The 279,265-nt window shown below is 41.3% G+C and overlaps 10 protein-coding genes and 5 non-coding genes across 17 annotated transcripts; 11 read left to right on the top strand and 4 right to left on the bottom strand.

Annotated features, from left to right (window-relative positions):
• Positions 1-894: 894 nt before the first annotated feature.
• kctd2 (potassium channel tetramerization domain containing 2) lies at positions 895-10,556 on the bottom strand. Its single transcript, XM_085361053.1, has 6 exons — positions 9,876-10,556; positions 9,363-9,471; positions 9,187-9,278; positions 8,931-9,026; positions 7,345-7,470; positions 895-4,382 (listed from the first exon to the last, which is right to left on the bottom strand). Exons 1-6 carry the CDS (start codon positions 10,236-10,238, stop codon positions 4,353-4,355), a joined length of 816 nt encoding a protein of 271 aa, XP_085217179.1. The 5' UTR covers positions 10,239-10,556; the 3' UTR covers positions 895-4,352.
• A 2,444-nt stretch (positions 10,557-13,000) lies between these two features.
• On the top strand, positions 13,001-13,072 carry trnad-guc (transfer RNA aspartic acid (anticodon GUC)). Its single transcript has one exon. It is a non-coding gene; the product is annotated as a tRNA-Asp (tRNA).
• An 895-nt stretch (positions 13,073-13,967) lies between these two features.
• On the top strand, positions 13,968-14,039 carry trnad-guc (transfer RNA aspartic acid (anticodon GUC)). The gene has a single exon. It is a non-coding gene; the product is annotated as a tRNA-Asp (tRNA).
• A 1,437-nt stretch (positions 14,040-15,476) lies between these two features.
• Positions 15,477-15,548, top strand: trnad-guc (transfer RNA aspartic acid (anticodon GUC)). Its single transcript has one exon. It is a non-coding gene; the product is annotated as a tRNA-Asp (tRNA).
• A 2,914-nt stretch (positions 15,549-18,462) lies between these two features.
• trnad-guc (transfer RNA aspartic acid (anticodon GUC)) lies at positions 18,463-18,534 on the top strand. Its single transcript has one exon. It is a non-coding gene; the product is annotated as a tRNA-Asp (tRNA).
• A 1,391-nt stretch (positions 18,535-19,925) lies between these two features.
• trnad-guc (transfer RNA aspartic acid (anticodon GUC)) lies at positions 19,926-19,997 on the top strand. Its single transcript has one exon. It is a non-coding gene; the product is annotated as a tRNA-Asp (tRNA).
• A 7,563-nt stretch (positions 19,998-27,560) lies between these two features.
• Positions 27,561-38,654, top strand: tubgcp2 (tubulin gamma complex component 2). The gene is made up of 18 exons (XM_085361054.1): positions 27,561-27,612; positions 27,976-28,136; positions 29,013-29,141; positions 29,385-29,561; positions 30,586-30,745; positions 30,838-31,045; positions 31,873-32,072; positions 32,794-32,983; positions 33,061-33,206; positions 33,285-33,465; positions 34,709-34,889; positions 34,972-35,144; positions 35,393-35,521; positions 35,610-35,730; positions 35,833-35,976; positions 36,666-36,782; positions 36,937-37,100; positions 38,443-38,654. Exons 2-18 carry the CDS (start codon positions 27,987-27,989, stop codon positions 38,516-38,518), a joined length of 2,646 nt encoding a protein of 881 aa, XP_085217180.1. The 5' UTR covers positions 27,561-27,612; positions 27,976-27,986; the 3' UTR covers positions 38,519-38,654.
• A 1,298-nt stretch (positions 38,655-39,952) lies between these two features.
• Positions 39,953-56,218, top strand: adam8b (ADAM metallopeptidase domain 8b). Its single transcript, XM_085361617.1, has 23 exons — positions 39,953-40,100; positions 42,134-42,243; positions 42,747-42,820; positions 42,907-42,982; positions 43,284-43,360; positions 43,660-43,858; positions 44,638-44,703; positions 44,784-44,846; positions 44,927-45,096; positions 45,179-45,260; positions 45,337-45,479; positions 45,613-45,799; positions 46,086-46,175; positions 47,767-47,983; positions 49,061-49,163; positions 49,252-49,420; positions 49,512-49,592; positions 50,195-50,279; positions 51,999-52,119; positions 52,201-52,360; positions 52,436-52,483; positions 53,056-53,106; positions 53,565-56,218. The coding sequence occupies exons 1-23, from the start codon at positions 40,061-40,063 to the stop codon at positions 53,691-53,693; spliced, it is 2,541 nt and encodes an 846-aa protein (XP_085217743.1). The 5' UTR covers positions 39,953-40,060; the 3' UTR covers positions 53,694-56,218.
• A 3,394-nt stretch (positions 56,219-59,612) lies between these two features.
• LOC146627116 (inhibitor of nuclear factor kappa-B kinase subunit alpha-like) lies at positions 59,613-84,293 on the bottom strand. Its single transcript, XM_085361618.1, has 22 exons — positions 84,016-84,293; positions 83,469-83,588; positions 83,216-83,310; positions 80,854-80,971; positions 80,020-80,089; positions 79,846-79,934; positions 79,119-79,208; positions 77,777-77,901; positions 77,436-77,543; positions 77,098-77,233; positions 75,142-75,336; positions 74,164-74,266; positions 73,930-74,053; positions 72,151-72,302; positions 71,998-72,059; positions 71,445-71,554; positions 67,977-68,026; positions 67,764-67,869; positions 66,829-66,976; positions 66,163-66,299; positions 64,337-64,436; positions 59,613-62,638 (listed from the first exon to the last, which is right to left on the bottom strand). The coding sequence occupies exons 2-22, from the start codon at positions 83,571-83,573 to the stop codon at positions 62,573-62,575; spliced, it is 2,289 nt and encodes a 762-aa protein (XP_085217744.1). The 5' UTR covers positions 83,574-83,588; positions 84,016-84,293; the 3' UTR covers positions 59,613-62,572.
• A 1,236-nt stretch (positions 84,294-85,529) lies between these two features.
• On the bottom strand, positions 85,530-172,374 carry LOC146627117 (uncharacterized). 3 transcript variants are annotated; one of them, XM_085361622.1, is made up of 17 exons: positions 172,253-172,374; positions 155,137-157,512; positions 154,881-154,998; positions 153,266-153,821; positions 152,565-153,032; positions 142,458-142,649; positions 141,412-141,492; positions 138,951-139,063; positions 138,437-138,495; positions 136,593-136,682; positions 111,826-111,869; positions 99,397-99,590; positions 97,121-97,191; positions 94,601-94,758; positions 92,941-93,085; positions 92,321-92,464; positions 85,530-92,232 (listed from the first exon to the last, which is right to left on the bottom strand). In XM_085361622.1, exons 2-17 carry the CDS (start codon positions 157,246-157,248, stop codon positions 91,969-91,971), a joined length of 4,809 nt encoding a protein of 1,602 aa, XP_085217748.1. In that variant the 5' UTR covers positions 157,249-157,512; positions 172,253-172,374; the 3' UTR covers positions 85,530-91,968. The 3 variants fall into 3 exon arrangements, with proteins under 3 accessions (XP_085217748.1, XP_085217745.1, XP_085217747.1); XM_085361619.1 differs by having other exon boundaries at positions 142,458-142,652; XM_085361621.1 differs by lacking the exon at positions 172,253-172,374 and adding an exon at positions 171,812-171,825 and having other exon boundaries at positions 142,458-142,652.
• An 11,703-nt stretch (positions 172,375-184,077) lies between these two features.
• LOC146627118 (E3 SUMO-protein ligase ZBED1-like) lies at positions 184,078-186,378 on the top strand. The gene is made up of 3 exons (XM_085361055.1): positions 184,078-185,343; positions 185,520-185,772; positions 185,931-186,378. The coding sequence occupies exons 1-3, from the start codon at positions 184,226-184,228 to the stop codon at positions 186,345-186,347; spliced, it is 1,788 nt and encodes a 595-aa protein (XP_085217181.1). The 5' UTR covers positions 184,078-184,225; the 3' UTR covers positions 186,348-186,378.
• A 14,611-nt stretch (positions 186,379-200,989) lies between these two features.
• LOC146627119 (very long chain fatty acid elongase 6-like) lies at positions 200,990-217,753 on the top strand. Its single transcript, XM_085361057.1, has 4 exons — positions 200,990-201,188; positions 207,706-207,837; positions 213,556-213,707; positions 215,640-217,753. Exons 1-4 carry the CDS (start codon positions 201,091-201,093, stop codon positions 216,068-216,070), a joined length of 813 nt encoding a protein of 270 aa, XP_085217183.1. The 5' UTR covers positions 200,990-201,090; the 3' UTR covers positions 216,071-217,753.
• A 16,298-nt stretch (positions 217,754-234,051) lies between these two features.
• On the top strand, positions 234,052-257,447 carry LOC146627120 (transmembrane protein 150A-like). Its single transcript, XM_085361058.1, has 7 exons — positions 234,052-234,116; positions 241,048-241,095; positions 243,369-243,455; positions 245,536-245,603; positions 248,562-248,689; positions 255,766-255,943; positions 257,203-257,447. The coding sequence occupies exons 1-7, from the start codon at positions 234,052-234,054 to the stop codon at positions 257,445-257,447; spliced, it is 819 nt and encodes a 272-aa protein (XP_085217184.1).
• A 1,656-nt stretch (positions 257,448-259,103) lies between these two features.
• Positions 259,104-264,141, bottom strand: LOC146627121 (S-adenosylmethionine synthase-like). Its single transcript, XM_085361059.1, has 9 exons — positions 263,981-264,141; positions 262,762-262,839; positions 262,137-262,259; positions 261,909-262,021; positions 261,662-261,805; positions 261,111-261,329; positions 260,717-260,899; positions 260,136-260,269; positions 259,104-260,038 (listed from the first exon to the last, which is right to left on the bottom strand). The coding sequence occupies exons 1-9, from the start codon at positions 264,063-264,065 to the stop codon at positions 259,936-259,938; spliced, it is 1,182 nt and encodes a 393-aa protein (XP_085217185.1). The 5' UTR covers positions 264,066-264,141; the 3' UTR covers positions 259,104-259,935.
• A 4,551-nt stretch (positions 264,142-268,692) lies between these two features.
• Positions 268,693-270,793, top strand: LOC146627122 (serine/threonine-protein kinase pim-1-like). Its single transcript, XM_085361060.1, has 9 exons — positions 268,693-268,756; positions 268,860-269,030; positions 269,132-269,290; positions 269,478-269,572; positions 269,669-269,716; positions 269,813-270,034; positions 270,121-270,307; positions 270,406-270,555; positions 270,702-270,793. Exons 1-9 carry the CDS (start codon positions 268,693-268,695, stop codon positions 270,791-270,793), a joined length of 1,188 nt encoding a protein of 395 aa, XP_085217186.1.
• The last annotated feature ends 8,472 nt before the right edge of the window (positions 270,794-279,265 follow it).

Genomic DNA, 279,265 nt, shown 5'->3' on the forward strand with positions numbered 1-279,265 from the left:
TGCTAGTTACTACATGAAGATAGTGTGGCTAGCTCGATGCTAACAAGAACTTAAAAGCTAATTAGCTTAACACAGAGGTGGCAGTTAACAATAAAATTGATATTTCCAAAAGAATCTTCTGATTGTGTGTTTTTTAAATAAAAATGTGTTAAACCCATTACACTGAATAATTAGAATTCTAACTTTGGCTTTAAAATGCTAATATCTACTAAACAAACTTTCAATTGGCAGTTTTATCATTAAAAATGTTTCTTCTTGTTTCATAAATCCCGTGTATCTTTTTCCTTTATAGCAGTAGCTAGCCCAAACTCCCACCCTACCAGTCTGTGATATATTTAGTTCTATTTACAATATTTTTATATTTTAACTTAGCTGAATTAAAAATTTAATGAATTAAAAGATAAAATTTTGTTGCATTAATGGGAAGCTAACGACACTAGCAAAATATCTGCGATGATGCTTTTTTTTTTCCAGGCTTCTGTACTTGAACGTTTGCCAAGTAATCACCTCTTTTGTCATTTTAAATACCAACATTTCCAGTCTATAAACTGACTGATACTCCTAAGCTCTTGGGCTAAAAGCAACATTGAAAGAAAGTTTAAAAAAAAAAAAATCAAGTTGGGAACCACCAAACTGCAACCATGGTGAGACCAAACCGGGGTTCACAAGGGTACGTTAAGTGCTTTAAATATTGGTTACACACACTTAAAAGTGGGGCCATTGTAGGTAGCGTCAGCATGCAGGTCAAGGAGAAAAGAAGCTGCCACAATACAATAAGTTTGACATCAAATTAATTGCCAAGTGCATTTTTGGAGTTTTACTAAGATACGAGCCAAAAAAAAAAAAAAAAAAAAAAAAGGGAAACCAGCTTGGACTGGACTTCCTGTCGTCCACACCACCACAACAGAAATGTAAAACCTCCAGGAGTGTGAGAGATTGTGGTTGGATTGAGCTGGAACGCAATGGCACAAAGAAAGCAGCAATTTGTAAAATTTACATATAATAAAATAACGCCAAGGGTAGTGTTTCCGTTTGGTTCGCCTCTTACGGAAACACCAACAATAAAAACCAGGATAAAAAGACCACAGTATACATGATACCTCAGATACGTGCCTCCTGGCTTTTTTAAGGTATGAGAGGCACATTATGATAAGAGGGGAGTACAACTGTGCACAACACAGGTCAAAGGCACAACACTGGACAAAAACGAAGGGAATCAACACCCAAGGTGTTTCGAATGGGCCAAGAAAACCACAAGGGAGGAAACAAAAGTGCTTCTGAATGACATGTTTGGGCATTTTTAGCAGTATTTTTAGCAAGTCTAAGGTACCATTTTTCCCCAATGCAATAAATTATTTTTCCCCATGCTTGGTACAACATAATTGCATCAAATAAATTCTTTATACAAAGGATGGATTACCAAAGGGGTCAATGCCAGTAATAGGTGTCTGCGATAATGACAGAGCGCTCCTCAGCTTTGATTAAAATGTGAACAACATGATTCTCAGTTTTCCTTCTGATATGTGCAAATATGGCTCAAACTTTGCATCAAGTTGCTCACATGAACGAGCTGCATTTACCCCAGATGGTGAAATGATTAGTCACTGACAGAATAAAATAAATATAATAATTAATTAACAAATGTGAGTCACTGATGGAGCAGAAATAGAATATCGCTTTTCAGTGTGAGAATTAGGTGCATTTCTTCATCACCTGTTAGTAAAATTGATTTTCTTGCTCATAAGCAAATGAACGAATACTGGCTGAAGAGTTACTGATTATTTGAGTAAAAAGGATTGAAAATGGGCTCAAAGGTGAGAGGTGGGCCATCTGAAGCCAAAATGTAAGAAGTGAGATGTGTGACCAAGAAGAAGAAAAAGGTATTTTGCTATTTTATTGGATTTTTCTTTTTAAAATAAATGTGACTAATTACCCAATTTTGATAAGGCCCATGAACCCATTTTGAACCATCTGGACTCCAGAAATGTTTTAAAATTTTCATTATGTGATAAACTACAAATTAAGGAAGCACCGATCCAGTTCCAAACCAAACTATATTCAATTTACATAAATATGAAAAAGAAAAAGCAGAAAACTGAAAGATCAGTTGTCCTTTCTGCTTGATAAGTGACTTGATATCCAATTGTGTCAGATTAAAGGGGACCTACTGTGCTACAGTGGTGGGTTCTATCATCAAGCTGAGTTAAAGTTTCATGAAATGAGGTGAGCTTATGTACAAGTAATCCCAGGGAGCCAAAAGTTCAGTTTGTCTTTACGAGAGGCAGCCAATCAGACTAGAGTCCAGGATCCGGGAGCTAAAGGAGCTTGTTTCAGTTCAATGATGAGCTAAGCGGCTGAACCAAGGCCCAAATGTAGGACAAATAAGGATTAGTCTGAAATGTGACTCATGCAGAGCTCAAGAATAAAACTCTAGAGCTAAAATGGCCAAAACAGATCCCCGTTTATTTTCTGTCAACTGACAAATCACCGTTTTCGCTTTAGTACGAGCCACTTCACTTGCACATGTGCACAGATTAAGGCTTGACTTATACTTCTGCATTACAATTTTGCTAAGCTGTTGTTAGCATTCACAGCTAGTGTGGTTTCTTTCTATGCCACTAATAGTTTACTAAAAAAATTTTAAAAAGCAGGCAACTGACACTGAATTATTCAGGCAGGTTACTTGCTCCTAGATTAGCCCTGTAACCCCCATAACCCCATTATATGCATTACCTTTGCAAAAGTAATATACTCTATTATTCACCACCAAGCAGCTGTTACAGTGTGGAAGTATAAATCAAGCTCACATCCTGACCTGTGTACAGAAGATTTCTATGTTGTTGCAGTGTTTTTGAAAGTGTCAAAAACAGCACAATAACATATCAACATAATGTTAAGCACAAGAACAACACACTTTAGCCAAACTACTAAGGCTTCGCTCTCGAGCTCATGAAAACTGAACTCACTTCCCGGCTGGCAGCGTTGTTTACACAGCGTATAAAACTCAGGTATCTCAGGGCTTTAAGCGGTGAGCGGTACAGTTTAGCTTGCGCCACGGTTGCTACAAGTGCTGCAGAGTGTAAGACAACACAGTCATTTTGGTGTGGCAACAAGAGGCAGCTGCAAAGTGAGTGAATATTGGCAAAGAGAATAGCACGAGGCCCGAGAGGAGAGGGGTGCTTCAGGGTTTTGAGGCAGCATACAGTCTGGCCACAGTCCAACCTCCGCCACGCTTTACTTGGACAAATGACAATGACAGTAGTTTTCCTTATCCCTAATTACAATTTTAAGATATGCAATAGTTTAAAGTTGGATATTTAAGAGAAAACTTACCGGTGTTATCTTCTTTTTTCTTTGAGGAACACTACAGAAAACGTGCAGCTGAAAAACTGGTGATATTTCAGGATGAACAGAAAGCAGAGAGGCACTGCATACACAAATTCACACCCGTGTAAGCGGGTGGGAAAACTGATATTTTCTCCATTGTTTAAATAGACTCAACCACCAGAATATGTAAATATATCACAACTATGATACAGAAATCAATAATTACACCATTTGCATTCAATTTTTCATATAATTTCATCATGTAGCCTATATAGATTTATATAGATTCCTCACATGCCTTGACAAATTGTACACTAGTGTAGGTAAGTCCGTTTTTTAGTCATGTATGTTCTTTTCTTACAGATCAAAAGGAGCCACTGGAGACTTCTTGGTTCGCGGAAAAGATGCCGCTCCAGGTTAGCTCATAATGAGTGATCGGTCCGTGCATCATCCGCCTGCGACTGCTCCGTCTCGGGCTCCACCTGCAGAGGAGTCGATGCTCTCTCGGTCAGTAAGTGGAGTGTTTTCATTCCTTTATGTCCTTTGAGAGTCCTGAGGAGGTTTCTGCTAAATCAACAGAGCCAGATGTGTAAGACAAGAGGAAATATCCCGTCTGATAACGATGATGGAGATCCAGAATCGAGGTGGAGATGGAGACGATGATTCCTGGTAGCTCTGTCCGTCCAACTGAGAACAACAAGAGGCTAATATCAGCGTCGTAGCCTGCGCTCCTGTCACACTGTCCAACAAAAAGCTGCAACGAGGAAAAGCCCTGAACCTGTCGTCTCTCTTCCAAAGTGAAGAAGGAGAGACGAGACGACAAGCCAGGGTCACGTTGCAGCACTGAAGGATTGTGGGGGATGCCAACAGCACCCGCTGTGGAAAGGCACACCAGAGGAGAAGGGAAGGGGCGGATGATCATGATGATGACAGTAAAAGGTGGAAGGGGGTTTATGAAAAGTGAAGAAAATGTTCGACAACAACGTGGTTGTTGCTGATAAACTGTTGTTAAGCTCAGGATCTCTTCACATCCGCGAGCCTCGCTCCTGAAGGATCTGCGAAAGGCAGACAGGAAAAAGACCACTTTCAAACATTTAAACAAGACGTTTAAGAAAAAGCAAGAAAAAAAAACAACACTTTGAATTTTGAGGGTTTTTTGCAATAAAAAGACAGTGTTAGCAAACCCTTTTTCCAGATGAAGTCACAGGATAAAAGTAATTTAGTACACTAATTAAACTGATATAAAAAGCAGTGGTGTTCAGGTTCCTGCACAGACAGCATTCTCAAATCTTTGCTTTTTCCCTTCAGAAACTATGTGTCACACTTGCTGAGACATTTAGGAGAACAAAGAGAAGGTCAGACAGACTGAAATGTTGTAATCCAGTAAATATTTCAGCAGTCAGTGTGCTGTACTCCACTTTTTACAACTTTCCACTCTCTATGCCATCGCTTTATCCAGTACACTATAGTATTTTTACTGATATATTTAACATATTTTTAAAATAATTTAATCCTCTGTTGAGCCAGTTGTAACAAAATTTCATTCCTTGCATACTTTTTCATAATGAATGCAGATGCAGAATCACTGCTTGGGGTTTTCGTCCAGCTAAAATCTGTCCAAAACAAACAATTAGTCAAAGCAATCTGAGTTTCCTTTTAGCATTAGCTTCCCTTTTTCAGCCAGAGCATAGGAAATTATTTAAATTGTTATTCGCTGAGGGAAAAGCCTGGACACCATAATTATGGATGTGAAACTGAGGATGCAGCACGCCAGTATCCTGATACAGATTTGTAAATCTGAATCATACCCTGCTTTATCACCTATTTTTGTCTAAAACAGGAACTAATTTTCAAAAAAAAGCAGCATGTTGGATTTAATAAAATATGAAACTAATGATTAACAGCATTAGATTACTTGGAAAGTTAGTGGATCAAGTGAGAAGTAGAAATCGTTTCCCGAAAGACTTGTATACAACGTAGACTACAGGAGTGGCCCCCTGCTGGTCATTTGCAAGAGTGCATGTTATAAAAAAAAAGTTTATAATGAATACTTGGTCGATAATGCTTTATAGTTGAGAAAACATGCTTTCATTGATAAATAACATCTGGTAAACCAACTCAGTTCCATAAAAAAGACACAAGAGGAATGAATGAAATCCGAGTCTTTGCACTGATTTCATGGATATGATCGCATACATGAAAATAATCTTGCAGATCTTGTTAACTCACTGTTAAGCAGGTAAGAACTACGAAGATAAGCGATACCAAATGATTTGAACACAACAGCAGCAGGTCAGTAAAGTTCAGAAGGTTCTTGACTTTTGTGGCATCCTGGCTGCCAGCACACAGACTATTTCTAGCTGAGCTCATCCATACGGTTATATTTAGCTCCTGTATTTGTTGTAGCGTAAGCTTCCACATTAAGTATTTAATACAGCACAATAAACTGAGCTACGGTAAAAGTATAACATGAACTTTCCACCAAGTGAAGGTCTCAAACTTCAGAAAATGCATTTTTCATACAGATGCATTTTGACTTTCAGAGAGGCTGCTTGTGAAAAACACCCAAATGAGCAGAAGCCACATGAGATGGTAAGGTCCACTCTACCCAGTCTTATCCAGCATGGACTGGTTTATGGTCCAACAGTCAAATATTTTCATTAGGAAGGTTCCTCACTGAGTCAAGTAAAATGGAAGTATAATTAAATTCTACAAACACTAAGGAAGGTGCTTCAGTGCTACCTTTATTACCCATGTTGTATCTACTGTAGTTCGGGTTAAGCACTTGAATTGAGAGGGGGAGGATTACACAATTCAGTTGACCAAACCGAAAAATATGAGATTTTACACACTGAACCTAAAATAAAGGCAGAAGTTATACTGGCGCATCTCTTCAGCAGGAAGTGAAAATAAACTATTCAAGTTTTATGTCATGAAACATGTCTAGAATGGATGTTTTAAATTAAGTTCCCAGCACATAACTTTAATCTCTTAGACAACACTGTGAGTAGCTTTTGTCTCTGGGTTTAGTCAAGGATGGTTTCAGGCCTGAAGAGAAAACTGTGGATGTAAAGCGCTACAGACCAAGGTGGAGCAGTGTGGACGTTGTATGTAAACAAGATAATAATTATAAAAATATGTTTCTTATTATTTTGCTGTAGCCAGCTTTTAAAAAAATAATTTCTGTTAGTTCTTAGTTCTGTTACCACAGGATGGGCTAAGAATCTTGCCCTGGTATTGAAAATAGCATCGATTATGGATCATTTTCCAGGGTATCGGAATTAAATTTGAAATTCAAGTATGGACCCTAAACCATCAGGTCACCGTGCTGAGACTGACTGATGTTGACCGAGCCCAGGTTGTTGGCATGCTGGATGCTGGCAGCATGCCGGAGAGAAAAGAATCAACAGCACATCCAGACACCTGTGTAGGCTGTATCTCGCAATAAGTGTCTTGCATACAGCTTTACTGCACTGCCGGTCGTTAACATCCATTTAAAAACACAAACGTATTGTGGGATGCATTTAATTCCACTTAATAAGCTGTTTCACTCCCTGTTCTTTAAGATTACAAACTAGATAATGAAGTAATAATTTTCCACCAGTGATCCTCTTTTATATGAAACATTTCATGGGGTGACGTATCCACGATGCGCTCATTTTTTGCCCATCTTTGGGGCACTGTGGTTTTAACACAGCAGACTCACATCAACAACATCTGGCCACATTATTAAGGAGTCTAGCGTCAGAGCAGTTAGCTTCTCTCTGAGCTCATTAAAACCTCTTCAGATCTTTTAGTGACCTTGTGACATTTTCTATCGAGTCATGGGAAACTTATGGGCAAAAGGAAGTAGGATTTAGTGTTTTGGACGATTCAAGTGCAGCTTTGGTTCCTACACATGGATCCTGTAGCTTCTGTGGCTTATAAACTGGGTTTTAATACACAAACACGGTCCTTCGCTGCAGTTTGCAGGAGATGTTCAGACAGCCTGAACAACGGTATGAAATGTCGACTTACCTTGGCCTTCTCGGTGGGCTCAATGACGATGCCATTAGTGGAGTTGTTGAGTTCCCGGGAAACTACACACAGAAATTCAGCCTGGTCCTCATTGCCATAGTTATATGAGGAGCCGATGCTTATAAGCTGAGGGCGGAGATGGGCAAAGAAACAAAAGATCCGGAGTTAAAAGAGAGCCTACTTTTCCAAGACGTTTCACACTCTGCACCTTTTCAGTCAATAACTTGTGTTTTTTCCATTTAATTTAGTTCTACCATGCTATTTACTTTTGGTTGTTGTCGTTTTAAAGAAACTGTTGAAAATGTCAGAAAAACAACAACAACATAAAAAAAAAAAAACCAACCCCTAATCAAACAAAGAAATATTCATTATATAAAAAAACAAAACAAAAAAACAACTGAATGATTTTAAGTTTTCCTATTTTGAATACTCAGCCTGAAAAAAGGGATTAGATACAATTAATAAATGACATTTTATTTGCCAATATAGACTTACAGCGATATTTCAGCACATATATCACTGCATTTCTGTAGTCTGTTCATGACCTCTTTCTTTGCCCTACAGCAAGGATGGCCACCCTGCAACTCAGCTCCTGTGACTCACTCTCGCTTTGACAAAAGACTTGATGGATATCATTTTGGAATTTTAACTTTTTATTTATTTAACTTACCCTGGCTACGGTTTCCAAAGATGTTAAAATCACTGGGGAAACTCAAAAACAAAATAAATCAGCAGTCTGTGGACAAGCAGGTGTGCCTTTACAGCCAAAGCCGCTGGCTTATGCTTTGTTTATGGTGACCACATTGGCTTTGTTGAGCACCAACTGTGACATGCCGGTGCTTGAGGGTGGTTGAAGATTAAACATTTGCCCCTAGCAACTGGAGGATGCCAAGGGTTTGCCAATCGGTCTCTAGACGAGTGTGACTGAGGCCTTCAGGTTATTTTTCACAAACATGGATAGAGCTCAAAGTTTCCTGCAGAGCTTCATAGCAACTGCTTCACAGTAGGCCTAAAAGTGCTACTAGTTCTGTCATGTTTGTTGGTAATTTAAAAAAGGCAAATGAGTTGTGTTATTTTAGCTCTTTAAATTTAATAAATGCAACAAATGTGGTACTTTCTATTAAAGTTAAAAGTACCAAATAGTCATAATCAGACCTTTGCGGAGTAGTCACATGTGGCAATGACTAGAATTATTTACAGCTATTACTAATGTCAGGGGTTTAATTCATACTTACTTTCATTATAAGGCTCAAAGATCTTTTTTTTTTTTTTTTTTGTCTTTTGAAGATCAAAAAATTGATACAGGTTCATATTGATAATACATGATTACTAATATAGAGGAAACTACAAGGTGACAGAGTCTGAATGCATACAGATTCAGGTCAAGACCAAATGAAGTACTTTTAGTATCCATTCCTGCTCATGATTAAAACATTTTGTGCCCCAGTCTTTCCTGTGTGGAAATAAATACCTGACAATGTGCTGGCATACATCTCAGGGCAAGCGGAGCTTAAAACTGCAGCGTCGAATCAACTAAAGCGTGAACTAAAAGATGACATATATTTTAAAAGCTGCATTTTCTGCACCTGCTCAAACTTCCAACCGTCCGACATAGTTGAGACCATCTGCGTGAGTTCCTCCTCTTGGCACTGTAGTACTCGATACACATGCTTCACAGGGCCCTGAGGGACACAGCAAAGGCACGCAGAGCATTACTGAAAAAGCATCAACAATCTGCAGGCAGGCACACATTTTGTTTGAACACTTTACAAGTTACCTGGGTTATATTTGCACTGGAAGAAAGTCAGCCACTAAGACTTATTTTGGTTTCGTTTTGTTTACCTGAGATGTCCGGTTCTCGTTGTCCCGTATCCTCTCTTTCACCAGCCTCACCAGGGAAGCAATGTTGTAGAACTCGGCTTCCTCCAGAACGCCTGAAACACAAATCGAATGAATGTGTTATTTGGTGTCTGAGATGCTGCTCACTGACAGCTCTGCATTATGCTTTTGCTTTTTACCTTCTTCTGCCAGATTCTTATCCATAATCAGTTTTCCATGCCGAAGGTAATTCAGGATAGGGCCAAAGTACGTGGGGTCTCTGTCGATTAGATATGCTCCTGTCTCGTCCTGCAAGAATTAACAGGTTCCAAGGAGCAAGTTCCATGTTAACAGAGGAGCAAGTTCCATGTTTTGTTTTGTTTATTTCTATTAAATTTCCATATTTTTTTTCTTTAACGTTGAAGTTCGTTAATGTAAAATTTGCCATTTTTCGTGTAATTTTTTCTCGCAAATGTGGGACTAATTTAGAAAATTTAAATTTTTAAAACTGAAGCGTATCGTCCTTGTGCTTTTACCTGCAGTAGTCTATAAACATTTTGTACAGGGCAGATGGGTACTACTGTGGAAATTGATTTTTCACTTTTTAATTTGTGCTTTTACAGTTTAGTGTTCACGGTTTTTGTGTTCTTTGCGTCCCTTTGCTGTGTGAACCTGTGTTGTATGTATTTGTGTTTTTCTGGCGTCCCACTCACCTTGTCAGAGTCCAGGTCCGGGTCTTCCTGACACAGGCGGAACAGGAAAGATTTGGGGTCCCTGCACAGCGTCTGTTTGGTGGTAATGAAGTAGGTACCACCGACGTTAAGCCGGACCCAGCGGGAGCCCGGCTTGTCCACTGGCTCGGACGGGGAGCTGGGATTGCTCTTCACCGGGAACCCAAACACCGACCTTCCGCCGCCGCCGCTACAGCCTGACACCCCACCCGGGCTGAGCTGGCTGCTCCGCGGCGGAACAATGAGGGTGGGCGACGCCAGGCGCACCGAGCCCCGGATGTCGCGGTGCTCGGGCTGCTCTATGGTGCCAGCACCGGTAGGTTCCACAACATGCAGCTCAGCCATGTTTCCTCTCCGTCTGAAGAACCAGTCGCACAGCCGCACGGTGAGCTAACGACACACTGCGGGGAAACAGCCTCCCTGAACCGCCTGGTAAACACACCGAGGATATTTTTCTCCTTCTGACGGGCTGCCTGCTCTCATCGGGGCGTTGCTGCTCGTAGTCGACCGCCTCCACCTCCAGGCCAAGAGATTAGGACACAAAAACGACTATGAGAGGCTGCACAACAGGAGCAGCATCGCGTTTAACCGTTTCTCCAAAAGCTAAATTGGTCATTCTCATCTATTCAAATGTTAACCAGAGAAAAGGCATTTCTTCCGGGTTGTAACGTGATTACTGTTTACTTCCGCCGTGTCACGGCTTTTCAAAATAAAAGCGAATTCAGCATGCAGAATTATCAAATCAAAAATCAAATCAAATCACTTTTATTGTCACATCACATGTGCAGGCACACTGGCACAGCACATGCGAGTGAAATTCTTGTGTGCGAGCCCCACAAGCAACAGAGATGTGCAAACACAACAACACAAACGAGCAAAATACAAGAATGGCCAACCTGAAACTAATAAATATATGTACAATATATAATAGTGTATGCATTTCTGGATGTGTATACTAAATATTTTCCTACGTGTGTGTGTGTGTGTGTGTGTGTGTGTGTGTACACATTTTTACAAATTAAATAGTAAAAAAAATAAAATAATAATAATAATAATAATAATAATAATAAAATATATAAAATATACAGAGTTGAATATGTGCAAAACAAGTGGCATTTATATACAGTATGGAGTGCAAGTTCCAGTAGTGAAGCTGAGGTGTCTATGACGTGTTCAGCAGTCTGATGGCCTGGTGGAAGAAGCTGTCTCTCAGTCTGCTGGTACGGGACCGGATGCTGCAGAACCTCCTTCCTGATGGAAGCAGTCTGAACAGTTTATGGCTGGGGTGACTGGAGTCCTTGATGATCCTCCCCGCTTTCCTCAGGCACCGCTTCCTGTAGATGTCTTGGAGGGAGGGAAGCTCACCTCCAATTATCCGTTCAGAGCACCGCACTACTCTCTGGAGAGCTTTGCAGTTGTAGGCGGTGCTGTTGCCATACCAGGTGGTGATGCATCCAGTGAGGATGCTCTCAATGGCACAGTGATAGAAGGTCCTGAGGATGCGGGGGCTCATGCCGAATCTTTTCAGTCTCCTGAGAAAGAAGAGGCGCTGCTGCGCCTTCTTCACTGTTTTGTTTGTGTGTACTGACCACGTAAGATCCTCAGCCAGATGTACTCCAAGGAACCGGAAGCTGCTCACTCTCTCCACAGCAGCGCCGTTGATGGTGATGGGGGTGTGTACTTCTCTGCACCTCCGGAAGTCCACTATCAACTCCTTTGTCTTTGCGACGTTGAGGGTGAGATGGTTGTCTTGACACCAGTGGGTCAGGGCGCTGACCTCCTCCCTGTAAGCCGTCTCATCACCGTTGGTGATAAGACCCACCACTGTAGTGTCGTCCGCAAATTATTTATTATTATAGAATTATTAGGCAAATTATTTATTTTCCTTGAACGGGCATAAACAACAGAATATCGCTTTAAATTCTGTTATGTAAAGGAAGGAGACCTTAGCCGTAATTATATACAAACCAATCATACTTATGTGCAAGAATGGGGCTTTTATGAACATTTTTTGCTGCTTTAAAAAGGAGCAATATGAAATACGAAATCTAAGGTTAAACTCGGAAACTATATTTAAATAGTTATGAAACAATCACAAAGTACAAATGAAAGCCCTAAAGAGTTAAATTTTTAACTTGAACCTCTCATTTACTCTCTTAATTGCTATGGAAGCACTAAAGGTGTACTTGGTAAGGTGGAAATAATTAGGGTGGGGTGGACAAAAACAATGTGGGAAACTGGAAACAAATACAAATCTTAACATGACATGACTATATACACATACGTGTTATATGTACTATTTTCATTTTATGAACGTTTTTTCTGTAATGATAAGTGGAGTATTTCTGATTCATAGAAGACCAAGGTTTCTTTGTGTAAACACGATGTCAAATTAAACTTGGAGCGCAACTAGAGTCCAAGTCTGTCAAACAAATGAGAGAAAAGGAACTGAAATGGAAAAACCACATGAACCACACAGGATTTGTAATGACCTTTAAGCAACCATTCAGGACTTTTTTTTCTTTCTTTTTTTTTTACAGTAAAACAAAGACATGGCTTGTTTTTTTTTCTGCTGGGAGTGCTTTTACTGCTCACTCAGCAAACTAGCTTTCATGGGAAAAAAAGGAATTGAGATTATGAGATATGGATGAAGTCCATGGGAGTGAGGGAGAAAGAGGTTCTCATAGTGTTGATGATGGTATTAACTTCGGCTAATCTTGAATGGTATGGGACAAGGGGTGAAATGACTCCTCAACACACTGTTACTACCAGCAAGGCACATATCACAAAAACTCCTTTCACATGTAGCTAAAGGCATTTCCTGAAGGTCAAGGAGTGATGCGTCCTCGTCGGGGATTCGAACCCCGATGTCCCGCGTGACAAACGGGGAGAGTCATCACTATACATTTATATAACAGCGCCACAAGACCATAGTGGACAAAAATATATTGCATCCGTAGTGGTTTAGGACTCCCATAGAGAATGAATATGAAACAGTTGAGGGCCGTTTAGTAAATCTAGTGTTAAGTAAACAATTCAAGCGAATATGTCCTAAAGTGTACGTGATGCAGTAAGAAAAAGAACAGCGTCACGTCCATTAGTAGCAGTCCTCGTTAGTATAGTGGTGAGTATCCCCGCCTGTCACGCGGGAGACCGGGGTTCGATTCCCCGACGGGGAGGCATTGCATTTTCGTTCTTGGAAATGTTAAAAGTTAGACTGCACATGATGGGAACGCCCCATATACAGAAAGGCACCATCAAATAAAATGTATTATTATTATTATAAGACATCCTAGATCTGAATGAATGAAATATTATTATTAAATACTATGTTCTTTATACAGTTGAATGTACTGACAACAAAATCACACAAATCACATTTCCTTTTCACTCTTGGAAATGGTAAAAATTACACTGCACACCATAGGTCGTCAACTATTTTGATGTTTCAGGGGTTCCTTTAAGACGCTCATGACAGTTACTGATCTTTTCTAAACTCTAAACTTTAATATTCTGGCGCTGTTGAGAGTTTATCTATTATACGTCAATTATGTTTGTTTTGGAGGGTTTGTTTTTACGTTGAGGCGTCTACTCATTGTAGTCTCTTTGCCCGCTGTTATTTACACGTTAAATTCGATACACAGAAACACGCGTGCACAACTTGAAACGTATAGTGGACATTATTGTGGCCACTATTTTATTATTATTATTACCATTATTATTTCTGTCTGGAAATGGACCAGTTTGAAATGATGAATTACAGATGAGTGTAAACGGTTTTATAATGCCCTCAATGACTCTTTTAACCACTTATCATATCAATATCATTACAATCCAACGATTTCTGATTTTGAGGTTTTTTGTTTGTTTTATTTGCTTTTTCGTTGATGGTAGAGAACTCTACGTTGAGGTATCTAGTCATTCTAGTCTCTCTGCCCGCTGTTTACACGTTTGATACACATAAACAGCCGTGCACAACTTAACGTATCAAAACGGGGAAATAGCGACACTATCCCATAGTGGACATTATTGTGGCCAGGATCGATACTGCAACATGAAGACTATTGTGCACCTTCCTCGTTAGTATAGTGGTGAGTATCCCCGCCTGTCACGCGGGAGACCGGGGTTCGATTCCCCGACGGGGAGGCATTTCCTTTTCGTTCTTGGAAATGTTAAAAGTTAGACTGCACATGATGAGAAAGTCCCATATACACTGCTCAAAAAATAAAGGGAACACAAAAATAAGACATCTGAATGAAGGGGAGGCATTGCGTTTTCCTTCTTAGAGATGTTAGTCAGACTGGACACCACTGGAAAGGTTCTCAACTATTTTAATGTTTCAGGGTTTCCTTTAACAGACTAAGTAATAAAATAATATTAACACTCATGACAGTTAGTGATCTTTTCTAAACTGTAGCCTCAAAACTCCTCCTGGACAACGCTTGGAGTGCTCAGGTAGGATAGAAAATTGCTAAGTGCTAAAGAGTCAAAGTAACAGAGCATAAAACACAGAAAAACATGAAGGAGATTTTCCTGGCCTGGTCGTTTTATAGCAGATAACCTTAAAAATATTCTGAAGTAGAACAAAAACTGAAGAAAACCACGAATCAACATATAAACATTATGCTGCTGAAGTGAAGCAGAGCAAAGTTACAGAGGTTTGATTAGAGACACAGCTAAGCATTCTGCAATTTCGCATAATTTTAAAAAGTTTAAATTTCCTCAGTACTGAACAGCAGAACTGAGACTTTCTTGTGGGAAGTCAGTTAAATTAAAAACAAAAACACAGCGGCGGACAGCGCTGTACATAACGGTAGACTTGTGCGTAATAAGCAAGCGAATAATGCAGAAAACAGAGATTTTTAAATGGGGAAACTGTTCTTGAAGTACACTGAGAAAGGAAGAGAGCTGTGCATGAAGCGTCATTTTACCATGGTGGAAGCAAAACAGCAAAGAAGGAATACATGACGATGTCTATGTGAAGCGAAATATGAAGCGTAGTTTGGATCTTCTTTTGCTGCTGGTTCAGTCAAATTTGGTTGGAGAGAGACAAAGCCTACAGCTGCAGAATCTAGCACAAAAAAGATAAACACAAAGCGCGGACCGCCAAAGCAACAGAATCTGTGAGCTGTCGGCTTTCAGCCATGACGGCGTTTGGGTGAGGAATCACTGATTCCGATGCGTAGGCGGTCTGCACTTTGTGTTTGTGTCTTTGTGCAGAATCCATGTACCTGCTCTCATTTCCGTTTTCAGCTGTTTGGTGGTTGTTGAAATGAGTGTAAACGGTTTTATAATGCCCTCAATGACTCTTTTAACCACTTATCATATCAATATCATTACACTCCAATGATTTCTGATTTTGAGGTTTTTTGTTTGTTTTATTTGCTTTTTCGTTGATGGTAGAGAACTCTATGTTGAGGTATCTAGTCATTCTAGTCTCTTTGCCCGCTGTTTACACGTTTGATACACATAAACAGCCGTGCACAACTTAAGGTATCGAAACGGGGAAACAGCGACACTATCCCATAGTGGACATTATTGTGGCCAGGGTCGGTACTGCAACATGAAAGTTGCTGAGCACCTTCCTCGTTAGTATAGTGGTGAGTATCCCCGCCTGTCACGCGGGAGACCGGGGTTCGATTCCCCGACGGGGAGGCATTTCTTTTTCGTTACACTTCACACCATGGGAAAGTCCCATGTACACTCAAAAAATAAAGGGAACACAAAAATAAGACATCTTACATCTGAATGAATGAATGAAATGATCTTACTAAATACTATGTTATTTACATAGTTGAATGTGCTGACAACAAAGTCACACAAAAATTATCAATGAAAATCAAATTTAGCAACCCATGGAGGTCTGGATTAGGAGTAACACTGAAAATTAAAGTGGAAAAACACACTAAAGGCCGGTCCAACTTTGATGTAATGTCCTTAAAACAAGTCAAAATGAGGCTCAGTGGTGTGTGTGTGGCCTACACGTGCTTGTATAGAATTATGTTTCTTTTGGAGGGTTTTTTGCTTCTTTCGTTGATGGCAGAGAACTCTACATCGAGGCTTCAATTTAATACACACAACCTAACGTATCAAAACGGGGAAACAGCGACACTATCCCATAGTGGACATTATTGTGACCAGGATCGGTACTGCAACATATAGATCATTGAACACCTTCCTCGTTAGTGGTGAGTATCCCCCCCTTCACGCAAGAGACCGGGGTTCGATTCCCCGACGGGGAGGCATTACGTTTTTCATTGTTCTGTTTGTTAACGTTTTCGATCATGTAAACAATACACAGGTACATTTAGGAAATTCATCATTTTCCCTTTCTTTATAGTTCAAGAAGGTCATATCTTTATAACTCTTTGTGAACTGCTTTATGTTTGGACATAGCTTCAATTCCATATTCAAACTGTTCCACAGTTTCGCTCCATGCACAGAAACACAAAAGCTTTTTCTGGTAGTTCGTACCTTCACTTTTTTGAAGTTACAAAAACCCCTTAAATTATAACTTACTTCTTTCCAAAAAACATACTCTGAATATTACCTGGCAGTTGATATTTGTTGCTTTGAATAGAATTTGTTTATTTTTTGCTTTGAATAGAATTTGTGCAGTTTGGAATTTCACTGGATCAGCAAATTTCACCATTTCAGATTGCAAGAATAGTGAGTTTATATGATCCTTATAACCTGCATTGTGGAAGATTTGAACTGCTTTTTTTTTTGAAGAGTAAAAAGTGAATGTAATGCAGTTTTATAGTTATTGCCCCAGACCTCTGCACAATAGCTTAAGTATGGTGAATCCAGTGAACAGTAGAGAATATGAAGTGATGTCCCGTCTTATACCCGTTTTGCCTTGTTTAGGATTGCAATGCTTCTTGATACTTTGGAATGAATATATCTTACGTGAGCTCTCCAGTTAAGTTTTTCATCTATTATTACCCCCAGAAATTTATTTTCACTGACTCTTTCAATATCAACACCATTTATTTATTTAAACTACTATTTCCAAATAACATAATTTTAGTTTTATTCAAATTTAATGATAGTTTGTTTTTATCAAGCCAGAACTTCACTTTACTTATTTCATTAGTCATATCATCCAATAAATGTTGCAGATCATCACCAGAGCAGAAGATGTTTGTATCGTCAGCAAAGAGTACCATTTTTAATACTTTGGACACTTTACAAATGTCATTAATGTATAAGTTGAAGAATTTTGGGCCCAAAACTGACCATTGTGGTATACCACAAGCAATGTCCATACTAGAGATGGACCGATCCGATATTACATATCGGTATCGGTCCGATACTGACCTAAATGACTGGATCGGATATCGGAGAAAAATAAAAAATGTAATCCGATCCATTAAATATCACGAAAGCAGCTCACATAACTTGCGACACGCCGTAACTCACCTCAGAACGTTAGCACGTCGGAGCAGTATGCATCACGTGATAGAGCGGCTGTGGCATGCGGGACTGGTCTGGATAGCATTTGGAGCTTCGCTACCAACCCAGCATTTCATCTCCGACAAAGTTATCCCCGAGAGAAGTAAAGCAAGTGTGTAAGTCCATCTCTGAATGTTTGTAAAGCATTCCTGCGTTAAGCTTAACAAGCGACTGCCTCTTCTTGCTGCTACTTCAATCATGAAACTGCTTAATGATCAGCTGATCGGCTTTTCTGTCGCGAGTCCATCTCTCTTGTTTGTTTTTGGCCCACTTTGCACCAGAAAGAGGAAACCAGCAGCTGAACAACAGCAGCACATTTAAGCTTGATAAGCTGTTGTTAGAATTTATTTAATATTACTTTCTACACCAGGATTTTTTTCTACGTAGCTGACGCTGGTAACTGTGCAGGGGCGGATCTAGCAAAGTTTAGCCAGGGGGGCCGATAGGGCATTAACAGGGAAAAGGGGGCACAAAGACATACTTTTCTTTCTTATTCTCATTTAAAATGTCTAGCTTTTAATAAATAATTATCTGACACCCAAAGTTTTAATTTGATGTAAAATGAATAGAAGTCAATTACTGTATATAGTGACTATTAAGTCTAATATATATACCCTAGTAAGCTATAGTACTTTTTCCTTTGGGAAGGTATCATTTGTGCAGTCTGCAATTTTGTTGAAGAAAGAAGTTGAATCTATTTAATATTTCTTGAAAAATAATTGATTTCTGTGCATTTTTTTTCACACTGCATCAAATTAAGGTTGATTACGTCGATTAAGCATCATGAGGTGGAGCGTGAGGGGTGGTTCCCTATTTTTTTATTTTTTTATTTTTGTTGTTGCTGGGAGTTGGAACCCTATTAGTTAGGTTGCTTAATATTTACGCTAAGTACTCTTTAAAATACCAGAATAGGGAGGATGGTGTAGGTTTAAGTTTATTAGATTGATCAGTATTGCTGAAATATGAAAAAAAATTTTTTAACATACAGGTATAACAGAATAGCTTTAGTGTAGTTGTTGTTTTAAACTTGAGTATGAACTTATACAAAATGCAGCAATCGTGGATATTATTGTGGCCAGGATCGATACTGCAACATAAAGGGTGTCAGGCACCTTCCTCGTTAGTATAGTGGTGAGTATCCCCGCCTGTCACGCGGGAGACCGGGGTTCGATTCCCCGACGGGGAGGCATTACATTTTCATTCTTGGAAAATGTTAAAAGTTAGACTGCACATGATGGGAAAGCCCCATAAACACGGCTCAAAAAACATAAACGGAACATATAAACAAGAACAGATCTTCATCTGCCACTCATCTTGTTGTTCTTTCTGCTTGCCTTATCACTATGGACCACAGAGCTTTCAGTTGCTCTGCTGCTCGGCTCTGGAGCTCACTTCCTTTAGCCTTAAGAAATATAGATTCCCTTCCCTTATTTAAGTCAAAACCTACTTGTTTAAACTGACTTACTCGCTTTAATACAGATTTAACTGTCAAATCGTGTTTTTTTGTTTTTGTTTTGTTTTTGTTTTTTTGTTGTTTGTGGTTGTATTTTCCTGTTTTTTGTATTTTAATTTATTAGAATCTATTTTAATCTACTGTTTTATTGATGTCGTTTTCTCTTTGTAAGGTGACCTTGGGTTTTAGAAAGGCACCCTCAAATAAAATTTATTATTATTATTATTATTATTATTATTATTATTATTATAAGACATCCTAGATCTGAATTAATGAAATATTCTTTTTTTTTTTTCCTTTAATGAAATATTCTTATTAAATACTATGTTCTTTATATAGTTGAATGTGCTGACAACAAAATCACACTAAAAATTGCAATGGAAATCAAATTTAGCAACCCATGGAGGTCTTGATTAGGAGTCACACTCAAAATTAAAGTGGAAAAACACACTACAGGCTGATCCAACTTTGATGTAATGTCCTTAAAACAAGTCAAAATGAGGCTCAGTGATGTGTGTGTGTAGCTTCCACGTGCCTGTATGACCTCCCTACAACACCTGGGCATGCTCCTGATGAGGTGGCGGATGATCTCCTGAAGAGATCTCCTCCCAGACCTGGATTAAAGCATCCGCCAACTCCACCACAGTCTGTGGTCCAACGTGGCGTTGGTGGATGGAGTGAAACATGATGTCCCAGATGTGCTACCTTCATGTTTTTAGGGTTTTTTTTCACAGACTCAAAACTTTTCCAAGAACAGAGCTTTGAGTTTTCAAGTAGAATAGAAAAGTGCTATATAAGAACTAGTCCATTACCATTTACCTTACCCTTTACCATAAACTGTTTCCCATTCATTCTCTATGGGAGTGCTATATTTTTGTCCACTTTAGTCTTCTGGCGCTGTTGTGATTAATAAATGATACGTTAAATATGTTTGGTTTGGAGGGGGTGAGGGGGGTTGCCTCTTTCGTTGATGGCAAAGAACTCTACGTTGAGGCGTCAATTTAATACACACAAATAGGTCTGCACAACCTAACGTATCAAAACGGGGAAACAGCGACAACATCCCATAGTGGACATTATTGTGGCCAGGATCGGTACTGCAACATAAAAGTCGTTGGGCATCTTCCTCGTTAGTATAGTGGTGAGTATCCCCGCCTGTCACGCGGGAGACCGGGGTTCGATTCCCCGACGGGGAGGCATTACATTTTCATTTTCACAAATGTTAGTCAGATTGGACACCATTGAGAAGGTCCTCAACTACCTTGAAAAAGTAGACAATGTTTGTATCCATCTTTCTGTTCAATATCAATAGTCCTAAACCATTTATGCTGCACTGACCCCTTTCCAAGGTTGGCTCTAGGATTTGGTGGTCCTAAACAAGATTTTATATGTAGCCCCAAAACTCTTCACGTACAGCACTTTGAGTGCTCAGGTAGAATAGAAAAGTGCTATATAAGAACCAGTCCATTTACCATTTAGATCCACCAAATCACGCACACTGCTTTTAACTAGATGAAGACAAACACATACACACAAACTAGAAACAGCAAAGACCCCAGTACCTACCTCTGAAGATACAGTTATGTCGGAGAAAGCTAAAGAAGCCTGTGGTGCCTCAGTATAGTCCTCAGCTATGTTCGGGGAGGGAGTAGATGACTCTGAAGTTTTGGATGATGTCAGCAGTCATGTCAGCTGTGGTAGATGTGCTTGTTGTATCAGAAGAAGGTCCAAAATACTCCAGTAATGACCCTGAGAATTTTATACATTAGATTATTATTTTATACATAGGGTGGATGAAATTAAATAGGTACATTATATGAATTAGGTCTATACTTTAACCACAAAACAAATGCATTTTTAATATGCAAATGAGCCATGAATATTAGTATGTTCAAATAGGATCTAAAATTAAATATAGTTAGAAAGTTAATGTTTACCTGGAAGAATTTGTGACAATTTGAACATTTCATAGGTTTATATGAAATGTAAATGTAATTCTAAGTAACAAACAAAAGCTAGCTATTATAAATTATAAATGATGCTGCACTTCTACTTAAGTTGGCAAGAAAATAGCAAGTAAAGCTTGTTCTAATAAAAAACACATTATGAATGAATAATAAACATATAATAAATGCATGACGTTCTAGCCACTGCTTGCAGTTGAAAATTACTGTGGCTATATTTAATTTCATTTGTTCAAAATTAATAGCTTACTCTAAGTTGTAAAACAACACAAACAACAAACGAACAAACATATACACGCACAGACACACATACAAAATAGCTAAGTAAGTAAGTAGCTTACAACTAAAACTAGCCATACAATCAAACAGATTATTTGGTTATTAATTATGTTTACAATTCCTCTTGGGTAGGCTAGCAAGCTGACAAAAACGAGCATGTTCTCAGAAACAAATGATTCAGACTCTTCAATGATTACGTCAGCAGACCGGGTTCATATTAACTGTGGCAGTTAAATATGTTCAAACATAACTTTGACGTAGGAAACAAAACTGTCAAATTCATTCAGGTAGACTCAAAAATAAATCCATACATACCTTTTTTGTCTATCTCGAAAAAAAAAAGAAAGAAAATATATATATATATACATATATATATATATGTGTGTGTGTGTGTTTTCGTCCTTGAGGCCCACTCCTAATTTTTTTAGTAGCCATCTATGAAACTTTGGGCTAATCTGTATCGAGATGTAGAGTTATGATGGCGCTGTTCTGATCTTGCTCAATTACGTAGACGCTAGAGCTAACCGGAAGTTAGTCGGGAGATACTTGGGATTTAAAATCTCCCCATGTAAACTACACAGATATTTAACAGGTGCTGATAGGCTTATTTAGCGTTGTGTGAACTCATCTGACAAGGGCTTAAATGTAGCAGAACTTTTATTTACATGTAAAAGCGCTTCAACCACAGTGCGTGCTAGCAACACAGAAAATCATGCCCCTGCTCCTAGAGCAGAGTGAAGCTGACCCCCCACCCACTTGAAACGTAAAGGCAAATAAGCGGAGCGGTTAGTGCTACGTTTGTGCAGATTTGTGCAGGTAAAATTAGCGTTTGTGCTGCTACGGTTTCCGAGATATTAAACTTTATTTTATAGGTCATTCAAAGGTCACCATCCCCCCAGACTGCTCCAAAACGGGCCAAAATGGTCTACTTTTTTAGTGCTACGTTTGTGCTGGTTTGTGCAGGTAAAATTAGCGTTTGTGCTGCTTCTGTTTTAAAGATATTAATGAAAATGTAAAGGTCAACCAGCCCCCCCACATTACCCAAATCCAACAAAAGTGGTATCAAACGTTTGTGCTACGTTTGTGCTGGTTTGTGCTGCAAAGATTTTCGTTTGTGCTGCTATCATTTTAAAGATATTAATAACAATTTCTAGAGGTCATCAGAGGTCAACCAGCCCCCCCACATTAATTAAATCAAACAAAATGGGTGCCAATCAACTGTGCTACGTTTGTGCTGGTTTGTGCTGCTAAAATTTTCGTTTGTGCTGCTTCTGTTTTAAAGATATTAATGAAAATGTAAAGGTCAAAAGGTCAACCAGCCCCCCCACATTACCCAAATCCAACAAAAGTGGTATCAAACGTTTGTGCTACGTTTGTGCTGGTTTGTGCTGCAGAAATTTTTGTTTGTGCCGTTATTATTTTAAAGATATTAACAAAAATTTCTAGAGGTCAACCAGCCCCCCCATATTAATGGAATCAAACAAAATGGATGTCAAACGTTTGTGCTGGTTTGTGCTGCAAAAATGTTTGTTTGTGCTGCTAACATTTTAAAATGTTTAATAAAATAACGTCTTGATGCGTGCTTAATCATCCAGGTAAGTAAATCCCAAAAGGTTGATTCTGTTCATCTGGACATTTTCAGTTGGAGAAACGTTTCGTCACTCATCCAAGTGACTTCTTCAGTCTCAGCTGACTGCAGGTTTCCCCAACCTTATAAACACCCGTGAGTGAAGTTGCCCCCCCTACCTTCTTCAAATCGAACAAAATTGATGTCAAACATTTGTCCTGCAAATTATTTTGTTTGTGCAGGTTATGTTTCCCTAATTTTATAAACAGTACATGTACAGTGAGAGAGAGATGTTACATCTGTCTTCACTTGCATCCCAGTCATAGAAGCGTTGGAGGTCGTTCATAAGAGATTACAGGATCATCCCAACCTCAGCAACAGGACCACTCTCAGCACTGATCAGTTGTGTTTGCTTTTGGAACTGTCTTAATTCCACCTATTTTGCATAAGGGTCAGTACAGGCAGAAATCTAGGTGTGCCATGGGTTCCCACAGGCCCCTGGTCAAAGTCACCAAACCAGTTCGTAAGCAGGTACAGGTGTTGCCAGAAGGGTCCTCAGAGGCACTGCTTTTCCACCACAGGCTGCCACACACGACAACACCACAGACTTTCAGGAATATACAGAAACTGTCACTGCCTACATCCCAAAATGCATCGATGATGTCACAGAGACCAGGACTATCACTGTCTGGGCCAATCAGAAACCATGGCTCACAGGTCAGGTTTAAATGCTCCTAAAGTTGAAAAATGCAAGCCTTCAGAGCCGGGAATTAGGTGAGTCTAAGAACAGCAAGGGCAAACCTGTCACGTGGCATCAGCTACAGCAAAGCTTCAGCGACAGCAGAGATACTTGGAGGCAGTGGCAAGGAATACAAACCATCACAGACTACAAGCCCACTCTACAGACCGTGGTGACACAATCCCCAGACAGTGTGTGGAGATCCCTCCACCATCATTACTGAACCCAAGAAGTCATCTATCTCCTGCTTTAAGGACTACCGTCCTGTCAAACTCACCTCCATCATTATTAAGTTAAGTGCTTTGAACGGTTAGTCATGCATCAAATCAAATTATTGCTTTCCCCCAACCTGGATCCATTTCAGTTCGCATACCAGTCAAAACGCTCAACCGATGATGGAATTTCAACTGCCCCTCACTCAGCCCTCACACATCTGAACACTAGAGACTCATATGTCAGAGTGCTGTTCATAGACTTCAGTTCAGCATTCAACACCATCATTCCCCAGCAACTCATTCACAAACTGGATCTGCTGGGGATCAGCACCTTGCTGTATAACGGGCTGCTAGATTTCTTGACAGGAAGACAGCAGACAGTACGGGTCAACAGCAACACCTCCAGCCCAAGAACACGGAATACGGGGGCTACCCAAGGATGTGTGTTGAGCTCCCTTCTCTTCACTCTGCTGACCCACGACGAGATCTACTACAGGGGTGAAGTTAACCATCTGCCAGAGTGGTACAGCAACAACAACCTGTCCCTGAATGTGGAGAAGACCAACAGTGACTCTACTAGCTCTGCAAACTGAGAAGCACAAGAGATTCAACCCCCATTATGAGCACCTTTTACAGAGGCACAGTTGAGAGTATCGTCACCAGCTGCATCACTGTGTGGTATGACTCCTGCATTGGGTTCTGCAGGAAAAAATGACAACGGGTAGTGAGAGCAGCCGAGAGCATTGTGGGGACCTCTCTTGCCTCCCTCCCCAGGAGATCTACTGCACCTGCCTCATCTGGAAGGTCGTCTCCATTACAGGTGACTCCACTCATCCCTTCAACAGCGTCTTCAGTTTGCTGCCATCAGGAAGGACACTGAAGAGCCTCCGGGCCAGAACCAGCAGACTGAGAGACAGCTTCGTCCATCGGGCTGTCAGGATGCTGACCATCTCTGGATCGAGAAGGGGGGCCCAAGGGTACATCTTTCGCCATCCTACAATGCTGTGATTGTAGCCATTCCCCACTTTCTGTGAATGGTACTCATGGCCATTGATCAATAGGCTTTGATTAGTTGTCATTGATCAATGGTCATAAGAATTTGCATGCTAACAATCATGGAATTAACCCCCCGGCACATTGTTCATTCAGTGGCGCTAGTTTCCTTCACTATGCAAATGTACTGTTTATATGGTTGGGGAAACCTACAGTCAGCTGAGACTGAAGAAGTCACTTGGATGAGTGACGAAACGTTTCTCCAACTGAAAATGTCCAGATGAACAGAATCAACCTTTTGGGATTTACTTACCTGGATGATTAAGCACGCATCAAGACGTTATTTTATTAAACATTTTAAAATGTTAGCAGCACAAACAAACATTTTTGCAGCACAAACCAGCACAAACGTTTGACATCCATTTTGTTTGATTCCATTAATATGGGGGGGCTGGTTGACCTCTAGAAATTTTTGTTAATATCTTTAAAATAATAACGGCACAAACAAAAATTTCTGCAGCACAAACCAGCACAAACGTAGCACAAACGTTTGATACCACTTTTGTTGGATTTGGGTAATGTGGGGGGGCTGGTTGACCTTTTGACCTTTACATTTTCATTAATATCTTTAAAACAGAAGCAGCACAAACGAAAATTTTAGCAGCACAAACCAGCACAAACGTAGCACAGTTGATTGACACCCATTTTGTTTGATTTAATTAATGTGGGGGGGCTGGTTGACCTCTGATGACCTCTAGAAATTGTTATTAATATCTTTAAAATGATAGCAGCACAAACGAAAATCTTTGCAGCACAAACGTAGCACAAACGTTTGATACCACTTTTGTTGGATTTGGGTAATGTGGGGGGGCTGGTTGACCTTTACATTTTCATTAATATCTTTAAAACAGAAGCAGCACAAACGCTAATTTTACCTGCACAAACCAGCACAAACGTAGCACTAAAAAAGTAGACCATTTTGGCCCGTTTTGGAGCAGTCTGGGGGGATGGTGACCTTTGAATGACCTATAAAATAAAGTTTAATATCTCGGAAACCGTAGCAGCACAAACGCTAATTTTACCTGCACAAATCTGCACAAACGTAGCACTAACCGCTCCGCCTATTTGCCTTTACGTTTCAAGTGGGTGGGGGGTCAGCTTCACTCTGCTACCTCCTAGTGGTTGTGACCCTAAACAACCACATAGACTGCCTTGATGCATGCGCAATTGTCCAGGTAAAGAAATCTCAAAAAACTTGGTTCTGTTCCTATTTGGTTATGACGGTTTGCATATTAATGATCAGGAGACTGACCTCACAGCCCATTGTTCGTCAGTGGTGCTTGTTTCAGTCATTATGCTAATGTATTGTTTATAAGGTTGGGGAAACCTGCATTCAGCTGGATACTGACGAAGTCCCTTGGGTGAGTGACGAAACGTTTCTCCCACTGAAAACAAAACGTGCAGATGAACAGAACCAACTTTTGGGGTTTCTTTCAGTAAGTCTCAGAAAATCAGTTTGGTTTCAGGAGAGGTTTCATGTTTCCTTTTTCTGTTATAGACTAAATTTTCCGGAAGAGGCCAAATCAAACAGAAAAACACGAAACTACTGAATCCATGTGCGTGGTTAAAAATTTCTTTGGGACCATAATCTTTTCTTATGAGGGCATACATACGGTCATATCATTCAGCAGAGGTCTGTACAGGATTTTGGCGGATTTGAGGATTAGCACTGCCTTGTGAACTTGTAGGCCTACTTACAGGTTATCAGTTTATGGTAACTTTAAGGTATCAATCCGTTTATCATTTTTTTTGCTCCTCATCCACATCAACGTCATGTTTAACGATTAACTGATACTGTGAATGTAAGCGACAGCGATTTACAGCCCGAAAAGTTACATAAATATAAAATAATTACGAATCATGTGATCTTTGCTTAAAGTGGTGATTATTAAGTGATTATTAAAGGCGACGTGTTGCATTTTTCCTCGAGTTTGATTGAGGAGAAATCATCCTTTCAGGACGGCCAGGTGAACCACGCCCTGACAGCGGCGATGAGGATGGTGATGAAGGAATATCTGGTCACACAGCTGGAGCACCTCCAGTGACAGAAGCTCTGGTTCTACATTCAGCCCACAATGCCCATGGTGGAGGAAGTCTCTTTGGTCGTGGATCTCCGCTTCTGCGTGAAAGAAGTACACACGACCCCATGATATTTTAGTGAACTAGAGACCCTAATATTTGATTTACTTCCATTAGTTAAAGAATTAAATTGTTGGTGCGTTTATTAAAATAAATTGTTTTCTGCTGTTTTCACATTATCATAAACAGTAGGTTGATTTATATTAATTTTTCAATAACAGATACTAAAACTAAAGCTAGTTCCTCTTATTTTATTTTAATTAGTTTTTTTTAGTTCACAAAACTTATACATAAGCAGACATCTACCCGGGTTCAAGTACAGTAACAAAAGCAGTATTGTGATTTTAGAGAAAATGCCTGTTTTATGATTGATAGATTTTTGCCAAATTGATTTTTAAAAGTAGTTATTATATTCCTATTTGTATTACAATTTGACTTTCAGCCCCAGCATTAAGATATTATTAACCTATTAACCTAATCTTATTTGAAATATTATTTTTGTAAGATTTTGAAACTTCTGCATTATCAGTGTGATTTTTTTTCCTTCCTGACAAACATGAAGGAAGTAATGTTTGAAGAAGTAATGTTTGTTAACTCCTCCCAGAGACATTCATCTCGCACAATACATTTCATAAGCAATACTTTGCACAAAAGAGCCAAAATGTTACAATTTTTAACTAATATATGTGAAATTATATTTAATTTATTCTTTTATTTGTCAGAATATTCAATATACACTCCGGTTTAAATAAATAAATGCATAATTTTCTGGCTATTTTTGTATGGTCAGGCGTCACTGACCTGTAGGGGTCAGTGTGGCGCCGTCACTGCGCTGTTGGAGAAGAAGAAGAATTTGATAGTAGTGGGCGCGTTTGCTATCTGCCCCGGTGAACGCTGCAGAAAGGCGAGTGCCAGGTAGAGTGATGACTTCAGACTCTAGTTAAACCTGTAACGGGGCTTCATGTTACTGAGTTACGTTATTGTTTGCTTTTATGGCATTTCATGTTTCATTTGGCTCAGAGAGCTACTAGATACCATCCCCCTCTGTAGCAGGCTAACTAGCCAGCTAGCGTAAACAACTGTTAGCTCTGCATCACCACTGAAAGACAGGATGTCATAAACATACAGCCGTTAAACCCTCAACTAAGCTTCAGCTGATATTTGTCAGTGTGAGCCGGCAGCTCTGATGTTCATATCCATTGTGACCGCCTGAGCTAAATTCTTTCTCTTTCTTTCTGCCCTCTCCTACAAAATAAAACCTCTTTGTCGTTATAGCAGCTGCTGGAGCCATGAGCGAGTTCAGGATCCACCACGACGTGAACGAACTGCTCAGCCTCCTTCATGTGCGAGGCGGCGACGGAGCAGAGGGCTACATAGACCTGCTCCAGAAACACAGGACCCCCTATGTCACCACCACAGTGTCCGCGCACAGTGCCAAGGTGGGCTATACTGTACTCCACTGTGTTTAACTGCAGTGCTTTTCATGGCTCATCAGTTGATAATTTAGTTTTTAATTTGCATCTGTCCTCTTATCAGACACCCAGTCAGACTGTGTTTTTCTGCACTTGGCACCATAGTAATGTTTGTTAACTCCTCCCAGAGACATTCATCTCGCAATTAACTTTAGCAAAATTTCCAAATGCATCATTATGACCAGTAGTCCTTCCAGATTTCACATGTACTAATGAGTACAGGGAGTTTGGTGAGGAGGCAGAAGGAGTACTTTAAGATTCTTATGAATGAAGAAAATGAGGAGAGAGAATGATGGGATAGATGGGGGACAGGTAGGAAATCAGGAAGTGCAGAGGATTAGTAAGGAGTAAGTGAAGGCAACAATGGATGGATCAAGAGTGAAAAGGCTCTTGGTTCAGATGACATACCTGACATCCCAATGACAGAGTATTGAAGTTAATCTTGTAGCGTGAAAGGATGCCTGGGGAATGGAACGTATGGCTTCATACCAAGAAAGAGCAGTACAGATGGGATGCTTGTTTTGAGAATGTTGATGGAGAAGTATAGAGAAGTTCAGAAAGAACTGAACTGTGTGTTTTTGTAGATCTAGAGACCGTATATGATAAGGTACTAAGAGAGAATTTGTGGTAATGCATGAGGAAGTCAGGATTGGTTGAGAAGTCTGTCAGGGATGTAATCCCACCACCACCTTGAGCCCCTTTCTTGTTTGCAGTGGCCATCACTTCATCACTTCCCTAACGCTAAAGTTTTCTAACTTACTCTAAGTAGTTAAATACCCAATGTTCACAACAGATATGTTTCTTTGAATATTTTCTTCATATTGCATGTTGTGTCACTTTCAGGTCAAGTTAGCAGAGTTTTCTAAAACCCCGGAGGATTTCTTGAGGAAATATGAGGAGCTTAAGTCCAAAAATGTTCGGAACCTCGACCCTTTGGTGTATCTGCTCTCCAAACTCTGTGAGGACAAAGAGGTAACGCCTCATTTACATGCTGCTTTTCATCCGGTTCTTTTTGTCATTGAGTCCAAATATTTCTATACTTCCTGATCTAAAATCACAATTATTTCCTTATTATTAATGTTGAAAAGTAGTTTAAAAAATGTAATCTACTCTATGAACTAAGAAACTTGCTGATTTATGTCCCTCCATCAGAGAGTTGGTTGATAAAATACTTGAATCTAATTTTGCATCCCTGCCTTGATATTTTTTTTGCAGACCCTCCAGTTTCTGCAGCAGAATGCTAAAGAGAGGTCGGAGTCTTCAGCAAACACCACCTCAACCACAACAACCAGTTACTCTCTGCCTCAAACCAGCACCAAAATGTCCATGCAGGAGCTGGACGAGCTGCGTAAGAAGCTTGGCAATGTAACAGCGAGCTCCAACGCTCCTCTGGTGAGCATCTCTTACCTTCAGATCATGTTACTGGTCTGAAGGTTAGATTAGCCTGTGAAACTCTACAGGACAGCTTGGAGCTAAAATAAGTTCAACTAGAAACTTAATCAAGATAGGATGTATTTATTGGTTTATTTTATATGTGGAAACAGGTTCAGACAATTTTTGTTCTTTTGGCTCTGTGTGATGTCAAAGAGAGCACAAAGTTCCAACCACCTGCTTGTCAAATAATTTATGAGGGGCAATCACTCAGAGGAAAGTGGGTGTGAAGATGGAGGCGCTAAAACAGTTTGGTTCAAATGGTTAATGAGCTGTGAAGCTGCACAAAGGCCCAGTATAAGATAAAGAAGGCTTATTTTGGACTGTGAGTCATACAAAGCTACTCTCTGGAGTCCTACAATGAAGATGAGTTGGAGGTTCACAGAGATGGTCCTTTTTAAGTTTCAGAATTTTTGTTCATAGAGCTATTCAGGTTTCTTCTTCTTAAAGTAGATCAGATCAGAGATGGCGAATCTCTGGTTAATAAGGGAGATAAAGAGGTTAAAAGAAGCTCTCATTCACATTAGATTCGCAGTGTACTTCACATAGGAGTGATTAGACATGCACAAGATTTGTTTTTGGCCACTTGGGCTCAGCAGAAAGAACATCACAGCTAACTAACCTGAATTTGCCTCATTGCATGTACTTTATTTGTAATGAAAAACTTCATTTCAGGCTTGGTGTGAATCCACCATAAGGATGTGACAGGGAACAAAAACTAAACAGTGAACTAACATCATGAAGCTGTAGATCAGGTATAATAATAACATGTTATCATATAAAGGTTACCTGCAGTATGTCACTGTTTACAGAAACATCTGCTGGCATTTTTTTGTGAATAAAAAGCTGCCTTGATCAATAGTTTAATCTGAAGGTTAGAAGGGCCAGTCTATTGCTATTGATAAAAATTACATTAAATTTCACTCAGTTTACCATCTGCTGCTTTTAAATCCTGAGTTTCTTTGTTTTTGGAATTCGCCTACAGCCGGCTGAAGTCACACGGAAGATGCTGAGGGACAAACACAACAAGAAGAACCCCACCCAGCCCAACCCCGTCTTCCCCAATTGGGTGTATGATCGTCCAGCTCTCATCGGAGACTTCATCACCAGCCCCACCCCTCAAGGAGAACCAGCTGTTCCTGTTGGTAAGTTGGTAAATTTACACATTCACCTGTGCAGCATGGAGTCTGAATATAGTCCCCCTGTGCGTATTGATGTGGTTACTGTCCGTGGTCAGGTACGCTGCCTCTGGGGACGCAGGAACAAGCTCTGGTGGAGGATCTGCTGTTTGTGCTGATTGGAGTCGACGGGCGAGACATCACCGCTCAGCCGGTGCTGGGGCGGCAGAACCGCTCCTTCATCGTTGATCCAACACTGGACATGTCTGTCAAAGAGCTGGTCAACAGAATATTACCGGTCGCTTCGTACTACTCAACTATAACACGGTAAGAGCGTAGACTGTGCCCGGTATGAGCTACTGCTAACAGGCTTAAGTTCACAAATGCACATAATCACTAATGAGTTTTCCAGATGAACTACTGGGACCCTCAAGGTTGATGCAATGCAAAAGAAAAACCCAACAGCATCTCTTGTAACTAAAATGTTTATTTCACATCAGCTTTGAGTTTTTAGAATAACCTTGAATGGAAGCTTCAGTTACGTGACTGCAGTTAACAAAGCTGAGTGACTCAGCTGGCACTCAAAAAATCCACACCTCTGACCTTAAGCTTTATTAAACTATAAATGGATATACAAAGAAAAGAGAAGAAAATCATACTGTAAAGTTTTTAGGTTATTACATGAGGAAATTTGTTTTAGAGATCAAACAGTTTTTGTAGCTGTAAAGTTGGGAATTTTAACATTAAAGTCTTTTTTCAGCCCTCCAGATTTCTGCATGGGTAAAATTTCCAAATGTCTTAAAATGTGCTGCAGGCACAGGATAATGCAGATTTTTTTGCATTATCTTTGAAAGGTTTATTTATATATATTATTTAGACATCTGATCCTATGTATGATTTATATGTGCGCCTTAAACACAAAGTATATATTTTAATTGTTTATCTGTTGAAACCTTTTATCTATTTTCTGTTGCTCTTTCGCATTAAATTCATATTTAATGATCGATATCAATGGGAGTCTCAGTGATTTAGAGCTTGAAAAAAGTGACATAAATATCAAATAATTCAGAATCATATGATCTTTGCTTAAAGGGTCTAAAAGAGATTATATGTTATAAGATAATTAAAGGTGACGTGTTGCATTTGCCCTCCAGGTTCATTGAGGAGAAGTCATCCTTCGAGTACGGCCAGGTGAACCACGCCCTGACAGCGGCAATGAGGACGCTGATGAAGGAATATCTCATCCTGGTCACTCAGCTGGAGCATCTCCAGCGGCAGGGCCTGCTGTCCCTGCAGAAGCTCTGGTTCTACATCCAGCCCACCATGCGCACCATGGAGATACTGTCATCAATCGGTAAGAAACTGAAGATAACACATGGTCGTTGTTTGCAGGCATGATGAATTAAAAGTTGTCAAAGAAACATGGAAAGAAGGATGAGTTAGGGGCGCAGTGATCAGGAGTTGCTGGAGTTCTGGCACCATCCTGGTGCAAAAGGAGGACAAAATGCAAACCAGAGGGTGGAGAAAGTCTCTTGAGAATAGAGTGCTACTTCTCCTTTGCCAGAGTGGACTTGATTTAGATTTCTAACTTAAAGTTGTTTATCTCTGCTTCTGCATACCAGCACAGTTTATTGAATTACAAGCCCTAAAATTTCATCTGCTTCTAAACTGTCTTCAGATGTTGTTTAAAATAAGCTTAAAATGTTTAAACATATGTTTAACAAAGCAAATATTAAGAAAAAATGTTGATCTGTTGTAGAGATATAGAGCTGAATTTGCAGATTAGTGGTGAGGAGGAGTTCTGAATGTTTTCACTTTATAAACGTTAGTTTGTGGGTCACAGATCGTAGAAGACCTGCAGTCTAAGCTTCTTTAAATGAGCACCAGAGAGTTAATTTGACTGGAAGGTGATCTGACCCACTTTAGAAGAGAACATGGCACATCAAACTGGGTCTAGATTAACCAACGCTGAACACAAACAACACTGAACACTTTGAAAATGCCTGATTAGTGTGGAATCTCACCTATTATAAAACAGATATTTAGTTAAATTATGCTTTCTGTTGTGTTCACAGCGTCCTCCGTGGACAAAGGAGAGTGTATGGGAGGGTCCACGTTGAGCCTTCTCCATGACAGAACCTTCAATTACACCGGTGACAGCCAGGCTCAGGAGCTGTGTCTGTACCTCACCAAAGCAGCCAGCGTCCCGTACTTTGAGATCCTGGAGAAGTGGATCTACAGGGGCATCATCAAGGATCCGTACAGGTTCAGCTGCTCCCAGAGTTTCAACTCTGAAAAATGTGTGTTGTAAAATGTAAAGCTCATATTTTGTGACTCCACAGTGAGTTCATGGTGGAGGAGCACGAGCTGCAAAAGGAGAAGATTCAGGAAGACTACAATGACAAGTACTGGGATCAGAGATACACCATTGTGCAGCATCGGATTCCCTCCTTTCTACAGAAGATGGCAGACAAAATACTAAGCACAGGTAAAAATAGAACATTTAAGACTTGTTGAACATAAAATGGGAATCCTTTCGGCGATGTTGAGACGTGCTATCGTGCAGGGAAATATCTCAATGTGGTGCGGGAGTGCGGGCGGGACGTGACGTGTCCTGATGCTAAGGAGGTGCTATACACCCTGAAGGAGAGGGCCTACGTGGAGCAGATAGAGAAAGCCTACAATTACGCCAGCAAAGTGCTTCTGGACTTCCTCATGGAAGAGAAGGAGCTGGTCTCACGTCTGAGGTGAATATTTAATGGTTATTGGATATTTTGTGGTGAGAAGATAGGATGAGATGCTGTGTGACCAGTTTGTTCTGTTATATTTGACACACACACACACACACACAATTATTGTCAAGATTAAAACTGTAAATTTTGAAGTCAGCGTCTAGTGTTAGGGCTGGGCTATTTCTGTAGCTTCCAGTGATTATGAAAACAAGATAACTGGGATGAGGCAGTTACTGTTTGCATCCATTTTTGTTTCAAATCGCTTGTTTTGTCTCGTTATAATAACTCAAATATACCTTTTGCCTTCGCCGTGGTGCATTTTCAGCCCAGATTTAGTCACAGTTTAGTTCAGCTTATGCTAAGATGACTAAAACTGATACTTTGGTCAAAAAAAGATCCCTCTAGAAAACACAAGTCTTAAACAGAGGTTCTGCTGGGTCTCTATTGTTCTTTGTGTGGTTACTGCAAAGGTTTCTATAGATGCTCAAGTTTTAATGACTTAAAATACAAGTGGTTAGATTTGATCTTAATCTAAATGTAAATAAATTTTCGACTCATTCCTGCTTGCTGCGGATATCACTGCTAGAGCAGATGACTATTATATGCTGCTACTGTCTTTTATTCAATTGCACAATACTATGTCACTTTTTCACTTGTTTTTCACTTTCACTAGTTACTTCATTAGAGTTATTTGATATTATATTCTGCACTATCCTACTGTATATTACTGTATACTACTATTCTTATTGTATATATTGTATATCTTATAACTCTGTTCCTCTGTCCCTCTTGCTGCATTCAGCATGTGTATGACAAAAGAATTTCTTATCTCATCTTTTTATACTGTATATGATTTCAGTAATTTTTACAAATGTACGAGATTTAAGTGTAAACAATTTAAATCTGTCACATTTGTAAAAATGTAAACAAGCAGTTAAGACGGCTTTAATTTAAACCTGCTCTGTAAAACCAACCAGCAGGTGAAAAGTTCACTTTTCTTTATGTTTAAGCTTGTTAAACAGTCTGATGAAGGATTTCTTCCTTCATCATTCATGCGTTTTCTTTACTTGTGGTACCAAGACAAAATTACCATAGTGACATTAACGTTAGTCTGTTTGCTTTTGATGTGAAGTCAAAGCCAGTCGAACTTCCTGATGCACTTTTGTTTTGTGTTTTTTATTTTATGTTATGTTTAAGCCTATGATTATTTTATGAAGTGGTTTGACCATTTTCAAATGTCTGTTCTCTCTTGTGTCAGATCAATCAAGCACTACTTCCTGATGGACAAAGGAGATTTCTTTGTGCACTTCATGGACCTGACGGAGGAGGAGATGAAGAAGCCGGTGGACGACATCGTTCCTCCCAGACTGGAGGCTCTCCTGGAGCTGGCTCTGAGGATGAGCACGGCCAACACGGACCCTTTCAAGGATGACCTGAAGGTGGGGGAAGGCGTGTCTGTTTAGTTTGGATTGTAAAATGTGAACAATTAGCTGGTCTGACCTTCCTCGCCTGTCTCCACAGATCGACTTAATGCCTCACGATGTCATCACTCAGCTGCTGCGAGTGCTGGCCATCGAGACCAAACAAGAGAAGGCCATCATCAACGCTGATCCGCCAGACGTGGCCCTCAGCGGGCTCGAGGCCTTCTCCTTCGACTACATTGTCAAATGGCCGCTCTCGCTCATCATCAACAGGTTCAGAGCTCCAGTGGATCTTACTCTAGATAAATACATCTGAAGATATTTATTAATCTGTGAATTGTGATAAAATATAAAAAAAATACAAGCTGTAAAATAAAAAAAAATAAAAAATGAGATGGTTAAAACAAAAAAAGACAAAAAAATATTGGTTTTAGTTTGACTAAATTAAATTTGTTAAAAGTGGGAAATCACAAAACCAACCTGTTTATTTAGAAGAGCTAATGTTTGCATTATTTATCCAGGAAAGCACTGACGAGGTACCAGATGTTGTTCAGACACATGTTTTACTGCAAACATGTTGAGCGGCTGCTGTGCAACGTTTGGATCAGCAACAAAGACTTCAGGCAGTACTCCTTACACTCTGCCAAATGGTGAGCCGCCACGAATCTGAGGTGACTTCCTGTAAAAGTTTCAACCAGTAGAACGTTCTTACCTTTTGTTCTTACCACCTGTGTGCAGGTTCGCTACTGCGTTCGCCCTCCGACAGCGAATGCTCAACTTTGTGCAGAACATTCAGTACTACATGATGTTTGAGGTGATGGAGCCCACCTGGCACGTCATGGAGAACAACCTGAAAATGGTGAGTGATTGAAGAAGGACCCCTGAGGAGCACTGAGAAGGAGACGTGCTGGTTTCAGGGAAAATGTGATCTTAAGTTATTTTTCTTTTCTTCTTTCTGCAGGCTTCAAACATCGATGATGTGCTTTGTCATCACACCAGCTTCCTGGACAACTGCCTAAAGGACTGCATGCTGACCAACCCCGAGCTGCTCAGGATCTTCTCCAAGCTCATGTCTGTCTGCGTCATGTTCACAAACTGCATGCAGGTATTTCCACGACTGCATAAAACCAGAGATAATGAAGTCACAGCCTCAATAATGTAGTATTTGATTACAGCACTCTTTAATTTACTTTAGTTTCATGAATCAATGTATTTAAGCTTAAACCCTGCAAAAAACTGCTGCACACACATTTTTAAATTGAAGCGCTCATAGTTTGAATTTCATTCAAAGAGCCACGTCTGCCTTTAAGCTGTTTAGACACGGTGGATAATAAAGTCTGCAGACTTCTGTTAAAATGTGAAGTTTTTGTGTGGGTAAATAGGAGAAGAGATCACTCTTGATCTCGTCAGACTATAACAAATATTCCCACATGCTTTTTGGAGACTTGATGAAACCCAGACGTGAAGAATATGAGATAGCTTTTTGCAAATCTAGTTTGGGCGCCTGCAGCTTTTCTGTGACCATCGACTCAGAGCCTAAAAATCTGGATGCAGAATTGCACAAAAGCCTCAGCAGGCATGTTGCGTTGATAAAAATGTTGTGGTTATTGTGCAGCATTTACGGGACCTACACTGTACTCAGATTGTTGTTCATTTTCATAGTCGGATAAATGTTCATTTTTCCTTTTATTTGAACATCGTTTTACAGCTCTGCTATAACTAAGCCTCGAAAAACCTGAAAATGAAACAAACAGATGTGTTTTTGCCCTTTTTTCTCCTCCTCTGCTGATGAAGCGTTTCACACAGAGCATGAGGCTGGAGCGCCTCTCCATGGAGCAGGGGACGATGGATGAGCCCTCCGCTCAGAGCGAGCAGGCCGACGAGCCAGAGAAAAAGAGGCTGACCACGAAGGTACAAAGCATCCATCACCACAGCCTCCCCTCTGAGAAACACGTACTGAATAGAGAGGCTGTAAACCTTACTAAATCAGGCTTTGTTCATTCATCCTCCTAAAATTTTCATTATATGATTGTTTGTCGTCCTTTCCTCTTGGCTGCTGCTTCAGTTTTTAGCTGATCACGCAGACTCCCTCCAGACCGACGCCAGCTTCGAAGCCACCATCAGCAAGTTTGACAGCAACTTCAGCATGCTGCTGCTGGACCTGCTGGACAAGCTGAGCATCTACAGCACCAACGACTGCGAGCACAGCATGATCAGCATCATTTACAGGTACGCCTGTCAGCATTACAGAGGACGTTTGTAATAGGCTTTAAATTTTTTTCTTCATACCATCACACAGGCTCAAAGCAGTTGCTGCACTATTCATTTGCATGGAAATGAAGCTGAATGTCAATTTTCTCTTTGCATTCACTAACAGTTGTTAACATTTAATAACCAGAACAGTTTTGTAGGTGGCTTTTGTTAAGATAGCATCTTTTAGACTCCTATCCTGCTCCAATGGGGATTAAAAAAATATCCTGCCCATTTAAAAACAAAGGTTCTGGGTCATGTGATCACCTTAAAGGTTCTTATCATAATTTTCTTTAAAAATAGTTAAAAAAAATATTGTATGAACTAACTACAGAGTTTGAAAAGACATCTACTCTGGGTTTATGTCTGTATTGTGTCGAAGAGACATCAGGTGATGTTGCACTTCTTTTGTAATACCACTTTGCACCACAAGATGGTGCAGTGAGTCACCGTTGCCTAGCGTAGTTCTTCGGACACGTACAACTATAATTTGATCTTCAGTGGGCCGGACGACTGAACCTTCCCCTCAGTGTAGAAAAGTTTAAATGTATTTTGAAAGCATGAATCAAACAGAGCTGCTGAGCATAAAACTCAGGTTTCATCTTCCTGCAGAAAAGCTGCTGTTTTAAATCAGTCAGTAAAGGTCCTGGGGTTAACTCTCAAATATATGTGTAATATTACAGGAAGCAGCTCATTATCTGGATTTTTAACAAGAATTAAAAACTTAATTTACTGTGTTTATTTAACTTTCTATCGATTTATTTACTCTGGAAAATGCTAAAGACGGAGTAAAAACAGGATGTTAGAGCACACGCTTATTTAAAAAAATGCAGAATATCGAAAGCTAACAGCAGCACACATCTGAAGGCTCAACAATAATTACAGAAGGTACCTTAAATTTATACTTAAGCTTTCACCACCAGGGGACAGCGTTTACAAATCATAAGATTTGCTTTCTCTGGACCTCGGCTGTAAATATGAATCTGGTTTAAAAAAAAGTTTTTCCTCACTGCAACATCTTCTGATATAAAATCATATTACACAAAAGTTCAGCCCAACACTAGTTCAACTTCAGGTCATGTCTCTTTAACACGATACATAGGGCTTATGAACTTAAAGGCAAAATAGTTATTTCTTTGCATCTTGTTGATATCATCAGTTAAGTTTTTAAAAACAGAAATGTACCTTAAAGTACCATTTAAACACTTTTCAGTGATAACATCTGCTTTTTTGAGGAATAGCAAATTTGTTGGACTGTAATAAAATGAATTTTATTTGAAACAAAAGGTGCATCATTACATTTCCTCTGATGACTCCTCAGGCTGGACTTTAACGGCTTCTACACTGAGCGGCTGGAGAGGATGGCCATCGAGCGCAGTCAGAAGGCAGCAGCGTAGCCTGTCGTCGCTTCGTGTGAATATGCAAAAATAAAAGTTTCATCATACCTGCTCATCAGTCCAACCGCCCAGACAGTCACGATTCAAAGAGCTAAGACGTGTATGTTTGTTCATATATATACATGACATTTCTGTATGACCTGTAGAGTCATTCATGTCTGCAGTGTCATTTTAGTGCTTCAGCTCTGAAAATGTGAGTCGTCACTATTTATGGGTAACTTATTGTACCTGTAAATTTATGAAAATGTATGTTTGTATTGAACTTAATTAAAACAAAAATGTACTGAATAATTTTGGTCTCTTGACCCCTGCCTTAACTGGTTTTTATCTGCAGTGAGCAACAAAGAAACCAGTATGAACACTCCTTGATGATGTTAGCCAGAGAAACATGAGTCATACAGGAAGTGTGATAACTTCACAATAAAACCTTCTGTGGAAATTTTTGTTACAAATCTAGAATAGATTTAAAATGTCTGAATAACTCATCATTTAGTGTTTCAAAAAGTCAAAAAACTAGTGTCAAAAAAGTAAAACAAAAAAAAACAGACAATCATTTTTTTTTCTGATTAACTTTGTGGATCAGAAAAAACACCCTTCAGATGTTTTTGAGCTAAAAACTTTCTTCAGTCAACTCAACATGTTTTCTTACTCTTGGTACGTTATTTGAACTTTTTAATATGTCATACATTAAAAGGTAAAATAAAAATAAATCAGGTGATGTTTAGATTTATGATTGTTGAAGATTTTCTAAGGTTTAGTTAAAAAATTTAACCTTCTTTGCGAAAACCAGGACCAAAACACTATATATATATATATATATATATATATATATATATATATATATATATATATATATATATATATATATATATATATATATATATATATATATATATATATAGATATAGATAGATATTATACTTTTAAAACAGTCCTAACTGCATGGGGATTAACAGAAATGTCTGTGAATACAGAGAATATACTGTAAATTTAGAGAATTTTCCATATTGGGGTCGACAGAAATGACTGTAAGGGAAATAATCTCAATTCACTGGTGTCTGAACTTTTTGAAAAGCTTTGATTATTCGGTTTATGCTGACCCAAGTTATTAATCATAGCTTAAAGGTCTCATAGTTTTTATGATAATAAGATTAACATTTTTAGTTTAAATCTTAAGCTGTTGTTTCCACGTATACATGACTCCCACGTGTCATACTACAGTACGATGTATGATTTCTACATCTACACATATTTTGGGTGTTCCCACTGTGCTTGCTCATAGGGAGTTGTCTGGGGATTTCTTACCTTACACCTTAAAGCCACCTGAGGCAACTGCGATTTGGCGACACATAAATAAAATTTGACTTTATTTTTTAAAGCTTTATTACACCGGAAGTGTAGCCACAGTTGGCTTAACGTTGGGTATCCGGTAAGTCTGCGGGGCGGAGATAAGAACGAAGCTCGGGGGAGTCGCTGCCTGGAAGCGGCTGATTCACGACGGAGTAACGGGAGGTGATCGGCTGGGCCGGAGCAGAGCGCATCATGATGGGAGAGGACTTGTTCTTACTGTGGCTCACATGCGGTAAGACTTTTAACTCCAACAAAGTTTTACGAAGAGCAACAGGCTGCCGCTAAATCAGCAGAAAAGTGAATGAAGTCTGGCAGAGAAGCTTCGAACTATTAATAGGCGAGCAGAAGTTTATGTGGTTTAAAAAGGGTTTAAAGTCCCTGTAAAAGAAAACATATGGTTCAGTTTATAACAGTATTTCCCTCTTTATTTACGCAAATGTTGTTTTTCTTTAACCAATTTACTGTTTTATTTACAAGTTATGTTGCTTTACTAATAAATATTAACGCTCTTAAAAGATCTGATGTGCCTTTAAAATACAGTATTTGATTATACATCTAACTTCTCAGCAGTACAGAGGAGGAAACATGAAACAATTAGATCATCTGAGGTGATGGATAGGTAGACACGTGTGGTCTTAGATATGTTTGCCCTTTATTTAAGAAGAAATTTGAGATTTAAAATCTATTAGTAAGAAAGTCATGACCAAGAAAAACGATTTGATCAAGCTGAGGCAGGTTTAGTAAAACAACTGCATTAATAAAAACCCCTCGCTAATGTTTCCCTTTCTTTAAGTGTAAAAACAAGTATATTCTAAAAATGTTCAACAGGGGATATTATTTCTAGTTAAATTATTATTATTATTTTATATGAAATTTTTATAAAAATCACATAATTATCCTGGCATAAGAAAAAATGCTTTTTAAAAAGAGCAAGTGAATTCAGTTTAAAATACCGGGAGGTCTTCAAAATAAAACACACAGAAGAACATGATAAAAATCAGCACAAAGCAAAAGAAAATCTAAATAATTCTTAAAATATGATCATTAAATAAAATAAGATTTTAAAATGATTAAGCCAAAAATATAAATACGTAGGACCTGGAAATTAAGTCAAATAATGGAAATAAAATAACTTCAGTTTTGCCTAATTTTTAGTTGAGAAAAGTTTTTTTGCCATCAGTCGCTGTGAGGTGAGGCAGGTAGATGATACTAAACGTAAATATTGTGCTTCTGAAATGCAAAGACGACAATAGAAGAGGATCTAAAATCGATCCTTGAGGGATGCCACATTTAATGCAACAGTTTCTGTCACAGCTGTGGCATTTTTTGTTTTTAGGATTCAAAGAGCTCGTCTAGATCTGGAAACTATTTTAGCTTTCTATACTTTTTCACTTGTTTGCAGTAAAGCTGGCATCACAACATCAGCTTTTAATGATCTCACTGCAGTTTACACTTTTAAAGACCAATCAGGTCTGGCCCCCAGTTACACATGTATGTGTAATTACATTAAAACAAAAAACAGTCAAATCAAAAATTTCTGATTTGGAAGAAGTGCAACTCATCCACTTAACACACTGTACTGCAATAGCTACACGCTCTTCTTCTTATTCAGCTATTTATCAATAAGTGACTTATATGTATATAAATCATGTATATATTGTATATATTGTCTGTCTATGTTACTGTTTATACTGGAGCACTGTAACCAAAATAATTTCCCCTAGGGATCAATAAAGGATTCTGATTCTGAAATAAATTTTACACCCAGTCCAAGTGTCACAATCTGAAGCCAAAGTCATAGTTTCACTAAACAGAAACCTGGATGTTTGATCTGTTTTCAGAATATTCACTGGAGAAAACTTAAAAAAAAAAAGGGCACGTTAGGCAATATTTAAAGGGTCCGTTTCTGGGTCATTTCTAACTTTTGGACTGATGGCCTCATATTAAACATAAGCACTGTTGCAGATTTTACTAAAAGCTGCAAAGCAACTCCACGCCCGAACATTTCCGCCACCATGATTGTCTTCTCCTGTATGCTCTAGATTTTGTTATGGGGTGACTCCCACAGAGCTCAAATGAGTGAAACCTAGATGCATGCACTGATGCAGTCAGATGTGAGCAGATGTTGCAGACTCTGTATTCTTGAATGCTTCTTTTTACATCAGACAGTCTGTTTTTGGGCTGAATTTGCCTAAATTTGCTTGGCATCTGCACTACTCCTTCATGATCATATACAGACAGTGACTCAGTGTTTGTGGTGTGTAGTTTGTATCGTGCACAGCTCGGGGACGTTGTCTCACGTGGAGCGTTACGAGGTGGTCCGACCTCAGAGACTCCAGGAGAGACACAGGAGGAGCCTTCAGGACCACCCGCAGGTACTGACGCCTCAGCTGCACATCACCGGTGCTCTCTCTAAAATATTTCTCATGTGATTCATTATTAAAAATAGTGGAATCTGCATACGTTACTGAGTATCGTTGTGCTGGTTTTTCCATGTCAGATAGGAATATTCTTCCAATAGTTCTCTGACATCAAGCTGATCTTTATTGTGTTAATGCATATTGTAAGCATCCTTTAATTTTGTGTTTTTAAGTCATTTTGGATGAGATTAGCGACACCCGGGACTGAAAAACCAACCTCTGTGTTCTCAGCATTTCAACATGTTTTCCTAATAACAGCTAATTTATCAGTGCAGTTTCACTAGCTGCTTTGCAGATTAAAAATGTGCAAACTATGTGTTATCATAAATCAGAAGCACATGTTTGGGTGCAGGACTTTTACCTGCACAGGTATTTTCCTTCCTTGCCTTTTTTCCCACAAGTGAAAGATGTTCAGGAGGTTAAACGCCGCCCTGTGACTTGTGCACGTTTCTCTGCAGCTTTATCCTGATACAGTTTGGTACGAGTTGGCCATCGAAGGGAGAAATCACACAATTCTTCTGGAAAAAAACAGGTGAGTTTCATTTCTGCTCAGCAAATGCAAATATTATATATATGTTATTATATATAAATACATGAAAATGAATTTCAATTTTATAGGAACCTTATTGGGAGAGACTACACTGAAACACATTATACTGAAGATGGCAAACGGGTGACAACATCACCGAAACAAGTGCGTTTTAACTTTATTTAAATGATTAAGTAAAATCTTGTTTGTTCAATCTCAAATGATATGTTTTTCACTTTTTGCAACATAAAAAATGTTTAAAAAATTTGACTTATTTATGTAAAATAGCCTCGAGTCCTGTTTTAAAGGAGAAGGAGCTGTTTCAAAAACTTTTTATTGCCCCAGAAATGATAAAAATCGAACATTTTAGACTTCTAATTGTGATTTTTATGGAAGCAAAAACAAAGAATCTCTGCGTGAGCGATGTCTGTACCAGCCGGCCTCACTGACCGATCCGTGTTTTTAGGATCATTGCTACTATCACGGTCACATCGAAGGCATGGATGACTCCTCGGTGAGCGTGGGGATTTGTTCTGGCATGAGGTAAGAGAGCAGCGATAGATATTTTTACAACATAGGACTTCCTGTTTTATCACTTACATCATCTGTAGAGAAAGTTTCTCAGGTTCTTGAGAAACGCCTTGCTTCATATTTAGCAACCTGGTTGTTTTTCTGCTCGTCGCATTGCTGCTCTGTGCCCGGGTACCGCCGTTTCACCCTTAATGCCCCTTAACGACCCATTACGTCTGTTTGAAAGCTTTTATGTTTTTATAAGGATCAAAGTCACATCTCTTCTGTTCTTGGCAGACGAATAAAGTTATTTCTTTAATGTCGATGTGCAGTGGCTTCCTGAGAGCCCGGCAGCAGGTTTACCTGATCGAGCCTCTGGGGCAGACGGACGATGGCGATCATGCCGTTTACAGACAGGAGCACCTGAAAATCAGCGGCAGGCCCAGCTGTGGCTATTCATCCAACACCACCCTACTCTACGACCAGGACCAGGGCCCTCAGGTCGCTGGACTCTTCAGGTCCAGATCATGGGTATGCTCTAGTGCCAGTGTAGTTTTCTTTCACCTTCATATAATACAAAAGTTTTTATAACACTGAAGGAACCACAGCTAGAAGATAGGCACGTTTTCCTCAGTGAATTTTAAGAAAGCAGATCAAACATCCATCCCATGAATGATACTAATGTTCAGATTGGCTGTAAAATCGAAACTTGACCCCGAGGAGGTCAGCTGGGACCTTTCCTTTACTTAGTTTGATTTTTGTGTGCGTGTTTGTGAATTCCAGCCACTGTTCTGTTACATACGATGAGTCAGGGTTCGTCTTGGGACAGAAATGATCGTTCAGACGTCTCCTGATATCGAGAACAGATGAACACACATGTTCATCCTGTGTGTTCATCCCATCTCAAGGATCTTCTCTCGCACAGAGCTTTGCAAACCTTACTTTAAAGTCTGCTCTGCGGATGAGGAAACACGGTCCGTCTCTGCACCGTCAGCTAGCAGCTCAGCTCTGCCTGAGCTCCACCGGGTAGCAGAAACACCATTAATAGTTAGATTTCTCCAAATAGAAGGGGTCACACCGATGAAGTCAGTTAGAACCTCTGTGTAAATATATTTGGAATGCAGGACTTAAATTCATTCGCTCACATTTTTATTTGCAGAGGAGTGGTCCTCTTTTATTGTCCCCTTGTTCCATTTTAATGTGTGTAGATGTGTAGTAAAAGCACATAAGTGAGTAAATAATCGATAAATAATGAGGTTGATGTGTCATGTTGGCGTGTATTTCACAGTTTTTTTTGTGTTTCCTTTCAGAAATCGAATCCCACGCCGGGTCCTCAGAGGTTTGTCGAGCTGTATGTTGTGGTGGACAACGCTGAGGTAATAACGTCTCACTTTAAATAAAACTTCACCCTCATCGCTGAGTAAATCTGACACATTCGCCTCCTTTTCTCCTGCAGTATAAAAAATATGGAAGCAATACTGAATCCCGTATCCTCGGAGTCGTGAATCACATCGATAAGGTGAGTTTGCGTCCAGCTGTTTAAGATGTTTGACGTGTCTTAGCACATCTGTTCCTGACGGTCTCCTCCTCCGCCCGCAGCTGTATCGGCGTCTGAACATCCGCGTCCTGCTGGTGGGGTTGGAGATTTGGTCGAACAAAGACCTCATCGACGTCAGCCACAGTTCAGAAGCCACGCTGGACAAGTTCCTGGCGTGGCGTCAGGACGACCTCCTGCTGAGGGTGAAGCACGACAACGCCCAGTTTGTGACGTGAGGATTGACATTTGTGCAGATGTTTTAATTGCAGTGATGCCGCCGGCTTGACCTGACGGTGCGTTTTTGTCTTTAACAGCTGGAGAGATTTTGACGGAGAAACAGTCGGACTGGCAAATAAGTTCGCCATGTGCACCGGAAACTCAGGAGGCGTGAATCAGGTGGGAGTAATGGCGTCTGACTCTCGTTCATCAGGATGGACGATGGAGGTGATACTGATTCCTTTTTCTCCTTCAGGATCACCATGAAAACCCAATAGGCCTCGCCTCCACTATCGCCCATGAGATGGGACATAACTTTGGCCTTTCCCACGACGCTCCAGACTGCACGTGCGGTTCCACCTTCAGCGGGAAGGATTGTGTCATGGCAGAAAAGCTCAGGTAAAAATGCAGACCAGAGCAGATGTAGAATTTTTTGCATCTGCAAACATTTTCCCATTTGTAAACCGTTAAAATCAGAGCAGGGGTGCGCTGAACCTTAAGCTGAGCCCAGATCTCCTTGTTCCTCCCACAGGGCAGGAAATCAAATGTTCCCGGAGTTGTTCAGCAGCTGCAGTCTTTCTCAGCTCGCTGAATTCCTGGAGCGAGCTCAGCCCAGCTGCCTGCAAAAGCCCACCTCCTCCAGGATCATCGCCGTGGGCCCCCGCTGCGGCAACGGCATGATGGAGCCCGGAGAGGAGTGCGACTGTGGCACGGTGGAGGTAACCCCAGCTACGTTTAAATATGTCCTTTGCTGAAGGGAGATGCTATTTAGGTTCTTCCATTTTATCCCACTGCTGTGGTTTCCTGTCTGAGGTTAGGGCAGGTAGCGTGTGCAGAGCTGCAGCCTTAAAGAGTTCAAATTTAAAATAGCTTTCTAGTGTGCTCACACCTCATCAGAAGGGGGAGAATTCCTGGGTGAGGTCACTGCCTTCATCGCTGCAGCCATGTTTGAGGATCAAGTGTGTGCACAGAAACAAACGTTGTGTGTCTTTGTGTTTTTTGCAGGAATGCAACAATCCCTGCTGCGATGCCTCGACTTGTCGGTTGACTGCAGGATCCCAGTGTGCTCACGGACAGTGCTGTGAGAAGTGTCAGGTACTGAAGCTGCTCTGCTCCCTTCTAATGTGGCTTTGTATTAATCCGTACCTACACAGTATAAGACGCCTCATTCCAAAGCACGTTGCATCTAAACAAAGGTGCAGAAAACAACCTAAATTTGAATGTAGATTCAGAGCGTCAGCGTGCTGCGAGGACATTAATACTAATCACAGGTCCAGCTGTGATTAATCGAGTTCTCGATGAAGTTTAAAACTCTCTGGAAACAAAAATACGTTCAGCATGTGTTTTAAATTATTCCCTGACACATTTTTGGAATCTGGCTCTGAAGCTGGTCTGTGATTTGATAACTAACAGAGCTCACATTCACAAAAACATCCGAGTCTCAAATTTAGCGACGTGTTGGCTGAAAACGTCAAACCCCAGACTCTCTTTTCTCCTCAGAGTAATTTCCAAATAAAGCTGTGGGAGATGCTTTTCACTCAGCAATTTCCCGGGCTTTCTCCAGAATTTTAAGAACATTATGTATACAGTTTATCCCAAATATCAATGCAACACACAGCTGTGTGTGTGTGTGTGTGTGCTGCTAATCTCTGCACACATCAGCTGGATTCTGAACGAAGCTGCTATGTTTTTCTCAACTCCTGCTCTGCCTAATGCAATGACACATTTTGTAAAGCACACCAGAATAAATAATGATAATTCGAGCCATATGTGCAGCTTCTCTGCCATGTGTCACAGATAGTTGCCAACTTTAGTGAGGTAGTGAAAGTTGTCAATGATTTGAACTTCCAGAATCTGTAAAACATGCAGTGCATGGAGCAGCTCAGCCACAGAAACCCACGAAGCTCCCAGCACACCTCTTTTGTGCTGAGCTGGCTCCCACCGGGGACGTTTTATGGAAAAACAGTCATTAACGTCACTGTGTCACAAAAACGATTGCACACACCAGCAGCTAGTTTCTCAGTAGGTGGTTCTGGATGTTGTAATGAGTAAGATTTTTCTCCTGGGAACATTAATCCTCTTATCTACATTGAGTAGATACTGAAATATCTTTTTTATATAACTGAGAAATATTGATGTGCTATATTTTAAAAAAAAAGTCAGGCACTGTCAAAGTATGCCATGTTTTGCAAAAATATTTCAAAAGATATCTTCATGAAGGCCTTGGAGGACGATCAGAGGCTCGCCTTCTGGTAACTGCTGAGATATTTTACTGAAAATTTGCAGGAAAGTCAGCGCGTCACTAAAATAGATCAAGATTAATACTCAGGATTATGAATATTTCAGAATTTTTTGACAATCTGTCCAGTAAATGAAATGAATGCCGATTTTCTGTTGTAGCTGTTGGGATATAACAATCCCCATTCTCTGTGAAGTTCAGGACCTTTCCTAAAGACACACCCCGCCTCTGGCTAATAAATGTAAGGTTACTCTTACACCCGCTGTTCAGCACTAACAGGAAAGGGAGGATAACACCCTGCTGTTTCAGTTTTTTATAACTCACCACATCCTTCCTCAACTGACAGTTTCAAGGCCTGGAACAGTGCTACAAACACCTACAAGCGAATTATTGTCCAGATCTGGTACATACAGAAGGTCAAAACACTAAAATATTATTTTTGTTCAGTTGAAGTCATCTGGGAGCGTGTGCAGGCAGTCAGCCGGGACCTGCGACCTGCCCGAGTTCTGCACCGGACTGTCGTCGGATTGTCCTGAAGACAGCTTCGAGATGAACGGCAAGCCCTGCTACAAAACGCTCCAGGGCAGCGGCACTGTCCAGGGATACTGCTACAACGGCCAGTGTCCCACCCAGGAGCATCACTGCTGGAGGCTTTTTGGACCAGGTACGCTCAGCATGCTGCTATCGAAGACATCAGCTGCTGGTTTGGGAAGTCCCAGTTTGAGGCTCTTTTGCTTTCTTGGCTGATATCTGCACGCTCAGTTAGAAAGGTGCACCTCAGGGTTTGTATATAAAAATGTGACTTTGGTTTTTGGCTGTGCATTTTGAAGCCTCGCTGACCATATCCAGACACGAGGATGGAGCACGAGGTTATCACCTGGTGGTTAGCAAGCTGCACGCTTAAACTGTACAGCTTGTGATTCCATTAAAAAAAGTCCTGAAAGGCTCCAACAGCACAGACACAGAGAACAGGTTGAGCTCAGTGGCTCGGGTTAGCGTAGGTGAGCTCTAACAGGCTGCCTGTGAACCAAAGCACCACACCGCTGACTCTGAGGCTTAACAGCATCCTAATGAATGAGTTATTTAAAAATAATCATCCAGCCTGCAGCTGTTACACCGAAACATGCAAAAATGCTCCAGTAAAGTTGGACATTTTAACAAGGGAAGTCTTTGGGAACTGACTGGCTTTTGGGGCCTCAAGTGGCCATGAGGGGAACTGCAGGCCTTAGCTTGTCCCCCGCCCCACCCTCCGGCGTTACTTCTTGGTTCGTTTAGGGATAAATCAGCACTGTTTTGAGTAGATGAGATAAGCCTCAAGGAGCTTTTAGCCATTGGTCTACAAACATTTAGATTTTACTGTCATGTGGTGGAAATAACTTTAAGATATCTGTCCAACTAAATATTTAATACATTTTGTTATGTAAGCGATTGCAAAGAAAGTCTCATAAGAGGTTTGTAAATACAGTCCATTGATAAAAGGCAAGACTAACACATTAGATCAGTACTTTTCTGGCCATTTTGATGAGTTCAGCAGCGTGCAGTTAAGGCGCCTCGTCACTTTAGTTATATTTAACTCTGACATCGATCCCACTCTGGCATCTCTGGACGCTTAGAATTTAAAAACACTGCTGAACCCATGTGCTCGGAGGTGCATTAGTATAGCAAACGCAAGGATGTAGAGTCTCAGACCGACAATAAATGACAGATTAACATGAAGCTTTCCTTCTGTGCCTTCTTCCAGGGGCCCAGGTGGCACCAGATTTATGTTTCAACCTGAACCAGCGTGGCGAGGAAGGCGCTAACTGTGGGAAGAACAAATTCGGCTTCATTCGTTGTGCTCCACAGTACGTGTCACCATCTGTCATTCACCCTGAATTCAGAGTGATGAAGAAGCACCACAAAGCTCTGGATTAATGCTTTTGTTTTGTGTAGGGATGTTAAGTGCGGATCGATGTTTTGTGAGGAAGGAGGCGAGTCTATCACAGGGAAACGGGCAAGCTACAACACAATGTACGGCAAAGAGTGCAAACTCGCCGTGGACGACGATAAGAGGAGAAACCTGGACATGGTGCCGAGTGGCACGAAATGTGCGCCGGATAAGGTAAAACTGTCACAGGGAGACACATTGCAGGACGATTAATTTTCTTTGAATATTTTGGCCGTTTTACTCAGAATCAAACGTTTGTGCTCAGGTTTGCCTCAATAACAGATGTGTGGATGTGTCAGCCTACGGGAAGAGGGAGGACTGTGCAAAGAAGTGCAACAACAACGGAGTAAGTTCAAAATCAGAGAACTAACCGTAATTTTCACACCATTAAACATGAACCTTCACCTCATCCCCTCACCTGAAACAACATCTGGTGTTAAACTGAACCCGAGCTCCATGTTTGCCCTGAGTTTAGTCTGTCAGGCGACATACAGGCAGCCATAAACTTAGATGTTTTAATGAGGGATGTAGAAGAAACAGCAGAGAGCAGACGGGGCAGGAACAATAGCAGCTTCAGAGCCAAAAATTATTAAAAAAGAGATGAAAAAGCAGCGAGAGAGAAAGAAAGAGCTGTTATTACCAAATAAGTCAAACTAAAAGTGGTGCTAGGTATGAGAAAAGAGATGAGGAATGCACTGTTTATGTTGTTTTAGCCATCACAGCAGACTAAAACTGGACAAATGCAGCTAGTCTCAAGGAATGTAACAGCCTCCTAACGACGGGGGAAGAAACTATAAATGACTTTAAACACTGACTGAATAAAATGAAGAAACGATCAGATAAAAAACTGCAAACGCCTTTCAAACACGATCCAAACCAGTCGCGTTGAACACGAGCTCCACTTCCACGACTCGTGTTTTTAATCATTTAACTGCTTTTTATCCGCAGGTGTGTAATCACAGGAACGAGTGCCACTGTAATCCCGGCTGGGCTCCTCCCAAATGCAACGTCCAGTACGCGGATTTACCTCAAGGTACAGACGCTGCGGTGCATTTAACGTTCACGATAAACTATGAAGCACGACGTTTAGAGACGTTCAGCTGCTGTTGTAATCTACAGGCTCAATGAGACTTTCAGATGAAAACAGGTCACAGCTGCTTGTTGAATCATTTTTCCAGTGAATAAGAAACATGAGTGATTCATTATGAGAGCCTCCCAGCACTGACCCCGTTTGCTCTAATTTAGTTTCAACACTCTTTTGTAGAAGACTTGGTTGTCTCTGCTTCATGTGCAGAATGTAAATACATTCTGCACATGAAGCTTGAACTTGAGTTGCGCCTCATGATTGTGCAACTTTCTGTCCACATAGTACCAAAGAAAAGGGGAAGAAGAGACTCTAAAACACACTTTCCTCTGAACAAAACAAAAAAATTAGTGAAACTAAAGCTAATTAAGAAAATAAGAGGATGACATAACTTCCTCTGAACACTGCTCTTGTTGTTTGTGTGGAAAATTCCTTTTACATAACATTTTCATGTTGCTCTTAGAAAATAACATTTTCTAAGAATAGTCTAATCGTTCTGCAAAATCAGAAGCTGGTAAGTTGTTAAAACGGGAAAAAGATGCTTCGTATTGAGTTTTTAGCCACAGTTCAAGAGCTTCCTCACGATTTAGTTGTAAAATTTAAACTAAAATCTTCATTTTTATTTGTTACTTAAAAGCCGTGATCAGAAAATTTTGCTCCTGAGGCCAAAGAAAAAGCAAAAACCGCGACTGGTTTAAATTTAGCTTTTAGATAATCTTCAATCGCTTCTTCCAGCGTGGCTGCCGTTTGTAAAACGCTCCGTGGAAATCCTGCTCCGACCACTTTCAGGAGCTCTTTTGTGATTTCACCCTGGGCCACAAACTGTTCGTGTCGAGGATCATTGTTACTCAGAGAGCTGGGAGCAAACAGCTGTTTTCAGAGAGCAAGAACTGTGACCCAAGTGTGGTCGCTGTGGTCGTTCAACATGAAGTTCTGCAGTAATGAAATGAGGGGATTAGGATTCCTGCATCCTCATTCAACCATTAAACCAACCGACATGAAACCCAGACTAAATATTTACTTACTGAACGAGCCAAAGAAAAGCTCGAGTTCAAGTGGAGAGATCAGGACTTAGACGGGGCAAAGACACACAACATAGTGCAGTGGTTTGGTGCAGTCACCTAACTAGCGAAAGATCCATGGTTTGACCCCGGGAGCAGAAACGGATGCCTTTGGGAATCTATCTGGAACAGCATCTGGTGTAAAACCACACCAGATACCCACTGGTGAGGAAGGGAGCAGCCCAAAGTAGCTGGAGAAGTTGGTCCAGAGTGCACAAGGAGCCGACCTTGAAGGGAAGATCGGACAAATATAAATCGGGTCTGGTTTTTGCTTTTAACGAGAGCTCTAGCAGAACTTTAAGACCCTTTGTTAGAGCTTAAATTAAACTGAACAAAATGAAAACGTGACCCAGTTTTATTGCTCAGAAGATGACCAGATTTCATCATCTGACTCAATGACTCCAGGAGCTCTGTGGCTAACGGAGAGAGTCAATATGAGCCAAAGTCTCTGAGGGACGTTTCCAGCACCTTGTTGAATCTATGCCATGAAGGACTAACGCAGTTCTGAAGGCAATGCTGTTCAGAATTTAATTGCACTTAGACATAAAGAGTGCAAAAAAGGACGCATCAGTACTTAAGTGCAGTTTTATGTTTCCTCTGCCTGCAGATCAGGTTGGGCTGATAGCCGGTGTGTGCGCAGCAGTCTCCATCCTGCTGGTCGTCACTCTGCTGATTGCTGGGCTGATGTGCTGTAAGAAGGACGACATGGAGCGCTACATCGCTACAAGGTAGTTTTCCCCCTCTGCGGTCTGGACTCTTCATCTTTTCCTTCTTCTTCCCGGTTAAATAAATAAATGTTGTCTTCACAGGAAAGTGCATTCAGCTGAAGGGAAGCTGAACCCGTCGTTCCAAGAAGGAAGTGGTAAAGAAAGACCTCAGATCAGTCAGCCCACCTTCATGGAGACCACAGCAAAACAGGCCTGCACCCCTCTGATGGGTCGAGTGACCCCCTGCAGACCCGCCCCACAGGTACGCCGAGCAGCCAGGTGTACGCAGGTCTCAGTTTTACTGTGAAATGCTGACAAACCGCTTTTTGTTTTCCAGCCACCGCTGAAACCGTCTTCATCGTCAGTCACGTCGGAAACTGAGCCGGTAAGACTTTTGTTTTTAAAGACATAATGCAAAATGAAGATCGCAGCAACTTGAGCGTCTATTAAAGCTTAAAAATGAAACTATGTTAAATAACATGCATAAAGGAGACCTGCCATCTTTTTTCCTTACTTTCTGCCCTGTGTAATATTATAATGAGATCACCGTGGTTACAAGCTAAAAGCTCAGGCTTCATTTTTTTTGTGTGACTCATTACCTCACTCAATCTTATCTTTATGAGGGGCAGCCAATCAGAAGAAACTGTCAGCTGTTTCTTTGCTGGTATCGTGTAGACTGAGCCCAGCTTTAAACTCAGCTTTTTTGGACGTAGTTTAGTCTACAGTGTTGAGCTGTTTAATGAAAACAGCTTAGGATTCCAGACTTTACTGGAACAGCCAGTCACAGAGGACTGATAAACATCAGTGTAGCTCTGTGGCTTTATGAAATAATGTCATTGTTGATTTTTGGTTTCCATGTGATCAAACTTGGACTTTAATGTTCATTAGGAGCCTGTAAAGTGTCAGCATCTGCTCTAAATCCCAGTTAAATAACAGTCTTCTTCCTTTTCACCACAGATGAAACCTCTACCTCCATCTAAACCTTTACCAACTCTGAATAAAACACAGGTGAGCGCCAAGGCAGAGAATTTTAAACACTTTTCCCCAGGACGTCATATAAAGGTCACTCGTTTTATTTATTTTCATTGATTCATTCATATTTAGATGTTCTTTCTGGGGATCAATAGGGATCAACTGGTCTGCCCAAACATTTTCCAGCTCTACGTTTTTTATTTTTGGACTTACTCGAGTAGCTTTGCATGATTCACAACTCAAAATAATCCTTATGCATGTCACACTGGGCCTTCGTGAAGCTAGAGCTCATCAGCTGTCTCAAACAAACCGATTGGGTGCCTCTTTAAAAACAGAGTTGGAATACGTGACAATATAAGGGATCTCCATGACATCATGCAGAGCCATCATTATTTGAAACTTTAGTTTAACATGAGCATCCACCCCGATGACAGGAAGCAGTGTTGCTAATTTGCTTTCATAAATTCACCTAAGAATCATTTTTTGTTTTTCAGAACAAAGCAGTGAAACCAACCCCTCCTCCCGTACCTCCGGTCAAGCCCAGCCCTTCGCCGGCAACCAGAATAAAGCCTTTCGCGCCTCCTCCGCCCCCAGCGAAGCCTCGTGTTCACAGACTCGCATGAAATCCTCATCAAGAGTATCGACTTGTACCAAAGCAGAGACATCCAGGGTGTAGTTTTACTTTTTAAAAGCGAGTGACTCGCCGACGCTCGGCTCTGTGGAAAAGTTTACGCTTCAAAGCCGGTAAAGATGTTGTGCAGACCGAGGCTCCACCAGCTGAGAGTATCTTTAATGACACGAGACCAACAGCTGCACAGCTGCTGTGGAAAAGTCTGATTTTTTTTTTTCTTGGCTGTTTTCTGGTGGTGGGGTTCGTTCTAAATTAACTGCTGCTGCAGTTTTCCTCCTGTGTAACGCGTGTAAAGCACTTTTATAAGATATTGTTTTACAGTATTTATTTAATGAGTGTTTAAGGGACTGCATGAAAATGATTAGGCAGTTATCTTTTTCGTGAATGGTAACGTGTTCAGTTTGTAGCTTGTTTGGGACACTCACACACTCTGTGCCTCTACAAGCAGCTCTAATCAGTATTTTTTTATAAGATAATGTGAAAAAGTGTCCATGTCAAAGGGTCACTTGTCCTGATACCTGCACAGAACTGAGCTTGCAGCTCCACTGTGATATAAAGAGATCTGAATGTTGCTGGGACTCATTTAGGACGTAATTAAACAGGAGCAAAGCAAAACTAAGCAACTAGTCTGAACATAATAAGAAAGAAAATCCTAATTATATGTCAAAGGTCTCTAAATCATGGGCCACCCTGCATTGTTAAAATTGCACAGGCATAATGTCAGAGCACTTTTAACATTTTTTACAGCATTGGGGAAACTCAAGCTTCAGAGGTGAACATTTATAAGACAGTTTGCCACTTTTTCCAGTCTTTGTGCACAAATTTGCTTGTAGACTTTCTTTTTTGTAAAGTAAAAAATTTATTCTCTTAAATTTGGTACGTTTTCTTGTAAATTTGACTTTTTTTCAACAAATTTTAGTGGCCCTAATACGCCCTGTTAGGTTCATGTCCGTGTGGCCATGCAGAATCAAAGACGGCTGCTGTGTAACACAGTAAATCAGACCGTTGACTGATGGTGTATACTAATACAATACCTGATCACCAACAAATAGAAGTGATCAACTTTCCTATTACTTACCTGATGGAGATTTGTGTGAGACGGCAAACGCCTGTTGCTTACTCAGCAGTAAAAACACAACAAACAAAAGAATCTGTAACTTCATAATGAATGTGAAAACAGCTGCAGCTCCAGTAAAAGAACAATGGGCAGGAGCTCGGGCAGCTCTCAGCCTAACTAGCCTGAGTGTATTCAGCAGTGAAAACTCATCTCAAGCAGACTGCATGTGAGAAAAGAGCTGGAGGCATTTTAGGAGACAGTCAGGAAATGTATGGGAGAATTCTTCAGCAGCAAATATGCCGGCAATGTTTCACTTCCAGTTAAAAAGATTTTTGAAAGTATATTTTAGGGAAAGTCTGCAAAGTTTTAAACTGTTTTTAATCAAATTTGATCAGTTGTGTAATTTCTATGTCCTGGTGAGCAAAATGATAGGTTTAGGGAGGAACTCTGAGTCCAGCAGCCTGAAAGAAAAACAAAATAACCTCCAAAATATCAGAAAGAGGTAGAAGAATCTAACTGCGAGTGACAACAGCCAGTCTGTAAACCTGTTACTAATCCCAACATGTTTCTAAGTGGTGTGAAATGTTGATTCGAGTGGTTTTGTAATGCCGTTATTCAAAATTTTAACGATGTGCTACCCTTTATTTTATTTAAATGCTGGACTCAAAACTTTTTGAACCAACCACGAGACAGCGTTCGTCTGCATCCTTAATTGTTCTTATTTAAATTCTTCTTTGGAGACCAGCTTGTAAAAATAGCCAAATGAACAGCTGAGACCAAAAACAGAGCGACTGGTGAGGTTTCACTAATAGCTGCACGCAAACGCAGCCTCAAATGTTTTTTACCTGTTGGTTTGTGATTGTTGTGCCTTTTTTTTCCTTTTAAATTAAACAAAGTTCCAGTTGATACTGAGAGATCAATGGGAAACTGTATTTTTTTCCTTCTTTTTTGGATTTTTGACTTTCATGCAGTCCCTACAGTGCCTTCGCAGCCATTTTGTGCCTTCTACAAAGTGTTTTTTTTACATTACTTTGCACTGTACTTGAAGGTACGTCCGTTACGTGGCCTCTGTGTGTTACTGTGGTTCAGCTTTAAACCTTTTTAAGCTCCATTGTTCGTTCAGTCCCACAGAGGTGGGGAATGGGTGGATGTAATGGAGCCTTGAGGAGAAATTACTGTTTTGTTTGTTTTCTCTTAAACTGCACTGATATTTTTCTAGGAAGAGTTGTGAAGGTTTCATATGTTGAACTGCAAAGTAGTCATTAATCCAAAACTACAGCGTATGATTTCACATGATAACGGTCCTCTTTCTTGTAATCAGTTGCGTATGATCAGATGTAAAAACTTGAATTCCCATGAAGCGCTTTCTGTTGCAATGAATAAAGTGCACTTTATTTCGACAGTGTGATCATGTTGCATCAGCTGACTGTGTAATTCATTGGTGTGGTCCAAAACATGAGAGGGAAATTACATCCGTTACATTGGATTTGTTTTCCTTGTGTAACATTTAATTAACTGACCGAGCAGCCTTAACAGTGTCTTTACTGGTCTCTAATGAGCGGCTAAAGGAAGCAGGTCTGAGAGGCAGCTGCGAGGACTCAGACTTTATCGTCTGAGTTTCCTGTTTGGCATCCAGACATTTTTTTTTTTTTTAATGTCTTCTGTTAACTGAAATGCTGCTCACTTTTCTTTGGAGAAACAAGAACTTTCACTGTGAATCAATAAAAGGCTCAAGTGACGTCTTACTGCAGCACAGAAAACACAAACATCCATGCTGGACCCCCTCTTCCCTTCTGAACTTCCCTAATTCTTGGAAGCCTTCCTCGGGTTCCATCACCTCCCAGAGGTGCTCTGCTGGACTGAGATCAGGCGACTGGAGGCCATTCAAGTACAGCGAACGATCTGAGGTTCAGGATGCTGCAGTAGCAATCGGAAGACAGGTACACTGTGGTCAGTAAGCTGAGGGGTTTAAATGATGCTCACCATTAAACCAGCAGCATCCTAAACTGTTCATACAATGTATATTATGCTGTTGTCTCATTAGAGTGAGCCTGTGGGAACTGTAGCCTCAGTTTCCTGCTCTTAGCTGACAGGAGTGATGCTCGTGGGGCCTCCTGCTGCTGTAGCCCATCAGCTTCAAGGTCTGATGTGTGCATTCAGAGATGCTCTTCTGCATACATTGACTGTAATGAGTCGTTATTTGAGTTTCTGCCTCCTTCCTATCAGCTCGAAGAAGCCAGGCCATTCTCCACCGGCTTCTGACATCAGCGAGGCTTTTTCTCCCCATAGACCTCCCACACGCTGGACATTTTCCACTTTCAGACCAATTTCTGTAAACTCGGGGATGGTTGTGTGGGAAAATTGCAGCAGATCAGCAGTTTCTGAAATATTTAGGCCACAACGTTTGGCAGCAAGCACTCTTCCCCATTCAGATCCTCAGTTTGAACTTCAGCAAGTTGTCTTGATCGTGTCTACATGCGATATGCGTGCGATTGGCTGATTGCAGGTTTACACGTACAAGCAGAGCAGGACTCAAAAACAAAAACGGAGGGGTAAGTGAGCAGTTCACCCTCTGGATTTTTGTTATGAAAGGGGAAGATATCCATAGAAGCAAACCTAAACGTGCTTATTTCTGCTTTAAACCATTTTAACATGGGAGTCGGCCTCAAGTGGCCATGAAAGGAGCTGGAAGGCGTTTATTCTGTTGAGATCAAACACTGATGTTCTGTGATACCGGCTCTGGCAAAGGTGTTTGATGGAGTTGAGGTCAGGACTCTGACCTCAGGACCTCCACACCAAACCGGCAACCCTCTCGCTTTTGTCCAAACTATCATAGTAGCTGAAGCAGCAAACTGCAGGACGAAGACAAGAGAAGCATAAATATGACTCTCTGCTAGACAAACTCCCACAAATATTTAATGTCAGATGTGTAAATCTCACTGTAAAAAGGGGGGGAAATGTGACTTTAAGCTCTGCTGTAAATCAGATATGGGAGTCGAGCCTGGAGGAATGTGGGACTGAGTAGAGGGGGCGGGTGCTGGTGGTGGTTTCTCTCCGAGAGCTCGTCTGATTCACGGCTAATAAAACAACAGTTAACAATGAGCGTGGCTTGTTTGGCAGCAGAACGTTTCGCCTGTGCTTGCTGCCCACTTAACGAGCGCATTCTGCACGAGTTGATACGCGATGACGAAGCCTTCTCTTCAAAGAGATCCGGGCGTCGACTCAACCCTGCAGCCAGCTGTGTGTTTACTCTGCTTTGAGCTCATTTTGCAGGACAAAACCACAACACTTTCTAGGGTAACATACTTCAGAGTGACCTCCGTGTGGTCTCCCAAACCATGTTTACGTTTCCTGCCTATAACTATTTTAAACTCGGGGTAAAATAACAGAATATTACTAATAACAGCGTATTAGTCCTAAACGTTTCAGTGTGCAGAGATAAGATTGTAATCTAAGCCTATCCGGAGGCCGACAGCTGTGACCTGGCATGACTTTTCGTGCTTGTAACACTTCTGACAAATCACTTCCTGACGTGTGCTAAAACAGTTGATGCTGAGCCAGAAACACTTAAACCAGGTCATGAGAAGAAGAGTGAATAAGATGATCATCTGCACTGACTCACTCTTAAAAGACTCAGATAAAATTATTGAATACCCGAGTCAAGTTATCTCGAATGATACCAACTTCCCCTTTTTTGATACCGACCAAAAAAAAAAAAAAAAAAAAAAAAAACGTCCTCTATTGAGTCACGATTACAGAGCAGTGACCGCACTGAGTGCAATCAAACTGTTTGTTTGTTATGAAGTCCTGAGAAACACCGAGAGAACACTAACGTGTACAGGAAGTCCTGTCAGGACGTTTCCTTCCTTTTATCAGTGATGCTGCAATTAGAGAAATGGACAAGCAGTAAAAAGCAGCTCAACTCTCGATGAGTCAAATCTGAGGACAAATTAGTCAGCTTAAACGTAAAAGCACAACATTACAGTTAGTGAGCTACATGCTGTCACAGTGTCACAGCCAATGACCCACTATGACTATGATTACTGTGACTAGAGACTCAAGTTTCAGCACAAACAAATACGATCCGCCCTCCTCCTCGCTGAGGAGCAGCACATCTGGGAAGCATTTTCAGTCCGTGGTTACAAAAAGCAAATAATATGGACGCTGCTACGTCAGCGGGGACCACCAGAAGAATCCCAGCAGTACAAAAAAGGGAAAGAAATTAGCAGGGAATTAAATCCGTACATGTAAAAACAAAAACAGAATAATACAATTGAACACAAAACTAATCAACTGATCCTAAGTCTGGCAGCCAAAGCCCTCAGAGGAAAAAGGCATTGTACATTTCTCATAAATTCCATATTCATCTTGTTAATATTTTTTAAAGCTGATGAGTTTAAGCCTGTCTACAGTTTGGGACCACCTGCATCATGCTTCTGATTTAATCAGTGTGTCACGTCTGTCGTCACAGATGCACTTTAGGTGTACTCATCGGATTCCCAAAATCCAGCTTGTTTCACTGCTGTGATCGCTGCGTGATGTATTCGAGGGGCGGTTAAGTGAATCGTGTCGAGGTTGGCTGCTCAAAGTGTCTTGAGAGCAGTGCTGTTGTGATTTGGCGCTATAAAGTTGAACTGAATAGATCAGATTAAACCACAAATTGGATGAAATTATAAACCTCTGCAAGAGTGCGAGGCAGAGGAGCTGAGACAAACCCAAACAAATATAAACTACCGCAGATGGAAATAACAACCTTCTTGTTATGTTGGGTTCAGCCCGCAATCAAGTGTTTGGCCGGGCTCCAGCTTTTCCTCACCGAGTAACTGAAAGAAGCATCGACACAGGAATCGTGCCAAAGTGATTTATTTTATTTCCAGGTAAACATTTGATCTTCATACAATTACATTTCTAAAAAGTGAACATACTTAAACCAGCAGACGGAAACAAAACTCAAATGGAAAGAAACAAACGGAGTTATTTAAATACAAAACAAAAAGAAAATATTATTTTAGCCATTGCACTTTAACTTCATAAATACAAGAAAGTTCATTTCTCTCTCTGGCCCAAAGAAACACGACATACAGCACATTCAACCCATCGCTCACGGGTTCGATCGCTCCGATTAGAGGAAGCCCGACCGCGTTGCACCAACGTTGTTGCATTCCTGTCATTATGGGATGTCAGAGAGAAACGACTCGTGTTTGTGGTGAGAGCTGAAACGATTAGCCGGCTAGTCTTTATTTGTTTTTCAAGCAAATTAGCCCGAGACGTTCTCGGCTTCCTGTTACTCAGATCTGAGAAAGCGGAGAAACAGGAAGCGTTTCTTCAGCACCATCAATATACCGTGTAACATTATAATAATCACTGCTTTACTCATGGATGAATCAATTCTGGACTTTTAAAAAATAAGGACAAAAACCCCTAATTTTTGACAGATTGATTGTTATGAGGGGAAAACTCGAGCTGAGACTCGCAGACAATCCAAACAAACTAAATGCATCCGATTTGTTTTTATTTCCTCATTTCCTGAATGACAGACTCTGGCAGATGACATTATTTGTTATCACTGAAAGGCTCCAAATGTAACTTTCTCACTGTCAGTAACTTCAGTCGTGACCTCCTACAGGAACGAATGAAAGTAAGAGCAGCTCTGGTTCTGTTTACACCAGTTTTACCTTTTGGTTCTCAAACTGTGGAGTGGGTCCAACTGGTGGGACGCAGAGCATCAGACTATCCCACTGAGCCGACGGCTAATGAAATAAAATTGAACCTGGATCCTGTTTTCTTTACCTGATAAACGTGTTGAGGTGTGCGATGTGACTCAGTGAAGGCTTGAGCTTTACACATGCAATTATTTAAAAATAGAGGAAATGATTTCCACACTCACCCCTGCAAGCCTGAGCCGGATAAGAGGGTAAGATTACTCATTTGTTTTACATTTCCTCATTTTTTGAATGACAGACTCTGGTGGATGGCACATTTGTTATCACTGACTATCACTCATTTCTCTCTGATTTCAGAAAAAGTTGAGAATCCTTAAAAATCTCTCTTAATAAAAAGTCTGAATATAAAACTGTTCAAAAACGGCACTGACATTTGAGATGGTTTTCTTTTTGGCCGTATTTGATAAAGAAAAAGATAAATTATCATCTCAGAGAGATCAGAAACACTTGATTTATTTTCTTTTGAATAAATAATTTGACTTTAATCTGTCAAAAATACACCAACAAGGTTTTAGACTTTCAGATCTTTCAAATCCATAATAAGATGAGCAGAATTACCCAATAAATCATGATGTGCACAAAATATTTGTTTTCAGCCTTGACAGGGAGACAAAGATATCAGATCTGCAGTGAAAAAGATTTTTCATGTTTTTGTTAACCGAGCTTTCACTGGACTCGAGAAAACCTAAACTCCCAGACAGACGGGCATCACGAGGCTTTTGCAGAAAATTAAACGTGTTCACTGATTTGGAGGAATAACGGCAATTTCACTCAGAGATGCAAACACGGCCGCTGTGCTGAAGACGGCCCAGATCATCTTAAAGTGGGAGGTCGGCCAAGTGTAAATCGTGCTATTTATTCTTAATCATCATGAATATGCAATTTATTTTCTGCAACGGTGACTAAATGTGCAAAGGTTCCTGTGCGAACTTTACTGACATGCAGCTCGGCAGGTAACCTCGTCGATATAAATTGCTCTTTGGAAACGTGCACTTTTAGATTTACATTTTAATCTGAAAATCTGAAAAGAACTTCCTCTGGAGCAGCTCATGCGTGCAGCACAAAGCAAGCCTCGCCATCCTTCACCGTCCCATTAAATCTGCCTCCGCCCTGCAGCCCTCTGGTCTCCTAACCCCGTCCTCTTCTTCTGCAGTGGTTTTACGGCACAGTCTGAACACGAGCCCCACCACCTGCTCGTCTTGATGCAGAATTGATTACAGGATTACTCAGATTTCTGTGGAAACTACAGACTGATCGTTTCAGCTCTGCACGACTATGAATTTAGCGTACATTATTTGCACCCGAACGAGACGAGAAAACCCCGCCTTACATCCATGACGGTTAAAAAGACACACATACAATATACACATCGTATTAACATAATGGCCAGCCATGGGATTTCTGCCTGTAACACTTGTTTTTTAAAAACGTACATACAGAGAATTCAACACGCGCCCTCAAACGTTTCTAGTAAATCAATCAAACCGACGCTGACAGTTTCTGCTCGCTTTAAATTCTGCAACATTTTTGGCAGCTGGGAACGTTTCACCTCTTCACAGAGAGGACACATGGGAGTATCAAAGTGCTCTTTGCTTGATTCTTATTTCCTCCCCACACCCGCCTTCCAGCGACCCCCGACACCTTCCTGCGTTTCCCGTTCATGCCACGGGGTCAAACGAGTTCCCACGTTCCTGTCGAACGCTCTCCCACCTGACTGATCCACGTCAAGCCCTCAAATGTGGTGCTATAGTTTGCTCCATTTTTGCAGTGATAGTAAAAACCAAAGTGTGATGAATATTGTGCAGCATAAAGAAAAGAAGAGAGAGAGAGACAGCTTCATTGTTTTGTCATAAAAAACAAGCTCAATAATCAAACCTTCCACCATGTGAGACGATGGGAGGAGACAGACGCCGCTGAGCATGCGTGAACTCAGCTTTTTTTTTTTTCTTTAAAGATGAGCAGGAAAGTCGTTTTCACGAGAAAATCCCGAGTCCATGTACAAACTGTACTACTGTACTGTTAGACGCCGCTCAGCCGCGTTATCAGCTCACAGTCCTTAGTGTTACTCAGGCGGGGGGTGGAAGGTGGACTTTACGAATTTTGCTTTTTTAGTTTTGTTGTTAAAGTTTCGTATTTCGTCCAGCTCCAGTCTTGGTCCTTGAAAGATGGAAATGGAGGCGTTAGTAAAAGACAACCGAGAATATGTAACGTGCTGAAGTGCAAATATATCTTAATTTCTGAGTTTTTAATAAGTTTTGGATGTTAGTTGCAAACAGTCTCGTTTTACAGAGTTTTGATAACGCTTCACAACAATCATCATTAATAAAAGATAATATGACACCTTAGTTTACAGTTAAATATTATTATAATTAAAAACCTAATATTTGTTAACAATTAATGGTCTAACATTTTGACTTTACAACAATCATCTACAGTCTTTGATAAAACTTTACTAAAAATGGTTAAAAAAAAAATCACTGCTAACATAAGTTGGAAGTGGCAACTTTAAAGAGAGATGCACCATGTTGGGTGTGCTCTGTCCCAATTGTTGCAAGGCTTCAGATCACACCTGGAGCATTTTAGAGTGAGGTCTTTTATTTTGAAAAGCTTTTCTCTGTGTGACCTGCTCTATTGAACTTCAAACAACTTCTGTTGAGAAGCTGCCACTGGAGTGTTTCTGAAACACGCGGCAGCACATTAGTTAGAATTGCCGGCATTAATGCGAGTTGTGTCAGAGCTGAAATGCGACCCAGCGGCGCCCCGTGCATTCTCACGGTTAGGCGTGAGACCAGTCGGACTATAAACGCTACATGTGTTTCATGGAACTGACGCTAAAGGAAACCTGAAGCATAACTTGCAGTACTGTGTTGAGAGTGCCGTTTAGAGTGACCCCGTGAAATGCACGGCTCACTGCACGCATTCATGACCATGACCGGCTTCCACCTGGTGCACTGCGGTGCGTTTCAGAAGCAGCGTTCTGTACTGCATCTCTGAAAATAACCTCAGATCTCAAGATGCATACAGAAACTACAGAGAGAATTTCAAAATAAAAGACCCCTGCTTCCAAAATGCTCCTGGTGTGACGTGAAGACCAGTGAAGAACGGAAGAACACCTGGTGAAGTGCATCATGTTGTGCTCAAACTGAGCTGTTTGTGATGAGCTTGGAACAAAAGTGACTTTTACTGAAAGACGTTATTAAAGTATTGATCAAATTTTGGAGTCAAATGTCAGATTTATGAGTATAAATCAAGCATTATGGCTTCGAATGAACAGCAGTACTTGGTAATGAGAACAGCCTCAAATAATTGATTATCAGCTAGGATAACTCAATATATAACTAAAACATGAAGACATGAATAAATATGATTAATAGCATCCCTACCGTTTAAATAACTATCAATTTAACTATGATTTGTTTTTAAATGTTGGTTATTATAAAGTGTTAGCTTGTCATCATCTTTAATAACTGATAAAAATATAATTCAAAATGTATAATATATATTTATCACGCTAATAAATATTACTATATAATATACAGGAAACTGAAAACTCTGTGTGATTCTGTTTTCTTATCACATCTGCAAGCTTAAAAGAAACAAAAAGTTCCTTCCTTCATGACAAGACTAAAAAAAAAAAAAAAAGAACAGCGAGGTCCTGTCCTGTTCTCCTAAATGAGATTAAAGACATGCTGACAGGCCTCAGGTCCTTCACAGATGCAGATAGGAGACGCCTAGTGCGTCTAGTTTCCCAAAGGGAAAATAAAAATAAATTAAGACTTTATGGCTGATTTAAATGCAGCCCTCTCCAATAACAAACAAACCTTAAAAGCAGCAGATAAAAAGCAGCAAACTCACCACTATGCTGTTGGCCTGTTCGTCAGCAGCTTCCTGCATCAGGCTGGTCAGCTGACTGAGGTACTTCTGGTTCTCCTGCAGGAGTCGTGGGGCAGCATCACTGAAGGAAACGCACACAATTCAGACACAATTCAGTCACATGACGCCTCCTTCATATGCACAATGTGTTTACTATCTTGCAACAGAAAGAAGAACGCCCAAGGGCAAAACACAAAGCACTGGCCTACAAACTATATATATGGCAGTATGTTCATGCTTTAGTCATGTGCACAGTTATTATTATACTAACAGTTTAGCTAACACAGGCTGGAAATGTAATGAAGAGAACAGGCTGAAATAATATTTAGAAAAATGAAAAAGATAATGTACCAACTACGAGCATTCTGAAAACACTTTTCCAAATGCAATGCTCCAATGCACAGGATCTTCCTCAGGCATGCGTCTTTTTTAATGCTTCATAAAAACAAAACTATTATGACTCAATTATTGTGCATATTCCAGGTCCCAAAAACTAAGTCCAGCTTTTGCCTGCAGTCCAGCTTGTACAGCTCCCTGCTGGTGAGCTCTCCTCCCAGGTCTGGCAGGTACTGCAGCTCTGTTTTTTGAGTCATGTGGGTCATTTGAATCATTCTTCATCTTTCTTTGAAGATTATCTGGGAAAAGCCAGCTGGGTGGAGACCTCAGACCTCTAATAAAGGTAGACCTAGGAATAACTCAGGATCGCCCCAGGTGGAATTGGAAAATGTTGCTGGGGAAAAGAACCTCTGGCAGGAATACATGCTTAGTCAGCTGCCAACAAGCCCAAACTTTAAAAGCAGAAGGAAAAAAAAGAAGGATGGAGGGATTTCATGACACACGAGTCATTCCTGGAACTGTGACAGACATATGACAGGAACAAAGATTGCCTGTGGCGTCTTAACTCCTGGGAATCTTCTGTTGCATTGCACAGCTAGTCACAACCTTTAGAGTGTCGCGTTTTTAGAGCTTTTCCAACGCTTCAAAATGACCTGGTGTGCCAAATAAGTGCCAAAACGATCCATTAATAAACAGTTCATAGGGCTTAAAGACCTGAAACAACCATGACCCCCAACCAGCCAGCAACTGGTAAGAGAGACTGAATAAAGCTTCAGTCTCTCTGGAACATCAACAGGGAGTTGATGCACCAGTTAGGAAGGATTCACACGTTCACTTTGGACATGGCGATCTGATCGACTGCATTGATTCAAGCTCCAGCACCACAGCTGGTTAGCTTCAGGTTACTTTAGCTGTACCCATGGGCAGATATGACCTGCACTCAGCGAGTCATCCATCCTCAAATGCAGTTTAAAAAAAAAAAAAATAATAATCAGACAACAATATGAGACATAATGAGGAAAACATACCAACATCATGTAGGAAATGAAAGATATGATTAATAGCTACTGGAACAAAGCTGTTTGTATCGTTCTCTTCTCAGTTTGAGACCGACCGAGTCCAGCTGTGGCTCAACAATCAGCCCGTCAGACCACTCAACAATTTGGCTGAGTGAGTCAAATCATGACCATTTGTCGAGAGAGGAAGATGTCTGTGAAGTCTTTTGTTTTATGTGAGATTTCCTGTATATGAACAGGAAATTACTAAGCTGTTTTTATTCACATATACACATCCACATTCACAAACAGGTACCTCACCGTGTCGACACTTCCTTAGTAATTTGGCACCAAGTGAAATAAACTACCAGCTGTTATCAATGCTGAAGGTGCTTCTGCTGAATTCTATGTTAAAGGAGTGTGAACATCTCACTTGTAGAGCTGACCCCAGTCCCAACACGGCTGAGTGGACGTTACCTGTCATTTGGCCCTGGTAGGGAGGTCAGGGGGTGCGGGGAGCTGACGGGCTGTGCCGACTGGGACCACTGAGAAACCTGCAGCAGGTTGGACGACTCGGGACTGGCTGCTATCGAGCTCCGTGACGAGTTCTGAGCCTGAAGGAGAGACAGAAACACACCGTTACAGGCAGCAGTAAAAAACACGCCTCCCCTCTCCTACAGCAGGAATGCAGGCGGCACACCCTACCGCTCACTCTGTGTTTGGTACTTTATAGCAGCTGAGTCTGAGGAGATCACAGAAAGTACAACAAAGCTCACCACCACTGGGTCTGACAACTGCAGAAAAGGGAATCAGAAAATGAATAAGTGAACTTAACCTATTCCAGGATATTACCAGGATCCAGCTCCAGCAATTAGAGGACTTCCTTTTTTCTTTTCTTATACACCAGTACACTAAATTTATCTGAGCTGGATGCTGATCAGACAAAACTTCTGATATTCTGTAGAATCAGAGAAAAGCTGATGACATTTTATTCTTAGTTGTACATAAATAGTTTTATCCAGCAGTTACACAACTTCCCCCACTTCTTTGCATCATGCCCCACACTACATTTCAAAGACAAATGAAGTCACAAACTTGGAAAAAGTAGACCGGGCTGCTAACGACTGATGTAGATTTACTCACGCAGGCGATCTTAAGTAAGTGCCAGAACTCCCTCTGTCTCTTGATCTGCATCTGCATCACGGTGTTGTCAGCGTCCTTGATGTTCTCCAGAGTTTTGTCAATCCGGGGAAACAAGTCAATGATCTTCTGTTTGCTGATCAGGATTTTACTGTTGGGGTGAGACAAATCAGGGAAAACAAATGATGTTTTCCACCGTCACTGTGACTCTTTAGACAGACTCAGTGTAGACCTCACACCGGGGATGGATTCAAGTTCTGGAGTAATTTATGCTCCAAAAGTTTCCTCCTCAGCAGGGAGGGAGTAACTGAAAATTCAGGGGGTAAAGTCTGCAGCTTAAACTTTCCTTAATACCAGCAGACGTTTTATGTGTTTAAGAGCCGTCACTTCTTTATAAATCAGTGGGTTAATCTAGGCCCTGTCCTCACATACACGGGATTTTCATCTACACATAAACATTATTTCATGTCACTGAACTTTAGATAAACTCCTTCCAGGGTCAAGATTTCTAGAATCTCTATTTCTGTGCTTACTTGTGGGCGAGGAACATGAAGACTTTTCTTGCAATATCAAGGGTGTGCACTGTGTTGTTGTTTGCAGGCTTTTGACTGGTCAACATGAATCTATGAATTGGGGTTATAGTGTCACCTTTTGCTTTGGCGGCACTTGATACTGTTATTTGCATTTTCATGTGGATGGAGATGAGTAGGAAAACATCTGAACCTGTGGATTCAGCATTAACCTGCCCTGAGAGAACATATAAGTTCCTCGAGATAGGTTAAAAAAATAAAAAATAAAAAAAGTACTACAAATATGCATTACTAGTACCGTGGCACTTAAGAACAAATAAAAGTGTATGAGACCACAGATAATTAACAGTAATCAGAGGTGTAAAGCTCAGGGTGAAATCAAACTGTCAAGCATGGGTGGACCCTCACCTGAGGTGTGTGAACAGATCTTTGAGGACTTTGTCTTGGTTCTGGACTGTCTGGATGATGGCCTTCACCATCTCAGAGCTGTCGCAGCTCACATCAGAGTCAGGTACTAACCAAAGGGGGTGGGGGGGAGTTTAAACAACACCTCAGTTTAAAGAATGGATTAATTTCTCTTCTGATTTCAGAGTTTTAAATGATCCATTCAACGTTTCTTACCTTTGCATTTCATCTTCAGTTGCTTGTAAAGTTCGATTGCCTTTTCTTCCCTGCAAAAAATTATTTTATCACATTAAAATGTTCTTCTTTGAATTCTGAAGCTAAGCTCATGATCAGATTACTCTCTGAAGTTGCATGTTTAAAAACACCACTGGTATCCTCTCCATATGTGTTGAAGACAGGCACTGGTCAGAACTTTCACAGCAGCACCAAGGACGGTTTTTAATTTAAAGTGGCACGCTTTCAATCCAGTGCATGACGTGACAGCAATTCACAGGATTTACAAAAGAAAAAGTAGTAAACTTTTACCCAACAGCAAACTAGTTTGATCGACTAAAATGTAGAGCAAAGTCTTTTCCCTGTGGAGTGAAGCAAGATGCATACATCCAGGTGAGGTTACACCAGCACTTCAGCACTTCATTAAGCTGTATGAAACTTCAGCCACATCCCTTATCTTCACTGCGATTATGTTTCTTTATTAACTTGGTGATATGTTGAGGTCTGGCCTACATGGGGGTTTCTGCTGTATCATTTACTGAAGGAGGACAGCGAGGCTGTGGTGAACCGGGTCTTTAGACCCTATGTTACTAAAAAGAGGAAGAGCACCGAGCCCATCATTATGTCTCTACTGTCAACAGTCAACACCAGGATCAGAAACTTTCCCACAGAGCCAAGGCTAACCTGGTGAAAACACATTTTTTAAAGAAGGGGCACTTTAAGCTTTCACTGTGCACAGCTGCACATAACTGCAATGACCCCAGTTAGAGTTCAGCTGGGGCTCGTTACTGCATCTGGTACTTCCTAACGTGCGTTCAGACCAAATGTGTTCAAAACACACAAATATTTCCTTCCCACAGTCGACAGGAGAACAAGGAGGAGTACAACCAACGGCTGGAATCAAGTTACAGTCACATATTTTCAGCAGTTACCACAAAATGCAATAATTTCACTCACTTTTCTCCAAAGCAATCTCCTTTTTCCTTTTCCCTGCTACTATCTTATAAAAAAAATTCGAATAACACAGCTCTGTCCACAAATGGAGCCAACAAGCTTGGCCTTCGTTTATTATCAGCAATGGCGTCTGGAGAATCTACAGACACGATTACACTCATGTACAGAAGGAAAAGACAATGAGAGGGCTTGGAGGAAAATAAATGAAATCCTAGGACTTCATGCTTATTCCCACTGAGTCAGGAGAGTCCACTCTGTGAGAGATTCTGAGGTGGCAGGCTTTGATGACACAGCATGAAGTGGATTTTTCACTGAAGTTGGATATTTGAGCTGTGGATGGGGATTTGCCTCCATTTACATCACCTGACATGTATTCTCATTAACGTTGCTACAGACTTTGTAGTCCTGCATAAACTTCACTTTATGTTTGGCTGAACATGGTTGAAATGATGATGTTATCTCCGGGTTAACCTGTTTTAATTAATTTATTTGTTTATTTTTAGTATAAATAAAAGATTTTAAGCCAATTTTAAACACTGCCTCTCTGCTCCCGACCTCATCTTTATAAATTTTGATGTGACAAGCTTAGTGTCTTCGCATCAGCAAAGCTTTTATTTTGGAGGCATTTTTCCAACCGTAGAGAAACGTCCGCCAGCTGATGGTCAGTCAACATCGAACTGTTTGCTGTACCTTTTCTCTGCGCGTGTTCTCAAGATCTCAAAGTAAATGAACTTTTTCACTGACAAAAATCTGCCAAGCTCATGGTGGCGTGGTTAGTGGTCTAAAGTTGCCTCACAGCAAGAAGGTTCGTGACTCAAACTTCCTGGTCAGCTTCTCATTCTTCACCTTCTTGCCTTTTTAAGTGCTGTTTACACATTTTCCCTGTGCCTGCATGCTTTTTCTCCACAGTCCAAGTTTATTAGTGTTTTCTTTTACTGGACTTGGGTGTAGACCGTGGAGCTCACGTGCCCCCTTTATATGAGTCAGCACAGCTTTTTTTACTGAGATAAAGTCTCACATCATGACTGGCTCTAAAACTCTGAAGTCTAAGGAGCTTGGAAAGAAAAGCGACTGGATTTATTTAAAGGAGAAATAAAAGAAGTCCTTAAATTACCATGGTGATGACTGAGAACTTACACAGTGATCTAAAGTCAAAACTTTAATTTATACTGCTTTGAATCGCTACAGAGTCTTTGTAAAGTGATCCTTTGTCATTTCTGCATGTAGATGTGCATTTTCTCTCTTTAGAGATGCAACATGTGGTTACATCTCTACGAAGGTGGATGTAAGGTTACAGTGTAAGTTATAGCACAGGACATCAGAACAGGTTGTGGTTACAATATACCTACAGTACAGATTTAACGCAGACGTACAAATTTGCTTGTAAATAGTCTGACTTTTAATACATTGCTGTTAGGAAATACTGTCATCATGGGGTTCGTTTAGATTAACACGTCACCGTCTTTTGCTGCCTATGAGGAAATTCCAAGCTAGTATAAAGTCACAAGCTTTACACAAACTTTTGTGGAATGACTAAAACTTCCTAAAACTAAATAAAACGAATAAAAGTTGCCGCAATGACAAAGACCGGGAAACTTCCACTAACTAGATAAAGGTAATGAACGTATGCAGGGCTTTTGTTTTTCCCCAGTTATTTCGTCAGTTATAAGCGCACAGCTCAGAAACAAACGTGCATGTTGATAGAGGATTTTTAGAGACAAAAAAATCGGAGTAAACACGTTAAAAAAGTTACTGGGGAAAAAAAAGGAGAACACATAAAAATATGAAGATTTCTGTATAATTAAATATAGATGTCAGTTTCCTTTATGATCACTGTGGTAAGGCAATTGGGAGCATCGCACTGAAATAAAACATATTTGTCCTTCACGTGTTAAATGCCTTTCAGCATTAGTAATGTGTCCCATATTCTTTCACACAATTGTCCTCTTTGTCCCACATTTATTTGTTGCGATCTCGACCTCTTAGTCATGAAGGAAGGTTTTTTCTTCCCTCAATGTTATACATCTGTTTGTTCGTCCAAACAGAGCTGGAAACCTTCTGGAAAAATTCTCCATCATGACATTTATGCACACCACACAACCATCCTTACAAACTGGTGACTGAGTGGACTGTAAACAGGCAAGAAGCCGGGAGTCAAATTTAGATGCATTTCCATGTGCTCTGTACACAAGTCCAAAGCATGTTGCAAACATTCAAAGTACATCAGTATACAGTCAAAGTGTGTGTCATATTTGAAATATTTAGTGTGCATGTAAATGTATTCATGATGTAGGATTGTTTTTGGCACCGTCCGGTCATTTCCTCAGGTGAAGCGGGGACAACCAAAGTGTCAAAATCATCTGTAGACACCATTATGCACACCAACCAAAAAGAATCAAAGGCCAACAAGTGACTGTTACTTATGTCTTTTAAATTAGGTGAAATGTGGGATTTAGATGGCTCTTGATAAATGTCCACAGATTAAATCATCTCAGGTTAAACCCTTTTAATACTCACAGCTGCTCCATCTTGTCTCCTTGGCGTCGGGCATATGGGCTCCTCTGTAGTTCTACTATCTCAGAGTGCAGAGCCATGATCTCATCATCCAAATGGCTCACCTCTGCCACCTGCAGGACAGACAACGGATCAACCAAAGGCTGCTTTCGGAAGCCTTTGCACTGGTAAACATCACAGTGATTCCTACACGTGTTCTTTATTAAACTGAATTTAATACATTTATCCAGGCAAATGTTTTCATTAGCAAAGTGCTTCGAACTGAGCCTCCTCAGTGACTGTGATCCTGCAGATGAACATCAACTCCACCATCTTGGACTGCAGTAGGTGAAGGTAGTCCTTGTTCTGGTCTGCAGCCCTCACTGTAGGTCAGGGGATCACCTAAGAAGTGACTTTGGAACCAGAAGAACTACTCTCACCAGCTGCAGTCCAAAATGAGAGCAACCTGGTAAACCTACTGCAGTAAACCAGTAGGAAAAAACAAAAAACATGAAAGAGCCTGGACTAGCTGGTTAGCAACTACCAGTCTGTATCTTATTTTTAAGAGATGAGTTACCTGAGCAAAAGCTGCAGCTCTTTCTTCGTTCTCCTGCCAGGCTTTCAGCATCTTTTCTGAGGCTTTGGACAAATCAGACAAATGTGAGCTCACCGAGCACCCTACAACATGTTTACTGAAACAAAGAGCAAACAGCTGCCAGCAAACACTCACATATGCCATAATGCATCTGATCGCTGTATTTTTCCAAGTCATATTGGATGCTACTCTTGAAGAAATCCAGCTTAGCTTTGAGCTGCTGCGAGAAGCCGAACATGCTGTTTTTACACCTGGTCAGGTTGGTGTTGTAGCGGAGGAGGCTCAACCTTGAGGGGGAAGGAGGAGATGGTAAAATCAGAAAGCTCCAAGAGGAAGGCGGAGGACTGAAGAAGACAGGCTGACAGTCCAGCCACAGCTAAAGCTTCCAGAGGAGCAACAGTCACAAGCACCAGAGTGTGAGGAGCAACACAACAGAAAGTTGAATTCAAACTAGGACTCGGGAAGAATTACACTGGAAAATAAGCAGAGCTGAAGGGTGTGTACGACACTACAACTATATTCAGCTGACAACTAAATCATTGCTCTAAATATTCAACCAACAGTTAAATGTTGGAATAAAATTTACAGAAAATGTTTAGATGGGTTTCTTCAGGGCTCAACTTTAAGGCTTCGAGGTAAAAATAATAAAACCTGGACCAACAAATGCAATTACTAAAACTATTAAATGGTTTTTTTTTGTTTACAAAAACTTGCAGATAAATAAGGAGATGCTGGGATTCCTAGCTACTAAGCAGAAGTCGTGAGTGTAACAAAGAGAAATGATTTAAATAGCATAAACAGAATTGAGAACCGGTTTCAGTTTTGAACCCGTTTTAAGTGAGCCACCGTGCTGAGACTCGGTGCCCAGCGCCTTATCACTTTCTTTCATAAATGTTGGTGTGTCACATTTCAAAACAATGATGTCAGCCTAATAACAGTTGGCTTTTTGTACACATGAGTCACCAGGAAGTTAATTTCTTTCCTGCTCCATTTCTACACTTTGTCCACACTCAGAAAATAATGCAGGTATCTAAAGCCTGTGTAAGTGTGCTGCTGGATAAGAGCAGAAATCATAATCTATTTTATTTTGGTTAATCTTGATTAGTAATTAGGATTACTTCATAACTTAGTCCACAAAAATATCTTTTTAAAGGAGATTTCTTGGAACTCAATTTAAATAATAATAAAAAAACACCACATAAAAACCATAATTTTGACCGTACGGCCCATCCTTTGAGGGCAACCACCGACAGACGGGAGCAACATGTGGCCCAAACGGCAGTAGGCTCACGTGCACTGAAAAACCAACATAGTAGCCACATTGAGAGAAACAAGGAACCAAGAGTCAACCAATACCTCACACAGCACGTACAGAAGTGGATTATGCAAGAGTAAAAGGAATCTGGATGCAACCATTAATGGTCCACTCACACGTTCACGCACAGTACCCTTATACCACTTTCAGTTCTTCTGCTTCTGCTTTTTTGTTCTGGCTGGTGCTGAACATAATTGTTTAAAATTATGAACTAAAATTAAAGTCTAATATAAACAGAGCTACTGATGCACTACTGATACTGATGAAGTATGGTGTCTTTTCATCCGTAGCAAACACAGAGTATTATTTCCTCCTCAGAAAAGAAAAACTAATATTATTAATTTGATATGAAACTAATATCGGTCGTTTTATTTCTGTGTTTGACAATAACTATTCTTCACCAAAACCACAACATCTGGTTGTACGCTGCTAGGATGTAACATAAAACACTCTTAATGAAAAAGCTCAACTTACACTGTTTAATATTTAAATAGCACAGACGCATAAAGCTGATGTTATTTCTGAATCCTGTCATGGATTCACATTGTAAACCATGATCTGGGCTAAAGCACATCACACACGATTGTTATGGGACTCACATGGCAGCTCTCTGCCCCTGGAAAAGTCTGCTGTAGTCGTCTTTCAGGCCACAGATGTAGCTCACAGCTTCACCCCACACCTTCTTCATCACCACCAAAGGGAGCTGCGTCTTGGCATCTTGCACTGGGAAAATAAAAACCATGAAAGTTTTTATACAGAGCAGAAGAGAGCCAACACTGTCATGTAACAGTCCTTTTCATTTCAGAAACTGGAGTCACTTCATATGAACTCACCAATGGTGTTGACTTTCTCAGGCAGACGTCTGGCACTGAAGGGGCCGGTGTACTTGGTGATGCTCTTATCAAACAGGTAGACAATGTAGCTGTCCCACCCTCTCTACACAGGAGGAAAGAAAACCATTACAAAGATCTCAAGTAGTGTTTTTACAACTCAAGAGAGTGACTTCAAGTCTCTCAGAATAGATGCAGTTAGAGGGAAATGAGTCATGATTATTGATAGATGTAGATTTTTCTAAACACCGTTGCTTGATGTTGTATATGCTCCAATAAGCAAACCAAAACATAGCACAGGTTGTTTTTTGCTTTTTTTTTTTTGCAGGTAACAGAACGTAATCATGCATGGGTAAAACAAACAATCAAGATTTTCAGCCCTGTGATTTGTGACAGATCGAACTGATTTACAGGTGCTGAAGCAGACACTTATAGGTGTCATATAGTGACGTAAACAAAACCCTAGCAAACCCCACAGTGATTCAAAACTACATCATGTGATATTTATATATTCATGTTGCTGTGATCGTATGGATTATTTATTTATTTAATAAAAAAAAACTTTGGTAAAGCCACTGGTGTCACAGGCCTGAAATACTTTCAGTTTAGTGACCCTCCACCACTGGTACTGCTGTTGGTGCACAGATAAAACACAGCTACATAAAATTAAGTGAACAGATGGACAACACGGCCCTTTGTCACGGACACCCGATGTAGGAGAGACAGGATCAGGCCAATGGATGTATCCCAAAATATAAAGACAGCATGGCCAGGGATAACAATCAGTGAGGAACACCGCCAATAAGCTGCAACTTTAGCTCCTTGGATAACAAGATGAAGATGATGATGATTTTTTAATTCATCAAAAAACTCAAAGCTGTTATGTATGATTATTTTAATAATAAGTTATTGTACATCATCACGTGTGATTTTAGATTTAAAATCCTTTCATTCATCTAAACAGTGGTTAAATCAACGCACCACTCCATCCAGGACACACTGTGCAGCGGGCTTCCTGGGGTCCAGTGACACTCCCGTCTCCTGCAGCAGTTCCTGGTTCACCACCTCGATCTTGGTCTCAGCTTCGATGCGCTTCTGCAGACTGTGGAGACTCTCGTCAGGAGTTAGCTGGAAGGAGTGGACCTGCGCTGTGGTCATGTTCAGGATGTGGACGACCTGAAAACAGAAAACCCGTCAGTATAAACTAAACTACTTCGTGATCTATCATTTTCTGCAGTATGTATCGCGGTACATGGGCCAGCAGAGGGCTGCAAGAATCTAATTATTCTTAATATTGATTAACTGCTGCCTCACCAAAGAGCTGGAATTAATTTATTACTAAAAACTGGCAGATGGGGAGGGCTGTGACAGCCGAGGCCAGCCAGTTCATTTTTATAAAGATTTCAAGTTGTTAAATGTTATGTTTGGTGAAAGCTCTAATGTGTAGCATAAACTGGAAATACTGGAATTCTTATTAACAACCCTCACTCATCCCAACACACTTACACCACTTTCCCACAAGAAGACAAAAGAAACCAGAACATGGATTTGGAGAATTGCTACACAAACAGTACAATACATGTGTGTGCTTGTGTTTTGACAGCATTACTCCACTGAGACTTTTGGCCTCTGTTATGTCACAGAGAAGATGCTTTTAAATGAGGTGGGATTACAGGATTGTGTCAGATATGGGGAAGAATATAAAATCTCCACAGCACTGAAACATTCGAGATTTTGTTGCAAAACCAAACTGAACAAGAACCCAGTGGTCACTGTGAATGAGGCCTGGAGCTCCTTTGCGTAGAAGCAGCCCATCACTAATCACATATTTACGGTAGAGTAGCGAGAAGGAAACCAGAACAAGTGAAATCCTCTGGTCTGGTTTATCTACCTGCACAGTTTATAATGACGTTTGTGAAGGACAATGTACAGACTCTGCATCACCTCATCAATACTGTTCCTAAGTCAGTTTTTCCCTATTACAGGAACTGAGACACTAAGTGGGAGAAAGTAAAGGATGGGTATATAAAAATATGGGTAATCCTGAGCACAGAAAAACAAAAACAAACATTTCCCCATTGGCTAAAAAACAAAAAACAAACAAACAATCAAGGTTTCTATTTCAATATTTCTAACAAGACAACAGAAGTTTCCAGACCAAACTCCCTTAAAAAAGGTTGGCATAGAGTTAATCCCAAGAAGATCCGAGTCCTCAAGTATGGGTCTAAATATGTACATCACAAGTTTGCAAGCTTTACTATCAACATTTATCGCCACAAATCTGTAAAGACCTATAAAACATATTCAAATGACTAAATAACCTTTGAACATGACTTGTACTTCTATATCTATAATAAGTTTTTCTGGAATTTGAAACATCATCAATAATCAATATTGTTTAGTTTTAAAATTATTTCTGATACTAACAAAACAGAAAAAAATGTGACAGATTTTTAAAAAACGCTGCGTATCTCTTAGCATGTTTAGGCCTCCTTTAAATGTCACTTTGGATTTTACCTGTGTTTGTGTAAACTGCAAAAACCTGCCGTGTGGGTGGTGACCGTTAAGTTACGTACAGGTGACCCATGTTGAATGTGACGTGCGGAACAAATGCAAACAGAGAGCATAACAATAAAAAGAATTTCGATTTATAATAAATCTTAAAAAGAAAAATAGATGACAATAATTCCTGTATGAGTGACAATGATGGTGCACAGCTTCTTTCTTTCAGATTGGCCCACCAAACATACAAACGCTACAATCAGTCCAGTGAGATTAGCAGTAAAATGCCTAAAAGTAGTGAAAGCTTCGGTGGCAGCTTTAGTATTTCTTGTCTTTATAATTTTAAGATGAGAAAAATAAAACACTAAAACTTTCTAGGGCACTGCGTGTCATTGCAAATTACTGACTGAAGAGCCAGCTCTTCCAGTGCCTCACCTTCATAATCAGTATCTGATCAAGGAGTTCAAAGCACAGGGGTTTCTTGGTTTCATGGTTCACTTGGCCTCCTCTGTGCACTGGATCCCACTTTAACATCAGCTGAAGCAGCGCCTCCATCGGCTCCAACAGCGTCCTGTACAAAACCGGTTAAAACATTTAAAACAGGTCTTCAGGGAGGGTAATTAACAACAACCACAGTTCACATGCTCTCGGCTATTTTGCGTTCCATTTAAATTACTATAGCACAACACCATGAAGAAACTAATTTGTCCTCACAGGAGACAAACAGCTCAATAAAATAAGGAAATGTCTCAGTAAAAATGATTGCAGCTGACCTGCTGAGATTGTTGGGGTAGGGGAGATGTGTGGAGAACTTGACTTCTCCGTTTAGTTCTTCTACTGCCATGATGTCTTTTGGACCTTTATTCCTCACTTTGCTGGCCCTGAAGACAAGATCAGAAAGGATCAATACCAAATTCTTTCAATACAAAGTACTAGAAGTACTTAGAAGATGCAGTTCTCAATGTACCTCAGTCGAATTAAAGCACAAACATGTGATGTAGAATAAAATCTGACGTGAGAACAGAGCTGGGCTCCTGCATACTCTACTCAGACATCTGACTCATCTAATTTCCAGTAGCGCATACATTAGTGATACAGACTAGGATCAACTTACCACTGCACAGGTTGCAGGTTGTGTAGGAATGGACGGAAACCGCAACTGCACTCGAAGATCATTGTTCCGAAGCTCCAATAGTCCACAGTCACAGTGTACGGTTTATTCTCAAAGAGCTCAGGAGCCTGGAGAGAGGAAAAAAAACAACAACAGTGTTTCGTGTTTTCATAAAACACGAAGTGATCTTTTTTAAAGACTTATTTGGCATTTCCATCCTTTATGTGACAGTAGAGTCGACAGGAAAGTAGAAAAGGGTGGAAGGAATGACCCACAAGAAATGATCTCAACGTGAATCCACGGCCCTGCAGCAGCCGTGGGTCAGCCACTCATCCAGGTAAACTGTAGTGGAGCCCAGAACCTGCAAATTGGCTATTTTTTTTAATATATATATTAATACAGTCATTTTTATGTATTTAATGAAGCCATCCAAAGTGTTATCTTTTGTATTTACACCCTCAATATTATTTCAGAGTTACAGGCTGACTTTGTACGTAGGGGTGAGTTGAAATGTTACCATTTTTATTAGTTTTTACTTTTTGAGCCTTCATGACATCTTTTTCAGAGAAAGAAACAAGATGTAAAAATATAAATAAAAAATAAAATAAATAAACTGCCACTATATCAGGTTAACATCTGATCCAAGTATCACAATCTATAATGCTACAATCTTGGTTTTTTTTCCATAGCCACCTTTGAGCATCAGTATCATGAGATGCCATCATATCTGTAAGAAAACTGCACCAATTCAATGTTTATGACACAGACAAGAGACGAGCATTGCCACCCTGGATGTATGTTATGTTTTCTGATAGTTCACTGGAGAAAAATGAGTTTTTTAAGGGTTATATCACCATGTGGTTGGTCAACAAGTTACATCATATGACAGGTCTGCTTTTTCACCTACAGGCTTGTCTTCTAGCCATGATGTGTTCTAAGTCAAGATAATTTTCTGATATAGTCATATTCAATTATTTAACACTCCTGAATGTAGCCCGTGGCTATGAGCTGAAAAAAAAAAACAATACAGGTGTTCACATTTTTAATTTATTAAAAAACTTTTAGTCCTAAAAAGGTTTTTCACAATTCTTTCAGCAAATCAAAGGGCCTAAAATTATAGAGCTAGTGTCTCGAGATCAATATACTGATGTTATTACAGAAATCAAGCTGCCTATAAAGAGGTGAGGTGGGAGGCACAGATTGATTTTTCAGAATGACCCTGTTCAGTCATTTCTATAAAAAGGTAGAAAGTAAAGTCAAGGATTTAAAATCTATAATTACTATAACACATAGCACATAACATACACTATCTGAGGATAAATAAATGTTTGCTTTAAGTGTTTACCAGGTACTGAAGTGTGCCAACGAATGAAGTGCACAGACTCCCCTGGTCCAGGTCTTTAGCATAGCCCAAGTCGATAATCTTGTGAACCAACTGCAGAATAAAAAAATAAATTAAAAAAAAGAGTATATTTCAGATGAGCAGTCAAACAGAGCGGGCTGTGAATGAGAGGGAGACGGGTCTTAATGTGGACATACAAGGAGCAAAGATAGTGAAGGTAGAGGAGTTTAAATACCTGGGGTCAACCATCCAAGAAAAACACACAGTGCACAAGAGAGGTGAAGAAGAGAATGGAGTGGGTGGAGATGGGTGTCAGGGAGGGTTTGTTTACAAGATGGTAGTGAGACCTGCTGTGATGTCTCAAGACTGTGACACTGACAAAAAGACAGGAGGGCGAGGCGAAGATGTTAAGAGCGACCAGGATAGACAGGATTAGAAACAAGTACATCAGAGGACAGCTCAGAGTTTGAGAGGCAAGGCTGACAAGGGATAGTAGATATATTGGATAAAGGATCCTGAAGATGGAGCTGCCAGGCAGGAGGAAAAGAGGAGGACGTCAGACAAGATTCATGGATGTGGTGAAGGAGGACATGTAGAGGGTTGGTGTGACAGGAGAAGATGCTAAAGATGATATGGAGGCAGATCTTCAGTGGCGACTCTTAAAGAGAGCAGCTGAAAGAAGAAGTAGTCAAACAGAGCAGTCAAAAAAAGGGAAGAGTAGCTGGTTTACCTTCCCGTTGATGTCTTGTAGCACAATGTTTTCCGGTTTAAGATCTCTGTGTATGATCTTGTTTTCATGGAGATACTGGATACCGGATCCTGGAGCAGAAGTCAGACTTAATCAAAGCCAATGACATGTTAAAAGAAGAAATGTCTGAATGAATAAGCCGAACAATGCACATACCAACATCATTAAGTAATGAAAGCACTTCACTTTCTTTCAGACCGCAGCAGTTTTCAGGTTTGCTCAGCACCTGCAAATCAGGAAAAAGAAATCCTATCAGAGCTGCGGTATTTTTTAGAACATGTGACCAAAGGGTGAGAAATGTTCTGAAATTAAGAAGTCTGATATGATGTGCTTATTTTCAAATTCTATTTATCTTTGTGTGTGTACTTAATGAAATGTATGTCTTATATAACTCACTTTAAACAATCTTGTTGAAAAGTGCTATATAGATAACATCAGCTAACTTCACACTATCACTCCATATATTACCTTCTATATATTGGTCACTGTGTGCAGTGGCCTCTATATTTCACACTTTTGATTTTACTTTATGTGAAATTCAGGAGCGGGACCACACTCCAAACACTACCTGCCTCACACACCTGTTTATCATCCTCTTTTATAGGTGCCAGGCTCTGGTCTTGCTCACTGTTTCTCATTAATCTGTTGCCTTTGTTATCTTTAAACATTTTTTTTTTTCATTATATTTTGAGTTGTGGTCAGGGCTTGTGAAATATGACCCTGGTCAGTGACTTAAATCCACATACCAATAAAGGCTTCTGATCCTTACTTTTAGCCTGAATTTATTCACATTTTGTCACACTGGAGCCACAGAAAGCACGCTGAATTTCCTACTAAAAGCTTGTTCGCTGTGCACCCATGACTCCCCACAAAACTATCATTGGACAGAAAATATTACAGCTCTCTGGCAAAGTCTGCTGCATATTTTTTCTGATTTCTAAACTCTCCAAATAATATCAATCCCATCTAAATGACCCCCCCCCCCCTCACCTTCCTCAGGTCTCCTCTGGAGCAGTACTCCATGGCCAGCAGTGGAAGATCATTTAAGGCTATGGGCTCCACCTCCTCTGGGACCTCCTGGGCTGTCACGATATTGATATGATTTAACCTGAGTGAGAGATATGGAACCAAATTACTTTTTAAAGACATCCAGACAGACTTCTGCACAGTCATCCACTGTCTGCATAACAGTGCAACTCATTCTTGCATCTGCAAGCCTGTGGGTTTCACAAATTGATTAATAACTACCAATAACTGTGAAGAAGATCACACTGTATAAAGCCAGAGTTCTCAGAAGGCCCACAACAAGGAACAAGGAAAGAAAGCTCTAGTGCAAACTTAATTTTATCTGTTCACACATTGTGTCATGCTGTCTGCTTGTTAAGTCTAACGTCATTCACCATTTCCTTGTGTAAAACTTCCTTCAGCTCCAGATTGCTCCAGCTACAGATTAGTTAGGCTAATATAAGCACATTATCACCATGGAGATGTCAGATGAGGGTTGAATCACTTTTGTTTGTTGCCAGATCAAAGCGGACATCTCAAATGATTTAATATTCTTGGTAATAAATATCCTAAAAGCAGACTTATTAATTTTTCAATCTGCACTCTTCTTCTTTCGGCTGCTCCCATTAGGGATCGACACAGCAGATCATCTGTCTCTATCTAAAACTATCCCTCATCTTTTTCTCTCACACCAACCGTCTGCACGTCTTCCTTCATTACATCCATATCTCTCTGTGGTCTTGCTCTTTTCCTCCTGCCTGGCAGCTCCACCTTCAACATCCTTTTTTCCAATATATCCTCTATCCCTCCTCTGCACATGTCCAATCCATCTCAGCCTCGCCTCTAACTTTGTCTTCAAACTGCTCAACCTGAGCTGTCCCTCTGATGTACTCTACTCTAATCCTGCCTTTAACATCTTCCTGTCTTTGCTTTGTTAGCTGTAATTCCTTCAGTGTAAAACAGACTTGGAAGCAAATGAGGATCAGGCTACATCAACAACACAATACATTTAAATTCCTTTGATGCACAGCTTGAGCTGCTGTAAATACTGCACACCTTCATCCTGCAGTGTTAACGAAAACCAGCTTAGCAGGTTTCATATCCAAAAGGTGATCCTCAGCAAAGAATCTGTATCACACTTGGAGCGTACTGCAATTACATGAATCAGACAAAATGTGGTGCTTAAAGTGAATTATACACCAAAACTTTGAGCATAACCTGATATGGAAGCCAAAAAATTAGTCCAGCCAGCTTTGCAAGGTGTGTCGCGTTCACTGTCGCAAAGCTGGCTCTCTTTTTACCTGGTTAGATCACCATGGTAACAATGCTCACTATGGTTATAAGCTGAACATATACCCTTGAGTTTCGGTTTAAAACTCAGCTTACAGCACCACATTTTCACAGATTTTCCAATTTTCAATATGATGAGTATGATACAGATTAGTTTTAGAGTATTAGTATGCAACTTGCTGAGCTGTATTTCATTGACATCACTGAAAAAAAATAGCATGTATTTATTTGATGATGGAGATAATGCATAAATATATTTTTATGCTTTATAAACATCTGCTCATACATCTGTTTTACAATTCAAGAACACAGATTATTCTATTTTACTTTAATGTTGACACAAAATAAAATAATTTCCACAACAGCCGTGACTGTTATGAACACCCTCATTTTGCAATAATGTGTTTTTAACCTTCTAAGACCTAAAGTGCACATTAGAAATATGTGCGCAAAGAAAGGCTCTTGCAGACACTCCACAGGTCAGGCTTGGTAGTCATGATTTGCAAGTGACTTGGATTAAAGTAAGGATGTGAGCGCCTCACTGTCTCGGATGAGCCCACCCTGGATCCAGTGTAGGACATAGTCAGAACAACTGGAGATACACCAGAATGCAGGAGGGCCAAAACCCCATTCTAGATATTCTGCCAGGGTTTACTTCCCTTGCCTCTTGGGAGCAGTGCCATTTATCCACAACTGGGGTAATATATATTAACTTCTCTCTTGTCCTATTTGCACAACCAGTGATGCATTTTGCCACTTTATTTTTAGTATTCTTTCTAGATCTTTATCCCACACTCATCTAACAACATCTGACTTTAGTAGCCATCGCTTCATTGGTCAAGAGGAATGAAATTTATTCTGGCTAAATCATCACTGCGATCTTCATTATCTCTGACTGGGGTTTCAGGTTTTGTCAAGCCAGGTAACAAGAAAGCTGAACTTGATTCAAATGGCACTTTTGTGTCACCTTTATGACACTAAGAAGTGTTACATACAGATGTGACACGTTTAAATAAAAGCCACTAAGGAAGGAAAATAACAAAAAATAAATACCAACTTTTTCATGATCTGGATCTCTCTGCCCCATCTGTCCCTATTCCTTGGTGTAAGCTCCAGGCGACACATTTTTATAGCCAGTTTTTCGTGTGTTTGCTGCAAAACAGACAGCAGACATCACATTATTATACAAATACAGTCAAGGAAAAGCAGGTGGTGATTACTTCAAAACAGGCCATTTCAATTTCCAGCACCCATATCCTCCTTTCCTAAGTTACGTATAGGGTTAGGAACTCTCCTGGCTGGACACTCACCATATGCTGATAGAGGTAAACATGGGCAAAGCCTCCCATGCCCAGCCTCTCTTTCAGTTCCCAGTCCCCCAAGTTCTGGTTCTGCCTGAAGGGAGGTCTCTCCATTGTTGTTCACGCAGCCTGTACCGGAATGTGGGAATTATATTTGAGTCACGCGACAGAAACACAGCAGACCCTGTCAGTTTATTAAGTGACTGCGCTGTTTGGATTATCACATAAACCTATCAAACACAGGGGCAGGGCTACATACTGGAATGGCTGCTAGGCTAATGTCAGCTCGATGACTTAGCAGGAAAAACGCTACCACTGACGTTTTGTGGCAGTGTGACACAAGTGGGCTGCCTACTCATAGACAAGACATACCCAACTCAATATACCAGACAACAAGATACACATTTGTTTTTCATATTTGTCAACAAACAAGCAGCTAGCTAACAGCATAGCCAGCCAGCCAGCCAACGGTAGCCCTACTAGGAAATAGACGGAGCCGGTTATTAGCTTCCTTGCGTTAGAATATGAAGGCTTCTCGGCGCTTTTTGACACTTACCTGTGGTTTCTATGGAAGTGTCATGAGCCGTGTGCAGTAGAAAGGTGTAACTGGAGTGTGTCTTGTTTTCAGGTCAACGCAGCACCGCGACACTGGACTTCCCCACATAAACGTCACCAGAAAGCCCGGCTGTGTCTCTTGAAAATGAAACGAGGGTGCGTTCAAAAACACAACGCCCACTGCGTTCAAAACACTGTCAAGACTGTGTAAAAGCGGCATTGTGTTTATTTTAAGTCGTGTGTTTTTATTCTGGGGTCCAATAGAGTTTTGTTGATTCATAGTTAAACAAAATACATATTTATACTGCCCCAGAGTCTGCTATGCAGCTCCCCCTGTCCAGCATCTCCCCGAACAGCTCCTGGCTCTTAAAGCCCGCCCCATTAATGCCCACTTTTTCCTGATTGGCAGATTTTGCGGAAGCCTACAGTGGAGTGCTTGTGAAATTACTTTTAAAATAATACTGCCATATTGGTCATTCTTCCAGTTATATTAGCTGACTACTGATACATGTGCAAGGTGTTCATTAGTCTGATCTCAAATTATCTGTGACCAAAATCTCTGAGTTACGTTTTTTAGCACTAGAAAGGTGTCTGGTAAGAATATACAACCAATGAAGGTTGGATGGACAGAAACATTGTGATTTAATAAATATTCCAGCTGTAAGTGAGACAGTTGTTTTATGAGGCTTACACCTGGTGCCAGAACTAAAACCTGACATAAACCCAGGCAGGTCCAGCTGTGGCTGTGTGACCAGTCTTATTCTACCAGCCGTTCTTTGGACCACACATGAAGGACGGTTTTCTTTATTTTGTTTTATTTTTGTGTATATGAGGATTTTTTTGTTTGTTTTTTGCGTATGTTACTGGGCCAGACCCAATCTGCTTTGTGAGTAAGCTGAGGACACTCAGATTCCTCAGCTGCAGAATTAAAACATTAATTTGAATCTTGTGCATTAGAGTGGAACTTGGACCAAAATGGCAAACTCCCCCAAGAGCCCCAAATGTGTACTTTGTGACCAGCTGGTTTTAATGACACTTAAACCCCTGTGAAAAGAGGGGTTGCATAGACTGTTAATAAAAGATGGCAACTGGCTAGATTTTTCAGTCATTTTCCCCTGGAGATGTATTAATAGAGGCAAAAAACAGTACATTTTAGCTGATAACAGTATAATCAGCTCCTTGTGCACACCAGCGATGGATCTAATACCATAATTAAGATAAAAAGTACATCAACATAAACTCTACTCATTGTGTAAAAGAATCACCTGTTTTAGTGCTGTATTATATTAATGGGTCATTCAAACTCATATATTAACATGTACGCTGTCTTTTAATACTGCAGCTGGTCAAGGTGGAGCAAATTTTTAAAGCACTCTATTTTATAAGCACATGTTTTTGAAGTCTCACATGTGAAATTTGTACAGAAGCATTCAACTAATGCACACGACTAAAGCGCTTAAGTACGGCACTTTACATTCCACGCAATGATGTTCACACGTGCAGTAAACCTTTCAAAACACTTTTATTTTATCTCCTATGCTTCTCAAAGTGAGAAGCTCACAAACAACATTTCCTTGGTGAGTTATAACAAGGCAGTGACACATGTAGCTCACTGTATGTATAGCATAAAATGAACATCGCCTTATCTGCACCAGTCTAAAAAACACTGAGACGGATCAGACCAGACCTCTACATGTAAAAAGATTCGTATGAGCTGGCTCAAGTCTCTAAAACACGACAGCATACAACAGCATTAAATATAGCCATTCCCTTCATTCACATTGATTAAAAACAAAAAGAGAGAAATGACCATGAGCTCAAGGACAGGAAAAAATGCTGACCTACCTTATATATTAAGCCTTCTTTTAATACTCTAATCATAATATAAATGAAAGCAGGCCGTAATATCTCATGCTTTATTTACATTCAGAAATGAGGCTGTGATGTACAAGTGCACGCTGAAGAGACAGTTTGAGCTGCAGATATCCTACGTCTGTGAACACGGTGCAACACTTTGACATGAGTATCACGCAGGCGTCATCAAGGGGAACCAGGCATTTCTATGCTAACCAGTGCCATGGAGGACCAGCTGCTGCTCTGTGATGTATGTGAGTGGTGAGAACACATGGAGAGAGGCGGTGGGAAGGGGAAAACTTTGAGATACAGTGAAGACTCTAAACTTCTTTAAATCTGTACTGCATATAAAGCCACAGACGATTAAGTGACTGCTCTCGCTGTTGTTGGTTTGGCTTTGGCACTTTATGGATTGCACTTCAGTGCAGCTCTTTATATCCCCCAAACAGTCGGTTAATAAATGGTGAAACTGATCTGGCCACAGAGTTGGCAATAGTATGGAGGCTATGTGCACCGATAACTGCATTAACGATAGCAAAACACAGCAGCTGATAGAGGAGTTCGACCTCAGTAAAGTAACATTGAGCTAATATTTGAGGTCAAAGCTGGCCTAGGACACTCTTGTGAAAGAGATTTTATGAGTTTAAGATTCACCACCAACCGGTTGCAGCAGATAGCCGCCCCTCCCTATGCTCTTCTCCCTCTAAGTTTCTTCCTGTTAAAAGGGAGTTTTTCCTTGCCACGTTTGCCAGTTTTTCCTTTCCACTGTTGTTGTGATTTGGTACTATATAACTAACATTGAATCAAACCGAGTTTAATTCTTAGTTACCTTTCAACTATTAAACTCTTTTGAATGTCAGCACTGTTTTTGTTGATTGAATGAAAGGCTGCCCGGGTTAAGGCATCAGATGAGGCATGCAGCTGATATGTTGCTTGGTTAAGGGTTAATTTTGGTTTAAATCTGGTGCCAGAACCAGTTTAGGATCAGTTGGGTGACCGCCCAGGGCCCTGCTGCTCTAACAGGTCAAATCATGTTGTCATTTATATTTAAAAATATAAATGTTTTTGCATCGAGTCTGTGGAGCCCTAAAACTTGAAAAAGATGATATTTATTGTTATGTTGTGCAGACAGCAGTGCTGGATTACCAAAATTAGGTTGAATGGGCCACTGCCCCAAGAGTCCCCAAACCCACGAGCTTCCAGGTGTTTCATTATTATACTCATATATTGGAGAATTTGCACCATTAACAGGGTAATCTGGCCTCTAAGCAAAAAATGGAGAGCTTCTGATTGAATTTCTGATCAACCATTTGAGGGCATATCATAAAATATTAGCATAAAGGTACGAAAAAGCTATTGAAAACTCTTCCCTCTAAAACCCAAAGAGATTTCCAAAGCAGAAAATCCTCACATTTAAAAAGTGAAATTTCCTTCAGCTCTCCTGTTATTTGAGCCTAGACATCAGAAGCAGCAGTTGACAGAGAAAACAGAAATTTGAATACATCTTTATAAAAATAGCACAAAATTCATGTGCAGTTTGGCTGCTTGTTATGAGACACGTACGATGTCAACACAGACTCACACACAAAAAACATTTACTTTTAGGGTAACATAGATAACAGTTTCTTATGTATGCAATAACAAGAGATGTAGGTTTTCAAGATAAAATCTGACAAGTGTTTTCACATTTTATCTGTGTAGACCTATTATGCTTTTCCTTATTTACTGTTATTTATATTCTGTTTGAATGATAGATGCTCATATCAAACACGGACATAGTTTCAAAATATTTCGGCCATTATTTGTATAAATCAACCAAATCCAAAGTGGCTGCTGATACTCTTAACTCTGTGATTCCTAATGAGGTGATCTGAGCACAGAAGCCCCGCCCACCTGCTGTGGCATAAAGTGTTACGACAGGCAACCAATAAGGAGGAAGGTATCCTCTGTCTAAAACTGTTTTATTTTCAGACAGAAGATGCCTTCCTCCCCAAGGGCCCAGTATCAGCTAAACCAGGATTATTGTTGAGCTCTGGATCATGCAAAGCTACGCTAGTTAAGTCTAAGACTGAAGATATATAGCTTTAAATGAGCAGAATAGGTCAGTGTTAAGGTACTCATTGTAAGTCTGGCTGCTTATTGACAGTTTGGCCACATAACAGACAGCAAACATTACTAATAACACACAAGTATAAAGTCTGTAAAGTTACACGAAATGTACAGGAGGTCAGTTATGGCAACAATATACACATAAAACCTTTTAATACCACCAGCGCGCAAAGGTGCAGACAAGAGAAGCAGGCAATGAGCTTTAAATGAAATAAGCTGCTGAAAATTGGGCATAAATGTCTTTAAACTGCTTCTTCTGTCTTACAAAAAGCCCCCAAAGCAAGTAAAAGTGTCACATAAGACAAAGAAAAGACATAAAGGCTGATGACTTCTGGGGAGGATGCTGCCTTAAAATGACTCACATGACAGTCAATAACCAAAAATTCTGGGTAGATTCAGCTTTACGCTGCAGGTATCTACATGATTAACAGACTTACACCGTGACACGCTCAGGTTTTCTGAACTATTTAACTTCTGAATAGCCTGAATATTCAATCATCTGTTCTAGAAACTGTACAGCTTTAAACAACACATTTGGCGCTGGATAAAAGTCAGATGGTCTGGAAGGCTCTCTGCAGCCTTTCACATAAGCACACACTCCCAAAACACACTCAGACTTGACATCCGTAGTTACAATACAAACAGGTCCTATCTCATTTAGCCCTGCAATACCCGCCCCCACCAACCTGCTCAGGCGAGCGGGTGACGCCGTGCATATTCACTGCAGGTGCAGCAGGTGTGATTATGGCTGAAAGAACATGGGTGAATGCTGACAGCTCTCCCTGCTGGTTGGACGCTGGCACTGCAGCTGCTCAAGGTGTCGTTTTAAAGCCTGAGTAATAAATGGCTGTGCATTAATAATGCTATGAAGTGTATATGGCTACCAAACATTATGTGGTTCCATAATTAGATCAGTCCGCCCACACACAAACACATAATCACACTCACTCCTGAATAAGGAGTTTCTTTGTCTTCTTCTTTTTTACATTCTGTTTTCATTCTTTTTTCCATGCATCTTTTACAACAGTATCAGCCCTGATCCAGTTTGAATCGTGCCATTAGCTCATGGCAAACAATGAGACATTATAAGAGAGAGAAGCCGTGGCACTCAGAGTCCCCGGAGAGATACGAGCCAATCGTTTTGTTGCATCACACATATTAACGGTAAAGTTTTGCTGCTGTTTCAGCTGTATCCTGGCAGGAGGTTTATCTTCTATGTATTGTAGAAAAATGTGTGAGCACTTGCAGTGCTATTCAGTGCTCTGTTAGGATAATCAAAGACTTTTGTTTTTGTTTTTGCACTTTTGGATTGAGCCCTTTTTGAAGTGAAGTGTAAAGTCGCCAAACTTTTGAAGCATTTTTTCAAAATGAGATTTGACTAAATATCCAGTTTTTCTGTCTCTGTGACGCAATTATTAAATTTAAAGCCCTTTATCCTTTCATTTAGATTGCAGAGCTGATCTGGGGGAGTTATTCCACTTTCTGTTAATACTCCTGTAGAGAAATTTGATGCGATTCAGGAAGGAATGCAGAAGGGGCACTCTTGAGAAAGTCCTTAATGAATTAGAGGTAAAATTAATATGTACACTTGCTTCTAGACAAAGGAAAATACAAAACACACTTCTTTTAGTTTTTAGAAATATAGTACAGATAACATGTCTGCAAATAAAATATGCTTCCAATTTATTTTTCCAGAAAGACTAAAACTGTCAATTAACTGCTGACATTTTGCTAACGCATGCTGATTGGTGGGACAAGGATTCACCACAGGCACGCTGCAGTCACTCTAGTCTGACGGCACCCATTTTAGAGGCTTCCTGTTTGAAATCAAATTCACAGATTCCATAAAGTGACTCAGGGTAGTTTTTACATCTCTAATAAAAAATAATAATAAGATAAAAATAGTAAAAAACTGAACTATAGATTAATCTCTTCTTTCAAAAACATAACAATAACAAATGTTTACACCACAAAATTTGCTGTTTTGGCCTCCGTAGATCCCCAATCATCATGGATTATCTCACAAGTGCCCCTATGAAACAGGAAGTGCAGAGACTATGAGTTCAAGTATTTAGAAGATCTTTGGATCTGCAAAATTTCATCGGTGTTGTGGCGAGTTTATCTACCGTACTCTTCATCATAGAAAAGAGGAGAGTACTTTTCTTGGCTTATGGTATTGACAGCGTAAGTCTATGGTGGGTTAAACAGAGATGTTAACAGTGTTGGGTAGAAGGAGTGTAACTTTTAAACCTAATATTTTGACCGGTTTCTTTAAAAGTCCAGTTGATGCGTCTCAGAGACCACTAAATCAGAGTTAAGGCTCTCTCCCTAATTCATTTTATTTGGGGGGATTAATTAAACTGCCCGGGGGGGTGTTACCAAGCTGGCTGCTGACTCTCAAAGGACCTCGAGCATGATCTGTCTTTGGAGTAGTTCCCACTGGAGCTTAAATCCTCACAAGAATTTTCTTTTTACACTAAAATCCTGCAAAAAACTCCCCCTTACTAATCTTTGATAGACTTATTTTGATAATATTCATAAAGTTTGTAAGAAAAAATAAAATAATGTGATTACCAAGTAGCGATTTCCAGACTTGTGTGTGTGTATACCCAATGCAGCTTCTCATGAGTGTGCTGAATATATTGTAAATATACTGTCATATATACTACAATATATGGTGCGTTATATACAACATATCCTGGATGTTTACAAAGAGATATTTCATCATACACTTGACATACACATGAAGTTCAACACCAACAAATGACTGTAAAATACTGTAAAAATATCGAAAAACAAAGAACATTCAGGGTCTGTCCAGTGAGTTTATAAGTACAGATGAAGATTACACGTGTTGGGTATGGCACTGGCATGAGGAGAGTGACTGAACGAACCTGCTCCCCACCCCTCACCGAGAGCAGCTTCTCCGCTCTCAGATTTTTGCCTTCAAAGTAGTAAAAAGCCCTAAAAGAAGCAGTGCTGGATGCAGGCATGCGGATCACTGCAGAAAACAACATTCGGCCAAGAAAGAGAACATAAGCACATCACAGGACAGAAGCAAAAAGCAAGAGATGCTCGAGTTCAAGTAGAGCAAAAAAAAAAGAAAAAGACCTCTTTCTCTTTGTGTCATGCAGTGTTTGGCTGCATATCAGGAGGACTGTGAACTCCTGCTGACGTCGTCACCTCTAGTTGGCCGTCAGCGGCTAGAGAAAGGAGGAAAGACGAGCTGTACGCAGCGGCCACGTCGCATACTGCAGCCACACACTTATTTAACTGGAAACCACCTTCAGCGAAACATACAGGAGCTGAAAGCTGGAATTTGCAGCTCCTGTGTGGAATGTGAACACACCGTGGTGGAAAAAAAAGGAGCTGGAATGTAATGGCTCCGTAGACCTGGTGATGTTTCCTAAGTTTTTTGTTTTTTTTAATTATTATTACAGCGCTTCACCTCAAGAGCAGCGGCAGAAATTCAACAGAAATCAAATCATCAGTCGTCTATAATGTGATGACAATTCAAAGTGTGTGTAAACATGTTTGGTCCCAAAAAACGGAGTGTAAGGTCAAGAAAAAAGGTGTGAGAACGCGGCCGGAGGTGCCTTGAAAGAACAAAAGGGGAAGAAAAAAGGAAAGGATGCTGGATGTAGGTCCCTGTGCGCTGCCCCGTCCGATCCGTAAGCAGCCTCTCTGCCTCACAGTCTGCTGCGGCACCCAGCGTACGTTCTCAAAGACACCTCGTCTGCAGATCCGTGACCTCCCAGCGCTCCCTCCCACCTCCTGCACTAGCCTGTCTGCCAGTCACAGGATCTGCACCTCCTCGGTTAGATGAGAAGATTGGGGTGCCGGGTAGGGCCTCGTGTTTTGGGGGAAGGCGTGGGGTAGACCCTCACTCCTGCTCCCCCCTTCAAGCAGAGCTCCAAACAAAACCTCTGCAGGGAGACAGCCTGCCGCTGGCAGTGCAACGCCGTGCCGCTCCCGGCGCCCCCGCCTCGTCTCACTTCTTGACGGCCTGTCGGTAGCTGTGTCTCTGGCCTTCCTGCCGCTGCTTGCTGCTGCAGCCGCTGGCTTTGCTGCTGTTGCCGCCGTCCCTGGTGCTGCTGGCCAGGCTGGCCTGGCTGCTGTCCTGCAGCGTGGGGCTGGAGTGAGCCCTCTGCAGCCCGTTGTCCTCCAGAAGCTGAGACTCGAATACAGACAGGTCTTCCTCGCCGCTTCGGATTTTAGCTCGCAGCAACATGACGTAGGTCCCGTACCGCGTTTTCTATAAAAAAAGAAAAGAAGAAAATCTAAATTTAAGGCGAGACAGTTTCATGTAAATACTCGATTCCTCATTCGTGAATCCAGCTCACCTCAAAGTCCAGGTACTCATCTCGCTGGCGGTATTCTTCCAGCTCGCGTCCTTTCACCTTGCGGTCAGGTGGATAAGAGCGCAGCTCAGCCAGTTCAGTGGAGATGGCTCTGAATCGAGCTTCATGGGACCTGACCTGCTCCTCCTGAGAGCACAGAGTTAAAACCAAGATTATGAGAGGAAAAACTTAAAACCCTGACCCAGAGGTGGAACTGATTTCCTGGTTGAGCATTTTATTGGCATGGTTTGGGTCTACTTGTATTTTTTTCTATTGCCACCGTAAAACAAGGGAACTGCTTTCATACCCCTGTTGTTTCTCACAGACAGTAATTATAAAGTTACGTTTTCCACCTGTGAAAGGTGAAGACAGCGTACAGTCTGCTCCTGTATTTGTGAACTAAGGTTTAACTAAGAGACCATGTGACTCCACATGGAGTTCTTAAGCTTTTGTACAATCAGACTTTTCTTTTTCTACAACTTCAAGAGTCGCCCCCTGCTGGTCATTAATGGAGGCTTAGGCCACTTTAAACCACTTAAACAGAAGCTACGCCCATCTTTTATTTACTTTGATATACTCAGAGTGGAATCAGCCACCTGTCAGACTCATTAAAGTTAGGATACCTCGGACAGTTTCGACATCGTCCCCGGCAGGAGTGGCCGGCTGAACTTCTTCTGCGAGCCGATGGCTGCTGGAAAAGGAGGAGATGAGAACATGGCGGCCACTGTGTTGATCCGTGTGATCCAAGACTGCATCTGCTCCGCGTTCCTGAGATGATTAACACAGACGCACACACACGATTAATTACAAACTCCAAAACACATACAGTACAAATGCTTCTCCTCTGCGATGCCCGCTCACATCCGCTCATGGCTGGTTTACAACATCAAAGGGATAATTATCAGAGAAAGCAGCGCTGCTGTTAACAAAGAAATTATTTTGGAGCCAATTAACAGATGAGAGAGAGAAAAAAGTCCTGTTTTACATTAACAGGCCCATTAAGAGCCCGAGTAATATCAGATCGAATCAGACAGCATCGCTTAAATCATCAGGGAGAGACGGGCGGAGAGAGAGACGAGGAGAGGAGAAAGGCGCCGAGAGGGGTACAGTATCTGGGACAAATGCAAGCTGCAACTGGAGCACAGAGCCGGTCCTCCTGGGGCCTGAAACATGTGGCCAATCATGTGCCACTTCCTGGATCCTGCTAAGACACACACACACAGACACACACCTTCACCTTCATCGCGCATCCTCTCCATGTATCACTAATCTGTAAGCACATGAGTGCTGCTGAGGGTGGACATTCAGCTGTTATCAGCAGCACTATATGGCCAGAAATATGTGGACACCATAGTATTGTGAACCGAAACAGCCTCTACTCATGCCATCGGTTCAATAACCCCAAATCCCAGCTTTGGTTTTGTAGGATGGTTGGATTTTACTGATTAATTTTAAAGTGCATCTGGGTCAGAGCAGAAATGTTGACTCCTTTTAAGCCAGTGCACAGCCTTATTCTTCAGGTGGATCTTTCTGTCTGTTCCAAAAGGCTGGGCAAGGGTGTAATCAGGGTCCCCGGCTTTAAAAGGACCTACCTGAGGAGCAAAGGCTTGAAGAATGATTTGCCTCATAAAACACACCTTTACTGACTTCTATTTTATGTGATACTGCATTTGAGTTTCCTTTTAATCATGTTTTATAGCCCTTTTTACCATTTATGTATTGTTTTCGATTGGCACTTATCTTCACTGTGCAGGGTTTGCGACACCTCTCGCACTATGGTAGCTGGAATAGACTCCAGAATTAATCACGTAAGTTCATGACTTTATGCAGTTCAGATTTCCACGTGACATGAAGTGAAACAGAACAAAGGCTGAAAGCAAGTTCAGGCTTGCAGCTTGAGCTGTGCTGTGTCACATACCAAACCTCCTCCCCCCTCTGGAATATCAGCGCAGCTCTTTGCTTGCATCGCTTCCTGCAGAGTCAACCCCTCCACCACCCCAACATCCACCAGTATCTGTTCATGTGGGCTCATGTAGTTAAAAACAGGGGTGTCCACATACTTTTGATTGTTCAGTGTAACATTGCCAGAGACGGCAAGTCAGCACTAAGAGAAGAGTGGAATAAAACATGGGTGTTTCTTATTTGTTCTTTTTTTTAGCTGTCTGAATTTTCTGCTCTGCTGCAGATGTTGCACAGCTGTCCACGCTGCTCAGCGTGGGAGCTATAAATCGTACAGCGTGTGCGTTTGTTCAAGCTCAGCGAGAAGAGCATAAAGAGACTCACGGCGCTTGGAAGAGATACACCCTCCAGTCCGCCGTCCGCAGGTAAAACACGTTGGGTCTCTTGCTGTAGTCTGAAGCTTTCATTGCCAGAGAGTGATGGATGGACACGGCGTTCTTCAGGTCCTCATCAGAGAGCTGCTTATCGGGCCTGTACTCCCCCTGGAACGACAGGTATAAAGGAGAATGGTGTGTTGCGGTGCAAACGCTCATTAAAGATGCTGACTATGATCATATTTTATTGGAGGAGTGGGTGACGCTTATACACATTTACATGAAGCAACTGATATTGCTCTGAATGTGAGCTCTGTAGGCGTCTCTCATCAGGTTTTTTTTTTAATTTTAGAATAGAATAGAATAGAATAGCCTTTATTGTCATTGTACAGAGTACAATGAAATTGGAGTGCCACTCCCTTGGTGCAAGTTTCAATAATAAATATAAATGTAAAATATAAAAAGTACAAAAAAAACAATCGTAAGTACTCAAACAATAGTATGTACAATATATACAGGATAGCAGCATTAATATGATGACAGTATGAATAGCAGCATAATATAATGACAGTGACGATATGGAATAGGTTCAGTTTTATTAGTTTTATTATTTTATTAGTTTTATTAGTTTTATTAATTTTGAATTTTTAGTCTAGTTTTAATTAGTTTCTTGTTGTTTGTTGCAGCTATGCAGAGATCAGTGCCTCCTCAGGCAGGTTGTATTGACCTTATTATTATTATTATTAATACTTAAAGTAGTTATTTCCTACATATTTTTATTTATTATGGTTAGTTTTGCATGTACACAATCACCATTCGATTTAGTTTTGATTTTCTTTAAAGGTCTAGTTTTCTTTTCTTTTCTTTTTAAATTTCTGGTAAACAATATGTGTTTTAACTTTTAGTTTTAATTTTTTAAGTTTAGTTAATTATTAAAAAATCGTTCAACAGTAAGAATAAAAATATAAAATATATATTTGATACCTTATTTGAGTTGAAGATATTTTGGTTTCATGACAGACGTATACGTTTTCGTTAAGGAAGAACAAAGCTGTGGACATAAACTTCTCAAATTATTTTTAATTTGATAAAAAAGTTATTTTTTAAATATTACTTGACTCATACCTCAGCTAACTTTAAAGGCTTGAGTTTTGACAGTTCTCATATCTAAAGTGAAGCACTAGTGGAAGATTTTTTTACCACGACAAAGTCTGAAACAATTTAATTTAACTTAAAAACATCTAAATTAATTATTTTGATTCGAATGCATACGTCTACAAATCACAGGGTAATCAATAACCAAAATATACTGACAAAGTGTCACGTTCTCCATTAAGTTTTTATTTGATAAAGCGGATCTCACAAAGGTTTATTAGATGTTATTGTATTTACTTATGCTCACATTCACCCCTACAGCCAACATTTACCCACCAGTTAAGCTAACATCCATGTTTCTAGGAGAACAAACAAACTCAATACCTGGCTGCTGGATTTGAGCCTGAAATCTTCTTGCTGTGGGTTTGAACCACCGCACTGCCCTAGGCCTAAACGTGCTAATGGATATTATTCCTCCACATCACATATGTGACCTTTATAAAAAGTAAATATTTCCACACTTTTAGTTCTATAACAATGGCATGAAAACATAATTAATAGCTCTGCATATAGCATAATTAGTCACATGTCAAAAAAGTGTTTAATTACAAGTTTATGTTATTGTCTAAAAAAATAATAACTCTATAAAGCATTATTATCACTTTGACCTTCAAATTAGTCTATTGATCTTGAAGGAGAGGTCAAAGGTCACTGTAAATCCTTACACAGGACTTGTGTTGACGACACACACCACAAGAATCATGAGCCTTGAATTAACCTTGAAGACCTTAGTGAAAAAACCTCCGTAAAAATAAAGTTCAGTTATTATTTTAGAGAACAGAGCCACAGCATCCCTACAGGCACAATTTTCTCTGCATTCAGGGGGAATTTGGAGCAGCAGTGGCCTGTTATGTTGAGAGGTTACCCAGGCCCACCGCCGCTCCGTATGGGTCCTCTGCACGGTGCCAAGGCCCGGCCTGCACGAGGACATTATGTCACAGCAACATGTATTCGTGTAAACAGGAAGTAGGCACCAAAACGTGACTCTAAAGGACAGATTGCTTCTTGAGCTGTCAGTGCAAAGCTGCTGCTTTTTTCATTGCTGATATTTTGCTTAAATAAATCAATAAATCATCTTAAGAGCTCGTTTGCAGGCAGGCAGGTAACATTTGGTGCAGAACTTTTTTGTTGTTGTTGGGTTTCTAAAGAGACGTTCACCGCAGGGATAAAGATCCACCTTCTGTTAAAAATCTGCTGCTGGCATGAAAGTAAGACAGGATGTTTATGGAGATGCAGTCAACCGTTCTTTAAAAGGTTGAATAATGAATATCAAACAGTGGCTGTTGCAAATTGTTTCTCACTCAGCCCTTTAGATTTTATTTATTTATTTAGTTAGTTTTTATAACTAAACATATGTCTACTGTGTGAAACTTACTTTTTGCAGGTAGAGGATTAGCCCTTTAAGGATGGCATAGAAAGTCTTCCACCCTCTCTTCCCTCTCGGTGCTGCGAGGAGCAGAAAACATTAAATGTTAATTACAGACTTCCAGTCATAGATACAAAGTTACATCGTGCTCTTAGCTTTGCAGCACTAAGTCAGAGGTGCATCCAGGAAACCTTCAATCAAAACTGCACATGTAACCCAGTGTCGTCTGCTCCCAGATAGTCCACACATTAGGGTATAATCTGGGCCACTTATGGCACTTGATTTTGTTTCGTTGTTTGGGCTAGCCCACCTCATGACCTAAAGGTCATGAGGTGGGCTCGACTTGAGTTACAGGAACTTTTGGGGAGAGCTGACACACCTAACATTTAACCCTTATACTGTGAACACACAACACAGAAAACTGCCAGTCTGGGGCACACTTGTTGCTATCTGTGTTGTAGTGGCTGTCTGCATAATTAAATCCAACACACAGACTTCCCTGCCAGAACATCACAGTTATCAGTCTCACATTCATCTGGTCTATTACTGACATATTTGAAAATCTTGTTTGTGCCACTCTCATAAACATCTTTATGACTGCGTGCTACAAAGTGCTTCATGCAACACGCCTCATTCACACCCATTCATGCAAGCCCGTTTTTCCATGCCTTTTCTTACTTGGTGATTTCTATCTAACATTCACACACATTGACACTCTGATGGATGCATCGGAGAGCATCCATCAGGGGTTATTATCCAGTCTGCGTGCCAAAGGATACTTGGCACGCAGACTGGAGCAGCCTGGGATTGAACCACAGCTCCAGCCACCCCACATTACCCACACTTAGCTGAAAGTAATGCACTCTAATCACTAATCTGTGATTTCCCTCAACTAAATCTGGTGTATAATTTATATATTATATTGTATTTTTGGTGTTTTTCACTGTAGTGAGAGGCCCCAGTCCTATCTCATCTCATATGGATTTGATTTGTGTTTTGAGGGCCCACCCATATTTGATTTGACCTATTTATCTAGTTTTAAATATTTTTAACCTTTATTTAACCAGAAAGTGACTGACCGAGTGCTCAGTGTTGAAATAGGTGGCATTACGCTAGCATATTATTAAATGGTGGGAGTAAGCAGAGATCCAGGAGAAAACCCAGGTAAACATAAAAGCCTCCTGCCGAGGCAAAGGTGCAAACTGCTGATATGTTGACATGTTTTAGTGCCTAGACCTAACCAATATCAGGTGCCTTCAACACAATTCAGAGAAGTTGATAGGGATGCAGGTGGACACAGCCATGACCTGCCGGATCACTGACAACTGTGATCTGACAGACATCTGCATCACCCGCAGAAATTCTCAGACTCTGTGGGGTGTGTCAACAGGGGTGAGGAGACTGGAAACTGGTGAACTCCACTGTTTTCGAGTGGTGCAGTAATAACAACCTCCTCCTGAAACGTAGCCTATATTAAAGAGATATGCCTCCAAAAATCTGCCACTAAGCTCTGCCAGATCCCTGCACTGAAAATGTAGCAGACTCTACTTTTTGAGGAAGCTTAGATGTTTTAATGTATGCAGTAAATTGTCATCAAACTGAGTGTTTTCAGCAGCAGGCTCATTCAACTCAGTAAGGTACAAAAAGACTAGTGTCTGTCCAGGTGGAGGACGCTTGCACTGGACAACGCACACCCTAATTCTCATGTTCACACTCTTCCCTACAGGGAGAGCCTAAACCTAACCAACTGGTTTTGGAGTGAAAACCTATCTAATGTGGAACCTGGTGCATCAAGGCACCAGCACCAACGACTAGCAGCAAAGTACATGCTTTGGGGGGAAATCGCACTTAAACGGAGGTCAATATTGGTTACTTTTTATGTATATATATTCATAATATGTGCAAATGATTTCATCTGATTGTGACTCATTAATGAAGCGAATAACGGAGGTCTTTGCTTTCTGTATTTCCTCAGATCAATTCATTGTTTTAAATTCAAATACCAGCCTAAATGTTGTTGAATAATAAAGCTTATTTTAAAGACATTTGAGTGATTAATGTGACATTTAATGCTGGTTGTTTTTCTTGGAATTAAAGCATTAAAATCCCAAATCCTCAGCATGTGTTAGTCTGTGCCGTTGAAGAAAAACCATCTCGCTTTGGAGTACAAACACTCCACACAGGATGTGCTCTACATGACATGACCTACAGTTTCACTTATGATGCTCTGGGCAGCAGCCAAATGTTTCAAAGCATTGTCTAAATCTGAACTTTGTAACTCGTACTTCTCTTTCCGTCTGAGTCGGCGTGGACTTTGCGAACCAGGAATCCGTTCTTGTACAGCAGCATTCCGGTGGGCTGCAACTCATCCGACAGGGGCTTCCCGCTGCTGCCTACCCTCTTCATCGATCTGGAGGAGTTGGAGTCACACAGGCTGTCCCCGAGCTCTGAAAACGACTTCCGCAGCTCTTCCTCATCCCTATGAGGAGAAAAAAAACAGTTCAGACTCCATGGTGATCAACACTTATGTGTCATGTCTCATTAGCATCGCGAATAAACACATCATCATGCATCCTGTCCATTTGCCTCACACTCAGCACAGGACATGAGGTCCGGAGATTTCACACACGTACACATGAGTAATATCGCTGTCCGCTGCTGGTGTCTTGGCACAGCTTCTGCTCTTCAAGACATTTACAAAGCATCATCTCGCTGGGGGAAACCAGAGCGAACAAAGTTTTCTTCAAAGCTTTAATTGTGTGTTTTCCTCTCGCGTTCTCGCTGTGCTCCTGTTCTCCTCAGAACAGAAGTCCACTCTCCTTGATCAAAAAATACCACAGGAAAAGAGTGACACCATCTATCTTGCTCCTGCTTTGAGGTGAAAAACAGGGGCATCTTTACCCAGAGGGACAGCTGCTCTCAGAGATGCCGACACATCACACAGAGGATGCTACAAAACGCTGAGGCTTTAAAGGCTCCTCAAAAAGCTAAGAAAGCATAAACCCTTATTCTGTTTTTAAAATGTAAAAATCTCATCAAGCTGCAAAGTCATTCAAATTCAAGATTGAGCATCAAAGATTTTTTTACACTTAATCTCTGGAAGACTGCATCTTTGTTCTTAAAAAAAAAAGATTTTCATTCAGTTTTTGCTGTTTAGTATTATTCATATCACCCTATTGTTTGGCTGAAAACACCCTTAAATAACAGATTTCTTTTCAATCAGTTAAAAATAAATGTTAGTGCAAAATATTTAACAAATAATTACGTTAAGAAACTGAAGTTTCCTTGCTATACAAGTCTGAGAACAATTTTTCTGTTACTAAAAATAAAATTCCAATTGTATCATTCTGTCATGGCTCGGCTGTGTGGCAGGCAGGAGGAGGACCCAAAATGCAAAACTCACACACACGGGGATGAACTCAAAAAGCAGCTTTATTGCTGACAAAAGATAATGGGAGATACAAAACTAAACTGGGAAAAACTAACGTAAAGCTCACCAGGAAACACGGGGGAATCACACACAGCATGAGGGAGAACACGACGCCGAACAGAGGGAGACTCAGACAGAAATACACAGAGGGTAAACGAGGAAAGTGGGCACACACGGGGAACACAGGTGACACTGATAATCATAACGAGACAGGGCGGGGTGAACTGAACATGACATGTAGAGGCACAGAGGTTCCGACAGGAGGAGAGAGAGCACGGGGAAAACACAGACATAACGGGCTGGGGAAACATGAAACAACCACAAAGGGAGACGAGGGCTCATCAATACATAGAGGGCACACAGGGGGGAGAGAGCCATGAAGGGAAAACACTTAGGGAACAACACAACAGGGCAACTCAGAAGACATGGCCTAAATAAGGAACGAAATACAAAAATACAAAGAACTAAGAATACTGGGCCCACATGGCCCAGGACCATGACACATTCTTCTTCTTCTTTTTCAAACTGTATATAAAAGATGACCCTAGTGGTGTCACTCACTGATGTCAGCAACTTCAAGTCTCAGCATCAGCATTTTACCTGCTGCCAAGCTGAAGTTGGAGCTAATTAGCTTGCTTTTCAAATTGCATCCATGAACTGTAAAACAAAGAGGGAAGAAATATCTGGTATTTTTGTCATAGACCAAAAAAACTACACATATGCACTCATTAAAATGAGAATACAGACTTTTTGGACTGATCTCTGCCACACAGCAGCCATATTTCTTGTTAGATAACTGCTATAAAACTGTTAGATATGTTGGGTTTTCTCTTTCATCCCTCCCTTGTGTCCCTTTGCATGTTTTTCTTCCTCCTCTCGCTGCACAGATCAGCTGTTTTCCTACTAAGTCACACACAACTTTCCTCTAAGATCGTGGGCTGTTTGTTATCTTTGCACTCCCTCTCACCCACAACCCCTTTCCAATTAGTTTTCTTTCTTTTTTACTGCTTCTGCACCTTCTGTCATTACACAATCATTATTTCATCTGCACGATCACGCAGATACGCACTACAGCCTCACAGTGCACACAGACATAAAGGACTCACACACACACACACACACACACAGGTGTGCACATATAATAATATCGCTCATATAAGTTAATGTGCACACGTGATCACACAACACCAAGCACCACTCGGATCTATGTATTTGCACTTTAATGGAAACTCTCACCACACACTTTCTTACACCCAATGGAAGTGTGTTTTTTCTCATTCACACACAGCGCTCAACATTAGCTACACACACACACACAACTATGGGCACACTAAGGTTTATCACATGGAATGTGCATGGTGCTGGCTCCATGTGACCTCAGGCAGATATTATTTTATTACAAGAGACTCATAGACCTGTCACAGCTACAGATGAACTTAAAACACCTGAGTTTTCTCATGTGCTCTCAGCCTGCTATAACCCCAGGCAAAGGGGAGGAGCAATTTTAATACATAAAAATGCTAATTTTACAATCACAGGGTAGATTTCTAATAGTTACATCATTTATAGGTAGCAAAAAGTTTTGTTCTGTCAGTGTATATGGCCCAAATGTTCATGACCCCTCGTTCTTCCACGCTTTTTTTAGTGCACTCTCTGAATACCAAGGTTGCTCATTTGTTCTCAGGGCCGACCTCAATTTTGGACTAAATGAAGAAATGCAGGAACAGCTCTGTTGGCAATCCACAAATATAATTAAACAGTACGTGTGCGACTTCGGACTTTGAGATGCATGGTGTTTCCTTCATCCTTCACCGTAAGGAATATACTTTCTACTCTCGTCTTGATTATTTCCTAGTCAGCAGCTCACTGCTGAGTGACACTTCAGGCACTGAGATAAACCCTATAGCTGTCAGAGATCATGCTCCTGTGTTTTTTTTTAATTCAAATAAATAAAGAGGTCACCAAGTAAAAACTAGAGATTTAAAGATGAAGGTTTTATTAAATATTTTTAAAAAGAGTGGGCTTTATATTTAGACTGCCTGGATCATGAGCATCTGTTCTCTGGGAAGCAGGGGAAGCTGTGATGAGAGGTAAAATAATTTCATTCACATCATAAAAAAGAAAAGAGAAAACAAATATATTCAGGAATGAAAAGAAATCATCAAATCCTTAGAAGAAGCATACGTGTTGTCGCAAAATATGTAAAGCAACACTAGACTTAAATGAAATTTCTAGCTAACCAGTTAAAACTAAAGAAAGATTGAATAAAGACTTAAACTGGGTCTGGGAAAACAGTATATGTGTCACGGTCCTGGGTCGTTTAACCCAGTGCTTTGAGCTTTCTTATATTTTGATATTCATTGTTTATGTTTAAGTCTTAGTTATCTTAAGCTTGTTTTATTTTGCCTGGGTTGCCCTGTTATAGATTATTGTTTATTAGATTCCCCGTGTTTAAGTCTCCCTCACCTTTCATGTGTCATCAGGTTCGCGATGCCATGTCTGCATCTCGTTATGTTTCCTGTTTTATTTTGAAGAGGCTGGTTGTCCCATGTTCATTGTGCTTAGTTTCACTTCCCCTGTGGCGTCATTATGTTCATTCCAGTCAGTCTGCTTCCCCGTGTGTTTCCACTTCCCCTGATCACCTCCTGTGTGTATTTAGTCTGTGTGTTTTCATTCATTCCTTGTCTGGTCGTCTGCTATGTTCATGTCATGTTTCTGGGTTTTTCCCCATGTATCCGTGCCAGATGTTCACTTTAAGGTTATTTTTCCATGTTTAATCTTAGTTCACCCAGTCTAGGTTATTGTTTAGTTTCGCCTTTGCCCTTTTATTTTTGTATTGTTCAACCAGCCTTAAATAAGCAGCTCGTACTTAGTTAAATCAAAGTTTCCTTTTGCGTGTCTGCACTCAGGTCCTCCTTCTCGCTCCACATAGTCAGCCAGACTGTAACAATGTGACCCTGAAACAATAAACAGCACTTTCAGGGACATTTACAAATCTTTATATTCACCAGAGATAAAGCCACCTAAAAACGAAATCGATCACTTTCTCGACAACATAACGCTTCTGAAATCATCAGATCAAACGCTAGCATTGGATTCACTGCTGACATCAGGTGAACTCCAGGAAGCCCTGAAAAGTATGCCCAATAATAAGGCTCCAGGTGCAGATGGATTTCTAGCAGAGGTCTATTCTGGACAATTCTGGCAGCAGTATTCTGAAGAACATCGCAGGAAATCAAGGAACATGGCGGACTACCACCAAATATGAATTCTGCCAACACTAGTCTCCTGCTAAAACCAGGCAAAGACCCTGTATTTCCCACCAGCTGTCGCCCAAACCTTTTATTAACGTTGACCTTAAAAGAGTCTGGACAGCACTCTCAAAGAGATTAGAGACATAACCCCCCTCATAATACATCCTGACCAAACCGGTTTCATAAAAGGTAGGCACTTATCAACAAGTACACCTAGATTACTTAATCTGATAGGCTATTCATGTAGTAAAAACACTGAAACTACAATATTGTCTCTAGATGCAGAACATCCTCCAGCTTCTGTCTTCAAAGGGGCACCAGGCTCTGCTTCACTGTTAGCATAAAATGCAAGAACGTAGATAAGTAATAATAAATCTATATTTGGATGATGTGTTACTTTTTCTTCAGGATTCACAAACCACTTTCTCTGAGAAAATGACATTAATAAACTCTTTCTAAAGAGTTTCAGATTATTCGATGAATTAAACATTGAGGGGCTGTGCTGACGGCAGCTGTGGGTCGTCTGCACCATGCCGCCGCCCCTCACTTTGCCCTTTTTCCGTCCCCCGGTCTTGTCCGTTACGGTTGTAATAATACAAAGTACAAAATCCTATTAAAGTTCCAATAAAATATGACAATTATAACAAATGCCAGGCTTGTAAACATATTTATTTCTGCTGTAAATTTGGGCCCTTTAACACTGGAGTCTATAGAGACTTCCTACAGGAACCAGCCTGAGCTGCAGGTTTTGGTGCTACCAGCCTCGTTTGTCAGACATTGATTCTGTTGTTTGACCTCCTATTGCTGTTACTACTTTGATCGTTTTCAGTTAGAGGTTTGGTCCATATTTCTCTAGTCCACATTACTATATGTTTATTATTGCCAAGGATGAAAGCAAAGGGTCTCTTGCCTCTTGCTGCCCTACAGAACTCACTGAAGCCCATTGGGGTATACACATACTCATAGAACTAGGGTTACATCAGTAACAACGACTTTTCTAGCGGCACTTTTATGCAGAATATTTTCCCATGGCCGTCATTCCCAAATGGACAGCTTATAATATCTCAAGCACACATTTAAATTGGAACCATTTTCCATATAAATAACCCGTCTTTTCATTTAACTGCTCATGTTACTTTAATGAAGTTTTAATAATTATTATTATTTAATAATAATTTTCATCCAAACCTTTAGAAACACCTCAAATGTAGACCAAATTTATTGTAAAACTGGAAGCACTGTGTTGTCTCAGAGTGTTGTATCATACACCAGGCTTACTCCACCCTTTATTAAAATGAGTTTATGGGCTCGGAGTGTTTTTGGTGGATTTGAAGTTTTGGTGCAGGGTGCACATCGCTCATTAGGAACAGGCCTTGAGGAGCCATCTCTGTAAATGAGAAACCTGAGAAGCTGCTGAGTTGTCGACTGCAGCTTCATTTCTTTCTAACTACCCTCGTGTGAAATGTGTTTCTGAGCGCTGAACTTCCCAGAAAAAAAAGAGTCTCAGTCTGATTAACAACTGAACTCTTCACCCAAAAAGATCAGGTCTGTTTACTACCCACCAACCTTTTTTAAAATGTGTTATTTGGTTTTCTTTTACTGCTTTAAGACATTTTTCTGTTTCATTTTATTTTCTAATCTACTTTTTTCATGTATACCTCTTTTCTTTTAAACATACTGTATTTATGTTTGTATTTACTTATGTTCCAGTTAAACAAATAGTATATAGTCTGTATCGTCTTTCCTATATTTAAAAAAAAAAATTTATTCAAAAAGGGCTAGAAGTTATCCAAATAAAATACTTAAAAAATGTAATTCAACCCTTTTTTGAACAAAAACAATAATTTTATTTTCTTTTTAAAAATATTTTTATATACACATTTTATTTTATTTTGAACAGAATTCCTACAGTTTGCCTCTCGTCTTGTGTGTCATTTGTTTCTAATTCTAATACAATTTATTTTGAATTTTCCTATTTTTAATTCCTCATTTGACAGGTTAGAATATTTTTTGCCAGTATGAAAAAAACTAACTTTTTATGGTCATATTCACTTTTGTTGTTGTTGTTTTTTTTTGTTTATCGTTGTTCATGACAGACAATTACTATTTTCTAAATATTCAGTTTGTAAACAAACCCAACAATGCATGTTGCTACAGCAGCGATAATCCCATTCTCTTCTAAATAATCCTTGACAATGCACTGCATGCATCTTTTGGTGTTTTAAGTGGATTTGTCACATTAAAGAGATGATAGATGCTTTAGGCTGCAGCAGTGAGCCTCTCTGCATCCACCCAGCAAGGTAATATGGCAATTCCACTTGTTACCTCACCAGGCGGCACCCATGCAAAAGTTCAGCCTGAAAATAGAAAATGGCTGTGTGCCGAACCCCCCCGAGACCACGCTATGAGTAACCAACAGTACATAACAGCAGTTAACCCCATGCAGGAGCCGGAGAGAGAAAGAGAAGCAGAGACGGAGCCAATGAGCATGTAGCCTGTTGCCTGGTAACTGCTGGCCTGCCTGAATCCGTCTCCACACAGAGACAAAGTGGAAAGATGGAGAGAGAGAGGTGGAGGGGGGTGGATGAGTGGAGGAGAAAGATAGAGGAGTGACAGAGACGGAGGGGGGAGAAAAGACAAAGCTGATCGTTCTCAGATGGCAGAACATTTAACATGAGTGAGAAAGAAGGTGAGAAAGAAGAGAGGAGAGGAAAAGATGAAAGGGAAAACGGGAGACAAAGGATAGGGCTGAGGGCAGAGATGAAAGGAAAGAAACACAACAGAAGGTAAAAAGATGACAAGAAGAGGAATTCTGGCGAAGAATGGAAAATTTAAGGAAACAAAGCAAATATAGTAATAACAGTGAAGGAAAAAGAAGTCCAGGAGAGGAGGTGAGGAACAGAGAGGGTAAGAAAAAAAGGAAATACAGCAGTACTGTATTTAAGAAGGAAAATACAACAGAGGTCAGCAAAGGAAGGACAAAAGAAGGGCAACATGAAAGATGAATGAATGAAGACAGAAACAAAAACAAAGGGAAAGAACAAAAGGCAGAGATGAAGAGATGACAAGAAACGGAACAGGAAAACTGAAGAAAGGAAAATAAATAAAAAACTATAACAAAGGGAAAAAAGTCTAAAAGGAGGAGGAGTCAGAGGTAAAGGGAAGACATGAAATTAGAAAGGGAAGGAAGGAAAAGGAAAGAGATCTGCTGTGTTTCACTGACTATGAGTCACTGTACCAAAACACTCCAAACACAGTCAAGTGAAAAAGGACAATAATTCATAAAAAACACTCTTATAGGCGGCAAAGCATTTCCTCATTCACACAGGCTTTAAATTACCTGTGCAATACCCTCAGACAAAGTCTTATTTTGAAAAGATGGGACTGACCATAAATGAGTTTTTGTAGCCTCTTCATTCTTTTCTACTTTGACAGACAGACATCGACAGACACATGCAGTCCTTCCTGCAGCGCCCCCGGTGTGTGGATGTCTGCATTTACAGCTTGTTTACATTTTTTTTAAATAAAAAAAATTAAGTGGTAGGTATTCCCCACTCCAGATGGGACAAATACATGAAATGAGTTGGAGATAAAACGACTTTTTGCATTAATAAAAGTGTATTATACTCCCCAATTCAAATTCAAGGCCTTTAAAAAGTTTTATTCCACTACCAAAAAGTCTTCACTTTCATGCAAGAGAAGCTTTTTTTTAAGTGTATAAAAGGAAAAAGCGGGAGGAGACAAAGGCTTTCTCAGGTTCTGAGCCTAAACTGTTAGAGTAAACAAGACGCCTGGAATTACAGACATATTTCATTCAGTATCACAGCATCAGGTGTATGCAGGTGAGCGGTGACGGCTGCAGACAATAATAAGACACGATGATTAGAGCCAGCGAGGACATAGGAAAGCTGAGATTAACAGAATAAAAGGAATAATAGAACAGGAAGGTCTCATCTCCCTGCCTCACTTCATGTACAGCATGCTTCATTCCCCCGGCTCATTATATCCTACTATCCTGCCATTCTTTTCTATCCAGGGATCCACTTCCCCCCATATCTCCGACTTGTTGCGTCTCCCTTTCACAGCACAATGCCCACCGCCTCTCCCTCTGCTCTCTATCCACCCCCGCTACTGAATGAGGAACCATGTGTATACGTCTGTGTTGTATCTGTGAGCGAGCGAGTGAAGAACATGTGGGTGCATCCAACTGCACCGCTGAGAGTGGCCATGTGCACGTCTCTCTCTGCGGGGGTGTGAAATAACATCCATTGCAAAAGAAAAGAAAAACAGAATAGAGCACAAACACACACCTGTGATGGGACACTAGATTTCACATAATCGCAGCGAGTGGTTTGTTTTAGAGTGTGAATATCACGCGCAGAGAAGGGTTTTATTTTAAAATAAGGGAGTAAATTAGTAAATCGATACTGGAACAAGCTAAATATAGAAAAGAACTGCAAACACACAAACCAGCCTGTATAAGAACAAACAGGAACAAGGTTCTGCCCCCAGGGCTCGATCATTACGCTGTGAGCTCAGTAAGCAGCTTTAAAAGGTGTCACTGTAGCTCAGGAGGTCATCTGCTTATCAGAAGGTTGGTGGTTCGATACCTGGCTGCTCCGGTCTGCGTGCCAAAGTATCCTTGGGCAAGATACTAAACCCAAGTTGCTCTCTGATGCATCCATCCGAGAGTGAATGTTAGAAAGCACTTAGGTAGAAAAAGAATGGGAAATGTGTTTATATAAATGAGGCATATTTACAGGTAGAAAAGCACTATATAAGAACCAGTCCATTTATCAAAAGCACAGAGATAATCGGATATAATCCTAATTCGGACACACCCATGGCTCATGAGCTAGTTTTATCCTAAAAATGTGTTAACAGAAATTCCAAATCTTTCCAGGGATGGCAGGTTGGGAAACTTTGATGTTATTTATGTTATTTTTATTTGTGTTGTTGCGGGTCCAGCGACAAACTCTCCACAAAAGATGGTCTGATTGTGAAGCTAGTGATGGTGTGCTTTAAGCCTGCATTCTTTATAATGGCCAGCAGGGGGCTCTCAGCTTTGTCAATCAGTGACCTCAGGAAACACTTTCCTGATGAGTTTATGATATTAGTCACTATTTTTAAGAATTAGCAAGTAAAACATGCTTTTGATGTTGCTCCTTGTCACACCTGGTTTAAAAAATGCTGACCATGTTTATATGAAAAGGTCATTTCATGCCCGTCTTATGCAGTTGTGGTCACAAGTCCATGATTATGAATGTCATGGTAGTTTTGGGCTTTTAATGATTTCTTGGAGTGCTTGTATGGCAGAGTTTAAAAAAACAAGAACTGGGTGCATGAGTTTGAATTCATTTTTGATTTTGTCTAATCTACACAGGCTCAAATATATACGTGGAGGCCCAGTAACATGTGGCTAAATGTCCCTTAGCAACAGCATTCATGTCCATTATGAGTGGATGTAAACTTCTGTATGTATTGATAGGTCTGTGCAGGAGCACAGAGATTCACAGATGGTGCAGAGGGAGATTGAATCATTGCTGCAAACATTTAGAAAAGATCCATGAATATTAAGTTTCTTGCTTCGCTTTCTTCTGTTTGCATTCAAGGGTTAAAGAGGCAATTTTTCTTTTATTTTTGAGCAGCGACACTTTTATCATTTAGGACAAGACTGCAGCGACTTCAGCTCACCTTAAGTATAATGCTTGAGTTCCCAGAAATGTAAATAAGCACACAGCCACACGGACCTTAACATCTGCAACACATCTGTTTGGCCCTAATATGTGATGTAAACAGAGTATACTGATTAGAATGAGGGTAATGCTCAGTGAAAGTAAATGTGATTCTATCCAGCTTGCTGATTATGCTAATGCAACAGCTAGTATTCCTGTGCAGACATGTGGCTTTTTCTTCATTTTTATAGCGCTGACAATCTCGGTCTGTTGTGAAGGCTTCTCCTCTTCCTGCCTTTGAGGAAGAGTTGTTAAATATCTATTAGACCCAAGTTCAACATGAACAACTCAGTTGCATTTGTGACCGCAGAGCAATGCAGACACACCAGCTTAGAATGACATGGATTCAGAGCTGTAAAATAAATAAAAATTTGGTTAATTTTAAGTTTAACCGCAGTTTGAAGGTTACCAATCAATGAGCCAGGCTCCGAGAAAGATTCCTGAATATTAAGGCGGATGAATCTTGTCCATAAGTGTCAGAGTTCCAAAGCAGATTCCATTGCAAAGATCTCTGCCGGCTAAAGCATTAAAAATGAACAACAGACTTCTGTGGGCTGAATCTCTTCATCTGTAACCGGTTTTGTTTGGAGGTGGATTCTCCTTCGCTCTGTGGTGTTTACGTGTCTAAAAATGACATCTCTTCTATCCCAGCGAGGCCTCCTGTGCGGTGGCAGTGTTTAAATAGCTGTCTATATGTCAGCGGAGATGTTTGAACTGGATTGCCTGCCTCTCTGCGGATCTCCTCCGCAATCTGCTCCTCTGACCACTTTTGTTCGGCTGCTTCGGGAGCGCTGCAGCTGCTATTTTTGGAAAGGTAGTGGGAGGCTGTGGTCGCACCTTTGTACAGGATGCAGGTAAAGAGACGTTGAAATGGAGCTGCCTTGTTCTCGTTCTCTTTTGAATTTTTTTTCTTTTGCTTTTCATGCATCCAAAATGCAACATGTTCACAAGCATACATGTGATTTCTGCCTATACATACACTAATGTGTGCATTTTATCTGCCTGTCACTGTGTGTGTTTGCTGCCGAGAGAATGCAGGGAGGAAAGAGCATCGTGGTAGCTATGGAGTCGTATCCATGGTGCCGTAACTATGGCAACAAAGCTTGGAAAGCTGGCGACTTAATTGGCATCTCTGAGGCGCCGTGGAGCTGTGATCCAGAATAGCAACCCTTGACACACTAATGTTTCCTTCACATGCCAAACAACACTAGCGTCATCACTGAGGATGCAAACAAGCTGATCAATATCCCGTATTGTTTCCTGCCCTCCAGTCTGTGTGTGAGAATAAAAAGCACAGAATGTATGGAAGACTCAAACTACCAAAATCGAAATTGGAAAAGCCAATAAATAAAGAATAAAAATAAAAAACAAAAGAAGTTGTTAATTCATTTTAAAAACATGGAATAAATTCATATTAATTTTGTGTTTTAAATTAGATTTTTTCCACATTTGTTTTTATCATTTCAATTTTATTAATACAAATATTTTTGTAACTTTCTAAACGTAATTATTTTCTGTCTTTCCATTATTTTCTCCAAATTGATTTATCTATGAATTTCCTTTGTTTCTTTTTTGTTTTGAGGCCTTGTATGGAGGCCCAGTATGGGGGCCTAAAGCTGCCAATATGAAAAAAATAAACAACTACATAAATGATTATTTGTAAACAAAATAAGAAAAGAAATGAAGATGTGAGTTAAAAATAAGACTCTACTTTATTTATTCATTAGTATTTAGCTCAAAGATAAATGACTTACTAAAAAAATGACAGGCCATTACATGTATCAGAAACAATAAACAAAACAAATTATACATGATAATATTATTATTGATTTATATTGATTTATATTTTTGTATTAAAAATATAAGCTAAAAGGATATCTTTAAAATAGTTTAAATAAATAAACTAATGTTCAATTTATTCAATTTATCAACACAATAATAAAGTTAATAATAAGGTCATTTGTTTTTAAAAAATGATTATTTTTTTATATTATTTATTATTTTATTATTCTTTCATGCATTTACATCTGCACAGAAGACATCACCGACAGCTTAGCTCCCCATTTGAGGCAACCAATAAATAAATAGGTAATTATAAAAAAATTGCACATCAGTAAATTTAATCATATCAATTCCAAATATACTGAAATACTGAATGATTTATTAACCAATTTATATATTTCTTTATTTTTTAAAAATTGGGTACATTTGGTCCTCCACAGATGGGAAACCATAATGAATTAAAAACAGCTTAAGATAATAATATTTACATTAGGTCAATTTAAAAAGACTTACAATGTCCACTGCAGCTTCTGGTTCTTGATTGAGTTGTAGAGAGCCTGTAGAGGAAACAAGAAAATCACATTTAGGAAAAATATTAGCAGTGTACAGGTGGACAATTGATCAGATAATGCAGCGCGCGAGTAAAACACATAGGCAGGTTTGTGGTGGTTTTCTGTGAAAACTGCGCAGTAAGCAAGCTGGCTTTATTCAATAAACTGTGGTCAGAGAAATGGCATCCCTTTTCATGCTGCTCAAACTTCCCTTTGCATGAGCTTTACTCATTTTCTTAGCCACACAATCCATCGATCATCCAATCAGTCAGCCACCATCACCACTGCATCAGTAACAAAGCCATTATTCGCCAAGCACCCAGGCCTTTCAATGAATGGACGGGCAAATCAATCAGCCAATAAATAATTTAGACATATGCATCGACCCACATGGAGGAAATTTAAGTTACAGTCTGGGAGCAAAAAGCATAACAAAGACATTAGATCACCGCAACTAACCAGGCCTTCAGTATTTGTAATGTGATGAGTGGAATTTCTCTTTTTATTGGAAAGAGTTTGTACCAAACTCAACATAATGAAACTTGTTGGGAAAGAGGAGCATAGGCAATGCGAACAAATAAAATCCAATAAACCCAAATAAATTATAAGCACATATTTCAAATGTTTACTGGTTACAATTTTTCTTATTTTTTTATTGTTGTAAAAAACAAAATTCTTGACTAAATAATTTTATTTACTCACATAATAAGTGACACGCAAACTCTTTCTACACAAACAGGAGTTGAGCACAGGTATTTTAACTGTAATGACATCACATCAAGTAACCAACTATCAATGGGCCAAAATGACTCATTTGTAGGATTTATGCACCTGTAACACCTTATATAAGCATGGCATCAATTTAACTAATTTATATCCACTAAGTGTTCATCATGATACATCATTATCCATAATGAAGGTGCCTAGCAACCATCTAACAATGAGCTAAAATCACAGACAAACAGTACCCTAGCAGGGACTCACACCTCTGATTTGCACTGGGGATGTGTCATGGGTTTGAAATGTGGTTATGTTTATTTTTCATTCTGCTCCCTCTACCCTGTTATCAGTTTTACTTCCCGTCTCTGCTTTTATCTTTTATTGTCGCTCCTTTTTTCAATTAGTCAGTGTAAATACACAAACTGTGTAGCTCTTCCCATTTTCTTCCCCAGTCTTTATTCATAGTTCCTTCAGGAAGACTTTCATTAGCTTACTTTCTTATTTTAATGGGCTCCTAAAATAAGGGCAGGAATTTTAACATGTCTTATTTAATCCATTTTAGGTATCTAGTGAATGTATGCGAGTACGCGTTAAAATAGAGAAATGTTATTAAAGCTTGGTGTTACTCAAAAAAGGCTTCTAGGTTTTCTCAAATTTGTCAGACCTTTGACGCCCCTGCTAACTGTTTACCTGAAAACTTCTGTTTCTTCCTGATTACATTTTTGGGTTTAGGATTTTACATTTCCTGGATTTAGGTCCTTTTCCTTCCTGATAAATGTGATAAATCAAAGCAAAAATTGTAGAGAAAAAAAATCCAGAGAAGTGTTTTGTATCCGTTTGCTTGCTGATTCTCCACATCCTTTGCACCAGTTATCATTTTTAGGTCATTACTTCCTCTCACAGCAAACACAGTCTTTTACTTATATTATCATCATGATCAGCACAAGATGAAAACAAAAAACAGAGGCAAAGATGGGTTTTAATCAGGGATGCGGTCAGCTGCTGCTTCTCTGATCTGAGAGTCGGCACATTTGGCTTTAGTTTCCTCAAAATCTGTAGTGACAGTCAGGACCATTAGACACTTCTCCTTCAGCTCCCCACACACCTCAATGACATCGGCCTCGGCCAGCTGAATGTGACACATAGCAGCTTAGTTTCACAGCCGGGCTGCTGCAGAGGAGCGGGGTCAGAGGAGGCAGCAGGAGGCCATCGGGCTGTAGAGTTTAAGGCAGTGAGTGCAGCTGAAAGACAGATGTGCCGGCTGAGGTGATGGAGAGGACACTTACGGGCAGTTCATCTCTGAATTCCTCGTGGATCAATACCACGCGTCTTCTTAAGAAACCTCAAACTAAAACCAGTTTCATTACACATATTAAGCCGCTGGTTGTCACTCACGTTTTAGACTTTCAACCTAAACCGACTTAATGATGGTGTTTGATTCAGTGATCTAATCAGATTCATTCGCAGCTTTGAAACTGGGCCTAATCACAAATACTTCCAGAGTGCCATGAATATTGATGACCACCCAGAGGAGACCGTTACAGATTTAGGTCTGTTTTGCTCCTGCTGCTGTAAAACTCTCGAGTTATGTTTCAAACTTAACTGCGCTCATGCATTTTAATAGTCACGACAGACAGGGAAGATCTTCCTGGGATGCCCGAGTAGGAGACAAACTGCTACGGTAGCAAAAATCCGACCAACATCAAATATTAACAGTGAATTTGTAAGCAGTAAAAGTGCAGTGATGTGACTGCAGAAGTTTACGTGTACAACTGAGGAAAACTGCTTGTTTTCAAAAGATTCAAAATGCTGACAACAAAAGGACATGCATGTGTCATTCCCATGGTTACAAAATACTAAAAATTAGAGGTTTCAATCACTCAACAAAGAGTTTTGTTGGTTTTGTCCTTAGCCAGTAATAGAGCCAGGTTTGGACTTTCTTATTAAAAAGTAAAATGATTCTGTTTTTCTCAAAGATCTGGATCAGAGGTATTTCATATCAATATTTCACTTCTGATGAGCTTTTAAATCTTATTCAGTAACATATAAGGCTGTTATCTACCCTCTCATTTGGTTCTGAATAAGTGTAGTATGGTGAAAAGGAGATTTTAAAGTATTTTTCATTATAATATCCCAAGATTTCTCATTTAGGGTCACGCTTGTGGAACTTTTAGTGAGTAAATCTGAAGAAATTTCAAAAATAGCCTGGAGCTTCAAGTATGCGTAATATTCTACATTTGCCTCCACTTCAGCATAGCTCTGATTTGCATGCTGCATGTGCAGAAACTGTGTCACAGCTGAGTCTATTTGGTGAGTTATTTCTGAAGAATATGTTTTATTTGTATTTCCCCTGATTGTAAATCCTGAGGGATCGACGGTGTTGAGAGTCATTGAGTCTGAAGGCTTACTCAGACAAAGATGGATGCTCGTCACCTTCACCTACTTGCTCCATCAACGTCACCAAGTGGCAACAGATGAGAGCCATTAGCCTTGAGTGATGGCGTTAAGCGGCGCCCTGTACTGAGCCATGCTATACGTGCTGTCGGGTCTGGCAGAAATCCAGCCGCCTTCATCAACCGCTCTGCACTCCACTTGTATACAAGCAGCACAGGTGGTAAATCAAACAGTAAACACACGCTCTCTCAGATATAGGGGTACAATAAAAGGCCGTTTCTGTCCCTACAGGTGCAATCTGCATAAATATACACACTCTGTAGGTAATTGCCAGACCTTCTCAGGGCAAAAAAAGGACACACACATATTTCTTACCATTTCAAGTACATATTTGAACACTTTGCTTTAGATTTAAAGGTGTAATATCAGGAGGCGACGTATAGAAATAGGCATAAAATCCTTGATATCTATTTGGATAACTTCTAGTACAGTTTGAGCTGTCTGTACGACTAAAAAAAGTCGTATGCAACTAAAAGTTTATGAATGAATAAGAACAAAAATATATCTAAAAAAAAATAATAGGAATCCCTGGGCCAAATGCAGTCCATCCTTTAATCCATCCATTAAGGTACAAACCACAAGGGTACAAGTAAGTACGCCAGTCAAGGGTGCAATGGGAGTATCTTAGAGGCTATAGCGAAGTTTTACCCCGTCAGATATACAATTAGCTAGGCTTTTATCAGCTTTCATAAACTGGATTTTTTCATCCAGCTCATATATCATGAGAAAAACAGAAAAAATACTTGAAATAATAAATAAAGACATACATTCCTGGGTACCCACGTGCCCAATTTTGGACATCAAGGTGCAAAACTGTCATCAAAAGTTCAGGATTTCTGTGAGTTCCAAACAATCTGGGTACAGTTAAATAAGCTGCTGTGCTCGAAATGTATAATCAGCAAGGCTGCTATAAACTAGCCAGTGTTCGTCTATCGGCCCTGATTGAGCTTCCTGTCATCGACTTTCTGAGAAAATTAGACTTCATTTTAGATTGTTATTAACCCCAGATAGAGTAAATAATTTCTTTCTGAGAACAGTTTAATAGAACAAAAGTTATATATTCGAATTGTCTGAACTGACGGTTAGGATTGAGGTCTTGGACCATCAAGTATAATTACATACGAAGCCCTACATAGCCAAGCTCTTGTTTATATAATATACCTGCTGAGACCTTATTCCAGCGACCTCTCTAACAGCTGATTGGGGCCCTTTAAATGTTTCACTTTCTTACTTTAAATCGAGCTTTTGCAGCTGCAGAATTAATCAGATTTCAAACAACTGCTTAAAATGTATTTTATAGGTTAACTGTAACGACTCCCACTTTCAGACCATTTCTTCTGCTTAAACATGTGTGTGCATGTACTCTATGTTCACATCCTTAATGTGTTTTCTCAAATCTGCTATGTTTGAAAGACAAATAAAGTTATTACCGATATTTGCTGTACAGTGCAGGTTTAGGCTGTAAACAGATGTGTGGCTTTGAATGGCACTGAGCACTTGTGACATGAGCATGAAATGGAAAAATGATTCATCTCTTTTGTGCTGCAGAATACATCATTTTAAATGAACAGCATGGTTTTAAGTACCTTCCTCCTCTTCCTGGCCTGTGGGTGGTTCTGTCCGTCCTGAGCTTTGCCCAACAGGTCTGGGAATACCAGGGGTTTGAGTGAACGCGAGCGCGGGGTTCTGGGATACCGGAACGGGTCCATCATCCGGAAGTCCCTGCCGTATCGCACGGTGCAAAGAGAGCGTGAGCGCAGGCGCCCCGCCGAGTGCAAGCTGTTGACACCAATCATGGTGACGGATTACACAGAAGTGTCTGAAGATCAGTGGAAACCAACCCAGATGATTCAATTCTTATTTTTAAGTCTTGCAGAAACCACGCTTCTTAAAAAATAAAAAGAGTAAAAAAGTTGATCCGAGTGTGAAATGAGGTGCTGGATGGAGTCCAGTAGACGCCGCGAGTGCCAACAGACAGCTGGGAGCGAATTCAGCTATTACAGATAGCAGCCGGCGATCAGCAGGGGTCGCGGAGGGAGGCAACACATCATCAAGCTGCTGTCAAGTGAGTCAACAGCATCGGCAGACCGTGCTCTCAGCCCCAACGGTCTCATCCCTGGATGTCTTGATCAACACTCGCCAGGCCCACCTGATGCTGAATTATTGATAAGACAGCCATGTATTATATATCCTGTGAGGAGGAAACCAGGCTCCCTGATGCAGGTGAGAAGCAGTCACAACTTTTACCTGGATTGTCTTTTAAAGATTGAAGGGAAAGCTGCACCAAGGACATAAAGTGCCTCTCTCTACAGCAAACAAGACAGTGGCAGCAGGTTATAGGCATGAATCCTTAAACATGCACTCAAAAAACAAAACAAAAAAAACCACACACACAAAAGAAACCAAAGCTGACACTCTCACAGATGGCAGAGGTGAGAACGGACAGCCAGCGTGAAACAGATGGGCGCAAAATGTGGAAAATGTGGAGGTAGAAAACACACGAGGAGCTCTTTCTGCTCACGGGAACGCAAACACACTACAACAGAGGGAGACAGAGAGGGATGCGAGGGAGGGAGAGGGGGGGACGGCCGCCCTCGGACTTCAGAGCAGGGATTCCAAAGAGAGCCCTCGATTTCGTCACAAGTCCGGAGAAGCGATACAAACAGAATAAAATTCAGAATTCAGAATCGAGGGGCAGAAACGCAGCGGGGAGAAGACGGCACGGTCCTGTTGCTCCCGCTGTAAAATGGATACCGTCGGTTCAACAGTCACAGTGCCGACTCTCAGGTTTTCTCTCACTTCTTCCTCCTGCTCTGTCCATGAGTAGAGGTCCGCTGTCATCCTTTACTCCTTCATCCCCCCCTCCCCTCCAACTCTGCCGTCTGCGATCCACTTCTCTCAGTCAGTATTTTCTTTCACACTCTCTTCGCGCTGGTTTTAGCCTCTTCCCACCGCACATTCGGCGGGTGTGGGTGTCTGAGTGGAAAAAAACGCAGCTCTCCTGCTGCTGATGTCTTTCATGCCTTCCTTATCTTTCTTTGTTGAGTCCCAATTTTAGTCCTTTTCATCCAATGCTTTCCTTCTTCCCTTCTCCCCGCTGCTGCTGCCGCTGCTGCCACTGCCGCTGGAGGAGGTGGAGGAGGAGGAGGAGAGGAAGGCTGGCTGCCTGAATCGCAGAGCGAAAAAGACACTGATAGGGACAGTGCTCTCTCTCTCTCTCTCTCTCTGCCTCTCCCTCGCTCTTGCTTCATCAATGCGTACCTCCCTCCCTCCTTCTCTCAGTCATCACCAGCAAATCACAGTCTTCCTACTGCCTCTTCCATGCGTACACGCTAGCAGGCGAGGTCATACACAAAGACACCTTTTTAAAAATATGTTTGGTCTGGCAATTAGTATGCAGTGGTGGTAAGGTGAGAGAAAAGAGGAACAGGTGCACAAAACAGTGAGGAGTTCAGGATTTTTAAGAAAAATAATTATTTGGCTCCGCGTCCTTGAAATCAGCATTAATAACAGGGGATTCGAGCATCACGACCTCTGCCTTTGAAAGCTGCTCAATCCATAAAGCACCAGACCTCCTCAGCTCCTCCTACAGGTGCTGCGCCCACAGGAAAATCAGTTAAGGCTCGGCCACCATGCGCTCCAACGAGCCTGGCTCCCGGTGTCTTGGTATGCACCAGGCTTCTTGAATCCTTGTTCACAAGTGTTCCCTTGAATCCTGGGAACACTTGTGTACGCCCTCCACCATGTTAAGCTTGTGATTCATTGATACTGAGGAGCTGGGCACTCAAGTAGTAGTAGTGCTACCTTTCCTCTTCAAAAACAGCCAATGGAGATGGTTCAACATCTGAACGTGACGCCTCCTGCATGCCTCCCAGATAAGGTGCCGGTCCTAGATCAGGAGTGGGGGGAACTCTCGGCCTCAAGGGCCGGTGTGCTGCAGGTTTTAGATATAACCCTAGGTGAGAACACCTCAATCAAATGATTAATTCATTACCAGGCCTCTGGAGGGCTTCAAGACATGTTGAGGAGGTCATTTAGCCATTTAAATCAGCTGTGTTGGATCAAGGACACATCTAAAACCTGCAGAACACCGGCCCTTGAGGCCTGGAGTTCCCCCACCCCTGTCCTAAATGGAGGAGACCCAGGGTATGCCGACGGTATGCCTCGGAAGATTATGTCTTGGCTTCAGTGTCCCAGAAGAGCATCAGCTTAGACCGGTTAGCAAAATAGCAGGAAACTGATGGATGGATAGAAATACTTCTTTTATGTCTATCCATGAACATCAAGAACCCCACAGAACAGACTTTCTCTGATATATAAATAATAAGAGTTACTCAAACTTTATCATGGCCAAAGTTCCAATAATGAGGTCAGTGAATGTATAAACAATCCCTGCAAATCAGGTACGTTCTTATATATATATATATATATCAGATATTAAGCCATCATCGTGTTGCCTAGCAACCACCTACCAATGAGCTAAATGGGCTCATTTTTAACCTGCACCTGCAACACTCGTTCACTGCTATACCTTCCTTGGATCCAGTGTTCCTCACTTCACCTGTCAGTGGTCGTAATGTTATTCCTGATGCTGGTTCAGCATTTCGAAGTCATTGTCACAGTTAACTGCCAAACGTCCCTGCTTTCAGGAAAACTAACCTCAGCTAACATAAAATATTTAAAGCAACCAAACATAACCTTTGCAGTAACCCCAAAAGTGCCACATCAGGAGGCAAGTGACAACTACAAGTGATCTCCGAAGGCCTAAAAAAGACAAACATAAACCGTACTGTTTTTAGGCCAAGTGAAAGTAGAAAAGAAAAAGGAGGTGACACAGAAAACTGAGGATCTGACTAAAACCTTTGCTTAAAAGACAAATTAATTAAGCGCTTCCTAAAGACAGATTTGTCAACTGAAGTACGCACTTCAAACAGGGAACAGGGAAACAAAGGGGAAGATGACACCGACATTAGCATAAGGAAACTAAGCACAAATATAACCATATGTTACAATTTACAGTAAGACAGTTTTCATGCAACCGAACTTCAATGTGAGTATTTTTTTTGCCTCTTTATCATTCAACCTAAATCCATCCCTGGCCTTACTCAGTCAAGGGCACAGAGCGGGCTAGCAGGCAGAATACTGGGTCAGTAATTACCTTTTTACAGGTTGTCATCTGGCTTACATACGGCCCGATCTGCTAGATTTATTGTGGTGATTGCAGCCTGATTCAGGTAACTAAGCAGCCAAAACAGTTGGGATTGAGGGCGTCCACTGTTGGAGTGAGGTTTTACAAAAGACTGTACAATAGTCAAGATATGGAAGCAGAATGGGTGAGAGAGTGGGTCCCATGCCTGGGAAGAGGGATGTGGAGTCAGATTGGGATGATCCCCATTCATGGGGATTACAGAAACCCCGACAAATGGGTGCAAAATCTCTGGTATGGAGACAAATGCTTGCCAGCATAGAAAGTAAACCCAAGAATTGCACCTGATAAAAAAAAAAAGAGCTGCCATTGGTTCGGTAACATTAGACGATGTGCAAATATCCATCTGTTTTCTTCTGCTTATCCAATTGAGGGTCGTGGGGGGCGGGGCTTATTATAGCTCCCATAGGGTGAGAGGTGGTATGACCTGGACTGGTTGCTTTCCTGTCGCAGAGTCAACAAAGACAGACAGACAATCACTTGCACCCAGATAGACACCTATGAGAATTTAAAATCACCAGTTAACCTAACCCCACTATCTGCATGTCTTTGGATTACGGGAGAAAGCCAGAGTACTCGGAGAGAACCCACCCAAACATGGAGAGAACATGAAAACTTGCACAGACTCCAGACAAACTCCTGGACGAATCCATGGTGGATTCGAACCCAGGATTTTCTTGTTGTGTAGGTCAGACGCCATGCTGCCCAGATTGTAAATAAACAGGAAAAATGAGCTTCCTGTAAAGAATGGCTGAGCTCACAGTTAGGATAAGGAGCTCAGAGATTCAGAGGGATACAGATGAGCTGGTTCAAAAATCTCCTGGACGCTCAACTGGAAGGAGGCCCTGAGAACTGGAAGTGCTGCTGGGCAGAAGGACGACTGGAATATCTGCTTAGTGTGCTGCCACTGTGACTTCACATAAACCAAAGATAATCAATGGATGAATGCATGAATGGATGGCTGATTTGCTGGGTTGAACGTACCCTAGGACTAGATTTTTTAGGCAGTGGTCACAGCCCTAATCTATTTGTGTTTTAGATTATTACTGAGTTTGAGAAGACTGGAGCATCTGGCACAACAGATTAGCACCACCGTGCTTCACATCGCAACAGTCAGGTATACAAACTTAGGTTCTGATGGACAGGTTTGTTAGACAGCTTGCATTCGTCGCCAGAAAGACAGGTAAGAAAATATTGGATGAAACGGTTGTGTTTGTTGTTTTAAATACTTAATGCGCTGTGTCCTCCTGCCCTTCTCTACCTCATGCTCTCTGTTAAATTTAAAATTTTACAATAAAACTCTTACTTTTGCTGTGGTTGTTTCTCTTCTTATACCAAGCATGAACAAAGATGGACACAAATAAAAAAAGACTGTTCCTCTCTCATGACCAGCATCTGTCTTTTGACATCAGGGTGGACATTTTGGTGAGCTGAGATGTGAGTGGTGTCCCTCGGGCGCCTGCAGCTCGATCAGGAGGAAGAGGAATGGTAGGAGCTCCGGGGGAGCAGAGCTAACCTTTGCCTGCAGAAAGCAAGCACCCTGCATCAAAACAACAGCCTGCTGCAGGAGGAGGTAAAAGCTTCTATATTTTCTCTTTGCAGACCTCCTTCTGACTATTATCCATTCTTTTTGCTGTATATGGTTGGGAGCAACTTGAGAAAACCATCAACCTTGAATTACTCCAGTGATGGCGGGTCTTGTCAGGTGACTTTACGCTAAAGAAGAAGGGAACGCCTGCTTACCGAAAGCAAACCAAACTGTGTAAACATCTAAACAAATGTGGTATTTTTAGTTACCTTATCCCCTCCTCACCGTTTCTCCTGCCTGCTGTCAGTCTCCCCCTCTCCTTCTCTCCTTCTCTCACTCAATATTTCACATCCTGTCTAAATCTCTCCTTCTGTCCCTCACGGAGAGTCCAGACAGCTCAGGGAGAGGGGGAGCGCTTCCTCAGCCACATGCCTCCTCTGACCTAAGCAGCTGTCTCTTCTTTACACTCTGCCTTTCTTTTTTCCCACTTCATCTTTCTCTACCCCTTTTCCCTCAGCAGCGCTACATTTCAAAGTTATTTTTGGAATAAAAACTGTGAGAGATTTGTACCGATCAGTGTGTCTTTGCTGTCGAATGTGAGGCTGAGTGTGGCAGGTGTTGGCAAAAGGAACATTCGTTTATCCCGGACGTTACGAGCTTGAAAACATTGTCTTGTTTTTCTTGATTTACCAGGGGGGGTTGACAAATATCCGTAAGATTACAAGAGATCTATTCAGCTCATTTCCAGCGATATATTTTTATTTTTGGACCCGACAAGCTGTTTTCACTCATATCCTTTTAAGCCAACTGTCTCCTGATTGGCTGCCCCTCACAAACAGAAGAACAGCAGGTGGGGTGGGGCTTCTGAGATCCAATAAACTGTGCAAAGCTAAGTGTTTGTAGCAGTCTGAAGCCCGAGCTTTTGCCTCACATGGACTACTTGCACACACGCAGACCTCAGTGGAAGCTTTGGTCGTGTTTAATTTGAATATGAGCCATAACAGAAGTATGTATATGACAGATAAATAAGCTCAGCAGAGCCAGTTAAATATACAGAACCTGTCCAGTAGTGGATTTTTGTTCAGTTTCCGAAACCAAATATCAGAAAGAGAAAATGATTGCATGCACAATTTACCATGAAAATGCTGCTTAACTCCACTGTCTGCTGAGCTGTGATGCTATTCTGCAGCACAAACTATGTGACAGCAGCATTTCTAATCAAATTACCCCACATTCTTTTTCTGCACAATGCTGCTCACTGGAAGCTGTTGTCTTCGCTCTTCTGTCTAAAGCCTGTAATGAAAGTGGAACAAGGGTTCCCTCCTCGTGAAATCAGCTGCAAAATCAACTAAATGAATTAATTTAGTTGATTTTAAGCGATCTGGGGGCTGCAAATGTTCTGCCCGAACAATAATGCCTGCTTGGCCTGACATGAGTGTGATGGGTGTCATGGAGTATAAGTTTAAGTTCTACTTTGCTGTTTATCTCAGCTGATACACTCTTGCAAAAGAGGGTTATTTTTAACATCAAGAGTCGCTGTTTCCTGCTTAAATAAAGGTGAAAATTTTAATTAACCTTAATTAATGTTGCTTTATATTTAACAAAATAAGAAATGAAACTGACCCACACCTGGCTAATAGCAAAAAGCAGATGTGCTTCTCTGTTATTCTTGATTGACCTTCCAAATCCCCCTTAAAATCACAGTCAAATCATAAATCATGTGATCATGTGGTCGTAAGTTAAGTTTTCATAAGCTTATATTTTCTGTCATATGTTTTTTTAAATTACCAGAATATAAGATTATATTGTATTTAGCAGGTTTCAGGTAAATATCTGTTGCACAGGTATACAGTGGCTTGCAAAAGTATTCGGCCACCTTGAACTTTTCCACATTTTGTCACATTACAGCTACAAACATGAATCTATTTTATTGGAATTCCAGGTGAAAGACCAACACAAAGTGGTGCACACGTGAGAAGTGGAACAGAAATCATACATGATTCCAAACATTTTTTTACAAATAAATAACTGCAAAGTGGGGTGTGCGTAATTATTCAGCCCCCTGAGTCAATACTTTATTGAACCACCTTTTGCTGCAATTCCAGCTGCCAGTCTTTTAGGGTCTGTCTCTACCAGCTTCGCACATCTACAGACTGAAATCTTTGCCCATTCTTCTTTGCAAAACAGCTCCAGCTCAGTCAGATTAGATGGGCAGCGTTTGTGAACAGCAGTTTTTAGATCTTGCCACAGATTCTCGACTGGATTTAGATCTGGACTTTGACTGGGCCATTCTAACACATGGATATGTTTTGTTTTAAACCGTTCCATTGTTGTCCTGGCTTTATGTTTAGGGTCGTTGTCCTGCTGGAAGGTGAACCTCCGCCCCAGTCTCAAGTCTTTTGCAGACTCCAAGAGGTTTTCTTCCAAGATTGCCCTGTATTTGGCTCCATCCATCCTCCCATCAACTCTGACCAGCTTCCCTGTCCCTGCTGAAGAGAAGCCCCCCCAGAGCATGATGCTGCCACCACCATATTTGACAGTGGGGATGGTGTGTTCAGAGTGATGTGCAGTGTTAGTTTTCCGCCACACATAGCATTTTGCATTGAGGACAAAAAGTTCCATTTTGGTCTCATCTGACCAGAGCAGCTTCTTCCACATATTTGCTGTGTCCCCCACATGGCTTGTGGCAAACTGCAAACGGGACTTCTTATGGTTTTCTTTCTTATGGTTTTCTGTTAACAATGGCTTTCTTCTTGCCACTCTTCCATAAAGGCCAACATAGTTGTCCTATGGACAGATTCCCCCACCTGAGCTGTAGATCTTTGCAGAGACCGGCAGCTGGAATTGCAGCAAAAGCTGGTTCTACAAAGTATTGACTCAGGGGGCTGAATAATTACACACACCCCACTTTGCAGTTATTTATTTGTAAAAAATGTTTGGAATCATGTATGATTTTCATTCCACTTCTCACGTGTACACCACTTTGTGTTGGTCTTTCACGTGGAATTCCAATAAAATAGATTCATGTTTGTAGCTGTAATGTGACAAAATGTGGAAAAGTTCAAGGGGGCTGAATACTTTTGCAAGCCACTGTATCTTGTCAATAACATAAGCTAAGGTCAACTGTTTGCAATCTTGCTATATGTACAGCAGGTATGTTAGTAACTGCGATTCTTGCCATCTTGGCTGACTGCTCGCACTCACACTTGCTAAACTGTATTCCTTCCTTTTTCTCTTCACATTGATGCTGTTGGTTAATCTCCTTCAGTTTATCTGTATTCAATAAGAATAAATGTGCAGACTGCTTTTGTTTCTACTCGTCCTGCTCGGGCGCAGCACCTACATATGTCTGTTTACAGACTAGAAAAAGACAGCTGCATTATTTTCCTTGCAGCTGATCTATTAGCAATGAAAAGTAAAAATAGTGCAGCGCTAAGCACCGAACACAAGGGTCTCAAACTACTGACTGCAAGCAAATTTCTAAGGCTTCCCACAGGCTTTTCTTGGAGCAGGGCTGCAGAGATGGAGCCATTAAAATAAGATTAGTTCACATTAAAAAGAGACGACCGACAATATTTTATGTGTTTGTTCTTGCAAACAAAGTCCAAAACCAGTCAGTATGTCTCAAAGTCAGCTGCTGATTTCTGCCACAACTTTGGACCCAATCTGTCACCAACTGAGAGAAACCTGAAATTCTTTGCATCTGACACATCGAAATGCTAAATAAGAAAGCAAACAACATCAGTGTGTCAGTGACACTGGCGTGGTTAAATTCTCAACATGCAACTCCACCAGATGTGCTGCATCAGAGCTGAAGCACAGCACGGCTGCATTCATTTTAATCACAGTGAAACCATGTGGCCTGTCACTTACAGTGTGCATCACTTGGAAACCTTCCTTAAAACAGCAGTAGGCTGCATTTTTAATAAGAGAGACAGCGTGATGTTGATACAGAGATATGATAAAAGTCTTTAAAAAGTAATATGTACTATATAAATTGCAAAATAATACAAAAAAAAAAAAAAAGACAAATGTGTGCACCATAGCGTTTCTTTCCACTGTGTGTTTGAGACAGCAGGATGGTGCATGAGTCAAAATAAACAGCAGCAGATTTAGTGAGTTTTAGTCTGACGACAGCAGCACAGATTATCAGAAAATGTATCATTTAAAGTTTTACTTTAACCTTTATTATGAGCTAACTGTTGTTTCCACAACTGGACAATTCTTTCTGCCTCTGAGTATAAATTCCTCTGAAAATAAAGACTCGATGATGCAACAAAGAGAAGCAAATTCACCAAAAGCTTTTTTTCCCTCCTGTTTGCTATAAGTAACTTTATCCAGGTAGTTAAAACAGCAAACAGTGTCCTGTTGCCAGGAGATAAAAAGAAAGCAAAGACATAAGATGATAGAAACTGAATGAAGAGCGCTCTGGGACCAGCGTCAGTGCCAGAGCAATGGACTGGACTGGAAACCACCTTTGACAGAGATTTCAACTTACTTTGCGATTTGCTTAAAAAAATAAAATAAAATAAAAAATGCAGACACCTTTACAGCCTACACAAATTAAACATGAATAACTGTAACATGAACCCTTATGCATATAACCCTATATCTAAAATTGCCCAACTCTGGAGGACTAAACATTAAATGTTTTTGCACAGACAGAAGAGGGAGGCTGCACATGCATAGCTCTGCACACAAGGGAGACAAAGACACTCCAGGGACTCGTCACTTCCAGCCTAGAGAAAATAACTTCTGTATTCATATATAATGATTTAGCCTATTTATCTATCTATAAACAATGTAGTTGTTCTTTTAGAGTAATGCAACATGAATGGAACAAAGCCTGTGAGCTGATTCAGGCAGATAACTCGAGCTTTTCCTCGTATTACACACAGAGCAAAGACCAAAGTGTGCCGAACACACCCTCCAACATTTGTCGGTCTCTCTCTCTGACATGTCATCCATAGACCATATAAAAGATGGATGTAGCCACCGTGACGCCATCAGCTGGTTTGTGTAGTCCTGTGTGGAAGCTTCAGGCTTTTCCCTGAAACCGCAGATGATGAGCTACCGTTTCATGCTTACCGCTTGGATAACTCTCCAGCTAATTGGGTTTCTGACACTAATTGTGATCAAAATTTACAAAATAAACTTAATGTTTTATTCAGTATAATCAGAAACGGGCAATTTAGCCCATGAAATCCATCTATAATGATAGACTTTTATAAACCTGCGAATCCTTTTGCAGCCTGAGCAGTCGCCCCCTGCTGGTCATTAGAAATAATGCAGGTTTGAGATACTTTCAGACCTGAAAGCTGCATCTATTTTTCATACTGTCCATCACTCAGAGTAGATATTTACTCATCCTTCTCCATCAGCTATGTGTGCCATATTTGCAGGAAGTGATGAGGTTGGAGATGCCAGATTCTAACTGTATCCTGCTGCCATAATGAATCCTCTGAGTCCGACTGAAATCTAATAAACATGCAGGGAGTATGTGGAAAATAAGAGGGCAAGCGTTAGGGGTTGCTCATCCTTGAAGGGTGTGTAGTTAAAAATAGAAGAGGACAACCTGCTCCAAAGTTACACAGGTTTGAAATTCTTGACAGCTTTTACAAAATCACATGTGTTGCAATTTCAAAACTGCTGTTTTCTCCCCGTGCACCCTGTCCAGACGTGTAGTCGCACATGCAAACAGCAGCATCTGTCCTCAGAAAGGACTTGTTTGTCTTCGCCAGGCTGGCTCAGCCGCCGAGCGCCGGCACTACGGCGCTCCTGTGCAGATTTCAGACACATTTATCCATGAGCCAGACCGACAGCGGGGACATGTGAGAAAGATTTCTTCTCCCTCATTTACAAAAACAAATAAACCATCCATCTTTCCTCCCCGCAATCGATGCTTCCATGCAATCGATAACATCAGTGTACCTAATTACTGTTTGAAGAGCGTGGCTCGCTGCATGATTGAGCTCTACAACATTTTCATTTCAGCAGAATTTGTAAGCCACTGTATCTGCGGGCTGGTAACCTACTTCAGTGCATCATTAGCTCCCACTTCAAGCTTTGCGCCCTGAGCAGTGTTGAGAAGAGAGAGAGACTTAGAGGGAGTGCAAACCTATGTATCTCTGAGCCTCACAATAAAGGAAGAAAGCTTCCTCTGAAGCACAAGCTTGGGCCAGTAGCCAGAGCTTCAAAATCTGCAGGGAGCTACAGTAGCTACAGAGCCGCTATGCTTCCATGCAGGCTAGTATAGAGGGAACATGGAGTTCTCACTGTGGCACTCAGAGCACAAGTCTTAATCATTTCTTTTTGTGTTAATGGGCCAAATACAAACCACTTATCAGTCACGAGCACAAGTAGTCCAAATACTGCAGAACTGCAAAAACAACAACAAAGGCAAAAGATTCAACAGAGATGAGTCTTCTTCTTCTTTCAGCTGTTCCCTTAAGGCGACTCTGCAGCGGATCATCTGTCTCCATCTCACCCTATTCCTAGCATCCTCCTCCGTCACATCAGTCCTCCTTCACTGTTTTCCTCCTTTGTCCAATACATCCACTATAGCTCTCTGCACACATCCAAACCACCTTAGCCTTGCCTCAGCATGAGTTGTGATATAATCTCATATACTCGTGTTTAATCTTGTCTCCCCTGATCAAAACGAGTAAATTAATTAGGTGTAAATGTGAACAAATTATACCAATACGAAGGAGCCAAAATATATAGTTCAATTTTTAGGTAAAGCAATGATTTGTTATTTGCTGTTGGTCATTAATGAGACTACAGGCAATAGCTGGTTAGCTTAGCATCAACCCTGTTGGCTTTAACAGAAAGAAACAGGTGTTTTCCAGGAGGATCCCTTCACAGGGAAAATGTTTTGCTCTCCTATTTTAGCCTATTTCACAGCTCAAAACACAAGAAACTCCGGCCTGTTGGTGTGTTTCCTCAAAAATGTTTACTGCAAGTCATTTTGCAACATTTTAGCTCAACTGAAGTCCGATTGATTTGACCGTTCCCAAACATCACCTTCGTTCTTCTTTCTGACCGTTCGTTGGTAAAGCATCTTTTTGATTTGACAACTGTTCTTTTCAGGTTTTATTTCGGTTTTAACAAAAACATTTCTGATATTTCCTTTAAAATATGTATGCATAATTCAGAATGAATTCATCAATCAATGATTAAAAAAATCAGAAATCATCCCTTTAATTACCATGTTCACAGAGGAGACAGGCTATTAAACAAAATGCTGCTCATTTATCCTAAAAAGTTCTGTTTTGGTCTTATCTGTTAAAAAAAGTCTATATATGAACTTTACCTAATTACACACTGGCTGCTGTGTTGTTTTGGAGAGCAGTGGTTTCTCGTTGCAGCCCTGCCATGCGCTCCATAGCTGCTGCTGATGGTGGACTCCCCACTGGACTCGCAAACAAGTACATCAGACTTTTACTGGCCTACAAAAATGTAACTGCTAGGTTCATCTTTAAATATGTAGCACAATTTATTAGTAAATTTAAATGGAGCTATGAACAGCCAACTTTATGATGTTTATTGGTATTTTAAGGGGAAAGCACTTATTATAGGTGTCAGCCAGTTTGCTTCACGGTGAATTGATTGGCGGAAAAAACCATCATTGACCCGAATGAAGCCTGAAGCTGGCCAATCAGTTTGTTCAACAATAAATTGACTTCCATTTACATTGAAGCCTTTCTTTGGAAGCTGCGCCGAGCTCCTTTGTGACCTTCGCGGACTCTGACCTTGCTCTTGTGAAAACCTTTGTTGGTCGACCCTTTCCGTGGAATTCCCTTCAATTGTACAGTCAGTCTAACTGTTGCCTGGTGAACTCTAAACTCTCTTTTTCCTCACCAATCGACTTGACTCACACCATTATTCCCATCCTCAAACAACACCGGATCGTTATCTCACTGATCAGAAACACCTCATTCTACTTTCACTTTAAATTTACTGTTAATCCTGCAGTTTGTCATTTTCCCCCCACAGAGAACGATATCAGTTAATTTAGGGAAAAGTATAATATGTTTTATTTTTATGTTTTATTATTTATGCAAAAGAATAAATATATATGATATATTTAATGTATATGAAATATATATGATATGTTACATATAATATAATAATATTATACAGAATGTCCAAGTTTTTCCTGCAACTACATGTGATAAAAAATTTATTCGTAACACTGCTGACTAAATTGACCGGCCTCTGTGCTCGAGCTGCGAGCACCCTGTCAAGCTGTCACATGCCCGCTGACTGATAGCACAGCGCGGGCAACTCGGCGAGGAAATATCCTCTGGACTACATTTAGATAGTTTATGGGCTCATTACGAATCCCAGAACAAGACCACAATGATTGAGACAAATGAGCACCAGCTCTGCAATAGAAGCGTGTGCTGAAGCTGAATGCATTCATCCACCGTGTCACATGTTGGATCTAATAACGTGTGCGCATCAACATATTACCAGAGATCGTATCGACCAAACATTTAACTCAGCCTTTTACTCTTTTACTCTATCAGATTGCACAGACATACGGCCTGCAAACCAATACATGAATTACTGCTGCTCTGCTTAAGGCCTCAACCAATCAAAACAATAATAATAATAAAAAAATACAGTAAATGCTAAAAAAAACCCCAACCTAACGATGTGATATTTGCCTGAAGCCTTTTAACATTCAAAAGGATTGGCTCATGTTTCCATTATACTTTTAAATGCTGTAAAAGCACTGAAATCAACCAAAGTAAGCAGCTTATTTAATGCAGGAATAGATATTTATATGTTCATTAAAACCTTGCATTACATTTGTCTGGGAGCTTTACTCGTGCCACTGATAGTCACTGCAGTTTGGGAACACCACCCCCTGATTTTATACCTGGTTAATGCCTTTGTTTCACGTAATCTCCTTCTTTATCTCGCCTCTTTCTGTGTCATTATTACTGTTGAAATGCAATAAAAATAAAATATCTTGACATAAAAAGGCTTTCGGGGAGTTATTGGTGTGCTGGAAAGTGTAAGGGAGGGCAGTGGAGCTGAGGCTTCGCACACTCACTTCAGGAGATTGCTCTATTCTGCTCCTCTATTGTGGTGGTAATGAGGAAACATATCATAGGGTTTAATCAAACGAGAGAAAGCGAGGGAGGGTCGAGAGGAGTAATTGAGAGAGAGAGGGAGAATCTGCGACAGTTACTGGGGAAGGCAGAGCCACAAAACAAGACAAAGAAAGAAAATAGAGGAAGAAATGAGTTAATTGACGATGAAAGAGGGAGTGTAGTCTACCTGAGGGACAGAGGTGGAAAGAGGTGTCAGGGGGATGCAAAGCCTCACTCATTATTTTCCAGTCCACCAGGCAGCTGATTTCTGTTTCAGCCACAGGGCTAAAGTGGCTCAGTGCCACGTCAGTGTTTCTGCCCCTCGGAGTAAAGCTGCGACATATGGCACCATTTTAAAGAGTCACACTGTACTGCTCTTTATGAAGGCTCTCTTTTTGCTTATATTTCCCAACATATCTAAAATGTGTATGCCACTGCCTAAAAGTAATTAAAGGTACAAAATTCAGCTCTTTGTGCTAAAAAAAGAATATTGATCTCTGTGAGGTGACAGTATTTCTTATTGGAAAGCTGTTTAAATGATGATAAAGAGACACAATGTGACAAATGACAAAATATCTGTGCAAAGGTTGCTTTAAGTTGTAGTTTAAGATCCAACAGCTGTGGTAGCTAGCAGCTAGGTACTTCCATATTCACTGCACAAAGTACTGTGGAATCAGGATGAGATTTGCATATAATATGCACAAAGTATATTAATGACTATAGGATTCATTCTTGCTGAATTTCAGAACTCAGTAACATCTAAAAGTTTTAAACATATTTATGCAATTTGTAATTTATCACCTACATTTTTTGGCACTCTGCATCTTTAGCCATGTTAGTTTTCTACAGCTGACCATTTTTTGACAAGAAATGGTTAAAGGTCTGGCCCCTGTACATTTTTGCTCACAGCTTTTTCCTTCTTATCCCTGTGAGTTTTCATGGTGCAGATGCCTATAAACTTGTGGTTGGGGTACTTCAGCATGCAGCTAGCCCTACAGAAAAGAAGTGAGAGTAAAATTAGACATGAGATTAAAATTAAGGCAGCGTGGATTACAATGACTTACCAAGTTCTACTTTTGATACCAGCTTTATATTGACTTGAGGTTGAAATTTAGCCACAGTAGCTTGCACAAAATCTGCTTAAATATTCCTGAATTCTATTGGCTAAATCCACAAAGAGCAGCAAATCTCTGGTCACAACCTATACACACAGAATACTATATATACTGCAGCTCACTATACAAATGATTGTGACTTATTTCTAAGTAATTTTTCCTCCGCACTGCACTGCTACATCCCATCTACTGGCTTCCCCACCTGCCAAATTCCACTTTAACCTTCAGATGAGAGGGTGGAGTGATAAGTTATCAGCAAAAGTAAGCAAGCCTGGTTAGAAAGGTGCATCCATAAATTGACCCGGTGCAACACACAGTAACAGATTTTTTGCTATTAAATGCTAAGAAACAAAACTAACAAACAATTTTATGGAAAAACCAGTTAAACCTGAAGATACAGCAAGGAAAGGTGGGCTCAAAAGGAGAAAAAGATGCCAGGAAAATAAAAAACTGTGGAAAAATAGAAACAAGCTCTGACCCTAGAACACCAAATGGAATACAGCACGTGTGCATGCTGAAAATTAAACTGAATGAGGGGTATCTCCAGCTGTGTTCTAATGTATTTACAGCAAATACAAACACGAGCACCAGGCACAAATGGGGAAATGGGAAAATAAGAAAATAAACGGAGGAAATGAGGAACACAGAGATGGTGGTGGGGAGGGAGAGGGAGAGGGAAGGTCATTTTGTACCAGGAAATGATGGTGCGATAACAGAGAAAAAGGGAGGACAGGAAAAAACAAGAAAGGAATGAGAGGCTACCGGGAACAGATACAGTAACTGTTTGTGAGCAAAACCTGAACGAGTTACAGTGTTTATTTAGTAAGAGATGCACTGACTAAAAAAAAATCGGTGGCACCAAAATTAAGACCTCCAATGGTGTTTCTTATTTTACGTGATACACAGTGTACTGTGGTGAATGCTCTTATTAAACATGGCTACATTTTTAATTCATGAGGTCAGCCTATGCACCAGTAGTCCCTGTGAGCCAAAAGCACAGACTTCAGACGGCTCTAATAACTCTGTTTCAGACTGGCTTTTCTAATCTTGGATTTGTATGATGTCATTGAGAGGGGTAACCCCCATAATGGTCATCTACGGCTCACCCACCTGATGTTCAAATAAACAATTTAAGAGCAGTGGCCAACCAGAGGAACGTTTGGTCAGTGGGACGAGGAAAAGGAGCAAAGATGTCCCAGTGTAAGAAAAAGAAGGATTAGTTTGAAGTGTGAATTATGCAAAGCTGCTAGATTCAAAATACTGTGGAGGAAGCTGATTGGCTGAATATTATTGATTATTTTTGAGGACAGAAAGCGATTACACCTCCTCCTGTTGAGCTTTTTGTACATTTTATACATATATTTTATCATCATCATGGGAAGTCGCCAGCAGGCTAGGCCTCTTGCAGCATAACTAAGGGAGGATTCGGGGTCACCTGATCCAGCCCTAACTATAAGCTTTATCAAAAAGGAAAGTTTGAAGCCTAATCCTAAAAGTAGAGATAGTGTCTGTGCTGAATCCAAACTGGGAGCCACAGAAGAGGGGCCTGAAAGCTGAAGGCTCTGCCTCCCATTCTACTGTTAAATAGGGCTGCCACAAACGATTATTTTGATAGTCGACTAGTCACCGATTATTTATGCGATTAGTCGACTAATCAGATCATCATCCATTGGACGTAAAACTACAGCTTATTGCACCAGCAGCATCTGCTCTTATATAACTATCATTAGCTTACAGCTTTAAGCTTTTAAGGTGCTAACTAAAAATAAAGACAAGATGATAGTTTATTAAATTTTAATGAAATCTGCAGATTGTTTTGGTGAAGTTTAATAAACTCCTTGCTATCTAAAATATAACAGGACACCGGAGTATATTCTGGAGCATCTCACACTTCTGATAATCAGCTGTCTGCTTGACGTTTATTCAGCTGTGTAAAAACTTTAATCTCAGCCAAACCGATTTACTCAGGAACAAATAAAATACTGAAAAAAGTCAAACAATAACATTTTTAATTTATCTAAGTGACTCATATATCATGTTTAACCTCAGTAGCGAAAGACGGCAGTGGGTTTGAAAACAATTTGCCGGGAGTCCGGTGTTCTCACGGTGCTAGTGACCTAGCTCCGGCTAGCTATCGAGCTAGTGGGTAACAGACGTCTCCGAAAACGTCGGAGCGCTTTTGAAAATATGTGGTGTCTTGATAAACTGAGCAGATATTTGAGGTTTACACAGCTACATTCTCGCCTGAAAATATGTTAAACGTTTATTTTGTGACCCAGAAAGAATAATAAGAGTAATATTAAAACTAACTAGCTGCCGCCATTGTTGGAAACTGAGCAGGGCTGTGCTATGAATTCTGGGACACAGCTTCTTCTTCTTCGGGGTTTAATGGCAGCTGGCATCCTTGTACATGCAGTGCTGCCATCTTCTGTTTCAGTCCGTTATTACACTCTTAAATCCTGCTTCTTATTCTTGCGTCTTTTGGGATCTTACAAAGCTTCAAACGACGCGTCGACTATTAAATCAGTCGTCGACGATTTTGATAGTCGACGTAATCGTGACTAGTCGACTAATCGTGGCAGCCCTACTGTTAAATACCACAAGTAAGCCTGCGGTCTGAGAGTGAAGTGCTCTAATGGAGTCATATGGTGCTATAGATCATTAAGATAAAATGGGGCCTGATTTTTCAAGACCTTGTATGTGAGGAGCAGGATTATAAATTCACTTCTGGATTTAACAGGGAGCCAATGAAGGGAAGCCAGTATAGGAGAAATCTGCTCTCTCTTTCTAGTCCCTGTCAGGACTTTTCTGCAGCATTTTAACTGAAGGCTTTTCAGGAAGTTTTTAGGACATCCTGATAATAATCAATTACAGTAGTCCAGCCTGGAAGTAATAAATGCACATACTTTTCCAACATCACACTGAGACAGGACCTTTAGAGATATTGTGCAAGTGCAAGAAAGCAGTCCTACATGTTTGTTTAATATGTGGATTTAGGGACATAGAATAACTCCAAGATTCCCCACAGTGTTACCTTAGGCCAAAGTAATGCCATCCAGATAAATATTTGTTTAGACTCCATATTTCTAAGTTTTTAAGGCCGAGTACAATAACCTCAGTTATATCTCAATTTAGAAGCAGGAAATTAGACGTCATCCAGGTTTTAAGTCTTTATAAAGTTATTACTAGTTGATTTATATCATCTGGCTTCACTCTCAGATAAAGTTGGGTGTCATCTGCATAGCAGTGGAAATGTATGCTTTGCCTTCTAATGATACTATTTAAGGGAAGCATGTATAATGTAAAAAGTAAAGTCTCTTGAGGGAATGGGGTTTGGTGCAAAAAGAAATATAAGCTAAAAGAGCAGCTTTGAATTTTAGTTCTAGATTTCATTAACTTCAGCAGATATAAATGCTTGGTCTGATCAAGGCAAACTACTGAATTAGTTTGCAATACACTTTGCAAAGAAGAAGCACGGTGAAATATCTCTTAACCCTAACCTGCATCTTTTTATGGTTACAGAGAATGATAGTTGTTGAGTTGGAATTTGAAATGGTAAAATTATAGGTAACAATGACATAAACCAGAAGAGAACAAATGCAGAGATGACCGGTCAGGAGAGGGGAGGCAAGAAAACAGAGCAGAACAGGATGGAGGTGAAAGCGAGCAGATAAAGGTGGCAGTGAGACTCAGTCTAGAGGCAGAGATTAAACTGCACGGGAGCTAAACGGAGCTGAGATAAGGAGCAGGGCAGTGAGCGGGCAGGCAGAACATTTAGAGAGTCAGAGGATGGGAGGCAGAGGCTTCAGGGTAAAAAAAAAGTCTCATTGAGAGAGAAAGAGAATAAAAGAAGCTGTGGAAAGTGGAATGCATGATTAAAAAGACAGTTCCTGGATTTCCACAAGCATAAATAAAAGAGATAATGCATGACTGGTTTTGTTGCAGTCACAAGCCCTCAGCGTGGATACTATCTGCCCTTAATAACAGGCTCGGCTTTTCATTTCAGGGTTCCCGCCAGTTCAGCAGAAGGACTTGCTCCCTCATACATTATTAATACTGCAATGCAACTTGTTGACTCGCACTAAGGGGCCCCGTGGCATGCTGATGGACCGCTCTGCAGACAAAACTATATCAACAGCATCATCATTATGAGCACCATTGGACAAGCAACCAGCTCTGATTGGATTATTTCCCCCTGTCATGTGGCCTGCAGGCCTCTGTCTGACAGGCCGAGCTCAACTTGGTTAAGCTAACAGGCTAATCTAATGCTGCTGTAGTCACACACACACACAGATGCCTCGAGGTCGGCTGTGTGTCACTCTCTTCGTCTCCAGACCACGAAACAATTAGTTGTCAAGCCCCAAGGTTCCAAGCCGGAGCATACCGGGAAGTGGCGGGCCTGGGGTTGCCTTCTGATTGGATGCCCCTGGAGATGAGGTGAATGGCAGCTGGCAACAAGCGCGAGCCAGACAGCCAGGCTCAGTCGCGCAGTATTTGAGGGACAATACAGCGCTGGCAGAGGCAGCCCGCTCACTTTCATGTGGGATGTGTGTTTGCGTATGACAGCATGTGCGTTTGTGCTATTTCAGACTGGCTTACTTTGAGCAGTTCTTTGGGAAAATCCTGGCCATCGTTCAGTCCTTCCAGGTTGCCAATGAATTGTGTGCATGACATCCTCTTGCCAATGTTCTGGAAAAAACAATAGACATTTAATATTTATTATTTCATGCTAACACACATTCCTTACCTCTTTATTTCACACAAAGTGCCTTCAACTTAATTAATGTCAATTTTTATTGTAAGTGTCCCTCTGACTATGAAAAGTTATGGAGAAGCTGTCAATGCAAAAAGCATTAAATCACTGGTCAGGTGTCAAAATTATTAACGCTGCTGAGTTAGTGTTTGATGAGATAGCTTCTCATTTAAATGGTTACTTTTTAGATACTTTTCAGGCAAAGTCTCTCTGACAGTTCAGTGAATAGACCGTATTTATAGTCGTGGCCAGAGTCTTACATCCGCTCATTCTCGGGTTTAAATAATTTCTTTTGTTTCTTTCGCTCAGGGTGAAATGGTTGTACATTATACATGTTTAATGAGTTTAAAAAAAACAAGATGCACAAGTATAAACTTATTTTGTAATTTCTCTAACCCATACAGGCTCAAATATATACATACATCCCCACTAATATTTAATTAGATGTCCCCTAATTTTTTGGCCACATGCTCGTGGTAGCCACCAATGAGCCTCAGGCATAATACTGGCTGGATATGTGTCCACTCTTCTTGGCAGACATGGTAGAGTTTGTTTAATTTGGTTGGTTGGTCAGGGTGTCACACAAAACTAGCTTTTAATCATAATCCACAGGTTTTCACTACGTTCAAGGTCCACAATCTTTGTCTTGTCTGATGATAAAGCTTTTCTCCAGAAGGCATCTGGCTTGTCCATGTGGGAAGATGTAAATTCCAGTCACTTGAAGGTGTTGAAGTTTTACATCACTTCACAGTCCATGGGGATGTAAAACTGGCTTTACTGTGGACAGTGATTAAGCCTTGGTGGTTACTGAACTCAGCAAAGTGGTGACGCGTCCTAATAACCTGTACTTAGAAACAATAATGTGAATTGATGCTCTTGGAATCTGCAGACATTTGGGAACATCTCCCAGAGACCTTCCCAACTCTGTGGTTCTCCTTATTAGTTCTCTGGACTTTCCCATTCTTTTGAGTGTTGGTTGATCCAGTGAGTGCTCTCAAACAAATCCTTTTTATTCCAGTAAAAAGAAACTACCAGTTGTAGTCAATCATGATCACTAATGAGAAGTTAACAGGCCTCGGGCTTGTCAGGTTAAAAGACATTTATAGAACCGTCATCATCATTTATTCAAAGATTTAAGTGAGTGTGTACTTCTGACTCTATGTTGATTTGGAAAAATCCAAAATAAATTAAAACTTGTGCACCCGACCTGCCAATCAAAACCAAATCCAATTATAATCACTATTAGAGGGTATTTATAGAAAAGAACCGCCAATATTAACAGGTAGAGTCGCAAAAGAGTTAACAGTTAAATTTGTTAAAATATGTAGAGACTCCGCTCCCTGATCCTGTCACCTCGCAGCCACTTTAATTAATCATTCATCCACTGAGCTGCACTATCACACAGAAGAGCCACCAATGGCCCAGATTTCCAAAGGAAGGCTCTGATTATAAAAGCAGCAGATTAATGATGGAGAAAGGAGCTCAGCAGGCAGACCTGCAGACCCAGATGAGATGGTGATCAAACCGAGTCTTATACTAAAAAAAAAAAAACTCCGCACAGCTAATCCAAAGGGCCTCTGAGGAGAACGCAGCTCTTAAACAGCTCTCTTTCTTTGTTTATCATGTGAGCACCTACACACTTGCTGCACACTTCCAGCTTCACTGAAACACACTCGAGCATTATACCTACCTGACCATGCAGATCAGTGTTAAGCAGCATCAGGGCACAGGTGAGAGTGTGAACTGCATCTAAAACGTGGAAACACTGCGTTAGCTTTCTCTGCAAAATGACTCATCTGCGATTATGAAACTAGTTTTACTGGGAACTTGCATAAATACAAGTGCATCCTTCTAATGTGGTTTTAAGGCGAACAATACTGCTTTCATATATGCTGTTAATTTTTACTAGCCTGCCACTGCAGTCATTACACAAAACAAACACCACAGGTACTACAGTTAGTCCTGTTTATGTAGTAATCATTAACTGAATAAATGCATATTAATTTACCAGCTGCTGTGAGAAATGAAATGATCTTACTTGGTTATTACACCTGCTAAATTACCTTAAAAGGACCCATTATGCTATTGATCTACTGATTTCTTCTCATTTATTTATGCTGCGACTATTTAAATCTATAGGAAGCAAAAACAAACAACAACCCATAGACACATATATACATAAATAAATTTATATCAGCATTCACCTTCTGATGGTATCACTTTTGGGTTGCAGTCCAAGTAACGCCTGGAAAAGTGTGACAGCACCCTCTCCCTCTCCTGCGTCTCCCCCATCAGCGCAAACTGCCTGAGGAAAGTCCTGCAGCACAAACACAAAGTCAGCAGATGGTTGCTAAACACCAAAATGGTTACAGATGACCTGTTTTAAACTGTTTTACCATTAAAGTGCAGTAAAATAACAGATGTAGTGTTACATTACTATTAAATTTATTAGACTCTTTTTTTTTTTTTTTTTTTTTTAAACACGATAGTTGTACTTCTAGCTTTAGTGTTTCCATGAAAAAAACAACATTGCAGGGAAAAACAAAGTCATTTAAAGCTTCATCATTGTTTTCAGCAACTGAAGGTACTAATTCAAGCATGAAGTAAAATAAGATTAAATATAATTGGATTTTTTATATTTTAAGTATTTTCTTTTAAACCGTAGTCATCTCATGTATTTTTGGAGTCTAATTTTAGACTTTTGTTGTCCTTTATTAGAAGTGTTGAAATTAAATAATCAAATTCTTTTTTCTTTTGTTTTTAAATCGGATGCTTTATGTTCCTGAAATTCATCATTTTCATGTTCCACCACATCACCAAAATATATTAACACATGAAAATGCTGGAATGACTGAGTCACATGCTTCTGAAGTAGATTTTGTCCTTTTGAACATTTTAATTCATTTTCTCTGATTGAAAATGATTGGTGAGTTTATTTTCTCTTACTTCATGTTTCTGAATGTTTATTACGTACTTCCTGTTTTAATTTGATAGTGTGTGTCTGCTGTGCCTTTACTGTAGTTTTACTTCCTGTTTGTCATTTGATGACCTTCGCCTGTGCCACAGTTTTTCCCAGCTGTGTTCACTTACCAGATTACCCTGTGTGTGTGTGTGTGTGTGTGTGTATCATAGAGTTGTCTTCATTTAGTTGTAATGTCTGTTAACCTGTGCTGGTATCGTGTCTGTTGGATTTGGTTCAAGTTTTGCCTGCAGACTCTTCAGTGAACTTTGGATAATCTATAATCAAAGGCTTTTTCTTACGCAGCCTGTCTTTGTGTTTGTATCCTGAAAGCCAAACATACAATGACGCCACACTCTCACTCAAGAAACAGAAAAATGTTCTTTAATTACATTTTTGAAATCTTAGTGTAAAATCCTCTTACATTTACTTAAATACAAAGTACAAAGTCATGTGACAATTTAAAAACTGACTTAAAATAATCCTAATGTCTTTTTTAAGTTTAAAAAATACCATACATACTTTCATATGTTCATAATATTTCCAAGAGATTTAACACCAGGATGTTCTTGCTTTTAATGTTTCAATTAAGATATTAGTCCCTGAGCCTGGAAATTATGTTTTATTGCAGGTCTGACATATTTAATATGCTTTTGTTTGTCTTGAATCAAACATTGCCTTAATATTTCAGGCAATCCAGATAGGTTAAATGAATGAGTCATTTCTGGCACATAAATTGTTATTATTGTGCCGTGTTGGGAGCAGCTAGTTATCTCCCATCATGCCTTGGGGATATGTGTGGCTGTTTAAGATGTTTATTGTTTATGGTTACATGACTCTAACTGTTCTTGTTGATGCTGCAGAATAAATTCAGCGACAGTTATTGTTGATGGAAAGAATGTAGTACCATGAGTGAGCTCAGGCGACCCTCTGAAGCACAGTGTAGTATAGCTTCAGTAAGTTCAATAAAGAGCTCCCCCTATCTGTTTGGAGTAGAACAACAGGCTCAATCTCTGTGTGGCTTCTCTGTTGTTAAGACTTCTCAGTTTGCCACATTTCTTATGCCAATTATTATTATGCAGATTAATTAAAGCAACACTATGTAAAACATTGAACTTCCTTAAAACAGGGGTGTTGAAAGATTAGAAGCTTAAATGTTAAAGAGTTAAAGTCCCAGCTTTTGTATATGTAATGTACAAGGAGTTTGTACAGAGAGTAATCTGTTTGACTTTTTTCTTGAATGGAACATTTTTACACAGTAAAAATGTTACACTGATTTTAAATCCTGTAGATTATTACTTTTTCTTGAGCAAAGTTCATAAAGAAAAAAAAACAACAAAAAACCTCACAGTATTGGTTGTTTTTCAGTTTATGCCCAGAATGAATAAATCTAATAAATAAAGATAACAAACATAAACCTCTTTAACAGCGTGCATGTTTATGCTGTCAATAGTCTTTCACTGCAATTTCACAGCTGGCCTCTAGAGAGCAGTGTTTACCAGAGGAGGGCAACCACAAAAGAAAACAAAGACATCAAATGTGCGTTTTTCTCTCTAACTGGGATCAGCATCACAGAGAGAGAAGAGGTTTACACCAATAATCAAATGCTTTGTTGATTTTAGGGGAACTCTTGGCCATTTTTCAGTAATCTAACATCAGGCGTCTCTGTCAAAGTAAAAACTGGTTTAATAACTGTGATTTCTTACCGCAGCGCCTGGTCCAGAGTGAGGCCTGTGAAATTGAAGAAACTCAAATACTCTTCTGCAACCATGCGACTGAAGTCATTGCTGCAAATAAGCAAACAGAGACACAGTAGAATTATACGCAGGTTTATTAGGAGAGAAAATAACCGCGGGAAGAAGCAAAGAAACTACAGCGATCATTAAAACTCAGAGTGTCAGTCAAACACTCGGATGGCAGCTTTCTCAGCTCGGTGAATGGGCTCAGTTTGGGCTGTCAGTCAGTCGGCGTGCACTGGCACAGTCAGATTGAGATGCAGACCGGAGGCCAGAAACACAGAGAAGAAAAAGGGAGGAGATTCCCAGGGTGCAGCTGTCAGAAGACGAGAAAACCCTTTAATCCCAAATTCTTTCTCATCAGCACGAGCAAAGCAGCTGACAGACTGACGGGCTGATCGAGCAGCGGAGGAATGCAGATCTGCTGTAACACGGCGCTTTTTAAAGGGGAGCAGAGTAATAAATGTGCAGGAAACTGAATTTACATGGGTCACAGTTTAATGGCTTTCATTAAATAAAAATAAGATGCTGCAGGAAGGAGATTTTTACATTCATCTTACAGTATGATGACACGCAGTAACCTCTTATTGTTATTTTTGATTTTTTAGTGGCAGTAGTAATACTGTAGAGGTTGATTTTGTTGAATTATTATTAATAATTCATGATGCATATGAATATAACATAAATGCTTGGTGCATTGCATTGAACTATCTTAATTAAACTACAATGGATTAGTTTGATTGCCTTGCAGCCCAACCTTGGCCTCCAATCATGTTTGACCAGGGTATGTATGCCTTCTTCCATCTCAGGATCACTAAAATTAGACACATCCTGTCTTAGAATGATGCTGAAAAACTAGTTTATGCACTTATTACTTCTTGGCTGGACTACTGTAATTAAACATCATCATCATTATTATTAGTTTGTACTAAGAGCTCCATAAGAAGCCTTTTAGTTGATCCAAAGTGCTGCAGGTGAAGGCTGATAGAGCCTTGTGGCTGAATGCAGCAGCTTACTTCTTGCTGAGGTGACGCGCTACATCCGACTTCCTGAAGCCGTCCAAGTTGAAGAGACGTTTGGCCAGGCGTTTGGCCGCTGCCACATCGGCACGATGGCTGCCGTTGGTCAGGGTGTCACTGCTGCCCAGGCCCAGCCTGTCGCTGAGGTCCTGGTCCAGCTCGGAGTCGGTCGCTAGACGGGCCTTCTCCCTGCTAAGGGGTAAGATGGGAAGGTGGTGGTGTAAGACAAAGTGGAAAGAGTTATTAAAATCAGGTGCTGAGAAGGAAATAAAGAACATTATGGTTAACAGAAATGGTGAATAATTCAAAGGGACAGTGCAAAAAAGGATAAAAGGGGGAACAAAGAATGACGCTGATATAATAAACCCCATAAATCCAGTTTATCAATAATTTAATGATATTAATGTTTCCTGTGTAAGTAAAGAAAACGAGACCAGATAAAAGAGAGATGAAAACAGCGAGCCTGATCGGGGAAAAGCAGCAAAAAAAATGTAAAAATGTGAAATAAAATAAGAGTAAAGACACGTGATGAATCCTGAATGTGCTGGAAACAACCGAATAAACAAGCTGAGCATCACATACATCAGAACATATGCAGATCTTTAATTTTATATTCAAACACAGCATGCCGTATGATTATGTAGTTTATTAACTGCATTCAGAATCTCCTCTTTTGCCAGCTTTCCCACTTTTGTTATCACATCCTAATTAAGCCCCTTCAAAGCATTAGCCAGTTCAGAAGTGTGAAACTTATTACATCTGAATTATTCCTGTGATAATAATTTAAGCATGTTATGTCACACTGAGCTAAAAGAGAACTACTTTTCCATCCTCTGCTTAAAGATGAATGAGGTCTCTGAGTTCACTTGCCGAAAACTCAACATGACTTTGGCTTTTTTGTTTTTTGTCTGTGCCATCTAGAGCTGCGTGGCCATTCTGGTCACGCCAGAGAAAACAAAGACAGTCCAGCAGCCCAGAGATGTAATCCAAAAAGAAAGAAAGAAAGAACGAAAACACTTCCTGAATAAGGCGAGCTCTCACTTGGATCTCTCGGCATGAGGAGCGAGCCAAGAAAACCCACAGGCTTCGCTTCGCTCATTCACACATTCTCATACTGTACATGAGTCAGGCAAATCACACCAGAGCAAACAGGGATTAAAAACAGAAAGCCACAAGGGTTCAAAGGTCAACTGTGGTTTCACAAAGCACACAGAGGATCAGCCGGTAAAATGTTTACTGAGACTGAGTCTGAGGTCCTTGTGTTAGCATGCTAATTTGCAGTAAACACAGTGCAGTTTGGCAGATGGGCGCCTTTATTTTGAAAATATTTTTATTTTGAGTTTTAAAAAAAACAAGATAATGGAGAAGTGTGCATTTTTACTAGATTGTGATCCAAGATGAAAGTGGAAGGATGACTACAAGTGGGAGGAGTGAATGCCTTATTATTTCATTACTTTTAAAATAGAAAGAATTTCCCAAATCTGGAATAAAGTGTGTCTTTTATTATTATTTATCATTACCTCTATTTTAACAGGAAGTCCAACTGAGATCTCTTTTACATTAAAGACCTAACCAAGATAGGAGCCATAAAAGCTGAAACGTCTAAAAAATGCTACAAATACAACATAAAATATTTAAATTATTTCATGTTCGAAGTGCAACCGCTCAGAGGAGCGTAGCTGGTAACTGTTGGTACTGGAAAGAGAATAAATGGGTTTATAGAGGAAAATATACCATTTGTGTTTTCTTTGAGCGGTCAGTGATGACCAGTCCACCAGATCTCTTGTTGTTTTGTAAATTCTACAGCAATGGAGTCAATAGATGTTGAGAAAATGAACAGAATCAGCCCATCGCCGTAGAAAAATGTGAAGTAGTGGCTGAAAAGTAACCCCATCTGTGGTCATAACTCAAACTTGGATCTCTGATGTGCTCTGCTCCGACCTCTAAATGTGGACAAGAATCAGTGCATATGAGGGCAGACAGGGACGGGGTCATAAAAATCACAAGAATGATCAATAGATTTGTGACACTGTGTTGGATAAAATACAGAGTGAATCTAACCCTAATGGAAAAAAAGAAACTAGGCCACCATCTCCCAGCAAAACTGATTTTTTTACTGTTTAATTTTCCATCTGTTAACTGCAGAAATTTGTGCACCAATGCTTCAAACAGATACTCTGATGTGGCCTGCTGGTACAGGCTGCCAGAGGAAAAGTCGGGGGGTCTCTTAAATAATATGAGTTCAACAGCTGTTAAGACAATCCACTAAAATCCAAAACATGTCAGCCTGCTGCTAGCTTTAGATACAAGGTCAGGGGATCAACAGGAATCGTGGGCATTCACGACCCGGGACCATGAATGTCCCAGAAGATGCTGAAATAGTAAAAGAAGTGATGACCTGCTGGTGGTGCTAGAGCTGAGGAAGAGTGAAGTCCTCTCTCACTAGACTTCAGACTCCACGATGTCTGAAGTGCATGTATCCACAAAACATCGAGTAATTTATGGGAAAGTTTAAATAAAAATCCAAACGTGAACCCAACAACTCAAAATCCCTACAAGAAATGGATATTACAATCTAAACCGATTTTTTTAAAAGCTCATTTAAAGCTAATTTACCAAACAAATAAGGATATTTCTTTATTTGATTGCAGCTATTTTTAATTTTTAAAAAGTCTATTTTGTATTTGTGTTAACTACAATGTTTTTTTTTCACAGCTAGATTTAGTTAACTATAATACCTTAGTCCACACCACATTTTCATATAACAGTCTCTTCACAAGGCACCAACATATTTTCATCAATACCAAAAACATCAACCGAGGTTTTAACCTCAGGAATGTCTACACCCATAAACATCCGATAAAAAGTGCAAATGTGAACCCAACAATTGAGCAACTGAAGCAAAAGTGGAAAGAAATATGTATTTTTTAACTGAAAGTTAATTAACATTTAGTTTAGATTTATTTAAACAATTAAATAAGAATGAAGTTCACTAACGGCTGAATAGATGTTTTTAAAACAAGATGCAGTGTTCTAATACTTTTTATGGCACATATAAGTAAGCCTCTCCCTGGGCCTTCAGCTTTCTTCCTGTTAAAACTGAGTTTTTTGTTTCCACTGTGCTGATATAACATCTGGGAGTCGTGACTGTTCAAAGCCTGATGGTAATGGATGTCTGGAACTTTATAGCCCTCCATGCCAGAAATTTACAATGACATAAAGTTCTGAACCATCCCGCGATCAGCCGTCATCACTAACTTGAAATTAAAAGTCCAAAGCGAAGGAAAAAGTTGGGCAAACGTCTCGATGTTCACGAGAGCTACATGGGCAGTCAGACAATTTTCCCAGAATTACTGTTATCTGCATATCTGCACGTCTGTTCCACAAACATGATATTCAAATGTTCACATATACACGACAGACAGGTGAGACAGGTTCCTGGGTGTTGACCTACCTGTGGCAAGACCGCCTATTTTCTAAGTACCTCTCCTCCCCGGCTGCAGACGAGCCCTGACAACAGAAGACGGCCGGCGTCCTCGCTGGCGTCACATGGCCGGCGCCTCTCCTCTGACCGCTCGCCCGACTGAACCTTCTTCTCCCCCTCGCCTCGTACCCTGAACGCATCGCCGTGCACTTGGCAGGCCTAATGTAGGAGAACACCTGCACTCTCTCCCAGGAGGCCAGCAGGCTTTGACGCTCCTCTCCCGGGTTTCGAGGCTGACTGAGACTTCATGGGTGCCTCCTTTCTTTCCGTCCACTTTCTCACTCTCCCCCTGTGTTTGCTGTCATTTGATCCTCTCAGCAAGCCTCCTCTCTCCCCCCCAAAGTAAAAGAGCTGTTTGTCCTGCAATGCCTCTCGGACTCTATCTTTTCCCCTCTGAGTCTGTTTGCTGTTGTTTCTCTTCCCTCTTTTCACTCCTCCCTCTCCCTTTCTCCCTCCCTGTTCCACTGTGTAAACTCTCACTGTCCCCTACTGACCTTGGATTCAAAGCATGGCATGAGACTTGGCTTGTCTTTTCCCTAAAAAAAAAAAATCACCCTCCTGCATTCATTCCTCTCTCCGTCTACACGCATCTCCAATTACACGCACTTGGCATGTCCATCCTTTGAGTGTTGTTCAAATTGTAGTTTACCTTGTTTGTGATGTAAGCTTTTTTTTCACACACCTACACAGAACACCAAAAGTGTGAAGTGTCAGGTTTAAACTGCTGGGTGTGTGTGCCCAAACGGTTTGCTCTGCTGCCTCGGGCAAAGAAAAGGTGGCCTTTTGTCTACATCTGTTTACAGCATACGCTTCATCTGGGCCTGCAGGAGTGTTCATAATTATGAGATTACGCCAGCACTGTAGCTTAGGCTCTGCCACCTGTTAGCATTGTCCCATCGAGAGCCAGCACAATGCCGAGAGGGCCTGAGAGAATTCCCAGTGTCAACCTCTGCTTTAACGGTGTCCACGGATAATTGAACCCCCTCTCAGTCCACTGGGCAGCTCGACACAATGAGCCACTGTCTAATGGTACAGAGCATCTGAAAAGGGTGATGTGAGGGAAGGAGGAAGAGGAGGAGTAGGAGGAGAGGGAGGAGGGGAGCGAAATTCCAACTTTTATCAAAGTATGGACAAGCCTTCAGGGATATTTGCCTGGCCGTCTCACTCCTGGATTCCACAGCTTCAGGCCAGCAAGAGTGCGATAAGATCAGCACTTAGCAAACATTTGCCTTCACTGTTTAGTTCATCAGGAAAAAATCTGAAACTAAAGTACGAGTTCAGGTTTACAAAATGAGACAAAATGAAGCTGCTTTGTTTTGTAAGATTTTGACTATGAATCCGCTGAAACTTGAGACCGATTCCTTCCTTGGACACACAAACACACTAAAACACACACTGTGATCGGGCTGCAAGTCACACACCTGCAACATATTACGCTCACTCTTTCCAAACAGCACTCGGCAGGAAGACTGCTGTCCTCTTACGCCATCTTGTGGCGAAAGCAGCAGCAGTGCGCTCACTCCACCTCTGCAGTGCTGTCACACTAAGTTAGGGTGACATTCACAAAGCAGTCACACATAAGCAGAGTTGGAGACACCGAAAAGCAGAAACAGGTGGAATCTGTCACATATACCGGCATGTGCGTGTCAGGGCTATCTGCATTCAGATAAACACTCTGCAGAGAGACAAAATGAAGTCTTTGGGACAGTCAAGGTGAGTCTCTCGCTGCTGCAGCCGCCATCTGCTGTGCATCACACATCCGTGCATGCACTTCACGCACACACAAACCCAAAGAAAAGGGTGCATGTGCATGCACAAACACACGCACAGACAGATGGATACACCCATACACGGCTGGCAGACAGCAGAGGGACCACAGGCGGCCTTCTAACGACCTTCACTTTAGCCTACTCGACTCTCCAGAATAGCACTGCTGCAGTGCTCTGTGCAGGGAGACAGACAGAGGCAGAGACGCTCGTTAGTCTGGAACCTGACAACAGTCCATTAACAGGGCTCTGACCTCAGATAGGAGACAATCAACGCTGCATTAGAACTGAATCTACTTCAGAAACTCTGTGATTTAAAACTCCATTCAGAGAGAACAACTCTGACTTTTCATCCACATAAGACAACAGTGGCGGATGATCGCAGAATCATTTCCATGGTAAAGAGAAACCCCTTCACAGCAGCCAACCAAGTGAATAATACTCTCCAGGTGGTAGGCATATCAATATCCAAGTCTACCATGAAGAGAAGACTACATGAAAGTAAATACAGAAGGTTCACTGTAAGGTGCAAGCCACCCATAAACCTCAAGAATAGAAAGGCTAGATGGGACTTCGCTTAAAAAAAAAAAAAACATCTAAAAAAAAGTTCTGGAGAAACATTCTCTGTACAAATGAAACCAAGATCAACCTCTACCAGAGTGATGGTAAGAAAAAAGTATGAAGAAAGTGTGGAACAGCTCGTGATCCAAAGGATACCACATCATCTGTAAAACATGGCAGACACACAGTGTGATGGCTTGGGTGTGCATGGCTGCCAGCGGCACTGGGACACTAGTGTTTACTGGTGATTCGACACAGGACAGAAACAGCTGAATGAATTCTGAGGTGTTCAGAGACTTAATGTCTACTCAAAGCTAAAAGCAGTCAAATGGATTGAGAGGCGTTTCATAATACAGATGGACAATGACCCAAAACATACAGCTAAAGCAACCCAGGAGTTTATTTAAGCAAAGAAGTGGAACATTCTTACATGGCCAAGTCGGACACCTGATATATATATATATATATATATATATATATATATATATTAGGGGTGCAACGATACACAAAATTCACGGTTCGGTTCGATACTTTGGTGTCACGGTTCGATATTTTTTCGATACAAAAAAAATGTTCATGCCTTCTTAATTTGTCATTTATTAAAATTATAAATATATATTTTAACTCAAAAGTACAGTTTTTAAATTTAACCCTAACCCTTGTGCGTGTTTTTTATTTTGACAGCGAATGCGCACCTGCGGACCACTTATGTGCAGCCCTGGTTATTTAGCTCGTCATATTGCAGCCACAGAAATTCTTTTGTCCATGAAACCATAAAGCTGCACTTTCTTTTTGCCTTATAGTCTGATTTGTCATAACTTCTCCGTTTTGTGGTAAGCTTTTCTTTGGCTGTCACTTCTTCACCCTGACCTGTCTTATTTGGCTCAGCAGAACTGAAATGCTTTTACACACTCACTCACATAAGCTCAGCGATTCTCTGCGCGATCAACCTCTCACATGTTTAAGCTGCGGGAGATTTCACTTGTCATGTTTGCATAGTAAGCTAACGATTAATAAGACGATGTCAGAGGAATTGGTGCACAAATTATCATCACTCACAGATCAGTGCTGTCGCTCTCTATACACAGTTCGCACGATTGCAAAGTGAAAGCAAAAAAACAAGCGCAAATTCAAACGCGATTTCAATATGTCACATATTGACAGTGGCTCACCGATGCCAATGACATAATTACCCAGCTACATTTCCGAAAGAATGCAAAAGCATTGACATATATTTTTCTTCCTACAATAGCCCGACTGGAAAAATCGCTAGCTCCGGGACGTCGGGCTAGCGATATTGCAAGCCCTGTATCTGATTGAGGAATCACTCATCTTTGGAAAAGAGAGTTTATTACAGAGAAATGTCTCTTTCCAAAATAAAAGCTATACTATCCGCTTCTTCTGGGCTATATTCTCAGCAGCATAAGGAGAATCATGTGCTAACAGCTGTCTAAATGACTCGGCTAAAGTTAGTAGCATGCTTGTTGTTTTTGTCTTTGCACTAGGATGATGTCGGCGTAAATGTGCAGTCATATTCGTTGTGTTCCCACTAGTGCTTTCAGGTTAATCTCGTTGAAATGACCTTAACGCCACAACACGGCAAATCTCCGTTAACGAGCTACCGCCGATCGCCCCGTGCATGGGGCTAGACGGCCAACAGGTTAACGAGCTAACTGTGCTAGCACACTAGTTCCCACCCATGTAATTGAGAATTGTGTGGCACATCCAACATACTGTTTTACTTTAGTCCATGACTCGCTTACCTTCAGGGTCATACGCCACATGAAAACCAAAATAATTCCAAACACCACATCTGAATGAGGGTGGGGGAGGTGCCCTGCGCTCTTCCTTCTGACGATGCTGTCTGTGTTGAGCGCTCAGTGGATCTGCGCTCGACAGTGCAGCCTAGGCGGAGTAGTCGAACGCAGATTCACTGAGCGCTCAACACAGACAGCATCGTCAGAAGGAAAGTTGATAAAATAAATTACAAATGTTGTATTGTTCGATACATATGCGTACCGAACCGAAAGCACTGTATCAAACGGTTCAATATCGATACGAATATCGTTGCACCCCTAATATATATATATATATATATATATATATATATATATATATATATATATATATATAAAAACGCATTTTATATTTATGATATTTTATGTTTCATATCTGTGGCACATCACACACCATCTAAGGTTACTATAACTGTCATTTTATTGTGTGACAATAAAGGTTCTTGATTTTGAACTTCCAGACATGTGAAGTGCATGTTAGAAATGTAAATGTCTGCTATAACCTGACAGCCCCCTCTTAAACTCAGTGTGATGTCCTATTGTGCCGATGTGCGAATGAGCTGCTCAGCTAATAGTGTGGTGTGTTGACCTTTTACTTTTATGTGAACTATTTCCTGCTGTGTGATACAAGTTTTACAAAAACTGTAAAATATCTGGATCTGATTCTCCTGAAATAATCTGAATCTGTCCGTGTGGGAAAACAGCTTATGACCGTTGGAACATCTCCTTCCAAAAACCCAGATTAATCTCCTGCTGGAGCAGCCTCCCCTGCCTTCTGGTTTCAGGCTCTCTGCCAGATCCTGGCTTCAGGGACTTTCTGCCGTTCAGCCACAGGAGCGTTAGTGAGGTCCGGCACTGATGTTGGCTCATAATGCCAGGCTGGGTGGCAGGTCGGGGTTCGACTCAGTGAAAAAGTCAACTTTAAGCATATTAGACGGACCTGGATTTGTTTGTTGTGTGTTGTAGAATTAGTATTTAAAGGGAAAAGGATTCAGAAATACAAAAGATAAGGTCCTGTTTACATACTGTAGCTTTGCCTGTCCAGAGAGGTTTATATGATTATTATTTCTCAAGTGTAGTATATATATATATATATGCTCTGCATAATGTCATAGAAAGAGGGATCCCTCCCTGATACAGTAAGTTGGCTTATAAGAAGATGGAAAGAACGCTACAACAGCTTATTTCAGGTAGAAGATGAACTGATGGGCTGTACTAAGCCCACTATATGATAAATTAGGCTTTGAACTACAAAGTTGATGCAGCAGAGTGAAAGAATTAAGATACAGAGATGCAATGGAGCACTTTTAGTATCACTATGCTGACATATTAACTCTATTTGCACTTGTTACATGTTGTGCGGGCGGATCGTAAGTGGACACTGGAGACACGTCAACGTTTACAGCTGTGTGTCCAAGGAGTCTCCTTGTGTTCAGATTTCATTACGGTATGTGTCACTTCTTCTCATAAAAAAATGGCCTTCGACCGGCGAATTTATCGCCAGTCAAGAGCGAGAGCTAAATTTAAAGCTTTTGCTCATGTTGACATTGGAAGGTGAGGTCATTTCAGAGAAGCAAAAAGGAGCACGAACAGATGAAAATCGGCCCCCACACCCTGTGACGATGGTGTATTTTCCCCTTACGGCTCCTTCAGGACACATTGACCTTAACATGTGAAATAGATCCTTCCCCCTTTTCATCAGACCCTGATCTCAAAGAGAAACGGCGATAAGCCTAATCGTTATCAAGTTTCTGTTCTCTGTTTGTGGGTTTGTGACGTGCTCTGTTAGTCAGAATAAGGTTGATGTTTTGGGGGATTGTATTTCCCGCTCTTCTGATGTGTTTTACATGTGTTTCCTGGAAATCAGCTGATAATAATGGCAGTGAAGACAAGTTTGGATGATTATTTCCTGAGTAGTAACGGCCTGGAGCACAGTAGCAGTGCAGGAGAAAATGAAAGGGGTTTTCTGTAACCACTGGCACTGTTTGAATGACCGGTTCTTAAACAGCACTTTTCTCCTCTACTTGAGCACCAAAGCACTTTATACTTCATGCCTCATTTACCTACTCACACACATTGATACAAACACTTTTTCTGCATCTAAGTGTTTTATATCTAACATTCATGCATCAGGAGCAACTGTGTTTGGTATCTTCCCCAAGGATCATTTGGTATGAAGACTGGAGCGATCGAACCACCAAACCTGCTCTACCTCCTGAGCCACAGCCCCCAGCTGTACTTTTTATACTCTGATGAAGCGTTAGACCCAGTGAGGCGGTGGCATCTTGTTGTGAAGCTGTTTTCTGTAGTTTAGAGTAATTTTCTCCCTAGTTTGGTTTAATCAATAGCTTTTTTTGCACCTCTCCTCCTCTTAAGATCCCATTGAAAGTGATGCAGAATTTTTCAGAATCCTCCCCCAGATTTTTATACGTAAATAACATCTCAGACTCACCAAAAATACTAATCAGTGAACTTTCCACCTGACAGGCGATCTCACCTGGGTAAGGAGAAGGAGGGGTTGCTGTACCAGCTGCTCCCCAGCTGTGAACGCTCCTGCCCTCTGGGCGGGGTATCATCTGATCCGCTGCTCAGCCTCTCGCTGGAGGGAGCTCGGGTGGCGTCCGAGTCCCCCGTCACAGTAAAGATAGAGTCAGACAGACTGGGCCTCTCATCGTGCGCCAGCGGGGCGAAGCTGAGCTGGACGATCTGCCTGGCGCTCTGGCACACGGGGCCGTGGATAGCGGGTGTTAGTGTGGGCAGGTCAAAGGTCAGGACAGTGTGGGTGCTGGAGGTGAGCAGCTCCTCGCTGTCCAGGCTGTTGTACGACGTCCCTTTGGCTCGGTGCGACTCCATGATGCTCTCAAAGTGGCGGCTGAAGGTGTCCTCTGTGGCGAGGCGGGGTCCGGATACCAAGATGGGGGATTTCAAGGCTGGATGGTGGTTGTCGAAAAAGGTTTCCACTGGTCTGAACAGACAGGATAGAAAATAAAGAAAAAGAGACTTTTGATAAGATTTTTTTTTTCTTTTGCCAGAACGTAATTTACTGAACTGTTTAAAGGTGTGACTTTTACTTCCTGATTATGACCAACTTGAAAAGTAGGTTAGGGATGAGATCCCTACATTTAGGTCAGGGGAACATCCCGCATCACCAGAATTCTCCTGTTTGTGTTTACAGCTTCACACGAGGCGTCTGCTCACCTCTTCAGAAGGTGTCCAAACACCTCAGGCTCCTCCTCAGCTGCACACTGCTGCTTCCTGCTGTCTCCCTGCATCCTCACACTTGCCCAGCTCACCATTTCTTCCTCTTCTTCCTCTTCCTCCTCATCGTCTTCTCCTTCTTCCTCCACAGCTCTTCCTTCCCTCATCGCCTCCTCCTCCCCATCTGTTCTCCCATAAGCCAGCCCTCCCAGAGGGCTGCTGCCCGTCCCTGAGGTTCCCTGCACGCTGCGGTTGCTCCCAAATGCAGAGTCGGCGTCTTCCTGCTCGGCCAGCAGCACCTCGTCTATGTCCGTCTCACGGTAGCATCGAAGCGGGACAGCGTCCAGGTCAGTTTCTGAATACTTGAGTGTCCTGCGAATGATGCCCGTTTTGGGCGATGTTCCTATGACGGCTGGGGGAGGGGTCACCAGCTCTACCTCCACGTGCTGCACCTCGTGGTTGGCTGAAAGCAGAGGCAGGGAGGATGGCGGAGTAGGGGTGGGAGACTCACTGGAGTTACCACTAGGAGGAGCTGTGGAGGTTCCCTCTGGAGAATCTGCAGAGGAAGAAAATCAATTATGATCACTTAAAAGGCATATGTGGTTTCTGAGGACAATGTAGAGGTGATTAGCAGTGTGCCACTCCCCTGCTTACAAAGACTGGGTCATATAGAAGTCTATGGAAAAACAGCCCAGAAGCGCCTTTATTTGCGACCTCAGTAACACTTTCCTCATAAGTTTAAAGCCTTAATCGTTATGACTGAATGAATTTTTATGACTGCAATGACCAAAAGTCTGTTCTTCCCCTTTTCAATATATAACATCAGAACATTTACAGCATCAAATTTGTATTCTATTACTGTCAATTTATATACCTTTGATTGATCAAGTTACATGTTAAATTGATGATCCATCCATCCACTTATCCCTTTCAGGGTCACGGGGGGCACTGGAGCCTATCCCAGCTGTTATAGGGCGAGAGGCAGGGTACACCCTGGACAGGTCGCCAGTCTGGCAGGGCTATAGGGCTACTAGCTCTTAGCATAGCTTTGCAGCTGATCATATGTCTGAAGCAAGCTATTTTTGCTCCTCCCCCTTTAAGACCATCCTTCGTTTAAGCAAGCTTTCTTCTGATTGGTTCCCCTTTGTAAATGGTAGGGAGTAGAACACTGCCTTCTTGCATCGTGCTGCCAAACACCGTTTTCTCAAATTGTGAATGTTATGGTTTACTTTGCAAGTTCGGTAAAAAATTTTTTTTTTTTTTTACTTTTTTCAAATATTTCTATGATGATAACAATAAATAAAATTCACAGATATCCTTGTTGAAACTAAAATGTTTACAATAAATGGGAGAATTATATTAGGAAGCGCCCTGATTTTATTTTCCTTAGTTAAACAGAAAAGCTTTTGTGAAGAAATCCCTGCTGCTGTTCCTGTATCAGCTGACACATCACACCTGAGTATGTTTCCCTGAGCGACAAACTGCGACATTGAAAGCAGTACTGCTACTTCACTAGCTTCTCTATCTCTGTGTGAAATGTTCCCATGAGAGGAAGGAAGAACATGAAGGCAGAACGTGCAGAAACTCAATATAAGTAAGACAGAAATGCTCTCACGTTTCTCCCCCCTGCCAGCAGCCTCCTCAGCAGGGGTCCCGAATAAAAACTCCCACTTAGCACGAGCGATCTTCTGACAGTGCAGCGAGGGCACGGGCGCTGCACATCCACTGTCCGTCTGCAAGAGACACACACTAGCTTAGAGGCTAACTCTGCAGTGCAGCATTAATGGGCAGGAGGGGAAAAGGTGGTTAGCATACAGTCAAAAATCCAAGTATGCCTTCCTTCCTTCTTTTTTGTTATCAGCAGAACCCACCTGTATTCCTGAGGTGGCAGCCCCGGTCTCATTGCTCTGGTGACTGGACTGGCTGGACTCTGGGGACACACAGTCCCTGTCTCCCAAGCTCCCCGTCACCCCGCTGGAGCTCCGTGAAGACGACCCTCCCATAACGCCATTCTGCTCCCCCTCAGGAGGCTCTTCGGCCCTTCGAGAACGAGGCTGCAGTGCTGCACCGTATCCCTCCCTCTCGTTACCTTGCTCTTCCTCATCACAGCCCTCATCCTCCTCTCCAGAGTCCAGCACCACAGGACCCAGAAGAAGGATCTCCCTCCTCCTCTGCTCAGCCCGCTTCTGCTGTGCTGTCGGGCTGAGAGGCCTGCGGCGCTGCCTGGATTGTTGATCAGATGTTTGGACCCTTTTAGACTGTAATACGGGGTCGGGGCTTGGCTTGGGGCTGTTTTCCACGCCATTCCCCCACTCCTGCCTGGAAGTCCAGCTGACCGGCGCCTCCTCAACACTTTGATTGATAAAGAGTCTGCGAGCGAGCTCTGTGCAGTCCCCTTTCTCAAAACAGCTTGGATCTCCTCTCCTGTCCAGGCCTGGGGACCAGGAGTCTCCAGTGTACTGTGGCGGCTGACGGCGATGCAGGGTGGGGGTATCTGGCGGTCGGAGCTCAGCTTGGAATAGCCTCGGGTCCCTAATGGGTGAGCTGAGCTCTGTGGGAGGATGAGAGGGACGAAGGACACGTGAAGGAAGGGCGGGGGAATTCTGAGTGGCTGATAAGATGGAGCTCTGCTGCATTGTGTCATGATTAGTGTGACAGTTTGTCTCTTGTGATCGTGAGTTTTCAGGCTGGTGTGAGTCTGTGTTGTCGGTTGCTGGCGTGTGTTGTTGGTCGTTTAAAGGGATGTTCATTCTGAGCGTTTGCTTAAACTGTTGTGCATTTGGAGCGGGTTCTCCAGAGTTTGAGCTGCTTGTGAGCTCTCCTAAAGGATTGTGCAACGAGGACCTCCTCGCCTCTGTGAGAACTGAAGATGCTTTGGTGGCCTCTTCAGGACTGTGAGCTGGAGAGGAAGATTTGCTGTTGCTTAACTGGTTCAAACCGTCGACTCCATTATTGCCAAGTTGGAGGATTGCGCCCTGCGGTGAAGTGCTCATATTGCAGGTCCTCTTAATGTGTCTGTTGACAGCTGGACTTCCAGTCAGAAGAGGGCTTTGGGGCTCAGGGGGCCCAGATCTCTCAAGCGAGGACTGCTTGGACTGCGAGGATAGCTGGTCTGAGGCTGGGCTCCAAGGCAGCCCACATGGAGCCAGATCTTTGGGGTTTACGCTGATGTTCTGACGCTGAACGGGAGATCCAGCCCAGGACTGACAGCGCGGTTGTTGGTAGTAGCATGAAGCTGAGGTGTGCTCAAGTGCGTGGGCCAGTTTAATCCTCAATAAGGGGGATCCAAACTCCTCTACAGCCCTCTTGGTAGCTGCCCTGCCGATGGGGTCAAAGTGTGGCTTGCAAAGGCCGGGGGAGAACGTCTGCTGGTGACTTCCTGGACTCTGGAAAGTCAGCTTGGGACTGGAGCTGCACGATGAATCGGGACTCCCAAACCAAACTGGGTCGCTGAGGCGTTTTCGAAAGCTGGAAGACGTGGACCATTCCTCTTTGGCTCGTCTCTCGCACACAGAGTTGCGTGGACTCTCCACTTTCTTCACATTTGACTTCTCGACGTAACTGAAGGTGACCACACTCCGCTTCCCGTCGCTGACTTCCTCTTCATTAAGTCTCTTGCGAATAGGAGGGGTGTGAGGGACACTGACTTTTCCCGAAGAGGTCGCTGGTGAAGAGTGCAGGGGTGAGCTCCAACGCTTGCTGATCGTAGGTGAGCTGCTGGTTTGCTGGAGCTGAAAGCTAACGGTGTTTCGAGAGGGAGACTGGCCGTGCGTGCAGTCCTGAGCCAGGTGGCGAGCCGTGGAGGCTTTGCTGACGATCTGGCGTGTCGTCTGGCTCCTTAGCTGAGAGAGGAGCTCCGCGGGACTGTCCTGAACCGAATGCCCCTGAGCAATCCCTTCTTCACTCTCCCTCTTTCCTCCATTCTGATCTGGGGCAGACCTCACTTCCACATACAGATGAAGGACTTTTCCAGACTGGGACATGACCTCCTCTCAGCACGTAATGAGGACACAGAAACAGAAATGGAGCAGAGAAAGAGGCAGACAGGGTGGAAAGAGGGCTCTTCTTTGCTCTTTTTCTCTGTTTTTGTCAGTTTGGATGTTGTTTTCCTGCTGGTGGTGGGTGTCAGTTTATTTTTAGACGGTCTTTCTTCTCCCTCCTGTGTGCACAGCAGAGACACACAGGCTGAACGGCCAGAGGACAAACATGCCCGCGCGACGACTCCAGCAGCTCCCTATTCTTCATACCTGTGAATGAAAGAGAGGAGCTGTTGTTATCTTTATGCATCCTCAGATGACTCCCGATACACACTGGATGATTCAGTATTTACGATGCCCAAAGGGACCAAGCATCAGCTTACTCTCTGGAAACCTACTCACACGTTTCGGAAGTCTCAATTTGTCAGCTGTGTTCGATGCTTTCTGTAACCGCCATCTAGACACAGTTCACTCCTAAACTGTGTCAGCTATTTCTGTCATTATTCATGTAAACACTGGAGCAAGTATAATGAGTATCTTCCATGAGTGCCCTGTTTTCTCTACAAATTCCCACGATATTGTGCCTCTCCTGTGTTAATGGTGGCCAGCTTTTTCCCCTCCTGCTTCCAGTGTGATTTCATCCACGTTTTAATTTGCTGCTTCTTTCTGAACATTTTTTTTTCATTCCCAATTATTTTAAAAACTATATGTTAAAACACTGAATGACCTAAAAGAGACTCTTCAAAGTCAGTGATGTTATGTGGTGCAATTACAGAGTTAGGTCCAGAAGTTTAAGACAACAAAATGAAACAAATTCCATCTTTTTTTTTTTCGTGGAGTTTGAAAGAGTTAAGATGTGACTGAAGTACAGACTTTGAACTTTGATTCAAGGGTTTTAATAAAAACATTGTAGCTATACAAAGTACCCAATTTACAGAGGCTCTAAAGTAACTGGGGAAAATAAGTCTAGAACCAATGGAGAACACCAGCTGCTGCATATCTTCCTTTGAGACTAAAGCCACCTTCAGCTGCTGATTGTTTGTGGGTCTCTATACTTTCTTGGCCATCTTAGGTTGTTTATGCAGTTTGGTTTGGGTCATTATCCATTTGCACTGTGAAGCTCTGTCCTTCAGCATTCATCCTGCTGCTGTTTCTATCAGCAGTCACGTCATCAATAAACAGTAGTGACCTGCTTCCACTGGCAGCCATACATGCCCATGGCATATAACTGTCACAATCAATCAATATGAAGCAACAACTCTGAGTAAAATGAAACAAATATGAAAAACTATAACAAATTAAATGTTTATTAATTAATAATTAACCATTAAGGAAAATGTGCCTGTAAACAGACAATTTGATCAGATTCAATTCATTGTAACATTTTACACTGTAGTTAAAATGTTGCAAAACAAAACTACATGGAAAATGTATGTATGCATTTTGTTTCAGTTTAATGAGTCTGTCTGTGGCTCTCTTTGGTGAAGGCCTGTGAACGTAATCAATTAAAAACGGGCAAACCGAGAACCATTAACTACCTGGATAAAATCTAAATACACACACACACACACACACACACACACACACACACACACACACACACACACACACACACACACACACACACACAGAAATAACAAACTGTTGTTCTGATGCCGAACAGTATAGACACAGCTTGGCAGTATTTTAGCTGCTGAAGTTATACAGTGAACAAAAAGGGGAGAAATGTACTCTGTGTACAACAAACTACTGTTGCTGTGGTAATGGCACCTTAAAATAGTTTCCACTGTATGACACACAAGTGCACACAACTAAGTCTCCCAGATAGTTTTAGTGACTGCATCGGTTCATATAAAGTCAATACAAATAATATGTTTAAAGTGTGCACACTCGTTTCCTAAACACGTGCTTCATGAACAAGAGAGTTGAAGAAGAGAGTGCATGTGGGGTGGTGTGGGTGGTGGAAACCAGCGTCAGAGGTGATTTGTGACAGAAGGTTTCCAAGATGGCAGTGAGACCTGCTATGATGTAAGGTTTGGAGATGCTGACACTGACAAAAACACATGAGGCCGAGCTGAAGATGTTAAGATTTTCATTGGGAGTGAGCAGACTGGGATTAGTAATGATGAGTACATCAGAGGGACAGCTCAGGTTGTTATTTAGAAACAAATGTACAGCAGCAAGGCTGAGATGCTTTGGGCATGTGCAAAGGAAAGACAGTGGATTCAGTGGACAAAGGATGCTGGATATGGAGCTGCAAGGCAGGAGGAAAAGAGGAAGACCTCAGAGAAGATTCATGGTGTAGTGACGGAGGACATGCGGAGGGTTAGTGTGACAGAGGAGGATCCTGGGTACAGGGTGAGACGGACACAGATAATCTGCTGTGCTGTGAACAGGATCAGTCGAAGAAGAAATGTATGGTGTGTGTGTTAAAAACACCGAAATACCTCAAATTTAGCACAATGTGGGGATGCAGAAATATAAAATGTAAAGCTCAGTGAAAAGGAAGAAAGGAAAACTACAGCAAGGTGTGATAGTCAACCTGAAGACTGTATGTGGCTCCATGAGCTCACACTCCTGCAATAAACCAAAGTTCTCTGATGGTTAAGTGGAAAGAAACGATGGAGTCTCCTCATGATCAGGTCCTCATCATCTCCCTTCTCCACTCCAACCGTTCACGGCAGATGGCTGCCTCTCCCTGAGCCTGGTTCTGCAGTAGCTTTCTTCCTGTTAAGAGGGAGTTTTTTCTTCCTGCTGTTGCCAAGATTGTTGAGGTTTCTATATATTATTGTGGGGTCTTTACCTTACAATATAAAGCACCTTGAGGTGACTGATGTTTTGATTTGGTGTTACATGAATTAGTTGAACTTTATCTTCAGTGGACACTTTGATGATATTAACGCTGCAGGATTTATTTGCTAACTTTGTTCCCTTTACACTTTGTCGCTCTGCTTTTATTGTTACATCAAGCTTTCCACCTCAGGCAGTTGTGTTTTTCTTTTCTTTTTCAAATATTTTCTTTTTTTATGCAATTGATTTTTATTGTAAATATGCATAAAACAATGCCATGGTTCCTGGGTTGTTTTGGAGGCAGAGCTTGTATGACTGTACGGTGCAGCTGCACTGCTAAAATCTCAGCCAAAGAAAAAGGCAAATAAATAAATCAAATTTTCAATTGGAGACAAATGATAGAAATCAAAATCAAAATCAAAGGCCTCTGTTATTTCCAATGACAGATACTAATAAAAAGTAAATAATGCAGCTTTTTTATGATGTCAGAGAGAAAATGAGCTCATCCTGTAGAGGAAGCAGGAAATCATCCCACCATGTCCTCTCCCACTCTCTGAAAAGAGCCGGTGACGGGGATCGATTTACATTCTGAATAAAACAATTAAAGGGTCTGGACTCACGGGGAAAATGAGAAAATGAGGCAGGTTCAAATGATTCGTGGAAACTCTAATCGGATTAGCGTGATCAGATTTTATTCAGGAATCACCATGACACTGATGCAGCGATGATGAAGAGGACTTTCTCTGTGCAAAGATATTGAATTAAGTAATGTTTAGTTCCTGTCTGTTCACTGACAAGTCCACCATCAGATCCAGCTGGCTGCTCAGCCATAACATGCACATGAAGCTAAACCCTAAGCACAGAAATCTCTTTGTTATTCTCTTTGTTATAGTCCACGTTTTGTCTTTCGAGCTAAATCTCCTGGCGGTTACTCATCTTGGCCGAGCTGACTTCTTTCCAGTCGTCTCCATTCTGTTTAACGTTGATGCAGAACGACTTTCCACGCCAGTGACGACGCAGACAACAGAACTCTTGTTTAAAAAAAAAAAAAGAAGTCACTCAAATGAGGACGGTGAGCTGCCAGCAGTGACAGATTGGAGCTGCCTTATGGTAGCAGTGGGAGAGAACGTGCACGCTCATAACTGAAGCCGACAGAACAAAGAGAACTTGTAAGTTGGCACGCCGAGCGACCAAACTTTCCCTCCCTTAACCCCAACTCATCATTCTGCCCTCACTTCAAAGACATCAGTCTCACCGAGCTGACAAATTCTCCCTGTGACGTTTAATTATTTCTGCATGCAACATTTGTTTGGATGTTTGCAGCAGGTTTGAGCCCTTATGTGCAATATTTGATAAATCCTTTACTATTTGTTGCGGATGGCAGCATGAAGCTTCATCCACAATAAAACGTCTCTGTCTTCGTGCATTTCACTGCCTCTGCATTAGTCACATTATCTGTCATTTTCACACTTTGCAGCTAGTCTTCCCACAGCTACACTACTCACCGCCAACAACTGGCCTTTGTCCAGTTGTTGGTAGCTCCCCAGGGGCCTCTGTAAAAAGGTGTGAGGAAGACAAAGTGGCTCCTTAGCTCTAAATATGACAGAACTGGCTGAGACTAAGGCTACGTCCACACTAATGTTTCATTTGAAAACGCATCGTTTTCTCTCCGTTTTGGCCTCCCGTCCACACTGAGACGGCATTTTCCCCGAAGGAAAACGTTTCAATGTGGACACACAACTCTGTGAATACAACTGAAAACGTTAGTGTGGATGCGGAGTGTTTTCAGACGAAAACGCCATTTTCAAATCTATCCGGGCTAGTGTGGACGTAGCCTAAGGTGGAAGAACCTTATCCTTGAGGGCTAAAGCCTAGAGACTGGTCTGCAACCATCTGGCAACCACCAGTCATGGGGGAAATTTGTTTTGGACAATTGGTTGCAAGTGGTTGCCACAGGCTGATGGCAGTTGTTGGGAAAATAATTCCTAAAGTCTCAGTCACTCACACCTACAGATTGCTCAGTGAGCCCCTGGCAAAATGTGTATTCTCCAACCAGTTGGCAAAAACCTCAGCCCGCCTGCTTTGGTCTCTAGCACTTAAACACGAAAAATTGCAATCAATTGCAAACAAAGCAATTCCTATGACAGTTCACATAATGAGAGTCAGCAACCTGCAGGAACCACTGACAACCAGCTGGAAATTATTGCTCCCGAGAAACCAGTAGCTGTATCACATCAGTGTGGCGGACAACTATCACACATGATAAACCTCATTAAACAGATTTTCAGTAACTAACACATAAAAATGCTGAGCTCTTTTTTAATGTAAATATCCGTTTGAGGCACAGATCCTCAGAGATCATCTGTGCTTATGATTTGTCATCACGAAGAGGTTGAAGTATGCCAGTCAGTATTGATTCAGAGAGAGCGCAGATGAGCATGAACTTAATTTGGACCTCTTTCATCCAGTTATTCGTCAGCTGACTGAGGCGGGAGCTGATGGAAGCGAGTGAGATGAAGTCGGGCGATGAGAGAAAGACCACAAGAGATAGATAAATAGATAAAAGACAGAAGGAGGAGGGAGTCGTGTAAGTGAAGGAGAGAGCTCTGCTGGCAGCAAACCAGAGTGATGGGAGTGTAGAGTTACAGGAAGGCCAGAGTTAAAAGCAGTAACACAACTGCTAATGTAACACAACCCCACTTTTCTTCTGCCAGAAAACACAAAGACAAACACTGCTTGGCTACTTTCCACCCACCAACTCCTGCTGGCATCTAGTCATACAGATAGCTAGTGGAGATTTACTTTAATAAAACCTTCCACAATCACAGTGTCACAATCATATAGGAACATTACAGCTGAACCTAATTACAAACACCGCATCATTCATCATGAGTCCCAAAAAGCAGCTTTAACCTAAGCTTAACCAACCGTGTCTGGATGCCAGCATCAAAATCTTTAACAACTTGTAAGCTACGCATATCAGCTCAAATGTAATAAAAAACAACAATAAAAAAGATGTGTGAAAAAAATGTGACTTCCCAATTTTAATGTTGAGATAAGAAGAAATAAATACTACACAGTAAACAGTGGTTTAGTTATTACAGATCTTCCTGTATCCAGACTGTAATGTTAAATCCTGGATGCAGCAGTGCTGTTCTCGAGTGCTCCGGTTCCTTTCAGCTGTCCAGCTTGCCAGTAATTCTGGACAATTTGGCATGAAGTCTGGTGGGAGCGCCACTGCTGTGCCAGAAGTTACAAGAGGAACAATCCATTTACCAGCTCCTGCCACACTCAGTCTTATTTGCTTTGCATGTTTCCTATCATTTCAACTTCTAGATTAGCATGTAAAAAAAAACAGATTTCATGCATCGATTGGTTAAACTTCTGATAAAAACTCATCTAGCTTGACAAGAAACCATCCATCAACCACAAGCTAAAAATGGAAAAGCTGGCAGCATCACTGAGGGGTAAGTTTCACTGGCCAACTGATTGCACCCAGAGAGTACGTGTGGATGCACTATGTGGGGTTTTTGCTTCATAGCTAAGAGGTTTGTAGGACGAGTGCTTGGGGCAAAGTACTGTGTTGTTTATTTGCAGATTATTTGCATCAGAAACTATTCGATAAACTACATCATTTTTATTTTTAAGCTTTTACATCTAAAGGTTTCTGACCTCTTCAACAGTCACATGAGATTTGTTCCACAATTTAGTTTTATTAATTACTTTTATAGCCAAACTTTTTTATCCAGTAGCTATTTCAGCAATTCAGACTTAACCATTGCTTTGTCTGTTACTGGAATGCATTTAGGTTGGGAATCAGCTGTGTCCCAGCAAAATCTCAAGCTACTGCATTTAGTACTGGCTAAATTTAGATTGATATTAATCGAATTTTTTTTCTACCCACAATGTTAAAACATTTTAAGCCCAAATACAAGCTCAGGTGTGCATTTTGCAGGCGTGTCTGGACATGCAGCATGCACAGCAATTTTAACTGACTGAGTCATCGTTACTGACAGTTTGGCTAAAAAGCAAAACAGAGAAATCTGATTTGGTTTTGGTCAATAGAGACATGTTTTACTTTTAGATTGTGTACTAGGAACACACTGTTTAAAATGATTTTTAATCTATTTACCACTACTACATTTTGAAATTCAGAAGAATGCAAATGTGCAGCAAGCCTGTTTTAAATAATTAATTTTTATTATTTGCATGAATAGGGAATCACTTTTACACCTTAAAACATATTTGAGATTCAAAATGTGGACTGAAATAAAACATTTTGACAAACGTTTCTTATTGTTACATTTTTAGCATTAGCTGTAGTCATGTCAGTGTCACACATTGCACTATGATAAAGCCAAAAATATTAGACCAAGCGATGAGAGTTCTTGCAGGACGCCTGAATGTGCGATCGGAGTGAGTCTGTCCAAACATGTCCCTGATGTTTGCCATTTTCTACTTTTTGGCTAAATATCTCAAGCTATTATTATTATGACTATCAAGCTATTTCCACTTATCCAAATGAAAAAGTCATTTTTAGCTACATTCTGATTTTCTAAAAAATTTAGCCAAGCATTATTCATCCCATTTTACGGTTTATCTTTAGTAGATATGTCACTTGGCTGATTCACTTTTAGCTAACTATATCAGTTTTAATATGGTAGTATCACTATTCATGTGAAGCAGATAGCTAGGTTTTAAAAAACCGAGGGTGTACACTGTTCTATGAAACAGTGACTGGACACAGTGGACAGTTTGCAAACCTTGCAGGTTACAGGTGTGGCCACCTTTCGCCCTAATTCTTTGTAAATATACGGCTAAACAGCTGCTGCAGATTTGTCAGCTGTACAACAAGCAAATCACCTGTTCCACCTCCCAAAGGCGCTCTACTGCATTGAGATCTGGTGACTGTGGAGGTCATCTGAGAACATTAATTAGTTGATTAAATCTTTGTAACCAGTGTTGGGTGTAACAGTGTAACGTTGGGTGTAAGTAATGCAGTGCATGACTACTATTATGTAGTTACTTGTTCTTTAGTTATGATACAAATAAATAACAATGTCAGACAAACACGCCTTTTTCTTCCAGCACACCTGCGCCACAATCAGCTGATTTCAGTTTGTATGTCAGGAGGAGGAAAATGGTGGAGTGAGACAACTTTGGCTCTTTGTAAGCACCTGCCCAGGGGGCATGCTAACGCTAAGCTAGCCAAGACCCCAGAGTGATGATAAAGCTGAGCGTGTGCTGACCCCAGCCCGGCAGCCAGAGCCTGAACTTCAGCAGCTGATAAAGACAGTGATGAACAGTCAGGCTTGCAGCACCGCCTCCTTTCTTCCTGTACATGTTTCCAAAGTACAATCACCACTTTAAAGTCTTAACCTTTTAAGACCTACCATAGAGCCAAGTCCGCCAGAGCTTATATTATATTTTTACATGCTGTAGAGCCATTTTTGGGAGCATTTCAAGTTGATATACATCAATACAACCATTATAGCCCAAATTTTAATAATATGTCTGCATTAAGTGCATAGTAATTACATAAATTGCAAAAAAGTGCAATAAACTACAAAAAAAATTAAAATCATTTTTGTTTTTTTAACATATATTTCTAGTTAGTGAAATTTAAGAGGCTTATCCCTCAAAACTGTAAATACAAAAAAGTTGCACAAAATAGTTTCCCACCACAGAAAATTTATTTTGAGTGTCTTCATAGTTTTATTTTTGAAATACACCAATTTCTATACACTGCAGGAAAAACGAAAATAAATATTATAATGCAAATTTGCAAAAAGAACTCATATTGTACTGCATCAAAATAAACTATTTCCAGCAGTGCAATATGAGTCCTAAGCATCCCAGAAACAACACAGAAAGTCATAAAGTCAAACATAACTTTTAAAAACACAAGTATAGGCTCATAAGGCCCTGATGGTAAAAAACTACATTTCCGCAAAATGACGTCACTTCCGGTTTCGGGCAGGACATGGCGGACATGCGATAGAAAGTGTTACGAACAGCTGATTGGATCGGCAAAGCGTGTTTCTGGAATATTATGTTTTTGTTGCTGCAAGTGCTTTTCATGCAGTTTTTGCAAAGCTATATGTGGAAGGAAACTGTGACCTAGGACAAGCTGATGGCATAAGATTTAAGTACAACTCCTCCGGTTGTATATGCAAAACAATTTATTGCGCTAGCTTATGTGGTTGCAGTGCTACCTGCATTTAAAAATAGTTACGCAAAACGGAGCGTGCCCACTCCGACCGACTTTAAAGGGTTAATAGACTGATTTTCCATTTTTGCTTTGTGTTCATAATAAGGACTTTTGTTGATAAAATTACTTTTAAGAAAGGTAACAATAATGTGTAATAGATTACTTTTTTTTTTACTAACAACCTCAAAACAGTTTGTGACCTAGCATATTATCTTGCATGGTCAGTAACTATACTCAGCGGTGTTGTGATGCTGAATTTGTACCGATGGGCTCAACCACCACCAGCAGCCTGAACCTTTGAGACGAGGCAGGATGGCGCCGTGTTTTGATGCTGTTTCATGCCACTGTTAATGTGCCAGCATGGTCTTCTGCTGCCGTCCATCTGCTTCAAGGCTGGATGTGTTGTACATTCATAGATGCTCTTCTGCATACCCTGACTGTAGCGAGCGTTTAGTGAGATAGTCCTCCCTTCCTATCAGCTCAAATTCTCCTCAGACTGATACTGAGAAATACTCAGACCAGCCGAGCTGGCACTAATAGCCATGCTACGTTCAAAGTCACTTAAATCACCTTTATTCCCCATTCTGATGCTCAGTTTGAACGTCAGATCATATCAGTCACGTCTACTTGCTCAAACACACTGAGTTGCTGCTTTTTGTTAAAAAGCAGTTGTATGGAACAAAGTGGCCAAAGACAGCACATTACATTTAAAGTTTATGATGTCGATGCTTCAGCTATACCTTTTCAGAAACAGCTGGTTAAGTTCATAAACAATATTTACAGTTTAAAAGCTGTACGTGTGATAAGGCCCCTGATTAAACCTGTGACTATATGTGCAGGATGAGCTGTTGGAAATGTGCTATAAAAAATTAACTTGACCTTGACCTTAAGCCTTCATTAGTGGTTGCTGCTTGATTGGACTGTGCTTAAAATACAAATAAATAAAAATATTAGCATACTTTGAATTGCTTTTCACAGGTAGAGTAACAGGTAGGTCACAAAATAACTACCAGTAAATACTGAAAACAACAATGGCAGCAAAAAGAATGCAAAGAATTCAGCAAATCACAGACATATCTATCCATCTCTACTGAAAATCTTTGAGTGTATTTTTGATGTCAACAGCTTTTATTCACTGTCATACTCTTTTTTTTTTTCAATACTTGTTTGGCGAAGGCTGTTTATATTCTTTGCTTTTAAAAATAGCGACAGACTCGATGGGGAGCCTGAAGGATGGCGCACCTTTGATCAAACCTCAATAAACAGAAAGCCACAGCCGCTCAATCAAGATGACTCATCTTCTTGTTGTTCCTGTGGGTTATAATGCTGACACAAGGGACACACACACACACGGATAAACTCCTCTGGGTCCTTGGACCAGGCTTTCATGAGTCAAATCACACAGGTAATTAAACCCAAGCCAAAGAGTGCAGCTCTAATATTAGCTCCCTGCACATGATGGGGGAGCTGGTGCTAATATTAGCTCTCAGCTTGCTTGTTGCCGGCGCTGTGCACTAGCAGCTATGATTTCAGCAACATGACAGGTTGTGCACATTAAAAACCCGAGGGGAGATTTGGAGGTTTGTGTTAAGTTAATGGATGGTGAGGGATATTCAGAGGCATTCACACTGCAACGCGAAGCACCCTTATCATTCTCTCACTCATGGACTATCGATTTATCCGCATGTACTATTATGTTACATCATGTACTGTATCTGGCAGAACTGCCTACTCTTATAAATTCCCAAGAAATGGCTGAAAGCTCACCGTCACACCACAAACGTGTCGCTTAAACCCTGTGAACTCTGCTGAATCATAATTAACCAAGCAGCGACTGAAGAGGATGAACCAAAATGAAAGAAAGCTGTGCCAGAGCTTTCTTCGAAGCACGACTTTGTTGTTTGCACTCGATACAAGGCCGGATCGCTTCCTTTCCTTCTCACGGTGCCTTCAAAGGCATTTTCAGACAAAAGCTGATTGGTCCTCTGACTCATGCAGAGGCAGCAGCAGTGCGTATGAGGAGATGCAGAGAGGCTTATTGGTAAAGAAAAGAAGGGGGAGACATTCAATCAGCACCACGTTGGCCGTGACCTTGCTGCTGCTACAACTCCTCCACTCACTACCTTGACTCAGTGAATGAAGAACCACACTTAGACCAAAACACTAAACAAGTAACGAGACAACAAACTGTTCTTTCCTCGAATCGCAGGAAAGTACGATGTTGCGTTATGCAACAGTGACAGAAATGGAGTGCCGCTTTCACCTGCTCATGTCTCATATAGCTGCATATTTGCTGCAACCTCTCAGGTAAGAGAAATGAAGGAAAAATGCACAAGTGTAGAAAAACTGCAGTTGTTCTTGTGGCCACCTGAGTCAGTGCCCACAGACTCCCCCAGTGACTGTCAAAATGCCCAAGCGCACTGCAAAATAAACATTTTTATAGCCTGGTTTTGTTTTCTATGGATGTTTATTTCTATGAACCCGTTTAGCTTAAATTACCAACATGTCAGCTAGGCCTCATCTCTGCCAATTTCAGTAATTGAACTGGACTTTGCTAACGTGTTAGTGGCGCTTTGAAGCATTTTCAAAGAATTCTCTGACAAAAAAATATTGCCGCTTTAATGAGTAAAAGTCTGATACTTTGATGAATCTGTTCTTTAGAATTAATGAGCACCAGCACAGTGTGTGGACTCAGCTTTCTAACTAAGTTTGCTAGAGTAAGCTGACAATACCCATCCATCTTCTTACATCGCAGTGGTGCTGGAGCCTAACCCATTTGTCATAGGGCAAGAGGATGGCTAACACAGAGAGAATCACCAATTAACCTAACGACCCTCAGCTTTTAGACTGTGGGAGGAAGCAGGAGTACTCAGAAAGAACCAGCAGACAGATCATGGATTCAAACTCAACGCTACACTACAACAGCATTCAATCTATGCAAGCAATCTATGGATTGCATGCATAGATTAAACAAGATCACTATTCCACTAACAGTTACCGCATGCAACATCATATGTTTGGTTAACACAACCACTGTGTGCTGTCACCAGTTTCTGAACTTTTTGATTATCTCACCTTGATTTGCTCATTGGTATCAAAAGTAATAACGGTAAATGAAACTTTATGGGCTTGCAGAAGTGATTAAAAATCAACTTGAAACAGAAAAAACACCTGCAAAGCTCACACTAATCCATGCAAATGTTTTAGAGCAATTTTACAAGACAACCTCCCAGAGACATTAGAGAGTAAATGGATCCATCTACCACATTCATGACTATTTATGACAAGATATTTTGCCTAGAGACTATCAGAGCCGTATTAGCATCTGCAAAGCCAGCGTGGTTTAAAAGTGTAGTACTCATGTATTGATCCAAACAGCATTATGGGTATTAATAGAATTTCATGCCTGTGGGGATCGCAGACCCATCAGTTTGAAGCTGCTCCTCAGTCAGTCATGTCTGTCGTGCCCATCTCTGAGCTCACTGTGGTTTTTATGAAATGTGTTTTCAGATGCATTTTCGAGCCACCAACTTCTTTGAAATCTCACAAAACAACTCCCACATCAAAGCTAATCCAAAGCCAATTTTGCCAGCGTTCAACCTTGCACGCTCTGCCCCGCTGAGGAGTCATTTTCCATCTAATGGTTAAATGTACCAGACTTTAGAGAGGGCAGCAGCTCGGTCAAAAGCATTTTTTCATATCAAATGGTAAATGGTAAATGGCCTGTATTTATATAGCGCTTTACTAGTCCCTAAGGACCCCAAAGCGCTTTACATATCCAGTCATCCACCCATTCACACACACATTCACACACTGGTGATGGCAAGCTACATTGTAGCCACAGCCACCCTGGGGCGCACTGACAGAGGCGAGGCTGCCGGACACTGGCGCCACCGGGCCCTCTGACCACCACCAGTAGGCAACGGGTGAAGTGTCTTGCCCAAGGACACAACGACCGAGACTGTCCAAGCCGGGGCTCGAACCGGCAACCTTCCGATTACAAGGCGAACTCCCAACTCTTGAGCCACAAGAGTGGCTCAAGAGTTTAAACCATTTTCTAGATAAACCAAAACTACCCATGCCAACCAACGGACTTGGGAGGACTGCACATCCATAGTGAGAGGTTAAGATGAAAGCAAACTTTGACTGCAAACCTCCAGACAATAAAAAGGTCTCATGTCTACAGGAAGGAACAGTGGACAATGTGCACACATCTGGGGCAACATTAGCATTTATTTGGAGTCGGGCTTTTCGCCATCAGACGACGATCACTTTTTTTAGCTCTCCACAGCAGATCCCTCTGCATGTTTGACTTTTGTCTCTGGCTGAAATCAAATCAGTGACCTTTCATTTACCAAGCAAACATGTTAACCACTAGGCTATGGAGACACACTGGGGTAGATGGAGCTTGTTTCCAAAAGTAAACAGTTCAAACTGAATGAAACTGTGAGAGACTTTTAACTTTCAAGGAGGTGTGAAAGCGTACTGGGTAAGAGACGTTTGTCCCTGAACATGAGTTTTTATCTGTTCGATCTAAGTGTGCATAAAATAATAAAAAAAACACTCACTCAGAAGAACTCAGAAGTTTGAGACCTGTAGGTCACTCACTTTAAACTTATTTAAAATATAATTTTTACCTTTTTTTTAATTTTTTTATAAAGCTCTGTTTTCATTCTGACATGAATATGGAGAAAAGTCCCTTTTTCATGACTATCTCGCTTTTCTCGCACTGGCAGTAAATGCAGCGTATTCTCACTTTGGTGCAATTCGACATCGCTGCATTCCTTTTAAGTTTGAAGTCAGATAATGGATGACTGCTATGTTCTAGTAGTAGTATTTCTCTTCTCAGCCCCAACTGGCTGCAACACAACCCACCTGTTTGGTTTTTTACATTAAAAATACCACTGCAGCGCCTTCATTCATAGAGCCCGGCCTGTTTTGTGAGTCACAAATGCACAACAGTTCTGCAGTTTTGCTCATGTTTACAAGTGCTGCTGCCATCTTGAATTATGAAGTCTGGGTTGGTGTGGAAAGTCTGATTTGAGGGGGCGTTCCCATTGAAATCTCCATCTGGGAACTGGGAAATTACAACTTCACACTTTACAGCTGCACGTGTAATGCAGCTCTTGCACTTGGGAGCTGCCAGACTAAAAAGCAGCTAATGCACTGGATATCCACATCCCTCGGTGGAAAGAAAGTTGCAGAGATATGGTGCGTGTGTGAAAAATGGCTAATAATGCTGATTTGAGCAGCAGAGAGAGGCGATACCTTTGGGTTTCTCCAATATTAATAATATTAATTTGCAACACTAAAAAATATTTATCCATTATGATGCAAGTTAAAGCAAAGCACAGCAGAGAAGGGCTCTTTAACAGTCTAAAAATGTCACAACTTCTTTAAGTATTTAGGTCTTCTATCCATGTTCGACAACATTTAAATTTATTTTGTATTAATTAACTTTTAAAAAACTGACAACAGTGTAATGATAAGTGCACTTGACCACATTCAAAATTTTACAGCTAGAAAATGATTATATCGTGAATATATGATTTATAAGTAACTACTTACCCTGAACGGTCGCCATGCTTTAGAGTACAGCAGCTCAGTAATGGTATACACGAGTCCAGGAGGGGCTGCACGCATTGACATGCCCACACAAACTGATTATACAAAAATATGCAGTCCCTCTTCTCACACATGTAATGTCATTCATGGTTTCACACTTACCCTCTCATCCACCCACACAAACACACACAATATAGTGTAGAGCGCCACTTTTTCCCGTGCATTAGTCATCTGTCTGCAAGTCTTACAGCATGACATGCACATCTGTATTATCGGCATCATTGTGCAGGGCTGCCAGCTGCCTCAGTAGTGGCTCTTTATCACCCTGCGCTGTCAGCAGAAACCTGAGACACTCACAGCTACATTTGTACTACAGAGACTCACAAAATCTTGCCTCTCCTCTCCACTGTCCTCCTCCCCCCTCCATCTCAATCTCACACTCACCTCTCCTCCTCTCACAGCCATTTCATCCATACAGGATTTACACCTCCCACATGGTTTATCTCGTCTCATCCTTTCTCCTCTCTCCTCTTCACCTCCTTCCTTCCTTCCTTCTCTCCAGCTGAGCAGTTAGTGCAGACCTGTCCAACCAGCACAACCAGCTACATGCTCACACTCAGCCAATTAGCACACTCATAAACACCCACAGTCCTGCCCCTTTCCCGCCCCTCTGCCTGTCACACACATGCTGAGTCAGTGTGGAGTGTTTTTATGGAGCTTGGGAGGTGCTGCGAGGAGGAACGTGCAAGACGGCGGGGGCGTGAAGTGTTTAAAGGCACTGCTACAACCACCCCCACCTCCACGTAGGAAGCAGTTCAAAATAAAAGTGGCAGATGTAAGAGGTTGAAAAGATGCAAGGGCATGCGGTATCCTCTGCAGGGTAGTGACATCACGAGCAGGTGTGAACCTCTCCTCTGAAACAATATGGTGGTAAATGGAAAAGATCCACTGACGTCACAACATTAGACACATAAAACATTTTAAAGATAAATCAAAGTGAGATTATTCACAAAAAGATGGAAATAGCTCATGTATAACACCTTGGATTTTGAGACTACAAGCGTTTTATATATTCTAATGAGAAAAGATACATTTTATACATATAAAGCAGCTTCTGTGGTACATTTTTCTGGATGTGTCTGTAGTGGTTAATGCATTTGCCTAAAATGTTAAAAATCCTCAGTTTGAGACCAGATTTCTAAAAATCCTTTGTTCAAAACAAACGTTGTCATCTTTTATTCACATAAAACTATTCTGCTGCTAACCTGTAATTATATAGTGGCGCCACAGACTGTATATAAAAGATGGACCTAGCTGCTGGAATGTCACTCACAGGTAAAGACATCCTGTTATGAAGTCTTCTGCTGAGATCTTCGTATTTTGGCATGATGGTTGTCTAAAAGCTTTTAAACCAATTAGCACAGTGGTTCTTAACCTTGTTGGAGGTACCGAACCCCACCAGCTTCATATGCGCATTCACTGAACCCCTCTTTAGTGAAAAATAAAATGTGATTTTTTTACTGGTGCACAAAATGAGCCATGGCGAAGGCTCTGCCGAACCCCTGAGACCGACTCACCGAACCCCTAGGGTTCGATCGAACCCAGGTTAAGAACCACTGAATTAGCATATCTTGGATAATTCTCATTTGTGACTCTAATAAAGAATAGCAGAGAATGGAATAGAATAGAATAGAATAGAACTTTATTAAGCCCTTGGGGAGGTCCCCTTAGGGAAATGATGGTTCTAGCAGCACAATAACAGTTCCTTACCCTAAACACCTTAAATACAAATAAGAAAAAAAAAATTACCAAGCAGGTGCAAATAATTAAGAATAGCATATTAAGACTAAAATTAATGTAATGTTTTACTCAGTATGAGCTGAAACTAGTGACTTAGCCCATTAACATATGTAAACTGTTTACCGAGGTCAGGTCTGAGGGACAAATGCAGGTTTAAGACACGTCGGTGTTGGATTCACGTTTCAGTATGTCCTTGTGCACAGTCTTTTTTTCTTATCCTTAGGTGAGACAGACAGGACTGCGCCTAAGTGCAGCTCTGCTCATAGGAGCAGACATTAGGAGCGACAACAGGGAGTTTTAATTCCCACTTCAGGCATCCTATATAAAAACCAGCAGGAGAGCACTGACTTATATTTAACCTCCTTTAAATACATCCACCAAATTTTAACCCACCTTTATGAAAGGAAAAGTATCAGGTGAACAGGTGAGGCTTCAGTTACACAGGCCTAGAGACCGTTCAGTGACTCGGTTGCTAGGAGTTGTTGGCTGACACCACATGGTGCTCCATCAAAATCCTCCCTGCAATTGCTTTGGTTGCTAGCATATTGCTGTCATCATCCATAGTTTGTATGGAAGACGCCAACCTGTCTGCAAACACTCACTTTACCCTCCAAGCTGTGGTGAAGCTCCAAAGTGCAGCATTGTCTACGTCTTTGCAACCAATATGACACCAGTGACTGCCAGCAACTTGCACAACCCCTCAATGAAATACACCTTTTCCTGGCAACTGTAACAATAAGTCTAATTAGACATCTCCCTCACCCAGCTGAACAGAGAGATTCATAAAAAGCTAAAAAAAGCTAAGTTGCTAAGGCTATAGCAGGGTTTAGAGCCAGCTACAAACCAGCAGCCTCGGTATGAGCAAAGGAGCAAAGCAGTTATAAGGAAAACTATGAAGAAGAGTGGAAGTTATAAATATACTGAAAAGTTATGTAAGTAACTGACATTTGTTTTGTTATATAAATCTGGTGCATCTGAATCAGAATCAGAATCAGAATCAGAATACTTTATTGATCCCTGGGGGAAATTATTTTTTGTTACAGTGCTCCATTTTAAACCAACATTAAGACAAGACAGACAATACACTAACTAAGAATAGTACAATATATACATATATATATACATACATACATACATACATACATAAGTCACTCATAAATAAATAGTTGGAAAAGAAACATGTGTAGTTGTAGCAGCAAACAGTGTGTTAAGTGGATGCGTTGTACAGGGAGATGGCCACAGGCAGGAATGATTTCCTGTGTCGTTCAGTGGTGCTTTTCGGTAATCTCAGTCTCTCACTGAACGTGCTCCTGTGACTGACCAGCATGTCATGGAGTGGGTGGGAGGTGTTATCCAACATTGTCTTTATCTTGGACAGCATCCGCCTCTCCGACACCACCTTGAGGGAGTCCAGCTCCATCCCCACAACATTGCTGGCCTTACGGATCAGTTTATTAAGTCTGTTGGCATCTGCGACCCTCAGCCTTTGGTTATTAAGATAAAATATGTCAGGTAAAGGTGGGTGTATAAAAGCTAATTTTCAGTTAAGTATTTGTCTCTTCACTAGCTGGATCCTTTACTTTTAGTTGTTTAGTTTTGTTCTATTATGCCACCCAGCAGCATCCTTCATGTTTTACTTCAAATTTGAGAAAAGTTAGTCCTTGAGACAGGCCTAATTTTGTGGCACAAACGGTCACTTTTGCTTCTAGTTGCTAAAAGTTGCCAAATGTCATTAATTTTCCACATCTATGGTCCCTACATCTCTTCCTTTGTGCATACCCCGTTACTCCACATTCACTGGATAACAATAGGTGATTAAAATATGAACACTGACTGGTTTATCTTTCTTTCTGACTATTAAGGACAGATAAACATGCTTTATTCAGTACGATGTGTAAATAGCAATTGAGTCCATAAACCCATCAAGAAAAGAGTTACGCCCCCTGCTGGCTATTAAAAAGAATGCACTGTCCTCCAACTTTTATATACAGTCTATGAGGACAGTACAACTCATCTAATTTTCTCCACAGTTACTTCATAACAAGCTGAAAAATTCACATTTATACTTAATATTTAGCTAATCTGGGTCGTGTTATCTAACAGCTTGTATATTTGGAACATACAGCAATACCAGCATTTTCTTTTATTTTGCAGCAGCTTTTAAATAATTCAGTGACCACAAAACAGATGCTGCTGGAGAAGACTTATTGGATGCTGACACTATATAACAGATGTTCAATAATTTATGTGACATGAAGGAAGTTGAATGACACGTGAGCTCTTAAATCAGTCCTCTCATGTGAGCTGAACACATCAGAGATACAGTGGGGCAAAAAAGTATTTAGTCAGCCACCGATTGTGCAAGTTCCCCCACCTAAGATGATGACAGAGGTCAGTAATTTGCACCAGAGGTACACTTCAACTGTGAGAGACAGAATGTGAAAAAAAATCCATGAATTCACATGGTAGGATTTGTAAAGAATTTATTCGTAAATTAGGGTGGAAAATAAGTATTTGGTCACCTCAAACAAGGAAAATCTCTGGCTCTCACAGACCTGTAACGTCTTCTGTAAGAAGCTTTTCTGTCCCTCACTCGTTACCTGTATGAATGGCACCTGTTTGAACTCATCATCTGTATAAAAGACACCTGCCCACAGCCTCAAACAGTCAGACTCCAAACTCCGCCATGGCCAAGACCAAAGAGCTTTCGAAGGACACCAGGAAAAGTATTGCAGACCTGCACCAGACTGGGAAGAGTGAATCTACAATAGGCAAGCAGCTTGGTGTGAAAAAATCAACTGTGGGAGCAATCATCAGAAAATGGAAGACATACAAGACCACTGATAATCTCCCTCGATCTGGGGCTCCACGCAAGATCTCATCCCGTGGGGTCAAAATGATCATGAGAACGGTGAGCAAAGATCCCAGAACCACACGGGGGGACCTGGTGAATGACCTGCAGAGAGCTGGGACCAAAGTAACAGAGGTCACCATCAGTAACACACTACAACGGCAGGGAATCAAATCCCGCAGTGCCAGACGTGTTCCGCTGCTGAAGCCAGTGCATGTCCAGGCCCGTCTGAAGTTTGCCAGAGAGCACATGGATGATACAGCAGAGGATTGGGAGAATGTCATGTGGTCAGATGAAACCAAAGTAGAACTTTTGGTATAAACTCAACTCGTCGTGTTTGGAGGAAGAAGAATACTGAGTTGCATCCCAAGAACACCATACCTACTGTGAAGCATGGGGGTGGAAACATCATGCTATGGGGCTGTTTTTCTGCCAAGGGGACAGGACGACTGATCCGTGTTAAGGACAGAATGAATGGGGCCATGTATCGTGAGATTTTGAGCCAAAACCTCCTTCCATCAGTGAGAACTTTGAAGATGAAACGAGGCTGGGTCTTCCAACATGACAATGATCCAAAACACACCGCCCGGGCAACAAAGGAGTGGCTCCGTAAGAAGCATTTGAAAGTCCTGGAGTGGCCTAGCCAGTCTCCAGACCTCAACCCCATAGAAAATCTGTGGCGGGAGTTGAAAGTCCGTGTTGCTCGGCGACAGCCCCAAAACATCACTGCTCTCGAGAAGATCTGCATGGAGGAATGGGCCAAAATACCAGCTACTGTGTGTGCAAACCTGGTAAAGACCTATAGTAAACGTTTGACCTCTGTTATTGCCAACAAAGGTTATGTTACAAAGTATTGAGTTGTATTTTTGTTATTGACCAAATACTTATTTTCCACCCTGATTTACCAATAAATTCTTTACAAATCCTACCATGTGGATTCATGGATTTTTTTTTCACATTCTGTCTCTCACAGTTGAAGTGTACCTCTGGTGCAAATTACTGACCTCTGTCATCATTTTAGGTGGGGGAACTTGCACAATCGGTGGCTGACTAAATACTTTTTTGCCCCACTGTATAAAAGCAGGTAAAAGTACGCTCTCATTCCCCTGAAATATTTAAGAGAAAAAGCATTTTTCACTTTTTTTCCTCCCCACACAAACATGACTCTTTCTATACAAACATTTAAGTGCATTCCTTTAATAATATCAGACACCTAATCCACGAGCAAAATCTGCTTTTTAACAAGCAGATCGAGTTATTGTTGAATATTATATCACTGGGCCATAAAAAGCGTTCCCATCAGCACAAAGTGAGATGTCACAGAGAGCTTTCCATGTATAGCAGGAACCAGACTCGCCACCTCCACATGTAACAGGTACAAGAAAAAACACGTTTCCATCTGCAGAGACTCATTTGATGATATCATGTTTGTGGGTCTTTAAACCTTTTAAATCTTTACTTAGAAATTTGCATATGATGGTTAATTAGTTATGTGTACAAAAACTCTTCCTGAGTTGAGTCCACAGCACAATATTATATATGACAACAGTGTAACAACATGCAAAGAATTACAAAATAAAACAGGAACTGGTCAAACAGATGTTCTTAAATTTACACACAGTATATAATAACATGCTGCACTGGGTGGACATTTATTGTGACATTCACTTTATTTTCTTACAAATATTTTAGATAAATTGATTAACTTTACAACAATAAGGAAATATAATACGAGAACACTTTTGGTGAGCTAAATTAACAATAAATGATCATGCACAATCCCCGACGTCATTTAAGTCAGCTCTGGGTCATGAGAATCAATTTTATCCCGACTAACAGCGACAGCATTGATCCTGCCGGGTCGTCATCAGACAGTCAATACATCAAAGTCGTAACATACACTGCATGATATTTGATTCAGACTCAAAAGCGAATAATGTTTGCAGTTGTGTCTGACCTGTTTGTCTCTCTGTGATGTTTAATGCCAGTGCGACTGACCCACAACATTTCAGATTTACACTGTGGCATTCTCAACTAAGACTTTGTCCTTCTCCGGTCTTCTCAGATGGCCTCTGGACAGCTCGTAAGCACAAAAGACACTCAAATGAAAGTTTAACTCATCAAAGTGAGTTTAAAAGTTTCTAAGCTGAGATGGAGTGTGAAATATTATTAGTGTCTACATATCAAAAGTACACTGTTTAGAAAAATAAACACTGCTGGATGTCTATACTGGACTGGGTATCAAGCCACAAAGGGCTGAATTGGGACATGCTCCTAATGAGACGACAGATCGTGTTCTGGGGGAACGCAGGTCTGGACCAGGACATCACTCAGTGGCATCAATTTCTTCATCCTGCAGGAACGTCTTGCATAGTCTCACCACATGAGACGGGCAGTGTGGTTCACCAAGACAAACCCAGAGCCCACTGCACCAGCATAAGGTCCAACACTGGGTCCAAGGATTTAATCGCAATACCTAATGGCAGTCAGGGTGTCATTGCCTTGTCTGTAGAGGACTGTGTCTGTGTCACTCACCCACCACCAAACCAGTCATGCCAAACAATGTTACAGGCAGAATAATGTTCTCCACGGCTTCTCCAGACCCTTTCAAGTCTGTCACATGTCCTCAGGGTGAACCTGCTCTCATCTGTGAAAAGCACCAAACCAGTAGTGGGCCTGCCAATTCTGGTATTTTATGGCAAATGCCAGTTAGGCTCCACAGTGTCAGGCAGTGAGCACATGGCCCAGCAGAGGATGTTGGGTCCTCAAACCACCCTCATGAAGTCATGTTTCTGATTGTTTGGACAGAGACATTCCCATCACTTCTGTAGTTATGACAGTGCTCATCCTGTTCCTCCTTGGACAAAGGAAGACACAGCAAACCTTCTGGCAATGGCATCCTGGAGAAGTTGGACTACCTGTGCAACCTTAGCAGGGTCCAGGTATCACTTCACGCAACCAGTAGAGACACTGACCCTAGCCAAATGCAAAACTAGTGAAAAGCAGCCAGGAAAGATGAAAAGGGAAGAAAACTTGTAAAACTAGCACTCCTGTTGTAATTTCATTAAACACAGAGGTATTTTATGCTTTGACATCTAGTTTAGCCCTCGAAGCAGACTCATCGTTTATGTAGATAAAGCTCCACAGCTCTATGAAACGTCAGCACAGTCAACATGCATCCTCCTCCACCAAGCACAAGGATCATGTCTGGTTCTGAGTAACAATACCGGCTAATCCAGTCCTCTAAGAAGACAAACTTGGAGCTAAAGCAGCTTAAATGTATTAATACCTCAAAAAGTTTGGAGATGTTTGCAAGTGACGTACCTCTGACATCATGGTGTTATTCCTTCTGGAAAATCTAGAGACTTCACTTGGTTTCCTCTGAGGTGAGACAGGTGAAAATGACAGGCAGAAATCAGCACCAGCCCACCTCATCCTCTCTCTCTCTTTCCCTCTATGTCTCTTTCTCTCTCTGCAGACTGCACCAGCCAACACCAAGCCAGCTTTCGCCCTCCAGCAGCGTCAGCACTCCTGAGGCAGATGCGGATGAGAGTTTTGAAAAGCGGCGAGCCTGCAGGAAAGCAACAGCTCTCTCGTGTTTGACCGCTGTCCTAATTTAGACAAATAATGTTAAGGACAATCAAATTAAAAGATTATGTCGACTGTCTCCACCGGCCAGTGACGATCTTTGAGGGTGATCTTGGGAACAACGGCACTCATTGATCGATGGGGTTGTAAAAATAAACTCCTTGTTGTGACAAGCAGAGGATCAACACTGGATGTCCTTGACTCCAGAATTTGCTTTCCTATTATTTTCGCAGTGTAATGCAGTTTTAAGACATCTTCTTCTGCTCTGGGAAACCGTGACTGACTATTTTAAATACTTTGCACCTGTTTGCATCTGTGACTTCTTCTGCTTATTAAATGGTGAAAGGAAATGAAAATCACCAAGACAACATACACTAAGGCAAGCTGCTTAATCCAAACAATACATCACTTTTAATGCTCATCTCTGAGTCTGTCTCAGAGCTAATTTAACATACTTAGACTAGAGCATGCTCATTATCATCCTTCACTGTCGGCCATGCAGAGATCCAAGCTCCCCCTCTGTAACACACCTGACTTCCAGTTGGCTTGTAACTTAAATAATCAAATGACTTTCCTAGACAAATGTTAATGGACTGCATTCTAAACCCTGTTTTAAAGATGCTTTCAAGTTATTGTGTGCGTGGGGGGGGAATTTCTTTTTAGACCATGAAACTGTTTATAAATAGATGGATTTAGCTTCCGTCCCATCCAGCTACCCTGGAGTAGGCTTCATACTCAGACTCCTTTACTCTGTGGATTCCTTAGAGTAAAGATCAAGGAAATCAACTGTAAAAGTACAATTTTTGGAATTCTAAAGACCTGTGTGCACAAAACAAATAAATAAATAGACATAGGTTTGTCTCATAGGAATTAGACCCAGTGTTTCAGTGTTTTTCACTTTATCTGTCTTTCAAAGAATATAAATCTAATTTGATGGATATAGCTTGTGGAGTACCTCAAGGTTCAGTACTGGGTCCAAAAATGTTTATTATGTACTTAAATGATATCTGCAGAGTATCGGAGATTTTAAAGTTTGTAATATTTGCAGATGACACAAATATACTGTGTTCAGGTGGGGAATTGCCACAGGTTTTGGAAATGATCACACAGGAATTAACGATATTAAAGAAGTGGTTTGATATAAATAAATTATCATTGAATCTCGATAAAACCAAATTTATGTTGTTTGGAAACCAAAAGAAAAACATCGAAGTAGAAATATGTGTTGACAATGTATATTTAGAAAGAGTAAATGAAATAAAATTTCTTGGGGTGATCATTGACCACAAGCTCTGTTGGAAGCCACACATTACTTATGTTCGGGGGAAATTGGCACGGGGCATTGCCGTCCTGGGAAAAGCAAAGCATATGTTGGATCAGAAAGCACTGCACATTTTATACTGTGCTTTACTACTGCCATATATGAGCTACTGTGTAGAGGTCTGGGGAAACACATACAAAAGTAACACACAAACAATAACTATAATACAGAAAAGGGCCATTAGATTAATAAATAATGTAGGGTACAGGGACCATACAAATGCACTCTTTGTCAAAATGCAAGCTATTAAATTCCAAGACTTGGTGAAGCTTAAAACAGCGCAAATAATGTATAAAGTCAGAAATAAATTGCTTCCCAAAGAAATCTGTAAATTGTTCATAGAAAGAGAAGGTGGGTATAACTTAAGAGGGAAATGGAATTTAAAAATACAAAGTGCTAGAACAACTTTAAGAACTATGTCAATCTCAATTGCAGGAGTTAAATTATGGAACAGTCTAACAGAAGAAATAAAAGACAGTCAAAACATAAAACAGTTTAAAGTAAAATATAAAAACCTAATTTTAAATAAGTATAAGAATGAAGAAAACGGGGTTAACCCAGGATGGTAATGTTGCTGGTAATGGTGTTGCGGTTCTTTTTTGGTTGTTTTTTTGTTTTTTTGTTTTGTTTTGTTGTTTTTCCATAACTTGTGTATCTGCAAATATACACATTCTGTATTTTTCATATGAAAGAAACTATACTGTGGTGGGGCTTGCTAATTTCTTGTTTTTGATTTATGTATGTTATGTTTTGTTTTACTTCATATGTTTATATGTTTCATATGTTGTTTGTTTAATTTAAGACAAAAAAAAAATTAAATGAATGAGAGGTAAAACTTGAGGGGGTAGGGACAAATAAGTAAATACTTCAGCCTACTCCTTTTCAAACAAATAATGGAATGATATTTTGTAATGATTGTGAAGGCACATGTTTGAAATGTTTGAAATAAAAATGAACTGAACTGAACTGAACTGAAAGGCAAGCGTCGGTTCCTGTGGGAGATAGCAAGCAACGACAGACCCAAGTGTTAGTGGACTTAGAAATTCATACAGTAGCCATGTAGGGAGTGAGGGAAAGTCAGCAGTTACACAACAGCTGAAAGAGGACTGGGTCAGAAACTCCAAGTCCAGAAATAAAGACAGCAGAAACCACTAATGATCTCTAGAACTCCAGAGAGAACTTCTGGACCAAAGGCTGTCTCTTTCGTTCATACTGGCACGAGCTGAACTAAACTGTAAGTCTCCAAAAGTTGATTCTGTTCATCTGGACGTAGCGTTTTGTGGGAGAAACGTTTCGTCACTCATCCAAGTGACTTCTTCAGTCTCAGCTGACTGCAGGTTTCCCCAATCTTATAAACAGTACATTTGCATAATGACTGAAACCAGCCCACTGAAGGAAGAATGGGCTGGGAGGTCAGTTCCTTAATCATAATTATGCAAATTCTCATGACCAGGAAATGGTCATGATATTTACCTTCCTGGATGATTGAGAATGCATCAAGACGTAAACTGTAAGTCAGTCTAAGGGTGTTTTTCCACCTGTGGTGTTTAGTCTGTTTAAACTGAACTCTGGTTTGTTTTTCCCCCAGTGGGGTTCATTTGTGTAGATGTGAATGCAGTAATCGCACTCGGATGTGGACCAAAACAACCGCACCGAAACCACCTCCTTCAAAAGGTCTATTAACTGCAGAGAAGTTTGTTCATGGCATGAATGTGACCTTGATCTTAACCAACTACCAGATGTACACTGTGTATGGTTTGTATTCAGGAATGTGGCAAGCTACTATAGATGTACAAAGGTATGCACGGGCTAGCAACTAGCTGTGAAATGAACTGAAATTCTCTGTTTGTTTTTGTTTCTCCCACCTGGGACACATCTGGGGGTAAGTGACATTCTCCGTTGTGACATATTTTGGTTCACTTGGATTTTTCCCTGTGTGAAAAGAAACTAAACCACAGTTTACAAACTCATTAACTGATTCGTGCCAGAGTAATCGAACTGTAGGTGTGAAAACACCCTAAAATTGCAGGGAGGGGCAATCGTGTACCATTGTGAAGGTAGGAGGTGCACTTTGTAGCCAGGTCTGTCTCTGAGTGATTGTGTGAGGCATCTGTCTTTTGCACAGCTGCAGCACCGTGCAGTCAAACACAAACACAGATACCTTGGTCTTAGTAACAAAGAAACTAAATGTTCAAGCGTGTGGAGACATCTCACTGGAGTGTATGCTGATAAGACTCATTGCTACAGGTGCAACAAGTTGTTTTTCATGCAAATATTAATGCACACACATACAACATGTCCAGGTTTCTAAATACTCCACCAAAACTTCCAGGGGCAGTCAGGTGATACAGAAGAGTGTGTGCTGGATCCTCCAAATGCAATGGGGAAATTAAGAGGTTTCTCACACTGCTTGAAAAATAAAAACTGTAATTATAATAAATATTTGCAGGAAATTCAAGTCACAGTTTGTTTGCCTTTAAGTGATGCACGTAATGCAAAACTCCCTGTGAGTTCGCTACATTTTATGCAAAATATTTACTGAAATCATTATGTACACTGTACAGGAAATAAAATCTTCTAGAAAATAAAAGCAGCCTTGTAAAACAGATTCCTTACAATTAGGGGTGTCAAATTATCGCGTTAATTGCGATTAATTAATTACAATGCTATTTAGCGCATTATGTTTTTTAATCTCGTTAATCTAATTTTTAATCTCTTGACGTCATTGATTTTGTATGAGAGTTGCTATGTTATAAAATCCGTTTTTATGTGCTGGGCTCCTTGTGCTTGACTTGTTGGGGGTGGAGTCACGTCGTGAGGTCAAGGTGAGAAGTGGTGATTAGCTTACAGTGTGGATATGGAGGCGCATCTGAGAGTTGTTGGCCCAATGAACGGGAAATTTGTATTTCATAAACGCCCCGACGGCACCATTGACAAAGGTAAAGTGGTCTGCCTAGAGTGTAAGAAGGAGTTTGCTTACCACCGAAGCAGCTCAAGTTTGGCCTATCACCTCAACGCAAAGCACCCAGCCGCGAGTGCAGCAACAGCTAGCAGTGAAGACGTTAGCAATATAGCAAGCCAGAGCAAAGCTTTTCGCCAAACAAAACTAGAGAATACCCCTCGTATGAGCAAGTCTGCGACCGACAGGCTGACTAATGTTATTGCCAAGTGGATAGCGATGAACTGTAGGCCGATAAATATAGTAGAGGACGAAGGATTGACAGAGGTGTTGCAAATTGCGTCCAATGACCCGTCATACAAGCCGCCGTGCAGGACTACAGTAACGACCAAAATCAGCAAAATGTACGACGGCGAAAAGAAAAACAAACTTGAGATTTTGGCGGAGGATTCTCCCAACTGTGTTGCTATAACCGGAGATCACTGGACCTCAGCTGGCAACCACAGCTATTTTGGGGTGACTGGACACTTTATTGATAGTGAGTGGAACCTCAACTCATTTGCACTGACCGTCATGAGAACAGAAACCAGGCACTTTGCTGATAAATGCGCCGAACAGTTCCTCAAGGTAGCAAATGACTGGGGTATTGAAAACAAGATATCCACCATTGGCACAGACAGCGCAGCAAACATGCTGGCTGCTATGAGAGCACTTCCATATGAGCACATCGCCTGCAATGCTCACATTCTCCAGAGGACCATCACGGTATGTCTCGATAGCAGTGGTTTTGTCGGTGTACTGGCAAAGTGCCGCAAGATTGTTGGTCATTTTAAACAAAGCCCTGCGAGTACCACAGAACTTAACCAACAACAAGTAGCACTCGGAAAGAAGAGCGATCAACTTATACAGGATGTACCCACCAGGTGGAACTCGACTCTCGCAATGGTCTCACGCCTCCTATGTAACCGAGAGGCTGTCCAGGCTACGTTGGACCAACAGAACCACAGGTTGGTCTTGCCAACCGAAGCTGAGTGGGCGAAACTGCAGAGGCTGGAGCTCCTGCTTGAACCATGCAAGTAAGTTCAAATAAACACCTTCCCATTTTAATTATATAAACTACTGTTACATGTGTAAAATCAAAATTAATGAACATAACAAGGAACTTTTAAGGACAATTAAATTGGAAATCAGTTACACTTTGATTTAAATGAATCCAGCTAGGTTTATTTAGCAAACCTCTCCACCTCTGCAGGTATGTGACAGAGCTGCTGGGTGGTGAGGCCTACGTCTCTTGCTCTGTAGTGCTGCCTGCTTTTCGCCATCTGTACCGTGTCATGGACATTACTGATGATGATCCTGCCTACGTGGTGAAGTTCAAGAATGCCTTCCAGAAGGATCTGGCAGCACGACGAGCTAATGGCAACGAGATATGGTTCGAGGTGGCCACAGCATTGGATCCACGGTTTAAGGATTTGAAATGTCTTCCAAGAGAAAAGAGGGAACAGGTAGGACAATAAGGTTAAGCTGGACTAATGAGTCCAATTCATTGTCAAATCAAACTTTTATTTATTATATGGAACACAAAGTTCTTTACAAGATTAAATAAAATAAAAAAAAAAGCACTTAGTTTTAATCACAATCATTCATTCATTCATTCATTCAGGTGTGGACCATTCTGGAGAATATGCTCCAGGCAGCAGAGCCCAGAAGAGCAGATAGTCTCCAGCCCTCCACAGAGGATGATGGACCAGCTCAGAAGAAGAGGAGGAGCGAACTCCTTCTGGGGTCTGACTCTGACTCAGAAGATGGAATTGAGTCTGGAGAGCTGCAGCGCTACAGAGCAGAACCCAGCATCAGTATTGATGACTGTCCCCTGCAGTGGTGGTATGCTCACTCAGGAGTCTATGAAAAGCTGTCAGTCCTAGCACAAAAGTACCTGGCCTCCCCAGCTACCTCTGTACCCTGTGAGAGACTCTTTAGCCTTGCAGGCCACATAGTGCAAAAGAAAAGGGCAGCCTTGCTTCCAGAAAATGTTACCAGGCTGGTGTGTCTTAGCGACTGGCTGAGGAAGAAGAAATGAGACACATGTGGTCAGCATAGCTGCTGTGTCATTTGTAGCCTACTAGAATAGATTGCTTGATGTTCAGCACTTTTTTTTGTGATGGAAGAATACTTTGATGTGCTAACTTGCAGCACTGCAATGTCAGTTTTATTTTTCATTATCTGAAGCAGAGGAATTTCAGTGCTGTATTGCTCAGAAAAGAGCAACTCTGATGTGCTAACTTGCAGCACTTAATTTATTTGATTTTATTTGTATTTATTTTTCCACTTATTTTACAAAAGAATACAACAGTATGTAAATGGTTGCATCTGTTTAACGTTTGTTAAACAATAAATGACTTTATAAAGTCACTTTCTTTGTTATATCAGTCTTTTGGTCTGCCACAATAAGTTGAGGGCTTTCCTCAGCTATTTTTAGGTGAGATTAAAAAAGAGATTAATTAGATCAATTAATTAAAAATCATAATTAATTAATCTCTATTTTTTTTTAATCTCTTGACAGCACTACTTACAATCAAGTGCACTATAAAAACTTGAGTATACCGACAATCAAAACAGTGTGTAACGGAGCTTGTGATATATGCAACTGTACTGCTCAATTAAGCCCCTTAGAATCAGATAAACAGCAATATCACTTGCCACCGGACACTTTAGCAGGGTGCTGTGGGCTATCAAGCATCAGGAAAAATCAATTACTGGCAGTGAAATGTGACCAAACAGCCAAGAATGATCCCCACACTCATATTGCACCGTTACTTAGTGGCCAGCATGACACAAACAAGGAGGCGTTTCAGCATGTAACAAGCCGAAAGCGACTCTACAACAGATTTGCATTTCATTAATCACACAGGATCCAGGACACTGCAAAGCGCTCCATCTGCACCGGAGCCAACATCCAGAAAAAGCTATAGAGATTGGAGGGGTGAGCAGCACATGACCAGTCATTACAGGGAAACACAGCAGGAATGTAAAATGCTAATACTCTCCATCATCACACAAGCCTGCTGCTATCCAAATGCTAAAAAGCCCCTTACATTGCCAGCACTGTCGCCTCTGAAATACTCCCACTAGTACCACACCTCCAAAACGTATTCCTGGGCCTGTTATGAGTAGAAAATACACCTTACGGCTCTTCATAACAGTTACTTCAAGGGTGGACGTACTTACTGCTCATTCGTTGAAAGAAAAGAAAGAAAAGACACATTAGTAACCATGGGCTGGAGAGAGCAAGGAGTGGGAGAGTGTAGGAAGAAATAAAAACAGACGTGGGAAGGAGAAAAAACTGTAATTCAAGACTGCTCTTGTCCCTAATGCTATTTTCTCAGCACCATTAACAGCATGAGAACAGCAACAGGGCTGACCAGTTCAATCTTCCAATAAGAACTGATGGGAACACAAACATTGTTAGCGTTAACTACTTTGTTATCGTGGCTCACACACAGGCCACCGAGGCATCAATATAACCTGTTATCCACTAACCGAAGCACCGAGCTGTTATTAATGATATTTTTTGCTAACTGTCAGCAAATATGAGCCGTACTGAACAACATGTTCCATAAATATAGCCTGAATCCCTGCCTGCATCTCTTTTTCACAGAGTGTGTCTGATGTTCTGTGCTTGAAATGAAAAACAAACAGGATGAGATTGACTTTGCTGATCAACTAGAGAGAGTAATAACTACGGAACAGTTATTCTGGCTTGACTTTTGCAAAACTACAACAATTTTCTGTTCAGAAGAAATTCTAAAATCGATTTAGTGTTTTGTGAGCAAAAACGTAGGAAAGGAATGTAGGAAATTGTAAATGCAGCTCTAGCAGCTAGAAAAATGTCAAAAATGTGAATTCTACAGTTACTTTGTAATTAAGATTCTTTTCTTTTACTGGATTTGAGAATAATACATTTTTACTTCATACAGCCTGAAATCAGAGACTGTATATGAAAGATGGACGTGGCCACCATGACATCACACGTTGGTCTTGGAGTTGGCCTCAAGTGGCCATTACAGGAACTGCAGTTTCTGGCACTTCCAGTTTAATGTCTGACAATATTTTCACGGATCAGCCATTAAGGTGTGGCGGATAAATACAAGAGAATAAAATGATACGACCAAGACAAAAATTGTGGTATTTTGTAAATATAATAATAAACGCAAATTCACTGTGTAATTGTGTAACTTTATTAGAGCGTCCTCCTGAAATGCACCAACAACATTGAGAGTAACATCCTCCTCTCTGCCTCTTAATGCTCTCTGGTCGCTATGGTAATGTTTCTTTCAAAATAAGACACACAACTACAACATGGGAAAAGACCCAGTTAACGATAAACCCCCTGAAAACCATAAATTTCACACCTGAGCCTCGACTCTCACGGCCCGGTACCAAAAGACTCACGGACCAGTACCGGTCCATGGCCCGGGGGTTGGGGACCACTGTTTTAGCTCAAAGTTTTAAGTCAAACTACCGTAACTCTTGAACCCCCAACAATTGATTGTGTTTATCTGGATGTAGCGTTTTCAGTGGGAGAAACGTTTCATCACTCAGATGCCTGACGTAATGTGACCTCAGTCTTGACGTCTTTGATCAAGACTACGTTCAGATGAACAGAATCAACGTTTTGGGATTTCCTTACCCGGATGATTGAGCAACTCTTGAACCAATATCGCAATCGCACAATTCCAAAGGTTCCTGAAAGCAGCAACTCTGTGCTTTTCAGAGATATTAGGGTCTTGAGGACACCTACACAAAAACTCAGTTCGCAGTTGGAAATTTTTCATGGAACACCCCCTCAACTTGGATTTCCTACTCAGAAAGTTGGAGCCGTCCAACATAGCCAGAGTTAGCAATCCAAGATAGCAGCAATGAATATGAACACTAAAAAAACTAAACTTTTAACCTCCACTGCCACTGCTGTGCATTTTTGACTCACTAAATACCAGACCAGTCTCTATCAGTTGCTAAAAAACACAACAGCAAGGCCAAAATTTGGTGACTTTAAAGGCTTCGTTTGAACTAATTTTGCAGCTGGAAGACATTTAAATGAAAATATGCATCATAACTGAAGGTGTAGTTACTTTAGAGTTTTTGTTAAGAGATAAGATCGACCTTCACATGCAGTTACAGATTCAACAAAGCAGACAGATGGTATTTATCAGGATATCGTCTATGTCTTTATTTATTTATGTGCAGCAGGTACATCATGATTGTTTGTGGTTTTTGAAATATTTTATTAATATTTTCAATAAAACGTACATGTATTGAAAACATTTAGAAGATATTGTTTCCTACTACTTGGTGATAAGAGGAAGAATAAAAAGTTGGGCTTATTTATCACCTTACATTTCTATTTTTCCACATTTTAGAAGTAAATATCCAGTGTGTTAATTCCACTGTTTTATTTTACAGATTTGGATAATCAATATATAATACTATCATCAAATTCACCTGACAACAGTAGCTAAAATTAGAATTAAGGAACCAATAGTCACAATAACACACCACTCTGCAGGTTATTTATTTATTTATTTATTGTCATTAATGCTACTTATGTTTAGGACGTCCTGGATGCTCCTCTGCTGTCTCTCTTCAGCAGGTATGTCTTTTAAAGCTTTAGAACTTTTTTCATACTGCTGGTTAAAGAAAATAAATCCAAACAGTAAAACAAAATTGTCCTTTAGTTTGAATTTAAAGGGCAGGTTGTTCCATATACTGTGCTGCATATAGTTGAAGTCTGTATTGATCTGCAAAAAATAGTCCCCAACAAATACTTTATTTATGTTTCCTATAGTAAAGTCTGCAGAAAAGTGCTGTTGCAGGAAATTACTGAGCCCTTTTTTTTTTAGTATTTTTGAACTTGGGGCTTGCACACCGTGGTGCAGACTGCATAGAAAGTTCTGGAAATCCTGGAAATCCTTGTCTTTATACTATAATTAGCCCTTTGCCCTTGTAAGGGCATTCAGCAGCTTCTAATACCTGAAATAAAGTGATATAAAATTATGGGGCTGCAGGGTAACATACACCAGCAGCTCCAGCCTCCTCAGAGAGACGCACTGACTAACAGTCCTGCACACATGATGGAGTAGCTGTGCGTTTATGTGCGTTTTACTCCTCCTGGAAACCAGGAAAGATGGGAAGAATAGTCTTTTTCTACCCCCACCATCCACTCCCTAAAACCCAGAAGCTGGGTCTAGACTGAGCCCCACACAGGGGATTTATAAACTGCAACAAATGAAGACAAAATGCTTCCAGCTGCCCTTAGTGGAAGGATTGGATCTGCTCTTGGGACTTTACAGAGGGACGTTTGACAGGGTCTCTGACTGGTCACACAGCTTTGTCCTTTCTGAACAGCAGAGCAGACGACATTATTTTTCTGCAGCGTAATTTATCAGGAGCGAAGAAATTTCAGCAAATTCTGCAGATATTAAAATGCAGTCTCACAGCAGCATGCATGTGACACAGCTGAAAGCTTTTCTAATCTATTTGTTCTTGTGTGTACTGATATGTGTTCATGCTCATAACATTTTGAAGGGTGACAAAATTCCACATTTGGATTGGTTGATGATGGCGTGAATCCATCACATCAAAGACTTCTGCACTTCAGTTGTAATTTTTTGATTTGAAAAACACTTGCCACTTTTTTTTAAAGCTTACTTGGTTGCCACAGTAACGCCTCCCCGCAGTGTCTGGATAACATACATGCTGCAGGCATGAAATATACTTCCTACTGAAGTACAGCGAGCAGCTAGAATCCTCCATCAGACAAGGATGGAACGACCTTCCTCTCCCAAACGTCCAACAGCTGTTCTCCTCAGTTCCCAGATGTTTACAGGCTGTTGTTAAAAGCAGATGCTAGTGGTGGCAAACGTGGCCCTGTACCAGCTTTTTTGACACATGACCTAGTATTTTTCTTAAAATGGACCATGTTTACAGATTGAACAGGATTGGAGTTAGGCCTTGGTGCATGGTTTGATGGTGTTTCCACGTCCAAATCATTGGCAACACAATAACCTGATTGGTCACCTGCAATGTTGAACCTGGACCTACATTAGTTTTGATGATCCAGGAACAACACCAACATGGCGACATCACATCGTGCCACGAGTCTTCTTATACCTAGAGGAGTCGCCCCCTGCTGGCCATTAATAAAATGCAGGTTTAAGCACTTGTGCGTTTTCCTTTATGTCAGACCAGGAAGCTAGATTCATCTTTTATAGGATCTCCGTGCAGTACATAAAATGTATACACAGCCTACTGGACTGAGGCATTGTACTGTAAAGTGCAAGTTCTTACTCTATTGTAAAATTACATTTGTTTTTTTACTGTAAAAGTGAAATTAAGAAAATCAGAATTTAAAACAATCTGAAATCTGTTTCAATGATTAATGATTGCACCACACAAACGTTGAGTAATCATTACGGGTTAAGCTGTTGCTGTTACATCTCAGTGTTTTTAGCTTTTTAAATCTTAGATCTGGGGGAATATTCATGGCTGGGCGGAAAGATGCATATCCAAAAAAATCACCTCATCCTTTCATCTGCCTGAAATCGGGACCAAGGTGCATTCGCCTGCGTGTCTCCAGGTGCAGACCAACTTATCTGGAATCCTCTCACGTCCACACTCACCTTAGCTAAAACAGTGCAGCGCCAACTTTTCGTGCCAAGGGCAAAACTTGGCTGGAGCTGTGAATGGCACGCACAGATGCGTCAATGACACAGGTATCAGTGCGCTGTTGTGACCTTTCTCCGGCGGTTCCGTATCCTACAGGTCGATGTGCCAGTGATGCAGTGCCTCAACTTATGTGTGCACGCACACACACAGCAGGGCTGAGAGCTGCTCCGTATCCTGCACGAAGGTGAGACATAGCCGACAGGAAAGCGTCTACTCACCAGGAAACGTGCTCCGGAGCAGCTTCTTGTCTACCCGGTCCAGGAGATGATGAGACGCTGTTGCATCGCTGTCTGCGGCAGGCGGCACGCTGAGAGTGCCACTGCGGTCCACATTTATCCGCTCTGTGTGCGCGCGCTCGCGTGTGCGTGTGTGTGTCGCGTGAAGAGAAGAGAGGCTCGGTGTGTTTCACGTCAGGTGGAAACTGACGCGTTGCTGTGAAATGAGCATCTCCTCCTCGTCGGGATTTTTCTGTCAGACATCTCAACTCTTCCACTCTCTGCCTCTCTCTTCGTCTTTGCGAGGCAGCCTCCTCTCCTCTCCCTCCCCTTCAGGCTGGGCATGCCCAGTCTGTGCCTCTTCGTGAGCACCAACTTATGACTTGCAAGCTGTGGTGGAAGAAGAAGCACTTACATCCTAAAAGTGGCCAGTTCAAAAATAAATAACCCAGCGCAAATGCAGTTGTTTTTGTTTTTTTGTATTTGTAGAATACAAAATCTGAACTTTTTATGCAGCTTTAACAGTAGTACGGTGTGACTGGTAAAGTTACATTTTAAGTATATGACATCATTAATGGGGGAGTTACGCACATTCTCCAGCTCCATATTTGTATTTTTGAGTTCTGCTATAGAAGCTTTGCATGATTCACAGTTCATGATAATCCTTGTTTATCAAATACTCAGTTTTGAAGCAGCTCCTCAGTTCATCCTCCACCATTGAGACCACCTTGCCTTTAAGCCTGCTCTCTGATTGGTTGGTCCTTGAAAAAGGATTTCGTGGGTGGGACCTCTGAGATTACCATATTAGGGACATCCTCTCTTCATGACGTCACACAGAGCCAAAGACAGAAAAAAACCCTTTTGTGCACTTTTGGCTCACAGGCAATAGTTTTGCATACACTATTTTATAATTTTGTTAAGAGTCTTTAATAGTGCTTATTTTCTGTCATATCTGCACTGTTACAGAGGTGGATTCTTATTAAATATGGTCAAAATTTCAGATAAAGAGGACAGAGTTTGTATCTCTGTGAACCAAAGGCCAAGGCTTCATACAGTTTTCCTCTTCTGCTGTTGGTTAATATGGTTTTAACAGTAACGATAATATACTTGGCTTCCCTAATATATTTCTCTGGCACACAACTGTAAGCACAGACATTTCATCAACCTGTTGGTCAAACCTTTTGTTTTCTTTGAGATAACCACACATTAAAGGTTGGCTTAACTGCAGCTAAAATGTGTTTTGTTTTTTTTATTCAGCCCATCAGATAAAAGCTGCAGTTCCCCTAATGACCACTTCAGGCTGGCTGGGAATCAGTAACCACAGATGCCTAAATTAAAATGTCCAACTTTGCAGAATTTAAGTTTCAACCCTGGTGCAAAGAGACAGATTTTGCATTTATGGATAGTTTTGTCCTTCATTGCAACTGTCCCGTTGTTGTTGTTGTTGTTGTTGTTAATCGTTCACCTGTTGCTTGCTGACCAAACGTTTTCTTGCTCACTTATAATTTGCCACTCACCCATCTTGTCCAAAACAGTCACCTCATGTTCGAGGCTATATAAATAAAATTTATTTGAACTGAAAAAAGTGCAAAGTCTTCAACGTATTGAATACAGAGGTCTGCAATAAAAGTAAAAAAGCAGGATTTTGTCTTATCCATGTAACTTCAGGATTACCTGGATAAGATGCCACAGTAGCTTATGCTGCAAACCTAACCTGCTCTGGAACAGATTATGTTCAACAAGTATAAAATCACCACCTACTGGCCGATCACTTATCTTGGAAAAAGCGCCACCATTCTGTGTGTAGATAGGAGGGTCTAAAGTTTTTCACTTATTTCTGCAAACAATTTTACTTTTCTACAAGTATTAATAAAAGATCCTAAAGAGGATTATGCAGACTAAATCAGAGTCTGAAGAGGATAAAAACTTTTAAGTCATGTCTATGTTTTATATACGGCTATAGTTTCAGACCAGGGGAGGCTGCTCCAAGGCAAAGTGTAATGTAGAATTACTGTATTTAGCAGTGAATCATCCAAAGCTATTCTAGCAGAGTCCAAGAATAAAGAGTGAGCAATAAGCATATCAGGGAGTCTTTGATTAAAAAAATAATGGCATTTATGTAAACACTCAAGCTGTCTGCATGCAAACATCACAGAGCACTGCAGAAAGCGGTTAATACATCTTTAAGGGGCCAGCTATGCATTCATATTTAGCCTCAAGTTGATAGACAGTACAGTGAAATTCGCTGGCATGTACAACCATCATCTTCTTCTTTCGGCTGCTCCCTTTAGGAGTTGCTACAGCAGATCATCTGCCTCCATCTCTCCCTATCGCTAACACACACCAACCCCCTGCACGTCCTCCTTAACCACATCCACGAATCTTCTCTGCGGGCTTCGTCTTTTCTTCCTGTCTGGCAGCTCTGTCTTCATCATCCTTCGTACGTGGCTTGTACAGCAAACACAGGCAAATCTGTTCTGGTGCCTCTCGACCAAAAATGACATCAAAAAGATTTCTAAAAATAAAGCAGCGCTTAGACACATTAGGACATCACGAGCATCATCACACTGTCCTCTGGTAGCTTTGCTTTTGTTTGGCTGAACTAGAAATGCACTCATCTTCAGGTCACTGTGATCTGAATGCCGTTAAAGCCTGGGAGCACAGTGTACTCATATTTGTTCCCTCTGAAATTTGCTTCCTTTCAGACCACAGTGACGACTGAGACTGTAGGAGATGTTCATGCCTGTCTAAATAGTCAACATCATTTCCTGCCAGAGGCATTAATGCCAATTTACTGTACACTGATCTAAAAGGCATTTTGATTGCCTGAATTCCTGCTCTAATCCCTTTGGATCTTGTTGTGCCATAAAAGAAGTCTGAGCTGTGACAGAAAAATGAATTATTTAGAGATATCTACAGTGGGAGGCAGATCAGCTGCATTGTACCTGCTGACATCTTTGATCTAAGGCATTAGTGTGTCTGTCTTCACTGCAGGTCTCCATGTAATCCCTCCATTCTGAAAACCATCTCTATCACACAATGCAACACTGCTAGCTTGCTGGCATGTAATGCACTGTCTAGTTTCTTTCTTAATACTGGCTTATAGGTACTTCTACCACCAGAGGGCAGCATTGTACCCAATCCTCACATGGAACTGAAATAAGCTGTGTGTGTAACAGTGTCTATACTGTAGCCAATGCTGTCTATTTAGTCCGTGAAGTCAGGTTCTGTGACAGTACCTGACTCCACAACACATTTCCCTAAGGGGACAACAAAGTATATCGTACTATATCGGCGCCTCTGTCAGTGCGCCCCAGGGCAGCTGTGGCTACAATGTAGCTTGCCATTGCCAGTGTGTGAATGTGGGTGTGAATGGGTGAATGACTGAATGTAGTGTAAAGCGCTTTGGGGTCCTTAGGGACTGAGTAAAGCGCTATACAAATGCAGGCCATTTACCATTTTATATTGTAAAACAGGACATGATACTGTGTGATAGTAGATGTCCCTCTCTGAAAATGGGTGTTATAAACCCCCCAAAATACAATCTATGCTCTTTGAAACATTAATTAATGATTAGTCATCCGTTCTTGTCATACGGACTGGTTACTAAACTGACTTGTAGATCAAAATTCAGTTTGGAAACTAAGGAAATTCTCAACCCAGACAGCAGAGTGTAAAGGTATAAAGTATGAACAGTATGTCGGGGTTAAACTTGTTGTCGAGCTGAGTTAAATTTTCAGGCAGTCTGGTTATCATTTCACAACTAGTTCACCCTCATAGGATAGAACAGAATGACAGCTGGGAAAGACTCCAGCTCATCCAGAAAAGGAAAATGGATTAACAGGTTTTACCCGTGAGTGCAGGTGAGCGGTCACATTGAATTTGGTAGGTTCCTCATTCTCCAAATACCAATGAAAGGTGCTTCCTTTATTAGGATTCACTGGAGCATCTTCTATGAGAGGGAAGGAAACGGTTCCATCCCAATAATTCATATAAAATGAATGCAGTAGTTTAATGGCTTCTTTGTAAAATATTTTAAGCAGCAGCATCAGAGGGCAGCGGGCAGGCTGAGAGCAGCAGCTGTGCACAGACGGCTTCTGGAAGCCTCTCTGTGTTTGTGCTGTTCGCTCTTTTCTGTGTCCTCTCCTGTCACCACCAGCTGCTCTGACACTAAAATGCAATTAAACCTTTTCGTACAAACATCCATTGGAAACATAATGAGCTTACTCTTTTCAGAAATACTGTATAAAAGAAGAAATATTTACAGGCTGGTTCAAACTTCATGGTTTGTCCAGCAGATGGCCTCCTGCACTCATCCTGTTCACACTTTGCTGAGTTGTATTCAGAGCCTGAATTTATTAATGTTTTAAGTTGTTTTCTTTGGTGATCTCACAGATATGATGCTAGGTTACTTAAAATATGAAAATTGACAGTTTGAACACGTGTTTCATTGATCTACTAAGGTGGGTACCATAGACTCAGCTGGAATAATTCATAGATGTGTGTCCTTGGGCACCTTAACTCTTCTGTACCTTTATGAGCACCTTTATACTGCATTAGTACTTTTTAAACATTAAATAACACGGCATCACCGTCTTTAAGCATCACAGGGGGCAGGGATTGTAATGAGGGACAGAAGTATTTACACTATGCAAAACCTTTTACTTATCAATTTAACACTGTGGATATTTTCTGAGTTGAAGTACATAAAGGTGTGCCAAATTTTTTGGATTCTTGCAGTGTTTTTCACCCATTCTAACTTCATATGTGTGGGACATATCCATACGAGATCTTGAGGGCTGAAAAACACATTTAAATTCTGTTAAAAACTACAGCCAAAACAATTTCACACACACTCCCAAGCATCACAATCTAAAGCCAAAGTCTTTAAAGGTTTTGTGCAGCACAGTTTTTTTTCTTGTGACCAAGTTTGAGTATCAGTATGATGGGATACATACCATAGTTTTGCACAGTTAGCCTTACAACAAGCACAGCATGGGTTTGGGTCTTTTTATGTGCAGTTTTCATGTTCACCCTTGTCACTGAGGTTTCCTCTTACAGTCCAAAGACATGCTTGTGGTCAGGTTAAATGTCAGTTCTAAAGGTGTGGATGTAAATGGTTGTCTGTCTTTATGTGTTAGTCATGCAGCAGACTGGTGATTGGGTGTACCCTGTCTCTCTCCTTGACTGCTGGAATAGGCTTGAGCCCCTCCATAACTACTGAACTGCATGAGAGGTTGGAAACCATAGTTTCAATAAACTGCATGATTCCTTCTTTCTATTTTTTTCTAATATAGTCATATTTTAGCACTGCAGTGAAATAGAGAAACAACTTTGGTGTTCGTATGCGAAAACGGTTTGGAGAGTCACACTGATCTAACAATCTAAGTCCTGAAGCAGTTTTTCAGAAACCCTTGAAGGGTCTGGACAGTGAGTACGAACACAGAGCGTCACAGCGACTGGATCTTTCCTAGTGAGTAACAGGATCACGCCATCTTAGGGCAAAAGAAAATTCCCTCAAGCTGAATGGGTGATGAAGCAAGAAAACGGTGACGAGGGTATCCGATGCAGTTTGCAGCTGTTCAAATGTGTTTTTCATCCCACAAAATCTCAAGTGGCTATCTCCTGTACTCATAAAGGCTTAAAATGCTGTGAAAAATAAGCTAAATGAAAAAAGCCTGTATGAAGGTAATATTTTGCATGCTTCTTTATACTAAAGTTATTCTGCAGTCAGTTGTTTTGCCTATGAAATGTGTTCAATGGTTGAAACGATGCATAGAAAAAACACCTTTGTGCAGGAAGTGAAGCATCTGCTGCAGAGAGTTTCCTGGTCTTTGTGCGTGTATTAATAGTACATAAGAGCTTATCACATCACCACATTATTGCTGAGACTCTCCCAGCTTCCTTTATCAGGTTTCATGTGCAGTGCTTCCGATGCTGACAGATGATGTCTTATGAAACTGTACACCAAGCTGTTCCAGATGTACTTCAAGGGACTCGTTGTGTCCTTTGTACAGGATCAAAGAGCAGATCAATGCAGAAAGTCAATTTTTGTGAGCTTATTACAGATAGGAGCACTGCAGACTGCCAGCAGAGAAAAGGATCCATTGAGCAGGCATGTGAAAGGGAAACTTAAATGCAAATAAAGGCTCGTTCCTCACTTTGTTTAACAATGTAATGCTTATTTTACCAAGCTTAAACTGCATATAGTTGTTATGAGTTATTCTGCAAGTCATTTTGTGATTGATAGAGATTAAGCCTTTGCACATATTTTCACCATAAAAAGAAATGGAAGAAAGCAGTAAATTATAGCTGCATGTTAAACTAATTTTGTGCATTAAAACCATTAAATCATGTGAGTGCACACTGCTGCTGTGTAAGTGTAATAATGTATTTGAAAGGACCCAGTTAATCTAAATGATATTTTTCTCTTACATAATAAAGCAGCTGGTTTTGACTGACAGCATTAATCCAAGTATGGATATCTGGGGTCCTGGCCTTGCTGACAGGAGCAGACTGGTCCGACTGGTCCCAGTGCTTTTTATGGGGTCGATACTCGCAGCGCTCTCGCCTGATGACAAAACGTCACACCCAAGCCCCGCCTTTCTAAAAACAAAAACAAAAACGTGTTCTTATTGAATCGCCCAATGACAGCGCAGGGAATACCGGAAATGCCAGCAAATACCTTCGTAATAAAAGTTGAGACTACAACCGGTGGAAATTTTGATATTGAGCACTTGAACTGTTAACTCTAGTGTTGAATGAAATATCAAAACTATCTCTCCCCAAACAATCTAAAAGTAGATATCAAAATAAATATAAAATAAAGATATAAACATTGCTTATTCTCACAGTATAGCTAATGTAGTACTGTAGTGATTTCATTTTATATCCTTGTTATGATTTTGCCCTTTTGTGTTTCGTTGCAGTTGGTTGCTCTTTGCTTACACTGGATTTGCATATATTTGTATGTGATTAGCATCTTTATACGTTTTGGGTGACACCCTTGGTGGGCCCTTAAACGTGAGCACAAGACAGAGCACAAGAGAGAGTGAAGGCGTTTAATGCCTTGCTGCTCAGCGGCACAGATTTCTGTACTTTTTCCTGTTATTTTCTCTCCATGTTATGAAGAAAAATCATTTAAATGAGTTAAAACATAAACTTGTTATTTATTCCTGCTTAAAACGGATTTTTATGAATATTGAAATCTTATTTGTTTTTCATATGTACCTATAGGTACATATAAAATTGAAAATATATTTTCAATTATATTAACTTTAATAGCAGGAAATTAACTACCCAGACGCTTCTTTTGTTTCTGTCTTTTTTGCCATATTTTTCAAGTAATCTGTATTTGACAACAGCATAATAAAACTGGAAATTCTGTTTTTCGTGTACCCCCCAATATTTTTAGGGGCCCCTATATGAAAACATTCTGGAGGCACCCCTGCCTGTGCATGCTATTTCATGGAAACCTATTTCAACAAATTCTAATGCTATAGCTACAATCCACACTGAGATTTGGTGCCACTTAGGCTCCTATTCATGCTTTTATTCATGCCTCTCACTGTCACAGATCAATTCACAGACTTCAGAGTGTTCAAAATGAAGCAGCAAGACTTTAAGTTTTTGTGTGTGTTTTATTGTGTTGTTTTGTAATGTTGGTTGTGATAAGTGCCATAAAAATCAATCAATTTTCCTGTAGACTCCTGGTGGAGCATAGGTCCGCAACAATACCACTCCAACAGACTCAGTTCTGGGCCGTTCTCTTCAGCTGGGTCCACGTCATTCTGTCGGCCTTCACTTCGCTCTCGACAGATCTTCTCCACGTCTGTTTGGGCCTCCCCACTTTCCCTTTTCCTTGTGGGTTCCAGTCCAGTGCTTGCCTTGAGACGTTGTCGAATGGTTTTCGAAGAGTGTGGCCTATCCAGCCCCATTTTCTCTTCTTGATGTCTTGACCGACCGGGTTCTGGCTGGTTCTCTTCCACAGGTCTGTGTTCGAGATCTTCTCAGGCCATCTGATGTTGAAGATGTGTCGCAAGCACTTGTTGATGAGACTACAACCGGTGTCTTGCTGGTAATGGTGTTGGTCACCCGCCACGTCTCTGACCCATACAGAAGAAGAAAGTGTACTTTATTGGTCCCCGTGGGGAAAATCCCTCTCTGCATTTAACCCATTCACTCAGTGAAGCAGTGGGCAGCCACTGGGCGCCCGGGGAGCAGTGTGTAGGGACGGTACCTTGCTCAGGGGTACCTCAGGGTAGCTGTTCAGGGGAATCGAACCCCCGACCTTCCGATCATGGGGCCACCACTCTACCTACTGAGCTATCACATTGGTGTTGAAGATGCGGATCTTGTTGCGCTGAGATAAGGCTTTGGAGTTCCAGATGGGTCGCAGGGTGTTGAATGCAAGCCTTGCTTTGTTGATCAGGCTCCTAATGTCTTCATCTGCACCGCCATCACTGTTGACTATGCTTCCTTGGTAGATGAAGCAGGCATAGAAATAAATTATTAAAATACAAATCAGTAAGACAATCTTCACTCATGTTTATTGTATTTCCTGATTACTTCTGACTCAAAAGTACAGATAATATATATATTCCATTGTCTAGGTTAGAAAAGTTATTAGGACTTTTCAGTTAATAGTTTTTGGAAAATGCATTTTATTTTGAAATCCTAAACCGGAATAGCGTCGTGTTCCTGCAGCTAGCTTTCTCGCGCTAAATAAAAATTGTCTTGACAGCCCGTCATCCTGCTGTCACCTCAGACGACCCAAAGCGGAGGATAACCGAGCAGCAGTTAAACTGTCGCCTCTCGTTTGCTTCTTCAGCCTTTTGTTGCATTTTTTTCTTCCTTCCAAAACTAAACCAGAAACTTTTAAAAATGAACGAGAGTGAGCCGAGCAGCTACCCGTTGACAGTTTACGACTTCGAGCGACGTTTCGACGAGAGAAGAGCGATGGAATGGATGCAGGAAAACTGGTAAGAACGAGGAAGTTGGTGAAATATCAGTAAATAAGTCATTCACTGGACTGCAGCTCTGTCCATCGTTTGTTGTTGAAGCCGTTTGTAACATGTTCTGCATGTTCGGGCTAAAACCCATGAAATCTCTTTAGAACCTCAGGAACATCGTTTTTCCCTCGCTTTAGTTCAAATAAACTCGAGTTAAGGATGCACCTCAGGGAGAAGAGGCGAGCCCTGCACGGAGTCCTGATTATGTAATAGCTAGGTTTCATTTGACGTAGACGTGACGTCGACGTAAAGCGCGAAATTTGACTGGCGGTCGGAAGTGAAAAAGATAAGCGCAAAATCACAGACAGACAGTACGCAAAATGCCTATGTCCTGTTGTGTTTACGGATGCTCCAGTAGGTCGACCCGAGAAACTGATAAACGGTATTTTAGGGTACCAAAAATAGCCCAACGAAGAGGAGAAAAATGGAAAATTCTAACCGAAAAACGTAGGAAAAAATGGATTTTAAATTTACGTTTACAGTCGGGAGGAGCAGAGTCTGCCAATGCCCGTGTCTGCAGCGACCACTTCGTCAGAGGTAATGTTATGTTTGCAAACGAACTTATTAGCATTAGGTTGTCGTTAAATTCTCGTTTACTTAGTGCTTTTAAGTTAGTAGTCTAATATTGACTTGATTGGGACTATAGGCTGCCCAAGTGCTTTGGATGACGAAGAGTCGGAGGACTGGGCTCCGACGGTCAATCTCGGCTACGAACGAAAACCCAGATCGGAATCAGTTCTCAAACGAGAGAAAAGAATGAAGCTTAAGGCAGAACAGCATCGATGTGCAGAGGCGATTTTGGATATGCAACAGACGGCTGAGAGCCCGGATTTGAGCCTACTTAATTAGGCTACTAACCCTGCCATACAATTGCAATGAGCTGCAATCACTTCTCCATCCTCCTTTGCAATTACCCAAGTCTTCAGAGGTGTCTCGTTAGACCTCTGAGAATGGTTTACCTTGAAACAAACAACTGTCACTCTAACGAAGTCCTAAGGATGTGGCATGTTTGTTGACGTTAAAGCCGCTACCGCTAACTGTTAGCGTGTTTAAGATAAAGCAATATAAGAACAAACACTCACCCTTGCAAACACCAAACTGTATCCATCACGGAGACGTTTTGTTCCAAGGTTGTGGACCCACCCGCTGACAAAAAAATTGTACGCCTCCAGACTCTTGAAAGCTTTCATTTGCTGCCTAGTGTAGTAAGAAGTCTGGAGGACCAAGTAGTTGGTGATATCCACAGCCTCGATAGTAGGCAAATCCTTTACTTCTGTGGTGTATTCGGACATTTTCAAAGAATACGGATCACGTCCGATATATTTTTTAACTATCTGTTTATATCTCTCCCGAGAAACGGGGTCTAAAGTTGCACAATAGCTGCTCTCCTGACTCTCCACAGTGTCCTCCATGTTTACTTCCGCCCTCCACTCAAAAATCGCGCTGCCTCCGCACGTCATCAGAACCACGTGACCGCAACCCAACTATTAACAGCTATGAAAGTAAAGACTTCATGCTGGATCTGCGGCTGCCCGTCTTCACCTTCAGGCACAAATATTGAGTAACAGGTCAAAAATTATGCCTTCCTCACTTTTACGTTTTCACTTTTGGGCTAGTTTGTAAGACTCAAACAATGACATCTGTACGTTACAAACACCAGCCTTGCTCAGATTAATGACAGACGTTACGTTGTATCAAGTTGAAAATATGTAAGAGTTCCTGCGACGTTTCCTCTCCTATTTGAGTTAATTGAAGTGATTCAAGTTTAAGAACTATTTTGGGGTTTAAGTAAGCATGAGTTAAAGGTGAAGGTGTGTAATGCCTTGCTGGGCAGCGGCACAGATTTATGTACTTTTTCCTGTTATTTTCTCTCCATGTTATGAAGAGAAGTCACTTAAAACATTAGGAAAAAATGGTAAAAAAAAAAAAATAAAATATATTTAATTATGGTTCTGGTGATTTTTCTTTTGTATTTGACAAAATTTGACTTGAGGTATCTAATTTTTTAGGCCATTACCCAGCTGCAGCTCTGCGTATCCAGCGTGTCAAAGTCAAAGGGGCTGTGTGGAGCACACCAAAGTGCAACACTCATTGCTTTAGATTGAAGACACCCCCCTGCAGGGGTGAGGAGGGAGATTTTATTTTTTTTAATAAAGATTTTTTTTAAGCTTCATTTGTTGAAGTAACTATTTCAGCTTGCCTGTATGTAATAATTAAGAGTAAGATAATTGCATCTTCTTACCAGACATCTATTTTGTGCTGCCTGTTTGCACAGTAGACGGGGAGATACCCAGACCTATCTCTCCCCGCTCACCTACTCCAGCTCTTTTGGTGGGACACTCAGGCATTCCCAAACTACCAAGCCAGCTGAGAGACATAATCTTGTGTGTCCTACGTCTACACCGATATCTCCTCAGTCTGGCATGCCTGAAACACCAAGGAGGCATCTTAGTGAGATGTTGAGCCACTTTAGCTGGCCCCTGCCAATGTTGAGGAGTAGCAGCTCTATTTCGTTTCAAAGAACTGAGCTTCTTACTTTATCTCACTCTATCCGTCAAAGAGCCCAGCACAAAGCTTATTTCTGCTTTTGGTTTCTGTAGTCTCATTCTTTCAGCCACTGCTGAGATGCAGAGCTCTCTCTTTCCCACTACAGACCTGTTTAATCTCCTGTCGCACCCTACCTCACTTGTAAAAAGACCCTGGAATATCTAAACTTCCCAACCAGAAGTGGGAAGTCCACCCTTTTCCAGCTCAGAACTGTGGCCTTAGATTTGAAGGTTCTAATTCTCATCCCAGTTCCCTCCAGCTTGGCAGCAAACCTCCCTCAGAGCGCGCTGGAGGTTGTAACTCGATGAAACTAACAGAACCACAATGTCTGCAAAAAGCAGAGACGAGACTTCTGAACCTGAAGCCTGTGAGCTGTGTCTAGAAATGCTGTGCATAAAAAATTAGGAACACAGTCTGTGACAAAGTGCACATTTTCCTTGAACCATATGGTTGTCAGGCACAGACACAGATGCCTGCTAATTAATGCTAAAAGGAGTTTGCGTGTGCTGATAACTCAGTGTCGATACCATGTCTTCTTTTCAGTCACAAAGACGTTTAAATTAAAGTTGTAGCTCCTTATCTAGATGATCCGTAATCTGTGTATTGTTCTTTATTAATTAACCTTGTAGCAGTAGCTGACTGTAAATCAGGCCACCTACGATTAGCTATCTATTAGGAGTGGACTTTGTATTAAAACAGATTCATACTAAAAAAACAGAGCAGGAAAAAGTTTCTCAGGTGTGCAAAATGTTCCACCCCCATGAGTCTGACAGCATTTGTATGTGCTCTGTCGAACTGTCAGAAAAGCATGTCAGTAACTGATAAAAAGAAATGATAAAGATAGAGACATGTGACTCAGATCATTTAGACAATTCCTGAGGGACGCTTGCACAGAGACACAAATTATTAAAGGAGACCGGGAAGGAATGCTGCTGAAAAAACCCACTAGCTTACTGACTCCTGGAGACAAAACACTTGGCCAGGTGATTGTGGCTCTGATAGCTCGCGTGTGTCTCACCCTGTGCAGGGAGATAAAACCTGGAGCGTTTATATGCTCACTGGTGTGAGTTTGGCACAGCTCCCGAGTACGAGCACTGAAGTATTGATAAGAGTTTGGATGAACAATTCTGATTCATTTTGTCATAGCTGACCTTTTCTAATTCCAATCAGACCCCAATAATGACGAGTCTGTTTCAACACCAGTTGCCTCAAGGTACTTTTTTATTGTCAGTTAAAGTCAGAGAAAACAGAGAAAACCCCCAACTGTCCTCCTTTGAGTAAGCACTTGGTGACAGAGGGAAGGGAAAATCCCTTTTAACAGGAAGAAAACTGAAAAACAGCAAAACCAGGCTGTGGTGAGCCAGAGATTAATAATAACTAATGATTAAATGCAGAGAGGTTTATAAACACATTAAAAAAAGGGGAGATCCCCTCAACCTGCAGCTTTTGAGGTCCTTAAAACCCATTGAAGTAAAGCTCAAGGTTTACAATTTAGTCACATTTTGTTTAATTGATTGTGTTGGTGTCCAGAGGGACAGCTACATTAAAAGTGTGTCATTGTCCAAAAAGTTATAGACCTGAGATTATTACTGAGATTTGGATGTTTGAGTGAAATGTTTGTAGCTGAAGGACTCTGTGCTTTTAAAGCTGACTCAGGTAATCTCAGGATTAATGCCTCTGAAATCAAAATTATTGTAAGCTTACCACGTGCTCCTCGCTGGGTGCACAAGTCTCTCTGTAGGATAATACGCTTTCTTTCTGTTATTAATCTGAGATTTCTTGGTTGTTTTAAGTTTGGACCACTGAGTCTGGAAGACAAATTGATTGATTAGATGATTATTCAGTTACTGAATTTCATCTCGGTATACAGGGAACAAACAGATATGCATCTTGTCTAAGATTATGTGTTATTAGCTTGGTGAAGAACTCTTGGTATGCTCGGAGGTTCAGATCTGTGCAGCGGGAACAGCTTTAGCTTTTTGCTGGTTTTTCCTCTCCCACAGGGGCAAACTGGGACCAGCTATCAGAATCCACTATAACCACTAACTGGGTCAAGCAGCAGCAGCAGTAGTATCTACTCATCCTGTGTATTATGTATGTTGCCAATCTGGATTAGTCATCTGCTTTATTCCCAAATACCCTCAGCCTCACGCATACCCTCCCTACTTAAATAAAAACAGCTTTTAATAACATATGAGAAGCAGGTTAATGTGAAATTAAAAATATACGGTGTCAGTGCACATGCAGTCTCTGTTTCCAGGGTTTAGTATTCTCCTCGGCTGTTTCTGCTCAGCCAAAAATCGACTTTTTCTTTCCTGCTGTGTGCTGTTGTTGAAACATCAGGCGCAGTGGTGCCCAGTGGAAACGGCCTTATTGCCCATAGCTGGCAGTCTGAGTGGTCTGTGTGTCAGGAGCTAATCTCTTAATCCTCTACTATGAGTATAATAATTGAGTTGGCTGGTGTCAGGAGGGCTGACATGTAGTAATTCATAGCCTGATGTTTCGACTTGTCACATGACTCTGGAGTGACCACAGAGTTGATATCAGCTCGTATTTGTCTTTAATTGCAGTTGTCTGGTTCAGTCACACTAATTGTGTAATGTCTTTATGTAAGAGTGCTGTGTCTGTGTAGTTGTCTCCTGTTTCAAAGTCTCAGGAGGTGATTTAGTGTTTAATAGAGCTGTTTGTCAGGGGAAGTGAGGTACTTCCTCTTTATTGTAAAGCTGATAGAGGTCAAAGATCTGTGTGATGCTGGAGCTTTTAGGCCGGCGTTTTGTGTTAAGTAACATCAGTGTTTCCCACAGATTTGGGCTCAGGGACGTGAGGTTGTGGCTAAAGACAAGTACACCCTATTTTGAGAAGATTTTATGTATATTTTTCCTACAGGGATTAAGAGGGTAAGTGTAGTAGCAGCCAGGTGCTGTTATTTAAATGCACTGTGTTAATGCACCGCGAAGCAACTGCTGCTGCACGTCAGACTAGGAACGGTTATAAAGCTGTTTCTCGAGTTAACATTCAGCAAATTCATCCCAAGGTCAGACCATGCAATGCTCAGAGAAACTGCAAAAAACCCAAGAGCTGTACATGCCTCAGCATGTTAACGATAATGACAATTAGAATAAGACTGAGCCAGTCCCTGTTTGGAACAACCGTTCCAAACAGGCCAGGTGAAGATTTCTTGTCTCTAAAAAGAACATGGCAGCACAGCTTAGGTTTGCAAAGCTGCATCTGGGAAAACCAAAAGACTTCTTTAAAAATCTCCTTTGGACAGATGAGACCGGAGTGGAGACGTCTGGCTGCGATGCACAAAACCAAACTTAGCATATCAGCGCAAACACCTCATACTTACTGTCAGTCACTGAGTCGACCGTGAACTCCTTCGTATACCAAAGTATTCTAGATTCAAATGTGAGGCCATCTGTTTGACAGCTAAAGCTAAATCGGATCACCTGACAGGACAATGATCCCAAGCACAGAAGCAAATCTGCAACTGAATGGCCGAAAAGAAGAGAAACAAGGTGCTGCAATGGTCCCGTCAAAGTCCAGATCTCCTCCTGACTGATATGCAGAGAGCTGTGCATGGACGAATGCCTGCAGACCTGCGCTTGTATTTAATAATTATAGAACCTGCTGAGGACCAAAATGGTTTTCCTATTATGCTCTGACTAGAATTACAAGACTACGTATTTTCTTTTTACAGTGACGACAACCAAATTTTCATACATTCGTTTCCCTGAAATTAAGTATTAAATATTAATTGCAACAACTACATAATTTGATCCAGTACATTCTCAATCTAGTGTTTTGTGTCTGAGGGGAGCTTTTTTTTCCCCGTTACTGTCTCTCTGCTGTAATTAGTGCATGTAACAGTATTATCAGTATTGGTGTTACAGTGAGGATGAGTAATAATAAGCATCACTGTGTGTGTGCTTCTCTGCAGGACCAAGTCTTTTATATTCTCTGGCCTGTACGCTGCGATCGTATTTGGAGGGCAGCACTTCATGAGGGAAAGGCAAAGACTGAACCTGCGTCGCCCGCTGGTGTTGTGGTCACTCAGTCTGGCCATTTTCAGGTGAGTGACTCTCAAGGTCGATGCAGCTGAGACGGCTGACGTGACCTTAACGCTCAGTCAAGCAAACATTTAGAGTCGAGTGTTTCAGAGAAAAGTTGTTTGGTATTTTTTCTCTGAAGGTCCTTTTCCTTTCTGGGTAAACAGGAACGTGAACTGAAAGAGGGATAGTCAAAGAAGGAACGTGTTCTGAGTGTTTGAGAAGCCACAACCAGTCTGATAACAGCTGTCACCTCAAGGTTCAATGCAAGATTTAAAGCAGTACTTCAAGAACACTATAGACATTTCACTCACTAAGAGTCCTGGGCCCTATTTCAGGAAGCCGGTTTAGTGGAAAAACTGAGTAAGTATACCCTGAGTTAACGAAAACTCTGGGTTTTCGGTTTCACAAAGCGAGTTCAGCTGCAGCCTGAGTGAGTCACTATGACGACACACTCCGTGAAGCTAACCTGCCCCCTAGCAGGTTTACTACAACTAACCCTGACTGTCTCCGCCCCTTTGTCGGAAACCTGACAGTAGGAAGTGTCGGACATGGCGTGCCACTTCCTTGAAGAGCCAGTAGATCGTGAAGCCCAAATTCTCCGCAGAGCTCTCCGCCGGGAGAGAGTGATCAGAGCGCGTTTGGACATTTTATCATTTCCTGATGATTTTCTGTGCGAACGTTACCGTTTCTCAGCACAATCTATAATTTATTTGGATAACATCCTCAGGCCATATATTACGCATGTGACACATCGCGGACATTCTCTCAGTTCTGTACATATTATTTGTATTGCACTTCGGTTTCTTGCAAACGGGAGCTTTCTGTATAATATTGGTGACGCTGAGCACGTTTCCAAGGCTACCGTCTGTCGGGCAGTCAGGAATGTTACAGTTGCACTGAAACGTCTCCTGTACTCGTTTGTGGTGTTCCCCGGTCATAGACCCACAAGATTTATCAAAGAGGGATGCCACAAAATTGCAGGTATCAGGATGAACAAAACTTAATTTATGATGTGGTGATACTTGGACTACTACTTAAATTGCACATTTATTTTCAGGGTTCCCAGGCGTGATTGGCTGTATAGATGGCACTCACATTCCAATCATTGCTCCTTCAGTAAATGAAGGAGACTATGTGAACAGGAAGTCTTTCCACAGCATCAATGTACAGGTACATAGTTCCCTGTAGCATGTCAAACTAACAAATTATTTCATCATAGTAATGGATGCTAATTTGTGTTCTCTGCACTGTGAAGATCATATATGATGCTGCCAACATTATGACAAATGTGGAAGCCAAGTGGCCAGGCTCTGTCCATGACTCACAAATATTCCGTGAATGTACACTGAGCACAAAATTTGGACATGGTGAGTTGAGAATACTTTAAAATATATAAAGACCAATTGCTTCAGGGACATTTGAACTGAAGTGTATCCTTCTGTCTTAGGAGAGTTCACTGGCTACTTGCTTGGTGATAGGGGGTATCCATGTTTACCCTATTTGCTTACCCCTTACCCTGACCCTGAACCGGGCCCACAGCAGCGATATAATCTGGCTAATTGCAGGACAAGAGCCAGAATTGAAATGACTATCGGAATGCTTAAGGCCCGGTTCCAGTGCCTGCAAAGACTCAGGGTCACCCCAGAAAGGGCATGTGACATTATTGTGGCATGTGTGATTCTTCACAACATTGCCACAATTAGAGGAGAACACTGTCCTTCTGAACCAAACAGCAGTGATCCAAACCATGAACATCCTGACCCTCCCACGGACATACAAGATGGAAGAGCAGTCAGAGACACCATATGTCACAATCATTTCTTTTGACCCATCACCTCAACATGTTGAAAGAAGAATAAACAGATTTTTTGTTCAACTGGCTTTATTGGTCACCTGTGTTTCCTGTACACAAAGTATTAAAAGATGTAAACCTCATAAAGTGTCTCTGTTGCTTCCTCCTCTGTAACAGCTGTCAATGTTTCTTCATTATTTTCCTGTAGTAAAGAAATAAACAACATTGCTGTTCTACTGTAAACTCATATAATCTGTGGAGTATTACTCACAACTGCATGTTGGTCTGGCTCAACAGGAGGCTGCACCAGATGCAGTACACCATCACCATCAACTGATAGAATATGAGGTTTATACAGGTCACTTATAACTTACAAGGGACCAAATGGCAATTAACAAACATACCAATCACCTTACACTTCATTGTCATTATGCTCTCAAAGACAACCAAGACTGAGGGAAGGCAAAATCAGTCGGAAAATAACTTCACTACAAAATAATTCATTATGGTAAAGAGTTTATCAAATGAATGTGTCGCACTGCAAAGGTGACTGTGAAGAAAGGATGTATGCACATCATGTATTATTTTGAATTTACCCCTTATGTAGGCACTTGTGTCTTGCGGGGTTATTGCCTCAGAGGATGTCCCCGCAGAGATGCCTTCGGCCACAGGGCGCCCACTGTTTTGGCTGAGGGCCAACTGCTCAGCCTCTGTGAGTGGTGGTGGTGGAGGACCCCCACCTGTTTTTCGGGCCTCCGCTTTTTTTCTGTTGGCTATAACGGGCCACATTTGAGCATACAGAGTAAGCAAATATGTACTTGTAATGTGCTCAGATAATTTCAATAAGTGCTTACAGAAAGAAAATTAATGTAGCCTCTAACTGCAATTGATTTACATGGGACAAACAGACCAAGCACTATGGCTCATAATACAATTACACCTTACCTGTTTGGACTATATTTTTATATTTCATTTTTACTTGCTGCAAGGCACGTTTGGGGCCTGTTGGGTTGCACCTGCGCTCACATCACATCACAAAATAAAATGTATAAAATAACAAATAAAATAACATATGATAAAATAACGTGTTAAATGGGTGGAAATCCCTCGATCAATGTTTAAATTAACACTCACGCATTGACTCTGTCGGCTATGTTTTGCCATGCATGCTTTTGCAGCTGTGGCTGTGTTACTTTTTTCCGCGGAATTTGCACGTTATCGGCATATGCTGCCATCAGAATTTCGGCCTCAAGCGCTGTGAAATACATTGACCGCGCCTTCTTTCCCTCCGTCTCCATGGTGACTCGCTTAATCTGTGCTCCGCTTATCAGGGCTTTATGTATCCTCGTCCGCGCGCTTCACTTGGGGTTAAAGCAACTCCGCGTTGATTGAACTAATTGTTATCAGCCTTTCTGAAACCGAATATTCCGAGTTGGACAGTTCGGGGTTACTCAACCGTGAGTGTCGTTTTTCACTCTGAGTTTTCCAAACCGGCTTCCTGAAACAGGGCCCTGATGTCCATCTGCACATGGTATCTGGGGGGTGGAATCTAAAACTTCTTGGGGCTGACCTAAAAAACTGGTTTACATTTTTGCCAATCTCCTGTTTGAGATCATCTTCTCTGAGATTCCAGGCAGATTCCAGAGCAGCTGCATTTTCAAAATAGGACATTCCACTCGAGTTGCAGTTTCACCACAAACCTCAAATCTGAGCAGAGAGCAACCTCAGGATCCTTGCTGTTGATAAGAGCCAGATTTTTGGCATTTTTCACCTATAGGTAGTGGGAGTTTATGTCCCTGCTGCTTTATCTTCTTGAATCAAGTTGAAAGATCTCCATTTTGACACGCTGAAGGAGATCGGGGCTTCTACAAAGCAATCTTTAAAAAAAGCATCTGCAGTAGAATACCTGAGAAGATTATCTAGAGCAGGACATCAGCCAAACTCCAAACAGGTTTCTGTTTATCTACTCCTTCAGTTACCAACTATCAATCTAATTTACTGATTTGTTTATGAAGATCTAGACTGTGGTATTCCCCCAGAGAAGCGTGCTGTTTTTATAAAAACTAAAATCCTGCTGCTGTCACTTAAAGGCCTTAAGCTGAGTTTGTCAAACCCACCAGAGCCTGCAAGGATCCACGTGGCAGGTGTGCAGGACTTTAATCTTAATCCCAGTGCTGTGGGTATATCCTGCTCCTTTCAGCCTTAGCTGTCCGCACACAGGACGCGACGGTGTTAGTGTAGGTAGTTTTTGCTTTTTACTACATCCACCCTGTTAACTCTGTTGTCCTTTAAAGGATAAGTTTGTTTTTTATTACTGGTATATATTTTTTTAACCTCGGAGACGTGTGCCAGAATGATGACACAACATCGTGCACGCTTTGTTGCTTTGCTGTCATTTGGGCTTACCGTGAATGTCTCGTGTTAAAGTAAACAACCTGACAGAAATGGACATGATGAGATGGTTTACTGGTTAAGAGAGGGAGTGACTGCTTTAACCTCATGTAATTAGGGGTGGGGTAGCTTTGAGTGGCGGGTGGGTGCTGACGCAGACAGGTAGCAGCTAAGTGAGAGTCATAAAGCTGGACCTCATGCCTGTGTTAAGGCCTCTTGTAGCATTTTTAACCCAAATATGTGACAAATATACATTTATGCTTTAGTTTTGATTAATTAAATTCTAGTGTTTTATTAGTCTTGGTGCTAATTAACAGATATCAGTGCAATCCACATGTAAACCCCCAGCTTTAGCTGACAGTTTAGCACTAAACTATCGCTAATGAGCTATGAGGCTACTATAGCTGGGCTGCCAGCAGAAGCACAAGAGCTTAAAACTTAGACCTTAACCCTTATTTTCTGACTAATTTAACTACTGATGAAATATTTCCGATGCAATTAGGTGGAGGTAAAGCTGTTTATGGAGACTTAACCTCAACAAGCCAGTTGCCAAGCGCTCAAAATATATTCATGATGGAACAAAAAAAGAAAGTACTTCCTCTTAGGCTAATGTGCAGTGGGCCGCACAAGGTTTTCAGATTTAGAATCAGGGTTTTTTTCACTGCTATTTATTCATTCATCATATAGTTACTATTACAGTTGCATGGAAACAGGGCAGTTCATTTACTAGTTGAAGGCTTCTCCAACTGATATATTGAAGAGTCTTTGGGCAAAAAGAGTTTAAAAGTGCTTTTTGAATGAGCGACTGTGGCTTAGTTTAAAAGGACTGTAAGAGTAGCAGAGTGCTATAGTTATAAACAGGCATCCATACGCTACATACACCATCGTTTTATGTCTGATACTCTGAAAAGGATTGAGCATAATCCCCATCAAACTCACAGTTTGGTCCTGTTTGACCTGCATTTGATTTGTGTCAGATCGAAGGCCGATACGACGATCAGTCATCAGAGAAAATGACACAGGCTGGCTCCCTGTTGACTGCGATCCGGTTTGCAATTGTTGGAACATCAGATAAAAGCACAGGGAGTCTCTGAGGTGTGTTTAAGATGGTCTGACTGAGATTACCTATGAAATCTCCACATCAGTGTTGCACCATTGTGCAAGTTGCTCTTTGCCATCAGTGTAATGTCAATAAACCTTTTGACATCAAGCCTTTATGGCTGCACTGTAGCAGTGATCTCTGCAGCTCAGTTATGGTTTCTTTTTTTTTTTTATTATTATTTTATGACAAACAGTAAGATGGATTATAAAAATGCTGCTTTCAATGCTTCATTTGTCCACAGGAGGCATGGCAGAATGATTACACTTTAACACATCAGGGCTGCCAGTTGAGACCATCCCTGTTTTTACTATAAGGATGAGAAAACAGACTCTGTTCTAGGAAAGTGGTGACAAATATGAAACCAGTAGAGCAACATAATTTACTAAAAGAAGTGGCTGAGCCTCTGTGATCCTAGCTGTTGGCTAATATGTCCTTGTTGTGTTTCCTCTGCAGCATCGTAGGAGCGGTCAGGACCGGAGCTTACATGCTGCACGTCCTCACAAACGACGGCTTCAAACAGTCGGTGTGTGACAACAGCTTCTACAGCTCTCCCCTCACCAAGTTCTGGGCCTACGCCTTTGCCCTCAGCAAGGCCCCCGAGCTGGGTGAGACTTCATCTGATCTCATAAATGTCAGAATATTACTCACATGAATGAAGCACATACTGAAATCTAACCTATTCAAAGACCACCAGCTGTAGATTCCTTATTTCTTTGTTATTGGATTAAGGTGAAGCAGGACCTGTTTACACTATAGGAGCTCCACGCAACTCAGAAAAAACTGTTTTAATCATATTAAGGGTGGGGGTGTTAGCATTAGCTAAAACCATGATGAGGCATAAAGTGCTGTGCAAAAGTCTTGATCCACCCCTCATCTCTTTGTATTTTGCTTCTAAGGAGCCAGACTTTCTTGTAATGTTTTTTTTTTAAAAAGGTCTTAATCAGTACTTTCTGAAGGTCTCTCAAAGCTTTTCTTTGGTTCTGTCCTTAACACTGACCTATGAATCATTTAAATATAAATGCATATAACTCAAGGGATGAACCTTATTTTGTTTCTTGACACGTTGTTACTACTAACCGTGCAAAACCACGTAGTTTGTTCCCATTTAATTAGGTGAATCTGTGCAAAATGCAAAGGTAACAGTTTATTTGCAACAACAATTTGATTCCCAAAGAGCTGTTAGCTGAAAACTTGGCAATTTTTTCAGCATGATGTGCAGTAAAAAAGATCAGTGAGAACAGGTCTGATGGAGCGATGACATGAGTGTCTACAGCCATCTGTAAAGCACGGTGGAGGCTCTGTCATGGTTTAGAGCTGCATTTCAGTGAGTGGTGTGGATTTTTTTTCAAAATTAATGTAACTGTGAACACAAGAATATTAAGTCAGAGCTTCACCCACCATGCAGTACTGCCTGCAACACATCTGATCGGCAGCAGCTGCTTCTTTCAATAAAAGATGATCCCAAACACGCTGCCACTAAAGTAAAAGTTTACCTGAATTTAAAAAAACAACAACAACACACATACAGTGGCAGTCATCGGTCATGGATCGTACCAGATAAGTTATTGTTATAGTTGTGCAAACCTTTCTATTTCCATGTATGTTTGCACGTTTCACCTGCCTTCCTCGCAGAATGTTAAGAAATGAGGGTTGGTGCAAGACTTGTACGCACTGAAAACGTGTAAAAGTGTAAATGTGTTGGATGTTTTTCAGTCTTTGTTCCAAAAGGATCTAAATTCAAACTGGATGTTTTTTCTTGCTCAGCTACTTTAAGAATGAAATTATTTGCTCAGTGTAGATTAAAGTGTGCGCCACTGTGCAGTAAATCCATCAGGAGGTGATTCCCTTAAGAGCTGAAATGGAGGCAGATGCTGAGCTGGCAAGAAAAGTCCATTAGCGCACAGCTGATAATGTACAAGCAATGTTTCCTCTGCTGCAGACAGGAAGGATACGTCTTCTTCCTACTGCAGGATAAGGACTCTTTATAGAGACTCAAATGAGCTTTAAATTAGAAATACAGGTTGTTCTGTTTTATAACAACTTCATGGGATTCACCAGAATCTGTATTTGTACTTATCAAAGTAAGCTTTGTGAGGAGGTTTGTCTGTGTAAGCTAAACCCTTTTATTTGTTAAATCCACCTGAAAGATCAAACATAAACCCACAAATCTGTGATGGATGTTCACGAAGCTGTAAGCTAACTGCTTGTGCTGCCTTGTTGAAAGTTTCTGTGCTCCTCCTGTACCTGTAAGGCCATCATAAAATTTAGTACACCCCCCCCTTCAAACACTGTAAGTGAAGTCAGGCTTTATTGGAGCTGCGTTAAACTTGATACACAGTCAGGTCCTGTCAGGTATTTCACTTTTTCTGTAGGTTTTTAAAAAATATTTTTCCTGCTCTCACACAGCAATTTTCCATCTTTTGTGATAACTAAAGTACATCTGGTGTTATTAATCATGACTCAGTTGCTGAGGGGTTGAGGTTTGGTGCTCGGGTGCGGTTTTATTTAAACGATTTCCTCTCTGCCGCCTCTCTCAGGAGACACCGTGTTCATCGTCCTGCGGAAACAGCGCCTCATCTTTCTGCACTGGTACCACCACATCACCGTGCTGCTTTACTCCTGGTACACCTACAAGGATCAGCTGGCGGGCGGCGGCTGGTTCATGACTATGAACTACATGGTTCACTCTGTCATGTACACGTACTACACCGCCCGAGCGGCCGGCCTGCAGGTGCCGCGTCCCTTCGCCATGGTCATCACGGCCTTGCAGATCCTGCAGATGGTGATGGGCCTGGCCGTGCAGGGCCTCGTGTACCACTGGATGCACGAGTTGCGCTGTCCGTCTCACCAGGACAACATCGTTTGGGGCTCTCTCTTGTACCTCAGCTACTTGATCCTTTTTGCCTACTTCTTCTACAACACCTACCTCAAAGGCTCCCCCAGGGACAAAGGGTCCAAGAAAGAGTAGCGCGCCTCCCTGTGCTCGGGGTCGTATTAAAGGCTCTGAACATCCTCCTCTTCTGACTGCAGCTCAGAGAGGAGGATGATTTGGAGCATTTTAATGTGATCTCACGATGAAAGCGAGGAGATTGAGGGGCATTTCCGTAACTGTGTTTGACTAAAAATAGCGCTGTCATCATTTAAACGATTGCCTTGTTTACTTAAACTCCTTTATCTAAAAACAGCCATATGAGGGCCAAATACTGTCAGAGGCAACTGACACTTGTTCCTGTGTTTTTAAAGAAGTCATTGATTTATATGTAATTAATTTTACTTTAATTGAGTGAGGAAATGGTTTGTTTAGCTCTAGTTAGCTTAGCATAAAGGCTGGAAGCAGACTTTCCTTTCCCTGGAAAACTGACTTATTTAAACTCTGCATCTTTCTGTTTAACCTGCAAATTAACAAAAACATAAAAGCAACAGATTCTTGACTCCAGCTCTAACAAACATCTTTTACAGACGGGATCCTGTTAAAGCGTTTACACACCGCCTGCTCACTGTCTTTATGCTCGACTAGGATAAACAATCTGCACCAAATGTTGAACTAGCCCTTTAAAAGTGACACCGGGGGCAGGTACTAATCTGATGCCGTAAAAATGAGCATCACGTGGCGCCTGCAGGTGCAGAAACTGTAACACCTGTGTCCACCTGTGCAGGTTAGCAGGTAACAGGGAGTGAAGACTAATGCACTAAATGGCAGAGGAATGTTTTCATGCACGTAAACGTGCAGGAAGAAAAGCAATGCAAGTTCAGTTCGGTGTAATTTTTTTAAAATGCTGTCACCTCTTTACCTTCATCTAAAAAGAAAGCCTTCTCTGTCTGCTCCTCTCAGTTGACCTCGCTGGCTTATACCTGCCTCAACTTGTTAGCTTAGGTTGTTTTTTCTGTTTGTTTTTTTTAAGGTGTTGGTTTGAATCCAGGTGAAGTTTCTGAGTCTGAGAGCACAACAGTAAAGTGACCATATTCTTATAAAACGAACACAGAGGTTAAATTTAGTGTTGCTGCTAATGCCGTCCACAGCGCTGCGTTGCTTTGCTTCACCCTTTACTGCAGGTTATGCACTGACCACTAATAAGTACCTCATGCAACCCAGCTTTCCTCTAACATAGCCAATATTTATAGCCGCTTTCACCACGCGTACACTCTGTAAGACAAGGCCTGAGTGAGGAACGCGTTCCTCAGATGAAAGCCGTTCCAGCTCAAACAACTGACAGGAAGTGCGTTAAACCAGACGTCCTCCTGTCCCTGTCGTTTGGGTTGTTTTCACATGTTTACGCGCTGTACAGTATATGTTTTTTAACGTTTTTAATAAGAGATGACGGGAACGATTCACTGTTGGGACGCAGTTTCCCGAACCTTTTCTTCTGTGCAGCTGTGCGATGGATTTAAAAAGGAGACGTGTAGATGTGATGGAGATGCAGACCTGTAGCTTTAACTCAGAGGTTTAACAAAAACATTCCACTTCTATGGTGCACATTTATTAAAAGCGATAAAAAGCATCTGAAAACTGTTTGAACTGATTCTCTGATTGAGCAGCAGGAGCTAAACCAGAGTGTCTCGTGTGAAGTGTTTAGCAGACAAACAAAAAGGATAAACTGAACATAATGTGACGTAACAGGAGAGGTTTTTGTATCTTGCAACTCCTACGAGGTCCGACCACTACGTTTGCCTTGTTGCCGACACTTGATTCCTGTTTAGTTAGAAGAAAAAGCTTTATTTTGATCCATCCTTTGTGACTTTGCCCTGTGCTCATGTTGGTTTTGGTTATTTATTTTCCTTTTGTGCTTTAAATTATTTGAACAAACTGATACCAAACATACGGCAGATGACGAGGACCAAATTTATGTGGCGATTGCTGCTGACTGTGGTGCTGCTGCTCTTTATGACCTGCTGAAGAGGAGGCCACAGGGCGCTGGTGTCTGTTTTTAGATGAGAGGGATGTGTTTTCTTTACGTTTTCCAGCAGGTGTGAGGTTTACTTGGCAGGTGTCACATTAGGAAGCGGGTTGAGTTCAGTTTGCTCCATCCACGCTCGCGCTTACACCGCTTCGGAGGGTGAACTGCGACGGTGTTCGTGTTTAAAGTTGTGCAGCACATTCTCAAACCACGTCCTGTTTAACGGGCCTGTGCTCGCCACAGAAGCTGCTCGCCCTGGTTGGAAACGTGTGTGCTGAGCGCTGTGGTTTAAAACCTGTGTGGAGACTTTTGACTTGGCGTGACGGAGCTGATTTTGTGTTTGTGTCTGTAGTTGAATTCCGATTGTTCAGGACTTTGTGGATTACAGTTTGTCACGCTGACGCACCTTCTGTGAGAAACGACGTAGTTCTGATAAAAGCACCGTTTTCAGATGCACTTATTGTTTCAGCATCAACCAGTCGTAGTTGTTTTTATGTGATTCAATATAAAGAGCACTGAACACTGTTTGAAACTGCCTGCTTTTTAAAATCTGACACATTGTAACGCTGTTAAAACTTGAACTTGGTGTGCCAAACATGCTTCTGTTTGTTTTCTGTCGTGCTTTACTTTGTTTTGTTGTCTGTGCTTTATGTTTCCTACTGATTTTTACTCCCTGTGGTTTCTACTGGAAAAGGGGCTTCGTGTCGAAACGTTATAATAAAAGTTTCTCTGTTTGTTGTTTCAGGGGTGAAATATTTTCACTGTGGAGAAGAATATCTGTTTAAATAGAAGACAGACAAACTCGCCACAAACATCAGCTGTTTGATTTAGTTTCCTTTATTAAGATTATCTTAAAAAATATAAAGCACATATTCAAGCCTCTGACAGGCATGTGTGATAAAGCCAGGACTTCAGTCTGATTGTCTTTTATTTTCTTTTTATTGGCACATACATTATAAACATATTTAATTGCTTTTATTTAACTAAACAGCAGCTCTTGAAATTTAAAAGCAATCTTTTGCAAGATTGTTGAGTCTTAATCGTAGACGAGAGCCAAACTCAAGCATACACAGCTTAATGTAAAATGCATTTCTGAGATGGTGATGAGTTCTCAGTGACCTTGACCTCAGGGTGTGACAATTATGTGTGTGAAAGGTTGTAGCGTGAAGCCCTTTGAAGGTCACGGGTCTGAAAAAGTGCCGTATAGATGGCAGTCTCCCATTACTCTGTTATTCAGGCCTGAATGTGGCAACTCAGCGACCGTGAGAGAATTTTTAAAAAAGGTTTGTGTACATGCGACAATGCCTCCCATCACTTTATTGGTCGCAAATAAAATCCCAGAAAGTGCCATAAACAGTTGAGGTGTCTGCAACAGCTGTGGGAAAACAACTAAACAAAGATTTAAAGAGATATACAGAAGATGTGAAATAGAAAATATTTAAGGCTAAAACACATTTCTAATTTTATCATATATAAGGTGAATTCCTTGACCGACGACGTTATTGGAAAACTTCTGAAACTGCTTTTCAATGAAACTTTTATGATGCTCACGCTGTTCCTGTGTATTCGTGTTGGTTTTATTGGCATTGCTAAGAAGGTGATAGTTCAGTTTCATTTATTATTGCGGTCATAGTGCATGTTTAAGGGATGGGAAAAAATGTATAATAGGATTGTGTTAAATTGTAACCATGCATTACAGAGGAAAGGAAATGTTTAAAGAGAGAAAGATAATATATAACATGTCAAATCTAAATATTAGGTCTTAATAATAGATTTTTCAGTTCTAGTCATTAACACGAGCTCTGTAAGAAAAATAAATATGATACAAAATGTACAGAAGTATGTAAACAAGGCTCTCATTATACTCACATTGGACACATATGTGTATTTTCTGTATAAACTGAGTCTAAAGGATAAATTGACTGAAGAGCACACAGTGGCTCTACAGTCTCTGATGATCAGAAGCTGTTAAATCCCCGTGAAGCTTTTAAACTAGAGGAATTTGTCTTGCTGACACAGTTAAACCACACCGGCCCCCTGCAGCTCTGCAGCTCGCAGCACACTGCCCTACAAACGTCCAAGCTGAGCCGAGCGCTCTCTGGGAGGTCGTGGGTTGATGGAAGACAAAGCTCTGCCTGCTCAGCACATTATAGTCTTGTAGCTGTGGGTGGTGACACCAGAGGACCGGGAGGAAAGACACGCAGTGGAGGAGCCGAGAGGGAAAAGCTTTAAACAAGCTCGTCACAGAGGGTTAGGGTCACGACAACAGTGAGATTTTTCTGCGTGAACACCACCAGCTCGTGTTCAGCTCGGCTCTGTGATGGAAAGCAAACTTTTTATGAAACTTACAGAAACGAGTCACATTGTTAGGAGCTGAATGTGAGCAGTGCGCAGAAGAGGGCAATCATCTCAGTACAAACACAAGCTGTTACAGCAGTTTGTGTTTGTGCAGGAGCTCATGAAACATGTAGTGTTTAAAGTAATTAAAGATATCCTTCACATTAACACATCCAGCACATGTTACTGTAATTACACACGACGGACTAACTGTATAATTACATATGTTTTAATCATCGTGTTCATATTTATTAACAACTATAACCTGTAACATGAGATTAGACTGATAAAAATTACCCTGAATGGTTAAATGGGGCATACTTACATGTTTAACCCTTTTTTAAGAACAATAAATAAACTCCTATTTGTAATCGAGTACTTCTGCATGTTAAATAATAAACTCCGTCTGTCTGTCCACGTTTATTTAAATTGCTGTAACAATATAAAACCATCATTTCTTTATTTTCGAGGACTTTCTTCATCCTGACGCTCTGTGGCTGTTATTGCAGTCTTTGGCGCCCTCGTGTGGCAGGAGGCTGTCATTACCGCTTTCTCCACATGTGCTCCAAACTATACGTCAGCGGTGCGTTTGTTTCTTACTACAACACACAATGTAACGAAGAACAGCTGTGCGAACCTCTGCACAGGCGGGCACGCGAAGAAGCACGTGAGGCAGCCTCCAGGTGCCGCCACAAACCTGGTTAATCTGAACTTCATGTGTTTCCTTGTGAGGGTTTGCAGCATTGGTTGCTTGTTTTGTTGGGAAAATGCAGGCATGTGGTTGAGTATTTTCAGTTTTCGTTATATGGGTACAGTATTAATTCAAAATAGGGTCACAGCTCTTTGTTCTTTGTTTCAGGAAGCCTGTGGCTGATTGTTTTTACCATGTAAAAGATGAAAATACGCATCTTCTCTGATTGGCCTTACTTTGCGGCCGATTATTTCACAATAAAGTTTCACCCCACGAGGCGCCTCTTTGGCCCAACCGTAGACCACAGATTTTTCTTGGAACAATCTGCGGAATAACCTTTCTGAGAAAACCCCAGAGCCCCTTCAATTTCATGGCTTTTTAGTAAAATGAAAAGCTTTTATTGAGAAGAGATTCCCTTTTCACTATTGATTCATCTGCAGGGGACCTGCAGGGTGTTTTTAAAAGGGACACATTGATAAACTGTGTTTTCCTACAGCAACCAGCTGCAGATGTTATTTTGTCTTTTTATTTACTTAGCCTCTGTTGGATGACAAGACAAGACAAGACAGACTTGTATTTTTATCGAACTTTTCAGGCACAGAGGCTTCATTTACACTTTTGCCATCCTCTCTCCTTTCATTGTTTCTTTCTATTAAAGCTAACATTACTAATGAATGAAATCTGGACCACGACCCAACCAATCTGTTCTCCCCGACCCCCCACTGATGTTCCTAATCTGCTGTGAAAATCCGAAGCTGTTGGCTAACCGAGTAACAGGTGTAAAATTTCCCCTTTTAAGGTAAAAACCAGCAGAAATAGGAAGTATGCTTAACTGTATTTACTTAAATTATCCCTATAAATGAATTTCTAAACAAAGCAATGGACGTTTAACAGTTGGTATCGCTTTTATTTCTTTATTATCCATCCATCCATCCATCCATACATCCATTACTTAGCTGTGTCTACTATTTTGCATGTAGAATTAAAAAAAAAAACTTTGAAGACATTTTCAAGGACAGAAAGTCAAAGCTTCTAAAACCCTGTGATTTGGGGGTTTAACTAAGAGTTACTTTGTTCTGATTAATTTGTGGACATGTCTTAGTTTGTCCCTACAATGTACTTAATCTGGTATTATAAAAGAAGAAATAAGTATATACAGAGAGCCTTTCATCTGACTGAATGAATTTGTTAAAGCATTTGCACAAATATAACCAATAATTATGGACCTATTAAACCTCTGCCAGACTAAAGTGATAAAAGTATTACATCAAACGATTCAACTTTAATTCCTACAGTGTCAATAAGAGTCACCTCAAACTGGCTTATATTATATATTAGATAGAGAACCCCAACAATTATTTACGAGTAGCATTTGGCGACACTGTCTTTTCACAGGAAGAGACCTCTAACAGAACCAGAACTGGAAGGGACAGCGAAGAGAAGAGAAGAGAAAAAACAAAAAACATAGCGAAAGTGGACAAAAGTTAAAGACACGCAGCAGATGAATGTAAATGTAACCCAACCAGTGCAGGGGCCTCCCTACACCCCGGACTCTGCGTTGTGTTAGTTTGTGTTGGATTGGGGTGCACCGCAGAGAGACCAGTCGGACACAGGCGCTCAATTTCTGGCTCGGACCGTGCCGTTTATTCGGAAGCAGGGGCAAACACCACTCCAACTCTGCTGCTGGCCCTTCGCAAATCACAGCAAACACTGACCCAAGATGGCGCCCGCGCGAACAAGAAATCTAAAGTACGGTGTCCTGCAGAGGACAAATGGCCAAAATTGCTAACATTTACACCATATATGCAGCTCAACAGCGACACCTTGTGACTTATTCCAGTGAGTGGGTGACCCTGGCAGTTTCATTCCCCCTCCAATCTTCACTCTCTTGTGCTGCTTCAGGTGAAATTCCCTCCACACCTCCTTCCAGGCTATCAGTCTCCCCGTCCTCGATCATGTCCGACTCTTCATCCTGTCTGATTACTTCACCAGCCTGCTCTCCACTGTCCTCTACGTCCTCAATCTCTCCTCTGTGAACCTCCTCCACGTCGAGCTCCATTTCCTCTCTTGCCTCCTCTCCCACCTGCTCCACGGGAAGAAACATACACTGCGTGAGTAGGTTGCGGTGGACCACTCTCTCTGTATCACCATTTTCCGATCGCACCACATACACCGGCATGTCTGGCTGTTTCTTCACCACAATGTATGGACGTGACTCCCACTTGTCTCCTAGTTTGCTTCGCCCCTCCACATGACACACTTTAACAAGGACTCTGTCACCCGGGCTGAAGCTTTGACTCTTTGCTTGTCGGTCATAGTATCTTTTCTGGTGACCCTTAGCCTGGCGAGAGGCCTGATTAGCCTGTGCATAAGCCTGTGACAAGCAGTCATGCAGGGTCTGGACATACTCGCTATATCCCCCCGACCCATTAGTGGTTGACAGCCCAAAGACCAAGTCGACAGGGAGCCGCGGATGCCTGCCAAACATCGAATCATGGCGGGTGCAGTTGTAGGCGTGTGTCATTGCATCCACATATTCGTGCCACCGGGGTTTCAGGTGAGGTTCTAGCGTCCCCAGCATGTTCATGAGGGTGCGGTTAAACCGTTCAGTTGTCCCGTTGCCCTGTGGGTGATAGGGCGTGGTGTGGGTCTTAGTGATGCCGGTGCATTTACAAAGCTCCTTCACCACAGCACTTTCAAAATTGCGCCCTTGGTCTGCATGCAGTTTTGCTGGGAAGCCAAACCGACAGAAAAAGTTTTTATACAGCACCTTAGCCACTGTGCTGGCTTTTTGGTCTTTAGTGGGGTATGCTTGCGCATAGCGTGAGAAATGGTCAGTGACCACGAGGACATTTTCGATACCACCTTTTGATTTCTCAAGAGTCAAAAAATCCACACAAACTAGCTCCAAGGGGGCACTGCTGTGGATACTGACCAAGGGGGCCCTGACCCCTGCGGTTGGAGTTTTCCTAAGGCAGCACCTCTCACATTGCTCGCACCAAGCCTTGATTTCCTGAAACATCCGTGGCCAATAAAACCTCTCCCTTATCATGTGCAATGTCCTCTCAAAACCAAGGTGGCCTGAGTCATCGTGGAGAGCAGTCTTCACTGATATACGCAAATCCTCTGGTAGCACCAATTGCTCAACTACTCCCCTTTGGCTGTCTTGGACGCAGCGGTACAGGATGCCATCCCTTACCGCTAACCTTCTCCACTCCTTTAAGAGAAGGCGCACGTGTCCTTCGGCACTCATTCGCTCACTGCGGCTCGGCTTCTGGTTCATACTCTTATAGTGCAAGACAGGGCCAATAACGAGGTCTTTTTTCTGCCCTGCACGGATCTCCTGTTTGGTCATGGTGGGCAGGGATTCCATCCCCACATCCCTGTAAGGCTCAGTGGATGTAGGTGGCCCGAGTTCCAGTTCCTCCCCTGCAGGCGTGCCATGGCCAGTGAGGCTTTGAGTATCCTGGGTAACCTGTGTCACACCATGCCCCTGCTCGTCGACATCCACCCACTGAGGGCATGTCTGTAGGATGTGCATGACCTCCTGGTTAGACATGCGAGAGAGGGCGTCAGCGTTTGTGTTGCTCTGTCCCCTCCGATACTGGACATCGAAATCGAAAGCAGCCAGCCTAGACACCCACCGCTGGCCTGTGGCTTCGCTGAGGACATAACATACTTGAGAGGGTTGTTGTCTGTCTGGACAGAGAATCTACGCCCATAGAGGTGGTCGTAGAATTTGTCAGTGACCGCCCATTTAAGAGCAAGGAACTCGAGTTTGTGTGCAGGATACCTTGTCTCTGCTGGGCTCAAACCTCTACTGGCGAAGGCTATGACCCTCTCAGCTCCACCTTGGATCTGAGCTAGAACGGCGCCCAGACCCTCCCCTGAGGCGTCCGTCTGCAGAACGAAGGGCAAGCTATAGTCAGGATATCCCAGCACTGGAGCGCTTGTCAGCCTTTCTTTTAGGGTCTTAAATGCCTTCTCGCATTCATCTGTCCACAAAAAGGGTGGGTCGGTAGCCAGACTTTTCTTTCCCCCTCTCCTTTTCTTTCTGGGGTCACCAGCAGTTAGGCGGTACATGGGAGCAGCTAGGGTAGAGTACCCACTTACATACCGCCTATAGTATCCAGCAAATCCCAGGAATTGCAACACTTCTTTGCGATTTGTGGGCCTCACCCAGTTTTCCACCTTGCTGATCTTCTCTGGGTCTGTCCGGATCCCCTCAGCAGACACTAAGTGACCCAAATACTGAACCTCCTTTCTCACTAGGTGGCATTTAGAAGGCTTTAACTTCAAGCCATGCTCCCGAAGCCGATCGAACACCAGCTGCAGTCTTTCCAGATGCTCATCAAAGGTTTTGGAGAATATGATGAGATCATCAAGATAGATTAGGAGGTGGGTGAAGTTCAAGTCGCCAAAGCAGCAGGTCATGAGTCTCTGAAAGGTGGAGGGAGCATTCTGCAGTCCAAAGGGCATACGATTTGCTTCAAACAGCCCCATAGGGGTGCTGAATGCAGTCTTGTGTTTGTCGTGCTCCGCCACCTCTACCTGCCAATAACCAGAAGTGAGGTCAAGGGTGGAGAAGTATCTTGCCTGCCCTAGAGCCTCCAGGGCTTCCTCTATTCTGGGGAGAGGAAAAGCATCTCTCGTGCTACAGGAGTTCAGTTTCCTGTAGTCAATACACAGCCTTAGTGATCCATCTTTCTTGGTTACGATCACGACAGGTGAAGCATATGGACTTTTGCTGGGCCTGATAACTCCTGTTGCCTCCATTTCTGTCAGTAACCTTCTCACGTCCTGCCACTGTGATGGGGGGATCTTACGGTAAGGCAGTCGAAATGGCTTAGAGTCGACCAGAGGGATTTCATGTTGCACAGTCTTTGTATGGCCATAATCCAGGGGGTGCTGTGAGAACACACCCATGTTCCTTTCCACAAGCTCTTTAAGAAGGGAACGCTAGTGCTCGTTTTCAACATCTGCTCCACTTAAATCCACTTCCTGGCTTGCCACAACGTGGTCCATACCCAGGCATGCTCCTCTGCCTCCGCTAATGTGATGACTGCCCCGCACCCTGTCTGAAAAGTCCACAATACTTTCCACCAGAGATGCCTTGGCCAGATGCGTGTGAGGCTTGATAGTGATAGCATGCTGGGAGAGGTTCATCACTCTTACCGGGGCACATCCTTTCTTTACATCAGCAAGAACTCTGGCGACCAGGATGTCTTGGCTGAGCCGCAGGGAGGGGTGGCCTTCAATTAGGGCTGTATAAGTCTTTCTTTGTGGTCCAGCTTTTATTTTGCACATTAAATCCATCTCTTTCCCTGCTTGAATGTGCACCTTATGACCAGTATAAACAACAGGGCCCACTGTGTCATCCATATCACACTGTTCCGTGCTCTCAATCTCTAGCAGGGAGGTGTGCCACTCCGGATGAGTCTCCTTGACCTGGAGGAGGAACTGCTGGCCGTAGGTTGCCTGGAGGTGACTTCTGGAGGCACGGAGGACATTAGTTCCCACAAGCAGAGGAACAGAGGAGCGGTACTCTGTGTTAGTGACAACAAAAGCAGGCACACCCTTAAACTCTCTCCCCAACAATTTTAGGTTGATGCGTAGCACACCATGGTAGGTGACACTCTGGCCCCCTGCACCTTCTATGGGTATCTTAGAAGGCTGCAGTTTTTGTTTATGGAGGGTGGGGTGGCTGCGCCAGTACTGGTGCGTAATACTGGTTATCTGGGAGCCAGAGTCGATGAGTGCCCTGCACTTCATTCCGTTGACTTCCACCTCCCCCTCGTTCCTGGGACCAACTAGGGGAGTGCTCTCCCCTCCGTCACCTTTGTTCACCTGCAGTGTGGGGACTTGCTGCTCGCCCATGGTTGCCCCGGCGACCATGGGCTTTATCTGTTTAAAGGCTGAGCTGAGTAAGTGTTTCCCTCCATGGGGGTCACAGGCTGAGGATCGTGTGCCCACGTCTGTTCAGGCCCCGGGAGCACTGCTCTGCAAACCCGGGCTATGTGTCCTTGCTTCCCACACCGGTAGCATGTGACCACTGACATTGGGGTTGTAGCCCCAGGGGGTGGTCGGACTCTCAGTGGAGTGGCAGAGGATGGAGCATAAATTCTCGATTCAAGGTGGGTCAACTTGGCCATCTGCTCCTCCTGGCTCAGTGCTAATTTCTTGACCATCTCTGCTAGCTCTGACCACTCTGAGGGATGTTTAGCCTTTTCTGCCTTCACATTCACACTACACTCTGATGCCACTTGTACCTGGGCATAAGTTTTCTTTGATTTGTTTTGAGGCTGGAATCTCTTTGTTTCTTTTGCTAAATTTCGGAGCTCAGCCTGCAGCTCACGGAAACTCAAAAGCCGGGGCTTCATTGGCGAGATCCTCGCATACACATCCCCATCATTAATCCCCCGTATGAACTGCCGGGTGAGTTTACTGTCACGGTCAGGAAAAGGCTTGCCTCCTCTTTGGTTTTCTTCCACAGCTCGCAGTGTTGCCTCCAGTGCTATAGCATATGAACAGGCAGACTCCCCAGACCTCTGAACACGCTCATAGAAGTCCGCTAGTAGATCTGAGGAGCTCTGTGTGTCGCCGTACTCTGCTCTCAGTTCTTCGAATGCCCTCTCAGGTGTTTGGTCATGGAGAGGTAGATTCAGGACCAGCTTTCGGGCTTCACCAGTTAGGTGACGCACCACCGTGGAAAAGCGGAGGTGAATGGGGAGCTCTATTGCCTCAAGTAGATACTGCATGTCACGAATCCAGTCCTCTACAAGCACCTTGCTGTCAGCACTGCCAGTGAAGACTTGGACATTTTTCACTTGATGAGTCTGTATAAAACCACCGTAGGCAGCTAATGGGGGGTTAGCGTTGGCTGCAGCCCCGCCAGGAGCGCTTAAAGATGTATGCACCTGCTGGGGGGGTATGCCAGGGTGTCCACTAACTTGGGGGTCTAAAGCAGAGGTTGGTACGTGCATTGGGGCATGGGTACCGGGTGGGGCTATAAAACCTCCATGGGTCATGTTCACGATAGGGGGCATGACAGTGTTGGGGCTTATAGCAGATGAGTGGAGGGGGGCTCGAGAGTCATGGACAGCAGCTAGTGGCGTGTGGGGCAAACGGGGCGTCAGCCCATGCTTTGAACTTTCAAGGGTCTGCTCAGCTGCAGAGGGATTATTCATTATGCCCACTCCCTGCACTGTTAGGGGGCTTGGCATGGCGGCTTGGGGGGCAGGTGTGGAATACAGATGGCTGGTGTATGCTTGGGGGCTGAATGGAATGGTCATCGTTGGGTAAGGAGTGTTAAGTGATTGGTTGGGGGTGGGATGCTGGGTACTGTGCACCGCTGGGTAGTTGGGATATGAGGCAACATGGGGTGCCGGTGTAGCAGTGGGCCCATGGACACTGGCCTGAGGGGAAAAAACAGGGGGCATAGTTATCTGTACATCTGGCCGAAACACTGGAGGGGCTGTAGTTAGAGGGCTGTGGTTGGACTGGCTTGTCTGGTTGGCTGGCACTGAACTTGGGCGAATTTTAGATGGGTGTGAGGGCACCTGCATTTGGCCTCCATAGGGTGGCAGTGGTGGGGCATGAGCTGGAGCCATGCCAAGATCAGTCTGGGGTGAAAGCATGGTTGGTGGTGGGGTCTGTTGTGTGCCCAGCCCAGAGTCGGTGAGGTCCCTGATTGGGGTGTGATACTGTAACCGCTGGCCAGTGAAGCTGGGGAACTGGGTGACCAGCTTCGACTTCACTGATGACTGTTGGTCCACTGTACTGGCGCTAGCTGTTGCCCCTTCATTCAAAAGGTGAGGCTGTGCCCTCTTTGGAGTGTCTGCATAGTCTCTCAACATTTTCACTGTCCTGTATCTCTAATTTAGCTGCACCAGAAAATGTGTGTGGGCTACTTGTAGTATGCTTAACTGTGAGTAAGTACAATATATCTCTAGTAAAATAGAACACAACACAGATGTATGACAACTATCATTCTATAACGCAGAAAAAAAGAATTCACAAAAAACAGCATTAAACTCAGGGTGCAGTTAAACAACTATCTTCAGCACAGAGGTTGTGAATGACCCAAATCATCAGCAATTTCTTAACCGTATCCGATGATTATCATTATGGACAAGGAACATCATTTAACATTCTCGCTACAATTCAAGTCTCTGAGTCTTTTTTTTTTTTTTTTTTTTTCCAGGGACAGAAAACCCTCAAATGAAACCACCCCAAGATTTCACTTTCAAAGGATATGGCTGGGGAGATGAAGGTCCCAGTAATACAGCTGCACAGGCCGTTATATACTTAGTTCAGCACCCCATCAGATGGCAACACTTCTTACTGTGGCAGCGTAGCTCGGGGGTGTCGGCATTGCTTTCTCTTCGGTCTCGAAGTGCCACAAATCCGGGGTCACGGCACCAAAGATGTAACCCAACCAGTGCAGGGGCCTCCCTACACCCCGGACTCTGCGTTGTGTTAGTTTGTGTTGGATTGGGGTGCACCGCAGAGAGACCAGTCGGACACAGGCGCTCAATTTGTGGCTCGGACCGTGCCGTTTATTCGGAAGCAGGGGCAAACACCACTCCAACTCTGCTGCTGGCCCTTCGCAAATCACAGCAAACACTGACCCAAGATGGCGCCCGCGCGAACAAGAAATCTAAAGTACGGTGTCCTGCAGAGGACAAATGGCCAAAATTGCTAACATTTACACCATATATGCAGCTCAACAGCGACACCTTGTGACTTATTCCAGTCACTACCTTACATAAACAAAGTTGAACTCTGATCAGCTGATCTCACTGCCAGCTCAGCTCAGATCTCATATATGGTGCATTTCTTAAGCTGCTTTAACCTTCTCACAGTTGCTGTGCGTCAGCGAGCCACTTTGCAACCCACCTCCACTCGACCTCCTCCTTTCCTGCTCTCAGACCTCCCCCACTGCCGTTCATACACCAAAATAGTTAAGTAACATATTGTAACGTTCACAAGAACCAGACGGTTGGGGTCTCAGTTTGTCCGTTTATTCGGCACATAAGCCAGCGGGTTGTTAACTCAGGGGGAAGCGCTCTCGAACTACACCTCTCTTCAGCCTGGCACCCACACAGAACAACCAGGTCCCCCCACCCCTTCCTGTACACCACCCTCACTACTTCCTGCAGCCCAACCAAACATGAATCTTAAAGGAACAACAACAGTGTGCAGAGAAAACCAACATGTCACTGTCCAGTAACACTTAACCATCGTTACAATATAAACAACTGACTGGTAGAAAAGTTCCTATTTTTTTTTACTTTCTCCTATAAAAATGTCTATTTTTATAGAAAAATAAATCTCTGTGAATTAACCAGAACTTTATGTTTTATATTCGTACAGGACAGTCGGGCCAGTGAGCTCACCAGCGCTTTTTCTGTATTTTGACTAATTTTATTTATAGAAAAATCACGACATGCTGTTGAAATTACACTTTTAATCTCAGGGATTGCTGTTATAGATACACTAATTTATTTCTTTACACTGACAGAAAGGGGAGTTTCAGTGGCGCCCCACTCAGAATCAAAGTGGGCTGTTTGTGGTCTACCGTGTAAAATGAGTTTGACATCCATGGTTAGATCAAAGTTGTAACACAAGGTCTAAATTTCTGCAGATACAAGTATTAGTTTTGAACTCAATTTAGTAAAACGTGGAATTAAACTATGATTTTTCCCCTGTTTTCTTGTTATGAAATATATTATAGTGGTTGTAATGGCAGAAGAAAGTTGTGAGACGTCATTTTATTTGACTTTTTCGGATTTCTATGGATAATTTTTCAAGTCTTTAGCTCTCAAATGCTCATTTCAATAAGAGGTTTAGAGAGGTGGAACTTCTTAAAGCTCATTCAACCTGACAGTAACTTTTTCTCATACATTCAGGTTTTCCCAGTGAAACATCTGGAACAAACTTGGCAGAATCCTGACTAAACTCCGGGCTCAGCAGCCCGGATGTGCAACTTGTCTGACTGCAATCAATTAGTGAAATTAGTTTCCTGGAACACGCAGAAGTCCCGTTTGCCCACCCACACCCGTGTTTTAGACTCAGAAAACATGAAAAACGTGGCAGAGATTTCCCAGAAGCAGTGCGAGCTTTAAAGCAGCGATGACTGTCGGGTTAGAATAACCTTCGCCTCCACCCGCGTGGGTGGGAGGAGCTACCAGTCACCGACTCCAGCTGCTTTCTTCACCTCCCACCACAGCTCAGCGGGCTGCCTCGGGAGCAGGATCGTACCGACGCCACCTCATCCGTCTCCTCTCCCGATCCCGATGAAGTGATACACCTGCAGCCACGTTTGGACGATGAAACATCAGAAACACCAGCTCGGCCTCACTTTTCAGCAACTTTTCCCCGAGTTTGGAGGAGCTGGGAGGAGACGCGGAGACTGAGGAGCCCCCGCTGAGCGGCAGAGGTAGGATCCGAGGACTGACGCTGTGCATCTCAGGTTGTCATGCATCTAAAGCATGAAGGCCAGCTGATCAAGCTCAGAGGGGTTAATGAGGTCAAATAGACGCACAGCAGGAACACGAATAATCTGAAATTACAGACTAAACTGTGGCAATAATTAAAGATTTTATAATAACTTAAGACTTAATGTTAGTCAGTTTTTATTGCACGTGATTACCTGTAACCTCAACTATTTTATAATTTTATGATGTTTCCCAGACATTTTACTTTAATATAACACAACATGCAGGCTACTTATTTGAAGCATTCCTTATTACAGTCTTAGAAAGGCTGTGTTAAAAAATAACGCACGTGTTGCAGTTTCTGTGTGATTTTTAACAAAACACGCCTAAAATAAAAAAGAAGAAAAAACCCAAAAATGAATTTCAAAATGTCAAAATCTGACTCAGCTTGTGTTTTCAAGTCTAGTTATCATACATTAAATTTTACATTTATCACGTCAGATAAACGAGTTCAAAAACGGTAAAGCTGAACGTTTACAGGCAGATTGAATATAGAATATTTCATGTTTAATGTAGGATTTAATAAGATAATTGCATACTTTGCATGTGAAAATCTGTATTTTCCCCCTTAAAACAGGTGGAAATAAGCCGACACCTGTTATAACTGAGGATAAAGTGTAAAAGTTACTTTTTGGACTCTGTTAAGTGTGAAATTAAAAGAAGCGATGATTTGTAAATCTCATAAAACAATAAGGTGAACCTGAAAGTGATGCCAGCAACATGTTTATCACTGTGCAGCATCCTCTCTTCCTTTAACAACAGCTCATAAACATCTGGAGCAGCTGCTGGGCTCGTGGGAGAGGAATGTTGTCCCGTTCTGGTTTGAAACCTGAATATACTCAGAGCTGAGGGTCCTTCTCCTCTTTGGTCTGGAGGATTTTGATTTGTGTGATCACAGAACATCTTCACACTTTTCCTCAGGTTGTTTTAAATTAGCTTTGGTGATGTTGCTCGAACATGTTTGCTCTTCTACGCACGATCGAGCTTTAACCTGCGTTTGTGTACGGCACAGTGAGCTGAGTTCACAGACAGAGATTTCTGGAAGTGTTCCTGAACCCATCCAGTGATTTCCATGACAGAATCAGGTCTGGTTATGATGCAGTGCCGCCTGAGAGCTGAAGATCACGGCCAGCCACTATTGATTTTTAGCCTTGTCCCCTGCGCACAGAGATTCCTCCAGATTCTTGGAATCAGTCGGTGACATTATGCTCTGTTAGATGTCCCAAATGTTGCTGCCATCAAACTCAAATTAAGCTAACATTTTTCAACATTTTATGTGTTTTCTTTGTTCTGTTGTGAATAAAATATGGCTCTATGGGATTTTCTTTTAACAGTGTCCCAACTTTATAGGAATTGTTTGTGTAACAAGTCACAAAAATAGTAATACTCAAGTTATGTGCTGAGCCCTAAATGTGCATATTTTTTATGAATGACTGGCAGTAATTCACTGAACTCTGTAAAGTTCAAACTTACTGTGCTTAATCTGTGACAGGACGATAACATGTCCAAGGACAGAAACTGTGATACCTCGGCCAAAACATAAATCAGTGTCCTGTATAAAAAGGTTTCAGTTTGGTGTGTGGACTGAGAGCTGCTCTATAGTTTTATATGTTTATTTAGGAAAATAGCCATACAGACAGAAGCAGGACTGCAGGTCTGAGCATTGGCCCGTCGTTTTCACAGGTTACTGTTTGTTTCGCTCTGTGTGGGAAAGCACTGATGTATTTGTGGAGAAAGTGATGAAGGTACAAGTTTGACAGCTCGTCATCTCTGCTGCAGGCCGCTACATCGGACCTGCACGACAGACACAAAACACGTTGTTCAAGATGTAATATTCTCCCCCTTACATCACTGCAAGGGGACTGCACATCTCTCACAGATGTCTTGTTTTGTTCAACCGACACTCCAAAATGCAAAAGACGTTCAGCATATGAAACATAAAGTAGGGAAAAGCTACAAACCCTCACTTTTAACATAAGATATACTCTAAAAACTGCGAAACTCCAATCTTACAGCAAACAATAAACGCAGCAGCTTTAGTAAAACAAGAATCGCTTGAGAAATTAAAGTGCAGTATGGCAACACAAAATGCAATCTACTACACACATACCAAGAAAGAAACGAACCCAGTGAGTAAAAATCTAAATGAAAGACAATAAATCATCATGTAAAAAAATGCACGTAATATGGCAAAGAGCTCTAAAGGTTTTATTTGATTGAAACTGAATATAAAGCAGTGCAGGTTTCGGTAAATGTGGAAAAAAAGGACCAAAAATATTGGAAGACAAAAAAGTGGTGTGGTATAGGGAAGTATAGAGGAAAGTTCAGTATAGGAGCTGGAACAGGCGGGAGTTTTATAGATGGATTAAAGAGCTAATTACCAATCAGGAATCCTGATTTCAGGATTTGTGATTGTAATATTTGTACGTTTGTTTTCCCTGACTGATTATGTCTGCGCTCCTTCAGGTCTGTAACGAAGCCCGTGTCCGTTGGTGTCGTTTGCGGCGGAGATCGCCTGGCGTCCGTCATGTCGCCTTGGATGATCCTTCCCGTCAGCCTGCCTGTCTTCATCATCACAGGAATATGGGTGGTGTGAGTACCTCCGAGTAAACAAGCCGCGCAGCAGCATCTGCAGGAGGTTCCCGTGTCTGTTTGTACACTCAAAGTTTAAATATGTATTTAAAGTTCAGCTCTTGAAACACTCACGTAAACATTTACTTCTTTTGGATAAGATTAGGACTCGTTAGGGTAAATACATTCAGCTGCTTCCTCTTTAAATACGAGCCTTGGAATCAATAAGTGTGTAGTGATGAAGGTGATCTTTCTTCCTCTAAAAGACAACTCACGAGTCAAGCTGTCTGCACACGAGTGTGGTCACACATGTTATCTGTTATCCCTGCTGCGGTCACCATGATGTCGACTGACGGTGCAAAGTTCATGCATGTGAAATGTTTTCCTTTTTTGGAAGCCAGAAAAACGCTTAGTCTTCATTTCAGGACTTTGCAGGCGAAGATCGAAGATGTTTTAAAAATCCTCCCCGGCTGGAGTTAATGCTTGTTCCTGCAGGCATGTAAGAACTCCTGAAAAGAGACCCAAGAACCTCTGTTTGTGGTTAACTGCAGTTCCTCTGATAGCCACTAGAGGCAGCCATCAAAGATGAGCCTATCCCAATAGGCTCTCATGTTAAAATGACCAGCATGTTTGCAGACTGCTCTGAAAAACTGTTTGTTCTGTCCTGCTAATGACACTTGTAACATGCTTGGATATTTCTTCATAGCTCACCCATTTAAATGCTTTAAGGCTTAAAATTTGACATTGTTAAGGGTACGGCTGCTGGGCGATAGGTGGATGTCGACATGCAGCCACTAAATTTTGTGTTTTTTGTGCGGTTAATTGTCACAAACCATCCAATAAGTCTGTGCTTCAGTTGTGTCAGTCAAACTCTAGAATTTTATCCATATTTTTAGCACTAAATATACATTTTAACTTTCTCGAAGGTGATGAAAGTTAATCGTTTTTAAAAAAATCAAATCTAAGATTTCATTTCTCTTTAAACAAAACTGCGAAAAGTCCCCCACTAAAAACAAATGTTGCATTTATCTTAAATCATCACTGACCAGAGTCCATTGAATTTAACATTTTTTCACTGTACTTTATGGAGAATTGTTTAGGGAAAATGTACATGTAATCAAATTACTTAAAGTCAGGATTTTGATTTGCAATGTCCTGTTTTGATCCTTAAACCAGGATAAAACTGATAAAACCTCATCAAGTAACAGAGCTCCCAGCAAAAAAGCAAATAAAAGCATAAAAAAAGGAACTGTTTCCTTTGATCACCACACACGAGTCCCTGAAGAGACCAGAATACTTTTCTAATACTGGATTCTTGGTGTAACCTTTTAATGAAATGTAATGGTTAGTTGGAGGCTCATTTCTGTGCATGAAAAGGTCAGTCAATAATAATTAATGTATAAAAGTCAGTGTAGGATTGTGTAAGTCTATCAAGAGTGGCACAGATGAGTTATTGCTCCTGATAATGATCTCTTGAGGAAAAAAGCTATCCAACATCTGTGCTCCCAGGCTGGATGACCTCTGGATAACGCCTTCTTGCACTTTCTATAGACTAGGATGCTGGGAAACAGCTGATTTCTTTTCCTCTCAAAGTGTGAGAGGATTCACAGTGTCCTTTGTTAAATGAGTGCGAGAGTTCTTCACGCCGGGCCTCTAAAGCTTGAATCTGTAATCCCCCTCCTCCTGCTGTTTTTTCAGGCACGTCGACACCTGTCTGTTTCTGCCTTTGAATGCTTTGTCAGCTTTTGTCATGACCTAAAAACTCCACAGCTCTGGGCAGCCGTGTGAGGCTTTTTGCGGGAAAACATGAGGAGTTTGAGTTTTACACTTTAACCAAAGCGAAGTAAATTATTTATATCAAGCTGAAATGTGTCACATCTGAAGGGAGAAATGACTTTTCTTTTTTTGCTTTTTCCAAAATGAAATATTTTTGTTTTTTTCTTTAACTCGTTCTTTGTATTAAAATCAGTAATAGGTCACAACTGAGCAACTTGCTCTCCCAAAACATCAGCTAGAGCTGGACTGTCGCATGCTGCACGTTTATTAGGAGGTGGGCAGGGTGGTGGTTTATGCTCATATTTTGACCTCTGCAGTGAATCCATGCACGTGGCCGTTGCCAGCATTCACGCTTGGGCTGATGCATTGTGTGTTAAGTATCTTGTGAGTTTTTTCCCTCATGGGTCAGTTTGTGGTCAGTTTCACTTTTTGTTTTTTTGGCAAAAATGTCCATCAAGTTTTTTCACTTCTTTGTACTTTTCCTCATATCTAGTTTTGGTAATCTCCCTCCATGAATTTACTGACACGTGTGAGTCCTGATGTAGAGGCGATGATTGTTGAACTGGCCGATCACAATAGTCGCAGGCTACACTCATCCGGATAAATTTGAAAACGGCATTTTTGTCTAAAAACGCTCCACTCCACAATATCATTTTCAGTCATTTTCACAGAGTTGTGCGTCCACATTGAAACGGCCGAAAACGCTCATCCGTGAAACGCAAGAAGATTCAACCTGCCTCATTTCTGTCTGCCGTTTATGTCTGTGAAGGTTCTCAGTCATCCAGGTCATCGTAGTCAAAGGAGCTTGCAAAGAAAAGCGTCTGGACTTCTTTAAGTTGCTTGAAGACGTTTCACCTCTCATCCGAGAAGCTTCTTCAGTTCTAAGGTCAAATGGTGGAGAGTCCCAGATATAAACCTAGTGGGAGTTTCCCCCCACAGAGGGACAAAAGGACCCCCTGATGATCCTCTAATCGCCTGAGCCAAGGTGGGAAACTGGGCGTGGGTCCCAATCAGCCAGAGTTTCGGGTGTGTTCATTGTGAAACCTGGCCCCACCTTATCATGCGAATTCCTGAGGTCAGATGGCCCAGGATGTGAGTGGGCGTTAAGGCGTCTGGGAAGGGATCTCAAAACTGGATTATAGATGGCAGAGAGTTGGTGTCGTAAACCCCCGCCTCTGTTCAAAGATGGTCGCTCACAGTGGACATAGAGGGCTTCTTTCACTCCTCTTTCAAACCATCTGTCCTCTCTGTCCAAAATGTGAACATTGGCATCCTCGAAAGAGTGTCCTTTTGTCCCTCTGTGGGGGGTCACTCCCACTAGGCTTATATCTGGGACTCTCCACCATTTGACCTTAGAACTGAAGAAGCTTCTCGGATGAGAGGTGAAACGTCTTCAAGCAACTTAAAGAAGTCCAGACGCTTTTCTTTGCAAGCTCCTTTGACTGTCTGCCGTTTATTTACTTTCCGGTGTTGTGCCAAAAAGTGATTGCCTGCTAAAAACTGATTTCCAATGTTTCCGTGTATTTTTTATGTGTAATATCTTTACGTATGTTGGTAAATAGACTTCGGTGAACAGCGTTTACAAAGGGGTTATATAGAGAATTAAAAAATTATCTGTTTTTTCAAGTATCTTTACAACTCTGTGTTATTGTACTTACATTATAACCGTTCCGGTCCTTTATCCCCACTTAAAATATTTTTACTGAACTATTGTAATATTTGCTGCCATGTCTGCTGTCCTCTTGGCCAACTTACTCTTACAAAAGACATTTGTAATGTTAATGAGATTTTTTTAACTGCATAAATAAAGGTTATATAAAAGTCGCTGCCAAAAACTGATTGCGGCTTCTACCTTGTTACACTAATGTTGTTTGTGGCTCAATATGACTTTATGTCATCCATGAGGGATGCATTTGACATATGTTTCACATATTATAGCCCAACAAGTTACTAGCAGTTTAAATACCAGCAATCAGTTTTTGGCAAATACCGGAAATCAGATTTTGGCAGACGATCACTTTTTGGCACAACACCAGCTCTTTGAAACGTCGCGGCAAAAGGTCGAGGAAAAGCACCAAGTTTTTTAAATGGACTAACAATGAGGCGGAGTTGTTGCTGCGAGTAACACAAAAGTACAAAGTTGCAAAAGCGAGTGAGAGTTAAGGGATTTGAAGAAAAGCTCTCTGGAGCATGTGCAGACTGATATTAATCTTTAATAGGGCTGTCAAAATAGAGAGAAAACAAAACAGCTGCTATATAATGCCCTCTGCTATCTTAGTTTAATTGGTCACAGCTCCAAAAGGCTCCGTTTACACGGTCCACACTGTGACACGAAAACGGCGTTTTCAAATGTATCTGCTTTGGAGAGCGTTTTCAAAAAGCTCTGTTTTCCTTGAACAAAAATGCCGTCTCAGTGTGGACGGGAGGCCAAAACGGAGAGAAAAAGATGCGTTTTCAAATGAAAACGTATTAGTGTGGACGTGGCTGCAGACTGTGTTGATGTGACATGTGGTTACAGGGAGGAGCACATCAGGTTATGGGGTAGATTATGCTTTCAGGTTTCAAAGGGATTTGCAGGGATCTTCGGGGTAGATTTAACACAGCAGTATGAATCCTGTGAAAGGTGCTTTGGCAGTGCCAACAGAAAGTTACTGGAAGTATGCCATTTCCTGTTTCAACTTCTATTTCAGTGCCACAGCTGTGATTTTCTTTTCCCATTCAGGAGAAGACTGCAGCGAGTCAAGCGTGCCAGAGCACGAGGATCAGTGCTTATAGGAGGTTTGATGACGTTACACTTCATGCAGTGACCGATGCTGCACTGAAAAGAATCTTTGATTAGGTTTACACAGAAAACACAGTTTTCAATTTGGTTTGATTGCTGGTAAAACTTTACCTATTTCCAGGGTGCATGGGGAAGACCAAAAAGATTGACGCTCCAGCAACACTTGTATGTAGAGAAACTTTACTGGTAGACTTGCATGTTTCGGGTGATAGCCATTCACCAGGGTCCCTGCCAAAGACTGAAACACATCGGTCAAACAAAGAGTGCTTTACAAGTGTTCGTATTTCACGTGTTGGCAGTAAGAATCCATCATGTTGTTGCCTGAACTCGATGCATCACAGCACTGAATCCAAAGGTCACCTTCTGTGTGATTTGGCGGCGCTGACAGCTTTGAGAACACTGAAGTATTTGATGGGATGAGAGAGGCGGTGTATCTGAGTCTCTAGTTTAACGGCTCATTCACACCGTGATCTTCACTTTAGTTTACACGGCATGCAGTTTTCAAGTACATGCAGCAGGACTAAAAAAGATGAGTCGTGGGAGGGAGGGAAGTGGATGAGAGTGGACGGCCTCTGTCAGGCCACTCACTCCACATCAACTTTGTAAAGGGCAAATCAATTCTTCTGACCCGAGAATTCCCTCGTTATCAGCGATCAATAAAGACGCTCCAGCGGTCACATGTCTGTTGGCATCTTGCTTTTTTGAGTCCTGTGTATCTGATCTATGGTGCAATATGTCCTCACGGTTGTTTTGAAAGAGGCTAATGGGCCATTTGTGACATATTTCAACCTGAGTGATAGTGCACCAACAACATTATGGTGTGGAATATGGGAGATTTTATGTCCACTGGTTATTTATTTTGGTAACAACCTGTTTTAATTTGTCTGAATGTGGTAAAAATGAGTATTTGTAGAGTTTTTATGCCACACACTTTGAACAAGAAGCACATGTGACTTAATCCATGTATGTCTTTACAGAGGAGAGTGTACACCTTCTGAATCAGGTTAGCCAGGTTACAGTAACACATGCGTAGACTTGTTGTAACTGGCAGTTGTAATGCAACTTCATTAGCAGATTCATGAGTTTGTGCTTAAGTATCATGGTAGAAATGTCAAGCATTTTGCAGGCTTTTGATCTTAAACCTAAGTAGAAAAGAGTTGAAGAGTAAGACTGAAGGGATTTCTGTTGCAGTCTACTTCACAAGGAGCTGGATTGTCATCAGGTTTGAGAGATTGTGGTAAAATAATTGACACAGACAGACTTCCTGGGAGGTCTGCAGCACAAAGCAGAATATATTATTTAGAAGTTAATTCCTAGAAAAATGCACCAACAGCACAAATCTGATAGAGGACTCCACTTCAGCGACTCAGATTAGAGGACTAAAAGTAGAAATGATGGCTTCAAAGGGTCAACTCTGTACAGCTGTTTTATGAAGGTGACTGAAAAAAGAAGAGGCCAAAAATAGAAGAAGGAATCAAAGATTTTAATACTTTTTAATGCTGTAAAGTTGAGCATTTTAACAGGGGAGTCAGCCTCAAGTGGCCATTAGAGGAACTGCAGTTTTTGGTACTTCTGTGTTGGCGTCATCTTTTAGAGTTTTGGTCAACTGCCAGTTATATTTGGAAAGAAACAGCACTTTCAAATTGTTTTCAAGGACTTCTCAGAGGGTTTTGCATTAAAAAAAACCCAAAAACTATCTGGATAGTTTGTGCAAAATCTCTATTTGATAGTTGCCAAACCTTTGTGTGTAAGATCTCCTGGTACAGCCAGACAGAAAGTCGGAGGATCACCGAAACCAGAAGCATTTATCCTCTGGAGGAAATTACTGTCTGTTCAGAATTTTATGGAAATCCAGCATTGAGTTTGAGAGATAGGAGTCTGCACCAAATTGGTGGAGTAAGAGAACATGTGCTTCTAAAATGTACTACTGTGCATTTATGTGTGTGATGAATGATCTCTGTTTGGCTGTTAGGCTCTGCGTGTGTGTGTGTGTGTGTGTGTGTGGAGGTTGTTTTGTGTAACTGACATTTTTTTAAACATCCCTGTGGTGTAACAGTACATGTTAATATGCAGCCGTCCGGCTCGACGCACATGTGTGATGAAGAGGAGCTGTCTCCGTCTCTGAAAACAACCGTGTGGTGATTCATGTGTGTTTTGTTAGTGGAAAACATTATTAGAGCCTGGAGACGTTCGTGTGGTTGGATGTGACAATACTTTCAAATGCTGCAGTACAGCGAGTGAGGCAGAGCTTTGGACATGTTTTGAGAGCAGAGCCAGTGTTATCTCCAGACCGTATCCTGACAGCATGATTGAATCTTCATCATTTTCTGTCTGCCTCTTTAACCGTCTGTTCAGATCTTTGACCAAAGATTTTCTTCTTCTTTGTCTTCACAGATACGCGATGGCCCTCTACAACCAGCACGTCTGCCCTGTGAACAACTGGTACAGCACTCACACACACACAAACACACATATCGGGTTCATTTTAAAGACCATAGTATTGGTCAGCAGTTTAATGTTGCTTCAAAGCACCAAAGAGACACAAGCTGCATCTCCGCATCAGGAATGTTCCCAAAGAGACGAGGAAACTTTTTCCAAATTGTTTCCAGTGCAGTGACCAGAGGTCACTTTCACAGAGATAGATTTTTGACTGTGGATTAGATTAAAAAAAAAAGAGTCAGAGATGTCTACACTACACAAAGTGCTTCAGACCTTAAGCAGGATTGTTGCACAATTTCTCAAGACTGCATTCAACTGTTCAGCTCTGCTTGGTTAAACCAGACAATTCAGTTCACTTTCATTTAAAAAGCGCCAAATCAAATCACAAATCATAACAGTCATTTCAAGGTGCTTTATTTTGCAAGGTAAAGACCCTACAATAACAAGCACTTGGGCACAGTGGGAAAGAAAAAAGTCCTTTCAACAGGAAGAAAGCTTAAAGATGCTAAAAACATTGTGACGTATGTACAAAAACATGTTAACTAATGAGTCCACTTGCAAAGCATCACCACTTAAACCAGAAGTTGAGATTTCTCTTCTTCAGTGGCCTTTAATATAGATCACAGTGGGAAATATCAGGGCTCCTTGAGTGAAAATGCAGCTTCAGAGATAAATAGAGTGAATCTTGGAGTTATATTTACAAACTAAAACTCCAGGGATGATAACAGTGATTTTCCTTATTTGCTGAATGAGTGAAGCAGCGAGTGTTGGATAACATTTTCATCATATCAGATTAGAAGTTGATAAGTTCTCTGAGTGTTTGTAAAAAACAAAATCAGCCAAATCAAATAATGAGGGTTAAAGAGTCACTCTGTGTGTTTACCTGTAAACAGGAGCGTGTCCTTAACAAATAAAAACACATAAAACAGACTTTCTCTCAAGCTGTGTTCGGGGTTTGCTTGCTCTCCACGAGTACTCTGGCTTCCTCCCACAGTCCAAAGACATAGAGTGGGGTTAGGTTAACTGGTGATTTTAAATTGCACATAGGTGTGAATGGTCGTCTGTCTCTAAGTGTTACACTCTGACCAGTCTAGGGTGTACCCTGCTTCTCAACATATGGCCACTGGGATATTGGGACCACATATCTCCATAGTGCTGTATCTGCACATATATGTCGATTTAGGCCCTGTCTACATGCATATACAGGTATTTTAGTAAATACAGGTATATATTTATAGATAAAATGTTACAAACCCAGTTTTTAACATTTGTAATGCAGGAATGTAGTTTGCTATTTTGCATTTGAGTTAAATGAGACATCGGTTTGAGTCACTTGCATACAAATGGAGAATAGAAATCAAAATAAAAACAAAGTATGCAGCTGAACATTAACTGTGTTACATAAAAGACCTTTCACCTGAAAACATTTTGGGTTAATTTTCTACCGTCATTTGCGTACAGTAAGAGCGCTATCATGCCAAACGTGTCGCAGCTGATGCTCAACCATTAACAGAGTTTTCAACACGTTTGGTCACTTCAGTTTCCCTGAATTGACATTGATCTCGTGTGAAACACTAAGATCACATTTTTACTCAACCTTTTTTACTGGGAGTTAGACAACCTACATTTCGATGATCCCATGTAAGCAGTACTTGGCGACAGTGGAGAAGAAGAACTCACTTTTAACAGGAACAAACCTCCTGCAGATTCAGGCCACAAACAGCAAACGTCAGTCAATAAACATAATGACATAAAGTAGTGGAATGGAAACACATGGAGACTAAAAAGATGAGAGTGGAGAAGAAGTGCGTGGCATCATGGGAAATCCCCCAGCAGTGTGGGCCCATAACAGCAATACTCCGGAGTCACCTGATCAAGCCCATCTCGGATAGGTGGGGGACACAGTGTACAGGTTGCCATTGTATTGCTGAACCAACACACAGAGACAGATGACCAATCACATTCAGCTAACCGCACTAACTGCATGTCTCTGGACTGTGGGTGGAAGCTGGAACCTGTAGCGAACTCACGCATCCATGCAGAAAGGTCCCGGCTAGGTGGTGCATTCGAACCCCAACACCAGTGACCATGCTGTCCCAAGTCTGAAGCATAATCCTAAAAAAGGAGATGGGGCTGATAGTTGAAGGCCTCCCATCCTACTTTAAGAAATTCGAGCAACCGCAAGAAATTCGGCGCTCTGAGAGATAACGATTGTTCCGAACACTGAATCATGTTGAATAACTGAAATAAATGGATGCACATGTGTGTTTTTCTAGGGTTTACAATGAGTCCTGTGTGGAGCCGCTTCCATTACAGAGGGGACCTGTACTGTGTTGCACCCTGGACAACATACCACTCATCAGGTCAGTGAGCCCACCTCTGCGGGTGTTACAGGTGGACTTTAATTTCCATGCTAAGATAAGATAAGATAAGATAAGATAACCTTTATTAGTCCCACACGTGGGAAATTTGTTTTGTCACAGCAGGAAGTGGACAGTGCAAAAGTTATGAGGCAAAAATTAGAATACAATAAGAATAAATACAGTACACAACTGTACAGAATAGAATAAAATAAAATACTATATACAGTAGAATAAAATAAAATAAATATACAATAAGATAAAAATAGAATACAAATACAAATACTATATACAACTGAGTAAAAATACAACGATGACAGAAAGGATTATTGCACTTAGTATTATTGCATATGTATGGATGTGTGTGCTTGATCAGTTAAAGTCTTTATTATGGAGTCTGACAGCAGTGGGGAGGAAAGACCTGCGAAATCTCTCCGTCCCACACCGTGGGTGCCGCAGTCTCCCACTGAAGGAGCTGCTCAGTGCTGTCACAGTCTGCTGCATGGGGTGGGAGATGTTGTCCATCAGGGATGACAGCTTAGCCGCCGTTCTCCTGTCACTCACCACCTCCACTGGGTCCAGAGGGCATCCTAGAACAGAGCTGGCTGCTGCTGCTGTGTGCTTACCTGCTAAACTCCTGGTTTCTTGTAGCATTTGGGAACTTCAAAGAACAGAACGGCTGCACGTTGCAGTCATTCCTGCCCTATCCTTCATTAAACCACAAAGAGGAAGCAGACTGACGGTCCTAGTTCTGCTTTTGCAGTAATAACAATTTCACTGAAACACAAAAAAAGTTATGCTGTACACATGATCTGACCACAGATGTCAGATGATGTGACACAGCAAACCGCCCTGCTGTGGTCAGTGGTTTATTTTCGAGGTTGGCTGCTTTTGTTCAGTTGGAGCAAGCACGTGCTTGATTTTTGGTCCTTTTCTAAAAAAAGAAACAAAATTTTCCTGTTTTACTAAAACTACTAATTGAAATAACACAAGAAAAGCTGCAAAAGGAAGAAGACAGTCTGAGACTCTTTGTGTTGTCATTTTTAAAACACACCAGCAGAAATGTGGAGCCACGGACATCAAACAAAGTCTTCAGAAAGTCGTTGAACTCACAGAATATATTTATGCAAGCCAAATATCAAAGTGTCAGAGCTGGAAAAACAAAGTTTCATCATGATAGATAAGGCAGAGGAAATGCTACTGCATGACTGTTTTAAAGTGCAGGTAAAGAGGCTTTTATAGGACATGAACCAATAAATCCAAGGTAGTTTTTTATTTTGGGGATTAAATTAAAGCAAACTCACATCTAGCCCTCAGTGTAAGCTCATTGACCCAATTTAAGCATCTGACATCCATGAAATAGGGACTAACAAGCTACGAAAGTTCAGAGTTTAAAAACCTGCCTGCTTCAACCTGTAAATCCTTGTGAACTGTCAGGAATCCACGAGATCTGCAGCTGTTCATGGGGCTGAAAATCAGTTTTTGTTTCCATGCAGCGTTACAAACATCAGCTGAAACTGTTGCTTTAGGGTTTGCAAGTCTTACATGTAGCTCCAGAAAGTGATGTCGCCCGCTTCTTTAACTAATCCGGTTTCAGATAAACTGCAGTGATATTTGGCGAGCAGCTGCAGTGAAGATCGTGATCTTAGATAAGTCCGCACTTGCCCGAGCGAGGCTCCTCCTCACCTCTGCAGAAAGAAAGGCTTTTGTTAAGTGCTTCACAAGTCTTATGTTCCCCCCACAAAAACATCCAGGGTGCTGAATAAGTGTTGCTGACAAGATTAAAATCTAATCGGCTTATTGTGTCTAGATGGGAAAATGTTTTGGATGCTTTTGAGCTGGAGATACAGATGTGTGTCCTTCTTTCTGACCTCCCACAAAGACTCTATATTTATAGAAAAAATGCTGGCAGGTTTTTAGTATCACAGAGCAGCTAAGCACACAAATATGGGTTTTCCAGTTGTGCACAGTAAAAAAAAAAGTAAAATATGGAGAAGGGGGTATATGACAGCAAGCACAGGGGGTCGTAGTTTGAGTACAGCCCATACTAACCACCCTCCTCTCGTCTGTGTTTCCATTGTAGTAAATGTGGAACTCTGCCACCTGAAAGCTGCTTTTTCAGCCTCATATGCAGCACCGGATCCTTTATGGGTAAGAACCAGGATGGTTTTGGTCTACAAATATTCAGCTTTTATAGTATTTTTTCTTTTTTTACTCTCGTACATATTTACCCAACATCTTGGTCGAACAGGACTTGTTTTTTCAGCTGGAGAGGCTCCGGCCAACTTTCTGTTCCCCAGAATCTATGGCCAGCTCTGGCCTCAGCCCTCAATCTGAGAGAAAACTTCAATCTAGGCCATCGATACTGCTTTTTTCTGAATAAAATGACCCACAAGCATTCACCCTCTGACCATACGGACAGCTACTCTGTGTGCCAAAAGCATTGATTTTCTGTGGTTTGCTCAGGGTTCGTTGCCCGGTGTGCAGAGGGTATATTGGCTCTTTTTCTATATTTGCTTTAAAAATGTTTGCCAGGATTCTGATAATGTACACTCAGGGAATTCACCCTGATCAACTTTTTGGAAATGCATAAATGGAAGTTTGCCTCAAAGGAATGCAGTTCTTTCCAGATTTGAAAGCGACTGTAGGAGCCTCAGTCAGACACAATTTCCTGGTGTTGGGAGCTTCCTGTGATCCAACGTGAACTCACACACATTTTGCAGTATATTGTCAACCCTTTGACCCGAGTGTCCTGGACTGAAGCTGCCTATTTGCTCTCTATACAGAGCCATTTATTTAAGGTGACCTCTCCCCTATGAACACCAGGTTCATGCTGCTTTTCTGAGAAAATGCTGGAATTTGGGCAAGTTTAAAAACCTGTTAACCCGTTCCAGCTCAGGCTTTTTCCCTGAACCAGATTTATCTCAGAACTTGGCTGTTAACACACAGTCACTGTTTTTCCATCCATGGGGCACAAAAGTTTTTCAGGGCTTCATCTTGGTGTTTTTTCATTGTGGCAAAAGACACGAAAATCAGAGAAAATAGTCTGAAACAGCGACAAAGACTTGAGAAAAATAAGCTTTAGAGCTTAATAGAAAACTTTACTTCTCTTGTTTTTCGCTCTCTTGCTTTTGTCACTTTCTATTTCATTAGACCACAGATGCCTGATACGTAGCTCTCAAAATCTGTCTTAAATTGGCAAAAGCGCATCAAACATTTGTGCCCTGGTGTGTAACTTTGCGGTCCTGGTCCGTGGTGTCCCGACCCCGGGCTGAGCAGTGCTCTTTCCAAGTCAAGGAATGACAACATCTTAATTTGACTTGAAGGATAATAGATAAATACTTAAAGGAAGGACCTCTTGTTCTCTTTGCAGGAATACAGGAACAACAAGTTCGTTCCTGTAATTACCATTTTTATGGATGATTTAGGTGAAGTCTGCAAAAATTAGGGTTTGTGAGCGAGCTCATTTCTCCCACATCAAAAGCTTTCCTTCTTTTTTTATTCCCCTTTCATAAACAATGCTCAGTTTATATTGGTGGGGGAGTTTGTTTAATTCAAAGGTGTAGTGTGAGGTTAGAAGAATGGTAAATGTCAAACTCTTGCTGTGCAGCAGCCCAAGAAACGCACGCCTAACCCAGAACCCAAAACACGGAGTCTTATCGTGGCGTGCACTCGATCGCCACAAACGGACCACTGTGCTCGCTGCTGGACAACCCACGGGAACATCAAAACAGTCGCTCTCTGCAGTTTGCAGGGAGATGAGTGCCAGATGTGAACGGCATGATCATCAGACAGGAGGGTGGGAGAGCCGTGTGAAACTGCTGCGAAGCTTTGAAGGCGACGTTTCATAAACAGACATCAGGAATCTGCTCACACAGGGATGTGCAGAATCATCAAGCTTTAGCTTTGAGCACGACTAAAGGTTTATTCTGTGCAGTTTGGGCATTGGAAGTCTTATAGTTGCAAAAATGATGGTGTGGCTAAAGCAGGGACCTGAGTTGGTACACACCTTGAAATTTGATTTGCCTTTGCATGTTCTTCCTGTGCTTGCATGGCGTTTCTCTTGGTACTCCAGTTTCCTCCCACAGTCCCAAAGATATGCATGTTAAATTAACTGGTGATCATTTCAATGTTGCAGGTGGAGATAGTAGCTTTATCTATAATCATACTGTAAGGATACTAGTACTGATTCCCCTGCACATCACACCTTCAGCAGCTACTTGGCCCTGGAAAGCCATGCCATGAAGCTCCTGGTGCACAGCTGTTGTGCTGATGTTACTGCCAGAGGAGGTTTGGAGCTCTGCATTTACTGATTCAGCAGAGCACTGGGGATTTTTCTAGATGCTTCAGCACTCTGTGTCCCCGCTCTGTAACTTTACATGGAGGATAACCCTTTAACCCTCAGATTAACCCTTTACATCACAAATGTTTGTCAAGGCAGACCGAATGGCTAAGTTCTTCAGTTTATACACTGGTGACAATGGCACTGAAAACACCTGAATTAAAAGATTAAGAGGTGTGGGCTAAAACCTTTGTCCGTACACTGCCTGTCAGTAAAATAAGAAGGAATTAATGTTTTAAAATAAACAGTGTGGAGTACAAAACGCAACATTTGCATCTTTAACGTAGTAGAATCGAGGCAAAAAGTAGCATAACATGGAAATACTTAAATAAGCTGCAAGTATACTGAACTAGTACTTCAGTGAAGAACTTGAGGACATGTACTTTGTTATAAACTGTAATCCAGTGATGCTAGAATTTTGTAAGACTATCTGTGCTGTTAATCTGACTCTGTAGTGAATTGAATGGACCAGCAGCGTCACCCTTTTAGTACAAATGATGCAAGCCTTCTGTCTGCTGCCTCCAAGCAGCCTAAGCAAATCAGTTTCAGAGAGGACTAAGCTTCATGCTTGTTGCCCTGAGGTTATTTTTCTGCTCTGTAGAGATGGAGCTCATCCCGCTGGAGTAATCATAAACACCTCAGGTAGAGTTTGTAGTGTGAGCTTCTCTTCCTGGAAGAGAAAAAAATGTGGTTACATAACTTTTTGACCAACAAAAACGGTCCTTTCTTCCCGATTTGTCATTTCCTTTTTTCCTCACTTCCTCCAGTGATGCTGATCGGCCTGCTGCGCTACGCTCACGTGATCGAGAAGCACCAGAACTGCATCCTCAACACCGCCGGCCTCTCCGCCGGGTGGCTCTGCGCCGCGGGGCTCATCATGGTGGGAAACTTCCAGGTAATTAATCCAGTCAGAGTCAATGAGATCAAAAAAGTCTGGATAATGTTTGTCAGCCCAGTTTTTCATAGACTCACAGCACACGAGCAGCAGTGACAGTAAATATCTGTTCACGCTGACCTTCGCCCACAGCTCTCATCCCTGCCTGTGTAATCATTCACTTCATGTAAATCAAGGGTGATAATAGTGGAAGTTTTTTATTCTTCTGCAAACTTTAACTCCTCTCTTTTAGGAGAGATCCCTGTAAAAAAGAGTCGCGCGTGGTTTTAGGCAGACTCTGTTCAGAGGATAGGATCCTGCAATTATTCCTAAACGACTTAATGTTTATCCTCACAGTTAAATTAACTCAAATTTTATGAACTCTGTCCCAGTTTCATTCAGAATCCTGCCAATTTTCCATCTGATCGACTTTACAGACATTACAGGGGAGAGAAACTGGGATAGTGGGCCTGACAGGCCCCAAATCATTCTTATGCAATCGTTCAACAACATCAATTGAGGGGTGATATTTATACGTGAAAGATACAAAAGCAAAAATCCTGCAAAAAAAGCTGCAAAAAGTAAGTTACATAATCAGAGATGGAAATCTCACTGTGTGTGATTCACGCAGCTGCTTTCTTTGAAACTGAGGTGGAAGCTTGTAATCCATGTGTAGCCTAAAAACAAACTAATCTGGGTGCACTGTTTTTTTTTTTCCTGCAACACAACATTTGCTGGTTTTAGAAAATGTATTAACACCTGGGTAACTTTGTGCTTTTCCACATTTACTGCAGTGAAGTAGGAGGTAGAACGGGCTTGATGCCGTGTTCAGGCCACACAGCAGAGATAAGACTTCATGATTTATGGGTCAGTTGAAAGCAGAAGGCCTGAATGTAACAAACAGCATGGAGGTAATTTAAGTGATGACCATGAAGAAGGTCAGACTGACCTGCCTCCCCTCAGCCAGAACAGAAACTCAGCTAATGGGCAGCTAATCTCTGAGGGAAGAGGGAAGCACATACCAGTCTGTTGAATGAAACAACTTTCACCTGCATCCAGACTTTGAGATACCATTCAGGATCACCACTTTGTTCATTTAAGTCCACTGTAAACCAAACTATGATATGAGGGACCGTATTTGTTTGGAATCAAACGCTCTTTTCAGGACAGATTTTTTATCCTGATGTGAGAAAAACAGAGTTACCAGGATAAAAGACCTAACCTGTATGCATTTTTTCTCTAACTCCTCCCCTTATGTTGCACCTGAAGTTGACTGAGACTCTTCTTTCATTTTTTCATTCATAAAGTTGATGTTAAAGCTCATATCTCATTAATTGTGTCTGTGCAAACACTGAGTTAGCAGTAACCTTTATTAAACAGTTTCTCCTCTGCAAGATCTGCCATGTATCAACTAAAGGCTCTCATGTAAATAGAGAAAACCTACAGTAGAGGCTCCAATGCATATTCCCAAGGACTGACTAATACCTGGGTGGTGGGATTATGGTGTGTTTATACATCCATGGGCTCCAATGTGGATTGAAGGCAGCTGTGAAAGGCCAGAGTGGGGAGAGGAGGCAGCGAGGGGAGCAAACAGGAGCGAGTGTTAAAAACTCAGAGCTGTGTGTAATTTTCACGCATTGTTTATACAGTTAATGTTCCAAGAACATCAGTGCAGCTGACACGATCACATCGTTGTGATGTAATTTATATTTAACAGCCGTGTCAGCTTCTATATAAAGCTCAGGGCAGATTTCCTGGCTTCAAATAAATCATTTTGGGTCCTTAAAAGTCCTTAAAAAGGTTGGTTTTCATAGTCAAGATTAGTAAAAATGTATCCATGTGTACATCGCTGTGTATCTGTCTATAAAAAACAGAAAATCCTTAGTAGATGTTAAGAAACCAGGAACTTTTCCATTATTTCATTTTTTCTTTAATCTATTAATCTATAATCTTACATCCATTACCTACCTTTTTGTAACATGGATACTCATGTGTGCAGCCTTTATCAGTAAACGTAAAGCTATAAAACTTTATAAAAATACAGTTAAAAGTCCAAAATTGACACCTTTGGGCTGGTTGTGGCTGAGGACATAGAGCAGGTCATCCGATGGTTCGATCCCTGGTATCCAAGTATCTTGGACAAGAGACTGAAGCTGCTGTTTGAGCAGAGAATAATTGTGTGTTAGATTGAAAGGACTTGGGTGTAGAAAAAGTTCTTGTAGGCGAATAAGTCGGTGAATGAGGCGTGCTGCGGTCCTTTTACTGTTCCTTCACATTTTTGAATGCTGTGCAGTGGATTGGAGAGTCTGCTGGTCCGATTTTGGCCCCTGGGCCTTATGTTTGACACCTCTTTCCTACAGCAACATTAACTTTCATAACTATTTTCACAAACCTGTTACCAAGCCCTTCTCCAGCTTCACACAGCCTCGTCAAGCATCAAAGACATGAAGTTACACAATGACCCAGTGTGCACCTCAGCCTGCGGTGCAGCCCATTGTTCAGCAAACGTGGCTACGTGCACGCACTGCAACTCTGTCTCTCGTTCCCATTTCAATCGAGTCTTCGAAAAATCGAGTTACGACCTTACGAGCTGGATTATGTCCTTTCGCACCGCTGTGAATGTTGGATTGGCGTATACGGGGTTTCTGCTGAGTTGCGGTTGCAGAGCCTCTGATGATCCTCTCTCCTGCAGACTCGCAGCTCTTTGTAGAGCTTCCAAGCACATTTCCTTTTGATGTTCTGTTTGTTTTGTCTGGAAATTGTCTCGCTGTGGTATTGTGATCATAAAAACAAAATTTTGGCTGCGTGTTGTGCGTCTGTGTTTCTTCCCTCGGTACACTCGAGCGTGGTGTAATGTAAGGGCGCGCTCTCACGACAAAGCGCCCGTTCATTTTTCAGAAAAAAGCTCAATCTTTGGCTCACCTTTTCTTCTGATTCATAGAAGATGGCTTCATTAGAGAGAAGAGCTGCAACACATGCACCAACGTGTAGGTTTTTACAGCAGATGCTCAGGACACACATGCGTACATTAGGGTCACAGCGCAAGCTCCTTTATTTCTTGGTGCTTCAAGTTCTGACTTGCACGAAATCTTCTGTTAAACCTGTGCTGATTTGGTTTTGCCAGGAATGCAGCACCGGTGCAGCGTCTGAATGTCACCGCGATAATAATGAATGTTTTTAGTTTGCAGATCAGAGGAAAGAAACGCATAGGAAGCAAAAGAAAACTACGTGCAGTCAACTGTGTCACTTGATTTCTTGATTTTTACTGCAGAACATGTCACTGAGACATGTTGGACTTTTTAATCCAATACATTTATTTTACAGCTCTAGATGTATCCTACACTCAATTTAATATGCAATACATGTGAGGATTGTTTAATATTACTTCACAGCACTTCAAAGACACAAATTACATGAAAGATTTTCCTTATAATTTCTGCATTCTTTGCCTTTCCTAATCTTCTTATCACATATTATGACTTGTCACTGCAGGCAAACACAGGTGCATTACATTAACTTTAATTTAAACCTGTAATCACTGATTCAGATACTTTAGGGGAGACAAAAGTAATGTTTGCAAATGTAAAGGCTCTAATGTGATCAGTGTGCTCTGGTCCATTTTGTTCTTTGAAGGTTTGTTGTCCTTGAGCTCAGAACCAGCTGATTCTTGCTGTGTGATTGCTGATTTAAATATATATATATATATATATATCAGGCCCATTAGCTGCTAAATGCTCCACTGCACTACATGTAAACTGCACTGATGTAGCCTGATTTTAACATCATATTCACCCCTTTGTTTTTAAAATATTTGTTTTTAAAATAACAAACAGGGATTTAACTGACGGTTTTTACAACCACCATATAACAGTTTTACATATTTAAGTGGCCACTTTGCAGTGGAAACAAAACTGCATCATCTTTGTTGAAACGCGCTAACATGATGCACAAAATTGAGCATATCGTTAGTTCAGGTAGGAGGTGAAGCAGTCGGACACATCATGAACAGATCAGGTGGAGGAGGGTTGCAAAGTGGCTTGCAGAGACACAGCAGCTGTGGGCCGGCTAATATAGCAGGCCAAAGATTCACCAGTTGGATGAGCTGTGGTTTGATGATCAGCTGATCTGGGACTATAGCTGCACAACTAGTGATAGCATAATGAACTCACAGGGCAATGTGAGTGTGTGTCATCTTGTACTGGTTGTACGTAAACACAACGTCTGCACTGATTTTGAGACTAAATAAAGTACAGATCCAGCAACATTTGTGCAAATAAAGTCCCAATAGAATAAAGTAGACAAACTGTGGGCTGATTAAAAAGATCGGAGTACTTCAGCTTCTACTGTGCGTGTGCATGTGGCGGCCGTCTGAGCTGTTTTGACATAGAAGTGATAATATTCAGGCACGTGTGCACGCTGCCAGAGGTCACAGTAATGCAGGGAGGCTGGGGTCTCAGGTTACTGCTGCCCTGTCTCTGCACATGTGGGCCCCCTCAAATACATCTCAGAGTCACTGCACAGTGCAGCCTCAGTTCTTTTCATCCATTCGCCCACCATCGATTAAGGGCGACCCTCCCCTGCTCGCCGATTGGCCGTGGCGCCCTCCTCCCTCCCCCTCTATGCTCGGTCTTATATAATGAATCGCAGTGTTTCCCACAGTGTAAACATGGCAGACGTCTTGAGTGATATGGGCTCATATACTGTAGAAGCACGCATGGCTCTGACACAATGATAAACAGCTTCATCCAGTCTGTTTATGTCTCAGAGAAAGAAGGGTGAATGCTGAACTGGAGTTTCAGGAAATCACGAATGATGCGGCCAAGAGTCTGCGTGGAAAAGGAAAATTTCTGCAGCATTGTTCTGCATCATGCATCGTTCCACAAAGAGCTTATTGTGGTCTCATTCATCGGTGGTATGTCTGCATTTTTAAACCTTTATCATCCCATGTCCCAGGTCTTATTCCACAGTGCCTGACACAGTAATTCATATATACATTTTCAAGATCATTTCAAGACCTCCAGGGAGTTATTTTAGCTTTGAAGGCTCTTTATTATTAGTCAGAAGAGTTTTATGACCTTTATTCCAGTCGTCACAATCACCAGAAAAACCCAAAAAGTTAGCACCAACAATAAGGTTTAAATCACACATAGACACTGAATAAAGATGGACGTAGGAAACACCATCGAAATGTTTGCTGATACTTGCTTCTGCAGCATGAAGCTGAGCAGATGACCTGAGCAAAGTGTGGATCTGACTGAGAAACCCGAGAACCCTGCAGGCCGATACAGTAGTGCAAAAACACGTGGGAATAATAACGCACCATAATTCACAAAATAAAGATAAAGCTGTGTTAAACACATTTTGTAGTCCATGTTCTGGGTGTTGTAGTTTCTGTACGGCAGACAATAATCCCTGTGCACAGTACTCATCATTTCTCCTTCGCTCCTTTCCTTCGCCTCGTGATGTTTTCCGTCGAGGTCGAGGAAAAGTGGTTAGGAAAAGCAGGTAGGCGGTCCTTTTTTGGACTGTTCTCTTTACACTGTTGTCAGTTTTACTTCTTGTCTTTCTTCGTGACCCCTTCTTGGTAATTGTTTGTTTCTAATAAGTGTCCTCAGGACATCCTCCTGCCGCACAATTCCTCGTGTTCTCAGTATTTTTCCTTGTGTTTGTAGTTATTTCCTTCTGTGTGACCTGTTGCCTGGATTGTTTGGCCTCCCTGACTGCCCTTTGGTATATGAACATGGCTTGTTTTTAGGATTTTACACAGCCTCAGCTTACCTGTCAACTGTCCTGCATTTGACTCCTCTTCCTCTGTTCGTATGTGAAGATTTATCTATCTTCCTGCTCGCCCTTCTCTTTGAATCAGTTTTATAATTAATGCTGAGATGAATATGAGAGGATACGACCCACATAAAAGTAGCTCATGAACAAAAAACTTTCAGATGCTTGGTGTAAGCACAATTATAACTCAAGCTGAATGAGTATTTGTTTGTTCTCTGGGTCTCTTCCCTGTGGTCAGACGGCTTAAACCGCTGCTTTTTCTCCATAATAAACCACAAGTCCAGGCTCAGGAGATGTGTCGTCATAAAATCAGCTGCTGTATTTGAAAACGTGCTCTCACAGACTGCAGGAGAAAATATTAAAAATGAACTTCCTCCGTCTGTGATGCTGAGACGAGATGAGCTCATGGCAGTGACGGGTAATCTTCCGGCTTGTTATGTGTGGAGTTCGAGCTGACACCGTGTCGCCTCCTCCAGTGCCAGAGATGATAATGGTGATGATCCAGCTTCCTTTGTAAATTAGTATCATTACAGCTTCCTGTGACAGATGATTTGGTAACAGTGCTGGGTCACAATGACCTCTGTTTGCATTTCTATCAGCTTTGTTTTGTCCTGATGTTCCCACAAGAAGACTGTGAGGTGTAAATGATATTCTGCTGAGTAAAGGACTTGTTTAAACTTCCATCTCCAGATTTGTACTAAAGCCTGAAGGCGTATTTGAGAGAAATACATCCAGTAATTGATTTATGTTACATTTGTTAATATAACACAAATTTCCCAGAGTTGTTAAGATATTTTGGTTTACACAACAAATTTAAACCTCACCCAGTCAACAGGGTGGCAGTGTTCATCCTCCGGTTAACGTGATTTTCAGTGCAGAAAATCTAATAAAGCCTGGTGCTGAGCTCACATCAGTCAAACAGTGGCTGCTATATGATGATGTTGAGCATTATGAAAGACAGTTGGTGATATCACATGAATTTATTTTGTCCTAAACACAAAAGAGGAGGATTTTAGTTGCATTTAAAATAGTGCTGTCAGCGTTAATCTCGTTAAAATGACGTTAACGCCATAACCGCATTAATGCTGCAAATCACAGTTAGCGAGTTAGCGTGGATCACCCCGTGCGTGGGGCTGGACGGCGTCAGCGCGTTAGCGTGGGTTGCTTGTTAACGTGTTAGCGCCGTGCTCTCATAGTTCTCATAGTGGATGAGAAAGACCGACTATGTCTTTCTCTTCCGTGCCGTGTTTCTACTTCCAGATCCTCAGTGTAACAGTTTTTGTTTATCCGCCTGTTTTGTTTTCTTTTTTTTTCAGGTGGATTTTGCTAAAGTCCTTCACTACGTGGGAGCTGGGGTCGCCTTCCCCTCCAGCATGCTGTTTGTGTGCCTTCAGTCGGCTCTGACCTACAGACTGGCCAAGACCCAGGAGGAATACTGGATAGGTCACATACGAGTGGGGATGGCCCTGCTGGCCCTCATCGCCCTGGTGCTCAGTATCCTTGAAGCTTATCTGTGTTTCTTCCAGCACTACAGTACATTTTTAGTGAAACAGTTCCCTAACACATAGGTTGCTTGCATTTATTTATTTGCTTGTTTAAAACCACATTCAGTGGCATAGATACCCTGCAGGGTTGTGTCAGAGCTGGATGAGAAAGATTTATTTCGAGACATGGCACCCTCTAGTGGCTGTAGGACCTATGGCAGCGTAAGTTGTAGATTTATGGAGCCACAGAGACAGGAACAAGGAGCTCAGGGTGAATGGATGGGTCAATATAAGATTTAATAACTATAGTTTTTCTTTCTCTTTCATGATGGTTAAATGAGCCAAAAAAAGGTTATGTATTACTGCACATTATTTGTTACTTTTCTTAAAAGTAATGAAAGTGACTTGTTACAGTACTGATTACATGACTTTTGCATTAAGAAGAGAATTTAAGACCTTTTTTTAACATATTTAATGACATAATTGTAAGTGTGGTAGCACTTTAGTAGTTACTTTATGATCCATCATACATAACACAGTTTGTTCCCCTAAATTTACTAAAAGATGCATTTGTAGCTAATCAAACCTTTAAAACAGCATGAATGGGTTGCAGGGATATATTAGGGAGAAAAGGGTCATTTTGCTTCACAATAACTGGCTTTGTTTGTGCATAAATCCTGAGAAACTCAGCTTTTTGCAATAAATCAGCACATTAGTATAAAACTAATTTCTTGTCTGTCTGCACACGTGACTGTCACTCTTTATAGTGTTTAAAATCCAGCACATTTATAATGTATGGTATGTTGCATTGCCCCCTGCTGGAGAGTACACAGCCTTACAAACATGACTGAAACCAAATGCTCACTTGGAGTTTTTGGTCATGAAGATTATGTGTCTGATGAGTTTATTGCTGTCAAGTCTGTAAGGAAACATTTAGGGATAAAACATCTGCAATGCACCTTTAAAAGGCAGGTCATCAATGTATGGATGGTATTGATTGGAGTCTATGTGAGGCTTGCATTCAGACACAGGAAACCTTTTACTGGCTGTTAATGGTAAAGGTAAACCATCACTTTTTTTAAGGTGGGCCTTTGTGTTAGAGGGTCAGGTTTGACCACAGGTCAATGTGATGGTGAAGCCATCTTAATATTAACAGCACAGGACCGAATTCAAAGTAGCGACCAGTACATCTCAGTACGTGAGCAATAAAAACAATGTCAAACTGAACCACTGTGCAGCCGTTGCTCGCCTTAACCCTCTGATCACCAGGTGGGGTTTTTTTCTGCCAGGAGAGCTATGCCCTGCAGCACGCCTCCGCCATCTTTGAGTGGATCTACTGTTCGATCATCATGTTCTTCTACGGGACTTTTGCCTTTGAGTTTGGGGGCATGTCGGGGAACACCCTGATGGTGCTCTCCAAAGGCGGGGCGATGCAGAGCTTTTCCACCTCTGACCACAAGACAGAGGTCGGCGGAGCCGGCCACCACCAGCCAGAGAGCTTATCGATCCTGTGACTTAACTATGGTGTGTTTGAGAAAAACTGGAGGTGAAAGAGTAACAGAGTCTAGAGCCTGGATGCTGCACCCTGCATATCACCACACTCACTACTACAAAGTGCCAAAGCTGCTCTCCTCAGCAGTGACCAAAGACTGACAGACTTCTGTCCTGCAAAGCGTTGCACAAAACCAACAATGCCTGTGCGAACACAAACACCAACAAAGAAACACACACGAGCACACCCACAGTCCTTAATGTTTGGTTTAATTGTCTCAGAGTAACAATCGGTCTCTGAAAGTGCCTCAGATGTCGCTCCTCGCTGCGCGCCGTCAGTCCTGGAGCCTTGCATTGTTTCTACTCAGGAAGTTTTGTTACACAATCAGGTTTCTCTCCATACCTCCGCCGCAAGATGAGGGTTTCCACAAACATCAGACAGCAGGTGGGCTTCATGTGCGACAACTAGCCTCTCCTATCAAAGTAGCTTAAAGATGTAAATGTTATTCTAAGCTGAATTTCAACACTTGGTGCAACTGTTTAAGGCAACATTGCCCATGTAGCTCTCTCATATTTCCCAGATAAGCTCAGTTTTGTTTTGTCTTTTGTTGTTTCTCATTTCAGCTCATTGCCCAAAAAAATGCTGTATAATTTCTCTTTAATGGGACCAAACTATGAAGGTGAAACATTGATATGTTTAACATCTTTAATTTCATCATACGCGGAAATACTTTATTCAAATTGTATTTCTTAGAATGTACACTGAAAGTAAAACAATAAAACCGTTAATATGAAATGATGCAGTGTGTGCACACATAACGGGTTGTGGTTAGCTTTAGATATACAGGAATCCACTGACTCAGGTTTATTGAGCTTTAAACTGTAAAGATCCTCGAGGTCTGTTTAGAGGAAAGCTTCACTGCAAATCAGTACAAAGTTGTTCTGATTGAATAAACATTTCCATCCTGATGAAACTGAAAAGGCTCCCATGCAGAAGACATATTGGTTTGATGAGATGAATACCAGAAATTGTGAAATTTTGTATCAACGCATATTAAAAGACCAAAATGATGACTGGCATTTAGAAGAACTGTTCCATCCCTCCTGCAGAGTTCTGAAGCAAAACCAACGCGCATCGGAGCTCCTTTGGCGCCACACGGTGGCCAAAGTAACTTAGTGTTTTGTTTCTTTTCCCTAATTTGTACCCATCTGTATCTAACAGAAAAACAAACGAACAAAAAAATTCTACACTGATAGTAAAAAATATATATTCTGGTAAGCATGCAGGAAGAAAAATCTTAACTTTAAACTTTAATAAATGCTAACCTATGAAGCCTCTCTGGGACATTTGGATTTCATCTTTGGTCGTCTGCATCTCATTAAAAACCTCACGTTATCGTACTAAACTGCATGAAGCCTGAGGAAAAGTTTATACACCTGCAGAAAAGTTTTAAGATTATTCAGCTTCTGTTCTTTTAACCTCAAACTCTCATCAAAATCATTTTGGTGTTTTCCATGCAATGTAACAGGAGCAGGATGCCACATCCAAGCCATGTAGGGGAAAGTTGGCTAAACCTTGGGAAGTGCCAAGAGCAGCAGATACTAGTACACCTTCCCACCCCTGATAGCAAGTTGATTAAAAAAAATTGTTTTTATGTATGGTTTAAAGACGCTTCGGAGTCATTTTGACTTCTAAAGTTGTCTTTTAAAAACAAAAATCAGCTGATGTGAGGGTGTCATCAGCTGATGCAGTTCAGACTGTCTACTTCCATGTCCTCTGACGTCATCCGTCTTTGGTAGACGTGTGTTGTTGTTCATGTTAAATAAATTCCTTTACAGGGGAGCACGGTGGCCTCACAGCCCGAATGTCTTGAGTTAAATCCACCATCTGGCTGTTTCACGTTCTCCCTGTGTCTGCGTGGGTTCTCTCTGCATACTGCGGCGTTCTCCCACAGTCCAAAGACATGCAGGTAGTAGAGTTGGGTTACGTGGTGACTCTAAATTGTCTATAGATGTGAATGTGAGTTCAATGTGTTGTCCGTGCTTCTCGCCCTATAGTAGCTGGAAAAGGCTCCAGCCCCCCAGTGACCCTTAATTGGGTGGATGGAAGTTCATTTTTATCCAGGCAAAACTGAGACGCTTGTGATAAAAATTATTCAAAGAGGTTTAGCTGACTGTCAGAGTTTGTCACTGAAATAGTCATAAACGAGCGCGAGAAAACCTCAAACATGTGCAGAATCCCCACAGGCTCTTCAAAAACTCACTGAAACGCTTAAGACATGACCCATGCACGGTTTTTCTCCTTTAAAATTTGGTCATCCACTCAGTTTATTTTTTTCTTTAACAGTTTAGATTTAAAGTGTAAATATCTCTCATGCTTCAGAGTTGTCATTTAGGGACTTTGTCACCTACAGCTGGAACACCTCTGACCCACCCACACCTCAGACTCAGACCAATGAACAAAGGCCATATGGACTCCACCACACACACACACACACACACACACACACACTAGAAGTTGAGGTTCTTCGGGACCTCCCAGGGAAACTCCTTCCTGCCAAAGTGTCCGTAGCATGCAGTCTTCTGGTAGATTGGTCTCTTTAGGTCCAGGTCTCTGCAGCAGCAAGCAGTCGAGATAGATTCAGTACAGTCTAACAGATTTGGACAGAGATTATAAAACACTGAGGCGGTGGTGTGGGTGCAACCCTGACCTGACTATGACTCCAGGTCTGAGGTCAAAGTTTTTATTGACGATCTGCAGAAGCTCCTTCTCGCTCTTTGGAGAGGAGCCGTAGGTGAACAGGGAGATGGAGAGCGGGTGGGCCACTCCAATCGCATACGCCACCTGGAAAAACACAGCATGTGATTAATGAACATGTTGTTTTATCACCACCGTGATGATGGTGATACCACTGGTGATAGTGCCACGTACTGCTGGGTTTTCCACAATTATTTTATTATTATTTATTTATAAAGTCCAAAAAAAGGAGAAACTAACTCCTTGATTCACAGTTTAAAACCATTCTAATTTACTTTTAATTGGACCTTGGTGCACCACCATCCCTCTCTATTTAAGCCTTTTGATTGTTTCCCCTCACAAGCAGAAGGTTTGAACCGCAAAGTAATGACAAGCATAACAGTTTCCACCTTAAATATGTAGAAAAATGAGTCCCACAAAAATCCAAAAGAATGATTTACATAAAAGGACTCAGAAAACAGACTTCTGAGCCTTTTCATCCTGCACACATCTCAGAAACCTTTTGGAGAAGATTAAACTGGAACGAGGTCTCACCTGCACCAGTACCCGCCTGCACAGCTGGGCCTTCACCAGAGATTTTGCCACCCAGCGTGCAGCGTAGGCGGCCGAGCGGTCCACCTTGGTGTAGTCCTTTCCAGAGAAAGCTCCGCCCCCGTGGGCCCCCCAACCACCGTACGTGTCCACAATGACTTTCCTGCCCGTCACTCCTGCATCACCCTGAGAGAAATCACAAAGATTTATATCCACACAGCACACAAGCAAGCAAGATCTTCACTACATTATTTGTTTTTAAACTTTGAAACTATGAAATTAGATTTGAACCCCATCATATTTGAGCTGTGCACTAAAAGCCACTGCCAGCATCCTCATGCTGCGTGACATCAACGTAAACAGTATTCGGGGACTTCGAATGTTCTCGGCTCTTTACCTGCGGCCCTCCAATCACAAAGCGTCCGCTGGGCTGCAGGTGATAGATGGTGTCCTCGTCCAGGTAGCGTGAAGGCACCACGGCTTTGATGACCTTTTCCTTCAGCACCTTCTTCTGCTCCTCCACACACACGTTATCATCGTGCTGCACGGAGATCACCACAGTGTGCACTCTTTTGGGGATCACAGCGCCATTTTCCTGGGCGTAATGAACTGTTACCTACGGAAAGGTGAACATTATGTTAATGTTATTGTAGCAAAACAATATGCATTGCCACTTTTAGTCCTTTTACTTTGATTTAACGAGACTCGGGTGTGTCACACGAGGGAGCTACTTCTACTGAATCTACTTCACAAATAACACTGTTAAAGCAGAGCCCAACAAAGCTGACATGAAGAGTTGAATGAAGGCTGCTGGACCTCATTCGTGGGGATTCATGGAAGCATCTTCAGCTTTCTTCTCCACAACAAACATGCCATTAAGTATGCCACCCTGGCTGCCTCACACTGCAGGTTCAGGCATGTCTACACAGTTTTCTACTCTGACCTCACCTGTGTCTTTGAGTCTGGGCGGAGCCAGGGGACCGTCCCATTTCGTCTCAGCTCGGCCATCTTAGCGTTGAGTTTGTGGGCGAGGACTATGGTGAGGGGCATGCACTCCTCTGTCTCATCTGTGGCGTATCCAAACATCAGACCCTGTCCATGCAGCACGAGTACAGTCAAAGAGCAGCACTTTATATTCTGAAGAAGAAAAAACTGGTGTTTCAGTCCAGAATTGAAATGTAAGCGCTCAGATGACCTGGTCTCCAGCTCCGATTTCGCTCTCCGTGCGATCGATATGAACTCCCTGAGCGATGTCAGGTGACTGCTGCTCCAGGGCTACCAGCACGTTACAGGTCTTATAGTCAAATCCTTGGAAAAACAGAGGAAAAAGAAGTAAAGGGATGTTTTCGTTTGAAAGCATTTCTCCTCCCTGGAATCCCAGTGTAGATGAAGTTACAGCCAAAATGTTAAAAACTTCACTCACCTTTCTGCGAGTCATCGTAACCAATATGCTGGATGACTTCTCTCACCACTCTCTGGTAGTCCACGTTGGCTCGAGACGTGATCTCCCCACAGAGCAGCACCATGCCCGTCTTACACACCGTCTCTGTTTCATCCACACACAGGACATCACACTGCATATGTGTATTCATGCCATCAGATGTGAATGTCCTTCCTGACTATTGATGTAATACTGCTGGTGTCCTGGATTAAAGTGAATTGAATTGCTTGGGAAGTGATGTTCTTTTGTCAGGATCACTGCTGTTAATGAATATTTCACGGAGTTTTCCTGCAGCAGAACCAGCGATATCGTCTTTTTCATTCCATAAACTAAAAATAGACATATAATTTAAAGAAATACAAACAAAAGATGCTGAGGTGTGGGAAGCTTTATCTTATCACACCTGCATTTATTACATGACATATTCTGATGGGCGATTTTTTTCCCACTACAGTCAAAAGAAAATGCAAGCCTGTTTGCAACCCACCCTCCTTTTTTAATGTCTCACTTAACCAATGTCATGGACACTATTACCATTTGCATCCATCTTAAATGTCCCTCTTCCCTGTGTGTTGCTTCCCTCTGGTGGACAAAAACTCAAACTCACCACAAGCCACCTTAGCATCAGGGTCTTGCCTCAGGTGAGCGTCCAGCACAGCATCACTGATCTGGTCACATATCTTATCTGGAAAAAATAGAATAAGGAGAAGTCTAAAAGGCATAAATATCTGCATGTGTGCTGGTTCGGTCTGTCGTGCGATCGTTTTACTGCACATGCCAGATTCCTGATCTGGGCAGAGCCTGAAAATATCACCCCGTTCCCTCTGGCAGTTACAGGACTATGAATAGCCTTGATTTGGTGAATACACACCAGCGTGACACGGTACACTCTAACTCCATCATCAAAGCACTCCCAAACTGTATCAGCACTATGGCACTGAAGCTTCTGTAACTTCAATTTACTCTCCTGCTTTATGATGAACATTTTTTACACCACCCTTAAAAATGTAGAAATATTATATTATCGGCTTATTGTTGGTGAAACTTTCATGTTTGTTTGTTTTTTTTAAATTACAAACATGGATTTTCCCCATCTGTAAAGTTTGGTTTGCTGCTGTTTTAACTACACATTTACATTTAAAGCACATGTTTATGTGTAATTTTAAATGAATTATATTTGCTGACACTTTCACTGCACACGTCTTCAAAACTCACCTGATATAAGGGATTATCTGTGAACCAGCACCATTTTTACACATCAGCAAAGATGTTATAAAATCTAGCTGTTATCCTGATTATTTTACATGATGCTCACATGTTGCGTTCTGCAGAATTGTAAAAATGCAAAGTGTGATGAGGTTAAATCTGCTCTTCAACCACTTCCTGGTGGGATTAAGCTAAACATCTGCAGTGCATTAAACATGCACTTGTTAGAAAATTAAAGAAAAGATGCAAAGCTGCACTATTTACTTTATAAATGACATAATTTATATTATGCCGAAGACACATTTTTCCTAACAGAACATACGTCACATGTCTGCACCACAAAAATGGCTCCAGCAGCAGCTGCAGATGTAAAAATTATTCATGACAAAAAAGTGACTCATCAGATGTTCAGCTTAAAACACAAGTTCTGCTTATATTGGAACTAAAGTGGAAGTTTTCTCAGTCCAGGATTCCTCCTCTGCAAATCAGCACCGTGTGGCTCCACGAAAGTAGACTTTATGCAGCACCGATCAGGCTTCTGCGCATTCCTCAAAACCATCAATGATCACTGAAGCGCTCAAAGCAGTTTCTCACATGATGAGCAGCACTCCTCTACTCACCAGGATGTCCCTCTCCCACAGATTCGGACGTAAACATGAAGTCATGAGCAGTATGCTCATCGCTCACATTCACTGTGGAATTCATTCTGAGGGCTGTGCAGACTGAAAGAGTGAAGTCTTTCTGATGAAAGCTGTTCCAGAAACACGCACAGGCCGGGTGCCATCCAACACCAGAGTCCTACGGCCGTGCAGCCGGATAACTCTGCGCTATAATAGGAAAAGACAACATACACATGGGGGGAGGGCACTCTGTGAACCATGTGGGTTAGGCCATTCAGACAGGAAGACGGGGAGGGTGGGAATGCTTTTTTCAACATGGAGACCTTTTTTAAACCCTCCCTGTGCTGAATGGTCTCACTTTATCACACTCATCAAACTCGGGCTCAGAGAGCAGAGGAGGAATTCATTTCATCAGAGGGTTACTGTGTGGCTCCTCCACCTATCCATTCATGCCTGCCCTTTGTTTCTTTGTACCTGGGGGCCCCTGAGGTCTCTGATGGGGCGTCCGTGCCTGTGTACACATGAAGCAGTTGCTAATGAGACCTTTTCACTTCGCCGACTCCGAGTTCAGACAAACAGAGATGATGAAAAGAATGAAAATATGAATGAACTAGACTGCTAGCCCCCCCAAGAATAAAAATATACAAAGTTGCTATAAAACACACGATACTCATTAGTCTTTCTTTGCGTTTATGCAATCAATAGAGTGTCATGTTTTTTATTGCTGATCATTTGACAAATCTTGATGTTGTGAAGATGCATTTTTGCAAAAAACAAAGTTACCTCTCTGGAGAAAGTGTTTTTTAAACACTTTAAACACAGCTTAAAGTTTTTAAACTGCAGCTCTGCAGAGGAGTCCAGAGCAACACAGATTTTTCTTTCTTTTATTCTCATCATTTTGTTAGACATGGCACAGTTGAAGAAAAAAAGAAGACCACTCTAATTTGTCATGTGTTGTCATATTTTGATGAGAAGTACTTTTTGTTGGGTATAAAATCACCTGGCGTTAGTGATGGTGTTACTACTTTTAGCGATAGTATTCTAGGGTTAATGGTGAAATGACCAAGATTCCTCTGGAGGTGGCAAGGATCGGGTAGACCCGATTTGTATGGTCAGAATTTTCACATGCGCAGTAAGGATCAGGGAGTCCTGATCCGTAACTATCTTTTTAGTTTTAGTTTTTGTCTACATTATATTGAAATGTTTCATTATTGGAAACATTTTACGAGATACTTATTATTCTTAACATCTTAACAGATACTCTGTTCTATCGTAAAACGCTTCGACCAGAAGTAGACACCTTTTAGCGCATGCGGGGTACCGATCGGGTTTCCGGTACAGATCGGGTAGTGACAGGATCTCAGAACTGGATTATAGATGGCAGAGAGTTGGTGTCGTAAACCCCCGCCTCTGTTCAAAGATGGTCGCTCACAGTGGACATAGATGCTTCTTTCACTCCTCTTTCAAACCATCTGTCCTCTCTGTCCAAAATGTGAACATTGGCATCCTCAAAGAGTGTCCTTTATCCTTAAGATGCAGATGGACTTCTGAGTCTTGTCCTGTGGAGGTGGCTCTTCTGTGTTGTGCCATGCGCTTGTGAAGTGGCTGTTTGGTCTCTCCAATGTAGAGGTCTGGGCATTCCTCGCTGTACTGTACAGCATACACCACATTGTTAAGTTTGTGTTTAGGAGTTTTGTCTTTCGGGTGAACCAGTTTCTGTCTGAGCGTGTTGCTGGGTCTGAAATGCACCGGGATGTCATGCTTGGAGAAAACTCTCCTGAGTTTCTCTGATACACCGGCTACATAGGGGATGACAATGTTGTTGCGTCTGTCCTTCTTATCCTCCCTCGCTGGTGTCTGGTCTTCTTTTCTGTGCATCTTTGCTGACTTTATAAACGCCCAGTTAGGATAACCACATGTTTTTAGTGCTTCCTTTACACGTGTGTGTTCCTTCTTTTTCCCTTCAGGCTTAGAGGAAACATGTTCTGCCCGGTGGTGTAGGGTCCTAATGACTCCAAGTTTGTGTTCCAGAGGATGATGGGAGTCAAAGAGGAGGTACTAGTCCGTGTGTGTGGGCTTCCGGTAAACTTCAATGTTGAGGTTGCCGTTCTCTTCAATGTGCACAGCGCAGTCCAGGAAAGGCAAGCAGTCGTCCTTTGTGTCTTCCCTGGTGAACTTGATGTTTTTATCCACAGCGTTAATGTGCGCAGTGAAGGATTCCACTTCTTGTGTTTTGATTTTGACCCAGATGTCGTCTACATATCTGTACCAGTGGCTGGGTACTCTCCCTTTAGCCAAGAGCCTTTCTTTCCACTTCTTCCATGTAAAGGTTGGCTACAATAGGTGACACCGTGGAGCCCATGGCACAGCCATGTTTTTGTCTAGAAACCCTCGTTGTATTTGAAATATGTAGTGGTAAGGCAGACAGACAACACTGAAGTGACTATTTTTTGATTTATAGTAAATGATCATCTGTAGACATGTATATTTTTTTTTGCAGCTGCTTTCAGAAAGAAGACCAGTAAATAAAAATCAAGCAGTGATGGAACACAAGAACTACACAATAAAAAGAGCAGGGCATCAAGCTCACAGGAGGACTCCAACAACTCCATCTATGAGACCGATGCCCGGCGTGGATTTTTCCATTTTATCACAGGATTGGTAAGAGATTGTTAAAATCTGCAACGAGAGAGCCCCTTCTAAGCTAAGACAATGTCAGCTTTACTAATCACGACCCCGTGTTTGTTTTGTCTCTCTGCAGAAGACTTTGAATAAAAATATGAAGGGGTGGATGCAGCAAGGTTTTGGCCTATCTTTAGAAAACGCTTCTTATTTGTTCACTTTACAGTTCTTCTAGTTCATCGATTTTGTACATGATTTTTCTAAAATACATTTTCTCTATAATGCAGGAGGTTGTTAAACATGTTACTCAGCAGTCGACTGCCTACCAATGATGAGATTTGTCTTTTCCTGTTGTTTTTCCTGTAACATGTACATGTAATGTTTGAACACAGACCAGAATGTTCTTAATGGGAAAAATGACCAACATTCCCCTGGTGGCAGGATTAAAAAAAAATGCAGTCAGTATGGAAAAGATATATATAAATCTTCTAAGGTTTGTATCTGTCTTGTGTGAAACTTGTATGAAAAGCATACAAGAGTGAAAACAGATGTAAGATCCCTTGAACATTTATATAAATGAAACTTGTATGTTTTGGATACTTACTAAAACAATATATGAAAGTAATGAGAAAGTGGCCACTTTCATGAGTAAATCATCCATCCATTCACTTCCGCTTATCCTTTTCAGGGTCGCGGGGGGCGCTGGAGCCTATCCCAGCTGTCATGGGGCAAGAGGCGGGGTACACCCTGGACAGGTCGCCAGTCTGTCGCAAGGCTAACACACAGGGACAAACAACCATTCGCACTCACATTCATACCTAGTGACAATTTGGGTTATCCAATTAACCTATCCCCACAAGCTGCATGTCTTTGGACGGTGGGAGGAAGCCGGAGTACCCGGAGAGAACCCACGCAAACACGGGGAGAACATGCAAACTCCACACAGAAAGACCCCGGCCTGATGTTGGAATTGAACTCAGGACCTTCTTGCTGTGCGGCAACAGTGCTAACCACCATGCCACCGTGCTGCCCCATGAGTAAATCATATTAAGCCTTATATGATTCACTAGCAAGCTAAAGCTGACGCAAGTCTTTTATAAGTTTTTTCTATTTCTTTGCCATATGGGTAGTTTTAATAGTTTGGGAAAAGGTTTACCCTAGAAATGCTAATTATTGGTGATTGGCACAAAAAGGATGATTGTTACTAGCATCGGGACGTTAGTTAATGCTAATTACTAGCTTAAGGATAACAGTTAGTAGCTATGGGATACTAATCACCAAAAATATGCTTTCGTGACATTATTGTGCGTTGGGTGTTGGTCAGGGCTATCCAGAATGACAAGTGGGACACTGAATGACCAAATTTAAAAATGTGTGCAGTGATTTGTGTGTAATCTTGGAGGACTCAAAAACGCGTGCTTCAGTCCACGCACAAATACGAAGCAATTTAACCACATGTATAACAATTTTACAAATGCATATATCCAAACCTAAATAAATTGTGCATAAATAATCACTATTTATTAAGCTCAGCTCCACGAATTGGATAAGCTTCTCGTTCAAAAACCTTTCTGTGCGTAGAAATGTCTAAAACTTCATGTAACATCTCTCTCGCTGGTTTACAGAACCTTACATGTATGTGCTTCACCTCATACACACAGATAGCATGGTGAGCTTTTGAGACAAATTTCTCACTGTCAACTTCCCTGAGCTGCTTTCATGTCCCATTGCAAAACTTGGACATCTGGGCTTTGTCTCTATTCCTGCATTCTTTTATTTTTATATTTATTGGTTTTCTTTTAATAAAGCAGGCGTTAATTTTTCTAAATGAACAGAATAGCTCACTTCTGTATGCTGACAAACATGTGACCTATACTGTAAGACTGCTCCTGCTTGTTACTCCTTTGTTGTGATTTAATTTGATGTTGTGTAGCCACGCAGAGACAGTTTGCATATATTAGAATGTTAAGTTCCGTGATGTCATCAAAACAGTTTTAAAAAGGGACCTTTCAAAGTTCCAACTACATACAAAATCAAATAGTTAAAAGTGAGTTTAGTCCAGGGAGAACAATTTTGAACCAGTTTCCGATATGTCGTCAAAATCTTGGCCGACCTTTGCTACGCCACGTGCTGTGGGTGTAAGTAAATATCTAGGTGAGTGAAGTCTCCTTTACCTGTCAATTCATCTTAAATTACAGGCTTTTACTTCAGGTGCTTTGATTCAGCAGTAACAAACAGATTTTTTTACAAACTGCAGAACGCCACACTGAGCCCTGGTCCTTCAGGATAGAGGACAGGACGTCAGATGGGCGAATCAAGAGCTCCAAAAGAAAAGATGGTTCCACAGAGAGATTGGAAAAAGCTTCCAAAACACGAAAGGACAGCGAAAGTCCAACCCCAGGCCCCAGCCATGTTTTCTTTGAGAAGTGTAAGTGAGACATTCACAGAGATTATTTTTTGTTTTATAGTTTCTGATCATCTGTAGGCCTGTGTGGAGTTCAGAGGTCTAATTGATTTTTGTTTATGCAGCTGCTTCCAGAAAGAAGAGCAGCAAACAAAAGAGCAGCGATGGAACAAAAGAACCACGCAGTAAAAAGAGGAGGACATCAAGCTCACAGGAGGAGTCTAACAACTCCATCTATGAGACAGATGATCCTTTACCTAGCACATACAACGGTCACACTACAGGTAAGAAAAAGTTCAAATCACACCTTAAACGAGAGCCCCTTCCCAAGCTCTCAGAATTTAGCTGGCATCCATCTGGTAATCACTAGGAAGCTTCCAACAGAGCCTGTACGAATGTGTAAAATGAGACGATGTCAGCTTTCCTACATGCAACTAATCACAACCCCGTGTTTGTTTTGTCTCTCTGTAGAGGACTTTGAAGAAAAATATGACGAGCAGGATATGCTGGGTGAAGGACAGTATGGGGAAGTGTTCTTTGGAAAACGTAGAGAAGACAACTTCCCAGTATGGCTTCTTATGTGTGCACTTTACGCATGTTTTCTTGTAGTTCATCCTGTTCTCTACGTGCTTTTTCTCAAACACATTTTCTCTTTAATGCAGGTGGTAATAAAACATGTTCCTCAGAAGTCGCTCTACCGCCAGCCAATGGTATGAGATGTTTGTCTTTTTCGGTTGTTTTTCGGGCAGCATGTACCTCAAACAGCCTAATGTTTGACAACTGACCCGGATGTTCTGTTTCTAAAGCTTCTTAATGGTAGAATGACCAAGATTCCTCTGGAGGTGGCATTGCTGATAAAAGTGGGGGCAGGACCAGAGGCTACAAGCAGCAATGTGACCCCAGTTTTACTCGACTGGTATGACTTAGAAAAAGAACTTATTATGGTCTTTGAAGGGGGCAAAAACAACATAGACTTGGACGTTTACCTGTCAAACAGAAGAGAAAGGATTTGTGAGAGCGACATTAAGGTCAGTGAGTAGCAAGAATAAAATATTTGTCTTTTATGAATAATTTAGATCTTATGGTTTTAATGTATCTTTCGTTTGTCTGTCAGGTCATAATGAGACAGTTGGTAGATGCAGCCACTGAAATGCACTCCAAGGGTGTTTTCCATCAAGACATTAAGACAGACAATATTATAATTGAAAACTCAGCTGAACGTTTAGCACGTCCGCGTGTCAAATACATTGATTTTGGCTGTGGAGTCTTTTTTACACCAGAAGCAGTCACTCGAAGAAATGGTAGGTCATCAGCCTCATTGTTTACATGTTCTTGCCTGCCCACACGCCTTGTGTCCACATTCATTTCTTACCATTAATAATTTCTCTTTGGATTTTAGGGAGAAAATCACCGGCTCCAAACTTGCTGTTTAACGCCACCAAAGCCGATTGCATCACAGTTTTGCAGCTGGGCAGAGTGATGGATAGGCTGTTACACAACATCACCTCTTCCAAGAACATGTATTCGAAGCGTACTGATATTTCAGAAAGTAAGCCAGATGTTAATTCGTTAACCTGTCGTGATTTGCGTTACAAAACAGAAAATTCTGTTTAATGTGTTATCTGTATCGGTAACGCACATATCGATTTTTGTATGACAAACGTGAACCCCACCCTCTATTATATTTCCAAACAGACTGCGAGAGTTTTCTGTTAGGTTGCCTGGCAGCCAAAAATGAAGACCGCCTCACCCTAGAGGAACTTCGAAATCATCCCTGGTTCAAATGACTTATCGACTCCAAGCACAACAGGGTTACAGAGCATAAGCTCTAACAGAGAAGTATTTGGTCAAATTCTGAAGCCATGTCACATATCTGTGTATGTTTTTAACAATTATGTCATTTTTACAGTCCTGCCCCTGTAGAGGCACCCCACAAAAACCACGAGATCGAAGTGGAACTTCCATGTATTGTCTTTTCCATACATGGTTTCTGTCCATAAATGGAAAATACCCCACCCACCCCCAGCAATCCGTGGAAAGGGGATCTCTCTTTGAATTGCCTTTCCCGAGGTTTCTTCTCAAGTTTTTGAGGAGTTTTTCCTCGTCTTCTTAGAGAGCTTGTGCTGGGTTAAAAAGAGTTGCTACTATGAACCTGAGTTATAAATACAGGTGCATAGTAGCAACCTGTATTGCTGCACTGATCAATAATTAATTGATCAGTGATCAATTAATTATTCATGAATCAATTTAACCAAAAAATTTGACAAATCTAAAGAAATGTATTAATCAGGGAATTAGCAGCAACAGTAATTGGACAATCTAAATTTATCAGTTAATTAATAAATAAATCTGAATAATTCATCCTGCATCGCCTGTCTGCTTATATCACATAAACCTTTCACTGAAATTGATTTAATTTGTTATAATTATAATAATTATTTGTTTGTACTAATGCATCACAATTTCTTTGAAAGTTAAAGTGTGTGAATTTCCCGTCTTAAACACGTCAGTGTGATCATCCTGTCCTGTCATGCTAAGAAATGCAGTTGTGAGTTTTCATTGCTTCACTTGGACGAAACGCCCAAACACAAAAATGGTCCAGTGCTGTTTCTGACCGGAACACTGCAGGTTTAATGTCTTATAAAACATAAATCTATGTAATCCACACATACAATTCACCATGATGGGAGGACAACGTACCTCACCGTCCTTATCTCAAAAGTTGACCCTAATGTGACCGCTAAGCAACTTGTGAACTCTGCAGTCTGCATTGAAGGTCATGCTCTGGTTCATCTCTCTACCATCAGGTCTTGGAGTGTCTCATTTTACTGCATTAGCTCAAGTTCAATCGTGACAGCAACAACTGCTGTGAGTGCCTTCTGAAGTCTGCGAACTGGTTCACTTGACAATGTTTGTGCGTTTTTTGCTCTTTACAGCATTTTAGTGCAATTATCTAACAAATGAAATGGATTTATGTTTAATCGACGAGACCATCCAAGAAGGTTTTGTTTCAGCTGATGTGTAAAATTCTATTATATTACATGTGTATGCTACATACCACAGGTTATACACAAAGCCTGTCCTTTGTTTAGCTTTAGAATGGCTACACAAGACAAAAACATTAAATGCACTCATCTGCAATCTTTGCTATTTGCCACTCAGTGTCCGAGCAAGGTGTCAATTAGGGATGTGCTGATCATGTTTTTTTGCCCTCGAGTCTGAGTCATTTGATTTTGAGTATCTACCGATACCGAGTCCCGATCCAATACTTCAATAATACATAAAAAAAGAATGAAGCAGAACGAAGAAACAGATCCTGGATGTTCCTCATTTTTTTATTTAATTCACTTTATTTTAACGTTCAACAACTCTGTTAACAAACAAAGCACTTTTGTGAGGTAGCTTGAACAATCAAGTAATAAATAACATAAATTCTTCACTTATGGACTTTAGTGCAACAGTAAATATAAAAAAAGACTAATATAACAACAAATAGCACCTCAACTTAAATATCCGGCAGGCATGTAAACAAATAAAAAAATAAAAGTGCCACAGTGTTTGCAAAGCTAGTAATGTGGTTTTAGAAACTGCACTCCTAACTCTTACTGTCATCATAGCAGTAAGTTTCACAGAAGGAAATGTGTGTTTTCTCTTAATGAAAACTAACATCTCTACCTTGTCAGGTTTGAGCCTGTTTCTGTTCTCATCAAGGACATTTGCAACGGCACTAAAGTCTCTCACTGTCCACAGAGCTACAGGGGGCACTGAGATATTGGGTTGCAGCCATAGAGGGAAACTGGTTAGCATGTTCTTTCCAGTACTGAAGTGGGTCGCTTTCCCAAGTTTACATATCTCACAGTTTGCTATGGCAATGTTGTTATCATCAACTTTATAATACCTCCAGACTGCAGATGAAAAATGTTGGAACACTGAGCTACTAGTTGTTTCGCCGTCATTGTGGATGTTGGATATCGAAGAATCCATAGGTCTCTCATCCTATTCATGTAGCCCCTTCCGCCAGGGTTACTTGCGTAGTAGCATTCCAACAACGCCCTGTTTTCGTCTCTTGCCCACCGATGCCTTCTTGTTCCAGTAGCCCACTTCTCGTCAGGGTGCCCTGGTTCCTCAACACCTGATGCGGACCTTGTTGACCGAGCCGGTGTTGTGCCAAAAAGTGATTGTCTGCCAAAAACTGATTTCCAATGTTTCTGTGTATTTTTTATGTGTAATATCTTTACGTATGTTTGTAAATAGACTTCGGTGAACAGGGTTTACAAAGGGGTTATATAGAGAATTAAAACAATATCTGTTTTTCAAGTATCTTTACAACTCTCTGCTATTGTACTTACAGTATAACCAATCCGGTCCTTTATCCCCACTTAAAATATTTTTACAGAAATATTGTAATATTTGCTGCCATGTCTGCTGTCCTCTTGGCCAACTTACCTCTTACAAAAGACATTTTTAATGTTAATGAGATTTTTTTTAACTGCATAAATAAAGGTTATATAAAAGTCACTGCCAAAAACTGATTGCGGCTTCTACCTTGTTACACGAATGTTGTTTGTGGCTCAAGATGACTTTATGTCATCCATGAGGGATGCATTTGACATATGTTTCACATATTATAGCCCAACAAGTTACTTATAGCAGTTTAAATACGAGCAATCAGTTTTTGGCAAATACCGGAAATCAGTTTTTGGCAGACAATCACTTTTTGGCACAACACCGGCATGCCTTCATATTTATCTGTCTCGCTCATGTCTGCGGTAGGCTTGCTTAGCATAGGGGGTCTATAGTTTTTTGGGTTTGGATATACCTATTTGTTAAATAGTTTTACATGTGGTCAGACTGCTTTGTGTTTGTGTGGATTGGACCATGCTTTTGTGAGTCCTCAAAAATGACGCACAAGTAAATGTACACGTTTCTAAATCTTAGTTTACGCTTTTGGATCATATTGTATGCATTTGAAACACTTTTGAGTATTGAGACACATTTCTCTTCATGCAGCTATAACACCTTCTAGTTAGTTGTAGTGAATTACATGGCTGACTGAATGGGTAATGTAAGTTACTGGAAAGTAATCTAAAGGAATTATCACAGCTTGCGGGTCTGATTTGGGTAAACCCGTTACACAACCTTTTTCCCTCAGAGTGATGGAGGCAGATGGTCTTCATGGATTTAAGATTTTTCCAGACAGTCCTGAGGACAACCCAAACACTCTTTGAAGGGTAAACTCTGGTCTAAATGCACTGACACAGTCAGCGCTGAAATATTTCAGCAATCTAATGTTGTTCCATTATTTTTCCTCTGCTTTGAAAAGCAGACCACAGCCTCTGTTGGCGTCTGCTGTGACTGCCATGGTCAAAGACGTGATTACATAAGGTACAAAATGTTTTCCTGCAAGAGTCTAAACATAAACAAATATGGAGGAACTCTGACAAAATTCAATTGTGATGCCAAAACAGGCCAGTAAATACGCCAGTCAGTTACAAATAATGTGGTGAATAACATGTGTTCACTTCACGTATAGAAAGTGAGGACAGTGGCTGGAAAATAGTGGCTGCAGCTATAGTTGATTTAAGGACCACATACGTCATTTTTCATATTTAGGCAAAGCATTAAGCGCAGTGTTATTTTTCTTAATCATTGTCTTTATTTTATTTTAAAATTTAATTTCTATCTAGAAAAAACAAACAAACATTCTTTCTGTTTTCAGTTCTACTCGTCATATGGATGTTACCTTTTTTCTTATTTTTTGTTACATATATTAAAATGAACATATGTGGACCAAATGTTCAGGCTTCACAATGGTCTAATATTTACTTTTCTGAATGATCAGTACAGTTCAAAAACGCTCAGTGCTGCCCCTCAGTAAACTTCCAGAAGTCTGCTAATCATAAAACAGAGGACTTTTAAGGAGGGGGGTCTTAAAGAGACAAGAGCTGAAAGGTCTTGTTTAAGAAGGATGATGAGCTAAAAGACTACAAAAATGGATCGTATAAGATAAATATACAAAAGGTCATGCAAAGCTACTGTGGAGTCCCAGAACTGAAACATAAAGAAATTAGTGTAATATGCAAGAAACTGTATACCTCTACTATTTTTACAGAATCAAATTCATAGTGTCTTTCCACATTACTTTTATCTACAGAATATATGTGTAAAAATGTGCTTTTACTTCCTTTTTAAGCTTTGCATGCTGACAAAAATCTATACCTTATTATTGGCGGATAAGCAACTTGTGAAACTGATGTAAATCAAAGTGTTTTGGAAGAAAAAAATTGGAAATTGTGTATTTTCTGTATAGAAAATACAGAAAATATAATTCCAAGGTTTCTTGGAATTATCTTAATTTATTATGGAAATATTTCTTAATTAAAGAGAACTTGTACTTCTCTTTGACCATTGTTGTGTAGGTAGGGTTGCCAACTGCCCGTTTTAGCTGGGACATCCTGTATAATGAGCAAAAATGGTTCGTCTCTTATTCTACCTCAGATGTCCTGTATATATTGACCATTACCTGTAATGCCACTTAAATCTGATTTGACTGCAGTTGTATCAGATGATTGTTTCTGCCCAGTCACAACATTCAGTGACGGCCCATTATGCACATTAGATGTGAAGAGTAATACGTGATTTGTAAAAATAAGGTGATGTTTTGTCTGTGTAGCATAATAAACTGGGTGATTGAAGTCCCTATTTACAGTATTTTATTTGAATATTTTTTTTCTTATTACACTATGCCCAGCTGGCTGTGCACTGCGCTTCTGGTACACCAGAGTGCCCCTTATTTTATAGTTAAAAAGTTGAAAACCCTATGGGCAGCTTATCTTAGTTCTGCTAGTTTCTAGCTTAGACATACTCGCTTAGAAATATAGGCCTGGTTCTATTAATTAATGCTCGCTTTTAGTTTAATATTGTCACTCATTTGCCTAGGAGTGTTAATTGGGAGCTTAAGGGATGATAACTTAGTGATGCTAGGTAGTAACCTAGCAATGCTAGTTACTAGTGCAGGGATGCTAGTTAATAATAGTCACCAACTTAGGGATCCTATTTATCATTCTAGGAATGTTAGTCAGTATTATAAGGATGTGAGGTAATAATAATTACTAGCTTAAACATGCTAGTTGCTGGCCTAGAAATTCTAGTCAGTAGTGTAGGTTGGTTGTTAATAGTAGCTATCTTAGGAATGCTAGTTGCTAGCCTAGGAAGGCAAGTTTGTAGGCTGGGTATGCTAGTTAATGCTAATGCTAGAAACTATTATATTAACTTGTTAACATATTAACTAATTAATGCTAGTTCCCAGCTGAGGATAATGAATCCCTTTCATAGGAACGCTTGTAAATACTCCAGGGATGCTAGTTATTAAGAGCTGCTAGCTTACTGATGATTGTTGCTAGTAAGTTGATGCAAAAGGAGAAATCTTACTTTTTTTCCCAGAGTACCGGAGAAAGTTATAAGCTTTAGTCGGAATACCTGATTAATCTGGATGCCTGAAGTTAGCATCATGTTTTTTAAAGTATGGAAAGAATGATTATACGGCCAATCAGTAAAAGTTATCCCCCAGCTTAATATTAAAATCATCTTTTATCTGAGATAAAAACCTGTAACTTCAAATATTTGTCTTACACCATTTCTTTATTTGAACTGTATTTATTTGGAATGCTTGGAAAGAAAAGGGAAAGTCCCTGAGCCTGTGAAGCAGCTCCTTCAGGCCGGTGCCCACATGGTAGGGAAGGGTCTTGTGGCAGCACCTGGCTCACAGAGAACTCCTACCACAGGATAATAACCAAATCATCTTAACCCACACAGCTAGTGCCAGCTGTTGCACTGGGCACAATTCCAGAAAGGCAAAACAGAGAGGCGGAGAGGAAAAAGAAAGAAAGCACTTGTCTTGCCAACACATCATGGCCCCAGCATGAATTCGAACGTCAATAATTCCACTGCTGGTTTTTCGACTCAGTGTAAAAGTTGGCACTCAGTGTGTGATACCGAGGGGCCACAGGGAGGGCAGTGAAAGAGGAGTGACACAAGGGTGCACTGTTTAGTCTGGCAGGTCTCAGCTGCTTTATGAGCCAACACTCGACCTTTGTGAGCCCACCGCATCCATCTGTTACTGTAGCTACTGTCCAGTCTGGAAGCCCCTCTCACAAATGGATAAAAACAAAAAAATCAATTTATAACTTTCCTTTTGTAGACTCGTAAAATTCCACCTTTCTACCTTCATTAAAACTTTATTATAGTTACAGTCAGTAACATATTCAAACCTGAAAATGTGTCCTTATTGCTGCGCTATTCTGTCAAGTTTTTTTTACTTAATTTACTCTGACCACAGTTGTTATCCAGATATATCCAGTTACGAAATGCATGCTTAAGCTCTACTGCAACTTCCAATGAAAATGAAAATCCAGAGAATGATAATGGAGTTAAGTGCAGCAGTGCTATCAGGAGCCTGTTTGCTTTGTGTAAGATACCAGTAGCACGTTGTTCTGGACTGAGTGGTGTAGCTTGAATACAAGTTCACAGTTACTGATGTGTTACTGAAGATCTTGCCACTCCTGCATCTCACTTTTATTAGGAGGCTGATATAAAAAGTGCTAAAAATGAATGGAGAAAGGTTATTTAAAGAGCATCAGATGAGAATTTATTGTAACTATATTTGGATTGAAATATATTTTTTATTTTTACAACTCATAGAAAATTATTGATTCTTCAGAATTTAATTGAGTTTGAAATATGTAAGCAAAATAAAAAGCAGTGAAAGGGGAGGATTTTTAGAAATATTTGACTTAACTAACGTATATGTGCTCACTCCTTTATATAATATTGGCAAAACATCTACAACAAAGCTAGATATAGTGACTGTAAAGACTATTGACTGTCTGAGCCTGATTGGCAGAGGGTAATTTAATTAACTTTAAGCCATTTAAAACAACTTCAAGTTCTAATTTGACCTGTCCCCATGACCCACAGTCCGTATATCAGCCTGCTGCTTCTTAAAGGACCTAATCAATTCACACAAAACTGATCTATGTTAATAAAATGATCAAAGACCTTTTTATACACGTAAAATACACAAATGCATAAATCCTAATTTAAACAACTATATATTGTAAAAATAACATATTCACAGAATAACAAAGTATTTAGGGAGGTTATACTGAAAACTGTACAAAGGCTTACAAAGAAAACAATGATCCACGCACATTTGAACTTATATGAACAAAAGTATGCTGCTGTTGATAATATGGAAAATAATAATGTTTAATGTTACAGACTGACTCGATATATTTGATATTTCAGCAAATATACTAATAATATAGTATTGTACTAACATAACATGTATCATATGTCATAACATATGTCCACAAGTATGTGGACAGCTAAGCATTTTGCCCATATCCCTTCAACGCCTAGTGTACCATATGTGATACATGAGGTTTTTTGGAGTTTTTGAGCCTTCAACATCATCTGTGTGTTTTTTTGACTCCTGAAAAAATCGAAATATATTACACAATACATTTTTAAGCATTTTTTTTTATCCCAGATGTAGCAAATATGAAATGTAATGCAATTATTTTTTTAAGCACATTTGTCAGATGGTTCAGTAAAATCTTCATTTTAAAAATGGCTTTTTAAAATTTCTTAGTTGAGGATTTAAAGAGATATTTGTGTAACAGCTTCTGTTTTTCTGGTTTCAGCCTTTTTAACAGGTGTTGAACCTCCTGCGACTATTTGCTCTGATTTAACAACAGTAAGGTCCAGGGGTATGTCAGATGGTGTTTAAAATTCTTCTTTTTTCTGAAATTGTCTTGAAAATATCTATAATTTTTTAAACTGCTTATCCAGTTTGGGGTCATATCCATGGGGTCTATCCATCTGTCATGGCTAACACACAGGAGGTGGTTTATCTAGGCTCGCATTAACAGGGTGAGTTTAGAATCACCAATTCTTGTCTTTGGACTGTGGGGGGAAGAAAGACAGAAAGACCCCAGCTGGTAGATTCAAACTCAGGACCTTCTTTCTATGAGGCTGCAAAAGATCAAATGATGTCCTCAGTAGTGATTGGATACTGTGCAGATGTTACTGGCCTGGAAGTGGTCACACGTGGACGCACAACTGGCAACTGCCCTTCCACGAGCCTGGTCCTCCATGCTTGATGAAAGGGAGTTTTTTGATTGTTGGAGTTTTTCTGTATTATTGTAGGATCATTACCTTAACCTCCTAGGACCTGGTGTCCACATATGTGGACATCA

The sequence above is a fragment of the Diplotaxodon limnothrissa genome, linkage group LG8 (assembly GCF_057381915.1).
Source record: "Diplotaxodon limnothrissa isolate DT_005_m linkage group LG8, D_limnothrissa_male_GT1.1, whole genome shotgun sequence".
Lineage (NCBI taxonomy): Eukaryota > Metazoa > Chordata > Actinopteri > Cichliformes > Cichlidae > Diplotaxodon > Diplotaxodon limnothrissa.

Bases quoted from the DNA above. Each gene is read 5' to 3' on its own strand.
- tubgcp2 (XM_085361054.1), top strand. From the start codon at position 27,987: ATGAGCGAGTTCAGGATCCACCACGACGTGAACGAACTGCTCAGCCTC. The intron at 31,046-31,872 runs GTAAGAGCGTAG...TTTGCCCTCCAG, and splicing joins TACTACTCAACTATAACACG to GTTCATTGAGGAGAAGTCAT. The intron at 33,466-34,708 runs GTGAATATTTAA...CTCTTGTGTCAG, and splicing joins GAGCTGGTCTCACGTCTGAG to ATCAATCAAGCACTACTTCC.
- kctd2 (XM_085361053.1), bottom strand. From the start codon at position 10,238: ATGGCTGAGCTGCATGTTGTGGAACCTACCGGTGCTGGCACCATAGAG. The intron at 7,471-8,930 runs GTGCAGAAAATG...CTCCGCCCTCAG, and splicing joins ACGGTTGGAAGTTTGAGCAG to CTTATAAGCATCGGCTCCTC. The intron at 4,383-7,344 runs GTAAGTCGACAT...TGCCTTTCGCAG, and splicing joins AGCCCACCGAGAAGGCCAAG to ATCCTTCAGGAGCGAGGCTC.
- LOC146627122 (XM_085361060.1), top strand. From the start codon at position 268,693: ATGTCGTCAAAATCTTGGCCGACCTTTGCTACGCCACGTGCTGTGGGT. The intron at 268,757-268,859 runs GTGAGTGAAGTC...TACAAACTGCAG, and splicing joins GGGTGTAAGTAAATATCTAG to AACGCCACACTGAGCCCTGG. The intron at 269,291-269,477 runs GTAAGAAAAAGT...GTCTCTCTGTAG, and splicing joins ATACAACGGTCACACTACAG to AGGACTTTGAAGAAAAATAT.
- adam8b (XM_085361617.1), top strand. From the start codon at position 40,061: ATGATGGGAGAGGACTTGTTCTTACTGTGGCTCACATGCG. The intron at 46,176-47,766 runs GTACTGAAGCTG...ATTTTTGTTCAG, and splicing joins AGTGCTGTGAGAAGTGTCAG to TTGAAGTCATCTGGGAGCGT. The intron at 53,107-53,564 runs GTGAGCGCCAAG...TTTGTTTTTCAG, and splicing joins CAACTCTGAATAAAACACAG to AACAAAGCAGTGAAACCAAC.
- LOC146627119 (XM_085361057.1), top strand. From the start codon at position 201,091: ATGAACGAGAGTGAGCCGAGCAGCTACCCGTTGACAGTTTACGACTTC. The intron at 201,189-207,705 runs GTAAGAACGAGG...GCTTCTCTGCAG, and splicing joins GAATGGATGCAGGAAAACTG to GACCAAGTCTTTTATATTCT. The intron at 213,708-215,639 runs GTGAGACTTCAT...CGCCTCTCTCAG, and splicing joins CAGCAAGGCCCCCGAGCTGG to GAGACACCGTGTTCATCGTC.
- LOC146627118 (XM_085361055.1), top strand. From the start codon at position 184,226: ATGGAGGCGCATCTGAGAGTTGTTGGCCCAATGAACGGGAAATTTGTA. The intron at 185,344-185,519 runs GTAAGTTCAAAT...CCACCTCTGCAG, and splicing joins CTCCTGCTTGAACCATGCAA to GTATGTGACAGAGCTGCTGG. The intron at 185,773-185,930 runs GTAGGACAATAA...TCATTCATTCAG, and splicing joins CAAGAGAAAAGAGGGAACAG to GTGTGGACCATTCTGGAGAA.
- LOC146627117 (XM_085361619.1), bottom strand. From the start codon at position 157,248: ATGTCCCAGTCTGGAAAAGTCCTTCATCTGTATGTGGAAGTGAGGTCT. The intron at 141,493-142,457 runs GTAAGCTGCTGC...GCTTATTTGCAG, and splicing joins GCGCGTCACCTCAGCAAGAA to CAATGACTTCAGTCGCATGG. The intron at 136,683-138,436 runs GTAGGTATAATG...TGTTTTTTCCAG, and splicing joins ACACTGATCTGCATGGTCAG to AACATTGGCAAGAGGATGTC.
- LOC146627121 (XM_085361059.1), bottom strand. From the start codon at position 264,065: ATGAATTCCACAGTGAATGTGAGCGATGAGCATACTGCTCATGACTTC. The intron at 262,260-262,761 runs GTGAGTTTGAGT...TGGATGAAACAG, and splicing joins TGATGCTAAGGTGGCTTGTG to AGACGGTGTGTAAGACGGGC. The intron at 260,039-260,135 runs GTCAGGGTTGCA...TTGCTGCTGCAG, and splicing joins AGACCTGGAGTCATAGTCAG to AGACCTGGACCTAAAGAGAC.
- LOC146627116 (XM_085361618.1), bottom strand. From the start codon at position 83,573: ATGGAGAGACCTCCCTTCAGGCAGAACCAGAACTTGGGGGACTGGGAA. The intron at 75,337-77,097 runs GTGAGGCACTGG...TTCTGTTTTCAG, and splicing joins ATCAGATACTGATTATGAAG to GTCGTCCACATCCTGAACAT. The intron at 62,639-64,336 runs GTGAGTTTGCTG...CCATCTTTCAAG, and splicing joins AACAGGCCAACAGCATAGTG to GACCAAGACTGGAGCTGGAC.
- LOC146627120 (XM_085361058.1), top strand. From the start codon at position 234,052: ATGTCGCCTTGGATGATCCTTCCCGTCAGCCTGCCTGTCTTCATCATC. The intron at 245,604-248,561 runs GTAAGAACCAGG...CACTTCCTCCAG, and splicing joins CAGCACCGGATCCTTTATGG to TGATGCTGATCGGCCTGCTG. The intron at 255,944-257,202 runs GTATCCTTGAAG...TCTGATCACCAG, and splicing joins CCTCATCGCCCTGGTGCTCA to GTGGGGTTTTTTTCTGCCAG.